This window comes from Delphinapterus leucas, chromosome 13 (genome assembly GCF_059928025.1).
Source record: "Delphinapterus leucas isolate spDelLeu-1000000601 "Yukka" chromosome 13, BTC_Dleu_Yukka2, whole genome shotgun sequence".
Taxonomy (NCBI): Eukaryota; Metazoa; Chordata; class Mammalia; order Artiodactyla; family Monodontidae; genus Delphinapterus; species Delphinapterus leucas.
In genome coordinates, this window is record NC_143141.1 from 87,335,270 (window position 1) to 87,581,792 (window position 246,523).

Here is a 246,523-nt window from a genome sequence, read left to right on the forward strand (position 1 = left end):
AGCTGGGCCTGAGACACCCACGGGCCGGCGCCTGCCTGGCTGCCGGCCGCCCCGGGAAGGCGACACAAAGCTCGTGGAGGCCCGGCGCGCTCAGTGGGCGGAGGCCCCGCTGCGGCCGCCTCCCCGTCCTGCCCCTGACCGGGGCTTCTGCAGCCTCGGGCCTGGCTTCCCAAAGGGAGGGGTTCCTGGGAACGGAGGGCCAGGTGCCGGGGCGGCGGCCCAGGGGATCTGGTGGGTGTGAGGCCCTGCAGAGCTAACTGTCTGTCCCTCCGCACCGGAGGCAGAGGCTCTCGGAGGAGACACGAGGACAGAGAGGAGAGAGGTGGACGGAGGTCAGCTTCGGAGTTTCCTCCCTCGGCGAGGCCTGCCCACGCCAGGCCATAGCTGGGAAACAGGCGGCCCGTGGGGCACCTGTCCAGGCAACCCGCCCTTTCGGATCCACCTACCTCACCCGAGATGCCCCCGAAGTGTCTGTCCGAGCACAGAGCATTCCACCGAGGGGCGCCACCAGCCACCTTCCCGGGCCTCCAGGGTTGAACATTCAGGTTGTTTCCAGATTCTTGCTGAGTTTGTTTCAAGCACCGGATGTTGAAGCCTGGCTCCTGCTAAGTGCTTCCCAGGGCCCGTCCAAGAGCCTCCCTGCTCCTGACAGAGGCAGTTGTACGAACAGGATTCCAGGATCAAGGGGTGGGCAGGCTGGGGTGCAGCGCCTGGGCGGAGAGCAGCAGTGGAGCTTCTGGGGGAGCCCCGGGTGGACCCGGCCCTGGCCTGGGGAGCTCCGGCTCAGCTGAAGGGCGTGTAGACATCCACCAGGTAAAGGGGAAGGGGCCAGTCGCGGGAAGGCATGTGGGCCAGGGGAGCAGCAGGGGCAGAGGCCCAGGGGCTGGAGCGGGAGGGGAGAGGGGGCCCCACGTCCACGGAGACCTGGCCGGTGGCCTGTGACTTCGGGAGACGCACCTTGGCGTCAGCTCTGGATGCAGGTAGACGGGAGCTGTGGGGGCGTCGGGAGAAGGGAGAAAATTGTTTTCAGGTAGTATCTACTTCTAGTAACCCACATAGTCGTTACATTAAAAAAAAACTTAATGAGGTATAATTCATATAACAAACTGCCCCCATTTAAAGGGTACAGTTTGATAAGTTTTGACTACGTATACACCCATGAAACCATGGCCACAATGAAGAGGACAAACGTCTCCATCACTCCCAAAGCTCCCTTGTGCCCTTTGTACTTCACCCATCGCTCCCTGCCCCCATCCAATCTCAAGCATCGCTGACTTTTCTGGCTCTGGATTAGTCGGCATTTTCTAGTTTTCTGTGAATGGAGTCATATAATATGGTTTTTCTTTTTTTTTGGGTCATATTCTTTAACTTGGCATAATTATTTTGAGATTTACCCATGTTTCTGGGTGTGTCTATAGCTTTTTCTTTTTACTGCAGAGTAGTATCCTGTTGTATTCTTCAGCTCTAAGGGAGTCTTGAAAATCCAAAACCCACAGCCGCGATGACAGCCAGCAGCCACCGCAGGGGGCAGAGAGGAGCTGGAGCTCCTTCAGAACCCCTTTCCCAGAGAACGGTTATCATCTGGCCTACCTGGGGGTTCTCTGGAAGACCCTGCTCGCAAAGCTGTCTGTATCTGACCCAACTCAGAGCCCAGCCAGTGCAAAAACTTCTTCCCCGAGGGTACTTGTCGAGAATATCTGGATGGAATTGTCCAATTTCACAGCTGCCAGTGGGGCAGAGAAAGGCCAACCAAAAGGCTTACGGGGAAAAACTGGGCCATGACAAGGCATAGGTGCTTTGAAAGGCTCCCGGGAGCCTGGAAGGCCAGGCACAGTCTAGGGCTGTGTGCACACCCAGAAGAGACCTGAGGGGGCCCTGAGCCCTCGCCTCGGGCTGAGCTGGAGGGCTAAGGCAGAGTTGTGAGCAGCGGGACTGAGCGGGGACGCTGCACCCCAGCATCCACACTGAGCCCCTCCGCAAAGACTAGGCGATTCATTGGTTCCAGCCGTTTCAGGAAATCTCTGACCGTCGGTCAACCACTAGACTAAGTGAGCAGAGATTTCAGTGTCCATGCTCAACGTGCAATGCAGGCTCTACAGAATTAGTTCAGAAACGTCGCCGAACTAACAACAACAAACCCTGGGAAAGCAGGAGAATCTGATTTGCAGAGTAGCTGTGCTGCCTTATCTAAAATGTTCAGTTTCAACAAAACAAATTACAAGACGTGAGAAGAAATAAGAAAGTATGACTCATAAAGAGGCAAAAGACCCAACCAATAGAAACTGTCCCTGAGGAATCCCAGATATTGGACTTACTGGACAGAGGTGTTCAATCAGTTATTTTAAATGTGTTCACAGACCTACAGGAAACCATGTCTAAAGAACGAAAAGCGAGAGGATGATGCCTCACTGGACGGCAGCCCTCGTGCTGTGGGCTCGCTCAGGGTCACCCACACTGCCCCCCAACCTGCGCCCTCTGAGGGCTGCCCGGAGATGGCTGCCCTTGGAAATCTGGGCTGGGGGGCACTAGACGCCCCTCAAGGCCCCCACCCAACCCAGAGGGAGTGGGAAGGGAAGTAGCAGGCCAGCCTCTGAGGAAGCAGCTGGTTCAGCCTGAGGGGGCATCCTGCCTGTTTCTACTGAGCTGGGCACACCAGGCTTGGAGGACAGACTCCACGTGAATAAAAATGGGAAATGGGAGTCAGCTATTGGGAGCAGGGTGGAAACTGAAAGGGACACGCTTGTCTTCAGACACCGGCGCCATGCAGCTCTGGGGAGGGCTGAGGGATGGCCGGCTCTGTCTGCTGCTGTGTGATGTGGGACAGGCCACCGAGCCTCTCTGAGCCTGTTTGTTTCTCCGTGAAGTGGATCATGAACCCCTCTCCTCCCACCTCACAGCGTTGCCTTGAGAATCAAAGGTAGACCGACTGTAAGGGCGGATTCCTCCTCTCTCTCGGCTTCTCCCCGAGGACCCTCCTGGAGAGGAGCTACTGTCCCTGGGGCACCTTCTCCTTCTGGAGCCACACCCCTCAGCCTGCGTGGCCTGAAGGATGTTTGCCTGCTCTTATCGCAGCCCGCATGCAAACAGAGGTGGGGAGCTCCGTGTGGGCGCCTGGTAACTGGGCCATCTGTGCCGGCTGCCAGGCTCACCTCGGGCTCCATCTGCGGCCACGGGGCAAGGAGGCCACGGCCTCCACGTGGTCCAGCAGGACGTGGACATGGGACGGTGAGGCCGGGGGACAATCTGGCTTGCTGCAAGTCCGGGAACCGCAGCAGAGAGAGCTGACTGGCCTCGGGTCCCAGGAGGCCGAGAGGGCTGTGTCCACCTGGACCACCCTCCCTGCATGGCTGAGCCCAAGAACTGGGCACACAGGCCACCTTGGGATAGGGTCACCCCAACACTGCCCAGGGATGGGGAGCCAGGACAGGCGGTCTGTGCATCCCCAAAGGATCACTCTTTGGCCTTGGCTTTGGGTATGCAGCCAGGAGGGGAGGGCGTGCTGGGTTCTGGCCGGCTGCGCATTCTCGGGCACCTCAGGCCTGAAGGAGAGCAGGTCTGTGCATTTGTGCGGGAAAAACATTTCTTTATTAGGACCTTATTTTTTTAGAACAGTTTTAGGTTTACAGCAAAATCGGAAGTGCAGAGATATTCCATGTATTACCCCCCTGCCTTCACACATGCACAGCCTCCCTCCCCCATCATCAACGTCCCTCGCCAGAGTGGGACATTCGTCACAGTTGATGAGCCTCTGTGCTACATCATCATCACCCAAAGCCCACAGTCTGTATTAGGGTTCACTCCATGGGCTTGGACACCATACAATAACATGTCGACGTGTATCCGTCATTATTGTATCATACAGAATATTTTCACCATCCTAAACATCCTCTGTGTTCTGCTTATTCGCCCCTCCCCCATAAACCCTGGCAAGCACTGGTATTTTTACTGTTCCCTATTGTTTTGTTCTTTCCAGAATGTCATATAGGTGAAATCATGCAGTATGTAGCCTTTTCAGATTGACATCTTTCACTTAGTAATATGCATTTAAGTTCCCTCCGTGTCTTTTCGTGCCTTGGGAGCTCATTTCTTTTTAGCTCTGAATAACACTCTGTTGTCTGGATGCATCACAGGTGATTTATCCACACACCTACTGAAGCACATCTGGGTTGCTCCAAGCTTCCAAGTTTGGGCAATAATGAATCAAGCCGCTATAAACATCCATGTGCAGGTTTTTGTGTGCATACAAATTTTCAACTCCTTCGGGTAAATACCAAGGAGCGTGATTCCTGGATCATATATATGGTAAGAATATGGTTTTGTGAGAGACTGCCAACCTGTCTTCCAAAGCGGCTGCACCGTTCTGCATCCCCACCAGCAACGTCTGGGCGTTCCTGTTGCTCTACATCGTCGCCGGCATCTGGTGCCGTCAGTGTTCTGGATTTGGGCCGTTCCAGTGGGTGTGTGGCGGTATTTCTTGGTTGTTTTAATTTGCATTTCCTTGATGACTGATGATGTGGAGCATCTTTTCATTTGCGTATTTGCCACCTGTACGTCTTCTTCAGTGAAATGTCTGTTAAGGTCTTTGGCTTCTTTTTTTAATTGGGTCATTTGTTTTCTTACTATTGAGTTTCTAAAGTTCTTTGGAAACTGTATTTTGGATAACAGTCCTTTATCAGATGTGTTTTTTGCAAATATTTTCTCGCAGCCTGTGGCTTGTCTTCTCATTCTCATGACATTGTCTTTTGCAGAGCCAAGGTTTGTAACTTCAGTGAAGTCTAGCTTATCAATTATTTCTCTAACGGAGCATACCTGAAAATTCATCATCATACTCAAGGTCATCTAGGTTTTCTCCTGTGCTATCTTCTAGGAATGTTATAGTTTTGTATAATATTTTACACTTAGGCCTCTGATCCATTTTTTTGTGGTATTTATTTATTTATTTTTTGCGGTGCGTGGGCCTCTCACTGTTGTGGCCTCTCCCGTTGCGGAGCACAGGCTCCGGACGCGCAGGCTCAGCGGCCATGGCTCACGGGCCCAGCCGCTCTGCGGCATGCGGGATCTTTCTGGACCGGGGCACGAACCCGCGTCCCCTGCATCGGCAGGTGGACTCTCAACCACTGCGCCACCAGGGAAGCCCCTGTGGTCCATTTTAAACTAATTTTTGTGAAGGCTTTAAGTCTGTGTCTAGACCATTTTGGGGGAGAGCTTCTGTACCCGTTTTGGGGGTAACATGTGAACTACTCTTGGCACTTTGCTGCCCTCCTTTAAGGTGGCCCAGGCACAGCAGTCTGCATGATAAACAGCCTGGTGAGTTTTAAGCTTTTGGGACCAGAAGGGATCATGCCTCACCCCTGAAGAGGGCTGTTTACAGGGAGAGGCCTCTCCTCCGGCCTAGATAGCCGGCCACCTGGAACCCTCAAGCATTTTCTCTTCCCATCATTCCGCTGGTCAGCGGTTGAGTTCTTAACATATGGGAAGGAAGGAAGGAAGGGAGGGAGGGAGGGAGGGAGGGAGGGAGGAAAGCCTCAAAAGAAATAGGGAGTAAGAAAACAATTATGTTGCACTATTTTAGTTTTTATCATCTATGATTTTCCTGAAAATTAAGCATGCTTTTTTTCAGCGGGGCTATGCAACGCATGGAGAGGTGACCAGGTGTGACTGTGTAACTTGCTGTCCGGCCTCAGAGTCAACTGATCCCAGGGGCTGGTGTGAACTCGTGTGAGCAGGCTTTGGACTTAACTTTCTATAAAGAGAAAGAGGAGACCACACACGGAAAGGAGTAGAGGCCAGAAGGAAAACTCCACCCAGGTCGTTGAAATCATCTTCCTTTAAGTACACAATGAAACCTGAACACACATGCGCGCTGGCTGGAAACATTTTCGGGAAAGTCCAATTTTCTTCCCTAATCTCTGCAAGAAAACCCACCCACCCACCAGAGGCGTTACCCTCCTAAAAGCCTGCCTAGCCTTCCTCAGCATTTTATCCCTGAAAGAGAGTATGGCAGAACTCCTCCAGGAGAGTAAAATTTAGGATGCAGCCTCCAAAGGAGGAAAGAAATTAAGCTGCTGGTGACATCAAGGTCCAGGACCAAGCTGGGCCACCTTTCAGCTTGGAAAGCAACACATTTCCTTTATTGTTTAACCAGCTTGGAGAGTTTCTGATATTTGCAACCCAAACTTTCTAGCTGATATACCCGTCATGAAAGCCAAAGTAATCTAGGTTTTCTTTAACGTTGAATGTCCGAGACAGAGAGAGAAAAGGGAAATTAGGTCATCAGTTACCTTGAAAAGAGCATTTGCAGTGGACACAGCATGTGACAGTGGCAAGAAACGGAGGCTTGGGGTTGGATGTACCGCTGTCTCTCCCTAGCAGTGTGGTCTCCTGAGCCTCCTCTGTGAAATGGGGCGCCATCCCCCCTCACTGGTCCTGTGAGGATTAAAGGAGATCATCAAGCACCCGGCACAGAGCTCCACAGACAGTGTGGCAGGGACCGAAGTCGGGCTGCCCCGGGCTGAGTGCGTAAGAAGTGAGGAAGCGGGACAACAAACAGATTACTCTGGAAGGAAGTAAACACACAGTTCACAGAACAAACAGCCGCTGAACACGAAGTACGCTCACCTGCACTCAGAGGCGCACAAAGTAAAGCAGTGAGATGCTGAGAAAACAGACTCACGCTCAGCGGGCAGGAGTGTAATCGGTTTACTCTGGGTGACAGTTTTACGGTCTCTACAGAATGTTTACAGACCATAGCCTCTGACTCAGTATTCTGCTAAGAACTCATCCTGCAATTCTACCTCACAAGTATGTAAGGACAGACCTGCCCGCAGGTTCTTCTGCAGCAGTGTTTGTAATGGCAAAATCTTGGCCTAAATGTCCATCAGCGGGTACTGATTAGATGATGGTTATTTATATAATGGAACACAAGGCAGTCATTAAAAAGAACTCACGTCTAAAGAACAGTGACAGTGTTTTTGTGAAAACGTCTGCAAAAAAAATAGTACGACCCTACCTGCAAAACAGTATGCACAGTACGCCTGAGTTTGCTTCGAGGACTCTTGTGTGGTCTTAGAAAAACGATCGGTGGTTCTCTCCGAGGTGTGGGATTGGGGTGGCAGGAAATTCATCCCTCAGAGAGATCCTCTCATGGAGCTCCATTCATTCTAATGGCTTATGTTTTCTTCTTAGCCATGTGTTACATTTATAAAATTTTTAAAAATTTGGCTAAAAGATTTGAAGGGGGTGACGGCTAAAGGAGTTCAGGGCCAAGGGTGTGTGTGTCAGACAGAAGCGACCCGAACAGAGAAGGAACAGTCTGCGGGCCTGTTACTCACACCTGCCATGACGCCCTTAGCGAGGGGGAGGCGGAGGGGAGGCGTGGGTTCAAGGCCTGACGATGCCCCCTACCAGCCTATATTTGCTGTATCCTGGTGGCCAACATCTGCGGGTGAGATGCCACACGGCTGATACCGGACGACACTAACGTGCCGCCTCCACAGGGTGAGCAGAGGACAGCCATGTCGAATGAGGGCGTGCTTGGTGGCCCCGAGCAGGCGTGGTCCGGCCCTCCACACCTGCGGCCGCGTTCACCTTCTCCTGCGACCCCTTCCCCACGATGGCCTCAGCGGCTCTGCCTTCCTGACTGCCGCCAGGTTAAGCGAACGACCCCCACTCTGTCCCTACAGGTCCAGGTCCAGCCTTGCTCAGCTCTGAGCTTCTAACTTCTAAACCATCTCCCTGATGGTGTCTTGCAAGGGATGGGGCTCGTCAAGGGCACCAGCTTGGCACTTGATCGTTGCAAAATCAGTTACTGAGCGCCTGCCACGTGACCAGCACCAGGCTGGGTGCCAGCGATCCAGGGAGATGAGAGGCAGTTTTGGGTCACAGTGTGCCGCAGGAGTGCAGGGCTGGGCGACCCGGGCACGCCCACTGTGGAGACTGGGGAAGGCCCTCGCCTCCAGGGCAAAGCCAAGCTCTGAGGCCAAAGAAAGAGCTAGTGACCAAGGGAGAAAGAAACCCAGAGGCGGGAAGGCAGGGGGTGTGAGGGGAGCGGGCAGGGGAGTCTAGGAAGGCCCCACAGGAAGAGGACATGTGGTCCTCAGCCCACAGGCCCTGGAGCCGCTGGGCGACCAGGAGCAGAGTCCGCGCCTCAGAAGTTCTGACACGTGGCCCAAGGATTAGAGTGCAAGGTGCACAGATATTGCAGGACATCTATCAGGGAGTTTACTTCCTTCACGTGACCATGTGTTCACTAGAAATATATTTTAGTGTCTATCACATTTAGGCCCTGGATTACCTGCATATGCTTACAATGGCCCTTTGACTTAGAAATTCTGATGAACTGAGACATTACTGGTAGATTTTTATTCCTTTTTTGTGGCTGCACTGCACAGCTTATGAGATCTTAGTTCCCCGACCAGGGATGGAACCCCGGCCCTCAGCAGTGAAAGCACCAAGTCCTAACCACTGGACCACCAGGGAATAGACGTTTTCTGTTAAGCTTTTAAAAACCAAGAACACTAAGGTTTTAGGTCTGAAAGCGTTTCTCTTAAGCTTTTGTGGTTAAATTTTGGAAGTAGTTGAAGACTAATTCAGGGCCCCCTCAGTTAACAATTACTCGGATCATTTCAGACCCGTCTAAGGAAAAATTAAGAGGAAGGAAGAGACCCAGATATACATGTTGGGAAATAAGGAGAAAATGCTAAGGTGATTCTTTTCAGCTCTACTATTTTAAGATCTCAGATTTTGCTTTACTGACTAATGAAAGGAAAAAGTCAAACTGAATAACAGGAAATGACATATTACGAAATAGACATATAAAATTTAATCCCTTTGGTTTAACATACATCTTCAATTGTACAATTAAAAACAAGACAAAATCGATCCCATAAAACAAAATATAAAATATTGTTTATATGACCCGTGTCCCATAATACCTTATCTTAGAAAACCAGCAATTTAGTTCACATACTTCATTAGAATATTTTAAGGTAAGAATGTAACTATCAACCCTACTTATACGAATAACCTACCTCCCTGAGCCCAAAGGTACCTGCGGTTTTAGTTCCGCTACAAAATTACACTTTTTAGGATTTTTTATGTATTTCAACTTGTGTACAAAACGTTCCCCTGCCATAGTAACACAGTCTCATAAATTCATGAATCCTTTCTAGAACTGTTAGCACACTAGACAACTAAAGCTTGAAGGTTCCGGAACATGATAAAACAGAAGTCATTTCTCATAACAGGAAGATCAGGAAGAACTCTGTCTTGAGTTGTGTCACCGGTTCACAGTAATCACAGTACGTGTTACAATTACTGTGCTTATTCCCTCTGTCGGGTCCACCTGACTGATACTAGCAGACACAGCAGTCATGAGCTGCAGCAGTGTTTTTGCCTTTACTTCATTTGTTAATCAGTGCTGACATCCACATAATAACATTTGCAAGAGCAAACAGAATCTCTGTCGTTTGAGAAGGTTTTGCTATGCTACCGAATGACTGCTGTGTTTGGGAAAACGCAAAGAAAGCGTCGGAGTGGGTTCCACTAAGCGCAGTATGCTATCTGCTGGGTGTAGGTGATCGAAAATAACTTATCCTCTCGTCTCAAGAAAGTCTTTAAGGTAGCCCTTATCACATCTCTTCACTATATGTACACGGACACCACATGTATATATTATCTATTTATATAAGACAGGTATGTACACATTTACAGACACGGGCCTTCAAGACGTATTGCACTTATATACACGCAGCTTTAGCTTTCACGGACGCACACTGTAACCGTTTAGGTTCTTCATGAGAGAGGCAGTTGATATGTTGGAGAGAGTTGCAAAGGAAGACTTCGGTAACTTGCCCTATTGGAGTAAACATTTACTGGGGAATGAGAGGCCGAGGGAGAAAGGGCGCACCTGGTCCTCTTGGGGTGCCGCGCCCGTAACCTGAGGCGGTCACAGTTACACCGAGTCTGAGGTGCACTAGTGAGCAGGGCCCACTAGCACTGAAGAGACAATATTTTTATAAATAACGTAGCAGATACCTTAAGGTTCCCAGGTGATCTAGTAAATCTTGGAACAAAGTTTTCACTTTTAATGCTAAGTATTTATATCAGAAAATTCAAACATCGTGGTACATGCTTTCTCTGTCATCTGAAAAACGCCAATGCAATACAGTCAATGCTATCTCCAAGCCAAACGCGGTGCCATCTCCAACTGGAAAGGAACCCCCCCTTCCACTGACATCCACCCACGTTTGGAAGGTGGCCGACCGGGGAACCTGCGGCTTGCCAACCCAAAGGCCCACGTGACAGCTTCCCTGAGCTCACTGGGAGTCGTGGGCCGGGGCGCCCTCAGATCTCGGTGAGGGTGAGTTTGTACAGCCCCCCGGCCTCTTCGATCTGCAGCTGGAAGGTGTCTTCGTTGGAGTAATGCTTCACGATGTTGTCGTCCATGTTCACCAGGATCCTGCAAGAGGGGAGCCGAGACAGACCCACTCAGTGCTGCCCGCTCTGCCGGCAGGCCCAGCCTTCACCGTCAGCTCTGCCCCTTACTCGCTAGGATGCGGGAGGTGACTGCTGAAACCTCCCTATGCCTCCACCTCCTCGTCTACGAAACGGCTGTTAACAGTAGTGCCCACCTTGTAGGATTATTGTCGGGATTAAATGAGGGACTCAAGTAAAACGCTTGCCATGCAGGGCATGTGATAAAGAAAACACACTAGCTTAGCTATTGTTATTATTTCAGCATGTAGTAATCATTCAATAAACAGCATTTATTATAATGAACAAAATAAGCCTACAGAGGAGCACTTCATTGGTCCAGCTTTCGAAAGCAGATCAGTAAGATGAACCTACATGACCTGAAGCCAGGGCTCCCTGACAAATTATCTTCCCTTTAATTTAATTACCCTTAAGGTTTAGCTGAACTACTACTATCAAGTCCCACCGTTCCTACCAGGCCCATCTAGAAAATTCCATTTGCTTTAGAATTCAGCCAAAAAATTCTTATTCTATACCCTGCTTACCCATGCCACACAGCACAGACGCTTAAGTAAAACAGTACTAAAAATATTAACTTCTGGACAAAGAAGCAACATTCTGCCATTGAAAACATGATCCAGGGCAGGAGGATGGAGTGGGAAGGGCAAAGGTTTTGCAGTCGTCAAAACAGAGCTTGAGTCATGGCCTCAGCGCTAACTCACCACCTGCTCTTGGACAAGCCTCTCGGGCTCTCTGGGCCTCGGCTGCCTCGTCTAAGAACTATGAGTAGTAGCGCCTGTCTTAGGGTAACATGAGAATTAAATAACACACCAAGCGCCCAGCCCAGTGCCTGACTCACGACAGGGCTCAATAAACGGGGTAGCGATTGTCATCCTTAGTAAATTTCATCACGTGTTCTGGGATTTGGAGCCACTGCACTGCAGCCAAGCATGGGAAGAACAAAGACTCTACTTGAAAAAAAAACATAAAAATGTCCTAGAAAAGTAAATCAACTTTATGGGATAATTTAGTAAGAAAAAATACATTCTTGCATTGATGCTTCTATAACTGGTTCTTGACTGGGCACAAATGCACGTGAATAACATGAACGTTATATAATATTAACACTATTTAGAGGCACTAAGAATGCCAGTCACTGCTCACCCTTTTTTACACTTCTTGAATATTTTCCCAATCTTGTCTTGGGGAACATCATATTTGTCTGAGATCTGAAAGAGTAAAAGAAAAATAATCACAAAATGCTGTTTTCATGGCTTGAAAAAACAAACAATATTTATATTAATATAGTGGTTCAGACACTCGACTTTCCATTTCTCACAAATGCACATGCCAAGACACAGATGAGAGCCCGTCTGTTTCTCACAAATGCACATGAGACACAGATGAGAGCCCGTCTGTTTCTCACAAATGCACATGCAAAGACACAGATGAGAGAGCCCGTCTGTTACCTGCCTTTGGAGAAAGCTGGAATCGGGTGTTTGTTATTTCTCGCGAGATTGCAGATGTCAGAAGTCTATTATATGGCCATAGTTTTTTTTAAATTAATACCTCACAGAGCAGTTTTACGTTTCTAGAGAAACTGAGCGGGAAGTACAGAGCTGCTCACTGCCCCCCATACCAGTGTGCTGCACTTGCTGTGTGTGATTGAGCCGACACTGTGGCGACTCAGTCGCCATTAGGAACTGAAGTCCACCATCCACTCTAGTTCCCTCTCTGAGCTGTACGTCCACGGGTTTTGACAAGCGTACAATGACACAAAGCCACCTTGTCACAGGTACTTTAGTCAGCACACAAAGGCCTCGCTTTGGAGTCAGACACACCTAAGCGGGATCAGTTCTGACTCACCCTCCACTGGCAGGTGACCTTTCTAACCCTCAGCCTCCTCTTATATCACCTCGCCCACCCCAGGGCTGCTGTGGGATTAAAACGTGTCCAGCACAAAGCAGGAGTTAATTTCGGGGACAGAATTCTGAGAAGGAAAGAAACAATTTCACATCCCACAGCCCAGAAGGAACACCAAGGCCCCGATCACAGCAAGGCCTGCACCTCTGCCAGGGCTGCCCAGAGCCTCTCCAGAGGGCAGCGAGGCTCCGGCCAACGTGTGGCCCCTCCTCCCTTCATGACCAATGGGTGGTCCACAGAGTGTGATGAAATCAGTACGGTACAAACTTTGGAGGTTTTCCTCTCAGGGCACAGGCGCTATCTGTATAGGAAGGGGATGGATTACTACAGGACAAACAGCTGATTCAGTCCAGATCAAACGCTTTATCTGCACTGCTGTCCAGACCACTCCCACACTGGGGTCACTGCCCACCCAGCCTCAATCTGAAGAGCACAGCTCCAGGGGGCCCTGAAAACGGGGCCTCAGAAGACCAACCTTCAGATCACTTTCAATCCAACAAAAATACACATTTCAAACCAAATCCAAGCTCCCATCATACAAACAAGTTCATTTCTTTTCTGTATCACTGGATAGTAATTCTTTGTATATTTATGTAATCCCCGCCCAGGAGATGGAAGACTGTAATGAATTCCTCATGAGTTGTGAACAAGTTATATTCGGCATAGTGAGTCTTTTTTTCACATTCTCCTCTCCCCATAATCAAGAGTTTGCGTGATTCTTAAGAAGGGCCGTCAGAAGACAAGGTAAGCCAGAGGGACCCAGGAGAAATCGCAGGAAGCCGAGGGCTACAGGTGGCAGGAACGGGCTAAGAGGCACTGTGAACGCGGAGCTCCCTGAGGGGCTGAGCGATAGCGCCCCCAGCCTCTGTCCCGCTGCCCTGCTTTAGTTTTCTCCATCGCATTTATCGGTGCCTGGCAAATTACACAGTAATGTCTTCGTTTACGTTATTGTCTCCATCTTCCTAACTAGAATCTAAGCTCCATTTGGCACTGTCGCGTACCCTTCTAACTCCAGGGCCCCAGAACGGTGCCTGGCACAAAGCAGGCCCTTAACGAATGTTTCTTAAATGAATCCAACACACTGCAGTAGTCAGGGGTGGGGGGGCGGGCGGGAGAAACCTATCTCCAGCCCAGTTATGGGCGTGCTTTGAGCTCAAAGATCCCGATGATTTACAGGGGCCGAGGTTGATAAATATCAAGACTTTCACCCTGGGGCAAAGCCAAAATCAGCATGGCACCCTTCTCACATCTCTCTCTGATGTCTTAAGGGCAGGCTGGGGTCAGTTTGCTGTGGGCCCTTTGCTGAGATCCTGCAGGAGGGGCTGTGGTTGTCTCTGGTCACACGTCTACATTTTCATGAATAGGCTCTGAGTAAGATCTTGACACAAGTTCGGACACGCCCCAGATCAGGAGTTTCAAAGGCAGACTGAGGAGCCACTGTTTTACGCGTGAAGTTTTTAAGATTTTATTCGCTAGAATTAACTTTTGCTGGCTTCTAAGTCGTTTAAGTGGCAATCTCCCTTTAACCAAGTCTATGAAAATTAAACTATTCCATAGGTCATCACAAATTCACTCAATTCAGAGGATTAGACATTGCTGAGTGATTACTATCTACCAACCAGTGCGCTGGGTGCAGCGGTCTGAGGCGGGGACAGCCCTGCAGCCGCTGAGGACCTTGGGACGTGGGGTAAAACGTGGCACGTGCTGCAGCCACAGACAGGGCGCTGGGACTCAGGAAAGGCTTCAGTACCACACACAAATCCGGATGTTCTGGTAAGGTTTGTTCCAATCAAATTCTATGTAAGTTTCTTTTTACTTTTTAAAGAGGACCACAAAGTTCCTCTTACTTACAGCTTCCATCAGGCCTTTCAAAGACGGAGTCTTGAGCATCAGGGCATCGAAGACTTCTTCCGACTCCTTTCGCACATAGAGCAGCACTGACCCCCAATTGGGAATAAGGAGGGAAAAAGAAAAGTGCACTTCATTGACAGGAGCAAAATAAGAGAAAAGACCGTGGGTATTGGCTAAAATAAAAGGAGATGTCCACATCAAGGACAGCAAACACGAACCGATATAAAATCTGTCTTAAGGAACACAGCTTTCAGCTTCTTATAACTCTGCTGGAGGGCCCAGCTCAAGCCAGGAGCTGGTCTGACGGAGGAACACCCAAGGAAGTCAACACTGATGAGATCTGTTTGAGCAGTGTATGCTTTTGACAAATTCAGAGCTCACTTCCCACTGAAAACTCCCACTAGGAAATGTAAACCAACGCACCTCTCTTTGGTTCTTCTACCCGGCTCAGCTTAGCAGGAGGAGGGATCACAAAATCGTCTTCCGAGCCATAAGGTCCCCTTTTCAAGTTAGACCTGCAGGTGATCCGAAGTATGCAATTAGTGACTTCACCTTAAATCACTTGCAGAAACAAAAGGAGTTTGGGGGTGTATCGCTGAATCTTAGATTTAAAATGACCTTCGTTCTCTATCTGGTCCAGCTTCCTTATTTTATGGATGAAAATCTGAGGCCCAAGGAAAGATGCCAAGTGAACCAGGCTCGCACTACTGAATGGCAGAGCTGGGACTATGCTCACTCAGGCACCTGCCAGACACCCTGGCTGCTCTTACACGGCTCAAGCTGCCGGTGTGGGAACGCAGTTTCTTTTCAGGAAAACACTTATGAAGGAGGTGGGATCTGAGACGTACATGAAGGTGGTAACAGAGGAGAGGGCATGTCAAAAAAGGGAGGAAGTGTGAGCGGGAAAATGCAAAGCCAGGCTGGCTGAAACAGAATGTTCCAGAAGAAGATAAATCTAATCTGGAAAATCTTGATCATTCAGCTCTGAGGAATTCTAGATTTTATGTTGCAGTTATCAGGGAATCTGAAAGTTCTGTGAGACAAGAATGCTGTAATCAGTGTGTGGTAGAGATCGGAGGGGACTCCAGGACCTACAAGCAGAAGAACCAGTTGGAGGACTTTGGAGACAATCGTAGCATAAAACTCCAAAGGGTTAAAATACAGCGGTGTCAGCGGAAATGCAAAGGGGAAGTGTTTACAGTACGTTTGGAGAAAGAAGTGAAAAGATCAGAGTGATTGGCTTTCAAAGTTATGCGGTGTTCAATGTTGTGAGGTTCAGAGTAGGAGAGCAAGAAAATAGTAAAAAAAACACTGAAAATGAAATAAGTGTTTGCTTCTGAGCAGAATCATCACTTCAAGAATAGAGGCTGGCCCTTAAGATACTCCGTCTCAGCTTCCGGCACGTAACAGGCCTCCGACGAATGCACCTGCAGGATTTATGTCTGAGAACACAATGAGTTAAAGAGGCAGAGAGAAGGCCTGTGGCCAATTCGGGTGGGCACGGGGAGCCAGGATGGCCCAAAGAGGGGGACTGGACCCTCAACATGGTAGAGTGCTGAGCGGGAGGGCTGCTGGTGTGGGCCAAGGAGGGTGCCCCCAGGTGCGGGGAGCGGCAACACCTCAACAGCAACAAGCACACCCAGAGGCCGCCTCTGGGTTTCTAAAGCCCAGTCTCCACAAAGAACCAGGGTTTCTTGGAGAAGAGGCTGATTTGAGGGCCAGAGACGGGAAAACGCAAGTGCCTGGAACACACCCTGCCTGAAAGTGAGGAAGTGCTCAAGCAGTGAGGACAGGAGGGTCGTGTCAAAGGGATCCAGGGGCAAGCTTGAGGGACCCCGTAGCCCCGGGACAATGTGAGCAGAAACCGCGAGTCTGTACTGATATAAACACGTAAATGAAGAAATGCAAAGTGGGGCAAGGAATGAGATATTTACAAAGCTACAAAGCGCCTCCCCTCAAAACACTTACTACAAAAGGAGAAGAGTAACTCCACAGTGAGAAGCCTGGTAGACACCGCCTGAATCAAGCAATCAGAGCGAACGTCACCAGCCGCAGGGTGCCCTGAAAGTGTGTGCCCCCGACAGGACACACTGAGAGCAGGGCCTTGTCTGTGACGTTCCCGCCAAGACGCATCATCTACCCCAACCAAGAAGAAACGAAGGACAGACCCAGACAGAGGGATGTCCTGCAAAACAACGGGTCTGTAACCTTCAGAAGTATTAGCTCAGGAAAGTCAAGGAGAGACTGAGGCCGTGCCAGATTGAAGGAGATTAAGGAGACAGGACAACTAAATACACTGTGGGAGTCTGAACTGGACCTTTTCTTGCCATAAAGGATATCACTGGAACAACTGGCAAAGCCTGGATGGGAACATGGACTGGATGGTACTAAGGTCTCAATGTCAATATCCTGACTTCTTTACGCAGGAGAACATCCTCATTTGTGGAAACATACACCAAAGTATTTAGGAATGATGCATGGGTCACTGGGTCCGCAACTTACTCTCAAATGGCTCAGGAAAAAATGAGTTCTTTGTATTATAATTATTCTATACGTTTGAGATTGTTTCAAAATAAAAAGAATTTGCTAAAACAAAACATAAATCTTACCCTTCACCCTCCAATTCTTCTGAGGCAATGGGAAGGACCTAAGACCAAAAAAAAAAAAAAGATTGCTTTTCAAGAATATGCTAAAATACTTTAGACCTTAAATGGATTATTCCTAAAATGAAAATAATTTTGAATGTGACCAATCTCATACAAAACCTTCCAGCCTTATTTTTCAATGCCCAGATTCTTGGGGATGTCTTGAACTCCTCTAACTCAGGGGTTGGCAAACTACAGCCCACGAGACAAGCCTGGCCCCGCGCCTGCTTACTATTGGCACACGGCCACTTCCATTCATGGCGCCGCGTTTACGGTGCTTCTGACCCCACAGTGGCACAAGTGAGTGGTCACAACAGAGACTGTCTGACCCCCAAAAGCCTACAATGTTTATTATTTGACCCTTTACAGCACAAGACTGCTGACCCCTGCTCACCCCAAAGCTTCTCATTAGAAACTGAAGACACTGGCAGTGACTTTCCTGAAGAATTCTGAAAACTCATCTGTCTGTAGGAATCTGTGTACAAAGCGCATGGCAGATGTCTTTGGGGTATTTCTCTGAGCTCAGCTTGGCAGGCACGCTCCACGCCACCCAGTTCCTACCTCCACTGAGTTTCTGCTCCAAGCAAAGCTGACTGCGTATTTGTTAAATTTCACATTAGTCGCCCAAACACAGCCAAACATGTGCCAATGATGATCCCCTAACTTAAACCACAGAGAGAGCCCTCAGATGTTCTTTATTCCATTAAGGATCCCACCCCAGGCATTCCTCTGGCTTTTCCCTCCTGTCCAGACCCATGTAAGTTAAATTCACAGGATCACTGACTCAAACTCCAAATTCTGTTACTATTCCAGTATGCTTTAAATGAGATAAGATACAAATAGATAAATCCACACAGAATTAGCTTGCCAGGTCTTGTACTGTGGTTCCACCAACAATGCTTACACACACTTGACCGCATGGACATCATGTTGCCCAAACCGAACACTCCAAGGAGCTGACACCTAACGCTGGCCAGACCTCACGAAGTTTTAGCTTCTGTTTGCCATGAACAATGCCAAAGACTTTCTTTCTGCGGAGCTTCACTTCCTTGCAGCCACCCTGGGATCCTGGTTACCTACGTGAGCACCCCGCTGAAGGCTGGCGAAGTGCACGTCAGGAATGAAGAGGACAGGCTGCGTGTCGAGATCAATGAAGGGCTTGAAAACCGTGATATCCATTCGTTTGTGAGAGGGAAGCAGCGGTACTTTGACATCAGAAACTTAAAAAAAAAAAATGAGGACACCACAGTCAACAGCTTACATACGCAGACTGGATGCAGGCCACAGAGCATTTTCCTCACTGTTTAAGAAACTTAAATTGTAGAAGAATATCAAATACAGGTCATGCTGCCTGAACTGAGAAAAATCACAGCTTATGTGAAGGAATAGGTTGTTTGTATGTGCACTAAAATCAACTGCACATCTCAGGAGAGAAAAAGCCATCTTTAAGCACACACAGACACACACAACCAGAGATCCAGAACAGAGGCAAAGCATGCTGAGTTTCTGCCTGAAAGGCTAAAACTTATGATTGTATAAACATAATTTGGAAGTAATTTCACCCTCGCTCTCCTCATTAGATAATTTGTTCTGACAGCGATGTACGCTTGAATTCAGAACACGAACCTCAACTTTAGACCCTCATCTTCAGAACCGAGCCTCAGGGAGGTTGAGAGTCAGCATGGCTATCTAACTCTTATTAATTGAATTACAGACTCCATCAGCCCCCACCCTGAGGTGCTTAGTGACAAGCTTTCCTAGCCAGTTAGCTGCTCTCTGAAGTGACGTCGTGAGGCTGCAGCGTGATGCCAGCGAGAGAACCCTGACTGTTGCACTCAGGCCACGTCTGCTGGGCGCCAGCCACGAAGAGGACAGGCGCGGCCGCCCGCATACTGTGCATGAAGCGCTGCCCGCACAGAGCAGCTTGCTTTTTTTTTTTTTCCCTTTTAGCTGAAAGCTACAGGATTTTGTGAACATGAATGCTGGTCACATTAAAAAAGAAAAAGAAAAAAAGCTTTCCCAGTGCCATGTCCAAACAGAAGCCCTACAGATTCTGCAAATGTCAGAATACTCAACGTAAGACCACCACACTCATGTGGAATGAAGACAACCTGAATTCCGAAGGGTGTTATTCTTAAAAACCTAGACAAGTTCCAATTTCATCATGAGCTATTCGGGCGGACTGTGTGTTATTTTTCAGGACTGGAGCCAGCAACCTGAACCAGAACTGACAGGCAAAATCGTCTGAACTCTGGAGAAACTCAGGAATCCTTCCTGCAGTTCCCCAGAAAATGACTTAGTTCAGCCCTCATCTGTCCTTGTACCTGGTTAAAGGAAGCAAAGCTACCACCTCACAGCAGTAAAGAATATCCACTACTCTATCTTCTGCTTGAAGCCTTCAAGTCACTGTTCTGAACGGAAAAGGTCTAAAATGCTTGGTGAAAACACTTCTACTTACAGGCATTCAACTGGGAGCTGGGGTCAGTACACTTGCCTTTTCTTTTGCTTTGTTTTCGTTCTTCATCCCTGATTTTCCGTTCAGCTCCCTAGGTCAAGAGAAGACAAGACATGGTGCTGTTTATCTGATCCTCTTGAAAATATTTAACTCTTGTCCTGATCTATGGGGGGAAAATATCTCCTCTTTGGACATGAGCTGCATTGCTTATTATACTCATGAAGCTTATCACAGTAGTTTCCTCTAAAAAGCCCATTCTTAAAACTATTTTTAACTATATAAAATCACAGGAAAACACTTATTCAAAAAACAAACAAATAGGGCTTCCCTGGTGGCGCAGTGGTTGAGAGTCCGCCTGCCGATGCAGAGGACACGGGTTCGTGCCCTGGTCCGGGATGATCCCACATGCCGCGGAGCGGCTGGGCCCGTGAGCCATGGCCGCTGAGCCTGCGCGTCCGGAGCCTGTGCTCCGTAACCGGAGAGGCCACAACAGTGAGAGGCCCGCGTACCGCAACAAAACAAAACAAAACAAAACAAAACAAATAGAGCAAAATTCCCCTCAACAATGGACGTGGCCAGGTTAAATGGAAAGTTAAGAAAATCCATTAATGTACCACACACTGGCTTCAAAGACAAGTGACTTTTCTCGTTGTCTATTAACAAGAAAATGAAAGAAAAAACACAAGTTAACCCTGCTTTGAGTGTACTTTCCTGTATGGGCAATGTGGTCACTGAAAACTGTGATTTTGTCCAAGGACTTGGCATCTACTAAGTGACAGATAGGACCACCTGTGACTCACAAAAGCAAACATTTAACTAGAAATCTGCAGTCACCTAAGAGAGAAAAAGAATGCTCCCAGGCCTACAAAGAGGACATATGTACACAGTGTGCTCCAACCACACAGAGAACGGCACTGCCACACAGCTGAACCCACAAGCCTGTTAGTAACAAGCACGACCTGAAAGTAAGCAAGCAAGTGCAATAAAAACAAAACTATTCGTTAGTCATTTTGCTTGACCTACTGGCATTTTTTCTGAATGACGTAGATTTCTTTACAAAGTTATTCAAGTATGAACTTACTTGACTTAAGGTGACTTACTTTTCTGTAAATAAATTCCCTAATAGCAAAGAGAGGCAGTAAAAATCATCCCACTGATTCTGGCACGATTGTACAACAAAACCACATTTTAAAATACGGAATACAAAACCCCCTTCTGCCTTTTAGAAGGTGTTGCTCCACTAATGTACCAGTAAACATACAACCTGCTTATCAACATTGCTACGTGATACTGACGCAAACATCATCTCCCTGACGGAGGAGAACAGGCAGACATCACCAGTCTCCTCGAGTTACCGACTGGAGTTGGTCGGTATCTCTCAGGTCCTTCTAACAGTCTAACGATAACTTCATGTAGATGGTACGTTATATTCCCTAAAAGGAAGTTTTACAAAACAGGACACTTTCCTCCTTATTTATCAGCTACATCTACAAAGAATGAGAAGGGGCTTTTGCTTCCACTCAAGATTTACCCTCTGCTCAGAAACAACTGGCAGAATGACAAAGTGCATGAAACAAGGATTCTGAAGGCCCCAGCCACCAGGCAACAAAGAAGAGCAATTCCCTAGAAACGGGAAACCAGTGAGGCGAGACCCCCAGGTGCTGAGCACCCTCCAGAGTTTCCAGGCTGCGGCCCAGGGAGGGATGTCCGGGGGTCTCCACGAGCCAGATTCCTCGGAATGAGAAGGCAGAGGCGAAGCAGAGAGATCAAGGCGGCAGGCAAAGCGGCAAAGAGGAAAGCTGGGAGAGGAAGAACCCTGGATGTCTTCAGAGGGCCCCACACACTCAGCAGAGCACCAAGAGCACACGGTGTGAGGAAGCCACCCACAGTCGGGGAGCAGAAAACATCTGAAAAGACTAGGCCAGGGCCAGAAGCAGCGCCCCATGCCAGCGATCAGACTGGAAAAACGGATAATTCACGGGCACTGGGTAGAAGACCCAGGAAGAGCTCGCCTCAGCCGTGGGGAAGAACGGCCTGACACTGAGCACTGCTCCAGACACGCCCAGCAGCCGGCAAACGGGACACCTGGGGAGGTCAGCCTGTTTCCAAGGAACTTCACTAGATCTCAGGACAAGGCTCAAGAAGATGCACAGGATGACAGAAACATCCAGCACCCAACAAGGTAAAACTCACACGTCTGGTGTCCAGTGAGATGCCAGGCATGCGGGGAGGCCGGAGACCAAGAGTGAGGAGGATGTGACCAAAGCACTGAAACAGCCCAGAACTGACACAGAAACCAGACATGAACCCGGTAACCGGGGCCTCAGTCCATGTGTTCAAAAGCCAGTGGACGGCTTCCCTGGTGGCGCAGTGGTTGAGAGTCCGCCTGCCGGTGCAGGGGACACGGCTTCAAGCCCTGGCCCGGGAAGATCCCACATGCCGCGGAGCAGCTAAGCCCGTGCGCCACAACTGCTGAGCCTGTGCTCCAGAGCCCGCAAGCCACAACTACTGAGCCCGCGTGCTGCAACTACTGAAGCCCACGTGCCTAGAGCCTGTGCTCCACAACAAGAGAAGCCACTGCAATGAGAAGCCCGCGCACTGCAAAGTAGAGTAGCCCCCGCTTGCTGCAACTAGAGAAAGCCCGGGCGCAGCAACAAAGACCCAATGCAGCCATAAATAAATAAATAAAAGAAACAGCAGATGTCAGAAAACGTTTTAAACGGATAAAACTTTAATTTCTCCCTAGATTTTTTAAAAAAGAACATGGACATCGCAAAAGTTTGTCTTTTGGCTAAAAAGAAGAATGTGGTATGAAGGAAAGAGATGTGACTTAGGGTCAGAAATCCCTGCTCTACAGCAGATGTAACTTGTCATTTGTAAAATGCAGCACATGTTAAAGCACTGCGGTGGGTAGACTAACGCCCCTCAAAGCTGTCCACGTCTGAACCCTCGAACCTGTGACTCTGTCAGCTTACACAGCAAAGGAGAAGGAGGCTGCTCCCCAGCTGACTTTAAGGCAGCAAGAGTCTCCTGGGGCACCTGCGTGAGCCCAGTCTAATCACAAGGGTCCACAACAGCAGGAGAGCCAGAGGAGCACGTGTGAGGATGGCTCTGAAGATGGAAGGGGCCATGAGCCAAGGAACGCGGGCGGCCTCTGGAAAGCAGAGAAGCAAGGAAACAGGTTCTCCCCTAGAGACTCCAGAAAGGAATCAGTCTTCCAACACCTTGATTTTAGCCCAGTAAGGCTTGGGTCAGACTTCTGACCTACAGAACTGTAAGATGATGGATGTGTGTAGTTTTGAGCCACTAAGTTCGTGGTAATTTGTTAACAGCAGCAGAGGACTAATACACCTAGCACATTATCAGGCACATGGCCGGTACTCGGTAAACATCGCTGAGCCTGGGTGTTTGAGGGAGTCCTCTGGGCCTGGAGGGCCTCAGGCTCATCCACGTAGGGCCGCATGCTTGCTCTGTGCACCCAGAACACAGGCCAGGATACCAGACCCCTGATGGCAAATACACTGCCAGTTTCCTAGTACCTTCTAAAAATCTTAATAACTGAGAGGTTTTAACAGGATGAAAAGAGGAGACGGGCAAAAACAATACAGTCCAATATTTCTGAGTGGGAAAAGTCAGAGTCTTCTTCGATCTTAGTTCAGCAGACGGCTCTGCCCCGTTCTTGAGGATACCACTGTCTCCAAACCCCAAACCAGCATGGGCCTATAGCCCCTCTGGATTTAATCCAGCTGAGCCCCTCGCTCTGCACCTGGCAAAAGTGCACATCTCCTCTCCAGAAAAAAGGGCGTCATACCAGAGAACAGAGATGACACTGACATCATTTGGGCCTGTGCTCTCTTCCTGCCTACCTGCTGCAGTCAAGAAGAATCTGCAGCTCACTTTCTCCTGCCTTAGTGAGCTGGCTGACAACTTGCCAAACAGCCTGGAGGGAGGTGAGCCAGTGATAACACATGCGCAGAGTCCTCAGACCCAGAGCTCAGGAAGAGCTCCAACACCGCAGCCGTGGCCTGCAGGTCCCCGTAAGCTGAGGGGCCACCAAGGATTGGGTGCAGCTGGCATGAGTCCCTGTGTGCCACCCTATCGGACACGCCTGACAAAATGTGCTCATCGACCCCTCCAGTTTTTCAGTCAAAAGGAGATTATTTTTCTCCCCATATAATGTGATTTTGCGTGGCTAAAACATGAATTGCTTATTTAAAATAAGCTATTTTATATTATCAGCAATACATTCTTACTGAACTTAAACAGCTCCTGGTCTTTTCCTGTGAGGAAGGGTGCCCCTTTCACGCTGTATTCTAGGTGTCCCTGCCGAGTCGGCAGCCTTACCTTGTCACAGAAGACTTTTATCTGGCAGTACGCCCGATGTACAGGCTTGTTGCTGCGGTTGTTATAGCTATAGGTGTCGATCTGAATGTTCAGAGGCAACCCCTTCACACCTTTCTGAGAAGAGAAATCTGTGCTTAAGCAGTTCACGGAGATGAAAACCTGCAAAGCAAAGAAAAGGTTCTGTAAGCACCAGGCACTGATGGTCAACCCTTGCACAGCTTGTAAAAACAGTAATGTCACTGAACCTATCCAAATATGTTCTAAATGAGAGCTCAGCTTCTTGTTTAAAAGATTTTTTAAAGAGGTAACAAAGGGTTTATTTTAAAACCACCTTTGGTCATAAGAATGCAGACCTTAAAGGGAAAAAACAGACAGCAGCTTTGACCCCCTGCCAATTCTCCGCCAGAACACTTATTTAGTATCATACGGTGGGGCTGAGGCTGGTTGTCTTTCTTGATGTCATTTTTGAATGTTCCAAATGGTACACATTGTCTTTGCAGCTGTGTTAGAGCTTGCAACAAACTCTTCGGGGATCCGCCTGTCTTTATGTCTATACCACCTCCTAGGATGACCTGTAACATCTATGTCCAAATATTCTGGAATTTAGGTAACTGTTCCTTAGAGAGACCCAGGTGAACCTTGTACAGATCACGAACACGCTCCATTCCCCACGCCCCCGCCCCGCCCCGTATTTGTGATCCTGGATTTTAAGCTCTCCACACTTGGTCACAGGTTTTTGAGCTCCCCGTCAATGCTTTAGTTTTAGAATTTATTTCTGATGCATGAGCACCACATAGTGGGTACTATTGGAATTACAGTTTTTAAAACCGGTTGGCACATTTCAAAGACCCTAGACCCTTACTCTGGATTCCTGCCAGACCTGCATGAGGTGACAACCCTGAAGCCCTAACAACCAAAAACAGATCCGCCACAGTCGTGCGGGGTACCGCTGGATGAAGCAAGACCCAGAGAGGGAGGGAGACGTTTCAGTCAGCACAGGGGGGAAACCCTGTAAGAAGGTAAGATAAGAGAGCACGGAGTGGGAACAGAGGGTAAGGAGAAAAAAATTCTAGCCACAGGACAAAGAACGTTCTCCAGAAGGTATGCAAAATGCTGAACCAGGGTTTCTATTCTTGCTCTAGTCTATATACTGTTTTTAAGTAGGAAGAGACCAAAACATCCTAAAAAGACTGAGAACTTGTCCAAATCCCTCACTCGGCCCCCCCCGCTCAGCCCCGTCCGCCCTCTCAAGCCGAGGACGCACTGGCAGCGTGGCCCTGCCTCCCCTCTGTCCTTGTCCCTCTTCCTGCTCCTGTCCCCTCCTGTCCCGGTCCAGTCCCCTCCACAGCTCCTCTCTGCTGCTCTCCATCTAAAGGTCCGACTCAAGGCCCTGCTCCCAGACTGTCTGCATTCAGCCCGCACTGTGACACGGAGCCGACAGCACTGAGCTGTCGTGCTGGGCATGCACCTTACACACGTGACCTGGTGTCGTCAGCACAGCCTGGAGGGCCTGTTATCCTCTGTTTACAGGTGAGGCCTGGAGAGACTTTTTAAACTGTCCCCAGGGTAGAAAGCAAAGGGCTGGGATTCATATAAAAGACTTTCCCCCTTCACTCCTGGCTGCCTCTGTTTCCCAAACCAACTTTTTATCCTATAGACAAATCACTTGGCTTTTCTTTACTACCTGGAATGGTTTGCCATTTTTATATGTGTATGTTTTATGTCCCTGACTAGATCGTAAATACTCAGCAGGCTGGGTCCATTTCTCCACTTGACATGGTTCCTGATCTAGGACTGCCTTATCTTACCTATGATTTTTTCTTTTCATTTAAGTAATTTTCAGCAAATAAGCAAATTGCTCTAATTTTTTAAATACATAAATCTAGATATGTAGGCAAAAGTGGCACACATGAATTTCAAATCCACTACAGAAACTTCGTGCTTTGACTTTATATCTTTTCCTATACGTTTTTTTAAAACCGTTTCATATATAATCCATAAACCAAAGTTAAAAAGAGTCTATGGAATAGATGAAAGAAGGACAAACAGAAAGGCAGACAGAAAGACAATAGTTCACGCAAACAACTGAGCACATAAAGTAACCAAACCACCACATTTTTCATTTTACAACTAAATGGAAAATCTGAAATGTTCTCCATCATTCCAGGCCACCCGGCTCGATTCCTAACTCAAAAACAGTTGCCTGGGAAAGTTACACTTTACCCTCAACAATTCCAGGAAGTCTCTGACCCAAAGTGGTATTCCCTTTACAAGAGGATTTCATGGTAATCCAACCTAAAACCTAACCTGCCCTTGCTTCCCAGTGTCAAGTTTCTATTCAAAGCAGAAAAATAAGCAGGAGCCAGATCCCAGGATCAGTATAAACACGGAGCCTTCAGAAAGGCATTACTCTCACTGTTATTCATGATCACTTACAATTGCTTTCTTATGGACATGCTTCTCCTATTTTCATATCAACTCTTTCTAAACCTGGCGGGGTTCTAAATGTGTCAGAGAAAGTGTACGGCGTCCCTAACTCAGCATTAAAAAAGTGCCACCTTCTCTAGATAAACACACAAACATACCAGTAAACAGTGAACGGGGCTGTGCGGTATCTAGGCCAGGGACACGAGGTACAGGAACAGTGGGCTGAAGCCCTGCAGGAGAAAAATGGGGGCGGCACAAGAACAAGCCGGACAGTCAGAGGGACAGCTGGCCCTGAGGGGGACACCAAAGGCTGGCAAGGGTGCAAGATGCCTTATATATGTTCTAGCAAGAGGTAACGTGGTCAGCAGGAAAGGCTTTGGTCTGAGAAGCAAAACGCCTAAGTTTTGGTCCCAGCTCTGTCACTAACTGTGCCGTGATGCGGGCAAGGGTCCCCCACTGTCAAACACAGGGCTGGATTAGACGACGATCTCTAGATGACTTTTAACTGCAGTCCCAGCATACTTACACTGAAAGATGATGAATCCTGTATCCCTACTCTGTATTTCTAGTGACAATAATTTTGTGTAATACGTTGATCAATCAACTTTTTACAAATCATGTTCTTTTAAGAGTACCATGTGAAGTTGCCACTTAAAGTTATCATACTAGCTACCTGTATAAAATTAAGAATCTTACAAAGCAGTGGTTCTCGAAATGTGGCTGGAGCATAATCCTGCCTGGGAGCTCGAGTGCTTCACACCCTGACTCACCTGGAATCCCCGGGCTGTCAGCCTGTACCGGAGACGGTGACGGTGAGGCCACGTCTACAGTTCCTGCTCCCACGCCTGGGGTGGGTTTCGGGCTCGAGAACTGTCTTAGGTCCTCCCTGGGTAATTCTCGTGATCGGCCAGGATAGAAACCACTGCCGTCAAGTAATTAATCTTCTATGTACTTACACACTTTGAGCGATCAAAGATCTCCTTTGGCTCCAAAACTCTGAGGTTATTAAAACGAGTCCCAATATATGGTTTCCTTTCTTGAAAGAGTTCCGATGTGCTTAACATGTATTTATATGTATCCCATCAGGTTGTTTTTAATTAAAAAAAATATTTTTACAGAGGTACAGCCCTATCAAATAAGAATAATATTCATTTAATCAAAGGAAAGATAAAGATGAAAGCATCTGTTCAACTTTGCTATTCAATAAGGTCGTGTGAATTCTCAAGAACTCCTACTTTAGAAGACAGAGGCCTGAAAAAACCTATTAAAAACCTGTCAGACTTCACTTCTTATGTTTATCCCTCATGGGACGTTTGATTTTCATGGGGGTTGACGTGTATGGATGAACTGTGTGTTCGAGTGTGAGACTGGCCAGTGGCGTCGTGCCCACAGAGGACAGATACAACGTTCAAGCAGCCATTCCTGTTCCTGGGGCCTGGTACACAGCACACGCTCAGCACACAGGTTTTTAGCAAGAGGAGGAAGATGCCGAGGGAGCAGTGAACAAACACGACCAAGAAGAAGTACAATGCAGACACCTAAAGCAGCTTTCTCGTATTTATCTACATCAGCAGTGGGTCACCTTTTTCTGCAAAAGGGCCTGATGGAGTTTCCGCCTTTGTGGGCCACATGCAACCACCCAACTCCGCAGTAACGGTGCGAAAGCCGCCACAGATGATACGTGAACAGATGCGGGTGGCGGTATCTTGAAAAATCTTTACTCACATAAACAGGCCCCTGGCTGGCCAGGGCCTGAGAGCTGCAGTTTGCTGACCCCCCGAGCTACACCATTCTCTAAGCTGCCGGGATAGTAACTGATCCTTACGACATCACAATGTGGTAAGAACAGCGAGGCAGCACTACCCCTCCTTTTTGTAGTTCAGTATTTCCACTCTCCCCGCAGGTGACCTCCTGAGAAGATACCCGCTATGGGCTTCCCATCAGTGTGACCTTCACCCACACACCCACAGTCTTGATCGATGCAGCCCACGCCCGTGGACGGACTACACTAAGTTCTGCTGGAGAAGCTCAGTCAGTGTCTGTGAATCTTTATTTAGGAAGGTGACAATCTTTAATCAGCAGCACCCAAAACAGGGAGAGAGCAAGTGTAGGACACAAGGCAGAGCTGTGCTCTGGGTCCTGGGGCAGCAACGTGGCAGATGTGTTCTGCTCCTCACCATGTTAACACCTGGACTGGGTTCTACCTTGGGTGACTTGGCCTTGGACAACAGGCCAAGTCACCCAACTCTGGATAAAACAAATGTTCAGACCATACTCATTGTGCAGAGAAATATTTTCTATAATGAGATTACAGAAAAACTCCAATATCACCTACAGAAGGTGGGAAAGAGGTGAAAAGGAAGATGGATTATTACACATCCAACTCCTCTTCTATACAATACACGTGTGTGTGCATGCACACATACAGCCACACACACATACACACTTAAAACGCCTTATTTCTGAAGTCTGAGAGTAGGCTGAAAGATACACAACCTTCCTTCTCTAGAATGACATAAACAAAGATCTTTAAGAACTCAAGTAATGACCTTTTCTCTGTTTTCATACTTCCTTGCCACTTATTTGGAGGAAAAGTTTGATTTTATTCAAATAATTGGAACAAATCTCAAAAGATGAGCAACTAATGTTCCCACCTAAAATCACTAGAGAGAAAAAAAAACTAACCACAAAAAACCCTGCTAAACAGGTGGAAAGATGCTCGGCAAGATTCCTCTTTAAATGTCCAGCCCATTTTTCTAAGACAGTTCCTCATTCTTGGCCAAGAATTCATGCACTTAGAACTTCTCAAAAAATTTAATTTTGTTTTCATGCACTTAGAATTTTTCAAAAGATTTAATCTTGTTTTCAAACCTCAGTTTGAAAATGAGAAAAAAACAACAGAATAAAGATTTACATTATCAAAGGAGTAACTTGTATAGATTTTTTCATTCCAAATGTTTATAAGCACAGAACCAACAAGAAATCAGATCCTGGACTAATTTATGATGATCTTTCCAGGAAGCATTATGGCAGCCACACAATGCTGTTCACCAGCCAGCTGCTGTGTCCACTGTGACTCCTCAAATGGAAAGAAAAGGAGAAGAAAGACACAGGACTAGTCTGCTCAAAACACAGGCCACAGTCAGCAGCTCATTTCCCAGTCGTAGAGTGAAAGCAACCGAGAACAAATTTTATAAACCCCCAACTCACCTGTTCTTTGGGGGCTTTACCATCAATACCACAAACCAAGGCACAATTCCAGAAAACGTATGGAGTCTCTAGTCTAAAGGGAGTAGTCAGATGTACGAGCTTTGACAAGTGAGTTTCATTTGTGGGGAGATATTCTAGAAATAATTTTTCACCCGCCTAATTCACAGAAAGAAAGCATTAACAATGCACTTGGAATTCATCAGGAAGAAGTTACAAAAATTATAAGCAGGTGAGTCAGAAGCTAAATGATGAAACTGACTAACTTAAATACACTAGGATAATTTTCATAAACAAAAAGGCTGTTCCTTTTCAAAAAGTTACCACAACAGTAATACTCATTCTATATTATTATTCCTGTACAAGAACCTGACAGCCAAATAATACAGTTTTAACTTTTTTTCCCACTGAGAGATTTAGGTGGAATTTTACACATTATTATAACATTGCTCCTAAAATGGTGAAAATCATTTCCTTTGACTTCCATAATATGGTTTTCTCAATGAGTGGAATAAAAAATTTCAAAATGTGAACCTTTAGATTCACTAAGAACATTATATGAACCACTCTTATGACAGTTTGGATAAAGTTTTCTTTTTAATTAAGTTTTTTTAAGGGATAAAGTTTTCTTTTTAAGGGCTCTGATTTTTACACTACAATAGAGTAACAAAGCGTAATGCTCATAAGAGTGAGAGGTCACAGGCGTTCAGCCACATAATGTCACCTCAGTGACCGGGACAACTAAGTCATAAACAACCTGCAGTGCTTCTCCAGAGTCTGAAGGAAGGGACCCAAATTCTTAAGGCCCTCCAAAGGCCAGCTCCAAACTCCCATTCTAGTTTCACACCTCCTTTACAGGAATTTTTACACACACTTTGGGGATCTTTATTTTCTCTGCCCCTCAATTTAAAATAAATTTTATTCCATTCTCTACTGACATCTCTCTTATAAATAAAGACCTAGTAACAGCTGATAGAACTTCTCTGAGATGCGTTCTCTAACTACCCCAAAAGAATTACAGCCCTGTTTTACTATCTATCACATTGTAATAAGTAGCCTTGCCCCCAGCACCCTGTGGCCCTACTGTGAGCTTCTATTTCAGGCCAAGGGCCTGGTATCCACACCCCCGTCACCTCTACTGAACACTTGGTTACTCTGTCACACTGTGATTATAAGTGCTCTAAGACCCTTGATGGCAGGAATTATGTGTGACCCATTTTTAAAATTTCTTCCAGTGTTTAGTATATTTTTTGTATTCTCCTAATGCCTATTACTACTAAATGGTACTGAATTAAAAGCTGGTAATGAGAGATAGAAAAACGATAGGTATATAAAAATCCAGCTATTATCTCCAAATCTTAATTTAACAAGCTTCAAATCCTCACAAAACTTTAAATACACACAACAGTGCTCCCCCCCCGCAAAATAAAACAAATGAAAAGACTCGACAAAAAAAAAAAAGAGCTAATATAAATTTACATAAATTAACCCTTCTTTCTTCTGGCCTCTAGGAGAGCGCCCTTTAAACAGTAAAATGGCTACAAATCAGGAAAAGAAATGAAAAAAGAGAGGCTGCTTCCCTGACATTAGGCAATCACCAAACACCAGTATCACCACAGAATCTTAATCATTCATTCTTACTCAACAATTTTCAGTCGCTCACCACTGCCTATGTAATAGACTAAATTCCTTAGCAGTCAAATGCCATATGTGATGCAATCCGCCTTTCCAGCCATATTTTCCACCACCTAGAGCAGTACTTCTCAAATGTGAATAATACACGTATCCTTTTTAAAAGAGAGAAAAAAGTTCCTCAACCCCTAAAAACATATCCAATCCTAGTCTGAGAAATACGACTCTATTCAAACAGCTGTGTTGATCACACAGCACCCTAAGGACTCACCTGGACTTTATCTAGCTCAAACCTAACACCTAAGCACAAACACTAGCACTGAAGCCTCCTGGCAGCAACTGGCACCAGAATATACTTGTGATTTTAAAAGTCTAATCACTGAATTGAAAATGCAAAGAAATTCCAACCCCAATATACTTGGTCCACAGACCCCAAGGGTTTGAGACGAATCCTTTACAGGGAGACGTCCAAGGTCCTCACTAGGGCACCACAGGGCCTTCAGGATCTGGTCGCCCACTTGCCTTGGATGTCCAGCCCCGATCTGAGCTCTGTACTCACACACATCCAGTTTATAGGCTCATTCTGGGCTCTGAATGCTCAGCTAGTTCTTATCCTTTAGGACCCACTCAAGTGTCACCCTTGAGGAACCTTCTCTGATCTTCCTATTCCAAGGTAAGTTCTATTCCTCTGTGTTTACTATCACTGTAAGTACTAGAGTGGCAATCTTCTCCACGAAATTTCGAATTTCCTGAGAACTGGGCCACGTCCCACTCACCTTTACATTCCCAAGGCATCCTTGCAGTGCCTGGCCAATAAGAAATACGTGTTCACTGAATGAAGGACCCCAAATTCATAAACTCCAGCCAAATAAAACTACATGCTGCTATGATCTTTGAGTTCCACTTACTGTACTCTTGCAGTGTACTGACTCTTTGGCCCTCAAAACAACCTATGAAATTGGTTCTACTCTGACCCCATTTCACAGATGAAGTTTAGAGGTTAGGTAACTTGCTGCCCAAGTTCACAGGTTATTTATGATCACATCCTTCCTCCAAGCAGATGTGAACACCTAGGTCATCTTGGTAGAACTGAGGATACCAAGCAGCTCTTTATACATACTGGACATTAAATAAATATTTGTTGAATGAATAATTAAATGGACTCTATATACCCCCTCAATTTGGAAAAGGTTATGGAATTTAGAGGCTCACTGATGTATATAGACAGACAGACAGACAAGTTCTAGGGCAGAGATAAATTCACATAGGGAGCCATGAGGTAATTTTCTACAGCATCTATTCACGTTTATACTTTAAAACATTATCTACAGTGACCATCTTTCCATTACAGAAACTACAGGTACCTAACAGTCTGTATTTGATAACTAAGCATGTTATCCCTTCATTGTAGCTTTGTGTCATATTGACAGGTGTGGTAACATCTACAACTTTCTTGCAAGATTAGAGTGTTGCCGCAGACAAATCCCAATGTTGCTTCCTGCACTGCAATGTCTGGGCCTCAATGTGTCACAGCACCTCTGCAGACTAAGTAAGCTGTTCCAGGTGCCTCGTTTCCACTTAAATTCACAACAGCTACTCTGTGGGGGAAAAATAAGGAAGAAAAAAGGTCCCATCAAACAGCCTTTGCAAAAATATTCTGCGGCTGCAATCTCTCAAAGCATGGTGCCCAGTGCCATCTCTTCCATAAAGCCTTTGACTCCCTTAGCTGAAAGTACCCCTTTGCCCTGGAAATCTAAAGAGCATTTTAAAACCTCACTTAAGACCTGTATCATCACACAGTGTCACCTCTTTTGAGGACAGGCTTTCTGCTTGCATCGTCTTTTTTTCCCTCCCTTATTGCCTGCAAAAAGAAACACAGTGAATAATTTGTTGAATGAATGAACATACAGCTGAGAAAGTCAACCCTCTGCAGCATGACTTCTAGCCGGTCCTCTCACACAGGAGCAGTTGATAACTAGCCTGCAGAGAATTTCCTGGAAGGATGTTAGAAATGAGTTAAATTGATCAATAATGACTGAAATAAATTTTCAGGGGAGAATGGTGTTTTGCTCTTTTAAGTCAGATTATATACAACAGACTTTTGGAAAAGTGTCAGCCTACAGAGCTGAAAGCATGCCTGATCACCCTGTGTCAAAATTACATGTGTGCACCGTGTATTATGGTGCACATTCAGATAGTTCAAGTGAGTTCTAATTGCTTGGTAAATATATGCAAGAAAAGAGAAAAGATCTAATAGAAGGAAGAAAAGAAAAAAGGAAAATGGGCTGATTTAACTATGGAAGACACTTCACAAAGCTGATAACTGAAAAATGTTTTATGTCCCAAGAATGCACTTATCCTTGTTGTGTTCCCTGGAAACATTTACCTTTAACACGAGCATCACATGGTTCAGAATCTGGCTACTCAACACCTTTCAATTCAAGAAAGACAGTGTCCAACTATGGCTGAGGTTCAGGCTCTGAAGATACAGACACACGGTACACAGATGACAAAGACAAAACCAGGACCCATGCTTCCCGCTCCAAATCTGTGCTCTTGAAACCACAATGACACAATGAAGCACAGAAGGCTTGAAGAAGAACCTAACGGAAAAACTGTTCAGTGAAGTAGGGGAAAAACTGACCCCCAAATGGCTGTGAGCAGAAGGTCCCTTTTTGCTCAGGAGGCATGAGGTCAAGGTCCTATACCCCAGATCACGTGGGGAGTCTACACCAAGTCCCTCTGTGACTTCCTAACGCGCAAGGGACTTAAAGATGGCTCGCCCCATCAGACAGTGACAGCCGTCACGGGCACCGTCCCCGCTGCCTCTGGGAGTCTTTATCGCTCTAACCCATTTCTAGTATTAAAATACAACTTAGTCAAATAAAGAGATCACATTCCTAACCTCATTCCTGGGATGTAACTGATCTACTAAGTTGAAAGCAGAAGCCCTAGAACAAGTTTTAATTTAACTCTCTTCCATATCAGTCAAAAAGATCACTCTTAAAATATTTCTCAGTAGCTTTTCTTAGAAACCTTCTGATAAATGAAATTATAATGAGGTCAATAACATAGTTTATTCTCACCAAATCCAACAGTGCTAATTAGAATACAATCACTATTTTCCCAATATGTGTATATGAAGTTATGCCGGCTGAAACCAATGGAGTGGGAAACAGTTTAAAGGAAGAAATCAAGGTCCAATTCTAAAGTCTCATCAGACAGGAACACTTATTGAGCATTATACAGCAGACACAATCTTTGTTGTTGTTGTTTTTCTTTTTTGTTTTTTTTTGCGGTACGCGGGCCTCTCACTGTTGTGGCCTCTCCTGTTGCGGAGCACAGGCTCCGGACGCACAGGCTCCGGACGCACAGGCTCAGCGGCCATGGCTCACGGGCCCAGCCGCTCCGCGGCATGTGGGGTCTTCCCGGACCAGGGTACGAACCCACGTCCCCTGCATCGGCAGGTGGACTCTCAACCTCTGCGCCACCAGGGAAGCCCCAGCAGACACAATCTTAATCAACATTCCCTCCCCCCCAACCAAAAAAACCCCAAACCAAACAAAGCCTGATTATCTTAGTTCTGTATGAGCCTTGTTGCTCCCCTACTTTCTCCCGATGTGCAGGTCTAATTAATTAATTAAGCCCCAGAAGGTATCAGAGACTGAGTCATAAACTCAGAAGCAGGATCCAGTTCCACTACTGATTCACCAGCTAATCCTAGGAAAGTCACGCTTCCCCACTATTCTCATGACGTGAGGTGAGTAAAAAATCCCACTACGGAATAACATCAGCACCAACGAAAAGCCTTCAAACGTGCAACTAGTATCTGTGTTCTTCCGCAGACCGTCCAACAACCATCAAGAGAAAAGAACTGGAAGGCTGGGGCAGCGAGGAAAGGGGTGTGGGAAGAGCAAAGCACTAACTTGCAATCTTCTCACATGGACGTGGCATGGGGCGTTTCCCCAAAGACAAAACAAGGATGCAGTCATCACCCTTACTGTTGCCACAGTGTTGCCTTCCCACGCCACCCACACGCAGCCTTAGTTCCTGCAAAGATTGCAGAGGGCCAGGGAAAAGTCCCAAAGAGAGAAAAAGAGAGAGGGAAAAACATTCCGGAGGCACCTGTGGCCCATCTTCCCTCTGTCATATCCTACAAGCAGGGCCTGGTGAACTTAAGAACACTTGCCAGATACAGTGATCGGGCACCTGTTGTCCCAAATAAGTAGAACGTTTGTTTGAAATACGAAAATCTGGATGCAGGTGTGACACAAGGCAAACACCGGCCACATTCCAGCATCTCTAGGCACAGAGTAGGGCAGGGGAGCAGACAGGTCATAAGGGAAGACTTGGCAGGAAGCTGACTTCTAATCAAAGTCTCTAATTAGATACTGTGAACTTTAAAAAGCTAAAGAAAAAGTCCCTGAGTAATTAACGTAGAGTTCACTTATATTTACTACCAGATTTGGAGTCTCAGATGAAGAAGATCTGCCATATAAAAACCCCCTGAACTCCCAGACCCTGCATTGCCCTGAAATCTCTATTCCAGGTAAATTCAGTTATGACTAAAAATGTCTGGGCAGGGTCAAAGCCCTCTGGTTTAGCTTACAAGTAGCAAAACTGGTTGAAATGGCAGATTTAGAAAACCACTGGAGATGGAATTTCCAGGAAGGACCAGGAATAGGAGGGTTAATGTGACAAAGTGTCAAAAAGAAAAAGCTCTAGAGAGGAGCTCATTGTTTTGACATGGGCAGGGTGGAGGATGGGGAAAAACCTGAACTCTCCCCCACCAAAAAAAAGACTGAAAAACAAGTTCAAGTGACAGCACTCTTCTAGTGGCCGACCAGACACGGTGCCTCAAATCTGTTTCACAAGACGCAAGTTTCACTACTAAACCGAGGCTTTCTTCAGCTGCCACGTGTCCCCCTTGTCCAACCAGAAACATCGTGACTTGGCCCTCACCCTCAGGTGTGTGCAGCGATAAATGTGTGCTTTTGTTACCCGCAGGTTCTGAAGGTCCACCGGATTCAGGACAGACCTCTTGCCCAGACACTATGGTAACACGTGAAACCCTTTGCAGCCAAAGCCCAACAACCCTCGCTTTAAAAGAGAAACCTCCCTTATAATCAGACCCAGAACAGGGTCTTCAAAGTCAGCTTTCCAATTGCCAAGTAAAGAGTTTATTCTGTATCAGCTAATGAAAAGCATTCTCCACACATTTCCAATCAAGAAAAATTTCTTGTTACTTCCAATACTGATCAAACCACAACTCTAAAGACTATTCATTCCCCATAAAGGAATGTGACTATCTTTCTGGCACCAAAAGTTTTATTTTTTACTTTAATAAATATGTATTTTCCAACTGCATGGAAGGACACCCCTGGAGTAGAAAGAACGTCAGCTAAGAAGCCTCCTCGGCTACCTTGAGTTTCTCTAGGGTCTAAGGGCAGGACACAAGGAGAGTCTAGCCTGCATCTGTCTGGACTCTGAAAGTCTCTTACCTTTGTTTGTTTGTTTATTTATTTATTTTGGCTGCTCTGGGTCTTGCGGCATGCGGACCTTTTAGTTGCGGCATGCAGACTTTTTAGTTGCGGCATGCGAACTTCTTAGTTGCGGCATGTGAACTTCTTATTTGCAGCATGCGGACTTCTTAGTTGTGGCATGCAGACTTTTTAGTTGTGACATGCGGACTCTTAGTTGCGGCACACATGCGGGATCTAGTTCCCTGCGGAGGGATCAAACCCGGGCCCCCTGCATTGGGAGCTCAGAGTCTTACCTACTGGGCCACCAGGGAAGTCCCTTATCTTTGTTTTAAAAGTAACAGTGCTTCCTGGCTTCCTTTTCTAGTTAGGTCAGGGAGGATACACTTTTGTTTTAAATCTCCTGCCTATATTTAATTGCAATTGCAAGTAAGACGTTTGACTCACCTCTCCCTCCTCCCTCCCATTCACACTGGAAATGTAAAGTTGAGAAACAAACCAAACCTGTCCCTGCTTAATGCAACCAAACTGGCAACACCTTATTTTACTGGAGCACTTGATGGATGCTTCACCAGAATGGAATCCCTATAAATGCAAGCGATACGCTCAGTCCAAACAAATTAAAAATTACTCTCACGATGGATTCCAAATATTACGCTTAGACAAAACAACAAACTGTTATTAAACTCATAAACCTGCATCCCATAGCACACACAAAAAGTCTTAAGTTCGGGCTTCCCTGGTGGCGCAGTGGTTGACAGTCCGCCTGCCAATGCAGGGGACGCGGTTTCGTGCCCTGGTCCAGGAAGATCCCACATGCCACGGAGCGGCTGGGCCACTGAGCCTGCGCGTCCGGAGCCTGTGCTCCGCAATGGGAGAGGCCACAACAGTGAGAGGCCCGCGTACCGCAAAAAAAAAAAAAAGTCTTAAGTTCAAGTTACCAACATGGTTCCACCCCTCTGACAGAATGAACTCCGGGAGCCTCAATAATCCTCGGCAGGAACCCCATACACTTTGGCTGAGACAGGAGACAAAAGGGAAAGATACCAGGGCTCCAGCCGGACCCAGGCCCCCCGTGCTCAAGCCTCTCAGTGCTCCAGACAGGCTCTGCATTCTACTTTAATCCTCTTTCTTTTGTAACACGAGCCTCTCCACGACAGAAAACATTTGGTTCCAAAGGACAATCCTGCAGAATGCCTTGGAGTTCCTCCTTAGAGCTGACAGATTCATAATTAAAAGTAAAAGCACAAAGTGCTCTCTCACTGAGGGTTTTCTCCCTCTGGGGAAGGGGATGCTCTGATTTTGTCCTATCCCTTCTCTGCAGGCCAAGGCACCACCCTGAAGGTGAAACATGCGAAGGAAGTGAACCATGAAGACATGAACAGCCTGTTGAGATGGGCTCTGTCCCGCCAGAGATACGATCCTGCCACAAGGACAAGGTGCAGTTCCCTCTGCCCGCGAGAAGGCTCATCACACCTGATCCGGAGTGCCTCCTTCTGTGGGTCTGATGAAGACATCGGGAAGCACCGGCTTCCAGCACGGCATGGCGGGACAACTCACGAGTCTTCGGGTTGTTTTAAGCCACGGGTGCAAAATCCAGTATAAAGAAACTCAGACTCCACACCTATTCCTTGTCTGACACTGCTCACTCCAGGTGGAGCTTTAGTGCGTGTCTGACGGCAAGCTCTTTTCTGCTACTATTTAAAAAATGAAATGTATGAATGGTAGCTGCACCCCAATCCACCTTCTAGTAAGGATTAGAAGTCACCTCTGGGAAAAACATGTTAGATATTTTGTATCCCTGGGGTTTCATTACATCTTTAAAAGGTCTGCTTCATACTCATGGAGATCATAGCCACATACAGATGATCAAAGCAATCTTGAGCTCTGCTTTCAACTGCACCTGTTTTCCCATTTCCCATACTGTCTAGTTAAGTATAACCATGTCCTGTACCACCAAGAGATATCCCTTCCTGTGAATGCTCCCCTGGAGTTCAGGGATCCCTCGGAGCTGGCTGGCTCAATGTTCACTTGATTCCATACAGAGGTTTTTTGGTTTATAATTTCCTCTCCTTTGTAGGTAAACATCACTCATCCAACAATCAACATAAACTGTTTCCCTGTAGCAAAAGTGGTCTACTTACCACGGGAATTTATATTAGTGAATCCATAATGCTGCTCTATTAATATGAATGCTGATACTTTTAAATATTCCCCCTTGTCAGGAACACCTTCTGTCCATTACAAGGTGTAGATTCTTACCTCCTCAGGTGATCTCATTTGGATGACCAAGCAGCAAACATCTTCCCACCTGGAGGACTAATAAGCACTTTCTCACGGGTACTGAGCAGGCAGCACTGACCCGTTAAGTGCGAACACAGAGAAGGCACCTCAGCACAGTGCCTGGCATAAAACCGGCATTCAAAAAAGTTAATTCTCTCTCCCTAACTTCTTTTTCCTCTGTTTATTTTAGATCTTCAGGCTTCATATCACTATCCAAATCTCAAAGCTCTTGTAAACTCTTAGATTTACAATCCAAGCAAAAAATTATACCCTAGTCCACGATGTGCAGCCTATGTAGAGTTACTCACTTGGTTGTGGAAATGCTGAAACTGGTGCAGAACAGATAACCCCAACTTCTAAATTATTTGCGGCTCCAAAGTTCATTTGTAAAGTTTCTTTTCCTTAGAAACATGATGTTATATTTAGGATCTCAGGCCACAAACACCTATTTAACACACAATACATCTGAACTACAATACCAGCGTTTCTGCCGGGATGGAGCACAGTACCATGGACATAGCAGGCACTTGGATATTTATTGGGTAAAGTTATGAAGTCCTGCAACTGGGGGCAAGGTGCACAGCTGGCTTTGGATGAAATCTTTATATAGTCTCAGTCTGTGTTTTTCTTCCTCCCACCTTCCTGATGTCTCCTCATGCCCAACAATTTCCTAATCCTCTCTTCCCCAAGTGACCAGTGCCCTCCTATCTTACAAATTGTAAACTTCAGCATCTCACCAGAGCGCCATACTTTAATGTTCCAAAGGGAACCGCTTCTTCTCCCTGCCAAAATTACCTCAGGCAGCTGATCTCAGCCATATATCAGGAGGGAAGAAATCTGATTAAGTTATTTCTCAATGAAATGTGAATGTCAGATAAACTATAATTTGTGTAGATATTCCTGACTCTTAAAAAGATGCCCGACCACCCAAACAAATCTAATTTTGTGTGGAGTACAGAAAAATGAATGAAATAGGTATATACAGTAGAGAGATCAGGGCCACCAGGGGGGATTGCTTCTAAGATATTTCTGCTTTTCAAAGCAACTTCCTTCTCCCCTGCTGCTTTGAAGTCTAATAACTTTTTTTAAACAAGTTTCATAACGTCTTCAAGTTTCCATGGTAACAGCAAGTATATGATTATGCCGGTGATGGAGTGTGTACAGGGACAGGATGAGTCTAGCTTGGACAGTGCTTTTCCCAACCTAGAACCTAAGCCAAGGTGTTCAAGATTCAACCTGACACGTCCTAAAAACAATCACCTCCAAAGAGCAGCAGAAGCTACAGAGAAGATTCTCATGTTGACCCTGGGCTGGAATTCTGGTTTTACTCCTCCTGGCTTGGCCAAAAGGGTATATTAGATATCTTTAAAAAGTGGGGGGAGAAGGGAATGCCACATGTCTCCAAGAAACCCTATGTTTGTGGGGGAGAATGAAATGGAATTAAGAATCAACAAATGTGTCCTAAATTAGAACAAGAAAGTGGGTTGCTTTCAAAAAAAGAAGTGAAAAAAATCTATACAGGATTCTGCATGTGTATCTATTCACTCTAGTTGCCCCGGGGCATCAAGTACTTTCAGTGTGAAAACAGAAAACATCAACTTGGCCAGAGAAAGCAAAACATCTACGGACTTAATTTCAACACACACTTGAAGCTGATGCCTGATATCAGCTTCAAAAGGCAGCAGCCTCATTAAGAAATGACATGAGCCCCATCTGGGGGCTGGCAAAGCCTTAAAAAATCAAGTCAGTGCTGGGGGTCTGGAAAGGAGAATGAAACTGAATTTCCCTACATCAATTAACAATGCTATTAAGGCTACTTAGGACATGCCTCTGACAATACTTCTTAATACAAACAAGCTGAAGGCCTTCAAAGTAAAACCAGCCATTATCCCTACCCGTCATCTGGACTTTCATTACTCCCACCCTGAAGAGTGACACATCAAACAAACAAAGCACCCTGCCCACACGCAGGGCCTTTCCGCCAAGATCTCCATGTACCCTGACAAGTGCTTATTAGTCCTGACAACACCCCAGCAAAGAAGAGGGTTGACCACTGTGGCCTTTTTATTCTCCTAGGCGGAAAAGAGGGGGAAAACTGAGCCAGTGAATCAAGGGACCAGTCCAAGGTCACAGAAAAATGAACTCAGGACTTGGATGCGCTTGATCAGCTCCTCCACAATTTCTCCATCAGCCCCTAATGGCAAATAGGACAAATTTCCCTAGCTTGATTTAAGAACAGAAGCACCCGGGGGGCACACGGCCAACTCTTCTTATAGGCTGCTTGCACGTTGAGTCCTATTATGATATTTAATTTCAGAATAACTCTAACAACATTTGTATAAAACGAAATGTTTACTTTTCCTTCTACTAGCTTCTCTGGAGTGAATTCACTCTTTAATGAAGCACCAAACTCTGGACTAAGCGGCCTGAAGACGTTTGCGTAGGATGGAGGTGGTCAGCAGGGTAACTTTACGGCAATTACAGCAACTTAAGCTTCCTAACAGACTGGCAGACCCCACTTACTATATCCTGCACTCTTAAGACACACTTTTGCCTTAGACACCACAACCATAGTACGAAAGGAAAGTAATTATAGTACAAAGTTAACACGGGTCTCAAGAATCCAGTCATACGATTTTTAATAGCAAGGCTAGGCAGGAAAAAATTAAATTCTACAATAGTTAGCGCCTAACTCAGTGTCTTATTCCATAATTGCTAAAATTCTTGTTGAATAAATAAAAGAGAAAATAGAAGAAAGGTTGAGAAAGGACAGGAAGGTGATGGTAACTTTGTACCTGGTCCTTGATATACAAAAGTGTTCCTAAGACTGCAACCAACAGTAAAGATCAGTCTGACTTGAGCAACTGCCCGAAATTAATGTGTTTCTATTGTGTTGCCTGAGCTCCAAATTTTAAACTAAGGCAAAAAAAAATACCAGAGTGCTAATAATTTAGTGAAGAGAAGGGTTCTACTAAAAGGGAAGAAGGCTGTAGGAAGGGCAGCAATGACTGAAAAATCTGCTTAATTTTTCTTAAAAGGTACTAAAACTTCCAAATACAATTATCCGAATGACCATCTGAATTGGAGGCAACTCTTCACTTGTCAAAGCCCAAGAGAGAAGAACCGTAAGCAAGTTGTATTCCCAGGGTAGCGACACAAGACGGAGCACTAATTACAACCTGTACTCGAGGGCCTTTCTGAAGAAACAGCACCAGCTTCACAGGCCCTGTTCCAACCACCCTTACTACACACCCGGAGGAGGGAAGAGACGGGAACCGATCCCACTCTGCAAAGGAGGAAACGGAGCCCAGAGTGAGGAGTCAGACTCCAGGCCAGACAGTGGCTGCCGGCCCTGCTCCGGGAGAAGAGAACAGACAGGGGAGAGGGACGGTTCTGTAACATCTGGGAAAGTGCCATATGTCCAGAAAATGCGAACCAGTGAAAAGATAGAAAGTGAGAACCAGCTGGCTGAGGAACAGGACACACGGACAGGCTGAGCAGGGGGCCTGTTTCGTCCTGTCCTGCTTCAAGCCCCTCATGACCATGGCCGTGACCTGCCTTCCTAGCCTCGCTTGTTCTCCCTCCTCCTTAGCAAAGGAGGGAAAACAAGTAAAACTGTAAAAAAACAACAAAAAAATCGGTTGTCCAATCACTAAGCTCCTCCCACTCCTCAAAGAGCTGGTTAACACAGGAGTCCCTGGACTTCATTACCTACCTTTGCTTCATCATTAATGTCCCAAGTGAAAGAAATGGCATTATAAGCAATCTCCTCAATGTTACTGATGGTGTTGAAGCTTTCTTTGTAGTCAGCTGTATGAGGGACGAGAAAGAAAAAGAAAGTCGTGGTTTCTAGTTTCCAACATGAGGTTACAGCAGTTCAATGTAAGATTCAGCTCTTAATATTATCACTGCTAGATACTTTAAATTAACATTTTGTTGGGTTGAAAGAAGTTCAAAAAAGGAAGAAATAGAATCACAGAATTTTTGTAATGGAGGCAAGCTTAGACATTTTTAAATTTATCCCATTTTGTCAAAATTAGGACACTTAGGTCTAAAAAGTTTAAATAACTGTCCCAAGGCCACAAAACTAAGTCCAGAGAATCAAGACTGGAACTCAGTTCTTTTCATTCTTCTGAAAGAGAACATGAATATTACCACAGGCAAAGAAAAGAAGTAACACAAAGATTAAGAGCCATCTTGCGATACAGACAATGGTCTTACACGAAAATTATATACATGGCAAGAACACGGGTTTTCACAAAGCTACCTGACTAAATATGGATTTGCACAGGTCTGCTGCTCTTACTCCAAGTGATGAATCTCTGGGTCTATTTACAGACAGAAGAGACTTTCGATGCAGTTCAGCATGTAACTAGGGAAGACTGTGTGTGTTGCTGCACAGCAGCAGTATTTTCTTTAACTTGGTGATTTTTTTTTCCTCCACCTACTATCATGTCCAAATAATCAGAATCTCTTAAGGAAGACACTACCCCTCAAACAATTTGTAGACTGAAAAGCAGGACACTCTTACACGAGCTGGCGCTACAGCTCCTGGCCCCAGGGTCACATGGAAAGCCACCACATGGGGCATACGTCCTCATGAAGGAAGTAATGTTAAGAGCACCAATTCCAGGAGGCCAAGGACAATGTTTGGAACAGATCAGTAGCTGGCATAAAAATTCAAATGCATTCGGCAGGAAGCTGATCACTGCCAAAAATAACTGGATTTAGAAAACTGGATGCTTGCACCTCTGGGAATGAAAGCAGGCTCCGGAGCTACTTACCTATGTCAATGCATCTTTGTTTAGCCGTGTGCTGCCGCGAGTGCCAGTATTTCCAGTGCCTTAACTGATCTTCCCTGCTTTTGTCCTCGGCAAAAACCACCATGATCACACTCTGTGAAAGAGAATGCGTCACGACGTAAAGACACGAAGGCGTGAGTATCTTTTGGAAAACTTAGTTCTCGATTTTGCGGTGAACTAAAACTGCAATTTCAGATCTTAATTTAGATCTGCCTCGGACCTGGAACTAGTAAGCTCTGACCAGCTTTCCCAGAGACGGGAACTGACAGCAGGACTTACTCGGACTTTGCTGATGGGGTGGTGGATGCCCTCGTTGCTGCTCACTTCCTTCAAGGTGACAGGATAGAATTGGCCTTTGTTCAGGTACGTCATGGTGCTATCTCCCGGCTTCTGTCGGAGCGATTTTGAGGCTTCTAGGGTATATTCAAAGTTGTTCCTAGAAAACAAAAAAACTCACAGATCTCTAATTCACTCTCTTGGAAGCTTCTTAAATGCCTGAGCTCAAACTTGACATGCTTTAGTGTGGATGTATGCAGAGAACAGATGGCTAGAAACATCCAACTGACCATGTCGTGCTATAAATAGATAGCAGTTGCTGCTTTTTCCAAAGTATATATAATCTTAAGCAACCCAGAAATTCTCAAATCTCTCAGCTGTGGGACTGCTAAATGCCTACCAGAAAATCTGTGAAGTGACGTTAACAAATCAGAAGTCTGGAGGCAAAGGATATTAATGATATGAATGAGTGAAAAGCACTCCGGAAGGAGCTCTCACAAGACATGCTACCAACCTGGTATTTACCCAGCAAAGGCTGCAGACAGGAGGCCGGGAGGCCTCTGACTAAACGTGATTTGGCCTGACAGCACTTTTTTGTTGTTTTTGCTTATAATTTAAATGTACTCAGATGGCACTCCACGGTTGTCTACATTTTCTTTTATCTTATAGCACCACATCTATATTCCCCTGAAGTTGTTTAATAAACTTGTCGGGCCAGGGGTTGGCAAATTACTCCTATTTTTATACATAAAGTTTTATTGGAATGTAGCCACGCCCTTTGTTTACACATTACGGCTGCTTCTGTGCTTCAGCGACAGAGCTGGGCAAAGCTGGGCAGTTGCGACAGAGGCTGTATGGCCCACAAAGCCTAAAATATTTACTATCTGATCCTTTACAGAAAAAGTTTGTTGACCCCTATTCTAGATCCTGAAGGCATTTGAGTTTGTGGCTCCTGTACCTTGAGGCAGGTCTATAAGGCAGTCTCAATTCCCATAAAATCCTAGATTTTAAATAAAACTTTTATTTAAAAATACAACACACATAAAAATGCATAAAGCGAAATTACACTCCTAAAAAAACTAAAGATGTTTATATATAACTTGGAAAATATTGATATTTCCAGAATGAGATGCAATTTTGTGACGTATAAAAGAGGTTGTCAGCCCAGTAAACAGTTGACTTCATTTATTTTATCATTAGTGAGACTAATAAAAATATAAAAGCCTTTATCCACCTCATGTTATTCCTAAATTCTCACAGAATTATACACTTTTGCAAACAGAAGGGACCTCAGATCTAATTTAATCCCTTCACCTCTTCTCTGAGATTCCATTCTACTACCACTACTATTACCATCATATAAAGAAACTGAAGGCAAGAAAAAGCACCAACACCAAGAATTAGGGAAACATGAAACACAGTTCAGAGTGCAAAACTGAATGCACTAAAGCAAATGTCCTCCAGCAAAGACGTCACCACACTAACTGCAAGAAAGTAAAGTTGAAAGCTGCGAAAGCCACCTCTGATTTTCCAAGATCAAATTAACAAAAAGGAAGTAAGTCGTACAAGCTGAAAGTTAAAAATCAAATTAAAAGACAACTATTACCCAGAAACACTGTCAAAAACATAGTCCTCTGAATTCATGCCAGGCATCCGCAGACTGAGATCCGAGGGGAAGAAAACCTGAAATATCAACGTGATAAGCCACAACGATGTAACTGGTTATCAGGCTCACTAAAGACCAACGTCTGGTACAGCATCAGAGCATGTGGCTTACAGCAACCCACCACTCTTCCAAAGTTTGTCTGAAACAAAAATTTTGACGCTACAAAAAATTTTAAAAGAAAATTAAAAAGAAAAAAATATCCATTTATACATCCCTTGATTAAATTAAGACAATTTACATAAGTGCTCCCACAAAGCGCTTCCTTCTTCTCTCTTCCCATCTTTCCCACACATCCCAATTCTGTCCAAACTCTGGAATGTGCAACCAAAATCTCACGACTTTTAGAAGTCAGCTCTATCGCTGCACCAAGTTAAGATACAGTATCAAGTCGGCACCATGGCTGGATGGATCGGTGCACTTTCCCAGGAAAGGTTACTATTCTACTCACTCTGTAAGTGGAGACGGATGCTCCTTTCCCCCATAAGTCATTAAATACAGTTCCAAACATCCTCAGCCCCTAACTTTTACCCGAGTGACGTGTTCATCACCACGGAGCCCTCAGAAGTACTCGGAATTAATTGGTAAATGTCACACAATGCACTTGTCATCAAGCTCTACCCGCCTCCCCGACAATGTACCAAGCAAGAAACACTAAGCAACTATATGATAAATCATTTTATATTAAGACCAGTTGCGGGGAGCTTGTTTTGGTCTAGGACAAAAGCCGAAAACAGACTGTGTGTCTATGTCTGCTGTCCACGGAAGATTGAGTATGCAGCTCTCCTTCTCATTCTCCAGCAAATCACTTTGCTGAAATCATAATTGTTAACTCAGCTGCTTGTAAGATTAGCCATGTGCCCTTGATAATAATTTCTGGTTTTATAGGTTTAGTTTACAAATTATACCCATGGACCTTTTCTCTTTAAGAAAAAAAGAAAAACAACTCTTTTGTTCCCAATCCACTGACTTCAGGCTGAGTTTCAAGCTTACATAACAAGGAAGAGGTGGAACCCAATACTTATACAAACACACAGCGTCTTAGGAAGATGCTTTCATTTCCTGTACCTCCTGAACGCCTTCCTTGAAGGTCTCTGAGAAGGTAGAGTCTGGAGTACGCCTTTGAGCATTTGGGGGTTGAGCACCAGAGCTGAACTGGTCAGCATTCAGGTTCCGGTCGAAAACCACTACACGCTCTGTGGGCTCAGGATGATACACTGCTGGGGGGATCCCCACAGCAAAGCCGTGGTGCTGGGTCTCCGTCTTGATGGAGTGGGTAGGCATCGCTGCTATGGAGACAGTGACCGTGGTGTCAGGAGCTGTCAGATGGCCCCTCTTGTCGATGCCCAGCTGGTTGCCATGGGGAAGGACAATGTTAAATGGCACATTTTTCAGCACTTGCACTCTGTTTTCTCCAGCAGAAATGAGGGGCTGCTCAGTCACGTTTGATATGCTATTTCTTTAAGAAAAGAAAAGAAAATTGTGTTTTCAAACTCAATGCTGATACAGTTCCTTGACAATTTTTATCTTCCTAATGGCATTGGGCTATTGGGTCCCGCGCAATAATAATAATATACTTGGTAGAAACAAAATAAATAGGAAATGGCACAACAACCCGTTACCAGAGAAAGGGAAAAAAATGCTTTATAGTTACAGGGCAAGTAAAATCCAGAAGTATTGAGTAAAATTTCATTTGAAACGCTGAGAACTCAGAGCGTTCCTCTACTATATTTTATTTCCAATAATCCTATAAAATGATCATATTTTACTAGAAGCCTGAAGCTACAAACGTGATTAACTGGAGCAGTATAGGCTGGTGGTTAAAGTACAGACTCTACAGTCAGACAATGTAGATTCAAAATCCTTCAGTAACTACGTGCTCATCTATAAAATGGGGATAATGATGGTACCTATCCTCACAAAGTGGTGATGAGGTGAAATGCGTATAATGATGCCTGGCACACAGGAGCTCAGGAAGTGTGAGGTACTTGGTCCTCAACCACCACTTCTCCCAGTACTTAGACTCACTTGCTTTCCCGTTCACCAAAAAAAAAAACAAAACCACCCTATGATTACATTGTACCAGCAGATATATTTGCACAAATTACTTTTGGCTTAATAAATATCCTGGGCAATATAAGATGATTTTTAGTTTAGAGTAAAATTGATACATTTTCAAAGCCCCCTCAAACCATATAGGCTGATACCTTTAAGGGAAAAAAGCTATTCGGCAACTTTGCACATTTCAAGATCAATAAAATATTCAAACCTTAAACCATAAGTTCACTCCCAAGACTGTCTTAAAGAAATTTCTTTAGAGAAAAAGGAAAAAGCTATTTAGAAAGCTGTTCATTAAGGCTTTGTAATAGCAAAAATCAGATACAGCCTTAATGTTAAGGATAGCTAGGGTCTGCCTTAAAATATTCTAGCAAAAATAAAATTTAAAAATTAATTAATTAGAAAGTTGGAGAAGAGGGGAGAGTAGATCAAAAAGGAGGAAGTAAGTTGATAACAGTTGAAGCTGAGTAGCTACTGGCTTATACTATTTCTCTACTTTTGTTATGTTTGAAAGTGCCTATAACAAAAATTAAAAAATAAAAGCCATAAGCCCTTTTCCAAATTATGAAGATTAAAACAGCAATATGGAAAATATTTATGAAATATACTGAGTAGAAGAAAATCCTATCTGTGAATATAATCACAGCCCCATAAAATGCGCCTGCATGCCCAAACGGCAAACAACTAAACTGTGAGCACAGTGGGATTCTGAGTGATCATTCTTTCTTCAAAAATGTTTTATTCTTTTATTACTAATAGAACACAGGGCAATTTAAAAGGCACATTTAACTTTTTTTCTTCATGGCTATAAAGTCAAGGCTTAATTTGAATTTCTGAAAGTTTTAACCTAAAAGATTTCAAAAATAACCTCAACAGGAGTTTGGAATACAGCTGAACATACTTTATTAAATTTTACTCAGTTAGGCAGTTATTCAAGATCATTGATACTTATTTTTTTTAATGGACCCCCACCATTGCCTTAGACACATCCTTCTTAAGAGAACCTAAAAGACAAATAAGCAAACAGTGCACTCACGTGGTTACTAAAAACATCCCTTTGGGTGCGGAGAAAGTTATTGCTTTTGTTTTCTAGAAAAGGCAACTACACCTAAAGAAACGGGTGACTTCTCAGCAATAGAATTGTAATTATTAGTGAGAGACAAATCAGTAATGAAATCTGAATTCAGATATTAAGAGGCCAACTTACTCATCTCTTCCACTAGTGCCTGTTCATTTAAACAAACTTTTGCTTTATTTTCACAGAAACCTGGCATTTTCAAGTGTACTGTTTTATGCTCTGTATTAAACATTACCTTTTGCTATGATCTGGCTCTGGGTGCTCAACATCTGGCTTTGCTGTTGATGACCTTCTCTCTCGTGGAACCTTAGATATTAACACACATGACAACAACTTAGTTCTTACTCATGAAGTAGAGATACAGTCCTTACTTTTCAGTAAGCTCGACCATTCACATGCCTACTGACTGCCTACCGAACCCCAGGCTCTGAGGACACGCGACGAATAAGACAGTATCTGCCCTCAAGGAGTTTACAATCTGGTCACCGGGTTGATATGTTAAAAACCAACTTTTATTTAGTTGCCAAATAAATTCAGAATATCCAACATTTACTTTGTCATTGAGTTTGGGTTTTATCTGTTAAAAGAAATACCTCTGGTCTGGTTCTACCCATTTATCTACATAATGTAATAGAGAAGAAGCTACTGAAAACACAACTGGGCTCTTTCAACATTCTCCCTGCTCTTCTCTGCTACCCTTCCTTTCAGATCAAACGCAAAACCAAAAGGATCAGCCATATTAACGGTTCACTCCAAGATCCAAATGTTGGCTCCAAATGATAAATTTCTTTAGATACGTTGGGATTCACACTGTCTGTTACCCAAAGGACAAATCAAACTCTGTTGGGTCTATTCCTTTTTTGATTCTGCTCCTCTTTGCATAGGAGGTGACAGCAGGCAAACATTACTGGGTGTACTGCAGACATCAACCCAGCTAAGACTTATTCCCAACATGTACTCCAAAACCACTAAGACGTTTGAAACTGGTTTTCAATGTGAACGTAGAAATTCTATTCCTACATTCTTATTCTACCCTTAAAGACAAAATAAATTATTGTTTCACGTATTAACAACACGCTTTTAAAGCTTTACCAAAGTTATTATATAAAAATGACTGATGGTTACACCCAAAGAATTGAAACAAATAAGTCAGTTTATTTAAGAAGGAAAATAAATAACCCTACAGCTATTGCAAGAAGGCTGACATGCAGTACTACTAAGATTGCCACCCTTAATGGACAGATATGAGGATTTATCTCCTAAGATGTAAAATACTTTTAGGATGACCCTTTATTTAAAATACACACACATACAACCCACTGCAATTAGTGGTATTACATAGGCCTTTCTGGCACTAAACTTGTTGGGTTTCTCCCATTCTCAAAGTTTCAATTAAAAATATGTAACTTCAAACTTCATACTTAATACTTAGAAACTTATGGTTTTACACTGAGTCAATAAAACAAGCCATAAGAAGAACAGATAATATAAGTTCTATTTGTGGCACACGTCCCAGGCAAGGGTTTCTTCTAGCATCCTTGGTTACTGTGCAAGTTTCCATTCATATTTAAGGGAAAAAAACTGACCTCGGACCTCAAACACAAGCTGGACACATGGCCTCATACCAGAAAACAATTAAATCTTTTGTTTAGGTCGTCCCCCCCCCATTCTGATAATCAAACTATCTTCTTTGCTTTTTACCCTCTGCATTTCTTGTATTCAGAGAAGAATACAGTGTCAGAATGTAACAGAGGGCAGGCAACTGGTGAATCTGGGTGAGAGTATCTGGGAGTTAATTGTCTTGTTATTCTAAGTTTTCTATAGGTTTGAACGTTTCAAAAACAAAGAGATGGTAAAAATAAGCTGTAATATATAGCCATTCCTGGGCTGTATCTTACAGTTTATATATATGTGGGCTATGGGTCAGAGAGAAGAACGCCAAAGTGAACCCAGCAAGCAGAGCCTGTCCCCCACAGGGCAGCAAGGCACACTGCGGCGGGGGCTTGGGCACAACCTGAAACCCTGGCTGCAACACATACTAGTTGTGTGACCTGAGAATCTTATTTTTGTCATCTGCAAAACAGGGATGATAGCACATATTTTCCAGGGTTACTGGAGGGATCAGGAATCACGTTCATTCTGGTAGCATGGCTAGCACAATACAGGTAATCCGTAAGCGGTAGCCAGTATTACTAGGATAATGATGATGGTACAGATCAGGGGTGTCCAGATATGAACACCATGTAAAACTCCAGGCGGAGAACAGGCTGTGTTTAATTAAGACTAATCCAAATCTCTAGGAACAGGCAACAAAATATATCCTGACCTTAGAACTAGAAAGTCCAAGGCTAGAGAATACAGGTTTTGTTTTTTTCATGAATCCCACAATCAAATCAAATCAAATGCTCTGTAATATCATTTAGGGAAAAGGAAACCACTCTGACTACATAGGAATAAAGGTTAGAGCACAGGTAAATGAACCAATGTCCACTCTTGATGGCACTAAGAACTACCTTTGGAAAAATGACCAATCTCATTAAGGCACAGGTAACATCTTCTTTTATGGGAGCTTCACCTTTCAGATAGAGCCAGAACAGCTGGCTACTTTACACATTTTAAAAACGACCCGTTGATTCTACGATTGTAGATTTTCAGCTTTGGACCACAGTAAGTCAAAGTACTCATTAAACTATTTATAGTCACTACAGAAGCAACCTGCATTACATTCTACCAGCAAATTACTGTTTTATATGCTGTTGAATCAAGTGTGCCTTGGGCTGTTGTTAGGGTTTTTAAAGAGCAGGCAAACCCACCTTGTAGTAGTCATAGAGCAAGCCCAGCGCAGCTGCACTGTCTTCATCTCCATTGATGCTCATCATCGCTTTGGTTGCTGCAGTGAGAGGGTTTTCCAGGAAAGATTTCCAGGCTTCATCCTCACTAGTGTAGGAACGACGCTGTGGATAAAGTGCTTCATTCTGAAGAACCAACACTGGCCGTTTGCTTAGGAGAAATTTATTTAAGAAGAAAAAATATATATATATCTCTATCTCACATCTTTTTCTACTGCAGGTCATCATAAACTAATTTTTTAAAAGGCAAACAACCAATTCCTTGATGTTCCAATAAAATAGTCCATTGTTTCATCAATGACCCTAGTAAAGCTAAATTAAGACAAGATCAGAAGACAACCCGCTTAAATGCAGCCCAATGGGTCACCCAGTAAGCTATAAGGTATTTAGGCAGCACAGGGAACCTGCAGTTAACCTGCACATGGAACCCAGGACACACTACCTGGCACAAAAAAACCCCAAAACCAGAAGTCAAAAACCCACTCCAAGAAAATGTCAGGCTATGCAAACACTTTACAAAAACAAACACAAGGACAAAGTAAGGCAAAACAGAACATTCACTCTCTTCAGACATATACATTCAGGACTGTACCCTCTTACACAGAGTATATATGGTTCAATCACCATGCTGGTATATGATATCTCCCTCTTTCTCCCGGTGATGCCATGCCTTAAAAACTACAAACAAAGGGGAGAGGAGGAGAAGACGGAAAGAAAAAGGGCGACTTGGTTTAATCCTCGGGGGTATATGAGAGAGTTAGAATATTCTACTGATTACCAGCAGACTGAGCATGGAATGTGGCCAAAGGGGACTGTAAATCAATAAGGAGGTACAATTCTCTGGCATGGGAGTTAACTGTTTATCGTAGAGATAAACACTTAAGAATCTACAACAATAAATGCAGCCACTGAACAAAAAGAGGTTTTTAAGGAAATAAGTGGGGAAATCAGTTTTTAAAAATCTTTACTGGTTTTTCATACTGGGCAAGAACTGTTCCACTTTAACACTGTAGTTCGGTGGGAAAAATCCAGAAAAATCAACGGAGAACTTAGTAGAGTCTTATAGAAGATTTAACTTAAAAGATTAAAGCAAACATGACTGATTCCAAAAACTTGAAATGTAAACAGCCTCAGTAACTGTTCAGTGGTTCTGTTTAGTAAGTCAATAAAGAGAAAAAGTGGAACACTACCTCCAGCAAAATCAAGCAGTTTTTTTTTTTAAGAAAAGCTTTTTAAATATTCAGAACTACTCTGAATTATCACCATCCTAACAAAGCAAATTAAAGGATCAGTTCTCATTGCAACACACAAATGAAATATGTAAATTGCCTAAAGGTGACCTACCTACTCTAAAAGTGAATGTAGAAAGATTGATTATCTTCTCAAGTAATCAACAAGGTTAGGGTTTGGCAGTCACCCAGGCCCTTTAAAAACAGATACAGATTCAGAAAAAGGAGAACATCTTTGAAAAAAAGGGGGAAAAAAAATCCTACAACTTAATTATCCTCAGTCAAAACTGTCTTATTTCAAAGCCGATGTTTTTACTCCTAAAGTCCTAGGAGCTCACATTTGGTAGGAAAAGTTTTGAGGTGGTATACTATTTTAACACAAAATAAACACGATGGGTTGTTCAAAGCACATGGTTGGTTTAAAAATGAAGACTTCCCACAAATCCCAAATTTCAAAAAAAATATGTAATATACAAAGGGGCATTCCCTGCGCCATCAGGAGGACAGAACAACAGCCACTGAACCAGTGGTACTTTGGGGGTGATTTGGTGTCCTGCGCTATTATTAATAGTGTAATACCTACTTCCAGAAGATTATGACAGCACTTGGCTCATTCAATTCCCATAATGCTAGTTTTTCAGCTTCCCTTCTTCTCCCACCCCCATCCCAAATCTGCACAAGCAACAGAAAATAAATATTTTTTTGCCAATGGTTTTGTTTGTGATCACCCTGAAGGTGTCTTAGATTTCCAAACTATGCCTAAGGCCAAAATTGGAGCTCTGGAAATATGCCTTATCTAAACTATAAGTCAAGAAATAAACACGAAACCAGCTGCCTTTTTTAGTCTACTTCCTCATGACAGTCAGGCTGTTGTTAGTCCCTAAAGCCTCATCACTGCCCTCTCCCTGAGTCTTAACACCCTTCATCAATGATCTCTGGAAGACTTCTGAAATACAGTTCAAGCAATAATTTATCTGCATATTCTACACCACAAGATTAATTGAAATTTAAGTTATCCATACATAATAATATCTAAACCTCTCATCCACAAGAAGAGCACCCTTAAACAAAGCGATCCTCAGCAAATAATTATAAAGCTGGGAGAGTCACCCCTCTGTCCTGGATTTACTGATCTCAAATACACTGACTGGTCTGGTGCGATTTACTTGGGGTTTTTTTGGGGGGGTTTCTATTTCTTCTCTTTTTTGGAGCAATTTTATATTTACAGAAAGGCTGCAAAGAAAATACAGAACTGTCCCTCACCCAGTTACATTATCGCCTTACATTTGTGAAAATATTTCTTTAATCACGATCGCCAAAAAAACACGTTAGTAAGCACAGTGCTCTCTAGTCTACCATCCTGATTTCAAAGTTCCATCCTCTTGATATTTCTGAGCACTGCTAGTTGCAATAATCTGTAATTACCATCAGTGAGCCAAGTGGGAAAAAAAACTCCTGCAACAATTTTCTCAGCCAGGGAAAAGAAAATGCCAGGACACCGGAGCACTTCCACTTTCCCCTCAATTTCTCCTTTCGGAAGTTCTAGCAGCCTGGCCGAATGATACGGCTGAGCGACAGAGATTACCTGAGAAGCTCTCCCTTTCCAGCCGCGGAGCGCGTCCCAAAGAGCTCCACTGTCCCCCCTGAGCGAAAACGCCCCGGTGGGGACACGGGGCCGCCGGCGGGCAGAGCCCCAGCCCGCGAGCGGGGCGCCCCGAAGCTCCCGCCGCGCACCCGGGCCACCGGAGAGCAGCAGCGGGGCGCGCCCGTGGGGTGGTCCCCCAGACCAGGACGCTGAGGCCGGGAGTGGCGGTTCCTCTCAGGAGTCAAGGCCCCCAAGGCAGGGGTCCCCTCAGGGGTCTTCGGGGGAACAAAGGCGGCCGGGGGTGCGGACAGGCAGAGGCCGCGGCGGAGAAGAAGGCGGACGGCAAGACGCGAGCCGCCCGCCCTCCCAGCCTGGCACCCCCGCCTCCTCGCCCGGCCTCGCACCGGCGCCCCCGCCCGCCCGCCCGCCCGCCCGCCAGACCTCGCACCCGCCCCGGCCCTCGCCTCGCCCGTCCGCCCGCCCTGCCTCGCGGCAGGTGCGGCCGGCCGGCCGGCCGGGCAACAGGAGCCCGGCCGCACGGCCGGACTCGCCTGCCGGCGCCCTCACTCACTTGTCGTACTCCTGTGTCATCGTGCTCGCTCGCCGCTGCCGGGCCGCAGAACTGGACTTTCGGGTTGGGACAGTACACCCGATCCGGGGGGGGGAGGAGGAGGAGGAGGAGGCGGCGGCGGAGGCGGCGGCGGCGGCGGCGGCGGCGGAGGCGGCGGCGGCGGCGGCGGCGGGTCCAGAGCGGCGGCCCCGACGGGCTGGGTTCGCTTTCCTCGCTTTGAGCCGGCTCCGCGCGGGCAGCGAGCACAGGGCGCCCGGGCTCAGCCTCCCATTGGCTGGCGGCGCTCAAGCACAGGGCTGGGCCTCGGGGCCGGGAGCCTGGCGGCGCTGCCTGATTGGCCGGCGCGCCGGGGCGCCGGGGCGCCGGGGCGGGGCCGAAGGGAGGCGACGGGGCCGAGCGGCGCGGGCTGGGGGCCGCTCCGCGTGGCCGCGTCCGTGTGGCGCGCCCGGCGCTCGCGCCTCCCACCTGTCCGGACTGGCAAAGCCGCGAGGCTCCCAGTGCGCACCTGCAGCTCCTCGGCGGTCTTCCGCGCTCCCACGGCAGGGCGGCCAGGCGCTGCGTCCCAGCTCTGCCCCACGGTCACGGGCCTCGGCAGCCCACCCGCGGGACGGGCCGTGCCCTGGCGCCGCCTTCCCGGGCGCTGGGCGCTCTTCCTTCCTCGCCCGCCCGCCCGCCCACCCAAGCCACCCGCTGCTCCAGTGGTGGAGCTTCCCCACCCGGCGGCTGTGCCCCTCACCGGTGCCCGCGGTACGCCTCTCGGCTGCCTCGGGCACCTTCCCGCCTGGGGTCTGTGGAGCGCCCCGCCCTTCTTGTGCCCCCGCTCACCTCTCATTCCGCGTGCACTTACTTACGAGGCTCTGGCTTTTACCCGAGGAAGCTCAGATGTCTCCCTGCTCGTCTTGCCCACCGACACTCTCTGGCTTTAGAAGCCCCTGTTCATCCACTTCAGATTGTCCACTATGTGACAGTCACTGGAAGACTACCACAGTCTCCTAACCCGTTGTTTCCCCCGCCCCCGGTGCGGCCAGCGTGGGTGCCCATGGCGTGGTCGCCCCAGCCTCGCGGGAGCCGCCTCCGTCCCAAGTGCCTGCCCCTCCCCTCTCCTGGGCCCCACCTATCTGGACGACCCCACCAGTCTCGAATTTCCATCTCTGCCTACGTCTTAGCCCTCTGGGAACCACATCCCGACTTCACCCGCCACCCCGCACTCTCCTCCCCGACTGCCGCCCCTCCCGGCACCCCTAAAGCCGTCTCACTCCTCTCACCAGCCAACTTCCATTCATTTCCACCCCTACTTATTCCTGGCCGCAGTTGTCCTTCCTGAGCCGAAGCTCCCTTCTCCAGGGTCTGCCCTTCATTCAACAATTCTATGCCAGGCACTGTTCTAGATGCTGGGGATACTGCAGTGAAAAGAGGGGACGAAATTTCCTGCCTTCTTCCAGCATCCTTCTTGCGGTAACAGACAAAATAAAGGCAGAGGCTCAGCCTTGGGGACGGTGGGGACGCCCGGTGCGTTCGGTGAACCGCAGGAGCCCAGAAGGGCTGGAGGACAGAAGGACAAGGGAGATGCATTCAGGGAGGTAACGGGGGCAGGGAACACTCCTTGTGGGGCTTGGGTGCCCTTGTACAGTCTTTGGCATCTACTGAGTGAGATGAGGAAGCATTGGAAGGTTTGGAATAGGGCAGTGACATGACCTCACTCCTGTTTGAAAGTAAATAAGCTGGCTGTTGGGTGGTAGGGGACAAATGTGGGAGCAGGGAGACCAAGCCAAAGATACTAGTCGCTTGGCTTAGGGTGGTAGGTTGGAGTGGTGAGAAGTGGTCAAATTTTGGATCTATTCTGGAGGTAAAACCAACAGAATTTCCTGAAAATCGGATATAGGGTGTGAGAGGAAAAACAGAGAGTCAAAGACTACAAGGTTTTCAGCTGAAAACTGAAAAGAATGCTTGGCCATCATTGAGATGGGGAAGACTGCAGGCAGAGAAGGTCTGGAGGAGGTCGGGGTTTCATTTTGGTCATGTTAATTTCAAGGTTTTTATTAGAGATCCAAGTAGATGTATCAGCAGATGGTTTGATATGAGCCTGGAGTCCTGGGAGAAGTCAGGTTTGAAATGACATCTGGGAATCATCAGCAGAGAGATGGTATTGAGAGCCTGGAGATGGGATGAACCTCAGTGGCAGAGAGACAGGAAAGAATGGGACCAACACTGGAGGAAAAGGAAGCAAGGAGGAAAGGTGGTCAGTCAGGTCACATGCTGCCAGGAGGTTAAGAAAGATGGGCATTTAGCAACATGGAGGCCATTAGGGCCTTCATTCAGTACCAGCTGATCCCTCATCCACTCCCACCAACTTCCTGCTCCCTGTTCTCTAGGCCTCTTGGGACCTAAACAGGCAACCACAGACGCCATCATGCCCTTCTGCCATTTCCAGTTTCTGTCCTCTAGCCCTGGGTACCACGCTGGAGCCAGGGAGGCTGTTCTTTTTTATTCTTCACTATCTTGTTTAAATAAATTATATTTTTAAAGTGGGCTAACTTAAAAATAATTAAGTAAATAATAGTACACGTGGTCCCCAGATATGGTGCAAATCAGCAGAGCTGTGCCGCAGACGTGACTCAAGTTGGGAAACAATGTCTCTTTACCTCATCCTTCCCTCTTCTTCCTCTAATCTGTCTCCAGATGTGGCCAGAGTGACCTTTATCAAGCACAAATTTTAGATCTTGTCACCTTTTACACTCTGGATAAAGTCCAGACACCTTAGCACGAGTGTGACTGAACAGCTCCGCCCGCCCTTTTGCAATTCTGCTCCTGGCCCTGCTCTGCTCTGCTAAGAACACGCCCTGCCCCCCAGCCCCTGCTCCTCCTCTTCCTGCTTGGCAAACTTCACTCAAGCGTCCAGGCTGGGCTAGGACCCCCTCCCCTTCCTCCAGCTGTCCTCCCCGGCCTTCTAGGCTGGGTTAAGTGGCCCACGTGCACCCACGGTACTTGTGCATCACCCCATCACCACACTTACCACATTCTGTTTGTAATACTCGATTTTCTGTTTGTTTCTGTCTCCACCATAAGTGGGAGCTTTTCAAGAGAGGGCAGGGATTGTACCGCTTTCATTTTATGGTCCCCAGCCTCCTGGTATTCACATAGAAGCTGTCCAGGAAGTGTTCACTGGATGGGTACCTTCCTCTGCAGGCATCTCTTCTGGCCCTCAGCCTCCTCCCATCTGGACCACATCGGGGATTGGCTTAAATTACTTTCCTATTGCAGAAGACGCACGACCTCATGCTTCAGTCCCACTGCCTGGTACGCGATAGGCACAAAATAAATATGGGATGAATGAATAAATATCAAACCATAAATCCAAAAACAAGAACAGTAAAGGCCTGAGGTTATTAGAACTTAGATGTACTAATAAAAAAATTGGGTCTATTTTGTAAATCTGAGTATTGGCTTATTTAGTTTGTCTCCAAGAGCTCTCTAAAATAGAAGTTAAAATCCATATCTATGAGCTGTTGGCCATACCTTATTTAAAAAAATTTTTTACTATTCTTAAAATTATAAAAATAATACATGCTTATAGTAAAAAAAGAAGAAGGAAATGTAAGCAATACAGAGGGTTTAGAGCACAGAGTTGCTCCCTCTTCCCTCCTGTCCCTCTCCCCAGAGATAACCACTGTTACCAGTTTTCGTATAACTTTCCAGATATTTCATATGCATCCACAAACATACATATGTTTTATTTTCTTATACAGTGGGATGCATACTGTGCCCAGCCCTCCTCAGCTTGCTTGCTTTCACTTACTTTAGGGTCTTGCACATTTTCCATGTCAGCACCTATACATCTACTGCACCTTAAAAATGGCTGCATATTATTTCTTCGTATGGATGTATGATAACTAGACACTATGAGTAAGCAATCAGTGATTTTTTTAAATTAACAATTCTTTTTTAAATTTTATTTATTTTTGGCTGCGTTGGGTCTTCGTTGCTGCATGCAGACTTTCTCTAGTTGTGGCGAGCAGGGGCTACTCTTCGTCGCGGTGCGCGGGCTTCTCATTGTGGTGGCTTGTTGCAGAGCGCGGGCTCTAGGTGCGCGGGCTTCAGTAGTTGTGGCACACAGGCTCAGTAGTTGTGGCTCTCGAGCTTTAGTGCACAGGTTCAGTAGTTGTGGCGTATGGGCTTGGTTGCTCCACGGCACGTGGGATCTTCCCGGACCAGGGATTGAACCCGTGTCCCCTGCATTGACAGGTGAATTCTTAACCACTGTGCCACCAGGGAAGTCCCTGGGTCCTTTTTTTTTTTAAGAGAAGGAGGATCTTTGCGGTAACTTCCCAAGTCGTGGGCTTCAGAATAGGAAATGAATTTTGGGCCCCTCTCCCGTAGGAGACCACCTGGTTTTAACAGACTTGTGGAAGTAAAGAGGCGGACCGGGAGGTGGATTGGGAGAGTCACAGACCTGTGTTCTAGTCCAAGTTCCACTGACCTGCTGGTGACCTCAGTAGAGTCACTTCTCTTTGGGCTTCCGGAAAAGGATGAGGTTGGACAGGTCATCTGGTCCCTTCCAGCTCCAGTGTCCCCCAACTCTAAGAATGGTTGCTAAGAATAGTTCTGATCTTGGCTACCCACAGTTTACAGACTGCAGTCCAAGCTCCTAAGCCTGGCATTCAAGTTCCTTCCCAATTTGGCCCCAACCTACAGTTCCAAATTTATGTCCCAGTTAAAAGGCCCCAATGCCCTGGACCCCATCACAGAGTTCCCTGAATACATCCTGCAATTTCAGGCCCCTGGTTTCCTGTGCTGTTCCTTCTCTCCACCTCACCACCCCTGTCATGCATCTTCTTTCAAGGCCGACCTCCAATGCCATCTCCTCCAGGAACCCTTCCCATCCCATACAAATTCCTCCCCCAGCTCCTCAGCTACCCCTGAATAACCACTCATCACGAGCATCTGTGCCTTTTAGTTAATTCAGTTTTGCATGAGTTTGAGGGGATGACTTTAAGTGCATAAGATCTGGATTCAAACCTCAGATCTACCTCCTGTTTTTACTTTAAGCAGTCTACTTCACTGCCAGTCCCCAGTTTTCTCAACTGTAAAATGAGGAAAACAGTATCAAGTTTTGCAGAGTTACAAAGGATAATGCAGTTAAAGAGTCTCACGCAATGCCTGGCTCAAAGACCCTGAATGGTTTGCTTCCATCTTCTTTAGAGACCAGCAGGGCAGGAACCCTGTCCCATCCGTCCAAGCACTTGTTTGTTGGCCATGCAACCTAACTGTAGCCTGACCAGCCATGTGCGGGGCTTGTCACAGGCAGGGATCTCACCCTGAAACAGCCCATATTGAAGAGAGAGCTGAAGTAGTAGCAAGATGAGGGCACAGCCTCCATGCCTGACATCCAAGAATCTGTACCAGCCAGTTCACCAGAGCCATTGTGTCTCACCCCGTTTGCCAGTGCCTCTTGTGAGATGAAAGTCATCCACTCTGGACAAATGGGGTGTGGAAGGGAGGGTGTGGAATCTCCACCCTTGCCTCCCAGCTCTGTGATTTAGGACATTCTGGAACCTCTGAGCCTCAATTTCCTCAACTGGGGAATATGAGAGATCCCTGTCACCAAGGGCTGATAGGTTTGTTTTGTTTCATGAAAAGTGTTTCAAACAATGCCAGACCTATTAGAACTCAATAAACATTAAATGTTCCATCTCCCCATTTTCCTCACTGTATTATAAGCTGCTTAAGGAACAGAAACTATATATCATATTTTTAAAAAATCCCTCATCATCTAGCATGGGGATAAGCACATTACAGAGGATCAACGATTGTTGTTATTCAGGATGGTAATGACAGCAACCTCCTGGAGGTAGCCGGTGCTCAAAGCAATCACGTACCTGAGTCACCTGATCCTTAAAGCAACCCTATGAGGTAGAGAGGGTTACGCCCATCTTGTAGATGGAGAAACGAGGTCCAGAGAGATCAAACAATATTTTCAAAGTCTCATAGCCAGTAAATTCGGGACATGAACCCAGGCATCTCATTTCCAAATCCCACACTTTCCCTCTAGGTGGTGGTGCTGCTAATATGTGAGTATTTCCGCCTGATATTCCGGGGTTTCGCCTGTGGCCCCATCATAAAGCAGCCTGGACACTTTAAATGTGGCAGGGCCACGGCCGGGGCTCCTTGTGACAACATCTGGCTTGGGAGATGGCGTTTGATCGTTCTCTAAGTTGATTCCCAAGCACTGACTCTCCACGTTGCGTTTGCCACACACTCTCTTTTCAAATGTCTTCAGTGGCATTGCTGCAAACGTGCTTGCTCTTGGAGACTCTGCCCCTGCCCCACCTTGGCCACCTGTTGGGCCAGGATGACTGTGGTCTCAGGTGAGTCTCGTCCAATACCTGGCCCTCCATCCAGACTCTCTCCGTTTCTGAATGGAGGCAGAAGGAGCCATGTCAAGTTGGGTGTCACCCTCCTTCTGGCAACTAGAACCCAGATATCTCACATTCTTTTCTTATGGCTTCACTGTAGAGCAGTCATTCCAGTGAAGGCTCAACAGCTGCAACAGGAAACCTCTCTTGCCTGTGACTAACGCGGAGTGAGGTGGAGCCATGATGCTTCCTGCCAGTTCAAGGAAACGCCACAGGCAGGGGGGCTGCGAGGCCCTGGCTCTGCTTGCTGGCTCACATTTGCGTATTTTACTCTTCAAAGAAAAGGTGTCTAGTGGTAAAACATCTTCAGCTATAAAATTATATCCATTTAAAGCTGTAGCATCTCATCAAATTTTAGTACAAGAGATATTAATCTCATAGGTAGGAAACAGGGAAAGGGATTGTCACTTGCCCAAAGTTGACATTTCATGAACTCGGTTTTAATGTGTAGATACACTCACTTTTGTGTATCTTTTCTACACCATGAGACTATCAATTCCAGTATCTGGAATTTTGAATTACATCTATTGGTGGTAATTAGAGAAAGGAAGATTTAGAGATTGAAAAAAGGAGAAGGGAAAAATCAGGAGAACTTTGAGACAAGCATCAAGAGAGAAGAAGTAGAGGGCTTCCCTGGTGGCGCAGTGGTTGAGAGTCCACCTGCCAATGCAGGGGACACGGGTTCGTGCCCCGGTCCGGGAAGATCCCACATGCCGTGGAGCGGCTGGGCCCGTGAGCCATGGCCGCTGAGCCTGCGCGTCCAGAGCCTGTGCTCCGCAACGGGAGAGGCCACAACAGTGAGAGGCCCGCGTACCGCAAAAAAAAAAAAAAAAAGAGAAAGAAGAAGTAGAAATCAGGATTGCTTTCCATGAGGGGAAAGGGACTGGTGTGTGTTTGGTCTGAAATGATCGTGGGCATCACTATGGCTGTATTACTTGGGAGTTGGGAGACAGTTGAGCATTACTTACATAGGTATCCTTCAATCCTTTTAATAAAAGTGCCTCAAAGCATCACAAAACTCCGTGGGACTCTACCCTGGGGCCACTGTGGGGATCAGCAGATGAGGACAGCAGCTCTGAGAAAAGAAATCAGAGGCTCTAACAAGTAGATGGAGGACCAGGCAAAGCACAAAACGTGCTTCTTAGTATACATGTGATCCTTAGTGAAGCAAAACTGATGTACTGGCGTCCCACTGAAAATGTGTAGAAGAGAAGTCCTGCAAAGTTTCTGACGAGCTATGGTGGTAAGTGGAAATTAATTGTATAAACCTCATTATCACCAATTAGATGTGTAAAATCTCCTAAATATGCTTCTTCTATGACATGTTACATATATCATTTTACCTTTGTGAACTCTATTTTTCATATAAGGTCTCAGGTGTCTTAACCTCAAAATCTCCCACCCAGCCCCAGGTGTATAGGTACATACTCAACTCACTGTCTGGCAATCAAATTGCTCCATCTGGAGACAAAGGCATGTTAGCACGAATGTTGTAAATGCTCTAATGAGACGTGTGCTCTATGCATTGGGAAGGATGGATTCTGCCTGGGAGCTGAGGTGGGGAAAGTGGAGGAGATGGCATTTGAGCAGGGTCATCAAGGAGGAATAAAGGTTCTCCTGAGATAAGGGAGGACACTCCTGACAGAGAATACAGCACGAGAAAGGTGCCAAGCGCGAGTGTTCAGAAGCCCCTTGCCCAAGATGGAGGGAGAAGGCGCAGGGCGTGAGACAGGGAAAGTTGTGTGGGAGCCACATTGTAATGGACCCCAGGCCACCCCATCGGGTTGCAGGCAGCAGGGAGCCATCAAAGGGTTTTGAGCCTCAAAGTGCTATTAGATCCAGTTTTGGAAAATAACTGGCAGAGGAATGAGAAATGTTTGGAAAGGTGAGAGGTTTTGCAACCTACCACGGGGGAGGAGATGAGGGCCTGAGGTGGGCGGTAACTGTGTCGACGGAAGATTGGACACTAGCCAGAGAGAAACTCGGTGGTGGAACTACCAGGGCTGAGTGACGGATGAGACGTTGGTGGTGACAGGTAGCGAGGGCTGGCGACATATAGCTTGGGTGGTCAGCCAACGGAGCTGTGACTGAGACCGGAGCACAAAGGACAAACAGGCTTGGGGAGGAGGCTTGGAGGAGGGGTTTGGCGAGGATACACTCTCCTCACATATGCTAATGTTTTCTTCTTTGGAGTAGCATTGCAGTTCCTTAGATTCCAAACTGACATCACCAGGGGCTGAGGTCTTCCAGACATAGCTCTGTAAGTTGGTAAAGCCCACGGATTCTGGAGCTAGGCTACCTGGGATCAGAATGTCTCAATGTCCTTATTTGTAAAATAATACAGCACAACATCATCTGTGATGACGCAAGGATTAAAAGAGGCGATTTGGGTCAAGTGCTTAGGACGGTGCCTGGCACATTCTGAGTACTATATAGTTAGTGGATGAGGCCACAGGTAGACCGTGGGCAAAAGTTATGTCCATTTCCTTCCCCCTTCTGTCTTAAAAGTACTTCAGTTTGATTCCAAACCAACATTTGGAAGGCAGACAACTAAGTTCATTCATTAAGTAGTGATCATTGCACTGTGGTAACTGATAAGAAAGTAGGAAGCTTTTTGTAATTTTCCTTTTTTTATCATCATTACTTTCATCAAAGACATTTATTAAACAAATACTGGATGTAGGGCTCTATATGGAGCCATGAGAAATGGCCCCCAGTCTCCAACTTCCTGCCTAGTCAGGACAACAGGACACACGCTGAATCAGGCTATACTAAATGCCAAAAACAGGAGGCGCTGTGGGTGCAGAGGAACTGAAAGAACGGAGCTCCCTTTGATGCCTTTTCAGACAGAGGGGGGACTGAAGTAGGCTGGGGTTGGGGAGGTGGAGGCAGGTGGTGGGGGGTAGTCCCTATCCTCTGCGCCTGGGGATGGGCGGTGGGGTGCCAGGGGATAAAATGCAGACTCTGAGGCCAATCCACCCACTCTGATCCTCAGGCAGTGGTGAGAAGGGGGCAGGCAGTGGTGAGAAGGGGGCAGGCAGGGGAGCCCCGTCTTGATCAGACGCAGATCCCTGGGCTGCACTTTGAGAAAGACATTGTGGCTAGATGGGCGTGGCGAGGTGCTGGCCCCTGCCCGAGGGTCCCAGCAGGCTGACTGCTTAGGGTGCCAGGGACCCCAAGCAGAGACCTTCCCAGGGAGACTTTTATTTCTGGTGTGAATTTCCAAGATGAGAAAGGTGAAAGTCAGTAAACATGTTTTATAACATTTTCTTATCCTCTAACATGGTAAAGAACACATTTTTGCTACTTTAACTTTGGGAGTTTTAAAATTCAGAGACCATTTTTTTCATTTTAGGTAATGTTTAACAAAATCACTTAATCTGAATTAACGTGGACAACAGTGGTGACAAAAGATAATTACATTTAAGTGGTATTCTAACTTAAAATTTCCTTTGGGAATATCTGTGTGAGTCACCCTGTTCAACTCAAATATCCATAAAGCATGTACCTTACATGTTTTATGGATATTTGATATTTGATAATTTTCCAGAAGGAACTCATTGTTGCAGAGGGCAAAAGACCAAGTCAGCTGAAATAGCAGGTTCTTAATTTATAGTCAATAAAGGACTCTTTTGTAAGTTCTTCTCAAGTCGCAGTGTATTATCAGGTAAGTTCGGCACTACCATCACTTTATACTTAAATACTTCACAAGGGAACATACACTAAGGGCTTCTTGAAAACATTTTGTGAGACAATACTGTGTGAATTTACTCGGCTTTCAAGAATGCAAAGGCATTTTAAATTTTAAAAAGTCACCGGCTAAATACTCAAGATAAAAATACACACTTTTAAACACTTTTAGCTATCTGCAATATTTAATAACTCAACAGAATTTTATAGCCACCATACTTTGGAAATTCTATTCAAGGTTTTCCTTGAGACTCGGAAGTAATGCTTCTTCTTTCCTTCTAAGCAGTATAGCTTTCTGTGTCAACATACGGTGGAATTAGTACTTCTTTTTTTTTCCCCTCTAGGTGGCTTTGTGCCAATGGAGGGGGGAAAAATCCCAAAGAGATAACAAAGGACTATAGACACTCTACAGGTCAGTGTTCGGCCTCCTTCCTTTGGGCTATAGAAGTGCCACTTCTGAGTGGCAGTGACAGGTCTGCTGCTTCCCGGCCAGAGGGAAATGCTACCCTTCAGGTGAGATAAGGCTCCTCGCCCTGCGAACAATCATTATGTTCCCATAACAATGTTGATTGATCCCATGCTAGAGAAGCCAAACCTGGCAGGTAGGAGACACTCCCATTCCTTTTAAGTCTAACAAAGAATCTCACGCTGCCTAAAGAAACCTGCATTTTTTTAAGGATTAAAACACAAAAAACCCCAAAGCAACAGAACTATGTTCAACATGTATGAGCTATTCCTGTAGACTAATGAACTGTTTGGGACAATGTTCTGTATTCTCGTGGGAAAAGATGCTCATTGTATTTTCACCGGATTTAAATTTTTAAAGAAAAATTTTAACACGTTTAAAGTTTTTGCTTTAATCTACTGTGATGAAACCTTTAATTGCTGTAGCTGTAGATGGATAGATTTATCTAAATACATCAAGTGAGAAAATGTGTAAAATGTTCAATAAGTAGATAGGTGCTTAATGAGTGCGTTTCATAGCTGTGCTTTCCGAGATGTTTTGATGATCTAAGACAACTAAAAATACGAAATTTAACTCAGTTTCAGCACATGCATGCTATCTTTGCATGGCCATGATCTTAGACTGATCACTGAGAGACATAAAACAATTTGAAGACCTTTTTCCCAGAAGTATCTGCTGTATTCTATTTTCACTCCCTAGAAGTATCTGATTTCACACTATTACAATGGTTACTGGATCTGAGACCATGTGAAATCCTATTTGGTTCTACTTCCCTTTAGGGTGGTCCCCTAAATTGTAAAATTATGTTTCACTGCAGTGGTAAGCAATTTAACTAAAAAAAAAACAAAACTAAATGAGATTTATTCATAAAAGAGATTCCATCCAAATGAACAAGTATCACAAGTCACTCTAGTGGCAAGATAATTTATTAGTTCCCCTGAAAGGGGAATCAATTTGAAAAGATTTGATTCCTGCTTCTGGCAGGGGCAGCCTGCCCAGGAATCCAGTTCCTCCACGCCCGAGCCTTCCAGGGGTGTAGGCCTCTTCCCCGTCAATGCTCCTTTTGGGCTCTATTTGCACATCCATTATGGCACTTTGCCTGCTTCTGCCTTATTTCATAATCGCGCAGCTTAGAAATAGCTGAGGCAAGTATTTAGGCAGAGAAGGCTTGCGGAGACCACCTACAGAGTGCCCTGTGCCGACACGGGTGGGGTGATGGCAGCGCAGAAGGAATGGCTGCCCAGCCTACTAAGGTGCCCTGAGGGTGGAAAGGACCCAGAAGTAGCTCCCAGCGAGGATACGGAAGGTGGCTGTTGGAGCTGAGTGGAGCTGAGTGCCCCTGCCTGTGGACGGCCCTGAGGCCAGTGGTTCTCACACTCTAATACGAAATTTAACCCAATTTCAGCACATGCGTGCTATCTTTGCATGGCCATGAGCTTAGCCCTCCAGGTGTATGAGAGTCACCTGGAGGGCTTGTTAGCAAATTCAACTCTTCACTCAACTGAAGTACCATAGCACTTCAAATCATGGTGCTGATTCCATAAAATTCATATTCAAATAATTTTCCAGTTCAGATCTTTGGAAAGCAATGTTTTAAGTTATAGAAAGACATGCTTCTTATATACTCCCCCCAGTCCCACCCCTGAGCAGAGTGTTGTCACTTGTTTCAATGGTTCGTCTCTTTTTATAGCTAAGTATTCCCTTGTATGGATATACACCACATCCATTCACCTGTTGATGGCCATTTGGATTGTCTACCTTTTTTTGTGATCTCAAATAAGAATATCTGTGTACAAGTCTTTGTGTGGAAAATGCTTTTATTTTTCCTGCGTAAACACCTAGTAGTGGAATGGCTGGATCATATAGTAGATATATTTTTCACTTTTCAGAAACTACCAACCTGTTTTCTAAAATGGTTGTACCATTTTACATTCCCGTCAGCAGCTCGGAGCACCAGTTGCTCCCAATTCTTGCCAACACTTACTATGGGCAGTCTTCTAAAATTTAAGCCATTCCACTGGGTGTGTAGTGGTATCTCCTTCTGGTTTTAACTTACTTTTTCCTAATAACTAATGATGTTGAGCACCTTTCAAGGGCTTATTTGTTCTCTGTGTATTTTCTTTGGTGAAGTGTCGGCTCAAATCTTCTGCTCATTTTTAATTGGATTGTTTGCTTTCTTATTATTGAATTGTAAGAATTATTTATACAGATACAAGCCCTTTGTCAGGGCTTGTTTTTGCAAACTTTTTTTTGCAAATATTTTCCCCCAGCCAGTGGTTTAAATTTTCATTTTCATAAGTGTCCTTTGAAGAGCAAAGCTTTCTCAAAAAGAGATAGATAACCTGAATAACCCTATAGATATTAAACAAACTGAATTTATAGTTGAAAACCTTCCCACAAAGAAAACTTTCCCAATCCAGACCCAGATGGGCTTCACTTCACTACCTGCTAACAAGTTCCATACACTTAAAAATATTGAGACAGATTGCTCAAAGGTATAAAAAGTTTTCAGCACCCACAAACTGAAAAAAAATAAGGTTTTGCATGCATTTCAACCTTATGAGTTACATTTAAGCCTAATAAAGAAGTGTTACTTCTCTGAGTGTGCTCACATCTAAAAACTATTCAACCACAGGAAAAGCTTATCCACCTACTGCCTGAAAGGGAAGAGAGGGATTACTGCAACAGTAATAGCATGCATTGAGCACCTCCTATATAAGAGGAAGAACCCAACACAAATGCTTCTGGAAAACAAACAAGAAGCGAAGGGGATGCTTCATAACTCATAACTCAACTCTGTGATTATAGCATTATTCTGATACCAAAACTGGATAAAGAAATCACAAGAAAAGAAAGCTACAGAACAACATTCCTTATGAACATGGATGCAAAATTTCTTAACAAAATTTCAGCAAATTAAATTCAACAGTACTTTAAAAGGATAATAGATCATGACTAAGTGGGGTTTATCCTAGGAATCTAAGGTTGGTTTAACATTTGTAACTCAGTGTAAACTACCATATTAACTGGCTAAAAAAGAAAAACCTGCATCTCATAGATGCAGGAAAAGCATTTGAAAAAAAAATCAACATCAATTCCTGACCAAAACCTCTCAGCAAACTAAGGTAGATGGGAACTTGCTCAACTTCATAAAGAGTATCTATGAAAACCTTTTCTCTCTATACTAACTCCCTAGGAGATCCCATCTAGTCTCACTGTTTTAAAATATTACTTATATGCTGATGATTCCTACATTTAAGAACTGAAGCTGATCCTTTTTTTTTTTTTTTTTTTTTTTGCTGTACGCGGGCCTCTCACTGCTGTGGCCTCTCCCGTTGTGGACCACAGGCTCCGGACGCGCAGGCTCAGCGGCCATGGCTCACGGACCCAGCCGCTCCGCGGCATGTGGGATCTTCCCGGACCGGGGCACGAACCAGTGTCCCCTGCATCGGCAGGTGGACTCTCAACCACTGTGCCACCAGGGAAGCCCGAAGCTGATCCTTTTGACATAGGTTGGATCACATCTTTCTTTTGCTCAAAAATGTCCAATGGCTTCCTGTGACACACTTGGGACAAAAGCCAAAGCCCTGATCATGGCCTTGATGGCAACCTCTTCCAAGCCATCTGTTACCTCTCTCCCCTTCAACCCCAAATCTCCAGCTGACCCAAACGATTTGCTATTCCCTGAATCCATCAAGCGTACTCCTGCCTCAGAGCCTTTGCGTGTTTCCTCTGCCTGGAATGATCTTCCTCTGGATGGCTACAGGGCTTGCTCCCTTGACTGTACTTCATACGGGTGGGTCTCGACTCAAATGTCACCTCCCCAGAGGGTCCTCCTTCAATTACTTTTTACAAAATCGCCCACCTGATCACTTACCCTTTACTTTTTCTTCATTGCACTTCATGACCCCAAATATTATTTATTTGTAGACTATTTGTCCCTGCCCAATTAGAATAGATGATCTTTAAAGGCCCTGTTCAGTTCTGTACCTCCAGGGTCTGGCATGTGCCTGGAACATAGAGAAGTTGCTCAGTAAGTGTTTATTGCATGAATAAATGAACTATGAATCAGAATGCCTCATTTTCCAATATCCTCACCAGGTATTATAAACCTTTATAATCTTTGCCAATCTAACATGTGGGAAATAATATCTCCATAATTTGTATTTAATATGAGTGAGGTTGAGTATCCTATCACGTTTTTTAGCTTGGCCTTTGTTGTTGTTTTTTTTTCAGAAAGCTATCTTTTCATATCCCTTGTTCGGCTTATCTTTTTCCTATTGCTTTGCAAGTGGCATTGATACATTAAAGGAATTATTCCTTTGTCCATCATATACTACAAATATATTTTCCCAGTTTGTCATTTGCCTTTGACTTTGTAGTCACATTATCAATCTTTTCCTTTTGGTTTCTGGTTTTGAGACATCTTAGAAAGTCCTTCCCCAATCCAAGATCATCATAGCATTCACACTTGTTTTCTTCTAATACTTTATATATGTATATATAAAAGATTATAATGTTTAGATCTTTGATCCATCTGGGATTTATTCTGGGATATAAAGAGTTAAGGAAGTGATCTAGTTTAAAAAGAAAATTTAGCTTTAAAATACAATGAATACAAACTCCTGGATACCATTTATACAACATTATTATTTTAACAATGAGAACATTCATAATTTAAAAAATAAATTCAAACAAATTTCACCTGTTTTCTTTTTTTTTTTTTCCAGTATGCGGGCCTCTCACTGTTGTGGCCTCCCCCGTTGTGGAGCACAGGCTCCGGACGCGCAGGCTCAGCGGCCATGGCTCACGGGCCCAGCCGCTCCGCGGCATGTGGGATCTTCCCGGACCGGGACATGAACCCATGTCCCCTGCATCGGCAGGTGGACTCTCAACCACTGCGCCACCAGGGAAGCCCACCTGTTTTCTAATATACATTTTAATAAGCGGTTTGATACATATATTTGTATGTATGTACATGCTTGCAACAAAATTCTATTTCTCACCATTCTCTGTAATGTCATATTACAATTTGACATTACTGTCACTATTAAAATATTTTCCCCAGAAAGTTTCCATTTCATTTTTCTCAACATTTTCTTGCTTTCCTGGATCTTGAAGATTTCTTTTTTGTTGTACTGTATTTTGCTTTAAAAAGTCTCTTTTCTATTAAGCTCACTTCTTCATGGAGAAGGGAGGTCTTTATTCTTAGCAAGAAGGAGAAGAGATTTAGTATAAACTGATAACTCAGAGAAAAATTCGATTCTTCGTAGGTTGTCACATGCTTACAATAGCTAGAAGGGGAAGAAAAAGGAAGACACTACATTTAAAGGTCTTTTAGAAACGTATGCATCCATCCCTTGAACATCCCCCAAGTAACTTAAAAAATATATATGGTTAGGCTTAAAATAGTACTCTGAGCTGGAAGAAAACAGAACAATTTGGAAGGAATCCTAAATTTTATAAAGGAAAAAGATTTCAGCACTGTCCCTGGCCACCATGCCATGGGACACAGGTGGTACAGAGCCAGGTCTCATGACTTCTTCCACTCCAGATGGGCCCCCCTCTTCTTACCATGGTCAAGACAAACAAAAGCAGACAGGGAGAGATTCTGGACATATTTTAAAACAAACGAAAGAAAAAAAAAATCATCCCCAACTCCCATCCAAAATAAGACACCAGGCTTAATAATGTATGTTGCAATTCTGTATGTATTATAGAAAGAAGAGTTTACAAAGCAATTTTGCTTATTTTAAAGTAGCAGAACCTGAATCTGATCAAATCTCTCACTACCATAAAATCTCTAAAACACTAATTAAAACTGCTAACTCTATCAATCTCTAACTATATCAAGGTATAAGCAGGGGGACAGGAGATCACCTTAAGTGGTATCATGGGCTGTAATCAGTAATATCTAGACTATGGGAAATTGTACAGGACACATGACCTGGATTACTCAATAAGTAAACTGCAAGGGGGAAAAAAAAGAGATAAAGGGGGAATTTATGAATTAAAGCACTTAAGGGATATCTCTACCACCTGCAGTGTATGGACTTTACTTGGATTCTGAGTTATTTAAAAAATTACGTGGGCTTCCCTGGTGGCACAGTGGTTGAGAGTCCGCCTGCCGATGCAGGGGACACGGGTTCGTGCCCTGGTCCGGGAAGATCCCACATGCCGCGGAGTGGCTGGGTCCGCGAGCCATGGCCGTTGAGCCTGCGCATCTGGAGCCTGTGCTCCGCGACGGGAGAGGCCACAACGGTGAGAGGCCCGCGTACCGCAAAAAAATAAATTAAAAAAAAAATTACGTGACAATCAGGAAAATCTAGACATTGGCTGCATGTTTGACGAGATTAAGGAATTACTATTAGTTTTTATGTCTGATTAATGGTATCATGGTTTTATTTAAGAAAATTACAGTGTATGGGATTTTCTTCCATATAAACTGGGAGTAGAGGGGTGAAGGAGTTGGGGCATGGGGGAAGCAAGTCTAGCCATGTAGACAACTGCTGAAGTGGGGTGGCTACGGGTACAGGGGCGTTCATGATACCATGCTCTCTGCTTTTGAGTGCAATTGAAAATTTCCATAATAAAAAGTTTTAAAAAACAAGTGAACAGTACACAGAGGATATAAACGTATAGATATTATGATATATATAACATATATGGCCCTAAATTCCTGAAGGAATGTTTCTATTTGCACCACAAAGTTTGCCACACATCAGTTGTGACTATGGGTAACTACTCTTAGTTCTTTCATCTGTAAAACAGGAAAAAATAACAGTACCACCTCATAGGATGGAAAAGAGGATTGCATGAGAATATATATGAAGCACTTAACCAATGATTGGCACACAGTAAGGGCTCAAAATTGTTCACTTTCCCTACATTCCTTTAAAATTGATTTTTAAATTTTCACTTAAAATCTTAAGCCTATTTGAATAATACACAAAAAAGCTAATACCCTACTATGTTCACTAGTAGGAAATTTAAAAGCATCAACTGTTTGTGCATTGACTGATTTAATGGAAAAATCAAATATAAGTCATTGATGGTGCCCTCTTGCTTTTCTTCTTTTCTAAGTTTTAATTTTAGCTATATTAAGAGAGATTCTTTCAGACAAAATATTACCAACAAAAAGGGTAAAAATATTGTTCTCTTGCCTAGGGACCATAAGGAAAACTTTATTATTACAACAGAAAGCTAAGAAAAGGTATATGGAGTATCTGCTACAGTAAGACTTTTTATTTCTAAGTTGAATCAATAACAATATCTTTTAAGGATTACATTCCTTATCATAAACTCAGAAAGTTTAAATTTTCCTAAAGTTTTAAGTGATAAAACCAAATATAATATATAATCATTTAAATTCATCAAGATTGTTGGCTCCGCCTCAGAGAAGAAGGATAAACACCTTCGAGTATCTGAAGTGCTCTTGCAGCCTCTCTCTGCTTAGTTCTCAAGGCCTGAGTGTTCTCTAAATTATTTCATAGTACAATGTTTGTCTCTTCTGAACCCACAAAAATGAGTCCTTCTGTGTAACAAAATTCTCCATGTAGCTGAAGATCTGCTCTCTTAAACATCAAAACATTTCATTGTGACCATTTTGGATGGAAATCTTTTAAAACTCAGTTATACATTACTTGGTTATTATTAAGCAAAGCATATTCAGCATATTTGTTAAAGCCTTTAAAATTATATTGTGACAACCTGTCCACTGTTATCGTGGAAATATTAGAAAATACAGGTAGAGAGGATGCACAATTTGGGGACATGCTCTGTGTTGAAGCCGAGACGTGGTCTGGTTTATTTAGCTCTGCGGAGCTATTGTGTGTCATGAATGAACTTCAGCCCACTGTAATTTGAGTTATTTTGTCTGCTTCTGCTTCTGATGCTGGTTCCTCTATTGTTTGTCAAATGAGTATCATTTATATTTGCTGTCAAGATGCGTATCAGCAGACACCTCTCAGTCTCCTGCCTACTCTGTTTCTTTTGATGATGAGGAATTTGGAAATCAGACAACTCAGCCTGACAGAAACACACCTCCAGGCAGAGTGAGCAGGCTCCGAGTGAGCTTTCTGAGAAAAGTGTATAAGCTTTAGTCATGGACTCAGTGACCTTTTGATAGGTTAGCTGAACCCTTTTTTGCTTACTCTGTGGTTCTAGGCTATGGTCTAAATAGGCAAGTGATTCGACGGATGATTTTGGTGCATAAAATCATGGGATCATAAAATTATTCGTCTACATGGTTTGGTGTTTAGCCTTGTAATTCCTGCAGAGAAAAATATCTTGGTTGTTTCATCTCCGACTATACCAAGGTGTATTTATTTGTAACTAACTATCTTTTATTACAGTATTAAACTCATGAGGAACATCCAAAAGTCCACTGATCGTTCGACGTGAAAAGTGTAGGGTACAGGCTCCCCTCTAACTTCCCCAGGCTGACTCTGCAGACACAACAGCACCAGCACACCACGTCCTAACAGGCCCGGTCCTGTGTGTGGGCCCCTCGCGGGACAGGGCTACAGCCTTTTCTCCTCTTCTCAAGGAAAACTTAAATCTTTTTTTTTTACATCTTTATTGGAGTATAATTGCTTTACAATGGTGTGTTAGTTTCTGCTTTATAACAAAGTGAATCAGTTATACAAAAGCCATTGCACTGACTGCTCAAAGGCCTGTATCACCCCAGATGCGGAGCTGACCGAAGGTTGGGATTCTGGCCTTTCGTGGTTGCTGTTAAGACAGTTATACTCCTTAACCATTCTAGACTCAGCTAAAGTTTTTTTGAGCAGTAAATTTTAATACAGATAACTTCCTTTTAGTATCTTCTACTGTATTTTCTACATTTTATTTATCTTGACTGATACTCAACTCAGGAAGTTAAACTCTTCAACAGAAAATTAGCTTTGTTTAAAAAAATGATCATAGTTATCATTTATCGAGTATTTACTATGTGACAGACACCATACGTCTCATTTAATTCTCATGAAAACCCTATGAGGCAGCTTCTATTTTCCATTCATTCATTCAACAAATACTTGGTGAGCACCTACTATGTGCTACGCACTGTCCTAGTCTCTGAGATTTTTCATTAAATAAGACAGAGTCCCTGCACTCAAGGACCTGACATTCTAGTGTATGTATAATAATATAAATAAATATATAATAATATGTAATAAATATATAACAATACGTTATATATATAATAATATAATACATTCAATAGTGACAAAAGCTATAAGCAAAAAAGATAGGCAGGGGGGTTAGAGAGTGATGAGGTGTGTGTGGGTGTGAGGGCAGAGCTGTGATATTTTAGACAGGATGGCTAAGAAAGGCCTCTCCGAGGAAGTGAAATTTGAACAAAAACCTGAAGGAAGTGAGCCTCTGTAGACACACGGCGGAAGAGCATTCCAGGCTGAAGGTACGACACGTGCCAAGGCCTGCGCGGGGAGTGTGGCTGGCAAGCTCCAGGAGCGGCCAGGAGGCTGCTGTGAACCTGCGCGGCGAGTGTGGGCATGCGGAGGAGCGGGAGGGCAGAGAGGAGCGGGGCTGGCGGCCCCACAGGCTCTCCTGACTTTACTCGGAAGGAGATGGGAGCTGCTAGAGGTTTTGAGAAGGGGAGGAAGGTCAGTACCATACCCTGCGTTTACAATCAGGGCAACAGAGCTGTAGAGATGGTAGATTACCTGCCCACACGAGCGAGCGGCAGGGCTGGGATATGAACAGCTGGATTCACGAGCACGTCCTCTTAACTATGGGAATGTGCCTTACAGACAATTCCTATGTCAATATGGGAATGAGATTAGTATAAAAATATAAGGTTACAATCAGAAAAGTCTTTATAATCTAAAACTTCTTCCAGCTTTATTGATATATTACTGACATACAACGTATGTGAGTTTAAGGAGTCCGACATGATGGTTTGACACATGTGTATATTGTGAAATGATTATCGCCGTGAGGTCAGTCAACACGCCCATCCCTTAAACAACACTCAGTGTGTAATTCTGAGTGTCTTGATTCTAAGTTCACCACCTTCTAATTCCAACAAATCACCTATCTGGCTCTTACTACAGCCAACTCCTTCAGGCCAAACTAGAAGTTTCATCATGCTTTTTATCCTGTCATTTCTAAGAGCATCACATACCTTTTACAGAATTTCTGAGTACTCAGCCAATAGAGGGAATTCTTGGTCATCAGTGACTGGCCTTTCTGCTTCAGGACTCCCTGGAGGCTATGCCCATGGAAACAAGTTCTATCACTGCCCTCTTCGGTCCAGCTGAACTGAAAACTTGAAGGGCTTTGTTTTTCAACAGTTGGTGTTGAACCAACCAGTGTGCTAAATTGTTTTTGTAGACTCACGACCATTTCTGGAAATGAAGGAAAAAAGAAAAGGAATAAAATAAAAACTAATGTTAAATCACGAATAAAGTCTGTAGTTTACTTGATAGTAATGTACCAACGTTAGTTTCTTAGTTTTGACAAATGCACCACGGCGATATAAGAGCATGACACTAGGGGAAACTGACAGTGGATGAGGATGTCAAGGAGCTACTTAAAAAGGCTTTAAAAAGGTGAATTTTACGTTACGAACATTTTATCACAATTAAAAAAAAAAAAAAGAATGAACAAAACAACCTAAAGGCAGGTCTCCAGATAAAGAGTTCTGAAAGTCACAGATATATGGCATTTTAGATTTTGGTGGAAACTTAAGTTCTGTTTTGAATAACGCAATGTTCCTGAAATAAATAGATAAGATTCCTGTGGACATTTCTTGCAGAGGATGATGTCTCTTTGGATGTGCTTTGGAACACTTCCTAAAGAAGTGAAGAAAGTACATATGCATTTACTTTTCAAGTTAAGATACTTAGCTTTTCTACAACTGTATTGTTACTTGGCATTAACAAGAGGAAATGCAGCTCACCCCTTCTTTTATATACCACTGATCTGTCAATCGCTGAGTGGTAGAGTGGCTTTTCACTTTTCCATAGATACCTGTACAAGGTAGAAAAACATTTGGAGCAGAATGGAGAATAAATGGACCTCAACACATTTCAGAGAAGTTTCTCTAAAGCAGTGTCTGAAATTCGTGATACCCCGTGTAATAGCTCTGACTTAGAATGACCTACTGACACATGTCTGTATAGAGCTTATGACCTCGGAGTAGGCAAGTAGCACTGAAGGAGGCAGCAAGGTCACCGAAAGATATGCTCCTCCCCAAAGTCTCCCAGATGCCATAAGATCCCAAAGAAATGATTAATTACATCAAAATGCAGAAACAGGGGCTTCCCTGGTGGCACAGTGGTTGAGAGTCCGCCTGCCGATGCAGGGGACGCGGGTTCGTGTCCCAGTCCAGAAAGATCCCACATGCCGTGGAGCGGCTGGGCCCGTGAGCCATGGCCGCTGAGCCTGCGCGTCCGGAGCCTGTGCTCCGCAACGGGAGAGGCCACAACAGTGAGAGGCCCGCGTACCGCAAAATAAATAAATAAATAAATAAATAAATAAAATGCAGAAACAGCTTCCTTTACCATAAAATTCCCTTGCTGTCTGTTCTCATAAAGTGGAGCCACCTAAGAAATAACTGTTCCTCCCTGTCTTTGGCCAAATGCCCTTCTGCTGGGGATGAAGGTAGTGGTACTTCTGATTCTGATAACCTGTACAAAGTTAACTGTAAGTGCCCACCTTCTGATGTAGAGGTGTAATCATGGTTAATAGGTGATGGTCTTCCTGAAAATTACGGGTGAACTAAATTTTAATGAACCATACCACATTTAAAATATTCAGAGAGCTTCTCATTTGTGATTCTTTCAAATATCTTTTTGTTATTTATTTTATCAAATAATAAGTGACAACATACTCAAGGTAAAAAATCTCTTAATAATAAAGAAGTTCCCTAAACAGTCTAATCCCACTCCCTAGATAAACCCACTGTTAAAAATTCCTTGTGAATACCTAATCTAGATAGATTTTCTTATGTATTTATAACAAACGCCCATACAGGTGGCAATTATGCTATAGTCAAGGAGGCACTCTTACTTCCTTGGGGTCATATGCCCAGAAGATGGGATAAGTGGGCGATCTAAAATAATAATACTGTTTAGATAGTCCTTCTTTAAAAATTTACTTTACTTTGTTTACCTCTTCCCAAAACTACAAAAGCTACAAAAAACAGTGGTCCACTACAAAGTCCTAACATTTTCTCCAGGATGCCACAAAGCCCTGTATGCTTTGTTCGTCCAGTCTCCCCACGTGACTTGTTTCCCCACTGTTAGAAATTAAGGTATAATTTACATGTAGTAAAACTGACCCTGTTCAGTGCACAGTTCCACTAGTTTGGATAAACACATACAGTTGTGTAACCACCACAATTAATCTACAGAACAGTTCCACACTCCAAAAATCTCTCATGCCTCTTGACAGTCAGTCAACCCCTCTCCATACCCACAGCTGAACTTGATCTCAGACAACCACTGATCTGTTTTTCTATCCCTATAGTTTAGCCTTTTCCAGAATGTCATACGAATGAAATTAGACCAGATGTAACCTTTTGAGTCTTTCATTAGCATACTGTATTTATGAGTCACTCATATTTCTGGATGTATCAGAAGTTTGTTCCTTTTTACTGCTGAATAGTATTCCATTTTACAGATATGCTACTGTTTATCTGTTTACCAGCTGAAGGGCATCTGGGTTGTTGCCAGTTTTTGGCCACTGTGAATGAAGTATATATACCTACATATATTCATATATAGATTTTTGTGTGAACTTAATCTTTTGCCCATTTAAAAACCTGAATTGTTTGTTTTCTTACTGTATGAGAATTCTTCATATATTCTAGATGCAAATCTTTTATCAGATATGTGATTCACACATATTTTCTCCCAACCTGTAGCTTCTCTTAACAGGGTCTTTTGAAGAACAGAAATTCTTTCTTCTGATGAAGTCTAATTTATCTTTTTTTTTCTTTTATGAATCATGCTTTTGGTATCACGTCTAAGAAAATTTTTGCCTAACCTAAAAGGCTGCAAAGATTTTCGGCAAGTGCTTTGAAATTTTCCTCCGTGTTCTTCTCAACATCTCCATGGAAACTGGAAGTCATCAAAGCAGTCTCTAAAGGGGTTTTTAGGCTTTCAACTACTGTTTATTAGTGTTTTTCATAATCCCATGCATAGGGACCCATGCTTAGTAACTTCTATCTGACAATACGGAAGATGATGTCCAGAAGAACAGAGAGGAAAATTAGAAATTTATGTCAACAATGGAGGTGGGGTAGGGTAAAACAGGTAATCAGCACGCACTGGGGCTCTGTGCCCACACATCAGTCAGTAGTGACTTACATAAGTTACCTCACTCGGCCCAAAGCACATACTCTATGAAGGATCTTGGTAATGGATCCCCTGGACAAGCTCCTCCCTGGGGCCTGGCGTCTGTCTGGAAAATGCCATTTTGATACTAGACGTACTTTCTTTGGTCACTAAATTCTCCCATAAAGTAGCTAAAAGTCAGGAAGTCTTAGATGTGCAACTGATTGTAGCACTGCAACATGAGTTTGGGCTCTAATAGCTATGTCTGAAGTGTAAGCTGTTGCCCAGTTTGAGTTCATGAATGCCTATTCACTACTGAGACGCCCAAGTGGCATGGCCCCTGAATACCTAGCCTCGCAGTATCGGTCAAGACAACCCCAGCTGGCCCCCAAAATGAAGGTCCAATGGCTGATTCTCCAGGACAACCTAAAAACACAGGATAACCTTCTGTTCTTGCTGCTACTCTTATACCTGCTGAGATCCAATGACTTTTCCAACAAGGAAGAGGAAGGGCCCACCCAGTTCCCCGGGGGCCTGCGGCTTTCAGAAGTTCACCTCCCACCTCTTCTCCCTCATCATTATCCAACCTGAACAGGAAGAAACTGCTCATCTTCTCCCCTTTTCGGCAAGGATCCTCTCTCCCACAGCACTTTATTCATCCCTGTAAGTCTGTTTCTCTGTTTAAATGCTCTCTTAAATTTAGAGGAAAAATAATCTAATTCTGCCCGCAAAAACTGAAATTTAGTTGTTAGTTAGAGTATAAAGCAGGCATTACTAGCCCTATTTTATTGATGAGGAAACTGGAGCTGAATGATCATTTTAACTAATTTGAGGAACACTGACTTTTCTCAAGGGATATAAAATTACTTGATCAAGCGAGTACTACTGTAAATTTACATAAACTAGAGAGATGTTAACTTTTTCTTCAAAGTCTCACAGAGACTCCAAGTTCTAAGAATAGATATAAAACCGTTCAAATCAGAGATCTATAGCAATGTACCCTATATTACATAAGATAGTGTCTCTGAAAATTTATGAGCTAACTATGTTTTAGTGCACTGAGGCTAAGAACTTAAGTCCTTTGCCCACAGTCAAACAGCTGGCTGTAATACAATCAGGGTTCAAGCCCTGCACTGTCTCTAACGCTACGCTCTTTCCACTCTAGCACAATGGACCTACATCAGAACGAGAGCTCAAAGTCAAACAGTGAGACTGACTGAATTAAGTATACTACTTTCTTTCTGCTTTCCTTTGTTTTGATTTTTATAGGGAACTTTATTTGGGGGGAACATTCCAATTACATATGTCACAGGCTGCCATTTGTAATCTTTGTAATATTGGGAAGCATAGATGGGAGATGATCCACTTTGAGAAAGGAAAGAGGGAGGAATATCAGAAATGCAGGAGAGAGTCATGCGAATCATAAACAGTTGAAGACTAAGTACAATATGGTACCCTGGATTGGATCCCGGATCAGAAGAAGGACATTAATAAAAAAGGACATTATTAGTTTAGTTAATAGTAATAGAAAGAAGAAAAAAGTTAATTTGGATAGATGGGTCAATAGTTCTAGAAAAAATGTCACAATGCTGGTGAGTCTAAACTGATGAAACTTCAGCTTTCAAATGTAAAGTAACAGGCTTGAAAATAAAGTAGGTAAATCTAAAACTAGAAGAGATAACATACTTTGCCCTGGCTTCCTCCCACTTTTGTTTTTTTTCATCAACAGCTGTCTTCATAACTTGGTACCATTTTCTGAAATCAAACCATGGCTTATCTGAAAGAAATGAAATCCATGATTATTAACCAAATATGTCAATTATAACACACACTGTTCCTCTGAGTCTTCACTCACTGATGTGACTCAGCATTTATATACCAGCCCTCGGAGACTACGGAGGGAGGTGCTGCTGTATCCATGCTAACACCACTGCTGAGCAACCTGCCGTCACTCCCTTCTCTGAGTTCCTACCTGTACTGTGGCCCTAACTAAATTATACCAAAACCAAAAATGTCTGTTTCTCCTAGATTTGACTATCACCCCCCTGAGAACAGAAGACATATTTTGTTTATGTAGAAGACTACACAATCAGGCCTCTTCCTCCTGACCCAAATCCCAGCACAGTGCCTGGCACAGGGTGGTGCTCCAATATGTCTAGGAATACATGAATTAAGGGACAAACGATGGCTATATGTGTGCAACGGCACCAGACTTCTAGTTTCATCAGCTCCTATTTCTGTGCTTCCTAATCCTAATCCAAATCCAAAGACTCTAGAGATAAGTAGGAAAGTGGATTGCATTGGACAGGTGGAGTGATGTCAGGGTGAGACAGACAACAGAATTGAATATATAGTCAAGCATAAAACTACACTCCTCACTCTTTTACTCAGTCCATGTGGGGAGATGGGAAGAGTAGGGAGGAGAAAATTGAAATTCAAGGTAAAGCAGGAAAGCGGCTTAGAGAGCGAGGAAGTCTGAAGGAAGGAAGGCTGGCAGGAGGAGGATGGCTGAGTGAGAGGCTGAATTTCTTATATATTCTCTAATGAAGACAGTCTACCTTCAATGTCTAGTTAAAAATCTTTCAACTGGCCAATATAATCATTACTTATGGCCTTGTAGGCCACAGAGCAACAGAGCCACAGAGGACAGGCAACTAAAGCTATAAGGAAGGAGGAAAACTATAACAATTAATAGAACACAAGGTTCTTTGACCTTAAGTGAGTCATAACTTCTGAAACTCCTCATCAGTAATGTGGGAAGGCAGGGGGACAGTGGACAGCTAAGGAGCAGAGAGAATGGGGACCACAATCCCTGCCCTGCTGACACTGTAGGTTTATTTTGAGGGTCATGGGAAGACAATATGTCAAAGCACCCTTTACTCTAAATGTCTACACAGTCTATGAAGGCCCTTTAACGTCAGAAAACATCTTGTCCAACCTTTTACTCTATGTAGGAGCCAACGTGAAGCAATGTGCAGAAAGAAGCATGCTGCACATGTTCTGGAAAGAACACACAAACTAATTGCCACCATTAAATCTAAGCTCCTAAAGCCAATGAACATATGTGTGGCATCTTAAAAAAAAGTCAAACTCATAGAAATAGAGTAAAAAAGTGGCTGCCAGGGGCTGAGGGGTGTGGGAAAGAGGGCGAGATTGGTACAAGGAGACAAACTTTCAGCTGTAAGATGAATAAGCTCTAATGTAAAACATGGTGACTATAGTAGGTAATACTGTATTGTACACCTGAAATGCACTAAGAGAGAACGTAAGTATTCTCACACATACAAAAAGGTAAATATGAGAGGTGATGGATGTGTTAATTGACTTCATGGGAATCTTTTCACAATGCAAACACATCAAATTGCTACAATGTACACTTTAAATATCTTACAATTTTATATGAAAATTATACCTCAAAAAAGCTGAAATTAAAAATAAAACAATGAACATAAATCCTAGTGAGAACATTAAGAAACTGGAATTGAATGTAAGAATTCATGCATTTACCACACTTTATTAAGTGGATATTAGGCCAGTCACTCTGCTAGATATTAAAGATACATTAAAAAAAAGAAAGTAAAAAAGATATGGCCCCTCCCTCTAGAAGCTTGCAACCTACCTGCTTGTCTGCCTGCCTGTCACTTACACAACAGTCACTATGTGGCAGATACTCCAGGCACTGTACAAATACTGGCAGCCTAACAGGGATAGAAATGCTCAGTCCGCTAGTTACAATTCAGTGTTTTAAACAACTAAGAGAAGTCTGGACAGGAGTGGCTGTGGCAGGGTCATCGGTTCTGGTTTGGGAACAGGTGAGCTGGGGAGTAGGTGTGAAGAGAGGCCAAAGAGGGCATTTACGTTGCGTCTTGAAGCATGAAGGTGGACTTGCCAGGGATAGAAGGAGTTGGGGGGAAGAAGGAAGGAACACTTCAGGTAGAAGGACCAATGTGAGCAAAGGTTGAAGGCACTGGAATAGACGGTACACTCACAAAGCTGCCAGTAGGTTCATGGTCTAGTATGGCTAGTGAGTAGGAGCTGGGAACTAAAAAGCAGGCTGGCCTTTACACACAGAAGTCAGTGAGGTTTTTTAGTAGCCTTGAGATATAATTAAATAATTATACATATAAAACATTCCGGTACAAGGTACAATTTGTATATATGTGTATGTATATGTGTATGTGTATATTTCTCAAAGTTTCTTCCCTGTGTTTATTGTATCTTTTAATCCACCATTTACAATCATTTTGAGTTTGATTCATAAAAAAAGTAAGTACCTTCTTCATTCTTTTCATTATATTTCTCAGCAATATTAGACAAAGACCTGGAGATACAAATAAACAAATCAATTTATTTAGAAATCATTTATTGGAAGACAGTTAAATTTTGAATTCTTCTGAAGGAAACGTATAGAACAGTACTTGAAACTGATGCCAACTTTTAATGGAGAAGCTATCACTGAAACAGGGAAGGAGACACTATAAATACTGCCACTCCGTTGGCACTTTAAGATTCTTTTACTTTCCAAAATAATCTTTGAAGACACATAGTGCCAGAAGCCTAAAGGTATACAGATGAAGTGCTAAATGACTCTTTAGGATTTTGTATGATGATTTAAAACTCAGGAATCAGTAGAGCAATGATAAACACGTGTATCTACCTAAAAATAGGAAGAAAACATGATCCAAACAACCTACTAAGGGAAAATGAAATCTCTCACAACTAGCTGAGTCAAAATATTATGTACGAAGTAACTGTTGCTACTAGTCAATGTTCTATTAACACCTGAGAGTCTCTATTTTCTACTGAGATATAGCATATGGATTCCTTTACTCTGAATAATTAGGTAAAAGCAATACAATTTTCTCCTCATAAGACTGACATACACTTACCATTCTAAATTGTCATCCAATAAAAAGAGCAGTTTCAATACCACTACAATGACAGCTACAGCTTGTACATCATATTTAACAGTTTTTCCCTTTTTAGCTATAGGATCAAATGTTAGAAAATCCACTTCTCCCATTCCAGTCACTTTTACCACGTGGCAGGTTAAATCATGCATTTCATCTGTTGAAGAATAAAAGAGTAAAATGTGAATTAAATTCTTTGGCTAACTAGACTATACTAATGTGTAGATCTATGAGATAAGTTTATCTTAAAATATGATACTATGCTAGAACTCTGAGACATACATTTTGTAAATAAAATCAACCAAGAAATGATATTTGTATAGAAAAATTAATGGTTGAACGCTAGCAAGGAGTATCTTCTCCTATTTTGACTTCCCCAAACATCTGCTATTTATAGGACACATCTTGCCACCTACTGCACAGCCACACATCGTTTTTCTATTGTTTCATCCATGTTTCTTGTCTGTGTTTCTACAGCAATTTGCATTTACCTGAAACTAACTCTCCTGTAAGACCAGGAGCTTCTCTAAAAATGCACTCACTCACCAGCAGGAAGCCTGGCTAGCACACTGGAAGCCTGATGTGCATCTCACCAGCTGCACTGCTTTCCCAAAGAAACTACATGCTCAGCACAGACCGCATCTATTATTCAAGGCTGAATAATGTGGGACTCGGAGTCAGAAAATCTACGGCCTATGTATTTAGGCTTTCTAATCATTAGCTTTGTAACTCCAAATTAGAGTCACCTAACCTCAGTTTCTTAATTTGTAAAATGGGTTATGGTGAGGATAAACATTAAATAAGATAGCACAAGTGAATATACTTTGAAAACTCTAAATTACTAAGCAAATTTCTTTACTCACTAATTTAAGTACCTAGGATGTACCATATTCTATTTTAATTAAATTCAAGTAGAATGGCTATTATTTATAAGAGCATAATAAATTGTATTGTATTGAATCTCCTACATGCATTCAGTCATTATATCCTATTGATTCTATTCTCTTAATGTAGTATACAATACTTCAATTTTATAGTAGTATATACAATATTACACACAGCATATATATTACTATATATAGTATGTAGTATTATATATAGTATATATTATTACATATAGAATTATTACTATAAAGAACGGCATTTCTTGAAAACTGTCTCCCCTATTTATTTAAAATTAATTATCTTGAAACTTTCTCTTATGCCAAAAGTACAGAGTAATAAAAAAGCAAGTGGGAGAAATTATGAGGAAGGAAGCCAGGACAGCAGAGAAAAACTAAGCAGTACAGGATTCTGAACTGGAGCATTATGTGGAAAGAACACTAGCTTTGGAATGGGACGGCTGCATTTAAGTATGTACTCAGCCATCTACCAGCCAGGTGTCACTCAGTTTGCCTATGTTTCATCTATAAATGAGAATACTCACCTGCCCACCCTTCCCACCTTCACAAATGAGGTAATATAGATGGAGGCACTTTGGAAACTCTGTAATAAAGTTCCCCACAAATTATATACTGATTGTGAAAACTGCCAGAAATTCTCTCTGGCAGGCTCCTCAGTCCCAGTATGAGGGACAATACTAAGAAATGTGTTTGGAGTTCACTCAAAGCCATCAAAGAGGCAGTGCTTACTCAGTAAGGGTGTGTGTGTGACATGCTTGCTAAAACCTTTCTACCGAGTTCCAGAGATGACACTGTCATACTAAGGGCACTGAGGAGGGGCATTTGTTGCCCCAGTATGCTTAAAACCACTTTTAGCTTTCTGGGAAAGGGCCAAATACATGGGTTTCTTCTTTTTGATCAACAGCACCATAGAACTGATAGTACTGTAGAGAGCAAACTTTAAATTTTGAAAATGGCAGTATTCTAGAGGTCTTCTTATAATCTTATGGGTGCTTTGTCAATCAATGACACATTTTACAATATAAATCTTAAGGTGCAGGGACTTCCCTGGTGGTGCAGTGGTTAAGAATCCGCCTGCCAATGCAGGGGATACGGGTTCGAGCCCTGGTCTGGGAAGATCCCACATGCCACGGAGCAACTAAGCCCGTGCGCCACAACTACTGAGCCTGCGCTCTAGAGTCCGCGAGCCACAACTACTGAGCCTGAGAGCCACAAATACTGAAGCCCGTGTGCCTAGAGCCCGTGCTCCACAACAAGAGAAGCCACTGCAATGAGAAGCCCACGCACAGCAATGAATAATAGTCCCTACTTGCCGCAACTAGAGAAAGCCCGCGAGTAGCAACAAAGACCCAACGCAGCCAAAATAAATAAATTAATGAAAAAAACAAAATCCTAAGGTGCAGGGACTATTACATGTTAGTCTGTCGATCTATTTTGTGTGTTGTTTCCCCCCCACAATTAAGTAATACAAACTCAGTACAGGACATTTACAAGACACATAAAGGTAGAAGAAAGGAAAAAAGGCATTGCCATAGCTTAGAAATAGCACTTCAATATTTTGGTATATTTATTTCTAATATTTTAATGAATATTTTAATTTTATGTAGCTATGCTTATATATAATTTTATAATTTGGCCCATTTCATTTTTATTATAACATAAACATTTGCCATGTTTTAACTCTTCACAAACATGATGTTAAAAGCTGCATAATGTTCCACAATGTAAAATAACATTGTTTACTTAAACATTACCTTTCTGTTGGATATTTATTTCTAACTTTTCAGTATAAATAAAGAGGTCAATAACATTTGTGTATACTTTTTTTTTCTATATTTCAAATTATTTCTATTAAACAATTTGTGAGAAGTAAAATTTCTCTATCCTGGTTCTTTTTAATACAGTCTCCAAAAAGGCACTTAAACATATCAGATGCTAGTAGTGTCTCTCTGCCTATTATAATGGTTTTAATTCTACTTGTTACTCTCAGGAAGAGTTAGGTAAGAAACAGTATTAAATCACACACACTGGTCAGAAAATACTGCCACCCTCATCTCTGTCCAACAGCAACTACGTGAGCTAGACACTTTCCATAACCCAGCCCGTGTCAGTTACGTGTTGGTAATTCCTTGTATTCCTTCCATATCTTAGCATTCCCATTATAAGCTCAGGGTTTTGGAGTATATGAGAGAACACAGGAGCCTTCCATATTTTGAAAGAACCATCAAAAAAGTAAATGAAAAAAACCAAAATCCAAAACAATAATCTGATCTATGTAACATGCCAAAGCGCAGAAATCAGACTTTACAAATTCTGGAGTCTTTTTTAAAAAAATTGATTTATTTTTGGCTGCTGCGTTGGGTCTTCGTTGCTGCGCACGGCACTTCTCTAGCTGCATTGAGCGGGGGCTACTTTTGGTTGCAATGTGCAGGCTCCTGATTGCGGTGGCTTCTCTGTTGTGGAGCACGGGCTCAGTAGTTGTGGCACGCAGGCTCAGTAGTTGTGGCGCACGGGCTCTAGAGCACAGGCTCAGTAGTTGTGGAGCAAGGGCCCAGCTGCGCCGCGGCATGTGGGATCTTCCCGGACCAGGGCTCGAACCCGTGTCCCCTGCATTGGCAGGGGGATTCTTAACCACTGCGCCACCAGGGAAGCCCCCAAATTCTGGAATCTTAATCAAATAGCTAGTGACTTCTGAAATCTTAACCAGAGACGTACATTCTTTAGCTTAATAAATGATGCATTTGGGGCTTCCCTGGTGACGCAGTGGTTGAGAGTCCCCCTGCCGATGCAGGGGACACGGGTTCGTGCCCCAGTCCGGGAAGATCCCACGTGCTGTGGAACGGCTAGGCCCGTGAGCCGTGGCCGCTGAGCCTGCGCGTCCGGAGCCTGTGCTCCGCAACGGGAGAGGCCACAGCAGTGAGAGGCCTGTGTACCACAAAATAAATAAATAAATAAATAAATGATGTATTTGAAAAGTTTAAATTTTTTTTCCTTTTTAAAAAAATATTTTAAAAGTATAGACTTAATATTTACATTTGCGTATATATGTTACTCCAATTTATGTTTATAGTTAAAATTATACCATACATACAGTTTTACATATTGTTTTCATATAACATATGTATTTTCCTCCCCTATTAAAAATACATTCAATCACATTTCTTATATTGCTTAAGCAATAATATAGTCACACCATGTTTGTATTTTCTGTTAAGAATAGAAATCCTGCATTTCTCACATTTCTAGTTTGGCAAGAAATTCAAGAATGGATTCCATCGGCAGATTCCATTCGGGTTACCTGTGTCTTGGTATATTGTGAACAACAGCTAGTAAGGCTGTCTTCACATTCTGCGTTTCATCCTACCAGACTTGGAACTCCATTTCTTTTAGGGACTGGAAATAGCAATATATTAGCGAACAACAAAAATGTTACCATAGATTAACTTCTGGGATTTTTAAAATTAGAATTCTTTATGTAATAATCATGCTTCATGCAAATGAAGAAGTGCTGCTTTTCTGGGGGGAGTGGGTGCCTAGGTAATTAATAACACATACTGAAACACGTGTTACTTTACTTGTACTCAGCAAACTTACTGTAAAAACCGAACATATTCTCTCAAACTTATCCCTCACACCAAAATAGAACTCATTATTTCTGAACAGTGTCCTTTTACCCATTTTAAATGGTCCAAAATATTTTAAGAAAGGATTTTAAAATTAAGCTTCATGTTACTATGGACCCTGTCAGGTGACTCTAATAGTTTCTGATTTGAGAAGATGCAATATATTGTTCATGACAATTTAGTAAGTCAAAGCTTGCTCATTATCTACACCACACACTTACCAGGGAGATTGACTTCCATCAAGTATTTCATACACAAGATGTTTGGATGAAGATAGCAGTCTTCAGTTATGTCTGGAAAACGTGGCAAATCTAAAAATGTGGCAACTTCAATTATTTTTTTATAGATATCTTCATAGTTAGGCCAAGACTGGAATGAAAGAGATAGTCAAGGTAGCAATTTTTACAACACAAATTATTTTAAAAACTACTTTCTGATTTTAAAAGTAATATGGGGACTTCCCTGGTGGCGCAGTAGTTAAGAATCTGCCTGCCAATGAAGGGGACATGGGTTCGAGCCCTGGTCTGGGAAGATCCCACATGCCGCGGAGCAACTAAGCCCGTGTGCCACAACAACTGAGCCTGCGAGCCACAACGACTGAGCCTGAGCTCTAGAACCCATGAGCCACAACTACTGAGCCCGAGTGCCACAGCTACTGAGCCCGTGTGCCCAGAGCCCATGCTCTGCAACAAGAGAAGCCACCTCAATAAGAAGCCCATGCACCGCAACGAAGAGTAGCCCCCGCTCACCACAACTAGAGAAAGCCCAGGCGCAGCAACAACGACCCAACGCAGCCAAAAAAGAAAATAAATTAAAAAAAATGTTTTTAAAATAAAAAACAAAAAAAATAAAAGTAATATGTATTCATTGAATAAAATTTGGAATGTAGAGAAAAGCATTAAGGGGAAACGCCCATAAATCCCAAATACCCTCACTAAGCAGTTTTCAACAGTAATAGTGGTCAATTAAAATTCTATCTGGCTCATAAAACTCTCACTGGCCTTACCCATGGTATAGTGAAATCATTCCTTCTTGCCAATCATGGAAGAATCTGGTATACAGCTGCAACCCAACTGGAGTTACAATGTCGTCATAATCACTCCAAAGCACGACTTCCCTCTCACCCTCCTTCACCAGCACCCTCTCGCCAATCTTCAAATTCACAGCTAACAGATTTAGCTCAGTGTTACATAATATTCACATGCTTCTATGTGAGAGATGACACCAGGCTTTAAGTCTAATAGATAAAAATGTGCAATTCAAACTTCTATTTTCCCACATTAATAGCCTATAAGAGTGTCTTACAGAATTCAGGAAAATCTATGAGCTAATATTAATAAATTAATTCTGTTCACTTTAAGATCACCCTTGTAGTTTATTGGGTATGCTACTTATATTTCTGCAATTTCCAAACATTCTTCTTATTAATACTACATATAATTTTTCTTCATTTACTCATCCACTCACATAAAAATATTAAATTTAGAGTCTATTCTATGCAAGATACTTTGGGAAATATAAAGATGAATAAAGTGATCTCTTCAAGGAGTTTATACTCTAGAAAAGAGATCAGTGTACAAAAATAACTATAGGATAAGATAGAAAAGTTATCGAGTACTACAAGCAAGATTTTTTTTTAAGGCTTATGGGATTTCAGAAAAACTAACATTTCTGATACGGCAGGACCCCATTAAAACTAGGCCTGAATACAAACATTCTGGAAACCTGTTTGGCAGTATCTGTTAAAGTTGAGTGTGGACATATTCTACAGCAAAGCAGCTCTAGCTACATATACCCAACAGAAATGTGCATGCATGTCCATGAAAAGACATGCACTAGAATGTTCATAACACTGTTTGTGAAAGTCCCAAGCTAGAAACTACCCAAATGCCATCACCAATAGAGTAAGTACAAGAATAACTATCTAGTAAATTTTGATACAGTCTCACAGTGGAACATTATACAGCAGAGAAATGAATGCTCTACATGCAACAGTATGAATGAATCTTCAAAACATAATGTTAAAAGAAGCCAGATGCAAAAGAGAATGACTCCATGTATGTAAAGTACAAAACTCAGCACCGAGCTTCTAGTCTACACGGTTAGAAGTCAGGAGAGTGATTGATTACTCTTGGAGTCGTGGAGGTAATGACTGCAAGTGAGCATAAGGGTGGAGCTCCTAGGGTGCTAAGGTTGTTTCCTTTTCTCGGGGCTGGTTCAGGTTATGAAAATTCATCAGGTTGGGTACATTTGTGATATGTTCACTTTTCTGTATGTATGCCTATTTAAAAAAAAAAGTGGTAAGAGAGAAAGATAATATCAGCTCAATAAACTATTTTGTGTAACAGAATCACTTCATACATCACCTTGTAGGAGAAATAATCTAATTGGCAAATTCAGAGTTGGAAAGACCTTTAAAAGTATATGGTCTAACTTTACAAAATCCCCAGCAGGTATATGTCTAGCCCTTCTTGTAAATCTCCAGTGATGGGAACTCAATACCTTCCCTGAAGGTAGTCTATTCCATTTTTAATGGGTTTAATCATTAAAAAGTTCTTCCTTATTCTAAGGAAAAATCTGTTTCCCAACAATTTGTGCCAATAATACCATTATGTCATGTCTTGCCCATTTTCTAAATGTGTGAAGGTGTTTGGAAGCCAACTGAAGGAATGAATATTTCTCTGTTAAATGTTTCTTTGGTACATTCAGCTCATATGCAATTATAAAGCACAAGGAAATGCTTTATAATGGTACAAGACTATGCTTATAGGGACTTCCCTGGTGGTTCAGTGCTTAAGAATCTGTCTTGCAATGCAGGGGAAGCTGGTTTGATCCCTAGTCTGGGGACTAAGATCCAGCACGCCGCAGGGCAACTAAGTCCACGTGCCACAAATAGAGAGCCCGCACACCGCAACTAATGAGCCTGTGCACTGCAACAAAAGATCCCGCGGGCCGCAACTAAGACCCGATGCAGCCAATAAATAAATAAATATTTTTTAAAAAGAGTATGCTTATAGAAAACAATCAAAGTGTTAACTATGCCTGATTTTACTTTGCCTGGGGTTACAACCTTCTTTGTATTGTATTTATTTTGATACCACTATTTCAATGTCTAAACTCGAGTTTTATCAGGAAAAAAAAGGCTTTCAATTAGCTGTATTATTAACATGATTAATCTGTAGCTGAAGAATACAAAGTAAATTTCTGTCAATCCAAAATAGCAATGTGGCCTTTCAAGTCTTTTTTTAAATGTTGAGATACAGTAATTCTACTTGTATGCTAAAATACTATTAATTGTATTCTAATCTGTGAATTTAAAAGAGAAAAAAGGAAAACATATATTCTCAGTGACTTTTGGCAAAAGCTCTTTTTTCTTTATAAAATTAACTTATTTAGACATCTGCTGCATTTCGCACAAAATCTGAAGCATCTTTTCAAGTTAAAACAATTAACATTACTGACAAGATTTATGGCAACCCTAAGCCTTTCAAATAATGAAGGCAGGAGATGAAATTAAGTACTTTTATCTGCAAACAAAACAAACACTAGAGCAGTGCATGTTCCCCTCTGAAAAATAACCATCTCAAAAAACCAATTTAATGGATGATAAATTCATGACAAGTAATTGCAAGGTCATTAATGAAAAGGAATCTGGTAAGCTAAAACACCCACAATAACATCCGCTCCCTTCCGCCTCTGACATCGCTTGAAATGGTGGCCCAGTTGTCCCTACAGGGCTGGCTATGGACTAATCTCCCTAGACATCTGCTCCTATTCCAACCAAGGCAGGCCACTCTTGAACCACTAGCTCAGCAAAGTATCCAACCTTGGGCAGAAGGCTGGGAGTACTGTTACACAGCATTGTTTTAGAGAATATGATCACAGTGTCACATTTTTCTTTCTGTCCCATTGTCCTTAGCCTGGAGAGGTGAATCAGGCTCTAATTTTGACAAGATTCCAAAACATGGATATATAATAATTACAGTGAACATTTAATGACTGTGTTAGAATAGTCTTACTTTGACTTTTAGAAAATGCATGCATGTACAGAACACACCCAAGGAAAGGGTCTCATAGAAGCTGCTGGGTCTTTGTATTTTCATTTGGCGTGGGGAATCTCTGATGTATTAAGTAGAATAAGAGGACTACCAGAATCCTGTTTAAAACTTCGCATATTTAGTTAAGGTATAATAGCACTTTGTTTTATACTGGTTTTTGGTTATCTGCTAATTAGTCTACTTTTTTTTTTTCTGGTATGCGGGCCTCTCACTGTTGTGGCCTTTCCCGTTGCGGAGCACAGGCTCTGGACGCGCAGGCTCAGCGGCCATGGCTCACAGGCCCAGCCGCTCTGCGGCACGTGGGATCTTCCCGGACCGGGGCACAAACCCGTGTCCCCTGCATCGGCAGGCGGACTCTCAACCACTGCGCCACCAGGGAAGCCCTAATTAGTCTACTTTTTACCTCAAGTTTTTTGTGGAATAAGATGTAATAACAAAAGAATGACAGAGGCAGAGATAAGAAAACTAATCTGTACTGCTCAAAGCGCCATTTTCTATCAGTACCACTTGCAAGGTGCTTGCATAAAATATGCCTAGATCCCACACCAGACTTAATAAATCCATCCCTAACACTAGGACTAAGAGTCTATAGTTTAAACAAGCTCTCCACAATATTCTTGTGCAAAAAAAGATCATAATAAAATAAAATGAAGTGGCTCTCAACCTCATTTTTCTTGTAGCCTGGAAGAGACCCTCAGATGGTTTTACTTCACAAGCTTGACAAGAGAAGCACACCCACAAATTCCAGTGATGGTTAAGACGCTGTGGGAAGCCAGGAACAAAAGAACACATCAGCTGGTTTCTATTCATGCTGTCTGGCAGTAGTAATTCTGGAAGGCAGTGGGAGTGAGGGAAACTGAGAACACCTGTTATCATTACACTCGCCTTAATTTCCCTCAGGTAGATTTCAAACCTGTTAGATTATTACTCTAACAAAGATTGCACAAACAATCCCAAGAGCTACACACGGCCTACAGAGTAAGATGGTGAAAAAATCTAGAGTTAGAAGACTCAGAGTGTTATCAAACCTTGATCCAACAAGACAGTCATTTGGAGAGGCTGAAAGAGGGACTGACAGCTCTGGAGGAGTCTTTTTCTTCCTTCAACCGACGGGACCTAGTTTCACAAAGGGTGTAAGATTGCTCCAAGGCAAAGTGAATCATCATGGCAAAGTGCCACTCAGTGGGTCTGGCTGAACCAGCATTACATCTTTTCTTTTTACTCATTCAGAGAGGATGCTGTTGATCAACATTCAAAATACTGGAGATGGACTTTGGAATGAATTTCCAGTTTCCTCTTTATTACTTCTTGCTGAGTCTAGTTAGGGATGATGAAATGACTAATTCTTGAGAGGATTTAGAATTACTGTCAAGGGCCATGGCAGAATAACATGTATGTTACATATTAACTGTTAAGAAATTGGTCTGTGGGTTTTAAAATACATAAAAATAAAGAAAATCAAGGCTGAAAAGATAGAAGTATCCCTACTGTGTGTTAAGTCATTGGCAGAATAAATTCTATCTGTAATAGAGATAAGTGTGTCTAGGCCCAACCTTGGTTCAAGCAGCAATTTTGACTATTTGGTACTCCATATGGAGATGGTATCCCTGAAAAAGAATAGATTTTTAATTTATTCTACCAGATGAACTGAAAGATTTTTGCTAGAAGTAACTGATGCTTCAAATCAGCACCACACTTCAGAAACTTGACTCAAAAATAAAGCAGCAGAAGAGGCAGAGGCAGAAAAAGGAGGAGGAGGTTATCTTTAAATTAAAACACGGACCTCCCTCGTGGTGCAGTGGTTAAGAATCCTCCTGCCAGTGCAGGGGACATGGGTTCGAGCCCTGGTCCAGGAAGGTCCCACATGCCACGGAGCAACTAAACCCATGTGCCACAACTACTGAGCCTGTGCTCTAGAGCCCAGGAGCCACAACTACTGAGCCCGCGCACTGCAACGAAGAGCAGCCCCCGCTCTCTGCAACCAGAGAAAGCCCACATGCAGCAACCAAGACCCAACGCAGCCAAATAAATGAATTAAATAAATAAATAAATTTATTTTTAAAAATAAAAAATAAATTAAATAAATACGGAAAATGAAACAGCTACCTACCGGGAGTTGGGAATCACAACTCAGAAAAAGGAGATGGTTGGAAATACTAAAACTTAATTTGCACACCTGTCTCCTCTCCTGAACTTTGCTCTTAAGTCAGGGTAATGGCAGGAAGACTCAAACTCTTATGGCCCGCTTGTTAGAAGAAACAAACCACATCAATACTCCGTACTCTGTATTCCATTACCCTATGTTTTAAGGTGAGTTTTGTCAGATTTGTTGTTAGTGGGACAGAGGGGCCCACTTAAATATTAACAGAACAATTTAATGGAAAGAAACAGTTCACACAGGATAATGGTTTAAGGGTCTTTAAAGCTTTTTTCCCCCCTTCCCTTTGATTTGTTTTTAAGGTGTGCTCAACTTTCTGGAATAACAAAAACAAAACCAAACCAAACACAGAAGAAAAACAGTCCCCAGCAGCCCACACACACAAAACCCCACTGGCATTATCTTCATCACCATCTCCTAGAACAATTGCACCTTTTTTCATTTCTGGTGGAGGTACAGCTGCTGAAGAAGCCAAGACTTAGTAGAGAAAGCTAAGACATGGAAGGAGGAAAGAAAATGCTTCCTTTGTTAATGAAAAGCTGTTTCCACTTAAAAGTTTCAACATACTATGGAATAGTGAATGCACTTTTGTAAGCAAAGGCAAAGCATACAATGAAGAAAAGCTGCCTGTCAATTAAGTAAACAGTCATTTGAAGACATCCCAAACCGCCTCCATTTTTCTTGAAAAAGTGGGGGAGGGGAGGAAGGGAATATGGACATGGGAATACTAGACATGGCTGAGGATGTGTCTAAAAAGTATAGTAAATATGACACATAGGGCTTCTAGAGTGCTATAGATTCATTTAATTATAATACTAAGAAATCACAAGGCTAATATGTTTTTAAAAAGACCACAAGGCTATAATAAATTGTTCTAGCATGCATTAAAAACGGAGTGCTTGGGAAAGCATTTTATTGAATTTCACAAATATTCCAGTGAGTTTATTTTCCTTCATGAAGCAATGCCTTAAGACAGGTAAGGACAAGCTAGAGTTTCTGTTACACAACAGCAGGCTCTTGTGATAAACCTGATTACAATACCCTGTCAGAGGTGAACTTCCTGCTTTGCTATTAAAAAAAGGACAGTGCCTCACCCTTACTTATTCGTAGTGTTGTTTTGAAGCAAAGGCTCAGCTGAGAAAAAGCTAATGCTACATGCACCTGTTAACCCAAACTTAAAATAAGACTTCCTATTGCAAAGGAAAATTAACAAGGAATAAAAATGTCAGAAGATATGACAAAGCACTGTAATATATTATTCATGGAGGAAGGATAAAATGAACTCCACATGCATTATGATTCACAAAACAGTTCAATTCGCATTTTTAGTCTGCTGGAATTATCTTAATGGTTGTAAATCTATCAGCAGTAGCAAAAAATACTCTTTTATGTTCAAAGTCTAATCTTCTGGAAGTTTGTGGTGAATACATTATTTTATGTGAAATACAGTCTTGGTCCTGGGGATGAGGTCATTTCAGAAACATGCTGTCGACTTGCACAGACCAAGGTAAACCTTATGAATAAATACGAATTTATGAACTGATGACCAGCTGAACAGGAGGCACTTATTCGTTTTGGCTCCAGGATCAGAGCTGGGAAAAACCTATCTGAGTCCTCCTTCTTAAGATGTGCCTGTCCTCCAAATATTCTGCTGACTGTGGAATACCTATGTTCAAATTTCACATATCTGTACTAAAGGAGGTTAAAAGCTGGTATCCAAAGAGTAGACAATCCCCAAACAATTCTGATTTGATTTTGGCAGGGTTACGTGATTATTTTTGTAGCAGGCTAACCTTTGTCATTATTCAGTTTTCCTTAGATGAGTATAAACCTTGGTTCTCATTCCTTCTCTTGGGAAGCAGAGGTAGGGGGAGAACTGGACTGAGCATGCTGGGTACTAGGGGTGGGCACTGGCAAGGGATCAAACTAAATCACAGATAATTCACATGAAATCACTGGTTTCACTCAGCAAACATGAGGTATGATTCTCCTAAAACAAATATCATCAATGTAGCCTCAAACATACATTTTCTGACTAGAGTAATTTACTATTGGTTTCAGTATATTGGTGAACAGTACAAATAACTGATAAGATTATTTATCTCACACACTGGTTTTCATGAGTGATACTGACACACCCATAACTCAGTTTTTTAAATGTCCTTGCTTATAAGCAGAAGTTATATCCCTTACACATTTACCACTAAAATATCAGTGGAATGTTTTTTAATTTTCTCAGTCAAATGCCACTACTGAATAGCCTCTGGGTATATTATGTAATAAATACAAAAGCAGCAGTCTGGATATTTACTACTGAGGTGGAAAAAAATCCCCAACAAATCTATTTGAAATCTTCTCTAAACAAAGCATTTAAACTAATTCTGTTTTTCAGCTAGTTCAAATCATTTAACCAATAAACAGAGTTCTTACCATGTATACATAATGATTATATATTAGGTCTTATGTATGATAAAATAGAAGCATTACACATGATTCCTACTCTCAAAGAGTAGTTAGGGATGCAAGAAATATACAAACAAACCCGACTGTTACATCTACCAGTGTACTCCTTCTCTAGTCCCCCGTCTGTGCCTCCCCCTCCAGAGGTAACTAGTATCCTGAATTATGCTTACCATAAACTTATTTTTTTAAAAATAGTTTTATCACGCACATAAATATATTTATATAAATATATTTAGCTTAACTTCTTTTGTGAGCTTAACAAAAGTGATTTCATATGTATGTAGCTTCCTAAGTCTTGCCTTTTACACTAAACAGAATATTTCTTAGAGTCATTCCTGTTGCTTGTGGCTGTAGTTGATTCATTTTCATAGTTGTTTAATATACCATGTCTGATTATGTCACATTTTATCCATTTTCCTTGATAGACATTCAGATTGTTTTCAGTTTTGTTTGTTTTGTTTTTTCATTACCTAGCTGCCTTCTTTAGCCTTTAATCCCCAAACACAAAACTCCATCAATAGAAAACTAGTCAGGTAAATTGTGGCATATCTATACTGTGCAGCTCCTAGAAAAATAAAAAGTTAATAAGTAAATTGCAGTTATATTAGAGAATATCCCTACTCTTAGAAAATATACACTAAAATATTTAGGGATGATGGGCCATGATAAATGTAACTTACCCTCAATGATTCAGAAATAGAATTACATAGATAGATACATAGATAGGGAAGAACAGCACAGAGGATAAAATAAAATATTAACAATAGTTGAATCTGGGTAAAGGATATATTTTTATTTTTGCAGCTTTTCTATAAATCTAAAATTATTCCAAAATAAAAAGTTTATTTAAAAAAAAGCTAAGATACAAGTGAAAAAGGTAAAGTACAATAGTTACTGTTACCAAGACATAACCTCATATATTTTTATGCTTATACTTTCTATCAAAATCTCTACAAGAAATCACTCCCCTATTTTACATAGCCCTGTCCCCTCAACTCAAGATTAATTTAAAAATAGTCAACAAAAGAGATTATTACTAGGCAGGTATTTCATAATACTCAGCTAAAAAGCATCTGAATATTGACTCTATTTCTAAATGTCTAAAAATGAGTATTTAGAACAATTCTGTTTCTGCCCTTAAAGGATTAACTACAATGGGAAACTACTACGGGAATTTACTTCCTATGATAAACAGAGAACTGGAAAAAATATATGAAACAACGGTTTTAGGCATCGGGTAACAGGAAGCACAGGACTACATAATCGCTGAGAGAAGAGAAACAAATGGCCCCAGATTACTGCCTGGAGGCAGTCTCCAAGCTGTAGTGCAGGGAGCAGGGAGTGAAACAGGGCCCAGTGGTCTTGCTGAGTTAAGCAGAAAGAGATTAGAGTTCCTGTTAGCTGAGGTGGCTATAATTTGCAGGCAGAGTACCAATGAGGATAAAACTGCAGAGAGAGAACTCTGGAGGTCTGCAAAGGGGTCCTCTCAAGTCTTTGGCTGAGTACCAATCTGTGCATGTGTGAGAAAAAACCTGAGGCCAGGGGAGAAAAAAAAATCACTGGATTTTTCCAATGAATGCAAACAATTCTCAGAGTTTGCATAAGGCCCCAGCTGGAGTGGAGAGACTTCACAATACTGGGGGCTCTGGGTAGAGTCTTCCAAAGGGACATGCCTTAGTAGTGGGGCTTCCTCAGTCTCACAATTTGGCTCTGGAACAGCCATTAAAAAACAAGCTTCTAAATGATCAAACTGATATCTAAGTTACCTAATCATACACCAGAACAAAAATCCAGTATTCAGCAACACAAAATTCACACTGTCTGCATCCAATCAAAATTACCAGGAATGCAAAGCAGGAAAATATGGCACATAATCAGGAGACAAATCAATCAATAGAAACAGACCCAGAAATAACCGAGATAACAGAATTAGTAGACGATAGCCTTAGAGCAACTACTGTAAATATTGTCAATAAACTGGAGGATGTAAAAGAAAACATAAACATAATGAAGGAAACGAAAAAGGTAAGACTAACATGGAATTTCTAGAAATGAAAAATACAGAATCTGAAATGAAAAAATTACTAGATGGGTTTAACTGCAAATTAGACATTCAAGAAGCAAAGATCAGTGAATCTGAAGATATCATCGTAGAAACTATCCAAAACAAAACACACTGAGGAAAAGAAAAAGAACAGAAACCTTAGTGAGCTGTGGTCTAACATGTAGTTGGAAGGAAGGAAGGGGAGAAGGAAGGAAGAGAAGGGAACAGAAAGGAAGGGAAGGGAAGGGAAGAGAAAGGAAGGGAAGGGAAGCGAAGGGAAGGAAAGGGAAGAGAAGAGAAGAGAAGAGAAGAGAAATCAGACAGTCCTGTAGAAAGAAACATTTTTAAAGTGCTGCAGGAAAAGTACAAACCCAGAATTCAATACTAGTCAAAATGTTTTTTCAAAAATGAAGGCAAAACAAAGACATTTTTAGACCAAAAAGTGCCAAAAGAATTCATTGCCAACAGATCTGTACTATAAGAAATGTTACAGGACGTTTTCAGACAGGAAGAGTGCCAGAAATGGCAAAAGGTGGGTAAATATGAAGTAGTTCTTCTCATTTTAATTTCTTAAAAAGATAAACAACTTTTTAAAGCAAAAATAATTCCAACGCACTGTGGAATATCTAACAGGTAAAGATAAAATGTTTAACACTAAGGGATGGGAGGAGGGAAGTGGAAGTATATATATTCTTGTAAGGGTCTTACACTATACATGTACTGGTATATTATTGAGGCAGACTGTGGTAAGTTAAAGATGAATTTTATAAACTCTAGAACAACCTCTTAAAAAAATAGAGGTATGGTTAATAAATCAATAGTAGAGATAAAATGGAATCATAAAAAAAATCTTAATTCAAAAAAGGCAGAAAAAGAAGAAACAAGAAATTAAGACTAGATGGGACAAATAATAGTAAGATGGTACAAAAACAGAACAAAAGACCATACAATGAGTAAAAGGCCTAAAGCACTGTAGTTCCAAGTCTGAGACTACCATCTGCATGACCTTGGCAAATCATTCTACCTGTCTGAGGTGTTTACTCACATGTAAAATTGGGAAGATGGTGAACCATACTCATGCAGGGGTTTAGTAAGGATCATAAATGTCTCTTGAATTAAACTGAAAACAATGTGAAGGTTGTGAAGGTTAGGAAAGCCTATGAAAATAATTCCTTAAGTGGGTAAATGGAGGATAATATTTAATATTTAGTACATTGAAAACCTTCTGATGAAGAGCACAGGGAAAATAACCTTTGAGTACTATAAATAGTGATAAAGACTCATAATTAAAAGGACAGAAGCGTTGCCATTGGAGACAGCTGAAAAGAGATCTAGAAGAAGACTAACACAAGCAAAGGACTTAAAATAGTGCCTCTTGAGGAACTTCCCTGGTGGACCAGTGGTAAAGAATCCACCTTCCAATGCAGGGGATGCGGGTCTGATCCCTGTTCAGTGAACTAAGATCCCACATGCTGCGGGGCAACTAAGCCCATGTGCTGCAACTACTGAGCTCATGCGCCTCAACTAGAGAGCCCACGTGCCACAAACTACACAGCCCACGCACCCTGGAGCCTGCGCCACAACTAGAGAGAGAAAACCCACACGCCACAATTAGAGAGAAGCCTGCGCGCCCCAACAAAAGATCCCACATGCCTCAATGAAGATCCTACGTGCCACAACTAAGACCTGACGCAGCCAAAAATTTTAAAATAAACAAATAAATATATTTTAAAAATATATGCCTCTTGAAACAACATAATAACTTTCATCTCTTCTCTCCAAAGCAACATAGTGTGCAAATAACAACAAAAAATACTGTTTTTTAAATTTGAAATTACCTAAAGGTCTCTATATAAAACTTTTAGTCTCAACAATACACCTATTTGCAATGCACACACCTAACATTATAGCTGTATTTTGAGGATTGCGTAACCTAAAGGATTAGATGTAGCCACATAAGGAAAACAAAAAATAATAATTCTACTCTTCATTAAATTATGACTAATGTCCATATTTGAATAGAACAAAAACTCGATGACATTTTTTAAAACTCCAACACCAAGTAAGTCAGGAGAGGAATATAAATCACCAAATTACTCTTGTGTCTTATAAGTGACTACAAAGTAAAAAAGAAAATAACATACCTCTATAGCAAAGATTCCTTTGTCACGCCCATATAATTTCATCTCTTCTGGAAAATGCTGAAAAGCATTTATATAAGGAATATGTTCCTCTTCAACGAATCTATATTTTTAAAAAGAGTTTCAATAAAAGATATGTACTGATTTGGCAAAGTAAACAAAAGAGGTAAAAATGTATTTCAAAGACAAGGTAAGAATCAGTTGAGTATACCGTATATCCTACATATATGTAAGGATAATTAATCTGAAAATATCTATTATTCTCTGTACCCCTGTGTGGAGAAAACATTTAGTTGATTAATAATCTCTTAAGTTTCTGCCCAAATAGACAAAATATTTCTAAAAGGTGTGTTCATCTTATTTGTCAATTTACCACCAGGCTTGCAGACATGGCATTCCTTCCTCCTATCCCTAGTTCCTCTCACAATGATTAGCTCCTATTCATTTCTTAAATCACTTCTTCAGCAGGACCTTCCTTGATCCCTGTTTTCCTTGTTAGAATACCTCCTTGCCCACCATTCAGTCTCCAGTACCTATGACAGTGCACGGTAGGTGCCTGTCACTGGAAGAACAATTAAACAAAGGAACATTTGTTCACCACTCCATCTCAATGTCTGGTACATAGTAGCTGATCAAATATTTTGAGTAAATTATTGAGTTTAAAGAAACTAGCACATATATATAAATAAACACTCATACATACTTACAATTCATTCATTCGTTCAACAGAAATTTATTGAGTACTATATACCCAACACTATTCTAGGCTGGGGGATACAGCAGGGAACAAAACAGTAAAATATTCTTGTTCCCATGGAGTTTACATTCTAATGAAAAGAGAAAGATGACAAAACAAATAAGTGAAATTTATAGTATGTCAGATAGGAAAAAACGGTAAGAAGAAAAATAAAGTAGAGAAGAATAGAGAAAGAGGGATGGGCACAGACTAACAGCATCCCATATACCCTCCGAACCAACAAACCACTACTCCAGGCACGTCCCCTGGAAACACTGTCTCTGCTTATAATATTATTATACTTTTCAAAAGTTTCAATCTGTGACAGACTGGAAATTTAACAAATTGGTTCTTCATTACAGGTAAGTTAAGAAGCACTGCATTAGAGGAAAGTTGTCTCTACCTGTAAAACATATCCTGAACCCCTTCACCTCATTCCATTTCTATTACCACCAACCTAACCCAAGCCACTACCCTCTTGCTTCAAGTATAGAAAAGATCACCCGGTCTCCCTGCTTCCACCTGTGCCTACCTAGAATCCACTTTCCTCACAGTTGCCTGAGTGATCTTGAAAACATTAATCAGATTATGTGTCTCCTGCTAAAATCTTCCAGTGGCTTACTATCACACTTAAAGCCAAACTCCCAGTGGGAATGGGGTTTCCTTTTGGAGTGATGAATGTATCCTGGAAATAGAGGTGATGGTTGCACAACCTTGTGAATATACTGAAAACCACTGACTTGTACACTTTAAAAGGGTGAGTTGTATTGTATATGAACTATACCTCCAAAAAAAAAAAAAAACCCAAACTCCTAACTTGGCTTACAAAGACCTACATCTGGCCCCTGTTAATTATCTCCCTGTCCGCATCTTCCTACTCCTCCTTCAAGTTCTTACTCCCATCACTTCAGCCTCCTCTGCTCCTTGATCACACAGAGCTTGAAACTGCGTTAGAGCCTGGCACTAGCAGCCTCCCTCTACCTGGAATGCAAGTACTTCAGATATTCAGCTGCTGGCTCTATTTTCAGTCAGAGTGCGGCTTAAACTCCACCTTCTCAGTGAGGCCTTCCCTAATAACCCATCTAAAGTAGCCATCTGGTCATTCTCTATCACATCATCCTATTTCTTTCTTTTTTTGTTTTTTGCGGTACGCGGGCCTCTCACTGTTCTGGCCTCTCCCGCTGCGGAGCACAGGCTCCGGACGCGCAGGCTCAGCGGCCATGGCTCACGGGTCCAGCCGCTCCGCGGCATGTGGGATCTTCCCGAAGCGGGGCACGAACCCGCGTCCCCTGCATCGGCAGGCAGACTCCCAACCACTGCGCCACCAGGGAAGCCCCATCATCCTATTTAAATCTCCTGAACAGCACTTCACTGTCTGATCGTTTTTTAATTTATTTGTGTATTTGCTCATCTAGTCTTAAACTTCACGAGAGCCGGGACTTGATCTATATATGGTTCACAACTGTATTTCAGGCGTCTAGACTCTAGAACAACACCCGTGTATAGTAGGTATTCAATGAATATTTGTGGAACAAATACATGTTGGCTATTTTTATTTATTATTATTGTTATTGTTAGGTAGGTAGGGTTCTTTAAAGGCTATCTAAGGGTTATGAATTTATCCTATAGACTACAGATGCTGCTAAAGGATTTAAACAGGGAAGTGACATGCAGGATCAGTATAAAATGTATGGGTATTGGGGTCAGGCTAATAATGTATTCCCTTCAAATCAATGTTCTTTAAGTAGTTTTTCAATAGTAGTTCTCAAACTTTAGCATCCATTAGAATCTCCTTGAGGGCTTATTAAAACAGAGACTACCAGGCCCTGTCCCCAGAGTTTCTGATTCAGAAGGTTAGAATGGGTCCAAGAATTTACATTTCTAACAAATCACCGGGTGATGCTGACGCTGTTGTTCGGGGGACAACACTTTGAGAAGAACCTGTGACTTAGAGCTCTTTTCCAAGAAAAGCAGAGAAAGGGGATCAGTGGTGAAGTCTCTTTTCCTACTGTTCCAAGCAGTTAAACTGGGTCCCAAATTTGTATGTCCCACAGGGCAAAATAAAAGCCCTCCAGCTATCTAGATCTAATCTCCTCGAAGGGAATTCCTCTTGGAGGGGAAGGGAGGAAAGAGGGAGGAAAGGAAAGAGGGAGACAGAGGGGTGGGGAGAGAGGCAGAAGGAGAGGGGGGAGAGAGAGAGAGACAGATAGACAAAGGTGCAGGATCTTACCCCATCCTTCCAACCACATACAATATTCTCCCTGAGAAGAATTTTCGGGCAAATATTACTTTCTCCATCTTGTGAGATTTCTAGGAGAGTTGCGTTACCCCCTTACAGACGGCCCTGTGTAGGATGGCTAACCCTGTTATCCAGCTCCAGTGACATGATTAGACTGCTGTTTCTATTAAGATCCCTCTGGTTTTCAGGAGGAAATGGACAGGAGTGGCACAAGACTCACTTGGAAGGCTGCTAAGTAAGCCAGGTGAAGATAGAGGGAATCGGGGAAAAATCGTTTGAGAGTTATTTTGGAAGTATAATTGAGAGGACATAATGATTAACTCTATTAACTATACGTAGAGAGAGGAAGGAGTCAAGGACGAGCCTCAGGTGGCTGTATGGGATGCAACATGGCGCAGGTATTTACGAAGAAAGGAAACACTAGAGGAGGAGCTGGAGTGAGGAGAGAGATGATGAAGGAGTGCCCAGAAGGCAGGTGAATATATGAACATATGGGTCTGGCCCTCAGTAGACAAGTCTGGGCTGGAAATCCAGATTTGGGAATCATCATCGTATAGAAGGTAATTAAAGCCTTGGGAAAGGATGAGATCACCCAATGAGGGCATACAGAACAAGATGAGGTTTATAGTTATTTATTTTATTTTTGGCTGTGTTGGGTCTTCACTGCTGTGCATGGGCTTTCTCTAGTTGAGGTGAGCGGCGGCTACTCTTCGTTGCAGTGTGCAGGTTTCTCATTGTCGCGGCTTCTCTTGTTGCAGAGCACGGGCTCTAGGCACGCAGGCTTCAGGAGTTGTGGCACGTGGGCTCAGTAGTTGTGGCTTGTAGGCTTTAGAGCTCAGGCTCAGTAGTTGTGGCACGTGGGCTTAGCTGCTCCATGGCATGTGGGATCTTCCTGGGCCAGGGCTTCAACCCATGTCCCTTGCACTGGCAGGCAGATTCTTAACCACTGCGCCACCAGGGAAGCCCCGAGGTTTTTAGCTTAACAGTAGAATTCACTGAATCATGGACTCTCTGCATGTACTGCTTTTTGTGTTTTCTTTTAAACATCTTTATTGGAGTATAATTGCTTTACAATGGTGTGTTAGTTTCTGCTGTATAACAAAGTGAATCAGCTATACTTACACATATAACCCCATACCCCCTCCCTCTTGCATTTTCCTCCCACCCTCCCTATCTCACCCCTCTAGGTGGTCACAAAGCATGAGCTGATCTCCCTGTGCTATGCGGCTGCTTCCTACTAGCTATCTATTTTACATTTGGTAGTGTATATATATATATATGTCCATGCCACTCTCTCACTTCGTCCCAGCTTACCCTTCCCCCTCCCCATGTCTTCAAGTCCATTCTCTACGTCTGTGTCTTTATTCCTCTCCAGCCCCTAGGTTCTTCAGAACCTTTTTTTTTTAATATATTCCATATATATGTGTTAGCATACGGTATTTGTCTTTTTCTTTCTGACTTACTTCACTCTGTATGACAGACTCTAGGTCCATCCACCTCACTACAAATAACTCAATTTCGTTTGTTTTTATGGCTGAGTAATATCCCATTGTATATATGTGCCACATCTTCCTTATCCATTCATGTGTCGATGGACACTTAGGTTGATTCCATGTCCTGGCTATTGTAAACAGTGCAGCAATGAGCATTGTGGTACATGACTCTCTTTGAATTATGGTTTTCTCAGGGTGTAAGACCAGTAGTGGGACTGCTGAGTCACACGGTAGTTCTGTTTTTACTTTTTTAAGGAACCTCCATACGGCTCTCCATAGTGGCTGTATCAATTTACTTTCCCACCAACAGTGCAGGAGGGTTCCCATTTCTCCATACCCTATCCAGCATTTATTGTTTGTAGATTTTTTGATGATGGCCATTCTGGCTGGTGTGAGGTGATACCTCATTGTAGTTTTGATTTGCGTTTCTCTAATGATTAGTGATGTTGAGCATCCTTTCATGTGTTTGTTGGCTATCTGTATATCTTCTTTGGAGAAATGTCTGTTTAGGTCTTCTGCCCATTTTTGGATTGGGTTGTTTGTTTTTTTGATATTGAGCTGCTTGTATATTTTGGAGATTAATCCTTTGTCAGTTGCTTCATTTGCAAATATTTTCTCTCATTCTGAGGGCTGTCTTTTCGTCTTGTTTATGGTTTCCTTTGCTGTGCAAAAGCTTTTATGTTTCATTAGGTCCCATTTGTTTATTTTTGTTTTTATTTCCATTTCTCTAGGGGTTGGGTCAAAAAGGATCTTGCTGTGATGTATGTCAAAGAGTGTTCTGCTTATGTTTTCCTCTAAGAGTTTTATAGTGTCTGGCCTTACATTTAGGTCTTTAATCCATTTTGAGTTTACTTTTGTGTATGGTGTTAGGGAGTGTGCTAATTTCATTCTTTTACATGTAGCTGTCCAGTTTTCCCAGCACCACTTATTGAAGAGGCTGTCTTTTCTCCATTGTATATTCTTCCCTCCTTTATCAAAGATAAGGTGACCATATGTGTGTGGGTTTATTTCTGAGCTTCCTATCCTGTTCCATTGATCTATATTTCTGTTTTTGTGCCTGTACCACACTGTCTTGATTACTGTAGCTTTGTAGTATAGTCTGAAGTCTGGGAGCCTGATTCCTTCAGCTCCATTTTTCTTTCTCAAGACTGCTTTGGCTATTTGGGGTCTTTTGTGTTTCCATGCAAATTGTGAATTTTTTTGTTCTAGTTCTGGGGAAAATGCTATTGGTAGTTTGATAGGGATTGCACTGAATCTGTAGATTGCTTTGGGTAGTATAATCATTTCCACAATGTTGATTCTTCCAATCCAAGAACATGGTATATCTCTCCATCTGTTTGTATCATCTTTAATTTCTTTCATCAGTGTCTTATAGTTTTCTGCATACAGGTATTTTGTCTCCTTAGGTAGGTTTATTCCTAGGTATTTTATTCTTTTTGTTGCAGTGGTAAATGGGAGTGTTTCCTTAATTTCTCTTTCAGACTTTTCATCATTTGTGTATAGGAATGCAAGAGATTTCTGTGCATTAATTTTGTATCCTGCTACTTTATCAAATTCATTGATGAGCTCCAGCAGTTTTCTGGTAGCATCTTTAGGATTCTCTATGTGTAGTATCATGTCATCTGCAAACAGTGACAGTCTTACTTCTTCTTTTCTGGTTTGGATTCCTTTTATTTCTTTTTCTTCTCTGACTGCTGTGGCTAAAACTTCCAAAACTATGTTGAATAACAGTGGTGAGAGTGGTCAACCTTGTCTTGTTCCTGATCTTAGTGGAAATGGTTTCAGTTTTTCACCCCGAGAACGCTGCTGGCTGTGGGTTTGTCATATATGGCCTTTATTATGTTGAGGAAAGTTCCCTCTATGCCTACTTTCTGGAGTGTTTTTATCATAAATCAGTGTTGAATTCTGTCAAAAGCTTTTTCTGCATCTATTGAGATTATCACATGGTTTATATCCTTCAATTTGTTAATATGGTGTATCACATTGATTGATTTGAGTATAATGAAGAATCCTTGCATTCCTGGGATAAACCCCACTTGATCATGGTGTATGATCCTTTAATGAGCTGCTGGATTGTTTGCTAGTATTTTGTTGAGGATTTTTGCATCTATGGTCATCAGTGATATTGGCCTGTAGTTTTCCTTTTTTGTAACATCTTTGTCTGGGTGTGGTATCAGGGTGACGATGGCCCCGTAGAATGAGTTTGGGAGTGTTCCTCCCTCTGCTATATTTTGGAAGAGTTTGAGAAAGATAGGTGTTAGCTCTTCTCTAAATGTTTGATAGAATTCGCCTGTGAAGCCATCTGGTCCTGGGCTTTTGTTTGTTGGAAGACTTTTAATCACAGTTTCAATTTCAGTGCTTGTGATTGGTCTGTTTATATTTTCTATTTCTTCCTGGTTCAGTCTCAGAAGGTTGTTTTTTTCTACGAATGTGTCCATTTCTTCCAGGTTGTCCATTTCATTGGCATATAGTTGCCTGTAGTAATCTCTCACGGTCCTTTGTATTTCTGCAGTGTCAGTTGTTACTTCTCCTTTTTCATTTCTAATTCTGTTGATTTGAGTCTTCTCCCTTTTTCTTGAGTCTGGCTAATGGTTTATCAATTTTGTTTATCTTCTCAAAGAACCAGCTTTTAGTTTTATTGATCTTTGCTATCATTTCCTTCGCTTCTTTTTCAGTTATTTCTGATCTGAGCTTTATGATTTCTTTCCTTCTGCTAACTTTGGGTTTTGTTTGTTCTTCTTTCTCTAATTGCTTTAGGTGTAAGGTTAGGTTGTTTGAGATTTTTCTTGTTTCTTGAGGTAGGATTGTACTGCTATAAACTTCCCTCTTAGAACTGCTTTTGCTGCATCTCATAGGTTTTGGGTCGTTGTGTTTTCATTGTCATTTGTTTCTAGGTATTTTTTGATTTCCTCTTTGATTTCTTCACTGATCTCTTGGTTATTTAGTAGCATACTGTTTGGCCTCCATGTGTTTGTATTTTTTACAGTTTTTTTCCTGTAATTGATATCTAGTCTCAGAGTGCTGTGGTCAGAAAAGATACTTGATACAACTTCAGTTTTCTTAAATTTACCAAGGCTTGATTTGCAACCCAAGACATGATCTATCCTGGAGAATGTTCCATGAGCATTTGAGAAGAAAGTGTATTCTGTTGTTTTTGGATTGAATGCCCTGTAAATATCAATTAAGTCCATCTTGTTTAATGTATCATTTAAAGCTTGTGTTTCCTTATTTATTTTCATTGTGGATGATCTGTCCATTGGTTAAAGTCCCCTACTATGACTGTGTTACTGTCAATTTCCCCTTTTATGGCTGTTAGCATTTGCCTTATGCATTGAGGTCCTCCTATGTTGGGTACATAAGTGTTTACAAATTGTTATACTTCTTCTTGGATTGATCCCTTTATCATTATGTAGTGTCCTTCTTTGCGTCTTGTAATAGTCTTTATTTTAAAGTCTATTTTGTCTGATATGAGAATTGCTACTCCAGCTTCCTTCTGATTTCCATTTGCATGGAATATCTTTTTCCATCCCCTCACTTTCAGTCTGTATGTGTCCCCAGGTCTGAAGTGGGTTTCTCGCAGACAGCATATATACGGGTCTTGTTTTTGTATCCATTCAGCCAGCCTATGTCTTTTGGCTGGAGCATATTTACATTTAAGGTAGTTATCGATATGTATGTTCATATTACCATTCTCTTAATTGTTTTGGGTTTGTTATTGTAAGTCTTTCCCTTGTGTTTCCTGCCTAGAGACGTTCCTTTAGCATTTGTTGTAAAGCTGGTTTGGTGGTGCTGAATTCTCTTAGCTTTTGCTTGTCTGTAAAGTTTGTTTTTTTTTTTTTTTTTTTACAGTACGCGGGCCTCTCACTGTTGTGGCGCACAGGCTCTGGACGTATAGGCTCATCGGCCATGGCTCATGGGCCTAGCCGCTCCACGGCATGTGGGATCTTCCCGGACTGGGGCACGAACCCGCATCCCCTGCATCGGCAGGCGGACTCTCAACCACTGCGCCACCAGGGAAGCCCGTCTTTAAAGGTTTTAATTTCTCTGTCGAATCTGAATGAGATCCTTGCTGGGTAGAGTAACCTTGGTTACAGGTTTCTCCCTTTCGTCACTTTAAATATGTCCTGCCACTCCCTTCTGGCTTGCAGAGTTTCTGCTGAAAGATCAGCTGTTAACCTTATGGGGATTCCCTTGTATGTAATTTATTGCTTTTCCCTCGCTGCTTTTAGTATTTTTTCTCTGTATTTAATTTTTGACAGTTTGATTAATGTGTCTTGGCGTGTTTCTCCTTGGATTTATCCTGTATGGGACTCTCTGCGCTTCCTGGACATGACTGACTATTTCCTTTTCCGTATTAGGGAAGTTTTCAACTTGCATGTACTGTTAATCACATCTGAGAAAAGCCTTGTTATTTGGTTGATGTGGCCAAATTCAAAGGCACCATCCTCATTTACCAGAGGCATTTTATTTAGCCAAAGGGCCTAGTGCCTATAACGATGATGATGATGAAAACAGAAACAACAACAACCAGCATTGAGTTCTTATTACGTGCCAGGCACTGTGTGCTTTTCATGTAGTACTAATTATTGAAAGTAGTCTCAAACCCTCTGAGGTAGATATTCTTATTAGCCTCATTTTACCAATGAAGAAACAGAGGCAGAGAGAAATTAAATAACTTACTCAAGGTCCTATAACACATAAGTGGCAGAGCCAGGATTTGAACCCAGGAGTCTGGTTCTAAATCTGTGCTCTTAAAATCACTCTACACACTAAAAAAAACTCAAATCTTATTATTTAGAACACATATTAAGCAAGGGAAAATTAACGCATTAACGATTTTGGCACATCTTCTATTTAATGAGAAATTCTTACACAGAACGCCATAATTTATTCATTAACTATAAAATGCGGCAGATTACCTTGAAAAACGTAAATGCTGACTATCTACATAACAGGTTCTTTTAATAGCTTTGTTTTTAATTTTGGCTTATAAACACAACCTATATTTTAGCTCTTAACAATACCAATGTATGCTTTTGTGTAACTACTAATAACATTTGCCAATGTAAAGGTCATCTGTTCATCTTCTCTGTCAAAAATGAAAAACAGTTAATACTACTACTCAGGTAATTAAATGTCACTTTTCATCTTCAAAGCACTTTACTCACATTAGATAATTAATTTTCTAATACCCCATCGTAAGATAAATAGTATTATTTCCACTACATAAATAAGGAAACCACGGAGATGAATTATTAGCCCAAGGAGAATTAAATTTCAGAGTTAGAATTCATACTGCCCAATCTTTCCCTTCCTTAATTTAAGCCTCCTTGTAAAATCCAAAATACCCAAGGTTGTCTCCTAGTGCACACAGATAGTCAGTAGAAGCATCATTAGACGAGAGGCCCAGCTTACCTCAGAAGATCCGCAAGAGTGAGTGTCTCCCTCTGCCAAAGCAACGACAGGTAGCAGAAAGCTAGCGTCCGTGGCACAGTCATCTTCACAATTCCCTTCTCCTTTCGCAGTGAATACTCAACTCCGTCAAGAGATCCAGAACAGACAGATGCTGTTTCTAAAAGGACAAAGGGAGATTTTTAAAAGCACAAGCAACTATTCTGGACAACAAAGAAGAAAACCAGCAAAATCCAAAGAGGTATTTTAAATATCTTTAGGTTACTGATATGATCTTTACAAAGAACAATTTGGCAATAAAGAGCAATAACGATTCAGAAGAAAATTGGCCAAAAAGGTAACTGCTGGTTCTTTGTTGGGAGTCGAATGAGCTGAGATTCCAAGGATGGATTTGTCTTGTTTGAATTTTTGTATAGTTAACAGGAACAATTTTTCAAATAAATAAAAGGAAAAACAATTACAAAGCAAAAAATGTGTAATTCCTTTGAGTCACGCCTCAACTCACATGTGCCCTTCTCTGAGAGGATCTCCAAGCACTAGCTAAGGCAGCACCCCCTCCCACTCCCATCCTCCAGGCATCCTTCCCCACGGGGCATTAATTCCATCCTCAACTCATTCATTCCACAAATACTTATCCACCTCATTCTTTGTGCCACTCTTCTAGCTCTGGGGAAATGACAGTGTACAGTCTCTCATCTCTCCTAAAACCTACATACTAGTAGTGAGAGACAGGAAATAAATGCCCCACACACACACAAAAATTTGCAGACAGTGGTTAAGCACAACACAGATGAATAGCACTGGAGCGGCATACAAAATGATGGGAAGGGAAGAGACATGTGCTATTTTACACAGGTGGTCAGAGAAGCCGCTTTGGGGAAGTGACATCTGAGCAGAGACCTGAATGAAATCAGAGAATAAGTCTTAAGGATCTGGAGAGGAACACCAAGTACATTAGCAGAGTCAACCTGAAGGAACATCAAGGAAGCCAGTGTGGCGAGAGCACCACGGGTGAGGGGCAAGTGTTAAGACATGACAGGAGAGAGTAAGAAACCATATTGCTAAAGGGCTTTGTTGGTCATGATTTGTACTTTAGATTTTCTTCTAAGTACGTAAGAAGTTTCTGGAGAGTTTTAAACAGAAGAGCTACATGATCTCATTTATGGTTTTAAAAGGTTCCCCTGGCTGCTATGAAGAGTGGAGCTGGGGCGGGCACACGGGAGACCACGACTCCAGGTCGACAACGACGGGCACTTGTACTGGAGCGGCGACCCTACAGATGGTGAGACGTGGCTGGATTCTGGACATATTTTGAAAGCAGAGTCAAGAGGATTTACTGGTGGACTGGATGTGAAGAATGAGAAAAAAAGAGAAGACAAGTAGGATTCTAAGGGTTTTGGACTGAGCGACAAGAAGAATGGAGATGCCAGTTACTGAGACAAGGAAGATGGCAAAAGATCAGGTTTGACGAGAAATCAAGATATCAGAACTGCACAAGTGTAAGATTTTATTAAGCATACAAACAGAAATGTTGAGGGTAGCTGAATATAAAAAATCCTATAGTTGAGAGGATGGGCAAGAGATAGGAATTTTAGGGTTGTCAGGATATAACTGGTGTTTAAAGTAAGGAGTGAGGGTAGATTTAAAAAGCAGGATGAGGAATGACCCTGAGAAACTCCAAGTTTTCTCAGGCAAAAACTCTCCAAATTATCCCTCAAAATCCCCTTTTCCGGGCTTCCCTGGTGGCGCAGTGGTTGAGAGTCCACCTGCCGATGCAGGGGACACGGGTTCGTGCCCCGGTCCGGGAGGATCCCACATGCCGCGGAGAGGCTGGGCCCGTGAGCCATGGCCGCTGAGCCTGCGCGTCCAGAGCCTGTGCTCCACGACGGGAGAGGCCACAACAGTGAGATGCCCATGTACCGCAAAAAAAAAAAAAAAAAATGCAAAGATTCAGGGTCAAGGCATGTTGTGGCAACACTGTTTATAATAAGACAAAAATTTCAAACAACCAAATGACTGGAATAGAAATGCAATTAAATAACTCCATGCAAGGGAGCAGTGCATAACAATTTACACAATGCTTTAGATCAGTGGTTTTCAAGGTACAGACCCTGGAGCAGGTATATTAGCATCACCTGAGAACCTACTAGAGCCGCAAATTACCGAACCTACCAGTCTGTGGTTTAACAAGCCCTCCAGGTGATTCTGGTGGATGCTAAAGTTTGAAGACTACAGTTTTAAAGGAATATACAAGGACACAAATTTCCATAAAATATTATGTTAAAACCTTCTCTATATATTATATATATAATAACATGTAGGGACTTCCAGTTAAGATGGCAGATTGAAAACATACATTAGGCTCTGTTCTGTCGCACTTCAATTATAAAGAAATTTTCAAAAGATATAAATACAAGAACAAATAACATGGAAAAGGAGACAACGGTAATAAAATTTTAAAAGCCGGAAAGCAAATGGATGGATGATTATTGCCTTAGCAGTGCTGAGAAAGCTGGATTCACAGCCAGCAGTAGGGAAAGCCAGAAAGCAATCTAATTTTCCCCTGGGGACCTCTAAGGAAAGCTCAGGAATCGATTAAACCAGGTACCCCTGGAAACTGAGTGAAGTAGGACTAATACTGGGAGGAGAGCTTGAAAGTCCGATTAAGAAGAAGTTAGGCACCCAGACTTCTCCCCAAACTCCATGCGGCCAAATGACTGCTCCCCAATCTTGCCAGAAAATTGGAAGTTTCTCCTCTAGAGACAGTAAAACAAAGGGCTCTCTGGGATAGGGCGTCAGTCACATACACAGTTGAAGTAGGGGTATCTTACCGAAAACGGGGATTAAGTGAACGTTTACATATTGAGTATTGAGACAACCCCTTCCTCCCCTGAGGCCTTTTTCCCACCCAGTTCCCAGAACAGTCAGGTTTACAACCTCCAAATGGAAAATCTGATCAGCTAGGGGGGAGATAAATTAAAGATGACAATGCTGAAGGTTCACTAAGAAAATAAACCGGAGCAGAGCTGACAAGATTAATCATGGGTAGAAAGTTTCAATCAACTTTTCAATCTCCATTCTTAAACAGGACTATTAGGCTTGCTAAACACTTGAAGAAATCCTCTAATATAAACAGGCAAAAGGCCAAAACAAATTTTCAAATCTGTGGGAAATAATATTACTATCCTCAGCAAAATAAGAAAAGATGCTCCACGAAAATGAGGGCGTGAACCAAGAGGGAAGATGAAGCGAGATCAAGGAAATAAGAAATTTAACAAGAGAGAGGCGACAGAATCCTTGGAATGGTGGTAAAGAGATCCCAGAGACAGCTGGGACACAGGTCTAGAAATACGTCATTCTAGATCAGAGCAGCTCAGAAGCTCCAGAAAGTCTATTACAGAAGATGAAATTGACAGAATATCTAAGGAATTGAGAGATTTTCAGAACTGAGGGCAAGTGTGGAGATACATTAGTAATAAATTATGGATTAGTAATAAATAAATAGAAAACTAAACAAATAACAAGACAATTATCAACTCTGGAAAAACCAAAAGATATACAGAAAAAGTAATCATAGTAAGCTATGTGGTTCAGTTCTGACTAGCATTTATACACTTACAATTTAAGCACCAAAAATTGATCCAGTAAAAAATTATATTGGAAAGACAGAGAATGATAAATTCATAATTGTGTGTTGGTAACTACATGGGGAGGGGGGCAGTGAAGGATGAGTGAAAGAGCTAAGGCTTCATCTTCCATAGTGGGAATTTAATCGCTAATGTCCAAAACCGGAAATCAAGATGTAGTACTAGAAGCATGCGATAGGGATACGCAGGTTGCAAGAGAGTTGAAAATGAATGCCTCTTGGAAACAGGACATTTCAGGGAGACAATGGACTGCAATTTATTTTTATTTGTTATTTTTGAAATTTATTATAACAAGTCATAAATTTATTTGAATTAACATGCATGTAGAATTCTGATTTAAAAAATTTAAAGAATGATGAAATAGCTCACATTTTTGCAAAACAAAATAATAAAACTCTTTCCCTTTCTCTCTATATATACATGAATAAAAAACCTGAGCTGGGACGAAGTGAGAGAGTGGCATGGACATATATACACTACCAAATGTAAAATAGATAGCTAGTGGGAAGCAGCTGCATAGCACAGGGAGATCAGCTCAGTGCTTTGTGACCACCTAGAGGGGTGAGATAGGGAGGGTGGGAGGGAGGCTCAAGAGAGAGGGAATATGGGGACATATGTATGCATATGGCTGATTCACTTTGTTGTACAACAGAAACCAACACAACATTGTAAAGCAATTATACTCCAATTTAAAAAAACAAAAACAAAAAACCTTTTGGGGTATAGTAGCATACAGTGGCAGTGGTTATTCTGGGGTGATAAAATAACTGGTGATTTTATTTTCTTTATGAATATCTGCATTTCTTTGGCCGCACCGCACAGCTTGTGGGATCTTAGTGCCCCGACCAGGAATTGAACCCGGGCCCCGGCAGTGAAATCCTAACCACTGGACCGCCAGGGAATTCCCATGAATACCTCCATTTTATAGTTTTGTAATAAGAGTTGTCTGAATAGTTACACTTAATGTAAAAATGAAAATAAGGCTCTAAGGATCACCATTTACTAAAAAACAAACATGCAAGCAAAACCCCCTAACATAGGTAAATAATCACGATGCTTTCTTTAAAAGGCTTGGATGGGGGTACTTTCCTGGTGGTCCAGTGGGTAAGACTCTGCACGCCCAATGCAGGGGGCCTGGGTTTGATCCCCGGTCAGGGAACCAGATCCTGCATGCATGCCACAACTGAGAGTCTGCATGCCGCAACGAAGATTCTGCGTGCTGCAACTAAGACCCAGCACAGCCAAAATAAACAAAGAAACCAAATAAATAAATATATTTTTAAAAATAAATAAAAGGCTTGGATGGTTTAGAGTTGTAGTCCTCTGGGACTATCTGAGCGAGGCTTGCCTGAAAGCATGGAGAAGGAAACTCCAGAGACTCCATGCTGCCCAATTGTCCTAGGATTCTAACTTCTTTGGACACAAAATGTAACTTAACTGATATCTGTGTCATTGTGCAGCCCAACAAGAAGTGTAGATATGCTGAAAAAACCAGACAAAACAAAACGAAACAAAAGAAATGAGGATATGCTGATAATAGGAATTTTTAATCTTTGGAGGGCAAGGGGCTTGCAAATAAGCACTCCATACTTCTGAAGTGTTTTGTTGAAAATTTTATATAACCATGCTTAATGCAGATTTCAACAATCCCTAACACCAGAGGTTTTGGAAGCTATCTCTCAAAGAATTCTATCAGCACACATCAAGATTCTAGCAATCTATAATAAATTCTTGGTCTGTTCTTTGAGCTCTGTTTTCCACTTTTTTTTTTTTAAAGGAGTGTGGAAACTAATATCATGAATAAATGCTTTCAGGAGGTCTATATCTGTAACCTTAAATATATTTTTTATCTACTTTAAATTATGGAATTAAATCAGCAGGTAAGACACATGTATACACACACGTAATATGGTACGTTTTATTCAGCCTGCTATGCTGAGAAATTGGACGACTTATCTCTGACTCTTGTCTATCTTACCTTATGGCTAAGTTCTGCCATTTCTCTGCTGCAACTTTTCTCTGAAAATTCTGAGCCCATACCTATCTTTACAGAGCTAGCATCCTTTGTGGATCTACTTACTGTTTAGCTCCCTTTAAAAATCACACCAAAAAACTCATGTAGAGACGATGTACCTTTTTAAAAATTGCACTAAGATTTCATTTAGTTTACCTTTCTCCTTGCCATATGATTCAACAAGTCATTCTTCCTCGCTAGGCCAAGTTTCCCTCCTTGGAATATGAAGAGATTAGACTATTTTTAAGATGCATTGCCAGCTAGTTTGATTCTCATTTTACCTGATTGTGATGCTTTGATGATGGGGAAAGGCTTTTGAGTGTGGACATCAGGCTGAGATTCTGCTCCACTTTCAACAAAAGAAGGACAGCTCAGGTCACTCAGCAGCTCAGGCTCACTGTCCCAGTCTGAATGACTTGGATTATCTTCTAATACCTATTTTGTAAAATGTATAAATTATGATTTTACAGGAATTTACAACATAATTAATTTCCACAAACATCACCAATTCCTGAGCATCACAAACACCAGAAAAGGACCCCTCTAGAAACCTGCAGCCGTCCGCCCAGTCCCCGCGACCGGAAGAGCCCGACTTCCACACGTGCTCCCCAGCACCTCCTGGCAACGCTTCTTGGAGAAGGGCTTCAGTCAAGCATGAGCAAGGAAACAGGCAGACATGTCAGGCCTCCTTCTCTCTGTAACTAACACCTCTCTTGCAGCTCTAGTATCAACACCAATAAAAACATCAAGTGTCAATAATGACTCCAGGCACACTAAGTCTTGACAAGGATATACTATCTCTTACCCTTGTTTAATTTTTCACACATGTATTGTTGGAATGGTGGTCAGAGTGTCCCTAAGAAAGTTCAGCGGGCTGGCTACCTAAAGGCCTCATTGACTGACATTACCTTGGGGAACTGATCACAGTCAAAAAGCCATGCTCTCAACCACGCAGGCCAAGAAACTTGATCTTATTATGAGGAGATAAAGCTCATGTTAAAGAAAATCACGAGAGAATGAGACAAAAAAAATCAGGGACAGGATAATGCTTGTGTGTTCTGTCAAGCACATCCCCTCCGACAGGAGAGCCCACGAGGGGCCAGGCAACCATAAAGCTGGCTGATAAGCGGAGACTGAGAAAACCGAAGCAATCCTGAGGAAACGTCCACAGGCTCCCGCAGGCAACCGTCTGCCGGCAGCTCCACCACGCGCTCTGCCCTCCGTCGGATTCTTCTGGTGTGCTCTCCATGCTCCCCTCTAAAGCCAGTGTCTCCCTTTGTGCACTCGATCCCACCCACTTTCTACTCAAAGGTTAGCATTCACTTCTATTCGTTCTCCATCAAGAATTTCTTCTTTCTCCTGTATCATTCCTATCAGTGCACCATCATGAATTCCACTTGAAGAAAAAAATTCCCCTTGACTCCAGCTACAAGGCGATTTCTCTGTACTTCTTCGCAGCAAAGTGCCCAGAGAGAGCTGTCCAGACTCGCTGGCTCCAATTCCTCTCCTCTCCGTCCCCCATTCCAGGCGGAGTTTTGATCCCACTGCTCCGCTCTTCGACTGTCAGCCCTCTCCCTTCCTGAGCTGGAGGCAGCATTTCTCCCAGTGGATCACTCCCCTCCTCTTGAAACACTCTGTCCCTTGGTTTCTAGAATGCCCCCTTCACTCCCTAGGCTTTCCTCCCGCCTCACCAGTGGCTCCTCAGGCTTCTTTGCTGATTCCTCCCTCTTTTATCCCAGACACCTTAACCCTAGGGTGGCCCAGAGGTCAGTTCTTGGTCATCTTCTCTGTCTTCACTCCTCAGGGATGTCATCTGGTCTTGTGGTTTTAAATACCATTCACTACATATATTGCTTTCAATTCTAAAATGCACTCCCATGTCTCCGCATTCTAACATCCCTGAAATCAGGATGTGTCTTACAATCAGGGGCATGTCATGATTTAATTTGCAGCATTATCTTTTCTTGGAAGTACTTAAAATAATGGTGCATCTTACAAACAATGGCATTTTAGTTTTGATTATAGTGTAAGCTGCCAGCTTCTAAATTTACATCTCCAGCCCAGACCTCTCCTCTGAGCTGAAGATCTGTATAGCTGAGGACGTGACATTTCCTCTTGGATGTCCAAAAGCTGTCTCAAATTTATGCCCAAAACTGAACTATCATTATTCCTGCTCCACCTGCTACTTCTTTTCTTTTTTATTTATTTTATTTTTGGCTGCATTGGGCCTTCGTTGCTGTGCGCGGGCTTTCTCTAGTTGCAGCGAGTGGGGGCCCCTCCTCGTTGCAGTGCGTGGGCCTCTCGTTGTGGTGACCTCTCTCATTGCGGAGCACGGGCCCTAGGCGGGCAGGCTTCAGCAGTTGCGGCACGCAGGCTCAGTAGTTGTGGCTCGCGGGCTCTAGAGCACAGGCTCAGCAGCTGTGGCACACGGGCTTAGCTGCTCCACGGCATGTGGGATATTCCCGGACCAGGGCTTGAACCCATGACCCCTGCACTGGCAGGCGGATTCTTAACCACTGCGCCACCAGGGAAGCCCCCACCTGCTATTTCTAAACTTCTTGTTCTTAGGACCTATTTCTTTCACTGCTGGGTCACTAAATTCTGCATGTGGAACCTACGAGACCCCAACCAAAGAAGGAAACACTGGGCCAAGTTTCTAAGCTCTTAACAAAAGTCTGTCAAATAGATTCAGAATCTCTTCCCAGCCCTGGAGAGTAAGTATCACACATAAAACACATCAAAGCTTACCAAACCCACATTTCTCAGCAGTGGAATCCTCCCCTACCCCAGATAAAATGATCCATGGCACACTTACAAAGCACTAATAGCAAAATGCTAAAAATCTAACTGCTTTGACGGATGGGGGTGGGTGGTGAAACACCCAGATGATAACTGAGCTGAATCTTGAAACACCAAGTAAAGGAAGTAGGTGTTCCAAGCAGAAAGAATAATATATGCAAAAAAGCTTTTAATAGCACAATGGTAGAAATTCCTTAAGCTTCTATTTAGAAACTTAACCACAAATTTCTTTGTTTTCAACTGGTCAAATAAGACATCAATGTCTTATTTGGGGTCAGTGTTTAGATCAGTGACCCTGTCCTTCTGGACTGTAAAGGAAACCTCTTCACTGAAAACCCTCTGACAAGCATCATAAACCCAGGTAAGGCTGAACCTCATCTTCATCTCTACCTTTCACTAGACATGTTTTCTGGTCCCACTTTTCAGATTTGTGACTTACCGTAGTTTTCCTTCTACTGGTATAAACTGGGTTTTTACAATATGCCTGCTTGCTCTTCTGAAGGTAGCGCTTCCAAAAATTATGTAAAACTTCATTCTAAGGTAGAAGGGAAATGAGTGGTGCTTCAGGTTATGATGAAAAATATACTGGCACATCTACACCACAGAATCGCTGCTCTCCTGTACTTTACATACTGCTTCCATCTATATGTATTCTTACCTTTCTTACCTAAATTTCCTTAAGAAGAATGATCATTTCAATGTCAGGTATACGGGAAGCATGGAATAAATTCTTCTTAATCTTAGATTTTAGTTCCATATAGTCACCTAGTTGAATCCCTTCCTTTGACAAGTTAAGCAAATTAAGATTCAGAGAAAGAAAGTAATTTACATGTGACTACACTTCCAGTTAGGGGCAAAGCTGCTACTGGGTCCAGTGACCTATTGACACCCCTCCCTCTTACTGTCCCCACCCTCGTCCAAGTGAAAGTAAAACAAACAAAACAATTTTTCCATTTATTCATCACCTACCTGCTAGGTACAAGGCATCCATAAGCTTTAACACAATCCTGCAAGATAGCTACTATCTCTTATTTTACCACTGAAGAAACTGAGTAACTTTGCCAAAATGACCTAGCCAATAAGTAGAAAAGCCATGAATGGGATTTGGAGTCGGTCCTGATTCCAGAGCCTGTGTTCTGGCTGTGCCATTTAACTGGTCAGGTCTAAACAGTTATACTCATGGGTTAATTTCAGAGAAACTGTTTTCAGGATTAATCCCGATGAAGCAGGTAGAAGGCTACACAGGTATAAACCCTACTGAAGCTAGTTGGTGTAACTAATAGAAACCACTTACTGAAAAACACTTATACACAGGAGGACTGCAAGGAGAAACCAGATTCACAAAGCCCAGACTACCAGTAATCTTACCTGACGCAGTGACTGTCACGGGTAAGGCTCAGAGTCCACTTAGGCCATGCACTGGCCTACGGGTCATCCTGCCAGCCTGCTGCAGACACTGGTTTGAACAGCAAAGGCTACTTTACGAATCTCTTCTTGGTGACTTCAGGAGACACTGAGCTTTCTCCCTTTTCTTTTTGCTCTTATTTTCATTTATGAGCATACTGCTATATACTGTCGTGTTTACTCACTCCACATATGCATGAAACCCTCTCTCCAGCTAAGCTGAATCCAGCAGCATCACTGTCATCTGGAAACTTGTTAGAACTGCAAATTCTTGGGCGCTACTCCAGACCTACTTAATCAGAACCTCTGGAATGAGGTCAAGTGATCTGTGTTTTAACAAGCCTTTTAGGTGATTCTGATACACACACACTCAAGTTTAAAAACCACTGGTTTAATGTACCACTCCACAAAGTGCATTCTCTGGAACTCAAGTCCCGATGGATGCTACCCACACGTATACATGCCAAAGGATTTTGCTCTCAAATTGTGAATACTGCATACTACATCCCCTAGGAAATTAAAAAGCACACTAACACATAAAAGGCACCAATAAGTGGGCAAAGTTATTTGTTTTACTTTAACCCAGTGTTTCCTAAATACCTGAAGACTAAAACCTTATTTTCTTTTGGACGTATTACTTATTTCTATCTTGTAGAACACACTTTAGGAATTGCTGGTCTAGTAAAAGGATTAAAGCAAAATCATCAGAAAAATGATTCTTTCTAGTAGGCCTAATGTTATTACTGGTAGCCCTCCTTAGTATCACTCTAAGTCTACTGTTCTTCAAACAACAAAATGTAAAGCTAACATCTAGGCACACATGGACTTACCTTTAACTCTGGGCCTACTCCAAGGGTCTGTAAGGCTTTTGCTTGTTGATAAAGTATGTGCTGAAAACCTTCGCACACATACCAATCCCAGCCTTTCTCTAAATGACAAATGACAGGTTTCAGATATTTGCATTCCTAACTTACTAAATGTAGTGCTGCTACATAGTTACAATTGTGTTTTATACACTTCAACTGGAATTTTTTCGTACCCCTGAGTACAGTTTCCATTCTTATACTCTCTTGCTTCCCATCTGGCAAATCTGTACATAAATGCTAAAGCTGAACAACATTTTTATAATTTATCAGATTTTAAATATTTTAAATTATCTATAGTTTTTCTGAAATGTTAATGTTCAGAGACAGAAAAATGAACAGTCACCACATTAAAAAAATGAAATAAGTTTTATAAATGTATACTGTACTGAACAATGCCCAGCAGAATCCTAAATGAAAGGATACTCAACACTCAGCCACTGCTTGTATGACTCCTCTGTTCCAACTCACATGGAAAGGGAACAATGAGTATTTGGAGAATGAACGAACAAAAGTGAAGATGTGAAGCTCCAAGATCGCAGGAAAGGGCAATAAGAATATACAAAGAAAATAAACTGCTCAACGGCATTCTCCTTTTCTCAAGATGGTTCTAGGTTCTTGGGTGAAACTGAAAGCAAGGAAACTAAGATTTATTGAGCTCAGCCTAGTTACCAGGTATTTTAAGTAGGTTATTTTCTTCCAACCTCAAAACAACCTTAAGAGATTGTGACGAGAACTGCCACTGCAATGGACAAAGCTACATGTTTAAATAAAACTACCAGTTGAAGAGAATGTTAAAATCTGTTAAGACCCTTACGTTTTACCCCTCTCTACTGGACAAATACTGTAACTCCTTGAAAAATATGTTATGAGCACACAGCTTCTGAAGTCTGTTACCATGACTCCAAGAGGTTCTCTCCCCTCAGAATGTCACAGGACTCCTATGCCCCTCCCTTACCTCAAATGTCACAAGGCCTCCCCACCCCTGCTGACTAACGCACTTTCTGGAAAGGGTCTTAGCTTGTATAGGAGTAAAATTGGAAGCCTGAAATTTTGACGCTTTCCGAAGGTGAGGGAGTTTAAACTCTCCAAGCTCTATCCATGTGTGCTCTCTCCTTCCTGCGCACTGCTCTGACAAACTGATAAAGTCGTATTTTAAATTCTCAGTCTGGGCTCCTATTCTATATAATAAACGGTATTACATTCTCACTTTACAGATGAAGAAGCAGCTAAGGACAAAGAGGTTGAATATAAGACTCAACATTTAATTTGAAGCATCTGACGTTCCTTCAGCAATTTAAGTTTAAAATATACAATTTTAGGGCTTCCCTGGTGGCGCAGTGGTTGAGAGTCCGCCTGCCGATGCAGGGGACGCGGGTTCGTGCCCCGGTCTGGGAAGATCCCACATGCCGCGGAGCGGCTGGGCCCGTGAGCCATGGCCGCTGAGCCTGCACTTCCAGAGGCAGTGCTCCGCAACGGGAGAGGCCACAACAGTGAGAGGCCCGCGTACCGCAAAAAAAAAAAAAACACACACACACACACAAAAAAATACAATTTTAACTATTAGATAGGTCAAGTCCAAATTAATCAGGTTTTACTCTAATAAAATTTAATTAAAATTAATCAGGTTTAGCCTAATAAAAATAGTCACTACTAAAGGTTAAACAGGAACATGAGTTGGCATTTTGGCAGTCTCTCTGTTATTCATCTAAGAACAGCAATGTATTTCATATAGATATTTCATTAACATTTATATATATAATACATTTCATGTGTGTATCCTTAAAGCTACCTCAGATAGAAGAGTCCACCATTACCATTAGCCTAGTTTCAAACCTGAGAATCTGGCCCTAGGCAATTAGTCACAGAAATAAAAAGCATCAGCTAAACTTAACCCCAGATTCTTCTCAATAATGGTTAATTATTATGTACTCACTGGATTAATGAAATAGAGTACTTTTCAAAGCACACCCATGCTGAGCTTATTTTAAGGGAAAATAATTTTCCCTATTTTAAAAGGGTGTGTTCAAAATTCAGTGTGAGAAATGGATTTCTGAAAGCTGAATATCATGTTTAACTTGCCTAACCTGACAACTCCACAGGTGATTCATTTCAGAAAATAAGCATTTTTCTTTAAAAGCACAGAAAATCATAAAATAGATAACAGATATAAAACAGAAAAACATATACCAACACACAAAAAGAAATATGCTACATTTGCTAAGATTATTTTTGGCATAATAGTTGCTCCACTGGAAAATCAAGTCATTAACAATAAGCAGAATAAAAAATGGACATGTTTTAAGACATCTGCTTCCCATTTTACCATCAACAATTATCCACTCTAATTCTACTTTGGATTACCTGCTTAAAATTCTGGCAACTTCTTTAGAATCTATTTAAAATTCCATTCCACATCCCCAAATCATGAAAGTGAAAACATGACTGAAAAATGCTAAGCACATGTGAAGAAAGAGCTTACCAAGTTTTCGTTTTCTTTTAAGTCCCCGGTTGATGGCTTGTATTTTAGTATTAGGAATAGCCTCAGTGTTTATAACTTCCCTAGATCTCTGCAGGAAATAGAAGCAGACCATTAAAAAGACCATAAAAATATAGTTTTACATCTCCTTAACTGTACTGCCAAGCATGCTCTGGGATGTATAATAAACCAGATTGTGAGTGCCAGGACCAATGATGGTAATATTTTGGGGAAATTAGACAAAGTGTAACATTCTGGTTAGCCTTTATATTGCTTTTTTTTTTTTTTTGCAGTACGCGGGCCTCTCACTGTTGTGGCCTCTCCCGTTGCGGAGCACAGGCTCTGGACGCGCAGGCTCAGCGGCCACGGCTCACGGGCCGAGCCACTCCACGGCATGTGGGATCTTCCCGGACCGGGGCACGAACCCGTGTCCCCTGCATCGGCAGGCGGACTCTCAACCACTGCGCCACCAGGGAAGCCCTATATTGCTTTCTGATTCAAAATTTCTCAGTACCTAAAACTGTGCCAGGAACACAGTAAACACTAAATAAATGTATGTCAAATGAATAAACTTTTATTTTAAATCAATTTTTAATTGTTTGAAACCAATCGTAAAGTCAAATTTATTCACTTTTTTCTCTATCCAAAACATACTTTGAAATTAAAATAACTGCTGTATTCACTGTGGTCAGCAATGCCTAAGCTACATACAGATTAGTTTCATCCTACTTTTCTATGTGTTTGAATAATACTCTAAAACAGCTTTATTTATGAAATTATAAAAGTGCTACTTTTATTCTTAATCAAACCTACAGGATTTTAGAATGACTGAACGCTGAATACAGTTCATCCCAAAGTCTTCAATTCTAAGTTCTCTCAAAGGCTGGTACCTAAGATTCTGGTTCTCTCACAACCAAAATATAAAAGAATTAGGTCTAAATGATGGGGAAAAGGTGAAGATTTTTAACCAGTAGGGAACATTTATATATTTGTCCAAATTTAGAGCTTTGGAATGAAGTTTATCTTCAACTTTCATTAAGAACAAAAGAAATGTCTCTAACAGGATTTTTGGAATACATCCTCTCTTGTTAAAGAAACCACATTCAAAGCAGTTCTGGTGGACTGGGTTGGCCACACTGAGAAAATAAGACATGTCAGAATACACACCAAAGCAGTTACCCAGCAAAAACAGGTAAAACCTATAAAGAGTAGGCAAGAAAAAAAAAAAAAAAAAGGGCTTAAAATCTGGATTAGACAAAATGTGAAATAACTAAAAGCTAGAAAAAGCTACATATACAAACTGAAGCTGTAACTAATTAAATTACTGAATAGTTATATTGTGGAATATTTATACAGTCAATTAACACGTCCACAAATGTTTAGAATAACACAGGACAATATTTATTAAGACAGAAGATTCAGTGGTACTCACCCACATCCCCTTTCCCTTCTCATACACAGAAAAAAGAAAAAAAAAAGACTAAATGGAAGCTATGAAAAGAAATGTTGTATGTTGAGATCACTGATAATTTTAGCTTTCATCTTCATAATTTCTAAATTTTCTACAATAAATCTGCTCTTATGATCAAAATTCTAGCATACACCTTTATTAAATACCCACAAAATACTTCCGAGAATGTCTATAATATAAATTGGCCGGATTTAAGACCTGAAAATTTTTTTCCTGTATAAAATCAATCAAGATAACATTCTAATTCCTTTATCAATTCAGAAGGCCTTCTTCCAGACAGTGGAGTATCTAAAACATGAGAATTATATACAGAGTAAGTTGAAGGGCAATGAAAGGAGCAGAAAAACAGGGGAAGTTGTGCCACAGCCTCCACTCTTTGCAGGTGCAAACCACCATCTCGTCGGCCATTCCCCACCCGCTGGATTTCCACACCGCCACGCCACACCCCTGCTCTCCAGGAAGGACTGATTGTGTCACACTCTATATGAAGACAATAAAGCCAAGAGAAACCACTTAAGTTGGGCAACACAGAGCTCTGCCTATCACATGGGAGGCATTGAGACAGGTTCTGTGCCTGTTTAAAGATGGTGCCCACCCTCAAGAATGCTACATTCTTGACAAGTCATTCCATACAGGCTGATATCTTTCAAATGTGGAAACAGTGGCATTAGGGGCTTTCAAGTTAAAAAACGACTGCAGCAGATTTTATCAGATAGAAACAAACAGAAACATTATCAAAGACAGAAATAAAAGAAAGCAATTAGTTAATGTAGTTTAATTTCTCCAAAAATAGTATATGCTGACTTCATCTGCTAATGATAAACAGTCCATTTAGACACATCTTCCTTCACCATGTTTACATTTGCACTGCTGGTACAAAAGCAAAACCTATTAATGTCTCAATATACATCAAAGCAAACTGCACATATTTAAAGTGTACAAGTTGATGTGTGTGTATGTATGTATATCCACGAGACCATCACCACAAACAAGGTAATGAACATATCCATCACATCAACAATTTCATCGACTGAGTACATATCTTCTTTTTTTTAGTACATATCTTCTTAATACTCTGTGTGACCAAATGGGAAGCAGACTGAAGAACAAAGACTGTCTCAAGGAAAAGCTCTTGGGTGATTGAGTTGCAAGTGAAATTAACCACTTTTCTCAAGAAAACTATTTTTTACTTCATACATTTTGTCCAGGCTTTTAGTTGTTTAAGGTGGGCTCCTGTTACTCCATCCTGGCCAGAAGAAGTTCACACAGTTACTTATATTTGTCCCAAATTTACCTTTCTTACATAGGCCTATACGGCAAAGGTAGTATATCTGTTCCTTCCTGGCTCTGTAAACTTTGAGCAAATCCTTTTCCAGAGAGCAGAGTCCTGGCATGTTTAGCCTGTCCCAGAGGACCTAGCACTCCCAGTGTGAAGGTAGCCTCATTTACCAAGGTTCCACAGGACAGTAGGCCAACCTCTACCTTAAGAGACAGGTGTGGTGCAATAAAATGACCACTGGCGTCGGAAGCCTGAGGTTCAAGTCCTGGCTCAGCACTCTATCCATGTGACTATGGCAAACTCACTCAACTGATGAGCCTTGCTTGCCCCATCTACAGATAGGTGTAATAGTATACACATCTCACAGGTTGTTATGAGGGGATGAATAAATGGATGAGAAAACACTCTGTAATGTGTAAGGCACTGTACAAAGATATAATGATGATGAAGCACATTTCTCATACTCCCAACAGTCTTTCTAACATTCTGTCTTCCAAACCTCTAAGCTACCACAATACATTAAAAACTCTTAAATAAGTGGTAACTAATAAAAATAAATGCATCATCTTGTAAGTGCAATTTTAATTATTTCCCCTTATATACATACTACACAGTCTGAATCAGGAAAACATTTATATATGTGGCCCAACATAATTTCAAAAGCTCATCCTAAATCTACCTTACAAAGTCTTCAACCCTTGTGTAAGCATTTGAGGACCGCTTACATTTTTCATATTTGGACATTGCCTGAGTAATAAAAATAGATCAGTTTTGGGGGGACCTATGCCACATGTTAGGCTGAAACTGCAACTTTTAAAGCACAAGCAAATTCATAAATGAGGTCTGTTACTTACTTCTGTAACATTGTGGCAAGAAGTGCAATAATATTTGCCTTCATCAGTGAGACCCCAAGAGACAGCAGCACACTGAGAACAACGGTCTTTGAACTCTTTCTGTAGGAGAAAAGAAAAACCACATTCAATACATTGTACCTAAATGCTGCAGTTCTACTTAGAGGGTTCCCTACAATTTTACTCTATAAATAAAGAATCACTGAGAATAGAAAATATACCAGAGGGATTATCTATAAACAAGAAGAACAGTTCAGTCTGAGCCATTTGAAACTGAATTAAACTATTAAAGAAATGTTTCTAAAATATGCAGTGTGTGAGGGTGAAAAAAAAAAAAGACAAAGAAGACAAGGTGGTAGGGGTAAAGTGGGAAAAAAAGATGAGTAAATAAAACTCCTTGAACATGCTGTGAGGAAAAAGATGATAAGATTCAAGAATAGAGAAGACTTAAAAAATAGAAATAGCATACCATTTGGAACTTCCTCCAGGACACTAAGAACACATACCCACCACAAAGGAGCCACAGTTTTATTAGGGTTGTTTCAAGTTTCGATTTGTTCACGCAGCAATATAATGTATAATGTATAATGTATGTACTAGGCACTTAACTAGGTGCTGGGGATTTGAGGGTGAGCAAAACAGACAAGATCCCTACTCATAGCTATATACGACGCTAATGGTGAGTTCTAATTGCTAATTTCATTAACCTAGCATCTACAGACGTTAACCCTCATTCAGTAGACATTTATTGAGCGTCTACAATGAGTAAGGCCTTCTATCACCATAATGCTTCTGTACATACATAGACTGGCACCAAATTATCCATTCGCAACTCTCTGGTGGGTGAAATCTTATTATTGTTGACCTAATTACCGACTGTTCCTCTAACACCATCAAAGAGTGGCATTTTATGAAGTGGGTCAAAATGCATGCCAAATCTATTTCAACAAGTTGGTCAAGTTTTCAGTGACTCCATGTGGATAACTATCGAAATCTTGGAGTGTCTCCAAACCTGAATTTGGAATTCCTGCACAGGCCATGGCTAAGATTCGCAGAGACACCAGCAGGGGTTACTTGGGGGCATTCTGGTTCCAAGCCCCGCCTCCCTCGCCTAACCTCCAGCATCAAAAGGAACTTCTGGGTGGTCCCGTTTAGAGATAAGACACGTGGGTGGCCACCCCACAAAACCCACAACTTCAGCCTCCTCCCGAAACATACCCACATCGACCAACACCCCACTGTCCCTTCACCCACAACCTCACCCAGCCAGAAACTCCAGCCTCTTCCCCCAAAGCGCGGGCACACGCGGCCCGCCAGCCCCGCCAGCCCCATCCCTGTCCCCACGCCGCAGCCTTCCGCCCCGTCCCCCTTCGGCCAGTGGCAGCCCCCACAGCCATCCGGCGTCCTCCACCCCTACTCCTCAGCCTCCCTCCCCTCCCGCCCCGCCGCCCTGCTGCGCGGCACTCGACCCCCTCACCGCCTCCTCCAGGTCCATAATAACAACAACGCCGCCAACGCCGCCGCCGCCGCCGCCGCCGCCGCCCGTTACCCCGGCAGCGAGAGCAGCTTCCGGGAGCGGCGGGAAGAGCCCTCCGGGCGGAATCCGAGACCCTTGACTTTGGATTTCCGTTTCTTGCGGCGGCGGGAAAGCATCCGCTAGCTCTGGGATGAAGCGCCACTAATCCTGCATCCCCAGACAGCATCCCTTTCCTAGTCGAGGTAACTAAAACCAATCAGTAAAAAAGTGGGCGGTGCCTACTGCTGAGAGGATTCAGTCTCTGTTCCGACAGCCGTTCCGGCCCGGCAGCTCTCCTGCTCTCGGGCTGCGAGGGGGGAGCGGTGGCGTGGACTCAGAGCGCTCGGGGCTCTCCACCTGGTTCTGGCACAGGAGAGGCACCGGGTTCTGGAGAAAAGAACACGCGGTTGAGTTAGACCTGGGTATGTAATCATGGCTTTTCTGCTTCTTTGTGCCTCAATTTCCTCCTCTGTAAAAATTAGGTATCACCTGTGGGTCCCCCGCGATGGAGCCTTACATGGTAAATGCTCATTAAATTTAGCTTTATTGTTGTCCCTTCATTGGGCACTTTCATTTCATTAAACAGGCGCTGTTTTAGGTCTTGGGGATTAAGCAGTGAACAAAGTAAACAAAAATTCCTGCCTTTATGGAGATTATAATGTGGTGGGGAGAGACAAAAATACGTAAGGAGAATATATGGTACGTTAAACAGGCATGAGTGCCAAGGAGAAAAATAAAACAGGAAAGGAGAATGGGAGCCATACTGTGGTTTCAGTTTTGAATGGAGTGGTCAAGAAAGGTCTCCCTGAGATGGTGACCTTTGAGGCAAGGGAGCAAGAACCATGTTGGGAACCTCATTCCCGGCAGAGGGAACAGTGAGTACCAAGGCCTTAGTCCTGAACCTCATGCCAGACCATTTAAGGATCAGCAAGGAGGTGAGCGAGTGGCTGGAACAGTGAGCTAAAGGGAGAGTAGAAAATGAGGCAGGGGCAAATTACAGCTCTAAGGACTTAGACTTGGAGAAATTAGAGACGCCGTTGGGGGAGTTACACAATCTTACATGTTTAACAGATTACTTTGGCTGTTGTGGGGAGACTAGACTGCTAGGGGGCAAACGTATAAGTTGGGAGGCAAGTCAGGAGTCTGTTACAATAATCCTGGTAGCTTGAACCAGGTAAAAGCAGCGGAGACAGTGAGAAGTAGACAGATTCTGGAAATGTATATTTTGAAGGTAGAACCATAAGAATATCTTGATGGATAAGAAGCCCATCAAATCAGCTGTCGAGGATGAAGGGAGTCAAGGATGACTTCAAGATTTTTGTCCTGAGCACCTGGAAGGGTGAAGCTGTATTTGACAGAGTAGGGGCAGTCTATGGGTGGACCAGTTTGGGAGGGGGGTAGAGGAGGAATCAGGAATTTGACTTTTGACCTGTGAAGTTAGAGATGCTTATAAGACCTCTAGGTAGGATGAGAAGGCAATTGGATATAGCAGTCTAGCATTCAGAGGCAAGTTCTGGCCTGGAGATATATATTTGGGATTTATCTCTGTCTAGATGGTATTTAAAGTCATGAGAGTAGAGGAGATCACCAAAATCTCCTTATTCACCTGTCAATTCATTTCTTTTGCAAAGTCGTTAAACACCCACTAAGTGGCAGGCACTGTGCCAGCAATTGGGAAATGAGAGATAAACAGGACAGAGTCCTTGCCTTCAAGAGGCACCCAGTCCAGTGGAGCATTCAGTCTTATTATTTTAATCATGGCATTAGATAAATGCTCTTCTCCAGCTGTGTCACCCAGGTCATTTACCAGGCTTAGCTCTGAAACTTCAAACTCTTTCCAAAAAACCTTACCCATCTTCAAAGCATTAAGTATTGTCATATGAACAGCTTGATTATAAGCCTCTAATTTTCTAGACAAACCCTGATTTCAAATGTTGAAATTTTACAATGGGAAGGGGGCACTGCTGAATGCCCAACTAAACTGGAGTTAGTATGTTGAACTAAAATACGAGCACCATAGCATCAGGAAGTTTTGTCTTTTTGTTTATTGCTGTATACCCAGGGCCTAGAACAGTACTCAGCTTATAGGATGTGATCAATAAATATTTGTTAAATGGATAGATGACTTTGTAAGAATTTTACATATATGCAAAATAGTTTAAAGAGATGACGTATCTTGATTTGAGGCTTTGGACATGTGGTTGCACAGAAATGAGTCACAGATTTTCCCAGCCATTCCTTAACAGAAAATTGAGTGTTTTGAGCAAAGTCAGACTCCTTGGAAGAAAATGTCTTCTTCGACTGTAAGACTTAGATGACTATTTCAGCAGAGAAGCTTTAATATGCATTTCTTAAAACTGGTTCACATGCCATTGCTGACCTGTCAGATTGGCACAGATGATTTTTGCTCAATGGAAATAATCAGTGGCAGAAGGGCTCAGTGAGGTGGACTCTGTCTTGTACTGCAGGTGTGAGTGAATGTGGGCACATCTCTTGAGAAAAATTCAGCTGCATAACAGGTGATATGGTGGAGCAATATTGAGGCAATGCCAAGAAGAGGAAACAGGGAAATAAAATTAGAATGGAGATAATAAACCCTTACAGGGATTGAAGAATCCCTGGGCCAAGATTTGATATAACACCAAAGCCTGATTGAAGGTATTAATATATCTAAAGAAAGAATGTGTAATCAGCAAGAGATGTATTTAGCCCTTCAATCCTAACAAAAGGAGGCCCTAACCGTAGCAAGGACCCCCACACCACTCTTATGCCCACGCAGTTAATGTCCCCAGGGAACCATACCTCTTAAGTGACAGACACAGAATCCAACACAAACTATTACTCAGTTCTGCCTGTAGGGAGAGAGGACACTGAATATAAAGGATATTTTCTCTGGGTGTAGATTACTGGATTAGCAGTTGTTCTTTCAGCTCTCTGAAGACATGGTTCCATTTCTTCTAACTTTCATTGTTTCTGTTGAGAAGTCAGCAACAAATGTTATCAACTATATACTAAGTAACTAGAAAATTCCCAATTGTTTGGAAATTAAGCAATAAACTTCTAAACAGCCCAATCAACTGAGCAGTCACAATGGACTGACAGAATATTTTGAACTGAATAAAAATGGAAATGTATCATAGCAAAATTATGAAATGCACTTAAATCTGGAGGGCAATTTATAGCCTGAAATTCATGGATTAGAAAAAAGAAAGGCTGAAAATCAATGATAAAGACATACATCTCAAGAAGTTAGAAAAAGAAGGTTAAACCAGATAATAATAATAGAAAGAAGGAAATTAAAAAGAAGAGAGATTAGTAAAAGAAAAAGCAAACATTCAGTGGGGGTGGTCCACAAACTAATATTAGCTCTTTAAAAAGAATCATAAATTCAGTAAACCCTGGAAAGACCAATCAAGAAGAAAAGCAAAATTAACCAATATTAGAACAATAAAAATGACATCACTACAGATACCATAAACATTAAAAAGATCATAAGAGGATACAGCTCTAAGACAATAAATTTGAAAATGTTGATGAATGGACAGATTCCTAGAAAAACACATAATCAAGAGCTATGCAAGAAGAAATACAAGATTTGAACAATCTTATACCTATTTAAGAAACTGACTCTATAAGTAAAAAAAAAAAATTTCTCATAAAGAAAACCTCAATCTCAAATGGCACAGCTGGTAAATTCTACCAAAATTTTGAGAAAGAAATAACACCCATCTTACACAGACTATTCCAAATAATGAAAAAAGAGAGAGCAGTTACCAATAAATTTTGTGAGGCTACCTTAAACTTGACGCCCAAATCTGACAAGGATATTTCAAGAAAAGTAAACATTAAAGTCCATTCTCTCCTCAGAACAAATGAAATATCAGCAAATTGAATGCAAGTCCTCTGCTGTATTCAGCAATATATAGATAGAACAGTAAATCAAAAGGACATTGGGTTTATTCTAAGAATGCAAGGTTGGTTTAACATTGAAAAACAATAACAACAACAATTTAAATAGTAATCCAGATAGTGTGGTGCAAGGATAGACAAAAGATCAATGGAATGGAATACAAAGTCCAGAAACTGACCCATAAATACATATAAGATAACCTGATTTTCAACAAAGGTGCTGCTAAAATTCAGTGGGGAAAGGATTGTTCTACAATAAATGATTCTGGATCATTTGAATTGAATTCATATGAAAATTATTGACCCCCTATCTCACACAAAAATTAATTGGAAATGAATCACATACCTACATGTGATAGGTAAAACCATAAAGCTTCTAAGAAAAAAAAAAAAGTAGGTAAATATCTTTATGGCTTAGGATAGGATAGATTTCCTTAAAAGATCACAAAACAGCACTATCCATGAAAGGAAAGATTGTTATATTGGACTTCATTAAAATTTAAAATTTTAGTTCATCAAAAAACATTGTTAAGGCAAACAAAAGACTGAGAGATGGTATTCATAATTCATATATTCAACAAAAGACTTATCTCCATAACAAAGAATTCTTACAAATCAATTAAAAAACAATTAAAAATAGGCTAGACTTGAACAACTAGTTCACAAAAGAGGACAGCTAAAAGAACAATAAATATATGGAAAGGTGCTTAACATCATGAGTCATCAGAAAAACGAAAATTAAAACAACAATGACAGGGAACACAGGTTCGTGCCCCGCTCCGGGAAGATCCCACATGCTGCAGAGTGGCTAGGCCCGTGAGCCATGGCCGCTGAGCCTTCGCGTCTGGAACCTGTGCTCTGCAACAGGCGAGGCCACAACAGTGAGAGACCCTCGTACCGCAAAAAAACAAAAACAAAAACAAAAAACAACAATGGGATGCCACCACACATCTACCAGAACGACTAAATATTTTTTAAAAATTGAAAGTATCAAGGTTCACCAAGAATATGGATGAATTGGGTCTCTTCTACTTTCCTGATGGGAGTATAAATTGAATATTTTGGAAAAGTCTTGGAAGTTATACTAAATCTATGCTAATTATGACCCGGCAATTCCACGCCTAGATATATACCCAAGGTAAATTAGTACATATGTTCACCAAAAGATATGTACAATTATTTTCATAAACCTTTCTTTATAATAGCCAAAAATTACAAACAACCAAATGTCCATCAACAGGAGAATGGACAAGCAAATGTGATTTAGTCATCCAATGGAATACAGTACAGCAATGAAGAAGAATGAACAACTGCTACATAAAACAACATGAATGAAACACAATGACATGCAGAAGAAGCCTATGGTGAATTTAAAATGGCCTTAAATTTTTTTGCCATTTCTCGCATTGGTTCTTGAAGTAGAATATGATGTAATAAAAACCTGGGACTTCCCTGGTGGCTCAGTGGTTAAGAATCCACCTGCCAATGCAGGGGACATGGGTTCGAGCCCTGATCCCGCATGCCACGGAGCAATGCACCACAACTACTGAGCCTGCGCTCTAGAGCCCACGAACCACAACTACTGATCCTGCACACCACAACTACTGAGGCCTGTGCACCTAGAGCCCATGCTCCACAACAAGAGAAGCTACCACAATGAGAAGCCCATACACCGCAACGAAGAATAGCCCTCACTCACCACAACTAGAGAAAAGCCCACGCTCAGCAACAAAGACCCAACGCAGCCAAAAAAAAATAAATAAAATTTTTTTAAAAACCAAAAAAACCTAAAACATGTGCCCAGATCTAATCCTATCCTAACACATACCCCTTAGACAGCAAAATACCAGAGAAAAATTTTGAGCATGCATACCCATTATACAGATATGTATTTTTGTATATATTATATACATGCAGGACTGTTCTAGTGATGTATATTATAGAACACTCATAAATATATAAAATAAATGTTTATATGTTTATTGATAAAATAAATAAAAATTTAATTTACTTATTAACATAATAAATAACTTTCCTTTCAGTGAAAATACTAGTAAGAGTTATGTAATTAAAGAGTTCACTAGTCTTTAAATCTTGGCTTAATACTGTAATACAGTGATTTGTAGTTTTTGTCCTAAGTTCAGTTTAATACTTCTTTTTAATGGCAGTCATAAAAGAAAAAGATACCTCACAAAGATGCATAGAACCAAGTGTTTTCATAACAATGGACACATGTGCAAACATCTAGTCTCAAAATGCTCTCTCCATAGCATGTTACTTCGAAAAAAGCAGTAACTTTTTTTTTTGCGGTACGCAGCCCTCTCACTGTTGTGGCCTCTCCCGTTGCGGAGCATAGGCTCCGGACGCGCAGGCTCAGCGGCCACGGCTCACGGGCCTAGCCGCTCCACAGCATGTGGGATCTTCCCAGATCGGGGCACAAACCCGTGTCCCCTGCATCGGCAGGCAGACTCTCAACCACTGCACCACCAGGGAAGCCCCAAAGCAGTTACTTTTTTATGCATTAAACAACTGAGCGCCTAGCTTGTGCCAGACACTTTTTGTTTTGTTTTGTTTTTTTTATTTTTGGCTGCGTTGGGTCTTCGTTGCTGTGCGCGGGCTTTCTCTAGCTGTAGCGAGCCAGGACTATTCTTCGTTGCGGTACGTGGGCTTCCCATTGCAGTGGCTTGTCTTTGGTGCGGAGCACGGGCTCTAGGTGCGTGGGCTTCAGTAGTTGTGGCTTGCAGGCTCAGTAGTTGTGGCTCGCTGGCTCTAGAGTGCAAGCTCACTAGTTGCGGCGCACAGGCTTAGTTACTCCACGGCATGTGGGATCTTCCTGGACCAGAGATTGAACCCGTGTCCTCTGCATTGGCAGGCAGATTCTTAACCACTGCGCCACCAGAGAAGTCACCAGACACTTTTTAGATACAAGGAGGAGATAAAGCAATAAACAAAAACATCTCTACCTCATGAAGCTTACATTCTAGCTGAGGGAGACGCATAATAAATAAATAAATATAAAATATGTCAGATAGCAAAACACTGCCATGAGGAAAAAGAATGTGAAAAAGAATGTGAAGATTGGGGGTGGGTAGGAGTTGCTATTTTAGACAAAATGGCCTAGGAAGGCCTCTCAAAGGTGAAATTTGAGAGAAGACATAAAAGAACTGGGGGACTGGGACTTCCCAGCGGTCCAGTAGTTAAGACTCCGCTCCCAATGCAGGGGGCCCCGGTTCGATCCCTGGATAGGAAACTAGATCCCACATGCCGCAACAAAGATCCCGCGTGCCGCACCTAAGACTTGGCCCAGCCAAATAAATAAGTATTAAAAAAAAAAAAAAAGGAACTGGGGGACCTAGCCATTTAGATTTGTTGGGGGTTAGCACTCCCGGTGCAAAGACCTTGAGACAGTAAGGTGGTCCTTAATAAGCCAGGAGGAGGTGGCAGAGGGCAGGAGGTCAGAGAGGTGGCCGGGCCAGGTCATGAGTAAGGTCTTGTGGATAATAGTAAGGACATTAGAGTTTATTCTCAGTGAGATGGAGAGCAGAAGAGTGACGGCAGCTGACTCATAGTTTAGAAGGATTGCACTGGGTGTCTGGAGAGTAGATTGGAAGGGGCTGGTGGAGGGGCAGGGAGATCGCTTTGGAGGCTACAGAAATGACCCAGGTGCGGGCTGCTGGTAGGGTGAGGGTGGAGATGCTGATGAGAAGTGGTCACCTTCTCCATAAATTTCGAAGGCAGAAGTAAAAAGTCTTTCCTTACGGGAAGGGGTGTGAGGAAAAGAGAAGAGTTAAGGATGACAGCAACGTTTGGGGTCTGAACCTACATAAGAATGCAGTTGCCATTTTACTGAGACAGGGAAGACTTAGGTGTGGGCTTATGGTAGGGTTTGGGGAAAAAAATCAAGAGTTCAGTTTAGAAGATGTTTAAGTTAGTGATGCCTATTTGATAGCCAAGTGGAGATGCTGAACGTGCTGTCGCATAGATGTTTGATGCTCAGGGGAAACGTAGGAACCGGAGGTATAAAGTGGGGAGTCCAGAGCCTGGCTAAGGTCATCGAGGGTCTGAGAGTAGACAGAGAAAAAGGTGTGAGATCTAAGACTGGGCGCTGCAGCGTGTGCACGAGGAGGGGCCAGAAGGAGGACCCGGAAAAGGAGCCTGAGCCAAGTGCCTGGGGGTAGAAGGTGGCCAGGAGCGTGCGGTGTCCTGGATGCCAAGTGAAGAGAGCGTGGCCAAAAGGAAGAAGCCCTCAACTGTGTCCAGTGCTCCGGAGAACTACGGGAGGACAGGGACCGGGAGCCCACCGGCAGATTTGGACAATGGTGCCATCAACGACCTTGACAAGAAAGCCAAATAGAGTGTGTTCAAGAGCGTAGACCTCACCTGTCAGGAATTCTGTTGGAGACAGAGGCCGGGGAGCCGTAGCTGGTAGGCGATGTAAAGTCCAGAGAGACTTTGGTCTGCTTTTGTTTCTTTGCTTGCTTAAGACGTTTATAAGCCGATGGAAACGAGCTGTCAGAGAGGGAAAATGCTGATGAGAAGAGACAGGGCACGATTTCAGGGGGCTCTCCCTGAGCTGCGAGAGGGGCGCGGGATATGCGGCCCAAGCAGAAGGGCTGGCCTTGTAGGCAATTCATCTGTGAACTGAGAGCGTGTGAGCAGGCTCAGGCACCGGTGGGAATGGCTGGAAAGGCTTTCCTGAGTATTCCAGTGAGATGGGAAGCAAGTCATCAGCTGAGCGGGGTGGGGGCTTGTACGAGGTCTAAGGAGGGATGGGAGGTGTAATAGCTCTTGGAAATGGGGGAGTTAAACCAGAAATCTAATAAATTGTCAGGCAGCATTAGGGGTGCCCTGGGCGTCTGTGATCGTAAATATAGAGATAAGGCCACTCAACACATCCAGCCATTCAGCTGCTCGCTTGGTTAAAACATCCCATTTACTCCAAAGGGACAAGTGAGGTGTATTCACAATTCCAAAAGTATCTGCCAGGCAGTATGCCGCTGACAGCCACTTGTTATCACGTGTCCAAATCTGATACTTCCGTTTGTGTAAAAAGAAAAAAAAGACAACTCACCTGCAAGTCTGACAGGTCTTTTAAGTATTTTGCCGTGAGACAACCAACAACCTTCGAGGTGGAAAAAGGACTTTCACGGGTATTCAGCCCATTACAGGTTAGGGTAACAGTCCTGTGGCATCTGCAAGGTCTTGTGTTTATAAAATTAGCCAGATCCGTGGCATCCTGCAGCGATGTGCACACTTCTGCCTTCAGCCTTTGCTGCCACTTCCTGCTAGTGCGTGAGGCCATGGATGGACTTCACCCACGGCATTCTAGGCAACCTTATCTCAGAGTCCTTTTATTATTCTAGTCAAAGCAGCCACTCTTTCATTGGTTATATGGACACAATTTTACCCGAAATATTGCTTTTATAAAAGAAATTATTTACTGTTGAGAATATATGCTCCCTGGTGCATCTTCCCATTAGCAGCTCCTCGAAAGTAATTCCTTCCATATTTCATTTTTGAAACAATCTAGTGACTACCATGAACAGGGACTTGTTAGAAACATCTGTATTTTATCCAACTATATAGCAAACCTTCAAATTGCAAACCTGTGTAATTTGTTCTCATACTTGTTTCTTCTAAATTTTCAGCACTTTCTACGTCTTCCAACATTATTTGTTGTCTGTTATTTCAGCCGTATTTATTACAACAGAATAGAAAACTGATAACTATAAAATATATCTTTAGGGAGTAGATAGATGCTTTAGAAAACGCAGCTGGGTAGGTATATACCATGACTAGGTGGGGTAAGTGCACAGAATTTTTATGGGGTCATCAGGGAAACCTCTCTGAAGAAGGGCCAGGTGAGCCAAGGTGGGAATGCAGTGAGAACCGTGCAGGACTATGGGGGACTATGTCCCAGGGAGAGCGACAAGTCCGGAGACGGAACCGGGCTTGGTGTGTTTGAGGAACAAAAGGAAGCCTGTGTGTCTGGAGGGTAACAGGTGAACAGTAGAGTCATTGGCCTTGGGGTCAGATGCTGGGCAAGGCCCAATTGCTGAAGGTCTCCTGGACCCACGGGGCTAATAGGAGGCCAGTACACCCTTACAGCCCCTTCTACGTGTTACACCAGGCGTCCCTGGTGGGTCCTGCCTCCTGGCCACCATCACTGGCTCCTACCAGGGAGGCGGGAAGGGACTCCTGGTGGATCAGCTACGGCTGCCTTGTCCTGCCCACTTAGCCCAGACCTGTGTGTGGGGATAACAGGCTTCACAAGATTCTGACTCAGAGAGAGCAGGGAGAGCCTGGGGGAGCAGAAAAATGGGGCCCCACATAGGCATAAGCCAGGTGTTGGGGCTTCACTGGGAGGGCAGATACTCCCACCCCAGGAATGGAGGAAGGAAGGGCCTGAGGACACCAGGGTGCAGCCCTTCTTCTTCTCACCATTCTTACTGAAATTCACTTCCATCTAAGGGTGTGCATTTGTTAAAACCCTCCACGAGTTTTCCGGCGAAGGGCACTAACAGCGCTGCTTTCCTTGGTGAGTGAGAGCCAATGCATATGTAACGTTTTCTGGGCCAAACACCAGTCTAAACCTGTTAACTCCTTTGAGTATTAGCAGCAGCAGCCCCATTTTACAGACAAGAGAACTAAAACAAAGAGATTTTAAATTTCTGTAAGTGGCAGAGCCAGGAGTCAAAACCAAGTAGCCTAGTGGAGAACATGGTTTGGGCCACATGGCCCTCTCTGGAAGGTCAACCTCACGAAATACGGCAAAATACGGTCCTCCACAGTGGGTCCCTGTGGCTTAGCCAGTAATAAGATACTGACTACGTTAAGAACCTCAGATGATATTGTAAGGCTCAGAACATGTTTGAATATAATTACTCTTAGTTCAGCAGAAGCTGAGGGACAATTCAGTACTGCAAACAATATTGTTTTATTAAGAGAAATTCTGTATTTCAAGACCACAAGTGACCTAGTGGCTACTGATTTAATGGGGAAGTTATTGGAGGAGTTTGATGTGTTTCACTCTGTCAAATCCTAGCCCCAATAGGGACATTATTTAATTAGTGAGACTGTATCAAACCAAAGATCACACAAAAACCAGAAATGACTTAGAAATTATTACACTGATTTGATGAATGCTCTGTGTTTCAACTTACATCATCTGTAAGCAGTTTTATTATATAAACAGATATAGTTTGGTTTATTTAGAAAATAGAAGGGAATGTATTTTTAAATTGTGATTTACGTAGAAACTTATACATAATATATATTTCCCTACCAGTTGTTAAATATGAGTATTTTGAATATTTCTTCTGAGGCCACAGAAGGTATTTCAATTTAATTCTAAATGTGTTGAGAAGTCATTGAAGGATTTTGAACAGAGGAATGACATGCTCTATTTTATTCTTTTAGTTGTTATTCAGGTCTCTGTATGGGGAACAGCCACAGATCACAAGGGTGGAATGAAGATGGCTAATCGGGAGTGTCGACTGAAAAAATGCACAACCTAAAAGTTGGCAATTATGTTTTATTCAGCGGACATACTGAGGACTTAAGCCCGGAGACAGCCTCTCACGTAGCTCTGAGGGATTTCTCCAAAGAGGTAAGGGAGGAGCCAGGATATATAGGAATTTTTTGCAACAAACAAACAAAAAACAAAAAAACCCCAGGTAGTCGGAACATCAAAAGATTACTGTTAATTAAAGAAAAACCAGAATCTCAAGTTAATGCATTTAGCACTTTTCTACGTATGGGCGGGTGCAGGATGCTCATTGAAATCATTTCTTTGATATGCACCTTAGCCATCTGGGGCCAGTATCCTGCTCGCTCCATCCTGAACACCCTCCGGGTGCACCATGGGGACGTGGGGTGCCTGTGGTTGCTGAGGGCTTGATGACCGCAACATCCTTTGTTTACTGATGCGGCAGGCGACATTCTCTGTCCACAGGAGGCTGTTACAGGAATCCAACCCAGACATGGGTGTACTTGGATAAGAGCACCGTCGTGGGCAATGGGATATAGATATACTTTGGAGGTGGAGCCAACAGTGGATTGGGTGTAGTTGTGAGAAAAATCCTAGGGATCTAGGATAACGTTGTGAGGTGAATGGTGGAGCAGAGATGGTTATGAGCGGGTTTGGGGTGAAAATCAAGATTTGGGACACCTCAGGTTTGATATGTCTCTTAGAAATACAAGAGGAGACATTACAGATAAATGAATCTGGAATTCAGAGATGTTCTGGCTGGAGACGTGGATTTGGGTGTCCTAGTGTCAAAATGAGATTTAAAGCCCTAGGACTAAATGAGAACACCTGGGGAGCGAGAGTAGCGAGTGAATGAGGCGAGAGCCCCAGGCTGAGACGCGGGCTCTGTGACCTTTAGAAGTCAGAAGGGCAGAACAATCTAGTAAAGGGAGTACAGGAGGAGCGGCTAAGGGGAATGAGGAAAACGGGCGGAGTATGGTGACCAGAACCACGTGAAGAAAGTGTCAAGAAAGAAGAAACATCAAATGCTATTAAGAGTTAAGCATAAAAAAACCCGACAAAAACCCGACTTAGCAAGATGCACGGCACTGACAAGACGGTTTTAGTAACGTGTTAAGGATGACAGTTGAATTGGAATGGGCTCAAGGCAGAGCCGGAGGAAAAGGGTAGACCGTCAGTAAAGGCCTGTAAGGAAGAGCAGGGAGGTACAGAGAGGGTAAAAATGTGAACTATTACAGCGGGTTTGTGTGTGAATGGAAATGAAACATTGACTGGGGTGGGGGATAGAATTACAGGATCGAAGTCCTTGAGTGGATGAGAGGGACAGATCTGACCCCAGATGAGGCCACCCTGAGGGGCTGCATTATTCTCACCTGACCAGGCCATGGAAATTCCTGGAATGTGGCCACCTCTCAGCCAGGCTGGGGCCCCTGTCTGCCGGGTGTGACCACATCTGAGCATCGGAGCTGGTTCCACTGCCCCCTCAGGACCTACCCCCCTCCCCTGGTGTTGCCAACATCCCAGGGCTTGGAGCCCAGGACAACTCAGCTAGATTTTAGTTAAGAGGTTCTGCTGAGTGTGGAAATAGCTAAATACTCTTTCTAGGAGGCGACAGAGCAGAGACTCTGCAATCAGGAGAGAGGATTTGAATCTTGGCCCTGAAACTTCCCTGCCAGCTGTGTGACCTGGACAAATCACTTCTCTGAGTCTCAGGTTTCTCATCTGCAATGTGGAGATGATAACTTTACCAAGACGCCTTCTGAGATTGTGAGGTAGAAGCGGGATAGTGGGTGTGCCAAGGCTCCGTCAGAGCTCTGTAAGCTGGGACGTGAGGGGCAAATGCCATAAATTGTCATGAGACTTCATTCACTCTATCATTCCCCCATTCATCTCTCAAAACAGGCACAGCTTGTAGAGGAAGCATTTCTTGGGACACATTCCTGGGCACTCCTCTCTGTGGGTTTAATTTTCATAACTAGACTTTTAAGCTTTTTTAAAGATAAGAGCAAGTGCTTGGCTCCTTGTGAGAGCCTCCAAGTTTCACTACAGACATAAATATATCACGTCAAGATCACCAGCTGAGAGGGAGGGGAGACGTATTATTATCTTCAAAGCTTTCTGGGAACCTATTAAATGCTAATAACAAAGCACTGGGATAGTCTAGAGTGCAAACACCTATCACATGTATGAGCCTCCTTTCTCCCTGGGCGCCCATCAACATTTCTGCTGGAGGAAGAGAGAATCAAGTGTGTCCCCGAAGAATGGACCCTCCGAGTGCTGCAGGACCTGCTAGCGGCCTGGCCTATCCACACCTGAAGCTGAAACCCCCTGTGTTTTGCGTAGCGCTAGGGAGAAAGGTAAAGAAACGAATACGGGCTGGGTACAGAGTGTTTGGAGCAATAAAAGGCCCATTACTCAGGTTATCTCATCACTGAGTTGGGAGGTAATCGTTCTCTCCCCATCAAACTGGGAGGGAAACTGAGGCTCACTGGCTCACGTGGCCAACAAGAGCCAGAGGGGGACACGGTAACTCATTTCTCCCTGCTTCAAAGCCCACTCGTTCTGCTAACAGAGTAGGTGCTTCATAAAGTTTTTCGTAGTGAGTGAGCGAGTGGATGAATGAATAAAGTCCTCTGGATGCAAAATTGCCTTTTGTCAAAGGATATCAACAGCCATAGGCACAGCCCCGATTACACAGAAGCAAAACCGCCTTGTAAGATTCATGTGAGGTCTCAGAGTGTGGCCTGAAAAGCTCAGGAGTTCGAGTGATAAGATCACAGGCAGGTTGCAGAACCTGTTGGGGGCTGGTTTCTCCATTTCTAATCTTGGGGCAAACATGTCTTGCTCCTCCCTCCCTTCCAGGAAGCAGAGTTAACAGAACACAGGTGTTTGTAGCTCTGGCCACGAGCCTTAAAGTCCTTGAAAGATGAGTCCTGGCTCACGACCCTCCCGTGGCCAGTACTGGCGACATAACTCGTGGGGCCCAGCACAAAATGGAAATATTATGCCCGTGGATTGAAAATTAATAAGAACTTCAAGGCGGTGGCCTCAGAGCAGTAAACCGAGGCTGGGGCCCTTCTGAGTATGGGGTCCCATGTGACTGTACAGGCCGCACACCCACGAAGCCAGCCCTACCTGTGGCTGCTGATTCCGGAGAAGGGAAGAAAAGGTCTTAAAAGGAGATTGGTGGGACATCTTGGGAGCACCCAAAATAGGACAAATCAATAAACTCACCATGGAGATCAGGTTCTAGTTTCTTGAAAGACACAATTTCAGACTAGAAAGAGTGTTAAAATTCATCTAGTAAAGACAAATATCATATGATATCACTTATTTGTGGAATCTAAAAATATAGCACAAATGAACTTATTTACAAAACAGAAATAGAGTTACAGACGTAGAAAACGAACTTACGGTTACCAAGGGGGAAAGGAGGAGGATAAACTGGGAGATTGGGATTGACATATACACACTACTATATATAAAATAGATAACTAACGAGGACCTACTGTATAGCACAAGGAACTCTACTCAATACTCTGTAAGGATGTATACAGGAAAAGAATCTAAAAAAGAGTGGATATATGTATATGTATAACTGATTCACTTTGCTGTACACCTGAAACTAACACAACTATATCAAACTAAATCAACTATATTTCAATAAAATTTTTTTTAAAAAGTATTAAGTCCACAAGGACCAAGGAAATGGGAGGAGAGGCAATGGTAATTGAAGAGGATTTGAAAGTGGGCATGTGGGGTAGGAGGACGCACAGACCAGAAATGGGGGAATTGAGTGAAAATCTGAATACTGCCCCTCCCCCTTCCTAGAATGCCAGTAGCAAGTTTTATATCCCCACCCAAGGCAGGAGATAAGAATCTTCTCTGGAGTAAATCCCAGAGACTACCATTTGGGATTCTTTACAATGAGCTGGTTTGAAGTTCCGTCCTATTAGACTGAAGCCCTAGGACCCAAGTCTGGCTTATGTGCAAAGAGATTTCTAGGCTCCCAAGTGAAAGCCGATGGCTAAGTACCTCCAGACACAGGGGAAGTCTTCTAACTTGAAGACAGAAAACAAAACAAAACAAAACAAAAATGGGAAAAAGAATTGGGAGGATCAGAGACAACCTCAAACTGACAGTCTCCCTGAAAAGAGTAGGGATGATCTATGAAAGAAGAACCAGAAAGCTTTGGGGGGAAAAAAAAATCCACTAAATAAGGAAAACCTCTGGAAAGTTACATATACGACTCAAAATAAAAATTCAATATAAAAAGTAGGGCTTCCCTGGTGGCACAGTGGTTAAGAATCTGCCTGCCAATGCAGGGAACACGGGTTTGAGCCCTGGTCCAGGAAGATCCCATATGCCGCAGAGCAACTAAGCCCGTGAGCCACAACTACTGAGCCTGTGTGCCACAACTACTGAAGCCTGCGCGCCTAGAGCACCTGCGCGCCTAGAGCCCCTGCTCCGCAACAAGAGAAGCCACTGCAATGAGAAGCCCATGCACCGCAACAAAGAGTAGCCCCCGCTCGCCACAACTAGAGAAAGCCCGCGTGCAGCAACGCAGACCCAACACAGACAAAAATAAATAAAAATTTTAAAATCTAAAAAAATAAATGAAGCAAGAGGATAAGTCTAAGAGGTTAAAAGCCAACTACTAGAAATGCCAGATAGAGAGCCAAGGGAACAAAATTATGAAGGAAACTTCTCAGAACTAAAGCATGATTTTCCAACTCAAAAGAGCTAGCTCAAGGGATGGGCCTAGCACGGAGAATGAAAAAGACCCACGGTCAGGTACACCACGGTGAAGTTTTTGACTATCAGGGATACAGAGAAGATATTATAAACTTCTAGAGAGAAAAAGAAGAGGATCAGAATCAATGGACCTCTCAACAACACTTTGGGATCTAGTGGACAATGGGCCAATGCCTTCAATATTCTGATTTATATCCTACACTTCTATATTCAGCCAAACTGTTCATCAAATGAAGATAGAATAAGATACTTTCAGACACGCAAGAACAAAAATCATTTACTTCCCTTGTACCTTTAGTGAACTACTGGAGATAGTGATCCAATAAAACGAGGGAGTAAACCAAGAAAGGAATACATGGAATCCAGGAAGCAAGGGATCCGAAGCGCAAGAGGCAACATGAATCCCCACGATGATGGTGAATGGAAATTTATGGTTGACATTGGTACTGCATACAGTTTAAATTGGAGAACTTGGAAGGAAGGCTCTGAGAAGAAGGTCTCTAGGAATAAGATGAACATGATATATTTGAGATTACGGAAAACATTATTAATAGAACTGAAGCAGGCTTTTTTGGGATATTAGGAAAAATTAAATGTGTAGAAAATCAGGCACATGGGAAAATGAGTAACTCCAGTAAAAGTGAAGGACTGAATAACTAAGGTGTTACGGGGTGGGCAGAGAGCTCGAGTGATGCTCTAGTGAATGACATTTGCACAATCATAATTAAATATGTCCTGACTATAACTACATTGGGGGGATAGGGAAGTGGAAATGGGAAGGTGAGGGAGATCTGAGTCCTTATTTATCATTGTAGGGACTCAGTAGTAGTGTCTCAAAATGTAAATTAATAATTAAGAAATAGGGATAGCTCCAGTCCATGGTTTTTAATATCATCTGTAAGACTTCCAAGTTTAAAATGGTGAAGGAAAGGTGTTCCCACCTCTTTTTTTGCTCAAAAACAACCAAGGAAAATAACAAGAAACACAAACTCTATTCTTGACACTTAGCAGACATTGCAAATCTGAACCATTAAATGTGAACCACTAAGTGGCTAGAAGAATGACAAAAAAGTGAACGAAGATGAATCCAAATGCCACTAGAAGTATAATTTATTTATAATAGAATTCACCAATTTTAAGTCTACATGATGAATTTTGACATATGTCTTTAGTAGTGCAACTGCTGTCAAAAATATGATTTAGAACATTGCAGTCAATCCCCATCCCCAATCCCTGAACCCCTAGCAACGGCTGATCTGCTATCACCACTTCAGATTCTCCTTTTCTAGAACTTCATATAAATGCATATAGTATGTAGTCTTTTGTATCTGACTTTTTTCACTTAGTAATGCTTTTGTGATTCATCATGTTGTTGCATGTATAAGTAGTTTATACCTATTAATTGCTGAGTAGTATTCCATTTAGGTATAGATTTTTCTTTATCCATTTACCAATCAATGGACATCTGGACTGTTTCCAGTTTTTGGCTACTCTGAACAAGGCTCTTATAAATATTCACGTACAGATCTTTGTGTAGACATATATTAAATATTTTCACTTCACTTGAAAAATACACAAGAGTGGAATTCCTGAGTCATATGGTAAGTGAATGTTTAACTTTGTAAATAAATGCTAACCCATTGCTCCACCTTCTAGCCAAACTTGGCATTGTCTTTTAAATTCTATCCACTACAGTGGATATGTAGTGGTATCTCCATTTGGTTTAAATTTGCATTTCCCTAACAACTAATGATGTTGAACATCTTTTCATGCGCTTATTTGGCATCAGTGTTTCTGATAAAATGTTCAGAACTTTTGCCTAATTTTAATTGTCTTGTCTTAATATTGAGAATTCATTACATATTGTGGACATAAGTCCTTTATTTTGTGTATGTTTGCAGACATAGTCTCCCAGTCTGTGGCTTGCCTTTTCTTTTCTTTCTTTTTTTTAAAAATTTATTTTATTTATTTATTTTGGCTGTGTTGGGTCTTCGTTGCTGCGCGTGGGCTTTCTCTAGTTGCAGCGAGTGGGGGCTACTCTTCGTTGCAGTGCACGGGCTTCTCATTGTGTTGGCTTCTCTTGTTGCAGAGCGTCGGCTCTAGGGTGCGTGGGCTTCAGTAGTTGTGGCACACGGGCTCAGTAGTTGTGGCGCATGGGCTTAGTTTCTCTGCAGCATTTGGGATCTTCCTGGACCAGGGCTCAAACCCGTGTCCCCTGCATTGGCAGGTGGATTCGTAACCACTGCACCACCAAGGAAGTCCCGCCTTTTCTTTTAACTAATTGTGCTTTCAAAGAGCAGACATTTTCAATTTTGATGAAGTCCAAGTTATTGATTTTTAAGATTTTATGTGTCCTATTTTTTAAATCTTTGCCTAACCCAAGATCACTAAGGTTTTCTCCTATTTTTTTAAAGGTTTATAGTTTTAGCTCATTTTTGTACGTATAGCCACCAATTATTTGAGCACCTTTCGTTAAATAGATTATCCTTTCTTCCATTTAATTGTCTTGGCACCTTTGCTAGAAAACCAATTGACCACATATATGTGTGGATCTATTTCTGGACTTTCTATTTTGTTCCATTGGTCTATATGTCAACTTTACTTGAATACCATTCTATCTTGATTTCTGTCAGCTTTATAGTAGGTCTTGAAACCGGATTGGGTGAGGCCTCCAACTATGCTCTTTTTCCATGTTGTTTTGGCTATTCTACATGCTTTGCATTTCCACATAAATTTTAAAATTTGCTTACTAAATTTTCCAAAATAACCCTGCTAATATTTTGAATGTCATTGTGTTGACTCTATAGATTAATCTGGGGGAGAATTGGCATTTTAACAATACTGAATCTTCCAGTCCATGAGTATGGTATGTCTCACCATTTGCACTCACCTTTAATTTCTCTCAGTAATGTTTCATAGTTCTCAGAGTACAGTGATCGCATAGATTTGTTAACTGTATCCCTATTTCATAGTTCTGTGCATGTGCGCTTGTGTATGTGTTTGAGAGAGAGAGAAGAAAAGGGAGGGAGGTAGAGAGTTTCCTTTATGTTCCCAAAGTTGAGCAAAAGAAAATTGGTTAATTAAGGATTGTGGTCAGCTGAATTCCAGTTAAGTAAGATTTTACTGTATTTGGCATTCATGCTAATAGCTCTGATTATGTCACACCCCATGTTCAGAAACCTTCACTGGGAAATAATTATGGGATGTGCTCAAAGAATGTAGTATCAATTTACAAAGGGAAAAATTGGAAACAACTGAGCAAGCTGATTAAGTGATGCTATGCTCTTACCTTGCAGCCATAAAAATGACATTAGGCAACAGTGTTTTTCAGAACGGGGTCAGGGTGTCTTACAGGGTCAGGCGGGCATCAGGGCTCCCACCCATGTTCTGATCACAGTAGTTCTACTTATATCCCTTTTGGCCTTTGAGGTTCCTGGTAGGATTTTGTTTAAAAACAGAGTTCCGGTGCATACAGTGTTTAAAAACCATTATTGCAAAAGAATTTTTAATGACCAAGAAAGATGTTAATGGAATTATAATCAGATTAGAAAAGAATATGTGTTTTATGTCCCTGTTTGGGGAAAAAAGAAATATGTGTACAGAAAAAAATTGGTAGGTTATACATGTTTCAAAATATTAATAGCAATTACATCTGCACAGATTGTGACTTATTTCTGAATGTTCTCATATGTATTTTTCTAAATATGTACAGTGTAAAGTGTATTGTTGTTTAATGAGAATAGAGTAAACTACAAATTCCTTAGTGTGTCATTCAAGGCTCTCCACCATGTGATATTAAAGGTCTTTCTAGATTCCTTGGTAAACCTCAGCTCATCATAGAGTTACAAGTTTAGTCTCGAAGAATTACTCACCGTTTCCTGAATACGCCCTTCGTTTCCCTGTCCCCACACCTTTTCTCCAGCTATGTTCTTTCTTTTTTCTTTCTTTTTTTATTTGGCTATGCTGGCTCTTAGGTGCGGCCGGCAGGCTCCTTAGTTGCGGCTCGCCAGCTCCTTAGTTGTGGCATGCACGTGGGATCCAGTTCCCTGACCAGGGATTGAACCCAAGCCCCCAGCATTGGGAGCGCGGAGTATTAACCACTGCGCCACCAGGAAAGTCCCTCCAGCTATGTTCTTAGTCCAGAATTCCCTAATCACAGACCCACTGGTGTTTAACCCATTCAAAGAGAATGTGATAAAATGTACATTAAAGGGGAGAAAAAGACAATTCAAAGCCATAGAGAGAGTATGATTTCAACTAGTTTAAAAAACACAAAGAAAAAACTGGAAGGAGCAATGTAAATGATTTATAGAGGCAGCACCTCTGTATCAGGATTATCAGTCTTTTGTTTGTTGCATTTTATTACACTTTCCACATCATCTACAGTGACCTATTAAAATAGGAAAAAAGGAAAATAATCATAGCCATTTAAAGACCTATATCAAATGCTAATTCCTCCAAGAGCTTTTCACAGAATAATAATAATAAATTTTTTAGATTCTCCGGCCTGTGTCTCCTAACAATTTCACTGTATCTGTGTGTTGCATGGTATAGTATGAAGTGACCTGAATCTGTAGGCAGAAGACCTGGGGTTAATCCTGGCCTCTCCACTTGCTGGCCTATACTTGGCAAATTGCCTTACCTCTCTGAGTGTCTGATGCCTCCCAGGGCTGTAGTAAGGATTAACTGAGACAACATGAATAGGCTCTGTAAACTGTAAAGTGCTTTTCAAATGTATGCTGTCTGATTCTCCCACGAGGCTGAAGTTCAGTCATCCCAAACTATCCACCATAGGCGACACTCAACAAAAGACTGTTGATTTAAATCTTCCCACAGTTCCAAAAGAGAGCAAAAATCTCTTTGTATCCTGAAATGTTACCAGTAGACTGGGATTTAATAAAGGCCTGTGCTTCGGAGAGACTGTGATTTGCGTTTTGATTTCCCTTTGCTGTTCCCAGGACCTGTGGCCTTAATAAGCCATCCAGTAATCAGTGGGCTCCAGCACAGCCTGGGGGTGCTATTCAGTGTTACTAAAAATAAGAAATTACAGGCCAGAGCAATACTTAAACTGAACATGGCTCTGGGTTTATGACACCTACCCCCAGGAGTTAACTCCTTGAACTGCATTCAAGACCCTAACCAAGGGGCTTCCCTGGCGGTCCAGTGGTTAAGACTCCGTGCTTCCACACACTGCACAGGACATGGGTTCCATCCCTGGTCAGGGAACTAAGATCCTGCATGCTGCAATATGGCCAAAAAAAATAAAGAAAAAAAACAAGACCGTGACCAAGAATGTTACAGAGGATTAAGCATTTGTATTTGTGAGCTCAGAATGAACATGTCCAGATCGAAGCCTGCACTTACTAGAATATTCATTCCAAGGGCAAGGTGTGGGAGAAAGAGTATAGAACTGCAAACCAGAATTCTAGTCCCAGTGTTGTCACCAGGGCCATGTGTCCCTGAGTAAGTTCTTTCTTTGCTCTGGGCCTCAGTTTCTCTATCAACAACGTGAGCATCTGGACCAGCCTGCTTCCAGCTCCGGAGTTCTCAGATGTTAGCATCCCTATCAGCTTAGCTTCCCAGTGCCCCAGCTTGTGCCCTGCTATGGGGACCCTGCCTGTGTGACCTGGTGCTGTCACATCCTAGCCAGGGCCTCTGCCTTGTCCCCAGGCACACGTGACCCAGGCGGGCTGAAACTCTGATGGAAGCTCAGTGAGAAGGATGGGCTGACTTCGGGCTTGAATTGACTTCTCCGACTAAAATCAGACAGACGGGGGAGGCAGATAAATACCAGCCAGATGGAGGCTCCATGGAAAGTAGACCCAGGACCTTCTGAGGCTTCGCTTTTGTAGGGGAGCAGGGTCTTCCTTCTACCTTCCTAGGGTTTTTCAGCTGGCCTGAGAATTAAATTGACATAAGACAGATCAGCAGGAGAAAAGCATACACATTTATTTAACAGAAGTTTTGTGTGACATAGGAGCCCTCAAAAGGACATGAAGACCCAAAGAAGTGGCAAAATCTCTGTGCTTTTATACGAGGTAAAACAGAGAGAAGCAATGGTGGAAAAGAAACTAAAATAAGTGGATAGGCTAAAGGAAGATAAGAGTTATTTTAACAAGGCACAGAATTCTGTGGTCTCACCTGACCATTCTTGATGATATGCATGTTACTGTCTCTCTGGTGTAGGGAGGACATCTTTCACATGGGAGTTTCATCTCTTGCTTTTAAGAAAAAAAAAAGGAAAGTCAGGGTGTTCTTCTTGTATCTGCTGTTTTTTTTTAAGTGCCTTTAACTCAAAATGGGCGATATGCCAGAGTGGCATATTTTGGGGTGGTGTGTTCTGACCTCCTCCTTGAATTGATGGTGTTGGACCAGATTTTTTGTAACAGCAGTCGTTGTATTGGGCCCTGGCCTGTGCTTGGCAGTCCACAAAGTGCTTCCACACACATTGCCTCGTTGTGCAATGAGTCTCCTTACTCTGAGGCTACAGGTTGGGAGACAGGCTGCGAGATTTCCCCAAAGACAGAGTCACCTGTGGGGAGTCAGGGCCTGCACCCCTGCCTCTCCCCGCAGTACTGTGGGCCATAGTGATCATGCGTTCACATTGGGCCTACCATCGGGCAGGCACTTTTTGCCTTGAGTCATTCAATCTTTACAACAACTCTGCAGGGGGTTAGGTTTCACTAAGGAGGAAACCAAAATGGAGCAGTGGAGTAACTTCCCTAAATTCATGCAGCTAGTAAATGCATCTAAGGGCTGGAACCTGGGTCCATGTAAGTCGAGTCTGAGCTCTTAACCCCTCTACCCTGCCCCCACCCCCCAGTGCCTGGAAGAGCAGGAAGGTCTGTCCAGGAGCCAGGTTTCTGGTTCTGTGACTTCATGAGATTTCAGTCTGGGCTTCTGGAGGACGAGCCCTCTTAGGTTTGCTCTCATGATCTCACCTTTTCTCTCCTAACCCCAAAGCCGGAACCACGTGGCATGAACTGACTCTCCTCTGCATGACCCTGGACAGGTCCCTTGACCTCTCTGGACGGGGCTTCCTGGTCTGAGAAGGCAGAGGAGAGGCACGAGATGCCTGCTGAGGGCCCTGTGCTCCTGTGTGTGCTGGTGTGTCCCCCTAAGACCAAAACCTGTGTGAAAAACACAACCCCAAATCCCTGCTCTGCTTCTGAAGTATCATTGGAAGGATTAAGGAAGAACAAGGATCCAGACTGGCTAGGAGTCAAGTAGGCCCTTGAGCCCCATGAGGCCTGCATTCTAGAAACTTCTAAAAGTCCCAGAATTCACAAATGCCAGTAGAGCACACGATTTCTCCTAACAACAAATGCTGAACACTAGAACTGAAAATATTCCCGGGACCGCTTGGACCTTTAGGGACACAGTGATGCTGCACAGGAGCCCCCTGGGAGACCCCCAGCTCTGTGCCCAGCCACCCAATGATGTTTCAGAAAAAGGACACGTTACCACGTGTGGTGGCTTCCAGGGTGGCTCATGTAAGCCAGACTCTGAAGGCCAGAAACCACCTGGGAACCTTTGGGCCCCAGAGACTGAACATCCTCACTGCTAGCAGCCAGGAAGCCTTTTGCAATACTTCTGTCAACTTCAACATCTTTGCACTCTTCCCTGGGAGACACTGCAAATGATGAGAAGACATTTCTGGGGTCTCTCACCATGTAAACTGGGTGACCCCAAAGAGGGAGTTTCTTTTCCCTGCACGTGGAACTGAGAGTGAATCACAGGAAAAAACATTATGTGCCTCAACACAAGGCTTTGAGATGAAAACACACACGTGAGATCTGGCTGTCTCGTAATTTCATCCCGTTCAGTTTGACAAATATTTATCACTGCCTCTGCACAGAGCTGTGCAAAATACCAGTGGGAACCACCCCAGGGAGCCTCTAGATGCTTTTTCGTCCCATCATCACCTAATCTTAGGTGCTTGTGATGGTTCCGACTTTTCAGAATGAGAAAACGAAAGTTGGACAAGAGAAAACGACTTGTCCAAGATAACACCATTCATAAAATGGTTAATCCAGAACTTTAACCCATTTCTATGTGTCTCCAAAGCCTGAGAATGAGTGGAAAGGAGAGGGTAGTTTTCTATAGATATAGAAAAAACACTAGAAGGAAACACGGAAATGTGAGCAATGCTTCTTTCTGGTAGTAGGGCTACAATCATTTTTTGTGTATCCTTGTGCTTTTTCCATCTTCCAATTTTTCTCTGTCCTTGGACCTAAGGTGCAGAGGATGGCACTAAACGTACTCCTCAGTCCCTCTCTAGCTTTATTTATTTATGTATAATTTTTAAAAAATTTTATTTATTTTTGGCTGCGTTCGGTCTTTGTTGCTGCACGCAGGCCTTCTCTAGTTGCGGTGAAGGGGGGCTACTCTTCGTTGCGGTGCTCGGGCTTCTCATTGTGGTGGCGTCTCTTGTTGTGGATCACGGGCTCTAGGCACACGGGCTTCAGTAGTTGCAGCACTTGGGCTCGGTAGTTGTGGAACACAGGCCCTAGAGCACAGGCTCTAGGCATGCAGGCTTCAGTAGTTGTGGCACGTGGGCTCAGTAGTTGTGGCTCACGGGCTCTAGAGCGCAGGCTCAGTAGATGTGGCATGTGGGCTCGGTAGTTGTGGCTTGCAGGGCTCAGTAGTTGTGGCACATGGGCTCGGTAGTTGTGGTGCACGGGCTTAGTTGCTCCACGGCATGTGGAATCTTCCCAGGCCAGGGCTCGAACCCATGTCCCCTGCACTGGCAGGCAGACTCCTAGGTGCCACCAGGAAAGCCCTGCAGGTTTATTTAAATGATGAACCAATTCCCTTTATGCCCAGACCCTACTCCCGCTCCTCCAGACAACAACTCCTCTACGTGTTAGATGTGTATTGCTTTGTTAGTACTCTTGTAAAATGTGTTTTGTTTTGTGTATTATATATTTAATTTACCTAAGAGAAAATCTCATTTTGTTTATCACTTTTAAAAATACTCAGTACTCAAGAAAACAATTTTTTATTCCAGAAAATGTCCAGCTTTTAACAGTCGAGAGGATAATATAGCACCTTGTATATCCATTACCCAGCTTTGGCTATCGCCAGTGCGTGGCCAGTCTTATTTATCTATACCTCCTCCCATGTATATCCATCACCCAGCTTTGGCTATCGCCAGTGCGTGGCCAGTCTTATTTATCTACACCTCCTCCCATTTCTTAACTCTTTGGGTTATTTCAAATCAGATCCCCCACATATTATTTCACCTGCAAATATTTTAGTCTATATATTTAAAAGATAAACGCTCTTTAGAAAATATAAAACTATTATCGCACATGAACAGAATTAAAAATAACTCCTTAATATTATTAAAAACCTAGTCAGTATCCATAGTTTTTGTCTTAAAATTTTTTGGGGGTTAAAATTTGTTTGTTTGAATTGAGATCAATGAGTTCCATACATTGTGATTGTTTGCTATGACTCTTCAATCTCTTCTAATCTAGAGGGGTTTCCTCTATTTTATTTTCCTTGCAATTTTTTTCAAGGAAACAATCTTGTCAAATTTCCTGCACTGTGGGTTTTGCTGATTACGTCCTTCTGGCGTTGGTTAACATGGTCCTCTGTCCCTGGTATTTCCTGTAAATTACTAGTTACATCTAACAGACTCCAGTTGTTTTGTGGGTTTTTTTGTTTGTTTTGTCTGGACAACTTCCTAGGTGGTACCATCAGGAGGTGTGTTTGTCTGGTTCTCTCTCTTTGGTGGTGTCAGCCATTGGAGATCATTGCCCAGATCCATAATTCATTAGGGGTTGCAAACTGGTGCTTGTATTAGTCTGCCTGGGCTGCCATAAAAGATTAACACAGACTGGGGGCCTTATACCACAGAAGGTTATTTCCTCACAGTCTGGAAGTCCAAGATCAAGGTGCCAGCAGGGTTGGTTTCTGGTGAGACCTCTCTACGTGGTTGCAGATGGCTGTCTTCATGCCATGTCCTCACATGGCCTTTCCTCTGTGAGCCTGATGAAAAAGAGATCTCTGGCATCCCCTCCTCTTCATATAAGGACACCAGTCTATTGAATTAGGGCCCCACCCTTATGACCTCATTTAACCTTAATTACCTCCTTAAAGGCCCCATCTCCAAATACTGTCACACTGGAAGTTAGGGCTTCAATGTATGAATTTCAGGAGGACAAAATTCAGTCCATAACAGTGATATTTTAATTTCTATCATTCTTTCTTTGTGTATTTGTAGGAATATATATATAAAGAGAAATGTTCCTTCATCACCTATTTGGTTTAACTCTGAAGTACAGTTCATTTCAGAAAAGCACGATAATTACTTGATTCTTTCCCCTTATTTATCTGCTTTCAAAATAATGAAGCAGTTTCCTAGTATTGTCTAAAAGCAGTCAATCCTTTTTTGTTTGCTTGTTTTTTGGCATCATTATGAACTCATGAATATAAACACGTTCAGTTGGTTTCCACTGTGGTTATTATCATTATTGGTGCTTGAAGCATCCCATCTTTGGCCAGTGGGAGCGTCTTCAGGTTGGACACTGAGTTCTTTTAACATGACTTTAGTGTCCTCATCTGGTTCCTTGAGAATCTGGTCTGACCTATTTAGACCTGGAATCAATCAATCATGATGTTCCCCAGAGATGCCTCCACAAAGAAAGTCCCTGTGGTGGGATAGGGAAGGGGGGGGTGGGGGGGGAGGAGAGAGATGCAAGAGGGAAGAGACATGGGAACATGTATATGTATAACTGATTCACTTTGTTATAAAGCAGAAGCTAACACACCATTGTAAAGCAGTTATACTCCAATAAAGATGTAAAAAATAAATAAATTTTTAAAAATTAAAAAAAAAAAAAGAAAGTCCCTGTGGGTGTCCAGGGTTGGAATTGCTGAGTCATGTATTAGATTAGATTAAATTAGATTAACCTAATTGGTTAATTGCTGGAGGAGTTCCTGCTCCCACTGCGCACTTCAGGGGCCTCTCCCTGCTTCCTGCCTCTCCCCTCCCTGGCTCTTGGCTCATTGAGCCCTTTGCTGTGGGAACCCAGCCTTTTGTTATTCTGGTTTCCTTTTCTGTGGTTATTGATGAGTTTAACAGCATATGTTTGCTTGCCTTTCAGATATCTCTTGTGTAAAATGTCAGTGGATCTTTGGGATAGGTTATGTTGTGTTAGGTAAGGAACAGTTTTATCTTTCTCCTTAGAGTGAGCCAGTTTTCCCAATACCATTTACCTTTAAAAAAAAATCTATCTTTCCCCTATTGATTAGTGATGCCAAGTTATCTTATATTAACTTTGCAAATATGCATGAGTCTGTCTAAGTGCTCTGCTGTATTGCATTGGTCCATTGGTCTCTTTTAGGGCTATTTTTATTACAATGGCTTTGTAGTAGGTCTTAACTTCTGGTAGGGTAAATCCTCCCTCTTTGCTTTCCTTTTTTAAAGATGACTTACCTAGTCAAGGATCTTTTTTACTTCTATGTAAATTTTAGGGTAAATGTCTAAGCTCCTGTAAAAAAAAAAAATCCCATTCTTTTAACCTGGAAATTTCTCTGCCTTTCTTTGTCTTTCATGACTGATGTATTTGAAGAATACAAACCCACTGTTTTGAGAGCCTCCCTCAGTTTGCATTTGTTGGATTGTTTCCTCAAGATTTGATTTGGATGTCTCAGTTTTGGCAGGACCCGTGCGTAAGTGCCACTGTGTTCTTCTCAGTGGGTTACACCAGGAGGTACCTGATGTCAGAGTGTGTCATCACTGTTGATGTTTACTTAACCGCTGGTAAAGGCAGAGGCAGTGCGCTCTACCTTCTCCACTGTGTTTCTCTACCATAAAGATATCTACCTTTTCTCTTTGTAATTACTAAATAATCTCTGGGGAGCTACTTTGAGACTGTAAATGTCTGTTTACCCAACGATCTTTTACTCAATGGTTTGAAAATTCTTGTTTGAATCAGTTACTCAGTGATGGTTGCAGAAGGTTTGTTTTCTAACTCTCATCCCTTCCACATTTGTCATCTTTCTACTATAAAGAAGAGCTTTCCCATCTCCCCCAGTTTATTTGTATGTTGGTTTCATTTTTAGGATCACTGTGGACTCATGCATTCTTTTTGATTCAATATGTTATAATCCATTATTGTCATCATTTTTTTTTTTTTTTTTTTTTTTGCGGTATGTGGGCCCTCTCACTGTTGTGGCCTCTCCCGTTACGGAGCACAGGCTGCGGACACGCAGGCTCAGCAGCCATGGCTCATGGGCCCAGCCGCTCCGCGGCATGTGGGATCTTCCCGGACCGGGACACAAACCCGTGTCCCCTGCATCAGCAGGCAGACTCTCAACCACTGTGCCACCAGGGAAGCCCGGATTTATCCGCTCTTAAAAAGGGGGAACTGAGACACATACAGGGAGAACAGCACATGAAGACAAAGACAGAAATGAGGGCAATGCTTCTATAAGCCAAGGAATGCCAGAGTTGCTAGCAAACCACCAAAAGCTAGGGGAGAAGTCATCTCCCTCACAGCCTCAGAGGGCACCAACCTTGCTGACACCTTGATCTGGGACTTCCAGCCTCCAGAACTGGGAAACAAAACAGTTCTGTCGTTTTAAGCCACCCAGTTTGTGGTACTTTTTACAGCAGCCTTAGGAAACTAATACACTCACCTTTCTCTGTTTCTTACTTATGCCTCCTTTCTCCCACAATGAAAACTCTGGCTCCTAACAGTATCTCATTTTCTCAGTCTTATGATACACAAAAATTGTCTCAGAATTGTTATACTCCTATCTCTACCAACCACAAAATTATTAAGTAAAGTTAAAGATTCTTTGCAGTTCTTTTTGTGTTTATACGAAGGGTATAAAGTCTAAGTACTGCATTCAAAGCTACTTGGATTAGTTCTTTTTTTCCCTCCTTTTTCTTATGCGGTTATGTTATCGATTTGATATATAGTTCAGTTTATTTGTTTTGGTTTTATTCAGTTTTAGGGGTGGTGAGCTCCCTATCCATACTGATGGAATTTTATTTACTCAACATGTGACACATTAACAAAGTTCCAAAAGTTTGTCAAAACTATGCAGAACAAGTATATTCAGAGAAATATCATTCTCTTTCCTTTCCCTTTCACTCCATTCCTCCCCACCCCTGTGGGTAATTAAATGTGGTTTCATTCGTTTCTAGTTTACCCTTCTTGTGATTTGGCAAAAATAAGCAGATTTGTATGTATTTTCTTATTCCTCTTTTTACACAAAAGATAACATACAATGTATCACTCTATTTTTCTACCTAACGGTATATTCTGGGAATCGTGTTCCATAAGAACTTTTAGAACTCTTTCTCATTCCTTTTTACAGCTGCCTAGTGGTCCGTTTTGTGGGTGTGCCACGTTTAATTTATGCTCTCTCTGATTATGGGTATCGAGGCAGTTCCACTATTTTGCTATTACATATAATGTTGCAGTGACTAACCATGCACATAAGTATTTTCATAAAGTTGGAAATAAATCTTCAGGGTAAATTCCTGGAAATGGGGTTGCTGGGGCAAGGGTTAAATACACGTCTAGTTTCATTCGGTATTGTCACATCACCCCATAGGGCTTTACCCCTCTGATTTCCACCAGCAATGCCAGAGAACGCCAATTTCTCCACAGCCTCTCCATGTGGTGTGTTGTCAAGCTTTTGAATTTTTGCCAACCTGATGGGTGAAAATGGCATTTCAGTATAGTTACAATTTGTATTTCTCTTATTATGAGTGAAGTTGAACATTTTTTTACTATGTTTAAGGGCCGTTTATTTCATTTTTAGTGAATTGTATATCCATGTTTTTTGCCCAGTTTTCTGTTGGAACTTTGGTCTTTTCCCTCACATTTTAAAGAGTTCTTTAAATATTAATCATATTCGTGTTTTATCTTTGATACATGCATCACAAGTACTTTCCTTCAGTATGTCATTTTGACTTTGCTTATAGTGCTTTTTGCCATGTAAAAGTGTCTTTTCTTAAAAAACTTTCCTTGGATTTATCCATTTATTAAACTTGGATTTATCCATTTTTTAATTGAAGTATGGTTGATTTACAATGTTGTGTTAGTTTCTGGTGGATTTATCCACTTTTAAAACTGCATCTGGATCACATTTGAAATGTTAATGGCTAAACAGTAATATAGCATCCCTGTTAAATCCTAAGCTATCAGAGCACTTGCTTCTCTAGATTTTGCCAAATGCCAATCATACTGGGCTGAGCTAATCTGCCCCTCTTTCTGAAACTATTATGGCAAATAATTAAAATAAGACTTCCTCTTATTTTCCTTAACTTATTTATTTGGCTGCGCAGGGTCTTAGTTGCGGCACGCGGGATCTTCGTTGTGGCGTGTGGAATCTTTTAGTTGCGGCATGCATGTGGGACTAGTTCCCTGACCAGGGATTGAACCCCGGGCCCCCTGCATTGGGAAAGTGGAGTCTTAACCACTGGACCACCAGGGAAGTCCCAGGACTTCCTCTTACTTCATCTTGCTGGGCCGCAAATTGTCCCTTGCTCCGAGTTCAAACTGTAACCACCTTCTAGCTACAGTAAAGGGGGCCTGGGGCAGAGCCAGACGCTAACGGTGGACCAGCTGGTCGACGTGTCGTCACTGTGAATTAAGCAGGAGATGGCCTTGGGAACCAGAGAAGAGTCCTAGGGTCCAAGGGAGCTAATTTTACTGGTTATGATGGGGACCTATTTCTCTCATATGATTTGAGGCACTTCAGAAGGCTCCTACCTTCCATATTTGGTCATCTCCAAATATGGGCCTGCCATTCTGCCTGAAATTTCACTACGGGTCCCCCCTTTGGGCTAAGACATTGAAACAGAAGGATTATGTGCGTATACATACTTGCTAGTCCAGAGGCACAAAGTGGCCATAAGCTTATCAGCTCCTTCTTAGCAGAGCTTGGAAAGAATGGGACATAGGAAGGTCATGCTTTGATAGGAAGACTGAGCCTGGGACCAAGGGTGGCAGAGGGCATTGAGGTGGGAGGACGTGCCCTCGTGTGACCATGTAGAGAAGGATGTGGAGCTGAGGGTGCAGACACGGGGCAGAAGTGTCAGGACAAGGGGTACCATCTCTGGGAACGGTCCATCTCTGCTCCACTTCCTTGCCCAGGTCCCCAATGCAGGATGTGGCTTATTCCCTAGTGACCCTGCCTACTCCCCTCACATGCAGCCAGAGTGATCTAGAGCCTTCCAGAGGCTCCCTGTCACCTTCTGAGTCCTAAACAAACCCCTTACCCTGGCATTCAAGGCCCATCTCTCCAGGTTCCTGTCCCTCCAACTTTGCCCACAGACCCTATGAGTCTTCTCTGAACAAAAACATTGGAATGTGCAAGGTGACAAGGACAGAGTATTCATGACAACTGGGGAACTGTGATGTAAAACTAGGACCTTGCTCGTAAATCTGGGTTCAGGCGCAGCCAAGGTGGGAACTGTCTCAAACACACTTTCAGACCTCCAGGTCCTCCCTCCGTCTTGGGGGTCCTTTCCCCATCCCTGGCATCACCGAGGCCCCGCATTCTGAAAGGCTCCAGGATGCCCCTCTGGCAGAAGCTGTCTCTGGTCCCCCGCAGCAAGTGCCCCAGCTGCCTTGCTGAGTTCAAGCTGTCTGAGCTCTTGGCCCTGAGGGAGGGGTGCAGGCGCCACCTTGTGGCCCCAAGCGTTTATGGCACTGAAAGCTGCCCCTGGACGGGAGAACTGCTGTGGATCCCAAAGCTTGAGGGCCCAAGACCGTGGGTGGGAAGACCGCATGCTCCCAGCCTGCCTGTCCTGACACCCCAACCCCGCTAAGACGGGTCACCGGGGTGCCCCGGGCCTCCTGACAGGGAAGTTGCTTTTAGCGCTTGGAAGGGGAAGGTCCCACTGGTCTCATTCCTACAGGTGCTTATGTTTCTCCATCCCCGCCCCCCAGGTCTCACCAATTCTTGAGGCTGCCAAGTGGGGCTGCAGCAGGATGCTGCCTTGTTGGGGTGCCGTGCGGCGTAGGAGCTGAGGATGAGCTTGGCGTGCAGAGAGGGCCGCGTTGAACAGCCTGCCGTCACAGGCACACCACTTGATCTCTTGGGGCCTCAGATTTCCTCTTCGTAAAGAGGGTAATGATTTACAGCATGGACGTTCCTGAGAGTTGGAGATATGGACATAGACTCTTGGCACTTAATAGGTGCTAAAAATGGCAGCTTGTGAACTTGAGTGGCGGCCGGCACCTTCTCCAGGAACGCACTCCCTGCCCTGTCTGGGGGACATCCCCCCTCAGTGGCCCCTGGGTGCCCTCATCGCTACCCTCAAGCCCCTGTTGGGCATCACTTACTTGCTGGCACGCCCACCAGCTGGGAGATGGTGCATGGCAGGCAGGTGCAAGATCGTCTGCCACAGTGCCAGGCACCTGGTACGTGCTCAGATGGACACGTGGGTCAGATGTGACTCCTGACGTGGGGGCTGTGAGACCAGCGTAAAATGGACGAGAAGGTTGCCCTCAAGTCTTCTAAGAGATGGTCAGTGAATGAAGTTGGGGGGAAAGCACTCCCTGAGTTTCTCTCAGGAGGACTTGAGTGCCAAGATGCCAACCAAGAGACCAGAGCTCTGCCCCACCCAGTCATAGCAGCGGGGCACCCACTCCATCGCAGGAAGGGAGCTAGAGAAGACGGAGCTGCCCCCGCGGCGCCCACGGGCTGCGTGAGGTGAGGCCTGGCGGGACGAGTGCGTGGGTCTGCGCTGGCTCCAGGAGAGAGGAGCCTCGAGCTGGGGCTGTTTCCAGAGCTTTCTGGAAAAGGGGACTGCACTCCCTCCTGTGCAGAGCCTTCTGAGTCCACAGGGTAGAGGAGAGACCGTGGGGTGGAGGGCGGACACCGGCTGGGCTGCAGGGCTCTCGGGCCTCAGGTCACTGAGCGGGTTGACCCCGGGGGTAGCTGGGCGGGCTGAGCCGGCCGGGCCTCCTAGCAGGAGCACCGAGCTGGGTGAGGCCGCAGCCCCACCTTCTGCATGGTGCCTTTGCCACGGTGCCCAGACGTTCCCCGGGCCGGGCAGGCTGCGGGGCTGGGGCTCCGGATGCATTCTCGGGGCAGCTGGAGAGCCACACTTGGCTGGCCTCCCTGTGGATGCTGCCCGGCCATACAGCCCTCTCCGGCCAGCCGCCTGGTCCCGGGAGGAGATGAGGGCAGAGCTCTAGCAGGCAGCTCAGATATCCCTCTCCTGAACCCCAAATGTGCTGGACGGTTCCCAGAACTCTCCACAGAGCAAAGGGGAGACCTTGGTTAGCCAGGAAGGAAATCGCCTTCCCTTCCTTCCTCCTGCTTTGATTCACCTCAACAAATACTTACCATCACCTGCTCTGCGCTTGGCCCTGTGCTGCCCCGAGGGCTCCCGTGATGGCAGAGTGCAGACGGGCGGGCAGGTCCTGCAGTGCAGCCCCCTCCTGGCTTGGTCTGAGCCCACTTTCTCCAGGAAACCTGCCCGTGCACCCGTGTGAGGTCGGTTGGTTTGAGAGCAGGAAGGCACCTCGGGCTGGGGTAGAATCTCACTGCCGCCTCCCAGGGCCGGGGGGCACAAGAGACTTCTCTGGGGCCTGGTCTCTCGCCCCTCACTGGCTTCAGTCCTTGGGTCCGAGGCGGGCGGAGGGAGCTGCGAGTCTGGTCAGCACCTTCTCTGAGCTCTCAGGCTGCGTGATCCCTGTGGCCTCCCCGGCTGGCGCCCCGGGGCATGGCCTGAGCTGCGTCCCTCCTCCTGGGCCCAATCGGGCCTGCCACCCGGAGACCCAGCTCCCCTCAGACGGTGGCCAGGATGTGGATAGTGCTGGTACAGTTACCCACACGTAATAGCAGGACAGTAGCAGTGGGCATTAATCACGACACAGGCGACATCTGCCAGGAATGGGCTGGACCCACATGAGATGGAAACTGAGGCTCCGAGTGCCGAAGTGACTTGCCCATGGCTGCACAGCTGATGGGGCAGGGCCTGGTGTGGTCACAGGTCTGCCAGCCTTAGGGCTTCCCACACTTTTCTAAGTCAGGGAGTGTGTCAGTTTCCTAGAGCTGCTGTAATAGAGGGCTTGAAACAATAGAAGTTTATTCCCTCCCAGCTCTGGGGGCCGCAAGTCCGAGATCAAGAGGACCAGGGCTGTGCTTCCTCTGAGACTTTTCCAGCTTCTGGTGTGGCCGACGCTTGGTGCTCCTTGGCTTGCCCTGTGTCACCTCAGCCTCTGCCTCCGTCACCTCTCCCTCTGTGTCTCCATCTTCACGTGGCATCTCCTCTTCCTAGAAGGACATCAGTCATACTGGATTAGGGCCCACCCCCATGGCCTCACCTGCAAAGACCCTCTTCCAAATAAGGTCACATTCGCAGGTACGAGGGGTTTTGGACAAGAACATATCTTTGGGGGAAAGGGGGACAACTCAACCCACCATCGAAAAGAAACAGATCAGGGGCAGAGCCTGAAGCCATGAGTTCCAGGTTTGAAATTTCTTTAGAGTCTCAAGTTTCATCTTAAAAATTCTTGCATTTCATACATTATTCTCTATTTTAAATTCATGTTTGTTTTCATAGGAAATATTATTTCTTCAAAGCTCTGACACTTTGGTGAGGAGGAACATGTATATCCTATGGCTTCATGAGCCTTCAGGACATTTCTAAATTTCCTCAGGGGAATTTATATCCCAGTTGGAAAAGTATCAACCAGCAGAAATTCATTTAATTCCCTTAAAAACCCAGAGAGGCAGATATATTTAAACAAAGAGGAGACTGAGGCTCCTAGAGGTTCATGATCTGCTAAAATCACACCATAATGTAATTCGGTTCTTCTGGCTCCTTGATCGGCTCTTCTGCTGTAAGCGTGTGACCCGGGGTGGGCGGGGGGGGGGGGGGGGGAGAAATAGGCGTGTGCCCTTCCCCACACGCCCACATGTGCAGGGAGGGACTTTTGTACCTGTTGTGAAGTTCAGTTACATGAATTCTGGAACATAAACATAGTTTGCTACATAAAACCATAAATTTTTCATTAAGATAGAAAAGAAAATCTACCCACCCCGCATTCAAACGTTATATTCGCAAATACTCCTGTTAGAAACGCCCTTCAGCGTCCGCTTGTGAGAAGGGGCGGCGTTCTTCGCCAGCTCTGCTGGTTATTTGGTGGTCACTTAGAAGGTAGTTAGTGGACTCTTCGCACGGAGAGAGCTGCTTCCGGCAGCTGGTGTGAGCGGCTCTGAGTGAAAGTACTCGTGTTAGGTGGGTGCCCACCCGGCTTCACCCAGCCCCGCCCGTTTACCCGGTCGCCCACCCTCCCTCCACGCAGCAGACCTCTGCTGGGTATCACTGGGTGACACACGCCTCTGCCCGCAAGGAGCTCGTGCGCTGGAGCACAGGGGCCCCTGACACGAGACTTCCTCGTACCCGGGAAGGAGCAAGGGGGAGCCTCGGGGGCTGGGAGAACAGCTCCGTCCGCGTGCCAGGCGGGCGAGTGTGCATGTGCGTGTGCACGTGCGTGCGAGTGGGCAGGTGGCAGCCCCAGAGCTGCCCATCGGCTCGGTCTCACCTGGCATCCATGGCCCCGCCCTGAATCCGCCTCCTCGCCTCCGGGGGTGGGTGAAGCCAGGACACCCGTTGCAGACGTGAGCACCTGCCCAAGCCAGCCCCGGACGCCAGGCTGGGACCCCTGACACCCCTGCCCTGCCCAGGCATTGGGCAGCCTGGTCCTGGCCCCCCCTCCCCTGTTTGCTCCCAGAGGCCGTGGCCCTGGTCTGGGGCTGTGTGAGCATCTCCTTGTTTTCACCCACAGATCCCAAGGGTTCTCAGGAGGATCTGCTAGAGGAAGGAGATAATTTAGGCGACACCCACGCAGGGTGAGTCTGAGGTCTGCTTGGGAGGCTTTCGTTTCTTAGTTCTGCCACCCCTTTGGCTGAGGGAACACCAGCTACTACTTCTGAGTGTCATGGTGCAGAGCGCCGTGCTGCCTCACCATGGACACTGTTGTAATCCTCTCTACAGGGATTGCTTGTTTCCCTCCCCAGAGAGGTTAGGTGACTTGCCCAGTGTCTTCCAGCCAGGAAGGGGTGGAGCAGTACTGCCTGCCGTACCCTGTGGCGTCTCGGTGATTCCGGCCCCTTGGTCCTGGCCTGGGGGAGGATCCCGGGACGCAGAGCAGATGTTTCTCATGGAACCAGGCAGCGCTGCGTGTCAGTGAGAGAAACTGGACTGGCTACAGTGCCCACATCTCCCAGCTGCCTTGTCTGGGTGCCTGAAACTTCTCCACTTGAGCACCTTTCCTCTGTGTGGAGTTAACTGTGTCAGCATCCTTGGAGAAGCAACCCACACCGCCACCAGCAACGGTACAAACAAAACCTGGCGTAGATGTCCAGGCTGGTCCTGGGTGGGAACGGCATCCCGGGTCCAGGATCTCTCTCAGTCCTCATCTCTATTGTGAGTCTGAGGTTCCAGGGTAGGAAACTGAGGCCCAGAGGGGCTCCCAGAGTTGCCCAAGGTCACCCCACAAGTAAAGAATTGATGTTCAACTCTTTAACGCGCGGTGACGACAAGGACATTTGTAAGTGTTTGAAATTGATATGCTCCTGGCACACCAGCGCCGAGGCTAATCTTCTGGGAACAAATTCTCGTGAGATGCCACCTGCAGGCTGGTAGCAACTCTTTATGGCAAGAGGAATACAGCAGTAATCACACTCACTGCCGCCTCCAAGGGCCCTCTCGGCACAGTGGTGACCCCAAGCCCTTAGTGCATAGTGACTATGTGTGATCTTCAGACAACCCTGCAGACAGGCATTCTCATTTCCCAGTTGAGGATGTGATGGCGGCAGAGAAGTTATTGATCTGACCGAGACCATCCACTGGTGTGGGGAGGGTCTGGTCCTGACCCCAGAGCTTTTCAGTTGCACCCACTCGTTTTCTAGAAGTTTCGCTACATGATTAGGAACGTCCTTTGCAAACATGATTATTTGTATCTGCCCTTATACCAGATGCTAGGCTGAACCAAGGGAAGAGGTTTTGTCCACACCAGGTGAGCGTGGGGTGCTGCAGGGGGCAGCAGTCGGGTGCCCGGCTGGGAACGGATGTGGGTCCTCCCGCCTCCCGATACGGTCCTACCTCTCCCTCAGGCTTGCCGCTCAGCAGGCCAGTCCTTCCACCAAAAACCCCGACGGGGGCTGCGCCAGCCTTTGTGAATGAGGAGGGAGAGGGGTCGACAGAGGCTCGGGGGCAGATGGACAAGGAGAGGCCCAGGCAGTGGGCCTCTGGGGTGGAGGGTGGCAGTGAGGAGGCGTGCCCTCTGGGTAAGGTGAGTGTACCTCGGGCCAGTCTGGGCAATGCCCGGAGCCTGGGGGGCACTGGGGTCAAAGGCTCCCAGAGGAGCAGGGAAACTGAGGCCCCAAATGCGTCTTCAAACTTCTGTGGACCCATCCGCTCAGCAGCTCCTCCTAGAACAGCTGCGTGCGCAAGCACGGTGGCCCCTGGGCTCTGTGAGCCTCTCGAGGGGGAGCCGGGCTGGGGTGAAGGGCATGGAGCAGGGCGTCCACTGGGGCTTTACAGGAGGCGGCACCAAGCTGCACGCACAGGGGGAGAGCAAAGAGATGGTCTTGTGGAGAAGAGAAGCCATAGAAAGAAGAGCTCCAACACCGAAAGGGTTGGGGAAGGGCTGCAGCACTGGAGCAGGGCTGGTGTACATCATCGTGTTGCTGGGCTCCTAGCTGCCGTCAGAAGCAACCCAAGTTTTAAAGAGAGAGCGAACCTCTGAGAAGAGAAGGTGACGTGTGTAAAGAGATAAGGACGCGAGGTCAGGGACGATGGCCTCGGCGGCCACAGCTCCTGAGCCAGTAGGGAGCAGGCGGCCACTCCAGCCCCTCGAGATCCAAGCCACAGTGACAGGGCCGTGCTACGTCCAGCTCGGAGGGCTCAAAGGGAAGCTTCTAGATAGAAAACTCTGTTGGAACAGCCACCAATCAGTCACTGGCCGAGGGCCACCCCAGGGGACTGAGCAAGTGCTGGCCAAGTGGCTTCAGGAGCCTGAGGTCGGTGCTCCCAGGAGAGCTGCGGGCAAAGCCACAGGGAGCGCCGGCAGCTGACGCCCAAGAGGGGTGCCTGGAAGGAGTCCCAGGGACCTGGGTGTCTGGGTGGAGCCAGACAGTGTCCAGCACGGCGAGCGGAGGCGAGGGAGGCCCAAGGGCCGCCCGGACTGCTCTGCGGGCGTCCGTTGACTTGCTTCCACTCTGTCTTCATCCTCTTTCCCTCCCAGCCTGTCTCCAGGCTCAGGTCCCCCAGACACTCTGTCTGCGGCCCCCAGAGATGGGAGACGATGGTCTCCTGGCTGCATGGAGAGTGATACCCACTGCGGGTCTAGGTCTCTGAATAAAGACTTTCCATCACTCCCCTCTTACCAACGCCAGGCCTCCTGTGGTTCCATCGACTTCAAGAGCTTCAAGGGTCTGCGATTCTGCAAGGCAAACTTGACCCTTACCGCCGCTGACCTGCTCTGCAGGCCCTTATGTGTAACTTCAGTGCTACTACCTACGTTACCTTAGCTCCATGTGCTTCCAGACAGTCCGTGAACTCTCACTGCTGTTGCCCCTTTGTCTTTGAGCCCCCATCACTCTATGGGGCTGGGAGAACCACAGGTGATAAACACACGGGCCAATCTGCCATTGCACCGGGAACCAGGCTCTAACTATTCACCCCATCAGCTTGCCTGGGACAGATGCCAGCCCCGGGGTCAGAGGCAGGACTGGTGTTGGGGCTTGGAGCCAAGGTTCTGACTCAAGCAGAGACAGGGCTTCAGTAAGAAGTCAGGGTGGAGGGCGGAGGTTCCAGGGGACTGCCAGGCCCGCTTGCGAAGTGGCTGTGCAGGCTGGCCAGGGCAGGGCACACATAAGCTGGGGCTTTGACTACAGCTGGGTGACCGGGCGGGGCTGGCCTCAGAGGGTCAGGAGGCCTGGAAGTAGATGGTAAGCAGCAGAGCTCCAAGGGCCCCGGAGCAGAAGGCAGGGCATCAGAGAAGACCGGAGAGATGGGCTGGTGAGGCCGGTGGGCGTGGCAGGCAGTGTCCAGGCACCAGGGCAGGGCAAGTGGCGCCTCCCACTGTGGTCCGGGCTGAGGGTGGGCCCCGCTCTGGACCAGAAGCTCTCTGTCCGTGGCCCCCGGTCAGGATGGGCCGCAGCACCGTGGCCTGGGGGGGGAGGCTAGGCAAGGGCCCTGGGTTAGGGTGGAGAGGCTAGTGGGCCCAGAGTCACAGAATGGAGAGAAAACGAGACAGACCCTCCAAGGGCTGGCGAGAGCATCACTCTGGAGGAAGCCGCCCAGTAGCAAGTGGATAAAAAACACATTCCTGGAGGAGCCCAGAGACAAGGGGACTCAGGGGAGGCTCTCAGAGGAGGGCTAACTGAGTCAGAGTGCCATTAATCCTCATCTCTGAGGGCGCCACGTGGGGAGAGGCAGCCTGTGGTGAAGGAGCCTTCAGCCAACGCCATCGCAGGTAGGTCAGGGCGGGGCAGTGCCCAGCAGGCCCCTCTGTCCCAGAAAGGTTGCTGCAGGGCCTGGGCCTCCGAACCCTAAAGGATTTATTTACCCACCAGGCCTCTGGATGTCAGCCTTGCAGGCTCGGAACAGGATTTGCCAACTCGGCAAGATGGATCCATCTCTGGAGGAAGGGCTCACGTTGACCAAGCTCACGTGACTGATTGATAAAATGTCGATTTATCAATAATGAATGTCATACGGACCAACCTTTTTTTTTGGCTGTGTTGGGTCTTCGTTGCTGCACACAGGCTTTTCTCTAGTTGCGGCGAAGGGGGGCTACTCTTCGTTGTGGTGCGTGGGCTTCTCATTGCAGTGGCTTCTCTTGTTGTGGAGCACGGGCTCTAGGCACGCGGGCTTCAGTAGTTGTGGCGCATGGGCTCAGTAGTTGTGGCTCTTGGGTTCTAGAGCATAGGCTCAGTAGTTGTGGCTCTAGTTGAGCCAAGAGCCTGACCCCTTAGCCTGCAAGGGGGCGGCAGGAGACAGTGGGGAGCTGAGGACAGGGCCCTCCGAGGTGGGCCCTCCAGACCGTGTCCCACGTGGAGGAGTCACTCCAGCGTGTACTGGGGGAGCGGCAGGGAAGAGGGAAGGGGCCTTCCAGCCCTGCCTCTTTTAAGTGGCTTTCACACCTCTGCTGTGATCTGTGTGCATTGATGTCACAGCCTAATTCTCAGAGAAGGTTCACAGATGTGGACTCTGAAGCTCAGAGGTCTGGCCAGGAGCCTGGAGACCCAGGTGCCCCTGACTCCACCGGGGAGCCCTGGGCCAGCCCTCTTTCATGGGGAGCATTTGGGCCAGGTGAGCTCTAAACACCTTACAGCCCAAATGTCTGCACGGGTAGTGTGTGTGGAGCAGTTTCTACAGCCCCTGCGTCCTCTCGTCCTCATCTCCTCCTAAGAAACTGAGGCAGCAGCCTCCCAGCATCAGGGAGGGAGCTGGGGCCATATTTCCAGAAGGGCTGGCCAGGGGAACGTGCCAGGCTATTTTTGCCAAAATCTCGGCTTCTGTACACTGGTGCCGAATAGAAATACGAAGACGGAATTTAGGAGGAAAGAGAAAGGGTAACTTTACTCTTTGCCAGGCAAAGAGGGAACACTGCAGCCTAGCGCCTCCGAAGGCTGTGCCCCCACCCTTCTAGAGGGTAGTGAGAAGTTTTATAGCAATAGTTCAAAGAGGGCGTGATCAGCTCATGGACATTTTTCTGATTGGTTGGCGGGGAGGTAAGTGGGAGTCGGCATCATCAACCTTCTGGTTCCAGCCGGTCTGGGGCCCCACGGCGCTTGTAGGCAGCATAACTTCTCCCACCTGGAGGGTGTTGCGGCATCTGCAGAACAGCTCAGAGATGCTGTCGCGCGTGTCCACTGATGGGACACCAGCACTTTGCCCCAAGGCTGAACTATTGCTCTCTTGACTTCGTTTCTCCCTTGTCTTGCATTCCCTCCCTTCCCTAACTAACAACTGCTTGAATCTGCCCCTTGGAACTCAGGGAAGGTTATGGAGGCTGAATGAAGCCTGTTTCCTGTAATCAAAGAAATGGGGGACACAGACATCATGTCCAGGAGCCCCACAGGGCCCTGCTCGGTATCATTATCTGTTGGGACTTCCCCGCAGGGCCCGAGAGGAACCAGTGGGCGTCCCTCCTGAGTACACGGACCTTCCACCCGCTGGCTCAGGCCAGGCCTCCCGGCAAGGTCAGCATCCCGTGTGGCCCGGACCCCCATGCGGTCACTGATGGGAGGCCTGGGCCAAACTCTTCTGAGTGGCGAGCTACCAACATGCAGATGGCGTTGGGGAGTGAGAGATGACCTTGCAGCGGAGGTGGGGTAGAGACCGCCGCCCCCCAGCCCTGGGTGCGTTCCCGCCTCTGCCCAGAGGGCCCTCGGCTGGCAGCCAGCTTGCCACCTCTGGGTGCAGCCACAAACTTGAAGCCCGGTGTCTGAACGGCCACAGGGACTGGGATGTCTTTGAGGAATCACAGAGAGAAGGATGTCCAAGCTACAGGAGCCTTCAGCTAGGAAATAAGGCTCCGAGAAAGGCGGTACTTGGACAACTGGACAAACCAGATGCTGGGCTGGTTCCTGACCTTCAAACTTCTGCTCTCTGAGAGTTCCTCAAACTGGGGTCCCCTGGGTCTGCTTGGGAGTCTAGGAATTCTTTACAAAGACTTTTAATTGGGTGTTTGTAACCTAAGAAAAATCTAAAAGGAATACGATTTGCATATTCTGGCTCATCCTGACAAACCTCTAATAAGTGGGGGACAGCCATGCGCTGTCTGGGGCCCAGATCACGTGGGGGCTCTTTGAACTACTGCAGGCTGGTGAGAGAAGGACCCAGAGAAGCTGGATGATGTCATGGCCTCCGGCTGGGGAGGGTGGGCAGCAGGGAGGGAAAGGCGGTCAGCCCCAAAGAGGAGCCAGGCCTACGGCTCTGCAGGTCTGAGGTCTGCGGTTCCCGCCAGCCCCCGGCAGCTCCAGGGCGTGCAGCTCCTCTGACACAGCCCTGTGATTCATGCCTCATCTTGGCTCAGTAACTGGAGCCAAGCCAGAGGCAGAATTTTCTAGGCTGTGTGGCAACAAGATCAGCCATCCTGAGAGAACTGGGTGTGCCAAGGTTGGGGGCGGGGCTTGCAGCAGAAGTTGGGAGGCTCTGAGTGATCCCCAGGGCAGCAGGGACTGTGCAAGAGCCATAAAGAAGAAACCGGCCCCAGACACACGCAGAGCCCCTCCTTCCAGGCACGTAAATTGCATGCCTCCGTTGGGTGCTGCCCGCCTCCTACCCCTTACCCACTACCTAACACGGATCTTCACTCACTGCCCTGAGGACAGCCTTGCAGGGAGGGACAGAGCCAGGCTGACACCAGGAAGCCCACGGGTGGATAGGCAGGTGTCCTCCCACGGCTGGTCAAGTTTCTGCGATATTGGTCATGGATTCTGTTTGGGCCTCTGAGAAGCTGCGCTTTGCCCTGCCTTGGAGGTGTTGACAGAGTGGCCTGGAAACCTGGGTCAGCAACGGGCAAATCCCGACAAGTGGCCCCAGTGCCAGGAGAGACTTAAGAAAGCATGAGCTCAGCTGGGGACCGAGAACCCACTGTCATGACACATCTCGTTTCCGGGCCCGCCCAGAAACCCTTTCTCTGGAGGCAGCATGGTGTAAGGGAAGGGCCGGAGCTTGGAAGGCTCGCTGTGGGTTGTCACAGAGCCCTCGGTTCCCTGGGGTTTGGGCTGGAGCATCTCGGGGTCCCCCTGGCTGACCCTCTGGCCAGGGACTTCCTTGGAAGCTGGCTGACTCGTGCTGTAACCAGCCCAGGACAAAGGAGTAAAACCCTCACAGTTAGTAGAATCCTTACCACCACCACCCCCGCCGCCCTGTCCCCAGGACAGCCTAGACCAGGGCTATTGGTGCCCTAGGGCCACCACCAGTGGGAAATCCCAAAAGGACAGGGAGCTTCCAAAGGGGGACAGGCTCGCAACTGACTTCATTTGGAGCCAGGCTCCAAGAGGCTTAAGAAGGCTTTAGGGTTCTGCTGGCAGTGGGTATGAAAAGCCCTTTGCTACAAATGCTCTGAAGCAAGTCATGAATTTCTCTCATCCATCCATCCATCCCCACCTGCTCGTCTGGCCCAGCTGATGTCTGGCGAGCATCCTAGCGCAGATGTGGCTGCGGCAGCTCCTGGGCTGGAAAGGGAGTGGTCCTGCCAGTCCAGCCACTTCAGCCAGCCCCAGGCAGCACCACAGACTCAGACCTTGAGATACCGTCCACCAGGGATGGAGCAGGAGGCCTGATGAGGACACAACTTACAGCAAGGGGGACACGATTCTGCCTCAGCACAGCCTGGACCTCCGCCCTGAGAGCAGGGAAGGGCCAGGCTGAGGGAAGTATAGCCTTACACCGAGGATCCCAAGTCCCTAGGTAGGAGAAATGCGCAAAAGCTGAGATGAGGAAACCCAGACGTAGAGGGAAAAAAGTGCCTGGCCCAGAGTCACTCAGAGTCAAGGTTGACCCAGGAACCTGGAAGGGGAGGGAGGAGAGGAAAGAAGGAGGGGAAAGAGGAGGGGAAGGAAGAGAAAAGGGGGGCTCTGGAGCTGAGGCTGGAATTAGCAGGGGAACTGCAGAGATGTCCTAAGCCCCAAGCCGGCTCGCCTGGCCTTCTCCTGTCCAGAGGTCCAGTCGCTGGGCGCTCAGGGACCCACACAGCCCCACCTTCTCCCAGTGGCTAGGCCTGTGTTCCCGCTGCTGTGTGCGCCTGCCCTCTGGTGGCAAGATCTGCAAGTGCACCACCACTGTAGGATGCAAGTCCATTCAGCACCTACTGTGCACCAGGCGCAGAGCTGGTAGTCAGAGAAAAAGGAAAATGGCCCCAGTTCTGAGAGCGCATGGATTAGGGTGGAAGACAGAGGAGAAAACAGGCCATGATAATACAACGAGGAAGGGACTTACACTGGGGAAGTTTGGGGTGTTACAAAATAGGGTTGGTTTAAAACAGGACAGCCTCAAATCTGAGAGTAGGAGCCTTTCCCAGCAGGAGGCACCATCAGGTCCGGGAAGATTTTGCCAGCCTCCACTCCGGAGGCCCTAGGCTTCCCAGGAGGGGTGGGAGGGCGCCAGGGGTACTCTCCAGTACTGGTCTGTCTGCGGCCAGAGCCCCGGAGCCAGAAGGGACGCCTGGAAGAGGTTTGTGACCATGTCTGCAGAGGAGCCTTGGGGCTGTGGCGTGAGGGGTGGAGAGGATCCCAGCCCTTCTCCCTGTCTGAGCCCAGCCTCACACTAGAGAGGCCTCGGGGCCAGTTAGTTAAGTACCTGGGCTTCGGAGCCAGACTGTCTGGGGCCTCACGGCACCATGTGACCTTGGGCAATCCCTCTCTCCAAACTTCAGTTTCCCCATCCGTAAGATGGTAGTAAGAAGGCAAGTGCCCACCTCAGAGGGTGGCCATGGGAGTTAAAGACACTGGCACAGGAAAAGCACATGGAACGGTATGTGGCACGTGGTAAGTGCTGTTTACACCGGTCCTTCTTTCTTTTAAAAGTGTCCCCTCTCGGGACTTCCCTGGCAGTCCAGTGGTTAAGACCCCACCTTCCAATGCAGGGGGCGCGGGTTCGATCCCTGGTCAGGGAACTAAGATCCCACATGCTGCGCGGTGCGGCCAGAAGTTTTAAAAATAACTAATAAAAGTGTCCCCTCTCTCGCTCTGATGCCAGACAGTGCCCATGGGGCAGAGACCCCAAAAGAGGTGTCCCGCCCGAGGACGCTGGCTCTGCTGAGCCTAGAACCAAGAGCCGGGCACAGGCCTGGGTGCTGCAGAGACTGTGCCCTGATTCCAAGCGACCTCGTGTGATTCCCCGAGGCCCGGAACTGCTCTCCTCTGGGTGGGCTGCTCTGGATTCTCCCACGGGCCCTGTGGGCAGCTGCAGGCTTATTTCTGAGCTGCATCGTCCAGTTTGCATGAAAGCATTGGCTACAAGCCACACATCTATTGAACTTGTCTTTCTGGGGGCGAGCTCTCAAGCCTCACCGCTCAAAGTGTGGTGTCATGCTAACCAGCAACATCGGCGTCACGTGGGAGCTGGTTGGAAGTGCAGACTCTCAGGCCCCGCTCCTGACCTACAGAATCCAAACCTGCATTTTAACCAGAGCCCAGGTGACTCACGTGCTCATTACACCTTGAGGAGCAAGAGTGTCTTAAGCAACGGGGCTAAGGGGGCAAAGGAATTGCAGGGTGATGCACGTGCCCACTGGGCCTTCCGTGGGCAGCACCCCTGCCAGGGCCCAGAAATTCCAGGGATGTTGGCCAGGTTCAGAGCGTCCTGGCCTCCACATAGCCCGGGCAGCGCTGACCAGCAAGTGCTGAGAGGGACAGAGGCACACAGGCCCCTGTGAGCCCAAGTCTGCCCAGGGGGAGTCAGGAATCCGAGCTGAGACTTGAGGGGAAAATTGCAGTTGGCCAGGCAGACGAGTGGCAGAGGGCGTTCCAGGAAAGGGGACAACCTGTACCGATTCCAGGGCTGGCGTTTTCAGAGGAGAGGACTTCGCAGACCTCATCCGAACACCGTCAAGCCCTGGGGCAATCGGAGGCCCACATCCTCTGTGGCTAAATATTTTAAAGCTATAAATCAAGCTCATAAACTATTAAATAAAGTATGTTCCGGACTCTTACTTTGACAAATATGCCTTCACGAGGGCCTGCAAAGCCAGGTTCAAATTTAGAATTTTGGGCCTCCTTGGAGTTACACACCAAAACGTGATGGTGCGGGGGAGCAAGCTTTGCCCGCCCCTTCTGATCCCACCCACCCTGCACCACGAGGACACATGCATACGGGCACACGCGTGCAATCGGTCCAGGCTGCCCATCCTCACACCCCTTGCCCCACAAACAGCTGCCTCGGGTGGCCTCCAGGAGGACAGACCCCAGGAGCAAGCCCTTGGAGTTCCTGGAATTGGAGGAGGGTGACCCTGGGAGGGCGTCTCCTTGACCCCATCGGGGGCACGCCAGCTGGAGAGGCTCTGTGACAATGAAACTATGATACCCTCTATAAGATACACTCTAATTTCAGGGATGTTAAAATGTCAACAAAATGTGCATTTTTTTAAATTTAATTTTTTATTGAAGAATAATTGATTTACAACGTTGTGTTAGTTTCTGGTGTACAGCAAAGTGATTCAGTTATGTGTATATAACTGATATATATATATTTTTTTCATATTCTTTTCCATTATGGTTTGTTACAGGATACTGAATATAGTTCCCTGTGCTGTACAGTAGGACCATGTTGTATATCTATTTTATATATAGCAGTTTGTATTTGCTAATCCCAAACTCCTAATTTATCCCTCCCCCACTCCCTTTCCTCTCTGGTAACCATAAGTTTGTTTTCTATGTAAGTCTGTTTCTGTTTCGTAAATATATTCATTTGTGTCATATTTTAAATTTCACATATAAGTGATATCGTATGGTATTTGTCTTTTTCTGACATACTTCACTTAGTATGATAATCTCTAAATCCATCCATATTGCTGCAAATGGCATTATTTCATTCTTTTTTGTGGCTGGGTAATATTCCATTGTATATATGTGCCATATCTTCTTTACCCATTCATCTGTCAGTGGACATTTAGGTTGCTTCCATGTCTTGGCTATTGTGGATAGTGCTGCTATGAACATTGGGTGCATGTATCTTTTTTTTTTTCTTATAGATTTTACTTATTTATTTATTTATTGGCTGCGTTGGGTCTTCATTGCTGCACGTGGGCTTTCTCTAGTTGCGGTGAGCGGGGGGCTACTCTTTGTTGTGGTGCGAGGGCTTCTCATTGCGGTGGCTTCTCGTTGCGGAGCACAGGCTGTAGGTGTGCGGGCTTCAGTACTTGTGGCACGTGGGCTTCAGTAGTTGTGGCTCTTGGGCTCTAGAGCGCAGGCTCAATAGTTGTGGTGCACAGGCTTAGTTGCTCTGCAGCATGTGGGATCTTCCTGGACCAGGGATCAAACCCGTGTCCCCTGCATTGGCAGATCCTTAACCACTGCGCCACCAGGGAAGCCCCGTATCCTTCTGAATTATAGTTTTCTCTGGATACATGCCCAGGAGTGGGATTGCTGGACCATATGGCAACTCTATTTTTAGTTTTCTTGAGGAACCTCCATACTGTTTTCCATAATGGCTGCACCAACTTACATTCCCACCAACAACAACAAAAAAAAATGTGCATCTTACATTGGATGTCCAGCAGCCTTCTGATTCCCTGGCTGTGAGAGTGTTTTTAAGCCTAATGTTGCACTGAATCTATAGGTCAATTTACATAGTATTAGCAATATTGACAATTTTAAACCTTAATGATGTTAAATCTTCTAATCTACAAACAAGGGATATCTTTCCATTTATTTAGGGCTTTAATTTCTTCAAATGGTGTTTTGTAGTTTTCTGTGTAAAAGCCTTGCACTTCTTTACAAAGCCTTTTTACAGTTATTCCCTCTTCAGAGCCTTGAAAACCCTCTGTGAAGTAGAGATCACACTCTGTACATCAAAGATGCCTCAACTAGTAAGTGACAGAGCTGGGATTTAAATCCCTGGCCCGCCAGCAGAGCTGGGCCTAGACTTGCTCTGCTGGGGGCCGCTCGTTCCAGCCCCTAACTGCATAGGGACCGAACATCTCTCCTCTGTCTGGGAAACCTGCTGACCTGGTGACAGTCCCTCTGACTTGGAGGGGGGGTTGGAGGGAGGGACAGGGGCAGGACTGGCATGAGATGCTCAGGGTCAGGGAAGGAGGGTCCAGGGGAGGGTCCCACACACAGGCTACAGGCAGGGAGGGAACCTGTTTGGTTGAAACAGTGTCCCCAGCCCTTGGCTTCCATGAAAACCACCTGGGCGCTTAAAAAGTTCCCAGCGTCCAGGCTTCACCTCAGACCAATTAAAGCCGAACCCTGGGAGCAGGGCCAGGGAATCCGTGATCTTAAAGTAACCCAGGTGAGGCTGCAGCTCAGGCGGGGAACCGCCGGGTCAGGTGGTGAAGTTGGCCGTCAGTCCTGACCCATCAGCTCTGCCCCAGCACACACTGAGGCCAGCAGAAGAGTCCAGACTTTAGATCAGACAGACCAGGCTACAGTCCTGGGTGTGGATCTTGGTTCCATGTCACAAGTTCTGTGACCCTGGGTGCTTGATCTCTCTGACCCTCAGTTGATGAATCTGTGAAATGGAGACAGGTATACCTACCTTGAGAGACGGGATCTGTTTCTCCTCTTCTTGAGCCTGGACTGGCCTGTGACTGCTCTGACCAGCAGGGTACAGCAGAAGGGACGCTGCACCAGCTCGGGATCTAGACCCACGAGGATTGGCAGCTCCCCCCTCCATGTCTTGGGCCTCTTACCTGACTTTTCAGGTGAGGAGAATATGAGGCTGAGAGGTGACGTGCCCAAGTAAAACTATCAAGCGCTCACTGCTTTCCTGGCTCTGAGGGAGGAAAAGGCAACATCTGGGGCAGCAGATTTGACCAGACTTTTGGAGTTTTGAGTCCTGGCTCTGCCACTCCCCAGCTGTGTAACCTTGGGCTGCTAGATAACCCTCTCTGTGCCTATGCCACTTCTTTTGTAAAATGATGATAAATGGTTGCACCTCAGGGCTGTTGCAGGGGTGAACTGAGAGTACCCTGTCTTGACACAGCGGCTAACAGCTACTGTTAGCAGGGAGGCTCTGCCAGCCCCGGCCTGGAGGTCATTAGGGGCCTGGCCGCAGCTGTGCTGATCTGGTGGCTTATTTTTGAGGAAGAAGCAGGACCCAGCACGGAAGCGCCTGGGAAAACCCCCTATTTCCCACTGGTCCCCTCTTCTCCCCTCTGGAGACAGCAGAGCCATCCAGGGGGTGTCAGGGTGGGGCAGGATTTCCCCTCTTGTGACAGACCCCCACTTCCTCGGCTTGCGTATCACGGCCAAGGTTCAAGTGTCGGGCGGGGCTGGGGAGGCAGCATAAGTTTTGCCCTCCTCCTGAAGCCAAGGGCCCGTGACCCCACCTTTTCCTAGGGGTGAGCCAGATGCCAGGTGGGCCTCCTGGTCCCTGGATGCACGGGTCACCTCCTCTGGGCTCTCCTGGTTCTGAGGCCTGTGGAGGCACATGGTCCTGCCCAGGTGTGCCCGGTCCCCAAGCGCCTCGGGGTTCCTGTTCCTCACGCGAAAACCTCAGACCTTCTCTGTGCTTCTCCCTGGTGAGCGCGTCTCCCCGAGCAGCACAGGCAACCCCTGTGTGGAGTCCGTCTTCTCACTGTGGTGTGTCGGTCACACCTCAGATGACAGTGGACAGAATCTGGTGCCAAAAAGGGCCTCAGAGATGATCTGATCCAGCCCTTGATCAGAAAATCATTTTTATTGTAGTCAAATATAACCGTGATGTACCATTTTAACCATGTGTAAGTGTACCGTTCAGTGGTGACTGATTTTTATAGCTGAGGAAACATTCATTCAAATGAAATTCTCAGCAGAAGCCTGATATATAAAACTGTCCACGTTTTGTGGCCCGTGAAGGGCTGGGCCTCCACAGCCCCTGCAGGAGCTGGGAGGGAGCAAAGTGCAGGGCACGGAGGACAGAGGCGGCCCTGGCCGTCGTTCCCGCCACCGCCCCTGCTCTCCATCAGGCATTTGGCCCCCTCGTCCTCGCCCTCCAGGCCTGGTCTGACCCGTGAACACCCCGTCCACTCGGGGACTCGTGGCCTGCTCCCCAGTGCCCACTGGGACTTCCAGCCACAGGTCAAGGCACTGTGGACAGTGGCTTATGGCAGGTCTGGGTGATGGACGAGGGGATGCTGGGGCTGAGCCTACCAGATAGGGACCAGGATGGCGAGATGCTGTCTAAAGCACTAAGGGTGCCCATTCAGTGCCAGGAAGGACCCGCTGGCTGGCAGAGCCGCCCACAGAGGCACAGTTCTAAGATGACTGGGCAACCGTGGGGCTGTGCGCTCAAGACACAGGCCCATGGAGGAAGGAGCCTGGCCATGGGCCAGCCCCCAGGAGCCCCATCAGGCACGCTTGGACTGGAAGGGACACATTGGCTCCGTCCGTGAGGTGTTGGCACACTGCCCGTCTGGATGCATTTCTTCTGAGTGAAAAGCGGGTCACGAGTGAACCCCTTGGATGAGGGCTTGCGGTCCTCTGCCCCTGCCCAGCGGCGGGAGGCACAGCGTGAACAAGGAGGGCCCTTCGGGGATGGAGGGAGGGAGGGAGGAGAGAGGAGGACCCTGTGTCCCTGGTGGGCAGGAGGGCATCCAGCTGCAGAAGGAGGCTTTAAGTCAGGAGATGTGATGATTTTGTCCTCCACATAGAGGGCCCACCACGCTCCCCTCCTTCCAAAGGCTTGAAGGGGGAAAACAAGGAATATAGGAGACGTTCTGTGAAGAAAAGCAGATGAACAAAGCACTTACAGTTCAGATGAGAAGCCTCCAACGTGAGTGGGCACATCTGCAGCCTGAAATCCCACAGCTGGACGGTGAGGTGCCGGAGCTGCCGCCGAGACCTCACATCCTGCCTGCACCTCACCCAGAGCGAGTGCTGGAACTTCGCAGAAAGGTCGCGGAGGGGGGAATTTACCGCGCGGAGGTAGAGAAGAAGCTCCCCGACGTGCGTGGAAACATCAGCCTCACAGTCACTGGAGTGACCTCCTGCAGGAGGAGACGGGAGAGGGGATAGGAGAGAACAACCTCCTTCCCTGCAACAGAAACGTCTTATCTCTTCTGAGAAGGAAGCTAGAGAAAAGTGGGCGCCAGCTCTTCCCACTGAGGGGAAGCCCAGCTAGTGAGAAGCGGGGGGGATGCGGACACCAGTCGTGGAGGCAGAGGCCCGGGGCCGTGGATCAGCAGGTCCCCGGGGCAGGAGGCTGCTGAGCCTCCAGGACTGAGGGACCCGGCTCACTTGCGGGGGTGATGCCACATTCGCAGCAGCAGCCCCACGGGCCCAGAGACCTTTACCCGTTTTCTCTCCTGAAAGCAATTTTGATCAATAGTTTTTAGTTTAATTGAACCGCACCTGCTCTTATTGAAGTTTAATAGAATTGTGTTTCCTAAGACAGTATTCTTCAGTATACAGTATTCTTCAAAGATGGATGATTTTGATATAAACATTACGAATACATTATTTCCACTTCATTGGACCCTCTAGAGCTAGATGGGATAAGTATTGCATTTTGATTGAAACACAAGGTCCACTATTACTTAACCTGTAATTGAACTTGGACACGCCGAGATGGAGACGCGTGAAAAATAAATCCATTTCTATATTCTGGGGAAAAAAACGATGAGAGTGGGCTCCTGCCCAGGGTGTCTACTGAGGGGCGCCCTGAAGCCCCGGAGCTTTTCCACGGATTTAACCCTTCACGTTGCAGGTGGGGAAACAGAGAAGCGATTTCCCTGGGTAACCCTGGGAAATTCACGACAGCACAGGTACGAGCGCCATGTCTGTTTCCAGTCCAGCTTTGAGCCGCGAGTTGCTCGAGAAGAATAGGCTTCTCGGCCCCCACCTGTAATTCTAAGAAAATTTAATCAGCTTCCTGCTGCTTTACAAAAAGAGCCAGCTCTTTCTACCTGTTTGCAGCCTGGCCTGATGTTACCTTGGCAACAGCTGTCAACAGAAATATTGCCTCCCCTCGGGCCTGTCACGTCCTTTATACCAGATATGTGTGTGCCCAGGTGAAGGGGCAAAGCAGTTGGGCCTCGTAGACCCGGCCTCGGGGCTCCTTTCCGCTAAGATCTGCTTACTTATAACCCAAAGGATATTTGTCCTAAAAACAGGATTTCCGTGCTCGCTTGGCTAGTTTTCTTTTTATACTCTATAAGGACTTAATGGGGAGAACCTTGCCATTTGAAGAGGTTATTTTTAACAGCAGTATTAGCCTGACATCCTAAAAATGGGATGTTACAGATCAGTAGGAAAACCCACCGGACCTCACTGTCCAGAGGAGAAAAGGAAAGCCTCTCCAGGAGAGCTGATTGCCCAAAGTCTGTGTAATTTATTGGCAATGCAGGACTTGAACTTGGCTGGAGTCCTGGTTGCCTTTTAGGGGTTTGGCATTACTGCAGGTCTGGCTTGCTGACAGCAACGCTGTGTAGGTACTGTCATCCCACGGGATGGGCACAGGCTTGTTCGTGGCCTTTATTAGAGATGGAGGCACATTCTGGGGGCTAGATCCTGAGTCATCTTCTGGGAACCCCATTCTCTTGCTCCCAACTCTCCCTTCCCTTGTCTCCCAACTAACTGTCCACCACAGGCTGGAGACCTGGAATCTCTAGGGTTTGGCCAGGGGATGGACTGAGTGAGGTGGGCAGGGTGGGGCTGGTGAACTGGTCATCTGTCCCCACTCGGCCTGCATGACACCTGGGGCTGGAGCTTTGTGTCTGTTCCTTCTCCCCTCAGTCAGGATCCAAGGTCCGTTCTGCTCCCAAGGCCCCTCCTGGACTTCCACAGGCTCCATATGCGCCCCTGGCGTCTGGCTGCACCCCCAGGTGGGAGGGGGAAGGCTTGACCTCTCCCCTCTTAGGTCTCCAGCTGGGCCTGAGGGTTCAACTGACCTAAGACAGATTAACAGGAGAAAAGCATGCAGATTTTTACCTGTACATGGGGGCCCTACAGGAAAACGAAGGCCCAGAGATGTGGCAGAACCTAAGTGCTTATATACTAAGTTGGATGAAGAAAGGGAACTGTGGAAAAGGAACGAAAACATCTGGGGAGGCTACAGGAGGAGAGTTAGTTCAACAAGGTCCGTCTGTGCGCCATCCTCCCTGGCTTGACTCCCTGTCTCTGATGAGGAGCGTTTCTTCCTCCTGAAACAGGGACCCCATTTTGATCTGCCGGCAGCAGGGATGCTTTCTGTGGTTGGGGACATGTGACGACCCACAAAGACCCCTTCCTGGGGGACACATATTAAAATAGGCAGGAAAGTAGATTTCCAACCGCCATCATGGTCTGCACCCCTGGGGAGCGCTGTGGACCCCGCTGTGGACCAAGGACGGGCGCTTGCTCCTGGTCACCCAGGTTACCAGCTGGGTTCCTCGTTTTACTAAAACGCTCACCTGTTCGCTGTACTGCCTCCCCGCCCCCCCTCCAGAGTGACCTTATGTGCGTGGTTGACTTTTCCATGACTTTCAGGATGCAACTCAGGCAGCATCCCCCCTGCAGGCAGCCTTGCTCTGAGCTAAGACAAGATGTGCTACAGGGGAGGGATGGGTGCAGAGAGTCGGGCTGAGGTTACTCCAAAGTAACACTTCAGATCCCATCAAACCCTTCATTTGGACTGTTTGGAGGGGCTCACTCACACCAGTATCCAAGGGCTGTCCTGCTCAGAACACCTTCCCCCTGCTTGTCCTGGAAAAATTCTGCTCTTTCTTCCAGAACCAGTAGCTGAGGAGCCATTTCCATGAAGTTGAGTTGGGTTCCAGTACTAGACAGAGGTCCTGTTTTGGCTTTCCGTCATGAGTCCCCCTTTCATGTAGAGTGGTCCCCACTTCCTGCCTGCCTCCTGCTATGGGAGCAGGGAGACAGAGTTACCCCTCTTCTGCCCCTGGCTGCAGGGCTTGTGTTGTGGTCCAGACCGTGACTGTGTCATCAGTGGTGGAGGTAACCGTGCTGGGGCCCAGATCCGGAGATGCAGGCTGTGACAGCAGCAGGTGTGCCTAGGTGGTCTGACGGCAGCAGGTGTGCCTAGGTGGTGTGACAGCAGCGGGTCTGCCTAGGTGGTGTGACAGCAGCGGGTCTGCCTAGGTGGTCACCACTGCCTTTGGCTGATCTCACTGGGGGTGATTTCTGCCTCTGCCTTTTAGCTTCCTATCTATTCTGTGAGCCTGCAACGTCCTTCAAAAAGTAACACCAACAAAACAAAAAGCAAAACCAAAACAAAAGCCCTTGTTTGCTGCAGGCGGTCAGAATTGATCTCTGTTTTTGCAGCCAAGAGCCCTGATGGATGGAGAATCCTGCCCGGAACTCTGGGATCCCGTGTGCTTCTCTGAGGTGGTTCATACATGCAATGCTTCAACAGTAATAATGGCTGATTCCTCGAGCCCTTTCTGGGAATTGGGACCTTGACAAGAGTTCTCGCATCAGTTATCGGAGGCCTAAGATCTACAGTGATGTCCGTGGGCTCTGATGGAGCAAGTGGAAACGGACCAGAATTACTGGAGGATTTCCCAGCATGACAGTGTGTAGTGACGCGCTGCCTGGGTGCCTAGATCCCCCCATCTGAGTCCCAGGGCGAGAGTGCTCAGTCCCTAGCGGCCAGGAGGTCAGGTCCTGTCCGCAGGGCAGCCTGCATCTGTGGTGCCGAAGCAGTGGCCAGGCATCCTTTGGCATTTCTTCCATCGAGGAGTGAAGTCTGCATCCCCTTCCTTGAATCTGGGAACGTGCTGGGACTGCTTGGCTATGGATCACAGCAGGAGGAAAGCTGCCCAGGTGTCTGCGCCGAGCCTGGAGAAACCAGTGGCTTCCGTATGGCCCTCGTGGTGCCCTCTCTCCGGGAGCCCTGACCGCCCCATGAGAAGACCAGTCGTCTTGGGTCGGCGTGGCTGTGGTCAAAATAAACAGTAGATATGGCTCAGGGCTGCGTCTTCTGTTTTTGTTTATGTCGCACTAAGTGTGTTTGTTGGCCCCTCTGGGGGAGCAGGGGGAGATAGGATGGGGTGTGTCAGGTGTCACAAAGGGCCTCAGAAGCCAGGCTCAGGCCTGGGGACTTATCCTATTGACAAGAATGAGCCTGAGCAGTTTCTGAGCGGCGGGTTGGGAGTGATCCCTGTGGCTCTGAGTGGGAAGGTCACGGGGCTGGGGCAGCAAGGGCCAGGAAGCCAGGTGGGGCCACTGGAGATCTGGGGACACGTCTGCGGAAGAGCCAGGAAGGAGGCACCTCTTCCCTGAGCTGTGACGGGCTCAGCCATTCTCTTAGCCTGAAATCCTTCATCTTAGTGATTCCTGAAGTCCCCGATTCAGTGATTCTGAGAATTCATGATTCCTCGATCCCACGACGTGAAATGCCCGTGTTTCTCCAGTTGTGTGATCTGGTGATTCACAGAACCTCTTACCCGGCAACTCTAAAATTCTCTGATTCATATGCTCTGCTGAACAGTTCCTGCCAACCCCTGGCCCATGGCTTCTCCTGGGAATTGAGGAAAGGCTGTTTGTTTCTGTCTTTTCTATTCAGACAGGTGTCGCTGGGGGGCCTCTACCTTCCTCTAAGGTGGCTGAGATGGGGATCGTGCAGGTGGGGAAGATCCCGGAGGCAGCTGGAATAATGCGGAGTGTGTGACGCCCGTGTGCCCCAGGTGCCCGAGTGCTGAGGCGGGAGCAGAGCCCAACCTTCAGGGGGAACTGAGAGGTGCTCGTGACCCAGGGCCCGTCACCCACTCTGCTCACGCCCACCTGCTGGAGCAGCACCCCCAGGGCTGTGGTCTCCCTGAAGAGCCCTCCAGAGACAAGCACCTGGGGTGGGGTTGCACCTTGTCTTAAGCCACGAGCTGGAGTCACCCATTGGCATCCATAACCACTGGAGTTGACAGGAGGCCTGAGGACATGGGAGACAAGCAGAGTGGCCTGTGGATTTGGGTGACAGGGATTATGGGGGACAGGTGAAGGGTGCTAGTGGCAGGGCCACAGAAACGAGAAGCCTGGATCGGGGACTTGGATAGGCCTGCTGGCCCGCAGGGCCCTCAGTGCCATGAGCTGGTCTTTATTCTTCTCCCCCTCAGCCAGCCTCTCGGCATCAAATCCAGGAGATGAGGCCCCGCGTGCCAGGTTGCTGTGAGGCCCAGTCAGGGAAACAGGGAAAGCTGTTGGCACCGCGTCTGGGACTCTTGCTATCAGTTTCTAGTGGCTCTTTTCAGGGCCGTGCGTGGCCGTCTCCGCCGGCCAGGCCTCCCTGGCCCTCCGTGTGCACGAGTCTCCCTGCAAGTGGAGGCTGCTCTGAGATGGCACCAAGAGAAGGAGGCGGTGTGGGAGGGAAGCCAGGCCTGCCTCTAATCCACATGGCCCTCCTGGTCCCTCCTTGGTCAGCCTTGGGGTTTTGGGAGCTGCTCTGAGTTGGAGATGAAATGGGCCACAACCATGGTCACTGTTGGTTATGAAAAGTGGGGGAGACATGATCCAGCATGCATGTACACATGCATCCATCCATCCATCTATCCATCCATCCATCCACAATTTATTAAGTGCCTACCATGTCTGAAAGAGTGCACCCCATCCCCGTAGATGACTCTCTATGCCCGTATCCTGCTGTGCTATTATTTATGCCTTTGTTCATCTGTTCGCTGTCTTTCTCCCCCACTAGAATTTTAATTCCATGAAGACTTTGTCTTATTCACCACTGCATCCACACTTCTAAAATCGAGCCTGGCACTTAAGAGGTGCTTGAAAGCGTTTCTTCAATGTATGAATCTAACCCCCTCCTGCAGCAACCCCGGGAATAGGTGTTATTAGCCTTCATTTATAGATAAGGAAGCAGGCCCAGAGAGGCCAAGTGACTTGCCCACGGTTTCATTATTAGTAAGTCGTGACCTGGGAGATGAAGCCAGGTTTCCAGAGCTGGGTCTAACCTTTCATACTGCTCCATGCTTCATGAGGAGGGAGAGAAGGGCACAATTAGTTCTCACTGGGCAATCGAGGGAGGCTTCCTGGAGCAGGGGGCCGTGGGCAATGGAGGGTGGGTGGGACATCCCCAGGCAGGGGAGTAGGTAAGGACAGCTAGCTGAGGAGACTTCTTTGGCCAAGGCCTGGGGGATAGGAGTGTGGAAGCGGCCTCTGGGGTGAGGAGGGAGGCCTTACAAGATCCAGCCAAAAGCATGCCAGACTTCTCGGGAGCTAGAAGCAATCCTCCATCCCTGCTGGTGGCACGCTCATTAGGACATCGGTGCTGAGTCTGGCCTGTCCTTGTCAGTCAACTCACAGCAAGACATGTCCCCAAACACCTCGCTGAAAGGGCCTTTCTCCCAGGTTGTGGGCTCAGGGGCACCTCTGCCGTGCAAAGTGGGCTCCCCCTGGGCCCAGGAAAAGGGTCAGCTTAGCCAGGCCTGGGCAGACAGCCGGCCGGCCTGGGAGCCCTGGTTACACTCTCCCTACCTGCTGGACAACACCTTCCCCGCCCTGGACCTCAGCATCCCCATCTGTAATCGAAATGGTTACTGCAGCCCTTTGTCACCTGTGGTGCCGGTGACCTCACCCAAAGCTGACTCTCCTGTGTATCTCGCTGCAGGTGAGGTATCTTTTCACATTGGACCCCTCCTTTGATCATCAATAACCCCGTGAAAGAGGCAGGGCGGGATCAATTATCTCCATTTTCTCAGATGAAGGAACTGAGGTTTGAGCGAGAGAAAGTCGTCGGCCCAAAGTCGCTGAGTCAGTGAGTGGCGTGTCCTGGTCTGGAATCCCAGCTCATCCCTCTGCGGCCACGAGGCCGGAGACTGCAGTCAGAACGGTGTCATGTTCTGATTCCGCTGGGGTCCCTGGCCAGGGTGTCCCTTTTTGAGTTCTCCTGTCATGCCACCCTCTGCCCACCCCCAGGGAAGAGGCAAAGGGCCCCCCTGAATACACCAGAAATGACTCCCCTCCTCTGATCTAAACCCCACATCCGCGTTTGGGCCACCACACTGGAGGCTTCTAAACTGCCCCGTCATTGGGGCCGTCCTGCGGTTCCCACACTGCCCATTCCAGGGAGGAAAGCTCGGGTGAACTTACAACCTGACCTCATTTCCGGGAGAGATTTCTTTAACCCAGAGAAGCTAAGCCTAGCTGGCGCTGGGCATGGGGCCGTTCTCAGGTGGGGACAGCAACTTCTTGGGGCCAGGCTGACTGTACCAGCAGCGGATTCTCAGGGTAGATGCAGGGGGACCACAACTCTGGCCCCTGGTGGACAAACAGCAAGCCCTCGTGGAGGCCAAAGCCTTTGTTCTAGAACTCTGGGCTCATTACTTCCCTTTGCTAGGCCTCCCTGCCTACAAAGCGCGGTAATCACCCTTCCCCGGGCTGTCCAGATCCAACAGGACAGACGAGGCAGGGAGAGGGGGGAAGGGTGCGGGGTTCTAGGTGGCGACGCAGACCTAGATTTCCGCCCTGGTTTTGCCACTTACTAGCCTAGTGGCCTCGTGCAGGTTACTTAATAATAAATACTATTCACCTGCTAGGATTGTTTGGGGTCAGGGGGGTTAATTTGATAGAAAGCACTTTGAAGGCTGCTGAGGTCCCCAGGGGGCTGCTGTGTTAGGGGTTATTGTGACAAGGTCCCAGCAGCGGAACAAGCAGAGGGATTAAGGCTCTGAACAGCGCGATGGTTCAGGGCCAGACAAAGGCTCAGGGCATGAAGCCCTTAGGAGATGTAGATGCTAAGGACGGGCTCTGGGTTGTCGGGTGGCAGAAGGAGCCAGGGCCAGATGGGGGTGGGTTCTGGTTTGGGAGGAGACCTTGAGCTGTGGGTACCCTTTTGGGTGAGCTCCAGGGAGGGGACCAGACGTGAACGGTCGTTGGATGAGCAGGGAAAATGCACAGTGCCGGTAGCTGAGAGCCTCTGCAAGGCTGCCTGGGCCTGTGCGGAGGGCTGTATTCTGAGACATCACCTTGGCTGGCTTCCCTGCAAGACGCTGGTCCTGGGGGAGCTGTGCTTTGTGAGGTAACAGAGGAACAAGGTGGGGGCTGTCGTGGGGCGGGGAGAGCCCCCGAATGCTCGAGTTTTAGGGCACAGGTGGAGACTCGAGTAGCCCCGAGATCCCCCAGGAGGAGAGTAGGCCTCCCCTCACCCTGTGCTCCCTCCCTCTGTGCCTCTCAGCCACCTGGTTCCTGCCTTTTCTCTAAGGCCTGTCCCAGAGGGACAAACATTTCTGTAGGTTGTGGGCCCACTGTGTGTCAGGTCTGGACATGGACACAGAACCACCGAGGACGCAGACTTGCTGAATTCTCTCAACAGCTCCAAGAGGAGGTGTCATGACCCCCGTGTGCCCACGAGGCAGGAGAGGACTTGGGGGATGGGGATCTGGCCGTCGCCCCCTCTCCATGTCGCCCATGGCCCTGGGGCTCTGGCCCAGCTCTCCCAGCAGGTCCTGTCCCCTCATGCAGCAGATCTGAGGACAGGTGGGGATGCTCGGGGTTTGTGGCCTGTCCGGGGGGCGGCTCCCACAGAACCCTTCAAAGGCCCTTGCTCTGGCTCCTGCTACCGTGTGCTACTTTAAAAAAAAAATCTAGAATGAAAAAGAAGAAAGTTTCTATTTTTGATGAGACACCAACGAAATGAAGGCTTTTAAATTATTAAAATCCAGAAATAAATTATTTATTCAGGTCAGCCTTTCATTTCATGCACATTAACCCCACCAGCACACTGTCACGAATTTGCTGAGTGTCCTGGCAAGTCATTTACCCTCCAAGGACCTCGGCGTTCTCTTCTGTAGGATGGGCCAGGGGCCGGCAGGGGGCTGGGCTTCCCAGGTGCTGGAGGAGCCTGCCGGGGGGAGCCCAAGACCGGCCAGAGCAGGCCTGTCTGTTCCCTTCATCTCTCTTCATCCTGTATCCTTGGCCTTCACGATCAGACCTTCCCTGAGCAGCTCAGGTGGGTGGGAAGGGGAAGAGCTATTATTAATAATAATAGTACGGGCCAGCCCTGCACAGTGGTTTATACATCCAACTTATTTATCCTACAACAACCCTCTAAGGTGGATAATGTTACCATCTCCAGGTTACAGATGAGGAAATTGGGCACCGAGTAGAGAAGTGCCTTGCCGGATATCACCCAGCTTGGAAGTGGCACAGCTGGAGTTCAAGGGCAGGCAGCCTGGTTCCCGCACTGACTACTGCAGCACACGGCCTCGCCTTGGGTGTGAGTGAGGCCCTCAGGAACCTCCCGAGATGACTCTTCTTGCAGGTGCCGTGCCTGTTCTCTCTGCCTTTGCACTTGCTGTTCCCTCTGCCTGGGGTGCCCTCCCTGCCCCAGGACAGCAAAAATGTCACCTCCTCCAGGAAGCCCTCCCATCCTCCCTCTGTGCTTCCACAGCATTCTCCCACGTCCCTGTGAAAGCCCTTACCCGCCGAATCGTCCTCATTTACACGCTTGTCTCCCCACCAGACTGTGGCCTTCTTGAGTTCAGGTACCGTGTTGGATGAATTTCCACAACCCCAGCACGGTGCCTGATGTAGACCGGCTGGTGTTTGTTGAATGAACGAGCGAGTGAGTGTTTGAAGGGATGTGACTCCCTTGCCCGTGGGGGAGGGTTGCGGGTTGCCTTATGGCCTGGCCCTGGGAAGACCCCTAAGTTTGCCATCCCTGGCATCCCTGAGATTGTTCTCCCACCAAGAGACTCAGCTTGGCGGAGAAGACATTGGGTTTCCATGTCTGCCCTAGCAAACATTTCCACAGACATCCCAATAGATGCCAGTGGGTGCAGTGGGCACTGCCCCTCCTCCCACAACCTGCACCCCTCCTGCCTCCGCAGGGCTCTGAGCCCAGAGCCCTGCCCTTCTTCTGTGGGTTTCCACTGGGTTTCTCACAACTGCCCTATTTGAAGCTGCTTGCCGCCATGCCAGCTTCGCCCCACACCCTCTCTGGGTGATGAAGGGGAGCCCTGGCCCCAGGCTGTCGGTATTAGGGAGTCCAGCCCCACCATCCTCAGACGGGAAACCTCGGCCCAGGTTGGGGAAGCAGAGGGCTCCCACCCCCTGCTCTGGCTTTGCGCTGCCATCTGCAAGCCCCTCCTCCCCTCAGACATGGGCGCCCACACCTCCCCCTCCCCCAGGGCCCTGGGGTCAGGGGGCCTCACTGGGCTCACCTGGCAGAAGCTGAGAGGCCCGAGAATTACAAGGTGTCCGACCTCAGACCCTGCCGAGCACCGGACCCACTGCCCTGCGATCCCGGTTGAGCCTCTGGGGGTGGGGAGGAAGGATGGAAAGACACTTGGTGGTAGAAGCTCAGAGAGGTCCGTGGCTTTCCTAAAGACACGTGGCAGAGTGGCAGAGGCAGGATCCGAGCTCTGGTCTCTCCGGTGACAAGGCCAGCCTCTACCCACTCTCCGGCCAGGCGGGAACCCACTTTCCCCACCTAGATACGGGGTGGATGGCCCCTTCTGGAAGCACGGGCAGAGCGCCTGGTGTGCATGTGGGGCACCGGCTGGTCAGTGGAGGGTCCAGCCCGAGGACTGAGAGCTCGCTTGGCCCTTGAGACCATCAGAGAGGTGAAGTGACTTCGCCCAAGCTCACAAGTGGTGGCCCAGGGGACGGATATGGGACCTGTCAGACTCTGACCACTTCCGTCTGTCCACGTCCCCCCTGCACGGCTGTTTTCCCAAAGCCAGTTATTACCTCTCACTGCCAGGTACCTGCTCTGCTCTCCCTGTGGGCTTTGCCTCATCTGTGGGCTCAGCACAACTGCTGGTGAGGGAAGAGGGCCAGGGGTGCATGGCCCTGAGGCAGGGACAGAGGCCCCATGGTCTGGCTTTGTGCAGCCAGCCGGAGACCAGCTAACAAGCTCATCGTTTCGTGCCCAGGCCTGCCACGCGGGCAGCTGGTCCTGCCATCCCGGATCACCTCAGACCCCCACTGGACCCCAGGAGTCTGCCTCCCAGCCCAGACCCTCAGACGCCCGCCCTCCCTCCCTCCTGTAGTCGATGGATCTGTGCTTGGGCCTATGGTGTTCCACCACCCACACGGAGCTGGCCTCCCAGCCTGACATGTCCAGCTCTCATCACCATGGCAACACTCACCACCCCCGTGCGGGACCACTGTGCTCGGCTAACCCGTGGCCTGTCTCCTGCCACTGGCCACCCATTTGGGTCGGGAGACACCCACACACCCGCTCAGGCCAAGACTCGGAGCTCACTCGTGTTCCTGCCTCCCCCCACAGGCCAGAGTGACGGTGTGCGTGGGTGTGCACAGGCATACGTGTGCACACGTATAGGCGCAGGTGTGGAAAACACTGACAGCTCATCCGACTCTGGTCTGTGGGACTCGGGGGCTGCCGGCAACGCCTAATTGTGTGTCATGGGTCCTCTGGGGGGAGTCTCTGTCTGTGTGCCTGCACCTCATCACCTTTGCGTGTCTGTCTGTCTGTCTGTGTTTGTGTCTCAGCAGAGGCCAGGGAGGGGAAGGGAATGTGTCAGAGATTCTGGACAACAACTCCTCTCACTACATTTCTCCAGCCGCTGGAGAAGGACGCCCTCTCCTCTGGCCCGTTCTCCGAGGACGTTCAGGACCCAGCAGTGGCTGATGGGGGCGACCCACTTACCATCTTTGCTGGGCTCTCCCCTGGGGCCAACAGTTACACTGGACTTTGGCCCTTGGAATCCACATAATCTTCTCTTGGGGCACCACCTGATTCCATTTTCCTGTGCAAAACACAGAAGCTGTGGAGAGGGGCCCGGGCAGGACATTGGGAGAAGGGACACGTAGTCTTGGTTCTGTTGACAGCTGGCCCTGTGACCTTGCGCAGGACACCGTGCCTCTGGGCCTCCATTTCCCTGCCTGTTAATGATTTCTTGTGGACTTTCTATCCGTACCATCCAGAATTCCATCCAATGGCAACTGTCCCAATACATCTTCCTCTCGTCTTCACGACAGCCCTGTGGGTCGCCTGTTATTATCCCTGGACGATAAGGAGGAAACTAAGCACAGAGGATGCTGGTGGGATGGGGGCCCAGCCGCATCACCCTGACCAGAGCCTTTGCTCTTTCTCTCACCCACTGCCCCCCGTGCTCTGCCCGCAGGTTCCAGGGCCAGGATGGGCCCTCTGTGCCACCTGCCACAGCACAGCCAGCCCCCCACGGGCACCAGGGCAGGGGGCTGCCACTGACAAAGGGCACCCACCGGCCCTGCTGGGAGACCCCTCCTCACCCTCACCGTGGACAGGGCCAGATATCAAAGAGGGGAGTGTGGGAAGGCAAAGGAAAAAGACAAAGCCATCAGGCTGCCTGGCGCTGGTGAGTAGTGATGCATGGAGTTCCGAGATCAACAGGCAGGGCTCGGCTCCAGGGCCGTGTGGGGATGAGCCTCAGAGCTGGAGCCGGCAGGTGGGAAGGGCTGGCGGGCACTGGGTCAGGTGGTGGAAGAAGGCCCCGGGCTCCGTGCAGGGCAGTAGGGCAAAGCGGTCACCGGACACTTGTTTAACTGCGCGTCCTGGTCCAGCCTGTCTGGGGTGGGGTCTGAGTTTCTGCATTTCTAACGAGGTCCCAGGTAATGCTGCTGCTGCTACCCATGGTCTGGGACCGCCTTTTGAGTGCCTGAGTGTGGGCTGAGAGGTCACATGAGCCGGGTTTGAACTTGGATCTGGCCCTAATTCGTTGTATGAGTGGGCATGTGAGTTCCCAACTCAGCAGGCCTCCGTTTCCTCACCTATAAAGTGGGGATCATAATAGTACCTGCTTCAGGGAAGCGGTGGTGAGGGTTCAGAAGTTCATCTATGTTAATCTGTGTCAAAGCCCGTAGATGGTGCTTGGTAAGTGTGTTATTATTCTACAATGCCGGGCGGGAGAATATGTGCTTTTCTGCTGTGGAGAGTGGGTCGCTGTTAAGTGTTAAGTGGGGAGTGACGTGACCGAAGTCTCACTGGAAAGACTTCCTCTGGGCGCTGCTGGGAGTTGAGCTGGAGGTGGTGGCCGGGCCTGGGGGAGCCGTGTGGGGCTGTCTCAGGAGGGGTGTGGGTGAGAGAGGAAACGGAGTCTGGAAATGGTGGATGGGAGGGACGGAAAGAGAGAAGGGGCAGGAAGGACGGACATTTCCGAGGCAGATCTAAGCGGAGGTGGCCTGGGAGGGCCTGGTAGTTGGCGTTGCGGTCCTTGGGTCCTGCTGTGTCCGCTCACCGCTTCCACTCCTCAGCCCGGCCCAGCTGACTGTATTTGACTGTATTATTTGGGAGCACAGCAGGCAGAATTCTGAAAGAGGCCTGCCTGCTTGTTTCAGCCAGTCTGGACACCGTAACCTTGACTCCAGCTACGGAGAAGAACCCCCCTGTGCAGAGAGCTATCTGTAACAACACGTTCGGGGGATTCGTAGGGAATGACTGAACCAAACTCCAAAAGGAAACATAAGAGTTTGTGCATGTGGGTATGAATATGTACACACATCAAGAGTATAACAGAGTGGGCCTTCCCTGGTGGCTCAGTGGTTGAGAATCCACCTGCCAATGCAGGGGACATGGGTTCGAGCCCTGGTCCGGGAAGATCCTACATGCCACGGAGCAACTGAGCCCGTGCGCCACAACTACTGAGCCTGCGCTCTAGAGCCCGTGAGCCACAATTACTGAGCTCGCGTGCCATAACTACTGAAGTCTGCGCACCTAGAGCCCGTGCTCCACAACAAGAGAAGCCACCGCAGTAAGAAGCCCAAGCACCGCAAGCAAGTGTAGCCCCCGCTCGCCGCAACTAGAGAAAGCCCGCGTGCAGCAACAGAGACCCAACGCAGCCTAAATTAATTAATTAAATTTTAAAAAAAGAGTACAACAGAGTGAATTTTGTTAGCAATTCCTGCTTTTTCCCTTCAAAAGAATTGAAGGCAACTGTAGCCAGTGTGGTGAAACAGGTGTTTTCTCTTCTACATGCAGCCCTGTTCTTATGTCCCACATTTTGTTGGTCCTGTCCTGGGGGTGTTTCATTCTCCGTAAGTCTTGGGCCCCAGCTAGCCCACAGGGGCCTTTTGTGTGAATTAGGGAAGGGTGTCCCCTCTGGACAGATACAGCCCCATGGGCACATAGTGTGGTGAGTAGAAGGCAGACTGGATTCTAGTCCCCACTTGTCCCTCAGGTGGGCGCCCTTGTGCAGTGGACAACCTGCACAGCTGTATGTGCCGTCTCTGCATACGGACCACACAAGCTGTTCAGGAAACGGACACTGAAGAAAATTCTTTAACTGTAGAAAATGCTTTATCTGGGCATCAAGCTCAGCCCTTTATCCCAGGTTCTTTCTTCGGGTGATTTCTTCTGGGCCTAGGTCTCCCCTTGTTATTCTCTGCACCCTGCATCTGCTGGCTTTAGGCTTTAACTCAGGGAAAGGCTACCTATTGTTGCAGCTCCCTGGGCTGCTCTTTGGGGTGAGGGCCCCGAGTCCTCATTTTCTTTGTTGACGGTATTATCTCCCCAAGACGGTTGTTTAAAATTGCTTCGGGCTGGACCAATGATTCTTATGGGGGGTCTACACCAAAATGGCATTATTCTGTTGTGCAAGGCTGTGACTGCCTATTGTAACACAGAAGGGTTACTCTGCACCTCATGCCAACATCATGCCAGCCACAAAGGGAAACCTTTATTCTTTTCTCCAAACTTTCTATAATGCCACATTGCTTTTCCAACATGAATTATTTTGACTAAGCCAAACAAAACATAAAGAAATACCCTTTTGGGGTAGGGCTGTTTAACCAGAAGAGATCTACCTAACTGCACCAGAGTTGTCTAGAGCCAGACTGCCTGGGACCAAATCCTACTCTGCCACTTACTAGCGGTCATCTTGGAGAAGTCATTTAACCTCTCGGTGCCTCAGTTTCCTCATCCATAAAATGGGGATAATAATAGTACCTACTTCAAAGGCTTGTTGTGGGGACAAAGTGAATATACGTAAAGCTCTTGAAACCACTCCAGGAACATGGTCAATGCTGTGGGCGTGTTAGCTCTTGCTCTGGTGACCAGACCAAGAGGAGAAAGTGGTCAAATGCCTTGTTGAAATCCTGATTCCGCCTCTCTCCAGCCTCCTCCGGTTTCCACACTCAGAATCAATTCCAGTGTCTTCTGGGTTTGTTTTACATTTTTTCTAGTGTCTCTATCAAAGCTCCCAGGACAGTGTCCGTCACTCTGTGGCTCTAATGGTAGCCCATGTCAATCTGCCCAAATAGAAGCGCTCCCGGCAGGCAGGGACCCCCTCCTTCATTTTTGCATCCCTCCTGGCAAAAAAAGCCTGGTACGAAGCCAATGCTTGATCAAGGACTGTCGGCGAGTCGGTGGCTGCATGACCAAGGGCATCCTTTCTCGTCTTCACCCCCCACTTCCCTCCTGGCACAGGTAGGTCCTCAACAATTTTGTTTGCATCGAACTGAATATATTCTGGAAGCTTGAGACCACACATCCTCACTGAATGGGTGTCTTGGAAGCCCCGGAAGGTTATGGGATTTTTTTCCCAAAGGGTGCAGTAAAATCCTGAAGGCAAAGTGGTCCTTCTGCCTTTCCAGATGGACTGAATGCGAGGTAGAGATGTGTCCAGGAGTCTTCCACCCACTGCAAGATGCTTCCAAGTAGTTGGCAGAGACGTTTCACATTTAGATTACCCTGCCGAGATACCCACGGCCCACCTTTCTGGAAGCATCTAGAGTTTCTCTCCGGTGCACTCTTCTTCTAAGTGATAATTCTGGAAACGCATTCCTTTGTCTTTGGCAACAACAACCCAATTCCCAGGACTCCAACTGGACAATAACAGCCTTAATTCCCAGACCCCTGGGGGGAGGAAAAGCCGGACAGAGTCCTCCCAGCTGTTACGGTTCTGTCTGCACCAGGCCACATGCATCAAGCCCAAATGACTACTTGAAGCGCTATTAGAATTCAGGTTGCCCCATCATCACAATTCTCTCTGAGCTGGGAGGCTGGGAAAAAATAAGGCAGGTTGTGTGCCGTGTGCAAAAGCCGGACCAGGGAGCCTCTGAGATTAATTACACCTGGTGAATGCAATGTCTGGGAGCCCCGGGGAAGTGCTGTCTGGGGGAAGCATAAACCAGGCTCCCCAGAAGGAAGTAGAGATGAGCTCCATTCCACTGTGCAGACAAAATTAATGCTGCTTATCAAGGCCCTTCCTCATCAATATAAAGTTGGATTTCTATTAGTCACCAAGGGCCATTTGCCTAGATGCAAACGGCCTGACCGAGCTGGATGATTTTAGCGCAACGTCTGATGGAGGTTGTGGGGAGCCAACAGCCCGTGCCAGTAGATTTAACAAGCACTGGGGCTTTTTCCTTTGGCTCTGAGGCTAAGCTCATTATCCAAGGAACAAATGGAATATGAAGGCTGCATCGGCACTGCCAGAGACCATAAGAAATTTGCTATGAAACAAAGTTGGTGCATTGTTCAGCTGTGCAGAGAAGAAACTTGGAAGCAGAGAAGGTAAAAACAAGGGTGGAAACCCAGTTACACGGCTCGCTCTGTGATTTTCTGCAAGCTCATGTTCACGTCTCTCACCACGTGGTGCTCAGCCAGAACACAGACTTCCTCAGACAGTTTCCAAAGAGCCCTCTCTGACCCCCATTGCACAAAACCATCCTAATTATGAAGCAACTCCCAACCAAAATGTCCAATTGTTTATCCTCACCTTCACTCTTTAAGCAACAAACAAGAACCACCTGACATCTTTCTTTCTTAATTCATATGCCTCAAACTCAGTCAACTCAGTACCTTCTGAACTGCTTCTCTCTCCCGACTCTCCCAAACTCGCTCTCCCTCCTGTGTTCTCTCTTCCAAAGCCGGAACCCTCGGAGCCCTCATAAACCCCTCACTCGGTCAGTGCTTATCCATCCTGCCTGCACGGGAGGGTCACCTGGGTCCTTTTAGGAATTACCCGCGTCTCCTACACCACCCAGACCAATTCACTGAGACTGATTGCCGGGCCCAGGCGTCAAAACCCCTCCAGGTGACTCTCTACTTCTCTTTACTTGCCCACCTGGGCACCAGGTCACGTAGACCTTACCTCCTGGGCTTTTCTCCTCTCTACGTCCCCTCCCTCCCGCCTCTGCCTCTGCCGTTCCTGTAGACAGTTTGCACTTTTCACCTGAATTATGACAATAGTATTCTAATCAGTCCCTCCCAACCCCAAGTCTCACCTCTCTGCCATCTCTCCTCTATTTGCTGCCAGAATGATTTTTCTCCAGTGCACAACAGATCTGGTCACTGCCTTTCTCTCCCTCCCTACCTTCCCCCCATTTTCTAACCATCCACTATAACCAGGACCTCTTCTAGGTCTAGAGAATTATAGGGTGGAACAAAAAGACATCTTAGTCTCTGCTTTCTTAGAGATTATATTAATATTTGCTCGGAGGAAATGCTAAACATCAAACTATATCAGTAGGTTTTTTGTTTTTGTTTTTGTTTATTTTTGCTGCGCTGCACAGCTTGCAGGATCTTAGTTCCTGGACCAGGGATCGAACCTGGGCCATGGCAGTGAAAGCACCGTGTCCTAACCACTGGACGGCCAGGGAATTCCCAGTAGTTGTTTAATAACAACTGTGTTGTTATAAAGCAGAAACTAACACACCATTGTAAAGCAATTATACTCCAATAAAGATGTCAAAAGATAAAAATAAACTGTGGTTCATACCTGGAAGAAGTAAGGGGTAATATGAGAATGTTTTCCCTGCTTAAAATCTCCCAGCAGCTCACATACAAGACTCCTGGCTGAGGGTTAAAGCTCAGCTGTTCCCATTCTTACTGTGCTACTTAAGGGCCGTCTCACCAAACAGCCCCTTCTCTGAGTACACAATGCTCTCGTGCCTGAGCCTCTCTCTGCTGCCTGGATTTCTTTCCTCCACTTCTCTCGGCCAACTCAGATGTCACCTCCTCCAGGAAGACTTCCCTGATATGCCCAGCATGGATTAGTTGTCCTTACTCTGTGCTTCCAGACCTGCTTCTGCCTTCCATTGTCCTTACACTTTCCCTATCACATTGTAGAGGTCTGTTATGTGTTATGTATCTGCCAGGGCCCCTGAACCACCATTGGACTGGGAGTGCCCCAGAACAGGACAGTCTTTTAATCGTGCTCCTAGCACAGGGCCTGAAACACATTCAGTGAATGAATGAATGCAGAATAAAGCTAACAGTATCTGATTAGCGGAACACTGAGAAAATTCTAAGGAAAGGGGGAAATTTTGTTTTTTTATTTATTTATGTATTTATCTATCTATCTTTGAGACTTTACTGAAGTTCTGGAGATTGGGAGTCTCCTGGCTCCCTCTGCCTCTAACAGGAATGCTATAGTTGAACCCTGACAAGCTCTTAACCAAGATGTGAACTTAACATAACAGAAGGGAGTAGAAGTATTGGGCTGGAAAAACCCGAATGAACTTTTTGGCCAACCCAATAATACTCTAGTAATATTTGTGTCTTGGATCTCATATTACTACAAGTCATATTTATGATAAGTAAATAGAGTTATTAAAAATCAAATCCAATGTAAATATTTCAGAAGCCTTGCTCCCTGGTTTCAAAGCCCTGTTGATGTAAAGAACCCCCTAGAATAGGAGCCAGACAGTCCCTTTATACAGTCCGTGACACGAGGTTACCATGTATGTGGGAGCAGTTTGTAAACCATGGGCACTAAACAAATGTCATTCGTGAAATGCAATCCTAAAGCAAATAAGTAAGCACACCTCTTTTGCGTAATTACCCATGTTTGATCTTAGGAGTTGCTCACGGCCAGGAACACCCGTTGCCCTAACCCGCTGGCTAAGTCACCCAACCCCAGGTTCTGCCACTTGCAGCTACACCCCACCTCTGCAGCCGGTGGGCCTGACCTCAAAGAATTCTGATCAGGTCGCAGTGACACAATGTCCGTGAGAGGTAAATCGAGGATTATTTAACCAAACTAGTATCTAGAGGTCAAGAGGGATAGGAGCCCAGTGGCCCAGCTGGTGTCACAGAGGCTGCTGAAGGGACACAGGACGTCAAAGGTGGGCCACCGAGGGAAGTGCTTCAGGTCTCCGTCTGTGTCTGGCTGGAGAGCCTCAAATGTGGTCACGATGGACAAGGCACAGTTGTGCGGACGAGGCCAACCTGAGCGTGAGCCCCAGCTCCATCCCTCCGTCACGGACCAGCTCCGTGGCCATGAGCAAGCCGTTGGGACTGGGCCGCCCTTTCCTCACCTGTGATAGGAGAGACGAATACCGCCTACTTCCTGGGGCTACCTCGACAGGAAACAAGAGAATGGCGTGGAGGCTGGCCTCTCTGCGGGACCACGTCAAAGGTCCAGTCTTTCTGTCTGGTCCCTAAGAGATGAGGGCCGGGGAGGGCACTGGAAGGGCAGCCACGGCTGAGGTGGGCACTTTAATCACAGCTCTGCTTCTCACAGCACGTTGAAACAGAATCTGTGCTTATGGCCTTGGAGATTTCAGCTGCCCTCCCAGGTGGATGCTCCAAACCTATTTCTCATTGGACTGATTTAGGAGATGCTGCTAATCGGTCGCTATGGTTTCTTTATTTTCTCTTGACAGAGAACAAATTAACCCGGCTTAGGAAGAGTTCTTTCAATTATGTCCCAGGGAGAGAAAAAGTAGGAAGAGGAGCCAGTGCTTGAAGCGCGGAGGAGCTGGCCGACCTCAGAGGCAGCCTCGTGTCTTCGGCGGGACGGCTGGAAGAGCTATCGAACCCACTGCCAAACCCGGGGACGCTGATGCAGCCCCTCCAGCCAGCCCGGTGCGGACCCACTTGCTGAACACTCCTCCCCAGGCCTCCCAGTCTCCCTTTTCACGCGTTCATTCAGGACCAGATACTGACTTAATGCTATTGTACCAAGAAAGTAAATAGGGCGGGCTGGCCAGGGAACGTGGGCGGGGGTGAAATCTTCAGTAGAGCTGTGAGGGAAGGCTGAGTTAGGAAGCGACAGCTGAGTGATGGCCCGAGGGAGTGGGGACAGAGACAGGAACGACTGTCTTTGATGAGGCCAAGTCCCTGGGAATGGCCTCGTGGAAGGGCTGCCCTTTCCTCCCTGACTGCTGAGGACTTAACATGTATTATCTCATTAAACCTGAGACCCTGTTGAAACCTCCATACCAAGGGGGAAGCGGCAGAAGGGATAAATTGGGAGATTGGGACTGACAAATACACACTACTCTTTAGAAAAGAGATAACTAATAAGGACCTACTGTGTAGCACAGGGGACTCTGCTCAATACTCTGTAATGACCTATATGGGAAAAGAATCTAAAAAAAGAGTGGATATCTGTGTACGTATAACTGAAGCACTTTGCTGTACAGCAGAAATGAATACAACATTGTAAATCGACTGTACTCCAAAAAATTAATTTTAAAAAGTAAAATCAATAAAATAAAAAGTACAATCTCCATTTCACAGGGGACTGTGATGCGGGACTAAAGCCCAGACAGAAGAGGAACCTGCTCAAGGTCGCCTACCCAGTAAGGAGCAGAGCTGGGATTTGTCCACTTACACCCTTAGCACAGCACTGCCCCCAGAGGCTGGGGAAAACACAGCTCCTGACTCCCCATGCCCGATGCCGCACTTGGCAAAGACAGGAGTGGAAACCTCTTCTGGTTGAGGTTATCAGGGAAAGCTTGCTAGAGAAAGAGGCATGTGGGACAGGCCTTGAAGGCTGTGTAGGATTTCAGCGGTCAGGGATAAATGAGGTACAGGGAGAAGCGGACAAATGCACGAGAAAGGCCTGAGAAAGGCCTGTGCGGGGCAGTGAATAAGCCCAGTAACGGGAGTCACAGGGGAACTGATCAGGGAAGCGGTGGGCCAGAGTGGGAAGGGCTTGAGCGATGCAGACACAGCAGATCCGCTGTCGCATCTGAGCTTCGCTCCCACTGCTGCCTGAGATCTCTCGTGTCTGTGAACGGTGGCAGCTCCCGAATTTCCACAGGAGGGTTGCCCTGGCCTCCACCTGCCCTTCAGCGCTGCCACTGTCTGTGGGGAGGGCTCTGTGCCCAGACTCACCCTAAACAAGGGCGGGTTCCTTGGCGCATTCAGGGCCAGGCAGGCTGGGTTCAGAGGGGTCTGAGCGCCCGCGTGGGGTCAAGTTCCCCGCCTCTGCCTTCCTTCCCTCACTCCTTGTTGGGAGCTGGGGTGTGGACAGGTGTGTAGTGGCACAGGTAACAGCAAAGGTAAAAAATAAAAGCCAGCTGTGTGTGGGCAAGTTGGGAAAAACGAGGAAGGTTAGAAAACGTGGTGTCCGGGGTCTGCACGGGGACCTGCTGAGGGCTGGGCGCGGCCTGGGTCCAGATTTCCTGAAGATGGAACTTCTGGGAGCAGGTGTGATCCTGGACTGATAACGTGGCGGGCAGTTCTGGGGGTGGATGGGGCTCGGGCCAGCCCTGAGAAATGTAACTCAGCTGTCTGTGCTTGAGGGGCGGTAGCGGACAATAACCAGGAATGGAAGAGAAGAGAGCCCTGGAAGCTCATCTCCAGTCATCTGGCGTCGACACCATAGCCTTGTGTTGCCGTGGGCAGAAAACCTCTCGCTTTGATGAACTTGTCATAAAGTGATATTTTTTTTGTCTCCCATCCTGTATTAGTTTTCTAACTCTGCCATAACAAAGTACCACAAACTGGATGGATTAAAACAACAGAAATTTACCGTCTCATTTCCCCTTCTCATAAGGACACCAGTCATATTGGAATAGGGCCCATCCTACTGACCTCATCTTAACTAATTACAGCTGTAATGACCCTGTCTCCAAATAAGGTCACATCCTGAGGCGCTAGGGGTTAGGACTTCGTATTAGTTTTCCAGAGCTGCCATAACAAAATACCACAACTAAAACAACAGACATTAATTTTCTCACAGTACCTGAGGCTGGAAATCTAAGATCAGGGTGTCGGCAGGTCCGGTTTCTCCAGAGGCCTCTCTCCTTGGCTTGCAGACAGCCGTCTTCTCTCTGTGTCCTCAAGTGGACTTGCTTCTGTCTTTGCATTCCTGGTGCCTCTGTGTGTCCTAATCTCCTCTTCTTATAAGGACACTGGATTGGATAAGGACCCACAGAAACAGCCTCATTTTAACTGAATCACCTCTTTAAAGGCCCTGTCTCCAAATACAGTCACATTCTGGGGTACCAGGATTAGAGCTTCAACATGAATTTTGGGGCACAATTCAGCTCATATCAGGCTTTAACGTATCTTTTGGGAGGGACACAGTTCAACCCATGACATATATCATGTAGCACGGTCTCTTTTTTCCTTCGAGCCTCAAACATTTTCTCAGCTCCCATTCTGTGCCAGGTCCTGTGCTAGATGCTGGGGATACACAGAGAGAAGCCAAGAACCAAAGTGCTGTCCTTCAGGAGCCCCCAGTTTGCAGGGGGAGGCAGACCGGTCATGATTGTGGCACGGCTGATAACCCCAAACTACAGGCCCAAATGTAAGGGGCTATGAGAGCCCAGAGGACCAAGCTAGCTCTACCTGGGTCAGGGAAGGGCTGGCTGGGAGTCAGGGCTGTGCCTGCACATGCTCTGAAGCACCAGGGAGCCTGGTGCATTCCGGAAACTGCAGGTGGTGACATGATAGAGCACAGGGAGGGAGCGTGGGGAGAGGAGTCCAAGCAGGTCCAGCTGTTGGGGTTTAATGGGTGACCGTAGGCCTGGGAGTGAGCTGGTCTGATTTGACAGGTGATCAGAGTGTTTGTTTGAATGAGTGAATGAACAGATGAATAAAGAAATGAATCCATTAGGCTCACAGACCATGCTAGACATTATAGATGATTCAGAACAAATGAAAACAACAGCCAGTCTCCCAGAGGCCAGGAAGATTAAGTACTGTGCCCAAAGTCACCGTGCTAGGAGCGGGCAGGGCCGAAATATGAAACCACACGGATGGGACCCTACAGGCGGCCCTCTACGCTGTGCTACCTACACAGCCTTATTCTCCACCCGGATTCATTTAAGACCAGCGGTAAGGGCAGGGAATCAGGAGGGGAGGGGGAATGCCTCTCTCCCGAGACAGTGCCACTCTGTGTGCTCATGGCCTTGGGCTGGCCTCAGCTACCACTCTGACTCACAGCTGCTTCCTCGCTGTTGTTTCTAAATTGTGGTTCAAAGGCCTTTCTCTGGGGCCTTTTCAGGCTCCTGTGTGACCATCCACACTCAGCTTTCCTTCTTCCCCGCCCGGCACTCCTGCAGGAGCCCCTCCCGCCTGCCCTGAGCTCCCGCAGTCCTCCTGGCAGGGCAGCATGGCCCAGAGCTGCGGCTGCTGTGACCCCGTCAGCCTGGACGGCACCTCCGACAGGTTCTCCTGGCTAAAGCGTCTCTTCTGGCTCAGAAGGCTGCTTCTCTCCCTGCAGGAGTCTGCTCTGGTCTCCATGCCCACACCGTCTTTCTCTGAGCAGGGGGTGCCCGGCATGACAGAGTACCTCCCGCCCTGGCTCCCAGTCCCTCTAGCTGGACATGCTCCCATCTTATCTTTCCTGGGATCCGTTCTTCCATCCTGCACCCACGTATCTTCGTCACTCCCCAGCCCGTCCTCCCCTATCCTCCAGCGTATAACTGGATCTAGCAAAGGAAAGGGGTTAGTATTTGTGGTAATTACACCTCACGTAGGCACGTGCTCTAGAGTTCATACATCTCAGGTGAGACTCACCGCAGTCCTGTTAGATTCATGCGCTCAAAGAGCGCCATGCTCTGTGTGTGTGTGCACATGTGAGCGGTAGAGTATTGATGTTCACTGAGCACCTACTGTGTACCAGGTGCCGTGCTAAGCCCTTTCCTCCATGCATGTGTGTACATGGGGGCAGGTTCTAGTCTGAGCCAAAAGAGTGCCCTTGCTACTCAGAGCACACTTCAGAGACTAGAGAGGCAGCTCCAAGACGCACCTGTTTGGCAGGAGGGATTGAGGAACCCCTGGATCCTGAGGGAACCCCAACTAGGCGGGCAGGCTTGGCCCGGAACAGAACCCGGTCTTTGGGAAGGACTGACTCCAAGCCGGGGTGCAGTACAGCTGCACAGTGTGGCCTCCAGCCCAGGCTTTGGGGGCTCAGGTATGAACCCCCTGGATGTAGTGACCTTGAGGAAGACCCATATGTGCCATGGTCACTAACAGTTCTTCAGGGCCAGAGCCCATATTGCTTTGGTCCCCAGTAGAATGCCACAGAGGGCAGGGGCACTGGCCACAGTGTGCCGACCACCCCAGAGGATGAGGCGCCGTCGGCCTCGGCACTGGGACCTCCCACCAGCAGCCCCAGATGGTGTCCAGAGGGGAAGGAGCCTCTGGGGGAGGGGGAGAGGAGAAAAGGGTCTGAATGTGAGCCTCAGATACCAGGGCTGGGAGACAGAGGAAGACTGGGCACCAAACATCACTGCGGGCAGCCCGAGTGGGCGCTGACAGATCTCCTCAAGGGTCTTGAAAGGTGTAGGGTGCGGGGACTCTTACCAAGTGTCAGGCAGCTGTGGTTTAGCACGCGGGGCCTGGCCCAACTGCAAGCTGGCTCATTTCCACAGCAGACCCAGGACATGGGCATCTTCCCTTCCACTAAGGCTGGGAGAGGCTCGGTCACCTGTACAAGGTCACTGGTCTGACAGGTGGGCAAGCTGGGATTTGAACCATTTGGAGGCTTAAAGAGAAAGAGGAAATTCTTTTTTTTTTTATTGGTGTATAGTTGATTTACAGTGTTGTATTAGTTTCTGCTGTACAGCAAAGTGCTTCAGTTATACACATACACATATCCACTCTGTTTTTAGATTCTTTTCCCATATAGGTCATTACAGAGTATTGAGTTCCCTGTGCTATACAGTAGGTCCTTATTAGTTATGTATTTTCTATAGAGTAGTGTGTATATGTCAGTCCCAATCTCCCAGTTTATCCCTTCCCCCATTTTCCCCCCTCGTAACCATAAGTTTGTTTTCTACATCAGTGACTCCAGCAATCCCACTCCTGGGCATATATCAGGAGAAAACCGTAATTCAAAAAGATACATGCATCCCAATGTTCACTGCAGCACTATTTACAATAGCCAGGACGTGGAAGCCACCTAAACGTCCATCAACAGATGAATGGATAAAGAAGATGTGGTACATATATACAATGGAATATTACTCAGCCATAAAAAGGGAACAAAATAATGCCATCTGCAGCAATAAGGATGGACCCAGAGACTGTCATACTGAGTGAAGTAAGTCAGACAGAGAAAGACAAATACCATACGATGTTGCTTATACGTGGAATCTAAAAAAAATGGTACAAATGAACTTATTTACAAAACAGGAAGAAGAAATTCTTGAATAAACCGTCCGAGGCAAGGCCGACGAGCAGGCAGACAGTCAGAGGGGCAGCACTCGGAGAGGAGAGAGGTCATCTCTCAGGGTCTGGAGTGTAAGCTGGGCCAGGCTTAGAAGCAAGGCCCCTCCGTCCTGAAGGGGAGCCCACCATGGTGTGCATATTCCATGCTGCCATCGCTCCGTCTGGGGTTGGACCTGTGAGAACCACGACGAGTGAATGAACAGACTTAGTGAGAATCCAGGCTTGTGCCAACGAATCAGCATTCACTAAACAACCGCGTATCCCAGATGCTTCCCTTTTTTGTCTGTCTGCTTTTTTCACTGTGAAATATGCACTTCGTTGTCTCTAAGACTTTTTTTCCGATACGTCTTTGTGGAGGTATAACTGACATTCACTGACCTGCACACATTCAGAGTGCACAATTTGACGAGTTTGACCTATAAACACCCATGAAACCATGAGCACCAAAATGTCCCCGTGCCTCTCCATCACCGGTCCCTCTCGTTCCTCCCCACCCCTCCATTTCCAGGCGGCCACTGGACTTCTTTCTGCCACTATACATTAGTTTGCATTTTCCAGAATTTCAGACAAATGGAATCGTGCAGCATGTGCTCTTCTCTGGCGCCGGCCAGGTGATGTCTGACTTTTTAAGGAATCGCCAAGCCGTTTTCCAAAGTGGCGGCACCATTTTCGTTTCCCGCCTGCGGTGTGGGAGGCTTCCAGGGGCTCCACGTCTCCGTCAGCCCTCGAGGTGCATCAGTCTTGTCCATCTCGTCGCCCCCGCAACGGGCATGAGGTGCACCGGCCGCATTTCCCCGGTGACCCGGGGGTCGGGGAAGATGCTCCGCCGTCACTGTCCGGCTTGACCCCGCGGCTGGCCTGGGGACTGGGCGGGCTGACCCCGTCAGGCACGGAGGCAGCTCCGGCTCAGCGCCCGTGGTCGCCAGCGGCTGCGCGGCAGAGCCCCCTTCGTCCCTCCCGCTCAGCTCCTGCCTCCTGCGCCGGCGCGTCCTCCGTGACCCCGTGAACTCTGAGCCGCGGCTGGGCCTCCAGTCAGGGCCGGAGCACGCGAGCTTCTGGAAGGGATCCGTCTGCGGGGACGAGTCAGCCAGGCCCCCCGCGGCTCCGTCTGCAGGAGCAACACACACGTCAGCACTTAGCACCGAGCCCGGCCGGTTGCCTCCCTCCGCGGAGAAGGGCTTCCTCGCCGCTGCGTTTCCGCACACTCCGCCTCCGGGCTCGCGAGCCAGGCCTCCTGGAGCTCAGGCCGCTGGGACGTCTCCGGAGGCCGCGGGTCCGCAGGCGCGCGCGGCCCAGGTGTCCTCGGGGTGTAGACAGGCCTCCTCAGCCGGCGGGCCACCTCAGACCCGGCTGGTGGCGGAGGAGGAACCGCGGTCAGCTGGGCCAAAGGCCCCTGAAGGTCTGAGGGAGATGCAGACAGTGGGTCGGGGAGGTGGGAGGAGAAAGCGCACGGCGCCTCTCCCCAGCCAGCGGCCTCCTACCTGCGGAAAGGGCTCAAGACGAAAGGCGAGAGGTGCCCATTTTAAATCAAATTCAGGCCTGGACCTTTGAAATTCCTGGACTGAGCCCATTTTATCAACTAAGAGCCACCAGAAAGGCCACAGGACTGGAGTGTTCAGAGGGGACAGAGGGAGGAGACGCTGCCTGGTGGTTTCGTCCCACGAGTCCAGCTCATGCGGCGTGTTGGTCTGCTTTGGTCTGAAGGAACGAGGCCAATCGAAGAGCTCCTGACAGGTGTGCCTTGGTCTCTTACCTGTGCGACTAGCCTGGCTGGTAAGTGGTGGAAGGATGTGACCCAGACCTGTCCAACTCAAAGCTCCCACGTGTGTCTGCCTCGGAGGGAAGCTTCCTGTCCGGTAAGAGGAGAAGGCCATGAATGCAGCTAAAATAAAGTAGGATTAAGTAAGTGCTACCATAAAACCCACAAGATGGAAGCTGCCCGAGAATAGAAGAGGAAGCCATGTCTGAGGGTGCTGGGGAAGAGTAGAAACCAGGGAAGGCTCCCCTGAGGAGGTGGCGTCTACACTGGGCCTGGAAGGGAGAATGTCAATAAGCAGAGAAAGGAAATAATTTTTCTTGGGTTTTAAAAAAATTTTTTGTTGATTGATGGATTGAGTTTTGGCTGCGTTGGGTCTTTGTTGCTGTGCACAGGCTTTCTCTAGTTGCGGCGAGCAGGGGCTACTCTTCGTTGCGGTGTGTGCGCTTCTTATTGCTGTGGCTTCACCTGTTGTGGAGCGCAAGCTCTAGGTGCACGGGCTTCAGTAGTTGCAGCACACGGGCTCAGTAGTTGTGGCTTGCAGGCTCTAGAGCACAGGCTCAGTATTTGTGGTGCACGGGCTTAGTTGCTCCACAGCATGTGGGAATCTTCCCGGACCAGGGATCGAACCCGTGTCCCCTGCATTGGCAGGCGGATTCTTTTTTATTTATTTATTTATTTATGGCTCTGTTGGGTGTTCGTTTCTGTGCGAGAGCTTTCTCTAGTTGCAGCAAGTTGGGGCCCCTCTTCATGGCGGTGCGTGGGCCTCTCACTATCACGGCCTCTCTTGTTGCAGAGCACAGGCTCCAGACACGCAGGCTCAGTAATTGTGGTTCACAGGCCTAGTTGCTCTGCGGCATGTGGGATCTTCCCAGACCAGGGCTCGAACCCGTGTCCCCTGCATTGGCAGGCAGATTCTCAACCACTGCACCACCAGGGAAGGCCTGGCAGGCGGATTCTTAACTACTGCGCCACCAGGAAAATCCTTTCATGGGTTTTTAATTTACTTCTTCCAGTAACTCTCCCCTCATCCCCCTTTAATGGACTGTATTGGGAAGGAGCTCGAACAAAGTGGGGCCTTTCCTTATCTAGATTTTACCATTTCACGTGAAAAAAAAAAACACATCACCTCTAATTTTCCTCCTTGGGAAGCTTTCTTCTAAAACACTCATCCGTTCAACGCCTATTTATTAAGCACCAACTACATACCAGGCACTAGTAGCGCTTCATGGTTCAACCCACTTAACCTCGACAGTCCTTCCAAGTGGGTACCAGTATTATTCCCATTTTACAGATGAGGAAGCTCAGGGACACAGAGATTAATTGCTCAAGGCTCCTGGTGAGTAACTGGCAGATCTGGGATTTGGGCCCAAGTAGTTGGGCCCCTGAGTCAAAAAGCTGGACCATCACCCTCTGTTGCCCTTTCTTTAATAGAAAACTCAGGGTGACTGGCCATTTGGAAAGGGGGAGAAAATGTGCCACCACTATTCGGATGGTCTCCCATAAACTGACTCAATACTTCCCCGTGTCTGAGGCAGCTTCTTCTGCGCAGCCACAATTAGTTTCAAGGCTCCAGCCTGCGGTCAGAGCATCTGCTCCCACCACTCATGGGGCTAAATTGTCAGAAGAGGGAAAAACCATACAGCAGGCGTGGGGCAAGGAAGGGCTGGTCTCTCCCTAGGCACCAGGAGCCGCCCGGGGAGCTTGGGCTCCAGAAAGGCCTCTAGCACAGGCCAGCTTGACTTCCCCTGAGGGACCTGCAGGACCCAAGGGATGAAGGAACCAAGACTCCCCACGGCCACCCTAACATGAGTGTAGCTGGTCATGTCAGCCTCCCGTGACCTCTCCCTGGCCCAGATGCTCCACGGGGTCCTCCCAGCCCTAACCCCACACATGCTTCTGCCATGCCCCCTGCATGCTAACCTTCTGGCTCCCACCCCATCACCTGAGGCCCTCAGCATGTCTTACCTGAACAGCAATAACTTCCTAATCAATTTTCCTGTCTCCAGACCTGCGACCCCCTAAGTCATCTTCCAGCTCCCAATTCACTTCTTAAAGTGAAACTCACTGTATTGCTTCCCCACCTCAAGAGCCTTTGGGGGCTCCCCAGTAACCTACTGAAATAAGCATTAACTGCTCAACTTGGCAGGCAAGCTGGCACGCATCCATCCCAGGCCACCAGCCTTCACCGGCACAGAGTAAGTGAGAACAGTGTACTGCAGGCTTAGGGGTCAAGTCCTAGCTCCAGCACTTGCAAACAGGGTTACCTGGAGTAAGTCCCGTAAAGTCTTGGAGCCTCACTTTCCTCATCTGTTAAGGGGAGATAGGAAACAACCTCCTAGACTTGCTAGGAGGAGTAAATGGGGAGATGCATGTAAGTGCTCAGCAAATGTCCCCTCCTTCCCTCTGTAGAGAGGTGTCCATTGGCTGAGCTGCCTCGGAAGCAGGGTGAGGACAAAGCAGGTGGATTTGGCCAGGGGAGATGAGTTCCCCTCTGCGCTTTCATATCTACATAAAGAATTTCATAGATTTTTTCCGCAGTGAAATTAGATCCTGACACATATTCAGGGAACTCCCAGCAGGTGTTTCTCCAAGAACAGAGAGTATGGGGTGGTGGGGACACACCTCCAGTCCATCAAGGCCGCAGGCGCTGAGTCACCAGCCCGGCCCAGACACAACCGGCACCATGAGGAAAAGCAAACAGCATCAAATCCACGAGAAGGCCATTTACAGAATTAATGGGGGCAGGGAGCACAGCCTGTTCCTATCCCACCTTGGCAGTAGAGATGGAAGGGCTGATTTGCCCAGTAAGACATGAATCATGGAGGAGCCAGTGCAGATCCCCTGGCCTCAGCAGTCCTGCCCTTTTTGTGCCACGGGCCCCTTTAGTAGTCTGGTTACTGCCAATATTATTTTTGAATGAATGAAATAAAATACATAGGATTTAAAAGGAAACCAATTATATTGAAAGACACTTGACAGAGAATGCGCAGTATGGTAGCATAGGAGTGTCATTAGGGAAACATTAGATAACAGGATAGCAGCAGACGTCAGCCTTGGTTTGACTGTGTGATGATGCACGTACCCTAGATTTGGAGCCGCCCATAACAACTGTCATGCTATCTGAACATATCTGTGACTGCACGGTGATAAAGACACGAATAATGCACTATTAAGTGCTTTGGTTTGTTGCCCACATGTATGATTGAAATAAATGCCAAATTTCAGTTTGAGATTAGGGAAATTGCAGATGCTTTTTTTGTTTTGTTTTGTTTTTTGCAGTACACGGGCCTCTCACTGCCGTGGCCTCTCCCGTTGCGGAGCACAGGCTCCGGACGTGCAGGCTCAGCGGCCATGGCTCACGGGCCCAGCCGCTCCGCGGCATGTGGGATCTTCCCGGACCGGGGCATGAACCCGTGTCCCCTGCATCGGCAGGCGGACCCCCAACCACTGTGCCACCAGGGAAGCCCCCAGATGCATTTTTTCTGAGTAAGGTTATAGAAAATACTATGGCCTCTGTTCTGTTCTCTCTCCCCATCTCGTGCACCTATACGCACACAGATATCTCACTCTGGGGGAGCCAGTTGTCCTGAGAGACTCTACGTGGAGTCTGGAGGTGCTCAGGAAGGAACTGAGGACTCCAGCCAATAGCCACTTTAGTGACCCTCTGGAGGTGGGTCCTTGAACCCTTTCAAGACTTTCGATGATGCCGGTCTGGCCCATAGCTTGACTGCAGCCTCGCGAGAGACCCTGAGCCAGAACTACCCAGCTCAGCAACTGCTGGATTCCTGACCCTCAGAAACGGTGGGAGAGAATAAACTGTGGATCGGTAGATAATACATCAGCCTCTGATTTCTCACTACCCCTCCCGCAGAAGCCCCGGGCACTCAGGAGTGCCGGGCCACCATCCCTGTGTGCACCCAGCACATCCAGGCACAGGCAGATATTGCTAAGGACCTCTGGAAGTAACCGAGGACGGGCGTCTTTGAGGGATGCTCGGGGGCCTCCAGGTGAATACGATTTGCTACAGAACGGTGCTTGTGATCATTTTCGCCAGGTGCTCTCTGGCCAGGGAGAATACGAATCTCACATCTGCTAAGTGCACTTCTCAGTGTAAATTCTCCCAAAGGTAAATATTAAGAACTTTTAATAGGATCCAGGTTTATCTAATATTTATGGAGCACTTACTAAGTACCATGTACCTAATCCTTACAACAGCCCTGTGAGGGGTGGCTGTTCATCTCACTTTTGGATGAAGAAACTGAGGGTCAGAGGTAAAGGAATTTGCCCAGTTTCAAAGCTAGTGAGTGATAGAAAAGGAATTCAAACCCAAAGTCTTTGGATTCTAAGTGGCCTTTCCACCGTACCACACTGCTTCCCGCAGGGCAGGAGGGGTCAGAGAGAGGGTGGGGATGTAGCACAGCCCTCCCCAAGGTGCGGGGAGGAGGCCGCGGTTCTGGATTCATCAGGATCTCTACTGGCTCCCTCTTGAATCCTCTCTTCTGCTGCAGGAAAGAAGACAGGAAACTCACAGGTGCGTGGAGGCCCGTCCACGGTGGGCTGAGGGAGTGGCCCTGGAGATCACAGCAGGGGATCCCCAAACGTTCAAAGCATTTTTATTTATGTTAAAATAATACATTCACATAGTTCAAAAATTCATACTGTATACCTTTTCCACTCCTGTCCTTCAACTAACTATTCCCCTTTCCCAGAGGCAACTAAGAAACCCAAGGTTTCTTGGGTACTTGTATTAGTGTCCTCTTGCTGCTGTAACAAATTGCCACACGTTTAGTGGCTCAAAATAACACAAATTGGGCTTCCCTGGTGGCGCAGTGGTTGAGAGTCCGCCTGCCGATGCAGGGGACATGGGTTCGTGCCCCGGTCCGGGAGGATCCCACATGCCGCGGAGCGGCTGGGCCCGTGAGCCATGGCCGCTAAGCCTGCGCATCCGGAGCCTATGCTCCGCAACGGGAGAGGCCACAACAGCGAGAGGCCTGTGTACTGCAAAAAAACAAAACAAAACAAAACAAAAAAAACACATAAATGTATTACCTTTTAGTTCTGTAGGTTGGAAGTCTGACACAGATCTTATTGGCTAAAATCGAGGTGTCATGCATTTTAATTTAAAACTTAAAAAGCAATGTTGCACGTTCAAATGTGGTATATACCTAATTTTAACCTACTGAAAATGTGCAACCTATTAATTGCCCTGCTTCATGACCATCATTTATTTTTAAGGAAATAGGATGCACAGCATATAACAAAAGTAACTATTGCTTTGTGAAAAAATAAAAATCACAGCAGGGGGAAGGGTGGGATCCAGAAGGGAGCGTGGGACCCTGGTGTAGTGACGGGGATACAGTCAGATCCAGTGTGACTTCAGGCTTTCCAAGAGCCAGAGCTGACAGCGCAGGGGCTGCCTTGGAGGAGGGGCTCCCAGCCCACAGGGCCTTCTGCCGGGGTGGGGAAAGGGAGGTGAGGGTCGCAGAGGACATCACCCTCCAGTGGGACAGGCTCCCCACGTTTTGAGTATGGAGACCCTTTTGAGACATTTTATAACTGTTTTACATCAAAGCCCCTCGTGGTGATGATTGTGCTTTTAGTATCCATCATCTGAGAAAATGTGCAAGGATGAAAAGCCATTATAAATTTAATAATGCCTTTAAAAAACTGTCTTTTACTAAACACGGCAGCTTCTACAGATGTGTTTAAAAATAATAAGTACAGAGCCAGGCTTGGAAATATGCCAATCCCTCAAATGTGTCATTCTCTTCCCTTGGGAAGAGAACCTGGTGGCAAACACATCACCCACCGCTGGGTACCACCAGACCAGAAGCCAAGCATCTCGGTGCTGAAGTGCTGCCCCTTCTCTGGGTGGTCCAAACCCGCCTCAGTTACTCTGCAGTGCCAGAGGCTCCCTCCACGAGGGAGGTTGCCCCAGGAGAGCAGCTATTCCTGTAGTACATTTAAGGTTCCCAGGCAGCCCTCAACTAACTCAGGCCCCTGTGGATACCCTGCGCAGCCTGCCCAGCGGGAGAGGAAGCCCAGAGCCAGCTGGACTGGCCACCCGCTGCCATCGCCCTGACCCCCTCTTTCAATGCTCACTAGTGACTTCCCTGAGGCCCCTTTCAAGGCCGGCATCACTAACCTCTCCTGAGGTCCGCAGCTCAGAAGCACATGTTCAAGGCCCCCAGGAAGAGGGGTGATCTGACTGACTGGAGAGATTTTAAAAATACTGGAAAGGCAGAGCCCCTTCTTTTTTTTTTTTTAAATTTATTTATTATTTATTTTATTTATTTATTTTTGGCTGCACTGGGTCTTCGTTGCTGCACGCGGGCTTTCTCTAGGTGCGGCGAGCGGGGGCTACTCTTCGTTGCGGTGCGCGGGCTTCTCATTGCGGTGGCTTCTCTTGTTGTGGAGCACAGGCTCTAGGCACACAGGCTTCAGTAGTTGTGGCACGCGGGCTCTGTAGTTGTGGCTCACGGGCTGTACACCGCAGACTCAGTAGTTGTGGCGCACGGGCTTAGTTGCTCCGTGGCATGTGGGATCTTCCCGGACCAGGGCTCGAACCCGTGTTCCCTGCATGGGCAGGCGGCTTCTTAACCACTACGCCACCAGTGAAATCCCAGAGCCCCTTCTTAAAAAGAATGCCCTGGCTTCACTTTGGCTCAATCCTGGAGAGACCACCGTTAAATTGTCCATATTTGTGTATTTATTTTGCGGAGACCCAAATTCAAACACAAATGCCCACAGGGGAATTAAAACCTTTAATACTCACGGGTTGTGGAGCATATCCCCCTGGAATGCAAGGTTCCTGGTGGGGCAGGAACCATGTGTGAGTTGTCTTTGTATTTCCATGCCTGCCCCAGAGCAAGGGCTCCGGACCTGTTGGATGGATGGATGAATGGATGGATGGATGGATGATGGATGGATGGATGAACAAGGAGTGAAAAATACACAAATAGAGGGGAGAGGAAAATCAAAGAAGTCTGTGTCCTTGCTTGTTTCCGGGAAAGAAGCACGCTGCTCCGGACCTCCCACCACGTTTGTGCCTGGACAGTGGGTCCCAGGACCTCCTCAATGGCGTCGGCCATCTGTGCAGAGAAACAGCTACCTGGGCCCACAGGCCTGAATAGAGGTCAGGCTGCCTCTGCTTCCGGAGCACGCACGTCACCTGGGGAGTGGTCCCAGAGGGCGTCCACAAATAGCAGAGCCATGCAGGACAGGGAGAGGGAGCCCTGGGGTGAGATCAGGCCCCCCCTCCTTGGGAGGAAGGGGCATATGGGTCAGTGAGAGGGCTGATCCCTTCCTGGGGCTAGGAAAATCAAAGGTGCAGGCATTCCTAAGAGAATCAGAAAGCAGAGCAGCCGGTCTGTAAAAGCAGGGCCTGGGGCCACCTCTCCACAGGGGCTTTCTGGAATGGGACCGCAGGCTTATCTCTAATCTGCAGAACCAGGCTTGCAGATAAGGGAAGCCTCAGGCTAAGAGATGCCGCCCTCCCTGGCTGCACAGCCACAGGAGGGAGCTGGGAGAGCCTCTCTTTCCCCTGCTGCTCCCCTGGGGCCTCCACGTGCCTACAAGCAGAGCAGACATCATGTGAGGATTCCTCTGGTTGTTAAACGGACGCAGTCACTGCAAAGGGACAGCAAGAGAGCCGTCTGACAGGACCATGGATCTTTCAGTGCAGTCCGTCTACGATAGGAAAGGAGGCGTTCACTCCCAGGCCTGCCAGGCTGCCTGAGGATGCAGACCTATTGGGTCACCTAGGCCAGCCAACTGGTTCCCTCTGAGTCTTAGTTTCCTTACTTGTAAAATGATAATAACCCCTTTCTCGTAAGGTTAGGATGAGAACAAGAAATAAGGCGGGTGTGTCAGGCCCACATGCCTCTGGCTCCCCTTCCCTGCCAACAAACCAGAAGCCAGCTTCATTCAGGTATCCCTGTGCTTCAGGAGAGGCAGTGCTTCTTCCCAGCTCAACAAGCGTGCGTCCTGACTGCTCTAAGCTAGTTATGGCAAGCCCATTTCACCTCAATGGGTAGTTTATGAATAGGCATGTAATTTTATTCTGGCTAAGGGGCCAGGAGGGGAAGCATCTGGGGGAATTTGCAGATGTTTCCTTCATCTTAAAAAGAACCATAAGGAAGGGACTTGCTCTTTTGATGGCCTTTGGGTGTTGTTAGATAAGGATGTGATACTTGGAGCTGCTGCAGCCATGTTGTAACGTAAAGGGATAATACTGAACAAAAAAGCCAAGAGGTTAAAGATGGCGGAGCACAAAGATGAAAAGAACCCCGGTGCTTGGTGGCAAAGTTGAGCTGTTGAATTAATTGCCCTTGGAATGTTCCCACCTTGGGACATCTTGTTAAGTGAAAGAATCCTGTGGTGGTCCCTAGTGTAGGCTCGGAGCTAGACTGCCAAATCCAGGCTCTACCACTTACGGCTTTTAGCACGCTTATTTCTTTCAGTCTTCTCATCTGTAAAATGGGCATGGAGATAATAGCTATATCTACTTTATGAGATTGTTGCAGGATTAAAAGGGTTAATATGTTGGCCATTATTATTACAAGCCATTTGGAGTCTTTTCTGCTTTTTATAGCTGAAAGCATCCTGATATATTAAGCGCCGAGCACTGAGTAGGTATCCAATCAGTAGAAGCTGTGTCCACTACTTACTAGACTGAAGGAATGTGTGCGTGTGTGTAAAAATGGCAAAAATGATCAAATGAGCTTCTCAAGGCACAAAGGCTGGCACTGGAGAGGGAGGGGCTCGAATAAGGGGCAGCTCAGGAGTGACATGTGAGGAGTAGCAGAGGACAGTCCTGTGCGTGCACCAAGAGCAGGTACTGCTGGCCAGGACTTGTTCCCTGTGCGTGAAGGCCAGACAAGATCAGACAGGAGCAGAGATCATCCCAGAAACAGATCCAAGCCTCTGTGGACCTGGGCTCGGGGGGTGGGGAGGGATAGCCAGTGCTGAGCTGGAGCCAGAATAGGGAGTGAGGGCCCAAACAAAAAAGCCTTGGTTTCCAGTGAGAGGAATACTCTGGCACTGAAGTACGAGAAGGGATGTAAGGTGGACTAGAAGGGAAGCTGGGAGCAAAGAGGAAAGCTTCTGATTACGGGGGACACCCCCCCTGAATCAGAAGGAACTGAATACTGAAAAACTCTCCCTGTGACAGGAGCCATTGTGGCTGAGTCCCCAATGGCCAGAAAGCCAGCAGGGGGGCCGTTATCTTGGACTTGGAGGAGGCTTTGGAAGAGCACAGGAGAAGACAGTGCAACGCAAAAGCAGCGGCAGTCCCCGGCCCAGCGTGCGATTCAGGCCAGCCCTGGACTCAAGACTCATCCGCGTCCAAAGTCGCAAAGAGGTTTCTGGCAGACTCTTGGCTGTTCAAGGAGTCCCAGAGGTTCATATCTTTTCAAGGAGAAGGAGGAAAAATGTGACCCCGTCCCTGCTCTGCACCCCACATTCCCCCACAGATCAATCGCTTTATAATGCACAAATACAGTAAACAGTGACCATCTCTGAAAGAGAAAAATGAAATTTCCTTAAATCCTTCTTTATCTCTGGCATTGGAAAGACTCAACCCAAGTGTGGTTAGTTAAGGAAACACTCTACGAACCTCTCTGGGAAGGACATAAAGAAGGTGGCAGCCCAGCAAGGCCTCCTGTGGACTGGGACTCATCCAGTGACAATCAGAAAATTTCAGAGAGTATGGAATTTAGGACCACACTGTTCCTGAGTCATCCAGTTCAGCACCTTTGGCTGCCATGTGGGAAGAGGAGCCCCAGAGAAGTAAGCACCCCAGGAGCCCAAGTCACCCTGGGGACATCTAGCCCAACCGGCTCATTTTCTAGCGAGGTAACTGAAGCCTGGCAAGCTTCAAAGATTGACCTCCAGCAGCTCAGCAGCCTGGGGCAGAGGGTGACCAGGTCTCTGAGTCTGAGGCCCTTTCTTCTTTACATTCCTCCTCCCCAATTCCCCACCTTCCTGTATTATTGAGAAATCAACCCACAAATGCCTGTCTCCTTCCCCATCCTATGCAGACAGTATTCCAGACTGTTACAACCTCGAATAACAGCCCCCTCGGTTCCCCGAGTGAACATTTCCATTTTTTCAAAACTCTGCATTGATGCAGTGGTTTCACAACATCTGAATTATATGTTTTCAAGAGCAACTCTTGCAAAACATGCAATTTCGCGAAGAACACTGTTTGGAGCTTTAGCAATGACTCCCTTACCCAATTAGAAAAGCAGAGTTTGGCTCCAGGGCAAGTCGAGATTTTTAAACCTTCATGACAAATTTGCATAAACACTCTCTTTTAAAATGAAAATTGCAAAGGAAAGCCCAGGCTTCAGATGACAGGCTCTGCTGTAACGCAAGGTTCACTGAAACTCAGCTCTAATTTAAATGTTTCTCTTTCCAGAAGATGGGTTTGGAAGAGCCTTCTGGCTATACCAGACCCTGGCAGAGATAAGGAGGCAGATTTTTGGAGCCAAAGCTGGATCTTGACCAGCCTCAAGTCTCAGATTCAGTCTTAGACCCCGACGGGCCTCGTGGGCCCCTGGAGCACAGCCCAGCCAGTGGTTTCTGGGCAAGGAAGAGCCCGAGGACTCACCTGGGGGGCTGCCTGGGGTGAAATGGGGGACACGGTGGCTGCTGACAAAATAGCTCATGGTTTGAGCCTGTCCAGGAATGAACAGAGCTGGCCAAAGACAGGAGAAAGATCATGTTCTTGAATTTTTGCGAACCTAAGTTCAAATTATCAGCTAAGGCCACCTTATTGATCTGTGACCCTGGGCAAGTCACTCATCTTCCCTGAGGCCTCATTTAGCACCTCTCTTCAGTGGCACTAACAATATATGCTGTGGGCATGTTGTAATAACAGAGATCACAGAGACTTTGCCGTTGCAGGGAGTGGACAGCATGGTTTGGGGGAAAGTGGGGTGGCGAAAACTCTCAAAGATTGGAAATTAGTGAATTCTGCTTTGGGGACACCAGAATTCCCAACCTGCTCATTATTTGACCTGAATTCTGTTCCAAACGTATATGAGCGTGATGTATTCATCACTGGGCTTAGTAGCACCATGATAAGGACCAGATGTTAGACTCTTTTTAGAGCGTCTGTGGAGGTAGGAGGGTAGCAGTGTCCTGAATTAGAAAGAGCACTGAACCGCGGGTCCAAAGAGCAGGTGTGACATCCACTCTGGTCTTAATAACTATGGCCTAGACCTTTCCCATCTCTGGGGTTCACGCCTATACCTCTGGGGCTGGAACAGTGGTTCTCTATCCTGGCTGCACGTTAGAACCACTTGGGGGGCTTTAAAAGAATATCAGCGCCCAGGCCTCATTCCCAGAGGCTCTGATTTATCTGATCCAGGGTGGAGTGCAGGCATGCGCGTTCCCAGCTGATTCTAATGGGCAGCCGGGATGGAGAACCCCAAGACCTCCATGCCTTTGAGGCCTCGCCTTCTCTGATGCCCAGGAAAGATAAGATGCAGAGCACAGTGGAACAGGCCCACCTGGGAGTCGGTAGACTTCAACGCCATTGTCTTGTTGTGTGGCCTTGGGAAAATCACCCGTCCTCACTGGGCATCAGCTTGTCCCACCTGCAAAGCGGAGAGAGGGAAAGATTCAGTGCCAGTTTCAAATGATGTGAGGCTATGCGTCTGGCAACTCTGTGATCCTGAGACCCAGACCCTCCACCACAATAGAGACCGTCGGGCCCCAGCTCAGTTTCCCTGGAAACCCAGGCCCAGAGGTTCCGAAGACCTGTGCTCTATGAACTCCCATTGATCTTTCCCTGAGCCTGGGAGAGACTCGAAGGGAAATTATGAATAGTGCTGCTGTAAACATTCTTGTGCGTGTCTTTTCATGAACATAGGAACGCATTTCTATCCAAGAGTGGAACACCTAGGACGCAGGATATGCGTGGATGCAGCTTCAGAGGGAAAAGCCTCCTGAGAAGGCAGCGTTTGAGTCAAGGAGGGGAGGGAGCTGCCCTGTGATATACGTGGAGGATGGTTCAGGAAGGAGCGGCCAGGGCAAGACCTGGGTCCTGGGAGCCTGGCCATGTGCCCAGGAGCCACAAGATAGCCAGCGCCTGGAGGGAAGTGAAGGCAGAGAGCTGAAGTGGAGGAGGGGCCCAGGTGACTCCAGGCTGCCGGCTGAGGTTAGCCTGGGGAGGAGACGGTGAGGGTGAGCTCAGCAGTGCTGCTCTGGGCAGGATATGCTGAGATGCCCATTAGACAGTCCAGTGCGGCGTCTGTGTACGCTGCGGAAATGAGTCTGGAGTTTGTGGGAGGGGCTGGATCAAACAGTGACAGCACACGTACATGCTAATGGGAATAAAGCACTAGAGAGGAAAAGTTGATGCAGGTGACAGAGGAGAGGCTGGGATCTGGTGCACATCTGTACCTGAGAAGGAGCGTGCACAGGTCGTGGAATAAGGCTGGCGGAGGAACTGATGGAGATTTGGAGGGAGGAGAGGGCTGAATTCATCACCAAGAGAGTGGAGGAGTGACTGGGTAGGGGAAACATTGGGTTGCCAGGTAACTCAAGGATTTAGTGGTTGTGAATGAGGGTCATGTGTGATTCAAGTTTGGCGGTTGTAGATTACAGCTGTGATGACCGAGAGGTCATCATCACTGGTGGTGACAAGGCTAGATTTTTTTTTTTTTTGCGGTACGCAGGCCTCTCACTGTTGTGGCCTCTCCCGTTGTGGAGCACAGGCTCCGGACATGCAGGCTCAGCGGCCATGGCTCACGGGCCCAGCCGCTCCGCGGCATGTGGGATCTTCCCGGACCAGGGCACGAACCTGTGTCCCCTGCATCGGCAGGTGGACTCTCAACCACTGCACCACCAGGGAAGCCCCGACAAGGCTAGATTTTGACCATGGAAACAGGGGCTAAGGTAGGGTTCATTCATTCAGCAAACATGGATTAAGCACCTTCTACAGGTGTAGACCCTGTGTAGACCTGTGCAGATTAAGCACCTGGGTAGCCCCTCGGTACTGAGTGGTGACTAAAATAGACACATCTATTTCCAAGTCCAGAATTTTCTGTCACATGAGTTTCCATTAATCACAGTCTGGCATTATACTAACAACTACCATGTACTGAATGATTACCTCATGCGAGGATCTAAGCTAAGAAAATGTCCATACTTTATCTAATTTAATTTTTACCCCAAAGAGTTTTCGCTTCCAAAATGTTACGACTTGGGCATTTGACCTGGACTACTTAAAGCTGTTTCTAGTTTGCCTGTTTTTTGAAATAGAAGTGGGGGTGGATTAAAAAGTTGGTGGAGAAACCAACCACTTTCTACAGGTGGCCCTGGAGTGGAAGGACCTTTCGCTGCAACGAGTTCTCATCCTAGAAGCTCCAGGCCCTTCATGATGCTGAACCAAGCTGGTCTCCCCGCTTGCAAATTATTTTCCCTCTAGGAGTTTTTCACTGCAATGTCTTATTTCTGTTTCAACTCGTAAACTTTGGGAAATGTCCTATATTGAACCTGAAAAAGAAACCCAACTTTCTATTCTTCCTGTCTACTGAAGAGGAAAAAATAGGGGACACTAGTGAGCTGTGTGACTTTGGACAACCTCCCTACCATCTCTGAATCGATTTTCTCTCACCTTTTCCTGGACTTGGCCCTGCCGCCTTTGCCCTTCTCCTCTGCATAGCTCTTCCTACGCTTCCGGTTAGATCATCCCCATCAGCACACAGCATGTGCTGTCACCTCCCATATTATAATTTTAAATCCTATAAACAACAAAGACTGACTGTATAGCACAGGGAAATACATTCAATATCTTGTAATAACCTATAACGGAAAAGAATCTGAAAAGGTATATATATATACTGAATCACTTTGCTGCATACCTGAAACTAACACAAGATTGTAAATCAAATCAACTATACTTTAATTTAAAAAAAAATCTCTCTGTAGCTTCCTTCTCACTCTCTAGTCCCCTTCAAGGCAAACGTCCAGAAAGTGTTGTCTAGGCAGGTGTTTCCACTTCCTAATCCTCTAATTCACTCTTTGGAGCCCTTGCTTCCACACCAAGCCTGCTCTTGTTGAGGTCGCCAGTGACCTTCACATTGCCCCACGCAGTGGACAAGCCTCTGTCCTCTCCCACCTGGACACTCAGCCCCACTCGGCACAGTTGACTGAGTTCCGGGGTGCCGCCCGCTTGGAGCTTCCCTTCTGCTCCTCTGGTCCAGGCCCCGTTTATTGGCTGGATCCTCCTCTCTCCTCTTCCTCTAGATATTGGGGTTCTTCAGATCTCGTCCCAAGCTCGCTTCTTTTATTCCTTTTCAACTCTCACCCTAGGTAATCTCATCAATTCTCACGTCTCAATTCCCATTTTTAGTTTTAATTTATTTTTTGGACTAAGTGATTCACACAGTACAACATCTTTAAAGTACACAAGGCTTACAGTGGAAAGAATGTGTCTCTCCCTTTCCTGTTGGCCACTTCCCAGAAGCAGCCACTGATCCTAATTTCCTGTGCACCCTTCCAGAGATGTCCTATACATTACAGACAAGTATATATATTTCTCCCCATAAATAGTCCGTGTTACACAAAGGTCCTGCGTGTGGTGGCCAGGAAAACGTGCTCACCAGCCTCCTGCTGCAGGGAGTACAGCTGGCCGACAGCCCAGCTGCTGCCCTCTGGACCCACTGCCTTTCTTCCCCGAGGCCTGGCTTCCTTCAGGGTATTCCAGCTGGTGGCTGCCAACAGGGGCACCTAGGCAGGCCTGCACCTTCCGTGAGACAGGAAACTCCCCTGGACAGGCCGCTTCGACGTGGGAACTCCCCATTAGCCTGGTGGAGATTTTCTTGCCCTGAGTTGCCATCAAGATGCTTCCTAACTTCTCACCCTCCCTCCTTCCTGCTCTTTTCCCACAGGTTTGAGACCTGCACCCAGTCCGATGGCTGCCGCCACCCCTACCTTCCCCTGATCCCTCCCCCAGTAAGTGTTTTGTACTCTAATCCCATTTTGGAATTGGCTTCTAGTGGGACCAGAACTATGACATTGCTGAGCTATCATATTTCTCCCTTAAAAATATGTTTAGAGAAATTTCCTTTTTTAGTATATATAGAGATTTCTCATTGTTTTCTCTGCCCCATCTTATTCTTTAACTTATTTAACACTGAAGTTGTTTCCAGTCATTTGCTAGCAAACAGTGCTGTGGTGAGCACCCTTGTGCACACATCACCACCCCAGGTGCGAGTTCAGCTGGAGGACAAACATGCAGTGACAGCGGCAGGTCACACCCCAAGTGTGACGGGGGTGGCCAGTTGACCTCCTTAGACGTGGGAGCAAGTCACACTCTCAGAAATACAGGAGCTCGAAAACTTGGCCACTCGCTCTGTGTCCTGGCATTCTCAAACGCTTTGATCTTTACCAACCTGAGAGATGAGAAATGGTATCCCTTGTAGTTTATTTTCCATTTCTCTTATCACAACGAAGGGACATCTTTTCATATTTTTAAGGTCCATTTGTGTTTCCCTCTTGTGCAACTGGTTGTTAATAGCCCTTACCTAATTTCCTATAGTTTGTTAGTCATTTTCTGAATGATCTGTAGACGTTCTTTGTTGATTTATTTTAGCATTTGTTCATTATGCCACTTGTTTAGCTGTTTCTTTAACTGGAGTATAGTTGATTTACAATATTGTGGTGCTTTCAGGTGCACGCTTGCTTAATTATTTGTTGTTTGGGGTGGTTTTTTTTTTTGCTATAAATAATAAAAACAGTGTCAATTTTACTGAAAGTTTCTGCCTTGATTTGCTCATTTGCATAATGAGGATGGGAGCGTGACTCGTTACCCACGTGGGCTCACGGGCCCCAGTCCAGGGGCACAAGCACCTCACCAGCCTCTGGGAAAAAGTCCTTTTCTTTCTTTTGCTCCTCTAACCCCCACCCCCTTTGTTTTTTTTGTTCTTCTAACCCTCCCAACAGCTGGAAGCCAATTCCCTATATTAAACTCCCTCTGAAGTGCCTAGAATGATTTCTGCTTCCCTGGCACTGGACTGGACGCCTACTGTCTTTGTCAGCTACAGCTGCTGTAACAAAATATCTCAGAGACCAACTGGCTTAAACAACAGAAAATTATTTCTCACAGTTCTGGAGCCTGGGAAGTCTGAGTTCAGGGTGCCAGCGCAGGCGGGTTCTGGTGAGAGCCCTCTTCCCGGCTTGCAGACAATCACCTTCTCACTGTGTCTTCAAACGGTGGCGAGCCAGTGAGCTCCAGGCTTTCTCTTCCTATCGGAGCACTAATGCCATCCGAGGGCTCCACCCCCATGACCCCGTCTATACCTAATTACCCCACCTCCAAATATTATCACTTGTGGATTAAGGGTTCAACATACAAACTTGGGGATGGAGGCAAAAACATTCAGTCCATAGCGTTGACTGATATACTTAACTGAGAACAAAACGTGCTTTGTGATTCCCCCGACTTCATCTACTTTGCACATGCTAGTCATACTGCCTAAGGTGCCCTTTCCCCTATTCTTTCCCAAGTGACTCATTCTAACCATTCAGCCCTTTAGCTGAAACGTCACCTCCTTTGAATGACCTGCCCTTATCCTACAATCTAGGTAGATTTACCCCACAGACACATTAATCTCTACTCTGCATCCTGTGTTCTCCCTTCACTGTGCTTGTCACAATTTGTAATTATTTTGTTTCTTTATTTCCATGGCTCCCCACAACCCTACACTAAACCATAAGGTGCTTGAGGGCAGAGTCTGCTTCATCATTGAAACTCCAGGGCCTAGAACAGTTCCTGACACAGGGTAGGTGCTAAATGAATAAATGACTAGAGGAAATGCTAAGGATGGTAGACATAAATTGAGATTGTGGATGTGGAGTGCTGTACGAACACAATATAATTTTGATATTGCTTTTAGCATAATTATTATTGGCCTTGTATTATTTCTTTCCACTCCTTCCACGGTTCCCTGGGCCCGATGACTGCTCTAAAGATTGGTGAAATTGGTCAATTTTTTCCAGGGACTTCATTTTCTCGCATGCACACCTCTCAGGGCTGAGCTGGAGACGCAGCTGCCAGAGGTTACCATGGCAATGGCTTGACAAGAGAGTCTGGTAGCTGCAGCCTCATGTCTGTGCTGGTGGAAAGGGCAGCTTTGGGTGACAAGGGCCTTGTCCATGGACTTTGGGGTAAGGGGGCAAGGGTGCTGCAATCTCCTCAGGGGAGCCTGGCCCCAAGCCTGTGGTCTCCACAGCTGGGTGTGTGGTTTTTTGAGAAATGGGAACAGAATACCTGTGCTTTAGCAATTAGTGACTGATGAGAAAATACAGAAGGAAGCTAGAGACCTAGAATCAAATCACTTGACAGGCAAATAGTTACCGGGAGGGCAGGAGTCAGCCAGCTCCCTCAGCCAAATCTATCCCTACCTGCTTTTTTTAATTCAATTAAAGATTCTTTTAATTCTATAGTGCTTACAATTTTCAAAAGCTTCACACACATGATTTCACATAATCCCATAATAACCCTTTCCCCCACTACCTCTATATTGCCCCTCCCCCCTCGGTAACCATTAGTTTGTTCTCTATATCTGTGACTCTGCTTCCTTTTTTTTTTTATATTTTTGGCTGTGTTGGGTCTTTGTTGCTGTGTGCAGGCTTTCTCTAGTTGCGGCGAGCGGGGGCTACACTTCGTTGTGGTGCGCGGGCATCTCATTGCAGTGGCTTCTCTTTGTTTTGGAGCACGGGCTCTAGGCACGCGGGCTTCAGTAGTTGTGGCTCATGGGCTCCAGAGCGCAGGCTCAGTTGTGGCGCACGGGCTTAGCTGCTCCGCAGCATGTGGGATCTTCCCAGACCAGGGCTCGAACCCCCGTCCCCTGTATTGGCAGGTGGATTCTTAACCACTGTGCCATTAGGGAAGTCCTCTACTTCTTTCTTCTTTTATTCACTAGTTTGTTGTATTTTTTAGGTTCCACATAGCTGAGTAGTATTCCGTTCTATATATATGTACCACATCTTCTTTATCCATTCATCTCTGATGGACACTTAGGTTGCTTCCATACCTTAGCAATTATAAATAATGCTGCTGTGAACATTGGGGTGCATCATCTTTTCATACCTCTGCCTGTTTTTGTAAATAAAGTGTTATTGGAACTCAGCCATAACCATTTATTACATATGGTCTCTTTGCTGTTTTTATGCTGCATGGAAGAGCTGAGTATTTGCAACAGAGACTTAATGGCCCACAAAGCCTAAAATATTTACTAACTGGCCATTTACAGGAAAAGTTTACCAGCTCCTGGGTATGAAGTTTTTGAAGGTCGGGGGAGGAGAGAACCAGAGATAGTTTATATGGCCTTCTGCAGGTGCTTGTGTTTTCTTTTGGAATGCTGTTTTGCGGTGGATTCTTTAATACATTATCGAAGTTACTCTTCACAACAGTTCTCTTTTACCTTTTAAAATTAGAGGAATAATTAGAGTTGCCAGGTGTCTTAGTTTGTTCTGGCTACTGTAATAAAATACCAAAGACTGAGTGGCTTACAAACAACAGAAATTTATTTCTCATAGTTTTGGAAGCTGGAAGTCCAAGATCAAGGTGTCAGCAGATTTGATGTCTGATGAGGACTCACTTCTTGGTGCACAGATGGTTCCCTTTTGCCGTGTCCTCACTTGGCAGAAAGGGCAAGGGAGTCTCTTTCATAAGGGCACTAATGCCATTCACAGGGCTTCACCTTCATGATCTAATCACCCCAAAGACCTCACCTAATACCGTCCTCCTGAGGGTTAGGATTTCAACATACCAATATTGGGAGAGACACCAACATATAATCTACAGCACCAGAGTTAGCAAATATTGCATGGAACATACTTATTCTAAAAACACCTATTCATTGTCTACCTGAAATTCACATTTAACTGGACGTCCCTTATTTTAGCTGGCTGTTGATAACGCGCTCAAGATTACACAGCCAGTAAGTGGAAAAGCCATTCTTTCACCCAGGGCTTAAAGCTTTAAAAACTATCAGCGTGGGTATGGGCAGACTGTGAAAAAGCCACTGGCTTAGAAGGCAGAACCAGAACTCCTGGGCCCACCACAAACAAGCTCTCACTAGGGGAGAGCCATTTAACTCTCCAAGCCTCAGTGTGTCATACTCATAAAATGGGATAATAAACCCATCTTCCGTATCTCCCTGGTTAAGAATAATAGTAAACTTCTCTAGTCCTCTGAAGGATGACAGTGTAAGAGAGAAAATATCTGGGGGCCCACAGAGGGGAAGTCTCTTGTCTTTCAGAAATAGCTCCAATTCTCCAAAAACATCTGGAAAAATTTTCCCCAGAAACATTCCCCAGAGCATTCTCTGTCTTCCAAATCTGCAGGGCTCAGCAAGGCATCTGCTAACCATGTAGGTGTGGACCTCATTCTTCCCTGATCGCTGTCGGATTCCTAAGTCGAGGCACCCCTTGTGCGGGGGAGGTTGAAGTGACCCCTGACCTCAAGGTCGTCACAGCACTGACCCAAGGGCCAGAGAGGAGTCAGATGCCAAGCCTCCCCCTGCACCCCTCCCTCTAAGGGGGGAACGCGCTCTCTAGGGTGGAAATCCCTCAAGCTTGGCCTTGCCTGCTGCAGCTGAGCGCAGGGAATCCCGGTAGCGGTAGCTAGCGGGAACGAGTCCCTTGGGACTCTGCCTGGCAGAATCACCGGTGGAGTTTTCTTCCATTGGAATAAACCTGAGTCCCTTAGTGTGGCCCTCAAGGCCTCCATGGGATAGAAAATGTTATCCCCATTTTGAAGCTGGAGAAGCTGATGCTCCGCGAGGCAAACGGACTTGCCCAACGTCTCCCGCTCGTGCTGGGCACAGGCAGGGCAGGCCAAGGTCCCCACCCAGAGCTCAGCCTCCCAGAGGATCTAGGGCCAGGAAAATTCACATGTACCAAACTGGTTCCTGGGGGACCAGGGTGGGCTGCTTCGGACCTCCGGGAGCCACAGAGCTCCTGGCGGCAGGACCATGTGTGATGGGTTCTAATGAGGCTGGTTTATTATTTTTTAAGTTTATTTTGGCCACGAGGCTTGTGGGGTCTTAGCTCCCCAACCAGGAATCGAGCCTGTGCCCCCCGCAGTGGACGCGTGGAGTCCTAACCACTGGAGCGCCAGGGAAGCCCCAAGGCTGGTTGAAATAGAGCGCCAGAGGGGTGCCACAGTCACCCCCCACACCTGGCAGGGAAGCATCTGGAAGCTCTCATTGCTGGTGAATCAGAGAGATGGCCCCTTTACCAAGTGCACATTGAGGGTGCACGTTGAGCTCAGGGGACACCAGCTTTGGAAGCAGGTGACCCCGAGTCCTTCCCCAGCTCCTCTGTTGCTGTGTCCAGCTGTTCCACCTTTGTGGCCAGCTGACTGCTCCATGCTTCTAGTTAGGATCTAAGACAACGTGGAGGGAAACCACTCCGCCGATCAGAGGACTCGCAAATGCTTCCTTATCATAGAGATTTTACATGTTCACTGCAGATAAACTACAAAAATAAGGATAACCAAAAAAAAACCACGTAAAAGTCACACATAATCTCACACCTAGAGATTAACCATGTAACATGTTTGTGTATACCTGCTAGAATTGTGTGTGTGTGTGAGTGTGTGCACTCTGGAATATCACTTTGGCTGGCACTTAAGTAACCCATCAAAAGAACACGAATCCCCTACCATTAGTTCTGTGGGTTACACCCAGTCATTTACTCCAATAGCCAATGCTATTAGGGGTGAGCATTCTTGTAAATAAGTCTTTGAGCTTATTCTCTTAGAAGTAAAGTTTCTGTGGCAAAATGTCCTTTTATGACTTTAATGTATATTTCCATATTTCTTACTTTTGGTTTTATATGCAAAACTGTATTTTCTTGTTATTTTTAATTTGCATTTCTTTTCTCTCTAATGTGGTTGAGGTTTTATTTGAGTGCTTACTGGGCATTTACATTTCTTACCCTGGACATTCTGTCTATTTTGCTATTAGAATATTTTCCCTGATTTATTTCTTTTTTAAGTGTTCTTTTTTTTTTTGCGGTACGCGGGCCTCTCACTGCTGGGGCCCCTCCCACCGCGGAGCACAGGCTCTGGACGCGCAGGCTCAGCGGCCATGGCTCACGGGCCCAGCCGCTCTGCGGCATGTGGGATCTTCCCGGACTGGGACACGAACCCGTGTCCCCTGCACCGGCAGGCGGACTCTCAACCACTGCGCCACCAGGGAAGCCCCGTTGTTGTTTATTAAAGGCTTCCAGGCAGGAAAGACAGGAGCGGAGCCGTGCATGAGGCAGGTTCAGATGACACTGACTGTTCCTGCAGACGCTCCCTACAGGCCTCTGGGAATATCATTGAGAACTTTCAAAAATAAATCCCCCTCCTCTTTCTGAAATGACCAAGATGCCTTGCCAAGAAGGGCCCAGGCAGCAAGATGCAGAAAGCAGAACTGGAAATAGCAGGCGCAGAGGCATGTGCTCTGGGCAGCCAGGCTCCTGGCCACGTCCCCATGTCCCCATGTCCCTGTGGCTCTGTGGTCCTGAGCAGCGTCCTGGCCTCCCCAGTGCCACCTCCCACTTCGGGCTGGGTAGGAGGGTCATGCATTTCTGGGGGACCAGTTCTCTTTCCAAAACTGCTGACTAATAAGGAGCATTTAAAATAAGAAGCCTGCTTCTTAAAACAAAGCTACAGCTGAATTTATTGAGCCCCTGCACCAGTCCCTGGACATCCCCTGGGGAATCAGAGTGAGCAAAATAGAGCCCCTGCCCTTGAGAGGCCCCCAGGCAAGACGAGAGTCAATAACAAATACCGGACACCTGTGCCTGTGATGGGTCTAAGAGGAAGGGACACGTGGGAAGGAGCATCCGGAGCTGGGCAGTCAGAGGGCTAATAGCAGGCAGTAGACAAAGGGAATAGGAGGCAAGGATGCGGGTGTATCCCAGAGGTGCAGTCCTGCTGGAGGCTGCAGGGCGAGGCGGCAGCAGGGGGCAGGATATGGGTCTGGCGGGGCCGATGGGACCAGAGGTCCAGGGCCTGAGGTCAGCAAGAACTTAGGCACCAGGGAACCACTTGAATGTAGAGCAGGGTCAGATTTGCGTTTCAGGACTATTGTACCAAGGGGCAGCGTGGGCTGGACCCAGGGGGCTGGGCAGGAGATGCTCACTCATCTTGCCCTCTCCCTAGACCTGGAGCCCCCCCAAAGGTAGGACAAGGCCTTTCCTGTTTCCTCGATACCAGATCATACCCAGTCACAGAGCAGGTGATGGATAAATATTTACTAAATAGACACATGAGCGACATGAGTGAATGCATCAAGTACACATTTAGACCGATATTTTCTAAAATAAATTCCCAAACCAGAAGATTAATTGCTCAAGGAGGGACAAACTTGGTAGATATTTACTTACTGCTAGCCTGGGCCGGGTCCTCACATACGGGATCTTGTCCAGTTTCACACAACAACCCTCCCATCCCCACTTGACAAATGCAAAAACCGAGACTCAGAGAGTTTACTCTTTTGTCAGAGACCTTAAATGTCATGGCGGAGACAAAATTTGAAACCAGGTATTTTTATATCAGGTCCACTGTTCTTTCTAACACAGAGCGCACACCTGCATGTAAAAACGTGTATTCTGCATCTCCATTGTGTGGGCGGGAATGTGTGTGTTCACCAGCCATCCTCTGCGAGTTTACGTTGAACCGCTGTGTAAATGGAGGTGGCTCAGCCCTGAGGGATTCATGGGAAGCCCCCGCCTGAGGTGTCATCAGAGATAAAGCCAAACGCACACCCAGAGAACCCCGGGCCGGCTTGGTTTGCTAGGAGCAGAGGCTGCTCGGCTGAGGGGAGCATGGATGCTCCAACGGTTGTCTGCAACTGCTTTGCATCTGGAATGTTTTTAAATAAAGTGATTTGCCCTCTAAACATGCGTGCTTCCAGCTAATCTCCTTTCCAAGCAGAACGTGTCATCACCGGGGGATGACAAATCACAGCAAAGTCCAAATGGAAGGGGTCACTCGGGCCCCTCTGGGCCACTCTGCAGGGCTGTCACGGCAGGAAGGTGGAGGCACTGCGGTGACAGGGTGGTGGCCGGAGCGGCCTCTGTGACGGGAACAAGCTTTTGTCTCTAGGGACACAAAGCTCCCGCGAGCTTGAGGACAGACTTGTAGCCTTGCACGCCATCTGCCCCGGCTTCTCGGAGACTTTCCAGAGAGCACCCTGTGGTGACACTGTCAGGGCCCCAAGTGGGGAAACTGAGGTAAGCTGTCACCCGGCACCTGGCCCAGAGCAGGCTCTGGCTCCTGAGAATCCTCCCCACGGCCCTGAAGTGGCTTTGGCCCCCTCATGCTACACAGGGGGGAGCTGAGACGCAGCAGGACCTGGTCACTCGCCCAAGGTCGTGCAAGAAGAAAGTGGCAGTCAGGACTCCAACAGGCTTAGCTGGGTCCCAGGCCCTGGCTTCTGGGAGTCGAGTCAGAGGGCTAGTCCGTGCAGTCCTGTGCCGAGTTCACCCGCAGTATACTCACACTCCGTGGAGGGCCACAGTCTTTTATCTCTTTTGCTCTCTGCTGTGTCTCAATTTTCTAGAAACATTCCTGGCACATAGTAGGTGCTCAATACGTATTTATTGAATAAGTAACTGGTGGTCATCATTTTTCTTGTTCTTGTCGTTTGGTGAAGAGTGTGGGAAGAGAGCTGATGAGGAAGGCGCTTGGTCTTTCAGAATTCCCAGAAGCGTGGAAAGAGGTGGACGCTGGGGGAGAAGGGGAGGCGGGGAGCATGGCCTGGGCTTCCTGTTAGCACATCACCCAAGCTGGAGTCACAGGCAGCAAGTCCGATCATGGTCCTCCTGCCGAAACCCCTTCGATGACTTCCTGTGGGCTCAGTGACGGCCCTTACTTAGCACGTCACTCAAGGCCTCTGCAAACTCAGCTTTACTGCCTCTCTTACTCACACGTGAGCGGGAGCCACGCGAGGTTACTCTCGTGTCTTCCAAACACAGTCACGCTTTTCTGGCTTTGCTCACTCTGTTCTCTGCTTTGCGTCTGTCTGGTGAACTCCTACTCATCACTCAAGGCCCAGCTCAAATGTCCCCTTCTCTGCCACCTTTTCTGTCCTATCATCTGTTGGTGCCTCCATGTCCCTCTGTTCCAGCCCCCATCCTACTGTGTAGTAGCTATTTGCTTCTTCTGTCTCCCCTTCATAGCCTCATTCATCCTCGTGGTCACAGAGTATGGGTTCAGTGAGCGCCTGTTGAATAACTGGGCGAATAATGTCATGATGGGAATGCCTGCATGGCTGGGAGGGGGCGAGAAGGAGAGTAAGAAGGGGCCCCTTCCCAGTGGGAAATGCTATGATACATGTTGCTCAGATATTTGAAAATTTTGTGCACATCCTTTCCACTCCAGCTGCCATCTGCCAAAGCCAACTCTTCAAGGTTTGAGTTATCGGATGGACCAGGCAAACCCAGGAGCAGAAATAGATGTTAAAGTGATTTACAGGCTGCAGAGACAGAGCCTGGGGGAAAAAGTTAAAGGATCCAGGATTCATTAGCCCAGGAAGGGGGAGCAGAGGGGGTTCATCCTGGAGATAAGGAGCCTCCTTCACAGACAGCTCGGCCCCTGGGGATGCAGCATGAAGGCTCCCCGGCTGACCAGCCTTCTCCCAGGGGCTGTGCCTCCTTCTGCTGTACATCTTCTCACCCTTCCGTCCTCCACCCTCTGGGCCCTCCTAGCCTCTAAACGGGGCTGTGGAGGAAAGCATGAGGACAAACTTTACATCCTGGCCACCACTTACCAACAGGACAAGCCACTTCACATGCTGGCTCAGACACATGCTCAGTAACGGCCAGTTTCTCCCCATCTCCTCCCTCCTCACCACTCCACCCCCAGCCCGCCTCTCCCTGCAGCTGAAGAGGAACGAGGGCAGCCTGCCTCCCCGCAGGCCAAGCCCCAGAGGCCATTGTTTCAGAGAAGAGGCGGAGAGGGCCGGGGCAGAGCACATCGCAATGCCCTCCTGGGCCCCCAAGCACCGAACACGTATCCACCTTCTCTCCACGCACACACGTACACGCATGTGCACACGTGTGTGCACACACGTCCGCACATGTACACACATGCAGGCATGTGCACACGCACACAGTACACACATGTGCACACGTACACACGCGCGCCTGCTGCTCCTCAGCTCACCGAGCTCCCCCGTGGCTCTCCTGTCTCCCATTTAGACCGGGAGCTCCCTGAGGGTAGGGACCGTGTCTCATTTTCTGTTTTCCCCATGCCTGGCATCCGACAGGCACCAGTACATGTTTGGTGAATAAATTAATGAGTGCGAGGGACGAGCATCTTGCTCCGTGGTGGTCGCGGTATTTGATGTGTTCTGTGGGATGAAAGGTACATTAAAAACGTTTAGAAAAGAGCTGGAGAGTGCAGGAGGCAAGTGGAGGTCTCTAAATCCCATGGCCTTACGGGTGGCATCACGGAAAGGGGCTCTGGGTTTCTGGGGACGGAAATAAGGGTTTTTCTCCCTGCATTATCCCCCTCCCCCCTCCCCAGCAGAAGAGCCAGCAGCCTAGGTCCCAAGCTTTGGAGGCCTTTGTTACAGGCCCCAGAGCCCTCTCCTCCCTGTCCTTTGTTTCCTAGTCTGCTGGAGAAGGGTGGAGAAAAGAGGGCCCCAGGGGCCAGGGAGGGGTGGGAGCCAGCGAGGGTCATAGGACTGTAGGGTCCTGAACCTGCTTGAAGACCCTCGCCCTCAGAAGGGGGCACACAGGGAGGCTGGGCTCGGGGCCCAGGACGCCAGGCTGCAGGCTCAGAGGCAGTGGGGCCTCGGGCTGTGCTGTGCAGCTGGGCCAGTGGGCATCTCAGCAGGAGCAGTGGGGATTTTGCACATTGCAGGGTAGGGGTGAGGGCCCAGGAGTAACTGGCAGTGCGTTTCTCCCAGCGTGGCAGGTGGGTTGAATTTGGTTTAGGAATACACACGCTCATAATCAAGCCTCACACAGGTCACCCACGATCCCCTTTTCTGAACAGACGGGAGGCTGGGTGTGGAACAGGACCCTCGCCTGGATGACAGCTAGAGAGAAGCAGGGTTTGTGTTTCTCCTCACTTTGCAGGCACATCCTCCCTGGCAGCAGGGCAGGCCCACATTCCCAACCTGATTCTGTCCAAAGTTGAGACTTTCTTCTAGAAATGTCACCAAACTCCCCCTAGAATCACCCTCCCTGTCCTGCTCCAGGAGCCCAGGGCATCCCTGGAGGAGGTTTCCTGCCCACTCTTCTCTGATCCTTACCTGCTCCTGGAGCCCAGAGGTGGCAGGTGGTGGGTGGCATTTCAGAGGAGCCCTTCCACTTGTCCGAGGCCAAGCAGGCTCTCAGCAGTGGGTCAGGACTCGACCCAGGTCTCCAGACCCCGAGGTCTGGCCCGTCCTGCTGCCCTGGCCTCGACTGCTGGGCAGCTCAGGTTGCCCCAGAGAGACCAGTGAGCTGAGACATGGGACAGGGAGACTGGGGGACACTTGGCTTCCCAGCTCTGGGCGCCAACTGCTAGTTACACTTTCCACTGGTCTTCCCACTCCGGGCAGGCCGTCTGTGTCTGTGTCCCTGGTGGGAGGGGGTGTCAGTCAAAACAGGGGACGGTAAGGGGGGCTCAGGGACCCTAACACATGGGTGTTGACAGTCAACCACCCAAATCCTCCCTGGAGCTAGCTGCTCAGAACTCAGTGCCAAGAGCCATGGGTGGGTGGCACTCAGGAACCAGAGGCAGTGGCCTCACCCCAGGCAGCTCCCTCACCCCAGTGAGCAAACCCACAGTATAGGAGCTTCTGTACATGTGACTCTGGCACAAAAAGGCCAACCAAAGCCTCTGAGCTGGGCGTGGTGGGTGTTGGCGGCCCAGTGGTGGTGAGTGGTGGTGACAGGATGCCTCGTTTCCCTGGCAACCTAGTGGAGGCTGTTCCACAAATACCAGCCAGTGGCTGCCGCCGCTGGGCGGCTGGGAGGACTCAGATCTGAGATCCAAGTCTGCCCGGCTGCCACCAGGCGCAGGGGGGCCCTGGCCCCCTCCTCAGCGGCCGTCCTCTGTGGTTGGCTCTGCGTGTATTTATTTTGTCATTCAGCAAATCCCTTACATCTCTGCGTACCCATCTGCACATCTTGGTACAGTCTCTGCCAGGAGTGTCCTTTCTCCTTTGACTGGTGAACTCCTCCTCCAACCTCAATGTCCACTTCAAATAGCCCCTCGTATGGTCACATGACCACCCCGAGGTAAGCTCAGGACAGTCAGTGGAAAAGATAAGCTTTATTCAAAAGGCCTCAAGGAAGGTCTAGGTGAGCAGATCAGGACAGAGGGAACAGGTCAGGTCAAGGACAGGACTTCGGGGTGAATAAACCGTTAAGACTCTCCATCAACTGTCTTTAGAGGCATCACAGAAGGAACACTATCTTGCCCTGACTGGGTGGCCTGGGACAAGCCCCTTTCCCTCTCCAAGCCCCAGAATCCCCTTTCCTAAAATGGGGACATCAGAGAAGGTAATTCTTAAAGGCCCTCCCAACGCTGACAACTTCATGACTCTGTGATTCTGGGGTGCCCTTCCCTCTCTCTCTGAGGGTTACCTATCTTCCTGGGGAGCTTACATCCTACCTGTCTGTCTCCCAGGCCGGCCTCTGTCCCACTGGCCTCAGCCTGAGGCAGGGCTGTCTTTACTGGGTTTTCTAGCGTGGGATCCACCGGCCGCTCTCCCCGGAGAGTCCCACAAGTCTCCCCAGTCTACCTGGGGTCTCTGCCACTTCCACCCTCACTCTTGCCAGGATTTTCTCAAGGATCTACAACAGCTACTCCCTTTTTTTCTCAGATTCTCTGCAAACTCTTTTCCCGGCCTCAAAAGGATTTTACTCCTTCTGTGGTAGGAAAACCACCGTGTGGTTAATGGCGTGAACTCCACGCTCTGAGGCCTCTGGACTTTGCTCATGTTACTGAAACCAGGCTTCTGGGAAAAGACGGCAGAAAGAACATCTAGTCTTACTCTCTCCCAAAACCTCACTAGGGCTACGGTACAGAGATCCACATATGCACGCGCATGCACACACACACACGCACGCGTGCGCACGCCAGGAGAGCAGACCACAGCAAGGTTTGAGAAGCTGGGAAGCAGGTGGAAGAATGGAACTGACTTAGCAGATCCCAGAAAGTGAAATCTCAAACCCACGGGGAAGAAAACTAAGAACTAGAGTTGTGCGTCTCAGAATTCTCAAGGAACTAGGAGTATCAGGAAACTTTAGAACTCGGAGTAAAGGCGTGGCTGAAATGAGGAGGATTAATCTAAAGTAGCCAAAGAAGGAGGTGGGTCCTGGGGTCCCCTCCACTCCTCACTAATGGGCAACTGCCCATTCCCACCCCAAGGGAAGACTGGAGATTTACACCCTGGAAAAGCGTAAAAAGTGACCCTTTGGATTGGAGGATATGGGGTCTCACCACAAACAGCGGGATTAAGTTAATGTGGGAACTCTGAATGCTAAGGTCATACCCCCAGGCCCCCTGCCTGAAGCCTGGGGGCTAAGTCTTCACTCTGAGGGTGGAAGGGGGCCGCTGGAAATGTCCTCTCTGGAGAAAGGAGCCCTGGTGAGCGTCTGTTCTCACTTGTGCATTCAGACCACACCACGACCCATCACCATGACATTTCAGATTACTGTGGCCCAAGAGAAGATCCTACCAGCTTCCAGAGAGAGGAAACAAGTCACATTCAAAAGTCGAGGCACGAATTTGGTTTCTTACAGAGACCCTGGAAGCTAGAAACCTTTCAAAATTCAAGGGATAGTGATTTATGATCTAGAATCCTATAAACAGTGAAACACTTTGTCAGGTGAGAAGTTAGAACAAGGACATTTCCAGACACGCAAGAACTCAAAATACTTGCCTTCAATAACTCTCTTCTCGGAAACCTCTAGAGAATGTGGTCCCTCAAAAGGAGTAATCCAAGAAAGAAGAGGCCACCGGACCCAGGAAACAGGTGTCCCGACACAGAAGAGCAGCAGAGGAAGCGCCTCTGCAGAAGCCAAGACAGAGGCCGGGCAACAGCTGAGCTCAGGACACGGGGTGGCAGGTCCTGATCAGGGCGGTGCGGAAGCGCTGGAGAGACAGGCTTCTCCAGGAAGATGAAACCGAGAGAGCCCCAGACACAACTGAATGTCTCGGGAAGACCCTCTGACAACTGGCAAAAAGCCTGGAGTGGAATTGGTGATAAATACACGGAGAATCAGGCTATGAAACAACACGGTGATTAATTTCAGGGATAACGATACTCTGCAGAGAAGGAGAAGGAGTCATAAGTCATAGTTCACCACACTTTTCAACTATAGAAAGTGTTTCCATGGCTTAATAATATAAAGAGTGGCTGGATCTAAGCAAAATTGCATCACAGTTCAACGGGGACCAAGGGGTGTGGGAAGGGTTCACACGTCCCTGAGGAGCAGCAGGTGGAAGTCAGGAGACAGTGTCCACACGGAAAAATTAAACAGTGGGTGTGCACGCGTGTATCTGAAATGCAGAGGCCAGCCCAGATCCTCGGGGAACAAGATTGGGAGTGACTGCTTCGGGGCGGAAAACATGGGCGGAGGGTCCGGGACTCCTGTTGTGTTTTCACAGCCCACCATCTAGAGCACTCTGCCCCCTTAGTAGATGCAGCGCGTAAAACTGAAAGCACAGGGGAGCGCGGGGCGGCTGAGGCTCTTCGCTCGGGTGAGGTGAGCGACGGCCTCGTGGAGAGCCCTGGACAGCGCGGAGGGGCACGTGCCTGTGGACGGGAATCTACTTTTGGAGCCCGAGTTGCCAAATTACAGGCTTCCTAAGGCAGCCCACAGCGCAGAGGCCCAGGACCAGTGAGAATCCCGAAGCTTCTCAAGTCCCACCCTCCAGGACAATGACGGGAACGCAGCAGCAAGCAGTGGCAACTTTCCAGCCTGGCCTCACCGTGGATGGCGGTCACCCACACCTGATGCAGCCCCAGGTCCCAACCCGCCCCGGCCTAGTGCCCCTTGGGTGCTCTGAACGTTTGTTTGAATTCATGTCATGGACAAAATGTTGAGCTAAATTTGATCTCAAACCTGGTGTGGCGGGGGGAGGGTAGGGGGGTGGTGTAAGTCTTTTTAAGGCCATCTTCAGGCTGTAAATAACAAAATAAATACACATGTGTGCTCTGGCCCCGGACTTACCCCTTCTGATCCTCACATCCTCTAAGGATGTATAAGGGAGGCGGTTTAATTTTTCTCTTTGCGCAGAAGGCAAAACTCCGAGTCTGGGAGGTTAAAGCATGAACCCAAGGCCGCGGGGCTCCTTGTGGAGCCTGAGAAGATATTCTCAAACTCCCCCAGCTGTGCACGGGGCATTTTATTTATTTATTGCCTTTTATTTCACCTTTAATTTCTGTTTCTATCAGGCCTCCCAGAACCCACAGCACGGAGGAGGGAGGCTGAGGCGTCCAGGCACTGGAGATGGTGCGTACAGACCCCAGTGGAGCGATCACCTTCTCTCCTCACACAATTCATCTGAGACGGGCTCAGGAAGCAACTGAGGGAGGGGCTTCCTTTACACAGCCAGGTGGCATCAGATCTGGAGGGAGAGCAAGGGGAACCCATCCCAGGATCTGAACCCTCCAAGAGGGACCGAGCAGAGAGGAGGGTCAGGGGAAGCGGGAGACGACGTGGATCAAGCCCTGGGTCTGGGTTAAGCTCTCCACCCAGGCTCTCGTTTAATTGTCACAACAATGTTATACATAGGAAACATTACCCCCATCTTCCAGATGAGGAAACTGAGGCCCAGAGGCTTCCGACAGGCCAGGCTCACCCAGCTGGGAAGTGGGAGGTGGCACAGCAGGGCCCTTCCCACCTGCCCACACTGACAGACCAGAGTGAGGTTGCTGGGAGTCAAAACTGCCACGTGGGGCCTGTCCTTGGTGTCGTGAGGCACACCTCAAACTGCAGAGGGATTGACTCAAGAGAGGGCGTTAGCTGGTGGCGGGCCTGTGGGAGCTCAGTATTTTTAGTCATTTTGTCATACAGACCAGGATGGAGAGATGGGAAACCACAGGGGCTGGCACAGGCCTCAGGATGAAATCATGAGCCCCAAATAGGTGGAGCCGCAGCCCTCCGACGCCTGTCGTGGAGCCTCTGCACTGACAAGCCACAAACACACTGGATTCTTTCTTTATTTTTGTTTTTATTTTCTGTGGAGGGCCCCAGACCTCTTTTAGAAGGTATTAAATCAAAGGATGTTTGAGCTGGCAGGAACCTTAGAGATTGCCGAGTCTGATCCCTCTCTGTGTGATTGGGGTCACTGAGGCTGGAGAGCAGGGAAGTTTCATCTAAGTGAGCGGCAGAGTGGGGACCCATCCAGGCCCCTGGGCTGCATCCTCTCCCCCATGCCCTGCTGCCTCCGCACCAGCCTCCTGCCCTGGCTGCCACCCCATCTCAGGGGCGGGATGAGGCAGAGTGTGGAGCCTACAGCTGCCACACAGGGAGTTAGAAGGCCCTGGGCTTGGGGACTGTGGACCCACCGCTTTCCTTTTTGGTGATGCCCATTTCTCAGATCAGGGTGTTGTGGTTTTTTATGAGATTCCAAGGATACAGCATGTAAACACGACTTCCTGCTCCACCGACCTGGGGGTGTTTCTGGAAGGAAGGTGGTGTACAAGGTGGCGTAGGCATCCCTGCTGGAAGCCCCCAGTCCCTCCTTCCTCCATCCTAGCAGAACCAGATGGTGTCAGGTACCCGCTCTCACGAGTGATCAGCCCCCAGCACCAGGGCCTCAGGACAATGGTAGTGACCTCATTCTCCTGGCAGGTCACTGTTCAGCATGGGCTTGTGACACAGTTCTGGCCAATAAAAGATGAAAGGAAGTCTGCAGGGGGCTTCCGGGGAAGGCTCCTCCATGATTAAAAGGGATAAAAAAGTGCATGGGAAGAAACAGTCCCTGGACACTGTCATGAAAACGTGACAACTGGGTCCATTATAGCTTTACCATGAGGGGCTCAACTTGAGGGCAAAAGACAGCAAAGCAGAGAGAGGAAATGAACTTGGGCCCTTGTGGCGGATCTTGCCTCTGACTGCTTGCCATGTGAGATCACAGATGCGTTTACCTTGGGGGCTTTTCACATTTGAAGCCCAGATCATACCAGATGCTACCGATGAGTCTGAATGGAAGTACACGGTAATTTTATTTTTAATGCCAAGGCTGACTCAGGATTTGGATCTCCTTGTGACCCTTTCATATGATGGTGCAACCTCATTAATCCAGCAGCTTCCCTCTTTTATTTGGGAGGGATTTTATTTTATTTTATTTGGGAACTTCCTGATGCAGCCTTTTAGCCTCTCACCTGCTCCCAGGGCCTACGTGTCGTGTTCAAGGTGTATCACTCTTAGACCATGAGGTCAGGCGTCATGACGATGCCAGCAGACATGGTGAGTGCGTTCTGCATGACCCAGCATTGCTGCTAGTCCTTGGCAGTGCTGGGCACCAGACTAGGGAAATCTGTCTTCTGGTCCATCCTGTGTGATCTCCTCTCCCCACCTCATGGTTCCAGCATCTTTCTCGTGTTCTCTCGCCATTCCTCACCTGGTACCTGCCCTCAGATGGTGGGCGGGATTGAATTCCGTGCAGGGGCTCAGAAGGCTCAATTCTGACTCTGCCAGAAATTCTCTGGGGAGGAGCCATGTCTCCAGTCCGAGCCTCAGTTTCCTCACCTAAACCATGACGGGGCTGGGTTATAGCAAGTCCTGCTTCAACCAGGACAGCTCTGTTTATGCCTCGGGGTTTGATCTTATATCTGCCCCCAAAGATTTAAATTCACTGGATGAGATTACCTTTAAGGGTCCTTCCAGATCTAATGTCATTTTCTACCCCACATGGGAACAATCTAATGCAAAGCGTGCACCACAAGTATCCACAGGGCAGGGCAGGGGATGTGAACAAGTGAAGAGGGCCCAGTGCAGGCAATAGGGAACGGTGAGGACTGAGGTAAACGTATGAGCACGGACAGCTGAACGGACCGGCTGTATTTTAGTTGTTGCCTTGAGGGAGTTCATAATCAGGGCTCCCAGAGTTTCTGATTTTTCGAGAGAAACCAGAAATCTGACCTTCTATGGGAAATATTTGGGCTCAAGCCAAAGGAAGGAAATCCAGCGTGTGGGCTACCAATTAGCAATCCTTCGTGTGCAGAGCGACTCCCGTGCAGAAGGACTGTTGAGTCGAGGGATGAATCGAAGTGTAATTGGAGTGACTGTTTACTCAGTGTCCCTTGAGTGCAAAGCCCTGGGCTCCAAGCTTCACGGGCAGCATCTCATTCTCTCCCCGCCACGACCTGCGACCTCTGGGGACCTTGCCAGAGTCTGCCTTCCACCCCGCCCCCTCCCTCGTGAGTCAGTTTTGGCCCCTGTGAAGCCCTGCAGTTTGTCTGTCCCTCCCAGAGGCAGCCAGCCCTGAGCTGAACCACAGAGTTTAATCTGGGAGAGGGCTGGAGTGGGGGCCTGTGAACATGGGGTGGAGGTGGTGCAGCAGTGGTAGGAGGGAAAGAGCGGTGACAACGCTGTCAGCGCCTGTATCCTCAAAGCAGGGGCCCACCTGTCAATGGCCTTGACTGCACTCTTTGCCCTAAAGGCCCAGGTGAGTAGGTGTAGTTTGAAGGCAAGAAACTGGGAAGGGAAAAAAAATCAACAGTTAATGAGCACCTCCTGTGTCCCAGGCCCTGTCCTTTCTGTATGTTACTTCATTTAATCCTCACAACGACTGATGAGGGTGATATCCCCATTTTACAGATGAGGAGACCGGGGCTCAGCAGGTGGAAAACATCAAACCCAGGCCAGAGGTCTGGTCCATTTAGCTCCAAAGCCTGTGCTTTCCACAGTACGAGCTGCCCTTCCACATCCCATCGCGGACAGGCGGTACGGTTAACTGGACTAACTACAGCTCCTGTGAAGACAGATCTTACTGCACTTGGCTCTTCAGGGGGGCAAAACGGTGTGGCCTGTTCCATATGTCTGCCCACCAGGAACAGCGAGGCCACAGCTTACAGCCTCCCGCTTTCCTGGACAGTGTGTTTCTTCCCACTGTTCTCGGCGAGGAGTGGCCCCAGCCCTGTTGGCTCCTGTCATCCCTGGCTGGTCCCCTGTGATCAAGCCGGGAAAGGCAGGTGGTCGGAACAGCAGCGTGTGTGTGTTGAGCTTGTGACTGTAACTCTGGGTGCGTGTGTCTGTCTGTCTGTGTGTAGTTAAACCTGATGGGGAGGGGGTGAAATTAAAATGTGTATGTGTATTTATGTGGCTAAGTGCCAGCTTGTCTGTGTGTGTGTGTGTGTGTGTGTGTGTGTGAGAGAGAGAGAGAGCAAGAGAGAGAGAAACCTAAATTTGTGTGCATGTTTCTGTCTTTCTGTCCTTCTGTGTGGCAGTACGGCTGAATTTCAGCTCAGACCCCTGTCGCTGGAGCAGCAGCTCCTTCGAGCCAGCGTGAGAAGGTTGGCAGCCCTACCAGGCTCCTCATAGGAATCCTCCAGGATTAGCTGTCAATCTCCACTGCTCTCCTCCCAGATGGGTCCGGACAGGTCTGGATGAACCAGATGATAAATTCTGAATCTCCTGTGCGCCATGTTTCTTCCATAAGATTCCCCTCTGTCTGCTGGAATGAGCAGAGTGAGATCAGACTGAGGCCTCATTCAGGGGGCTCCCCTCTAAAACACAGTGCCCCGAGGCCGCCTTAGAGCCCCGTGCTCCTGGGACATCAGGGTCTTGGGAAGGCAACAACACTCTTCCTGGCAGGGATGGAGGTCCTCCTTAGCCCCTCCCCACTGTGGCCCCAGCCTGGAAAGACCCCAGTGCTCAATGGACACGGATCCCAAGGGGCAGACATGACATCCCCCTCTGTCTCTCTCCCAGGTGTCACTAACTAAGGGACCCTGGAGCCAGTGCCTTTCCTGCTCTTGCCCTCATTTCTAACGACCCTCAAGTTGTACCTGTGACAGGGGCCCAGAGACCCACCTTCTCTGTAGATTTCAAGCCCATTCCTTCCCAGGAAGCCCCTCAGGCCTGGGGAAGCATCTGGGGTGTGGAAGGAGTACTTGCCTTCACCTCCAGACCTGCCTCCGCACTCACTGGCTGGGGGGTCTGTGGCCAGTGGGCTCCCCAAGCCCCTCTCCTCCCCTGAAGCAGAGGTTAGGTTCACTTCCACCTCAGCTGAGACAAACAACTGAGTTCTGTGCAGTGTAAACTCTTGGTGAAAGAATTTTGCCCAACTTTTTCTCTATCGTGTATGTAAAATACCTTTTGCTTTTTGTTATCTGTACAAGTTTCTTCTGGTTAAAGGTAATATATCCTTTTTCAGTGTTTACTTTCAACATTTCTGAACTCTTATGTTGTAGATGTAAATGGGATAGAGTGGAATTTTGTCTTTTATCCAGTCTCACAATCTTTAACAAGATTATTCAGTCCCCTTTAACATAGTTTCTGATTTATTTCTGGTTAAATGTAACATTTTTGTCATAATGGTATTGTAGTGCTATATTTTTAAGTCCTTATCTGGTAAAGATACATCCTAAAATATTTATGAATAAAATGATGTGATGTCTGGGATCTGTTTTAAAATACTCTAAGAAGAAAAATGAGGGAGAGAATTGAAACTCGATTATTAAGTGTCTAGGATGATGGGTACCTGAGGTCCATTACACTGTTATGTCTATTTTTGTACATTATTTAAATTTTTTATAATAAAATATTTTATTTAATCTGCCATCTTATTTTATAGTTTCTAATTGTCCTGCCTATTCTGTTTCCTTTTCTCTTATATCATGCCTTCCTTTAGATAGATTATTTTTTAGCATTCTACTCATTTCCCCTTACTCATTGGGAAATTACTTATTCTGTTTGAATGCATTTAGCGTTTACCTTTAAAATTACAACCTGCAATCCTAGCTTAGCCGTCTTTTTACTCTGCTCCCTCCTTTTAACTCCATTTACTTCTCCGTCAATTTACAGGCAATTGTTGTCATGTATTTAAAACCCTACAGGACATTGTTTTCATTGCCAGATACAGTCCGTGTTCATTTAAATTTATCCACATATTCCCTAGTTTCTTTGTTCCTAGTATCTTCTTGCACTTCAGTCTTTCCAACTGGAGTTATCTTTCTTCTACCTGAAGTAGATTCTTTGGAATTTCCTATAGTGTAGGGGTTTGTGTGACAGACCCTCTTAACTGTCCTTGCATGAAAATAGCTTAGTCTTTATTCTTGGAAGATATTTTGTTGAGTGTACGATTTGAAGTTGGCAATTACTTTCAGCAGATTGAATTCTGTGGTCTTCTGGCTTCTGTCGCTGCTTTGAGAAGTCAGCCCTCAGTCCTGGTGTCGCTCATGTGAGGTTTCCCTCCAGCTGCTTTTCAGATGATCGCTCTTGGTGGTTTTTCTGAAGTTTCACAACGATATAGCTAAGTGTAGACTTCATTTTATTTTTCCAACATGAGATTCATTGTGATTCTAAAGTTTGTGGATTAATGTCTTTCTTTTATTAGTCGTGGAAAATTCTCAACCATTAGGTCTTCAAATATCACCTCTGCCACATTCTTTTTCTAGGATTCCAATTTTATATGTATTAGACTTTTCCGCTCTTTCTCTTGCCTTTTCACCCTGAATTTTCCATCTTTCTGCTCTTTCATGTTGCTCTCTGGAAAGCTTCTTCTAGCCTATCTTACAATTCATGAATATTCTCTTCAGCCATGTACATTCTGCTATGGAACCCATTCTTATAATTTTGTGTGTTTTTTTAAACCTGCATTGGGTCTTTGCTGCTGTGCGCGGGCTTTCTCTAGTTGCGGCGAGCAGGGGCTGCTCTTCGTTGTGGTGTGCAGGCTTCTCATTGCGGTGGCTTTTGCACGGGCTCTAGGCACGCGGACTTCAGTAGTTGTGGCACGCGGGCTCAGTAGCTGTGGCTCACGGGCTGTAGAGCACAGGCTCAGTAGTTGTGGTCCACGGGCTTAGTGGCTCCGCGGCATGTGGGATCTTCCCGGACCAGGGCTCGAACCGTGTCCTCTGTATTGGCAGGCAGATTCTTAACCACTGTGCCACCAGGGAAGTCCCCGTTCTTATAGTTTTTATTTCAGTTATTGAATATATTTATTTCTATTTGGTTCTTTATCAAATTGGCTCCATGACTTTTGATAGTTTCCTATTCCCTGAAGATATTTTCAGGCCTGCCTTTATTTTGTTAAACATAGTCAGCATAGTTGCCTTGTAGTCTGGTTCTTGCACATGGAGCCTAGTTTCCCTGAAAGCCTCGTTCTCTAGGACTCTTCTAGTCATCGTATTTAAAAAATTACTTGTGGGAATAATTTGCCAACCATGATAAAGATACCTTCCCCCAGAGAGGATTTCCATTTGCTTTTCCCACACCTGGAAACATTACCAAGTTCAAGGCTTGAGAGTTTATGACCCAGGGGCTTTTCCACTTCCAGATTTTAATTCTGTGTCTCTCACCTCAAGAATCTGTCAAACTTGGGTTTTAAACTTCTGGGTTTAGCAAATGACCTTGGTACAAAAACATCTTCAATTGAGGCTTAGCTGTCCGAATGAATGTTCCTTTCATTTTGGATATGGTTGTTCCTAGCTGTCTTGAAATCTCTTTAACGCTTTGATGAAGGTGCATCTTAACCATATTTTTTTGGTTCCTTTCAGTAGCAGAATTAACCCAGATAAGCTGCCAACCGTTCTGGACATTAGAAGTCCTTTTGAATTTTAGACTCTAGATTCTAAATGTTTATCCTAGAGCAGTGCTTCACAAACATTAATGTGCGTACAAATTACTTGGAGATCTTCTTAAAATGTATACTTTGACCTAGTAGTCCGGGGTAGGGGTCTTGGACTGGCATTTTTAACAAGCTACAGAAAATGCTGATGCTGTTGTGGTCCGTGGACCGCTACTCTGAGTAGCAAGGCTATAGAAAACGCTTTCCCAGAAAACACTGGGAATCTGTAAGTTCCTAAAACAGGGCTTCTGAGTTTCCTAAATGGGTGTTATAAAATCAAGTGTCTCTACTCTCCTTCCTCCTTATTTGGAACCTATGGACTTAAATTTATACTTAATTTTAACAAACCTTTATCTGGTTTCTCAGGAGAGAGAAAATCAGGAGTACGTGTGTGTGTTGGACATTGAGGGGGGTCTGTGAGACATGGAGATAATTTGGATCTTTGGTCCTTGAATGACCTTGAGCTGCCTCTTCTGGCCAAAGCAGGGTCAAGTATAACAAGTAGCCTCCAGGTTTAAAAGCTCATTATCTACAGCAACAGTCTTCAAATGTTTTGGTCTCAAGACATCTTACTCTCTTAAAAATCATCAAAGAACCCATAGAGCTTTAAATTATGGAGGTTGTATTTATCAATATTAATTCAATTGGAAATTAAAACTGATAAAGTTTTAAAATATCTCTTAATGAATTTTAAGTAATAGTTACCCATTACTGTGAAGGTAAATACGTTTTTGATGAAAAATAATTGTGTATTTCAAACAAAAAAAATTTAGTGAGAAGAGTGACACTGTTTTATATTTATAGCTGGAGTTTTACACCATTTTGCATTCAGTCAATTGTGATATATTGGTTTGGTTGAAGTATTTAAAGAATAGCTGGCCTCACAGATACGTAGTTTGAAAAGAGGAAGATTTTAATGGTCTTTTCCAGGTAACTGTGGACATTCTTCGTCAACATTACGTAAATTCTCAACAAGCGGTAGTTTCTTAAAGATAGTTGCAACGTGTTTCTACTCTGTTACATCAAAATCCATTATTCTGTCTTGTACTTTGAATGGATCTTTTATCTTTGCGTGATTCTGTAACAATGCCTTTTTGTTTGGAAGATATTGGTTCGTTGAGTTATACAGAGCTTCCAAATGTTGACACATTTCATCATATAATATTAAAAAAAAAACCCACGTTAATCTTTAACCACACCTCATCAGTCTTTAAGTGCTGGGAGGCGATCAGCTTAAGGTGGCAGATACAAATTTTCCAAATTCTGATTTCACTGGAAAACTTTAATCTTCTCATCGGCAACAAATACTGTCAGTTGCTTTCCTTGAAGTGACAGGCCACTTTGTTCATTTTTGTGGAAATGTTTGCCAAACACCCAAGTCAGAATAATCAATCATCCCTTGCCTATCAGTTGTTCTTTTCCAGTAAAAATGATGTTCCATGGAAAAGGCAGCCCATTCAGCTCGCAGCTCCATCACACAAGTGCCTTTCTCTAGACGACCACCGCGTTTCGGTATGCATAAAAGTGCCTTACGATTATTTCCCAGTTCTTCCCACAGAATGCTGAAAGGCCGTGTCTTTAAAGGTTGAGATTTAACAAAATGAATAATTTCTACTGCCCCTTCAGGGACATTCTTAAGTGCAACTGGCTTCTCTTTTCCACTGTGAGTGCAAGGTGGTGAACAATGGCCACTAGAAGAATTTGGGGTCTCTGTCTGCTTTGATCTGTGCTAAGGCACCCGCAGATC

The 246,523-nt window shown here is 46.2% G+C and overlaps 2 protein-coding genes and 2 long non-coding RNA genes across 27 annotated transcripts; 1 reads left to right on the plus strand and 3 right to left on the minus strand.

The window, feature by feature from the left end:
• Positions 1-8,803: 8,803 nt before the first annotated feature.
• Positions 8,804-54,972, minus strand: GRHL1 (grainyhead like transcription factor 1). 11 transcript variants are annotated; one of them, XM_089923457.1, is made up of 16 exons: positions 54,832-54,972; positions 51,411-51,597; positions 48,833-48,903; positions 46,521-46,920; positions 44,324-44,397; positions 43,802-43,958; positions 43,505-43,616; positions 42,436-42,530; positions 23,692-23,850; positions 19,351-19,438; positions 17,973-18,112; positions 16,857-16,894; positions 14,671-14,762; positions 14,248-14,333; positions 11,638-11,702; positions 8,804-10,459 (listed from the first exon to the last, which is right to left on the minus strand). In XM_089923457.1, the coding sequence occupies exons 1-16, from the start codon at positions 54,849-54,851 to the stop codon at positions 10,345-10,347; spliced, it is 1,899 nt and encodes a 632-aa protein (XP_089779583.1). In that variant the 5' UTR covers positions 54,852-54,972; the 3' UTR covers positions 8,804-10,344. The 11 variants fall into 11 exon arrangements, with proteins under 11 accessions (XP_089779583.1, XP_089779578.1, XP_022409875.1 ...); XM_089923452.1 differs by lacking the exon at positions 44,324-44,397 and adding an exon at positions 45,405-45,481 and having other exon boundaries at positions 14,248-14,375; positions 46,530-46,920; positions 54,832-54,971; XM_022554167.3 differs by lacking the exon at positions 44,324-44,397 and adding an exon at positions 45,405-45,481 and having other exon boundaries at positions 46,530-46,920; positions 54,832-54,968.
• Positions 54,973-70,030: 15,058 nt separating this feature from the next.
• On the minus strand, positions 70,031-129,393 carry TAF1B (TATA-box binding protein associated factor, RNA polymerase I subunit B). 10 transcript variants are annotated; one of them, XR_016395534.1, is made up of 16 exons: positions 129,168-129,385; positions 127,694-127,792; positions 124,093-124,180; positions 121,578-121,675; positions 119,783-119,878; positions 116,826-116,979; positions 110,887-111,043; positions 101,007-101,106; positions 88,361-88,508; positions 83,594-83,771; positions 82,979-83,025; positions 80,391-80,481; positions 76,325-76,395; positions 75,548-75,770; positions 74,768-75,180; positions 70,611-70,694 (listed from the first exon to the last, which is right to left on the minus strand). XR_016395534.1 is itself a non-coding variant. In XM_022554202.3 (15 exons), the coding sequence occupies exons 1-15, from the start codon at positions 129,183-129,185 to the stop codon at positions 70,490-70,492; spliced, it is 1,773 nt and encodes a 590-aa protein (XP_022409910.1). In that variant the 5' UTR covers positions 129,186-129,382; the 3' UTR covers positions 70,031-70,489. The 10 variants fall into 10 exon arrangements, 8 of the variants coding, with proteins under 8 accessions (XP_022409910.1, XP_089779584.1, XP_089779588.1 ...); XM_022554202.3 differs by lacking the exon at positions 74,768-75,180 and having other exon boundaries at positions 70,031-70,694; positions 129,168-129,382; XM_089923459.1 differs by having other exon boundaries at positions 70,600-75,180.
• Positions 129,394-129,419: 26 nt separating this feature from the next.
• LOC111164478 (uncharacterized) lies at positions 129,420-242,769 on the plus strand. 5 transcript variants are annotated; one of them, XR_016395536.1, is made up of 5 exons: positions 129,420-129,628; positions 140,535-140,724; positions 161,283-162,048; positions 199,507-237,491; positions 240,807-242,769. It is a non-coding gene; the product is annotated as an uncharacterized LOC111164478 (long non-coding RNA). The 5 variants fall into 5 exon arrangements; XR_016395537.1 differs by having other exon boundaries at positions 199,507-205,127; positions 205,220-242,769; XR_004024187.2 differs by having other exon boundaries at positions 199,507-199,708; positions 200,366-242,769.
• On the minus strand, positions 162,408-166,520 carry LOC149747813 (uncharacterized). The gene is made up of 3 exons (XR_016395538.1): positions 164,895-166,520; positions 164,388-164,564; positions 162,408-163,620 (listed from the first exon to the last, which is right to left on the minus strand). It is a non-coding gene; the product is annotated as an uncharacterized LOC149747813 (long non-coding RNA).
• Positions 242,770-246,523: the final 3,754 nt, after the last annotated feature.

Excerpts from the sequence above, each read along its gene's own strand:
- GRHL1 (XM_089923449.1), bottom strand. The coding sequence starts at position 51,674 with ATGATGACCTGCAGTAGAAAAAGATGTGAGATAGAGATATATATATAT. Across the intron at positions 46,921-48,832 it reads GAGCCAGATCATAGCAAAAG|AAATAGCATATCAAACGTGA; the intron begins GTAATGTTTAAT and ends CTTTTCTTAAAG. Across the intron at positions 14,376-14,670 it reads GGTAGAAGAACCAAAGAGAG|TGCACTTTTCTTTTTCCCTC; the intron begins GTGCGTTGGTTT and ends CTGTCAATGAAG.
- TAF1B (XM_022554202.3), bottom strand. Across the intron at positions 119,879-121,577 it reads GAGTAGGCCCAGAGTTAAAG|AATGAAGTTTTACATAATTT; the intron begins GTAAGTCCATGT and ends CTTCTACCTTAG. Across the intron at positions 88,509-101,006 it reads AAGGAATCTTTGCTATAGAG|TCTTGGCCTAACTATGAAGA; the intron begins GTATGTTATTTT and ends CTTTCATTCCAG.